The sequence below is a fragment of the Mustela erminea genome, chromosome 15, assembly GCF_009829155.1.
Source record: "Mustela erminea isolate mMusErm1 chromosome 15, mMusErm1.Pri, whole genome shotgun sequence".
Classification (NCBI taxonomy): domain Eukaryota; kingdom Metazoa; phylum Chordata; class Mammalia; order Carnivora; family Mustelidae; genus Mustela; species Mustela erminea.
Genome location: NC_045628.1, coordinates 81301291 through 81537015, shown reverse-complemented (window position 1 = coordinate 81537015; position 235725 = coordinate 81301291). Strand labels below are relative to the sequence as shown.

The following is a 235725-nucleotide window of genomic DNA, read 5'->3' as shown; positions in this document are numbered from 1 at the left end:
AGTTCATTGAGAAGCTTTGGCATCAAGATTTTATTATCATCTCTTCTTTTTCCTCCTTCATTTTATGACGTAAAGAGGGAAAGAGCGAAAGGTGGGGAGGTTTGATGTTCATTCTCTCCAGAGGTCAGTAGGGTGTTCTGCAGAGGAGTGGACTGACTCCCACAGAGCAACACGGGTCCCTGGAAGAGTTTCTTCTTTCCTTCCCACCTTTTGACCTTCCTTCCCCCCAGTAAAGCTTTTAAAGCTATTATTAGATTCTGAGAGAAGACTTTAAACTTCCTGGGAAAAAACTGAGTTATTTTAAAGTGCACCGTATTCGCTCAGTCAGTCTGTGGTGTTAAATGACACGATGAACTCCCTGAAGGGAGAACATTAGATTCTTTCCTCCTTCCACACCACTCACACCCCAGCTCCTTGGCTCAAGTATACTTGTCCCATGTGTGTGCAGTCTGGCTGGGCGTGTGGGTACCATCCTCTCTGAAAAAGGTAACTTAGAGCTTGCAAGATTCTAACAGGGGGGCTAAAAAACTCTATAATCACATAAACAACTTATTTTCATTATTACCACTATTCTGAAAGTCTCTTGGCAGTTGACTACTTGTCATTCTCTATTTGTCTCCTTTTAACCTGAGGAGGTACTGTCTGATTTTCTTAAAAAGTATTTGACACCCAACGAGCTATGTACCTGCAGCTTAAATTTATCATTCAGTCATCTTGAAACTAAGCAAAAGCCTGAGAATTTCCAAAACCTTCTATAATGTCTAAGAAATTTCAGTATGACCCGGTATGTGATTCTAGTCACGTAATTAGAATCAAGTCAGCAATGCGCAGTAACGGCCGTTAGGTCACATTTCTGCCAGAGGAAGGTCACAGGGTTTCTCCTGTAGAGATCAAGCAGATCAGGGTCCTGTCTGTCCCTAAACCAGCAGTGGCATTGGAATTAGTGTGATTTATGGCTGCTTTCAAATTAGCCTCTCCAGAAGACTTGAATTTTAAAAACCATTTTCTCTGCAACCGTGGGTGGTCTTGTGAAGCAGGTTTCAGTTATTAGTCCATAAAGACAGGATTTTGTCTTTTTATCTTAATTGCTAATGGCATTAACTAGTCCTACTGAAGATAGAAATAGCTGTGTTCTGTCAGTTTTGTTTGGTGTTGAACTGAGCCAGCAAAACTCAGCAGAGGGAGTTTCCTTACCTGGGTTGACTGTTTACAGTCAACAGAAGATCTACTGAACCGTCCACCAGCAATCCTTTAACCGCAGGTTAGGGAGGCAGGTTCCCCTCAGCTGGGCACGTATCACTGACTTGGTGTCATCAGACACGAATTATTTCCCTTGAAGCTCTAAACACGAATTTAGTCCCTCTCGGAAGCCTCGTTCTGAGAAGAGCATTTTCCTACGACCATCTCGCTTCCTTCTTTTTTCCACTCATGCATCCATCCATCCATCTATCCATTCATTCACAATACACGTGTCCACAGTACTAGCATAGGGTATGTACTCGGTTGCAGATGCAATGCCAGGATTAAAGCAAACAAGAAAATATGAGGGAGAGAACCCTTGCAAATAGTTATAAAATAGGTCTTTGTTGGAAAGACATAAGTGCGAATTCTTCGGAGGCCGTGGGTGGGGAGCCGTGACATCCCGAGAAAGGTTGGAGCTGTAGGGCAGCTGGGGGAGGTTCCAGGTAAGCCAGAAGGGAGTCTGTGTTCCCCCTCCAGGGATGGGTGGAAGGACCTGGCACGTGGAGAAAGCCCGCTTGCTCTGGGAGAAGTGCGGTGTGCTGGGAGGGTGGGGAGCAAGGGGGAAGCTGCTGAGGCCTGAGAGCCAGCTTGACAGGTGCCTGGTGATCTCCCCCCTGGGCCCTCTTGAACTTGACTCTAGGGAATTTACTTCCCTTCCAACAAATGAGTGACATGGCATAAAACTTTGAAAACCTCTGGTCTTTCAGAAGCTTCGAAGTCATCAAACTAGGCAAGGCAGACCTCTTTCCAGACTCAGAAGAACCCCAGTCATTGAGAGGATGTGGCCACAGGAATGGAGTAGGGGGAGGGCGGAGGTGGACAGTCAGTCCCTGGTTAGGAAATACTGAGCCTGAGATCTTTCTCCTGTCATTGAGGTCACCTTGCTCCTCCTGATTTTGAGGAGGATAGCGCTGAACATGGTATCTGGTGTTCAGGACTTGGCTGAGCCCCCTGCTAACATCAATCAACACTCTGACCAAGTCCCCGAGAAGACAGAAGTCAACGATGATGAATCTGTACCCGCTCATGCAGCCACGCCCTCCTAGAGCTTGAGGACAGCATCACCCACTGACCATGCATGGCCTTTCTGTCCGCAGCCTGTGGCTCAGACTCCTGTTCCTGCTTGACCCTGAGCTCCAGACACCCCTGTCATCACATCCGAGGGAACTTCTAGGGTGAAATGTGTTTGTCCCCCCCGCCCCCGCCGTTTCTCAGTCTTAGCCAGCCACCTTCACCTGGGAGCAAACATCTTGCCTGATCCCTTTTTTCTCAGCTCCTTGCCCTTGTCTTAGAGATGCTGCTGCTTCGCCATTTGTTCCTTGCGTGGCTGAGCAGCCTCCCCCAGGAAATCCAGAAGGAGGTTGGCCTCTAGGTTTGGGTGGCCGCCACTCTGGAGGCCTGGGCCTGTCATTTTTCCTGCTTCTTTACCTTTTGTTACTTCCACAAGGTGCCACGGTGTCCGTGCCTGTGGCCCGTCTGCTCCCCAGCACGCGGCGCACCTGCTGGGACACAAACCTGCAGGCCACATCTCTTTGGATAGTTCGACCACAAGTCTACTGGGAGGTCAACAAAGGGCCCAGCTCTAGATGGAGCCCAAGCACATATTGGAGAGAGGAGCCACGCAAAGAACCCCAAATCCTCCCCGAATCCTGTTCTCAGCATTAAGGGAGTTCACCCATGTGTTCTTTCGGGGGCCCAGATCAAACAGGCAGCAGCCATTGCCATCATATGATGAAGAGTTGGCATCTTTCCATAGAATGAGGTGTTCATGTTAATATCGCTAGAGCCTAGCCTGGATCTCAGGAGGCAGCAGGATGTACAGTGTTTTCCAAATGCAAGATTAAGGCAGTATAGTGCTAATGTGGGTGGGGGGAAGGGCAAGTCAGGTTTAGCATTTGTAAAAAGAAAGTTTCTCCTCTTTCAGTCATTGCTTTCTTCTTTCCCTCATGTTCCTCACCACCAAGACCTAAAATCTTGATTTCTAGTTTACCAGCAAATGTGGAGGCTGCCTCTCCCATTGTCCGACAGCCCCTGGCTGGATGCACAGAGCAGCACACAAAATGAAATGAGGAGAGGCAGCCCAGAGTTGCGTTCAAGTCCTGTCTGACTATAGAATGTCTTCCCTGGAGGAATCTTCACAGTTAATATATCTGCCCAAGGAATCCCCAAGGCTGGCCATCAAACCTGAGGACAAGGCAACTCTGCAGATGTCCTTTCTTGAATTTAAGTGTGATGAGGAAGTTACCAAAGGCCAGGTTCCAACTGATGCCTCCTTAGATAATCTAGATGTTGCCAAGAAGGCATTTTTTAAATGAGATTGAAATCCGTAGACTTTGAGTAGATCAGAGAATTCTCCATAATGTGGTGGGCTTTGTCCAATCAGTTGAAGGCATTGAGAGACTAGAATGAGACTCCTGGAGGAAGAGAGACTTCTGCCTCCTTTCTGCGTTCAGATTCAAGCTGCCACATCAACTCTCTGCTGGGTCTCCAGCCTCCTGGCCTGAATTGTGGATTTTAGACTTGTTAGCCCCCCAAATCTTCGGAACTAATTTCTTAAAATAAATCTCTTTTGACACGCACACACACACACACACACACACCCTATTGGTTCTGTTTCTCTGAAGAACCCTGACTAATATAAGGACTAACTAATCACTCAACCCCGCCCCACCAGATAAATAGTTACCAGTGACCAAACTGGTGACATGTCAACATGAGTGAAGTGTTCTCTGTCAGGCAGAGCAGCAGAATCTCATGGGGCTCAAGGCTTGTCTTTCTTTCTTTTTATTTATTGATTTACTTATTTATTTATTATTTATAAATAATAAAGACGGACCAAGGGGAGGAGGAGGGGAAAAAGTAGAGGGAGAGAGAGAATCTCTAGCTCCCCCTCCCCCAATGTGGAGCTGGATCCCACAACCCCAAGATCATGACCTGAGCCAAAATCAAGAGTTGAACGCTTAACTGCCCGAGCCACCCAGGTGGTCCATCATGGAGCTTGAGGCTTTCTTAAAAGCCCAAATCATGGGGCGCCTGGGTGGCTCAGTGGGTTAAGCCGCTGCCTTCGGCTCAGGTCATGATCTCAGGGTCCTGGGATCGAGTCCCGCATCGGGCTCTCTGCTCAGCGGGGAGCCTACTTCCTTCTCTCTCTCTGCCTGCTTCTCTGCCTACTTGTGATCTCTGTCTGTCAAATAAATAAATAAAATCTTTAAAAAAAAAAAAAGCCCAAATCACGTAATCTAGAAGTCCTTGATCTGTCCAACAGAAACCACTGTGACTTCTCATCTTTCTCTTCAGACACCATTCTCTTTGTGCTCCCACTCCTTCTCTTTCCTCCCATAGTAGCTCTCAGATTGATGTCTCCATCCTCCACTCTCCGTTCTTCTGTGCTCTGTGGACTTGGCCTCTTACCACAGTGGACATTCCACATTAAGGGAAAGGCCTGGTTCTAGGTGGCTTTGACATGATGACTAGATATTAGTTCAGGGAGAATAAAAGAAGAAAAGCCATTGGTTCTATTCTAGAAGAATGGTCAAAATGATTCTATCTGAGGGGAGGCTGTGCATTAAAATTCACCATTGTCATTAGTTACGAGATATGCAAAGTAGTCTGTAGTAGGATTTCACCTGGCTGAGAGCTCCAGAGTCCTTTGAATGAGTCTGTCCCTTCAGCAGTCCAGGAAGTGGGAATTACTTTGCTGTAAAGAGTGTGATGCCCAGGAAGAGCCTGAGGTCTTCAGTGACTCAGAGACAGAGTCAGAGAAAAAGCCTCTGTCTTCTACACTTCTCAAGTGTCATTTTCATGAATCCAGTAGAAACTTGTTCTCCAAGACCCAAAGCAAAGTCCCGGCAAACGAAACTTCTGTCCCTAAAAGCCAACCGCACCTACATAATCTGATAAATCACTCCAGGGGGACTACTCCGTTTTCATTCTAAACACAGGTTCTGCATTCCTCTCTCACTTTGGGATTTGGGGTCCCAGGAAGGGCATCTCCAGGACTTTTCTCTCATTGGCCTAAAAGTGCAGCATGCCATTTCTGAAGCTAACAAATTCAGTGGCCGATTTCCTATGCTTCTTTAAATAAATGCTTGATTTTGTGAGTGGAGAGCAGGAGGCTCAGTTTTAGAAAATTCATACATTAAGAAGTACAGTGGAATCTGCCACACAAGAAAACGTGCTTATGACATACAAGGTATTCCTCATTTTTAAACACATTTTATCTAGCTTGCCCTGCTCCTATATTCACAATCTATAGCTCTCTGGATATAATTATGGAATTTTTACCAAAATTCAATCCAATGAATAATGAGTTACCATCACCAAGGGTATACCAACTTTGGAGACAGCTTCAAAAGACACATTTCAAAGAAGTCTTAAGTAACAGTGACATTATCAGAATAACAAATTGCCCAACCAAGGGACATCTTCGAAGTTAATGGATATTCAAGGCTTGTTTGTTTTTTAAAAATCCCAATACTTGACAGCTAGACCTTGTACACTGGACATTTCTGTCAGAAGTGATGAATAAATTCAAAACCAGATTCTTTGCTTGGGGATCCGCTGATGATAATATGTAACATTCGAAAACAACTCCTCTCCTCCTGAGCACTTTAATGCCATTATTTCATCGGATTCTCACATCTGTCCTATGAGCAGTGTTATTAGCTTCACCTTACAGATGCGGAAATGAAGATTCAAGGAGACCAAATAACCAGCAATGAAGTCAGTAAATGATAGAAAGTTGTAGAAAGCATGTTTTGAAAAAGTTTTTAGCCAGTAAGTGGCAGAGCTGGGATTTGAACACTGAATTTCTGACTCCAGAAGCCATGATCTTTCTGCCGTGCGATGCAATTCTGAGCCGAATTTTCCTATTGAAGTGAAATAAGAAGACTGCACTCTTGATGACCATATTTGTGCAGAATGAAGGCATAGGATTGTAAGACAGAGCAAAGCCTCCTTGCTCCACTTTACAACCCTAACAGAGAGCTACAAGGAACCTTACTTAGCAACTGCCTGGTCTAGCAGCTTGGCGCAGTGGACCCCCAGAGTTCCCAGGAGGCTGCCCGGGGAGTGAGAGAGACACCCAGCTGGGAAACATGGCGCTGCTCTAAACACAGGACTACTCACCTCTTCATTTGGAAATGGAGATACAAGGACCTGGAGACTCTCAACTTCATCCTTGGTCTCTTGGCTCCAACTGCACTGGTCTTCTTCCTCCAGGCTGAATTCCATCCTAAATTTCTACCGTTTCAGTTAGTAGATGGAGTTTGAGGACCACACCATCATGGCCCGTAGCCTTTCTAATGACTGATATGATGCCATCTCTCCTTCCCTAACCTCCTGTGCCTCTCCAGTCTCACGATGTCAAGCCCTGGCTCCTCAGCAGGACAGTTAAGGCTCTTCACGACCTGGTCCCAGGTCACCAACTCAGCTTCATGTCCCTCAGTCTCCTGTTCCATCTCAGTCTCTCATCCCACCCCATGCCCGAGTCTAAGCTCTGGGCTCACGGAGGTGGCTGGGCGCCCAACACACTGACTCTGCTCTCAGGCCTTCACACTGTGCCCCACAACTCCTTGTCTCCCTGGAGAATTCAAACTTCCATCTCAAATCATCAGTGAATCCCTGCATAATGTTGTCCCTAAGTTCTTTGCACAGCTTAAAATAGCTTTCCCCTAGGGAATTCATTGTTCTGCCTTTATTTTAGCAATTGTTATATTATTTCATGATCATTTGTGCACGTGTCTTTCTTCTCACTAGGCAGTCTCACACATCTCATTTCTCACAAGCAAGGCATTTTGTCTTTCCAACCTTATATTTCTAGCCTGGAATAGCGTTTGGCACATAATGGGTATTTATTTACCCATGATTACTATTGTATATAGACATTTATTCTTAATTATTATGTATCCATTTAAATAACTAATTATTAATAATAAATATTAATATCAATAATCACTAATAAGTAGACATTAATAATTTAAATCAAATTACTTCTTAAGTGTGAACTTAAGTATAAATATTAATTGATTAAATAAAATATTACTTTTTTATGAATGTCCATTTATTGTATATGAACATAAGTAAGTATATTTACTGCATGAAATAATGACTCTCAGAAGCCTGGAAGCCCTACGGTTCTTAGGATAAATTTCAAACCCTTTACCTTGGCCTTCAAAGCGCACCCTGATCCCATCCTTGCCCACCCCTCAGTCATCTCATGCTGCTCTCCCACTGGCTGCCTTCTTTTCCGCACCTGGGTGTCTGCACTTGCTTGTCCCTTGAACTCTGATGACGGATTCAGTCTTATCTGAGTCTTTACCTCTGGTGCACCCACCCCCGCCCTGCCACTTCCGACAAGAACGCTTGTGTATCTGGGGCTATGAGGTTTGGGAAGGAGCTTCAGAAGCACTGGTAGTAATACAGAGTAATCTGAAGGCAGGGGAGTAATACAGAAATAGGAAGAATAAGGTAAGGCTCTGGTTTGGAGCCCGGCCTCATTCTCTCCACGAGGTGTGTGTCAGGGTGGAGTCCTGGTGGAAGGGTGACAGAGGATGCTACATCCTGAAGTCTGTGAAGGTTTCCCAACACTGCTTCTAGAAACTCCCCTTGGCCACCATGAGGATGAAAGGCCTCCCTAGCCCTGAATGCAGAAAGGAAGAGTGTGAAAGTGAAGATAGCCGGAGGAGAGGCTGCGGAAGGAAGTGGGCGGAGCTTCCCAGGGGAACCACCCAGTACCTAGCATCCTGGAGGCAGGTCCTAGCAACAGAAGACCACTGCCTTTGGGTGCGTGGCAGGCGCCAGGTCAGCAGGTGTGGAGGAAGCAGCAAGAGTCATAGGCAGAGGCAGCAGAGGCGAGAACAGAAACAGGTACCAGCGTGTGGTCCAGGGAGATTGCCATGATCCAAATGCTCTGAGGGAGCTGGGATTCTACCAGTCACCGTTCAGTAAAGCCAGTTCCCTATATTCCCCCGGGGAATGAAGACTGGCTTGGTTTTTGGGGAAAACCAGTTACCAGGAAATGCCAGGAATGGGGGTAGCACCCGCCTCACCCCAAGCTGAGGCTCTGCCCATGCCAATATCTACACAAGTCTGTTTGCAGGGACAGAGAAGCCTCTGAAGAAAGGGCCGAGGGGACAAGGGATGAGAAAGGACAACCTAAGAAAGACAAACACCAAGCCAACCTGATATGTCAGCCACCAAAAGTTATCTCACACAAGAAAACCAGCCACCATGATCAAGAGCCAGCAGACATGACAGAGGGCCAGACTGCATTGCGTAGAACTCCCTGCCATTGAGCCACAATCTGGAATAAGTTTTGTTATATGATTAAAGATACATAAGAAGGCAATTGTGTAAAAGAAAAACAAGCAGATTTGGAAAATAAATACAACTTCTAAAAATGAAAAATGTAATCATTAAAATTTAAAATTCAATAGATGCTTAGAAAAGCAGAAGAAAACTGAAAAGGAAATGAGTGGACTGGAAACAGGATCTGAGGAAATGGAAGAGATATTTGATAGAATGCGTGAAAAATAAAATGAGAAAATTTCATATATATACCTAATAGGAGTTCTAGAAAGAAAGAATGTAGAAGATCAGGGAGAGAAAATATTCAGAGACCATGCTCCAGAACCAAGTGTATATGTCTATAGTACCACCCTTAGATCCAGGCGAGCAAGCACCCTGCCATGGTCTTGCACCTCAGGGAGCCACATGCTTTAGAGTGCCTTCCCCACAGTTTTCTACATTCCCCTCCAAAGGCAAGGACTGAGCAGAGCTGGTAGTGTTCAGGCAAGTTGCCCAGAGCCTGGAGCAAGGCCCGTGAACCATGGTCTTCTCTCTACTCTACAAGGCACTCTCTGACTCTCGATCTAGTGTAGGGGGTCAACCAGATGCTCCCACAGACATCGGATCATGTCCCTGTGGGCTGTCCTGGCACCCCTAGGGCCAGATCCTAGACCCGGGGCGGCAGCCTCATGAGTGGGATCCGTCCCATTTGTCAAAACAGAATATCTTTCTTGGCATCACATGTGATTGAGCTGCCAAAATGATGCTGACATGCTGATTTTGTTGATGCAAGTGATTTATACAGATAAGGACCCACAAAAAATATTTGCTTGGAGCCCCACACATCTTATTATTCATCAGCAATAACAAATACCCATGAGCCGACATGCCATAAAAGACAGGGAACATCTTTAAGGGAGATGGAAAAACAGCTGTCTTCAAAGGCATGGGAGCAGCCTGAGCCCAGGGACTCTATGACAGTAGAGGTTATGTGGCTTTGGACCAGTATTTTCAAAAGGCTGAAAACCCTCAACCTCAAATTCTGTACCCAGATTAAAATTTTGTTTAAATGCAAGCGTCAAATAAAGAAATCTTAAGACAGAAACAGAATTTGCCGCTATTGGGAGTCTTGCTGAGAAACTAAAGATTTTTATTCAAGAAGAAGGGAGGGGTGCCTGGCTGGCTCAGTTGGTAGAGTATGCGACTCTTAATCTCAGGGTCATGACTTTGAGCCCTACATCGTGTATAGAGCTTACTTTAGGGAAAAAGAAGAAGAGGAAGAAGAAGAAGAGGAAGAGGAAGAGGAAGAAGAAATGAACCTGGATGGAATGAATAAAGCAAAAGAAACAACGGTGGGCAAATAAAAAATAATAATAATAATAAATATCAGGGCAAATGAATTATAAGATCACAATGATAGCTACGGCTGGGAGAGGGGTTGAAAACAAAATGGGTGTTTATTCTCTTGAGTTTGGGGAGTGTGTAAACATTTTAAAATATATCAAATTTTACACTTTAAACATGTCACTATTATTCTTGTCAACTAGATCTCAATCAAGTTTTGAATAAAGAAAGAGAAGTGAAACTGAAGTCCATAACAGTATAACTTGAAGGATGGGGGAAGGAATCAGAGTTACAGCTTCTAAGATCTCCATGTTATTCAAAATATTCACACTAGACTCTAAGGCAAGTATGCAGTTTTAAAATTTAAGTGTAGGGGCATCTGGGTGGCTCAGTGGGTTAAGCCTCTGCCTTTGGCTCAGGTCATGATCCCAGGGTCATGGGATGGAGCCCCACATCAGGCTCCCTGCTCGGTGGGAAGCCTGCTTCCTCCTCTCTCTCTGCCTGCTTCTCTGCCTACTTGTGATCTGTCTGTCAAATAAGTAAACAAACAAACAAAAAAAGATGGTAAATAGGAAGCACAGAATCACATTATTAATGTCTCAGGGACCACAATTAGTGTAAATTGTTTAAACTCAAAAATAAAATGCAAAGATTAACAAATTGAATTAAAAAACAAAATTGGGCTATGGGTTTTTTCATTTAAAAGAAACATACATGGGATGCCCGAGTGGCTTAGTTAGTTAAGCATCTGACTCTTGATCTCAGCTCAGGTCTTAATCTCATGGTCAAGAGTTCGAGCTCAACATTTTAAATTGAAAAAAAAAAAAAGAAGAAGAAGAAAAGAAAAGAAACATACATGTAACAGAAGAGTGAAAAAGAAGCAGATAAGCAGACAGAAAAAATTATCCAGGTAAACACTGCTCTAAAGACAGTGATATCAATACAAGATCAACTGAACTTTGAGGCAAAAGATTAATTTAATAGAGTTATAAAAGAGGACCATTGCATAATCAGGAAAAAAAGCAAGAGGAAATATAGCTATGTAAGAACCTAATGGCATAGGCTTAAATGTATAATTGGGCAAATAAAATATGGACAAGATATAAAATATGGACAGAATTACACAGAGAAATTGTTTAATTGACCTTAGCAGTGGGAGTTTTTAACACATTTCTCACACTAAATTCAGTGAGGTGTCTATCAAAACACTGAGTTTTGTTTTGTAATCAGAGAGAGAGAGGGAGAGAGAGCAAGCAGGCACAGGCAGACAGAGTGGCAGGCAGAGGCAGAGGGAGAAGAAGGCTCCCTGCCGAGCAAGGAGCCCGATGCGGGACTCGATCCTAGGACGCTGGGATCATGACCTGAGCCGAAGGCAGCCGCTTAACCAACTGAGCCACCCAGGCATACCCACTGATAGTTTTTTAATTGAACTTGATTGTGCTGATTCAACTTTTTTTGGAACAGCAGAGGGTCAAGAATAGCCCAGATGTTCCTGAAGTTGAATATGGTGAAAATACTGTAAAGAGAAGGTAATTATGTCAGTGTTGTGAGCCGCAGAAACCAGGCGATAGCACATGAGAATGTGACATACGACACGTGATGACACAGTCACAAGGGGTCAGGACAGTCGGTTATCGGTAGGAAAATTTGAAAAAAAGTTGAAGATAGCTCATGCCATGCACAAAAATAAGCCCCATTGTAAATCAAAGACCTGAATGTTCAAAGCAGAAGTCTAAATGTTTACGCTAAAATCCATTTTGGCCTTGGGTATGGAAAGATGTCTTTAATAAGATATAGAAACACAAACCGTAAAGGAGAAGATGGACAAATTTGACTGCAATTGACCCTTGGACAACGCAGAGGTTCAGGGCACCCCCCCCCAACGCCTGAACAGTCAAAACTCCCCATGTAAGTTATGACTCCCCAAAACATAACTACTGATACCGTACAGTTTATCAATTACATAAACAGTATGTTATATGTGTTATATACCATATTCTTACAATAAAGCAAGCTGGAGAAAAGAAAATGTTACCAGGAAAATCATAATGGAGAAAAAGTACATTTACATTCTGTACATGTAATTTGTTGAAAGAAACCCATGTATAAGTGGACCCGTGCAGTTCAGACCCATGTTGCTCAAAGGGCAACTATACCTTCGAATGTAAAACTATTCTATCACGAATCACCAGATACAAATGGATAAGCCAAACCACATGCAGGAAGAAGGTCCTTTCAAGGCCTATAATCAAACAAGGGTTGGTAGCTTGATTGATGAGAAAAAGAAAAAAATCAGCTGTCAAGATAGTAGGTATATTTCTCTCTCCAGAAATATACTTTCTGGACGGATTTCTTTCTCTCTTTCCCAGAGGGAGGGAAAGGGTTGGGGTGGTCGTGGGGAATGGTGAGACTTTCATTTGTTTGTTAAAGACCCAAGAAGCAACTATGGACAAGAGCCAACATTTGTGTAATCTCAGGTGTGATTATGTAGATGGATTAAAAAAAAGATTTTTTATATATTCATTTGAGAGAGAGAGAGAGAGAGGGTGAGAGCACAAGCAGAGGGGAGGGCCAGAGAGAGAGGAAATAGCAGACTCCCTGCTGAGCAGATTGCCAGACTTGGGGCTCAACCCCAGGACCCTGAGATCATGGGAAAAGGCAGCCGCTTAACAGACTGAGCAGCCCAGGTACCCCTACATGGATGTATGTTACATGGTTTTCTCTATGTTTCCTGTACATCCAGAGAAGGTAGAGAAGGATTTAGTAGGGAAAATGAGTGCAGAGTAGAAACCTTAGGGATCAAGGGCAGGAACCCTTGTTTGGGCATCTGTCCTAATAAGTTGACCCTCTTTATAAGCTGACTTACTTGTGAAGCATGAGGAATAACGTGGGGGACATTAGAAGGAAAGGAAATTGAAGGGGGTGGAATCAGAGGGGGAGACGAACCATGAAAGACTGTGGATTCCAAGAAACCAACTGCGGGTTTTACAGGGAAAGGGGTGGGGTGATGGGCTGGCCTGGTGGTGGGTATTAAGGAGGGCACAGATTGCATGGAGCACTGGGTGTGGTGCATAAACAATGCATCTTGGAACACTACATCAAAAACGAATGATGCATCGTACGCTGACTAACATAACACAATTTTTTAAAAAAAGCAAAAAAAATTACAAGCTGACTATCCACATACTCCCCTTTTCAATTGTAATTTAATGCTCAAAAATGAATATCCAGGCCCAAAGGTACACTTATGAGTGCCTGTCCATGCAAACATGTCATTGTGTGGTTTGAACGACACGTGGGGTCAGCTGGGCAAGAACTCTCCCTGTCACCTACAGGGTTCCCATCCTGCGGGGACACAGACCCCTCTCCCAGTAGGAGGGTTTTGGACCATGGAGCACTTATTCAGATATAGTGACCAAAGCACGTGTACCTTGGAAGTCACCCACCACTGCCCACAGACACCTTTCCCTAATGACCCATCACTCCAGACCCCCGGCATCATGGGGCTGCCTGGATTCAGGAAGGCCTGGGAGCCCTTTGGTCCCATGGAAGCTATTAAACTCTCCATTGTACTAATTCTTTTCAGCAAGTCAGCTGGGGTATGCAGCTGATACCAGTCATCCTGGCATGAGGTGGCAAGAGGAAGAATCTCTCCTTTGTTGTGGCCTCTCTGGGGACCCGCGGCTCACATTCCAGGGAAGGCCATCCAAGCAGCAGGCCACGTGTGCCCCCTCACCCTCCTGCTCTCCAGCTCTGCCGGCCGAGGTGTAGATTTCTACCTGCAGCACGTTCCATCTCAGACACTGCTGTATTTTCTCATCCCAGCAAAGGCCCCTCGAGGAGGCTGGTGTGACCGCCGGAGGTTCCAAGGAGGAGGAGAAGGCAGGGAGCCAGCCATGCACCTGTACCCAAGCCTCGCAGTGGGGAACTCTGTGCGCACAGGAGGCATCGTCATCCAGAGTGAGCCTGCGCCTGCGTGTTGACAAACCTGCCTTGGCCTCTTCTGGGCCACGCAGCTGTTTTGATGATGCTCCAGGATCTGGGCCAGCATCGAGGTTGTACCAGCCAGGAACCATCTGGGACCCTGCGTTCAGAAGGGTGCCTGTCTGGTTCCATGCCCAGCTTGTGGTCACCCTCTTAAATCCGTCTTTCACTTTTTAACAAGGGAGCCATCGGGACCCTTCCTCCCCACCCCTGGGCCTGGACTGCAATGTTTTCTTTTGAATGGCAAGGTTAGGGGACTGAGCAGAGGAGGGAAGATAGGACGGAGATGAAGTGAGGTGGGTGTTTTGCTGTGAGCTGAAACATGGCTTCCTCTTCTTGCCTCTCCTTTCCCTGTATTGGCCCTGCCCAAGGCATTCATTTTGGAATGTCCGGTCTCTGAAGACCCTATCCTGTGAGCTGAGTGAGCCCCTGCCTGGGGGACAAGGGGTAGACACCATTGCCTCTGGTTTCACTGTGTTTGAAGCAGCTTGAATCACTATAACTTGAAGATGATGAGGAAATCTCCTTGGGAATTCTCGATATAACCTAATCAGAGAAAACCATATGCCTAAGGAGAGCAAAAGCATCTAAGATGGCTTTCAATTAAGCATCAGGTGGCATTTGTGATGCTCTGGGGTCTGAGGTCCAGGTTATCTTGAGAAAGCCAACTGGTAACTCCTTCTCTTTGGTTGTGGATTTATAGTTATGTCTGTTTTTGGAGACAAGTTGGCTTGTCTTTACTTCCTGTGTTTTACAAAGAGGCCCCAATGATCTGTATTGTGGGGAGCCATGGTGGTAGGAAGAAATTGGCGGGCTTTCCAAATCTAGCCAAGAGAACCCTAGACTCTGAGTTCTTCCTCAAACTTTGCCTTAGTTCATTCTTCTTCCAACATTGTAAAGGCTGGAAAAATCACACTTTAAGGAAAGTATAGGATTTTGACAAATCCATGCAATTCTATGAAAATCCACTCAATTCCATAAGCCTTGGTCTGGGCAGGGTTGGGGTGAGTTGTTTTGCCTTGCCAACTTAGGCCTGTGTAGTGAGAGCTGAAAAGAACGTTATATAATGTAATCTTGAATATAAATATATCAGTATGGGAAAAGTGTGACTCAGAGAGGGAAAACCACTGCCTCGGGATCACTTCTGTCTCACGTTATCATCCCCATAAACCACCCACATATTCATTCCCCACTTAATCTGCTGTAAGCCCTGCTTTCACCCCTTTCCTGCCACAACCAACATGGATAGAAGGCAACTGGGTGGCATCGTCAAGAAGGGTCAGCTGAGTAGGAACCCAGTTCACATTGTCCCACAGCCAAGCTCCCTCCCTGAGTCCCTGACTGCCAAGATGGTCGATTCTGAAGCTATCAGTTCAAGGTGGGGTATGAGATCTGAGTTGGAAACCATTCTCGAAGTCTGACATGAGATTCATGGAGTTGAGATGAGTTCGCAGGATCAAGAGTGCCTGTTGTAAACCTGCTCGTTTGCGATTTATAGCGTGTTGCTAAAACAAAATAACCCTACAGATACGGAGATAAATGGTTAACACAGCGCAGAAAGAAAGACTATCATGGAAAACAATGTCCAAAGGGCTGGGATCAAAGCCAGAAGATGTTGATAGAGTCTACATGTATTAAGGATCCTATTTTACAAGAGTGAGTTAGGCTGGAGGCCTTCAGGGTAGACAATCTCCATTTTATTTTTAAAGATCATGCAGGAAGGGGTTATACTCACCCCCAACTCCTGCCCCGAAGAACCCTTTCTTTGTCCCCCTATCTCCCATGATTCAGGATTAACTATTGCAAAGATTTTCTCAAATCTAAATGCAATCCCTTATTCTAGTACGAACCCCATTTACATTATGTAAAAGAAATGGAAAATAGAGCTGATCTCCATCCTTGATAGAATAATGCCTCCCCCACAAGAACACTTAGGTCATTGGATCTATTTCCCAGTTATTTCATGCTTTCCTCACAGATCATATCTCTGAGTCTTTCCATCAGCTACCATGATGGGCCCTGGTTGGCCAGAGTCACTGAGTAAGTGACACTCTATGAGGCAGGAGAAGGCCACATGCCATCAACTCTGTGGTAAAGTTAATTCTCTTTGACGTTGCCTCTCTGGCAAGAAGACAGGGTGGGGGGCGGGGGTATGTGACTACCCATTAACTGAAACAAAATAAGCCTCCCACTCAAGGATGAGAATAGGACACCAATAGCAAGAGGCGATAATTAAGGGCAGCAAATAAAAAGCGGTCCAATGTGGGAAAAATGCAAGCTCTCACACTAAGAAGGATGAGAATCCCACACATAGTTATTAATGGCAAGGAGATAAAGTATTTGGAAAATACAAACATTGAAGGAGACCTCAGGGGAATGAAAAAGGCCAACAAATTATATGTGAGCTGGTAATGTGATACGGCTGAAACAACCACGCGAAACACAAGTAATTCTGAGCTGCATAGTTGAGGTATCAGGTCATGGACCAAGGAAGGGAGAGACCGTTCCCTGAGCCCTCAGAGACCACATCCAGAGCCCTCAGACAACAGAGAGATTTCGATGAGATGGAGGGAATTGGAAGGCGAGCAACCGCAAAGGGCAAGGAGTGGGAGGGATGGGTTTGGGAGGAGACTGACCCGAAGCTTTGCTTGGGGTGAGTGAGAGCCAGGAGGGCCAACCAGGGAGCAGGGGAACGGTGGGTACAGTCCTGCTGAGGGTGGGGAAGGCCCACTACCCGAGGTGGCCAGAGGGGACTGGGAGACAGATAGCCCTGGAGAGAGCCGGAGGCCATGGACTCTTGGCGGGAATGGCTTTTCTGAGCAGGTGGAGGCCCAGTAGCATCACAACTCATGATGGCATCTGCCCCACAGCATGCGACAGAGCCCCAAGGAGCCTTGGGTGTGCCCATGGGAGAGGCGCTGGGGATTTTCTACCAGCCTTTCCAGAAAACCAAAACCGTGACACCATCAAAGGGTAAAATTCTCAAGGCCAAGCTGCCTGTTCCACCTTCACTCACCAAGACCCTGACTTCTGTGAGAGGCTGCCTGCTAACGATGATTTCTCACTGCGTGGGCCTCTGCCAGGCCTGGTCTTTCCATCCTTTCTCATGACCTATTTTCTGCCTGTGTTTTCACAAAAACCAAGAGAGGAGCTAAAGACAGTGGAGGACAGAGATAACAAACCAAGAGTGTGGCAGAGGGGGCGGGAGGCTCCTGGGGCAGCTGGGGGCTGGCAGAGTACAGACAGCCTCTGGGGGAGAGCCACACAGGAGGGCAGCCCTGCCGGCCTTGGTGGAAGGCCTGGGAACCATCGCCAGCAGGGAACCATCGCCTGGGGCCTTGGTCAGCTGTGTGACACACATCAGTCTTTTATGCTTCTGGCACACATTTACTGAGCCTCGGGGGTCTGGCGCTTCACTAGACCCTTACAATGAGAAAACGAATAGCGGGAACCTCGTGGGGACGTGGACGCAGGGGAAATGGAAGTCAAGTTGCTGATCGCCATGGAAGGGCGAGGCCACTGAAGGGCACAGCCAGGCGGGAGGCATGAGCCTTGAAGTATAGAACGTGGCGAGGAACAGCACAAATGCCAATTCACGCCATCTGGATTTGAAGCTCTGTGGCGACTTAACGTCTCTGTGCCTCAGTTTCCTCATCCATAAAATAAGAATGAAAAAGAGTGCCTATGCTTCAGGATTGTTCTGAGGATTCAATGTGTGACTGTGTCTGGCACGAAGGACGTACTTGTTAAATCTGAGTGTATTTTCCATCATGGATTCAAAGAACTTAGAAAAATATTGTATGTCGGAGTGGGGCAGGGAGACAGCATGCCAGAGGCTGAAGAGCTGGAAGGTGGGACACTGATAGGGAGGGTGGGGCCTCTGAAGGCACCCCCAGAGGACACAGACCATCTCCACGCTTGGCTCTTTCAGAGAATCAGAGGAGAAATAGCTTTCTACTTCTCATTTATTGATTTAAGAATAGATTATGTTTTTTCCATGGTTTTTGAAGTCATGTTCCAATGACATGACCTACAGAACTAAAATTAAAACATGTTGGTATTTTTCTATTGCGTAATTCAAAAGCTGTAGGAAGCTATCGCTTAAACATGCATTTACTTGTGGCTGAAAGAATAAACAAAAAAATGTTAGAGTCTAATTATTTGGCTCAAAAAAGTGCATAATGCTGGGGCAGCAAAAGTAGGTTACCAAAGATCATAAAATTAACAGTCAAAACCAAAAACAGTTGACATTTGAATGCTGACGGGGTCCTGCCCCGGAACGAAATGCTCCAGTGGCCAGTTATCCTCTCAGGCTCTCGTCCTGGAAAATTATGGTAAAAAGGCCCTTCCTTGGGGGGCGGGGGTTGTGGAGGGAAGACGGGGGAGGGCTGAGAGAAGCATGACCCGATTCCTACACTCAGGGGAAATCTCAGTAGATCTTTTAGATGATGAAGAGGAGACATTGGGCATGCTCCCCACCACCACCCGCAACCCCCCCCCCCCCGCCAGCTCTTCCATGAAGGAACAGGAAAGCAGGTGGGGCTGGGTCTCTGTTGGTCCATATGTACTGGGAAGCAGGGTGTTGTCTGTTCAAAGCCCTTCACCTTCCTCCCAGGCCCTGTTCTAGGTGGTGACCCCTGGGTGGGCAGGGCCAGCTCTGTCTCTCCTCTGCTTCCCAGCAGGCATGGAGCCTCCTCTCTTCCACTCATCTTGCTGGCTGAGATTTGAGGAAAGGCTTGGAAAGAGGCAGCTCCATCCGGCCTGAGGCCTCAGCTATGTGCTATAGCCCAGTCTCCAGGATTTCGGCCTAGCAAGCAAGAACGTCCGATCTCGGTTTATTTGGCCATCATAGTTTGGGTGGGAGGCCACCTTTCTGGGGTCCCTGGAGCTCAGAGAGGACTGGGCTGAGGCTGGGCTCAGCATTCCGAGGGCCATCGTGGTCTCTTAAAACTATCAGAGCCATCAGGCTGAAGCACACCTAGGTCCCCAGTCACAGCCAGACACACCAGCATGGAACAGGGTCCCTCCACCATAAGGGCTAGTGATGGAGACATGGGAGGGGCGTGGCCAGCCTCTGCCACCTCCAGGCACCCTCTCTCCCCCACCCCATTCCACATCCTGGCTGCAAACCAAATGCTTCCTGGACTGCCTCAGAAACCTTAGCCTTGCCCTCTGTCAGCCTCCTGAACTGACGGACATTTCATCATGGGCCACGAGGCCACTTGACCATGGGCCATGAAGATGAGTCCAGTGTTCTGAGCACAAGGAGAGGCAGCAGCGAGGCCTGGGAAAGGACAGAGGCCTTCTCAGGTTCTCCCCAGAGGCCCAGGATGGCTGCAGCCCAAATCCCGCAGAGCCTCCAGGTGGTCCCTAAGTAAGAAGCAGCCCCAGGCTAATGAAGGCCTACATGAGCTCTCGCACCAGCAACGTGAGCTCCCTCACAACTCTCTTGCACCGCTTTCCACACGGGCTTCATAAAAATTATAAGCTACTTTATCAGGGGTTGCTTGGAAATGCTTGAGGCCTCTTAAAATGCTGAGGTTTGGAGAAGCATCTCCAGAAGGGCAGGAGCTGTCTGAATGACTAAGTTTCAAGCTGGCGACCACAGGCAAAACGCTGGCCCTCCCAGCACCTTCAGGGGAGGGTGGCAACTGAGAAGGACTCCTCCTCCTCTGACTGCTGAGAAGGACCTCTCCTCTGACTGCCGCAGCTGCCCCGGTGGAAAGAGTTCAGAAGAAAGTGCTCAAAGATCAGGAAATTTGATCCTGGATTTGCACAGTAGCCTTCCCTCTGCCCACACATTCCCACTAACCAGAGACAGGCTCAAGTCCTGCCAGATGCCACTTGAAAGGGAGTGGTTGGCTCTATGCTTGCTGGAACTGCGAGTGTGCACATCGAAGGCCTTTGATAAATATTTGACCACATGACTCCTGCCCAGCTGGCCCTCCCCTCAGCCTGGAGCCAGTGTAGGGGGCCTGGGTCTCCTGAGGGTGGTGGGGACACCATGGCTTCTACACAGACCAGAAGTGGGTCTACACGTCCCCAGATTGGTGCAACCAATCTCTGCTCCATGAGAGTCCAGACGACCAAAGACACTCCTCAGCACATTCACACAGCTTGTGTGTTGAGCGGTTACTGTCCGCCTCACACGGTGCCGGGAGCTTCATGTCAGCTGGTCACCTGCCAAGCAGCTCTTTGCTGAGGGCCTGTTATGCCCGATGCTCTTCTAAGTACTGGGGACACCGTGACCAGTCAGACAGTGCCTTCTAACCCAGGGGCTCAGGCGGTCAGTGAGGGAGATGGTGTGATGCAACAAGGGCCGGTGCCGGGGCAAGACTGGAGGAACTGGGGCCTGATGGGGTAAAGTCAGGGGAAGCGTCAAGGGGGAAATGGAAGCCCAGCGGGGGACGCAGACACTGGAGGGGTCAGTCTGTGCTGGTAGTTGCCTAATAACTAGTTCCTTGCGATAAGTCCCTGGTTTGCGGCATGTGCTGATCTCTGTGGCATAAACGCTCCCTCCGTGGCCGATTTCACGTTATCAAGGTGGTGCCACCAGAGGTGGCATTGGGAAGAGATGCCCACAGCTGGCCCCTTGGAGTTGGTCTGAGCCGGCTCAGGCTCTGCAGGTGTCTCCAGCAGGTGAAGGGGAGGAACTCTAAAGCTGGACAGACTGCTTTCAGATCATAGCTCTGATGTTAATTAGCTCTGTGATCTGAGACAAGTGATCTAAGCTCTCTGGGCCTCAGTTTATCCCCCTATAAAATGGGCACAACAAGAGTCCCTCGGGATTATTATTAGTATTAAGAAAGTTTATATTTTTAAAGAGTTTAGAAAACATCTGGTTTTTCGAAAACACATTCATGTTTTCCAAATAAAACATAGAAGAAAGAGGAGCATAGTGGTCTGAGTTTATGTTATGGTACCTTTCTGGGCCCATGAATCAGTTCACAAATAGGTGCCATGTTATCAATTCAGCAGAATGTCAGACAATAGTGTAAATGAAAAATTTTGGGTTTTTGTCCTTTAAAATATATTGTTAGTCTTTGGCAAAGTTTAATGCTTTAGGATAGACATCTACAGCCTTCAAAATGTCAGGCTCATTTCTACCATGGAGCCTTGGCACATGCTGTTCCCTCTGCTCTTCCCACAGACATCTCCTGGCTCATTCATGGTCCTCTTAAAAGTCACTATCCCAATGAAGCTGCCTCTGATCACCCAATTTTAAATCGTATACTTCCCCAGCGCCCATATTCCCTTCCCAAGTTTCCCATAGAAGTTGTTGCTTGATGATTTTATTTTCTGTCATGTCCTACCAGGATGCGTCATGCGAGTAGACTGTTTTGACAGTTTTGCTCACTGTTGTATCCTTAGTGCTTAGAAAGTACCAAAGCAGGTCCTTCTGCATTCTCTATTCGTGACCTGAATAGAGGTCTTTGGGGGCTAAGCTAAAGTGTCAGAATTATTAACTTCATAATATTCATGCTGAACTCTGCTAAAGTTTTGGCTCTAAATTTGGGTGGTCTGGATTTTAATCCAAATATCAAGGTAGCTCGGGAAGACCAATCAGTAAGCTTGCCATCATGCGAGGCAGTCATTGCTTTAACTCATCTTTGAATATTTTATCTACAGAATTTTCTTCAAGCTATCCCTCCCCCTGTATCAGGACAGGAATTACTGAGAATTGATGTACCAGGCACTGAGTAAATAGACTTTCTCTACCTGTGAAGGTAGACATTACAACCCTTGTTTTCCATACAAGGAGGCTGAAACCATCCAAGGTAGTGGCTAGTAAAAGCTTGATTCAAGAATTTGCCCAGACTTACCAAACTCTAAACCTGTGTCTGTTCTGTCATGTGGCCTCAGAGTGTGAGATATAGCTTTCTTATTTGTTTATTGGTTATCCTTTCTTTTCTTCCACAATAAAGTTGAGTTGATATACTCAAAGCCCAGTGTAGTTCTGTTTCCAGAAATGATACATTTTAAGCATTGATATGTCAATTAATTAGATAGATGTCATGTTCCTCTTTTTTTTTTAAAAAAGATTTTATTTATTTTTTTTGACAGAGAGAGATCACAAGTAGATGGAGGCAGACAGAGAGAGAGATAGAGGGAAGCAAGCTCCCTGCTGAGCAGAGAGCCCGATGAAGGACTCGATCCCAGGACCCTGAGATCATGACCTCAGCCGAAGGCAGCAGTTTAACCCACTGAGCCACCCAGGTGCCCCATGTTCCTCTTTTCTCCCATTTTTTTAGACCTCATGGTCTTTTGGTCTTACTAATTTATTTTATTTTATTTTTTGAGTAGGCTCCATACCCGGTGTGGAGCACAACATGGGGCTTGAACTCACGACACTGAGATCAAGACCTGAACTGGTATCAGGAGTCAGATGCTTTAACCAACTGAGCCATCCAGGGACCCCTGGTCTTAGTATTTTAGAATTTGTCTATTTTTCTTGATACCTAGCTTATCTATCCCTGTCATTTGCCTAGGATAATATGGGCAAAGCATTGTTCTAGGAAGTACATATGCAATAATGAACAACACCGTAAAGTTCTCATGATGCTTTCATCTGAAGGTAAGTAAAAATTTCCCCAACATTCATTCAACAAAATTTTATTGACTGCTCACTGGGGATAGGATGCTCTTTAAGGGGATACAAAGATATTATCTTTATCCTCAGGAGAGTGTTCCACGTAGTAGGAGATATCTGTGTAAAGAATTTAATAGCATATTGTAAGAAATTCTGCAGATTCCCCAAGTGATCAAATTGATAACAAGTGGTAATTACTTACCATTTACATAATGTAGCTTTTCTGTAGCAGGGTCCTCAGGCGATCAGAAGCCCTGCCTCTGAGCTACCAGGAAGACTTACACACACACACACACACACACATGAGCAGTAGTAGATTAAATCAGCATTTCACTGAATCTATGAAATGAGTGATGTGTATGTTTCACATCTGTGTACATATACTTTCTAGTAGCACTTTCTTAAGACATTTACAGTGCCTATAAAACACTATGGCTATTACCACAAGATATATGTGAGCTATGATGAACTCTTTCAGTAATAACCATGATTAATTCATAATCATCGTAACTCATTCATGACTTCCAAGGAAGTCAGGCTCACACTCTCCATGGTGCATTTCAGAATGCTTTTGCAAGACTGGCATAACATACACAATAGCCACATTTAAAGACCATGACCAAAATGGAAAGTATACCTGATTGCTTAAAATTTCAGAAAACTGTTACACTGAGGTCTGGGTCCTGGGTGCATCTGGGCATCAATAGATTGCTAGCTCTGCCTTGGTTGGGAGACTAACCACATGACCTCAAATATTTCAAACAATTCAAGAGTTCCAGGAACCCTACAATATTATGGCTAGGTGGTCATTTTCTTTTGCAAAGTTTAGGCAGGAACCAGCCTTCTCCCTTGTCCTCTCACCAGAATATCCAGGGGCCACTGTCATCAGCACAGCCCTGCTTGGCTGCAAAGGGGCCCTGCACCATTTTCTCTACAGACTTGCAATGGCAAAAACCACCTCTTTTGTTTTTGACAAGCCAACAGGGCTTTTGAAAGAGTTACCTAGAAACTAAAATAAATTAAAAATCGACAGCATTGCCAGTTGTGACAAAACCATATATGGAGGAGGACAATTTCACACTAACAGGGTTTAGCAAGGAGCCGGAATGTGGCTACACACGCAAGTCCTGGCTTGGGATTGTCCTACCATGTTCAGAGCCGGGGGAATACTCCATTGTTGCCCTGGGGTCTGGTCTTCCCCAGTACCCCTTCCCCAGCCGCCCCGGGACTTGGGCCTCCTGTCTGTCTGTTCCTATCACCTGCTTTCCCTGTCATCCCATCCTCTCCAGTCTGCGTGGGGTGTCAGAAACCCAGTAAGGCTGGTGGTAAGGACTGCTGAGCCCCGTGGGCATGGCTCCTGTCTGGTCTGGACACCTCAGTAGCACTGGATGGCCTCCAGTTAGCTTCCTTCTCCCCTCATCTGCTGCCCTCAGCTTCCAGAGGCCAACTCAGCCCCTCCCCTTAAACCAAGTCTCTCAGTCCTGCCTGACTCTTACATCATTTGCAGGGGAGAGGAAGGCACCTGTCTTGTTCTGAGCTCTGCAAAGAACCACATTCTCCAGCCCTGGCCCCCGGCTCCCGTCTCCTCTCCTGGTTCATTAGGATGGCTCATCCCACAAGGGAAGTTTCCTTCTCTCCTCAAGTACCTTGAAGTATGTTCAAGTACACATTAGAGTAACATCCACACCTAGATTTGTCCCACCATGAGAAAGTATATGAGCATTTCCTCACAGGAAGATTTTCGAAAGTGTTAGCTCACGAGTGGTTTTATTTAAAATGAAAGTATGAATGTATGAAAATGTTTAATAATGATCTAGTAACAAGATACAAAAGTTCTTACTTATGAGATGAATAACATGAAAGTGAGACAATAAAAAGTAAATTCAAGCTTTTAATAATTATCTCAGTCTTTTCTTCAGGGCATGACAAATCATGGTAGGGAGGTAGGGAGGAAAAATAGGTTTTATCTTAAACCCAGGCGCCCTTCGACACCGACAGCCATTTGTTGTGTCTCCTCCCTTCTCCCTAAATGTGGAATCTAGGGAGCTCCCAAAATGAGTTCATGGCCCAAAAGGACAAATGCTATATGAGTCCTCTTATAGGAGCTACTCAGGAAAATCCATAAAGGCAGAGAGCAGAATGGTGGTTGCCAGGGCCCCGGGGAAGGGGGTGGAAAGTTCTGGTTTAATCAGTCAGGAAACTCGGTTTGGGTGGTGGCGATATACTTAATGCCACAGACCTGTACACCGAAAAATGCTTAAAATGGCAAATTTTTACGTCACGTATACTTTAGCCACAATTTTTAAAGTGGCACAATTGAACACACTGAACCTATCAGTGTTCTCTTCCAGTGAACTGTGTTTTTGTCTGTATTTTTGTTGTTTATTTTACTTCAGTTTAACAAATAAGTGAGATGCCCCAGATGCAGAGCTAGGGGAGGGAGGCATAAAGTGGGTGGCCAGGTGTGTCATTTTTGAACCAGGTGTGTCATGTTCAACTTCTTAATTTGCCTTTTGTGCTTTGTAGCTAGGAAACAAGTTGAGAAAATATGGGAAATGTGCACGTGTAGCAACTCCTGAGTGGCCTCGAGTGCGATGCTCCCTGGTATTCTTGTCTGCCTTCTAGGCCCAGACAGAGGCCCACTACCGGCACTGCCTTCAACCCCACCCCCGCCCGTGCCGTCCCCTTACCCCCTCTCTCCCCCACACCCTGGCTGGCGCAGGCACATAGGCATCCAGGCTGGCCCCTGACTTCGTGGGCTGCATGTAGGAAGGCATGTAGTTCCCCACTGCCCCTCAGATAGCCCCACACCATAATGATGTCTGTTTACAAACGTGTGGTTCAGAAAAGGTTGGTTTTTCTTACCTTTCCTTTTTCCCCTATCCCACAACATTCCTCTTAAAGTAAGGAATATTGGGCAACTTTATTCTTTGAAAAGTGACTACCTTAAGTGGAGAATATTTTAATTTCACCCCAAATCTCTATGAGGGAAAAAACGGGTGTTATATTTTTATTATGGGGTTTACAGTTGAATTATCTAAAGACCTGTCAACATATTTATGGTTAATAGATTTGCTTTTGGAATGCTGATTGTGTCTGTGGGAAACATCTGGTATCAGGAAAATCTGTTTATACTTGAACATTCACCATTTTGTACACAAAGTCCTCTGTGTTTTGCTGACCATGAAAAGCCTCCTCCCTTTTGGAATGAAGTAATAGTTCAAATCAGAATGTTATCACATTGGGAAAAGAGTGTCCTTTCCAAATTCTGTGAGGCAGTGTCTGTGACACATTAATGTTCTTGGAAAGAACATCTTATAAGTAAAAATGTGTTTGTCAATGTGTGTGTGTGTGTGTGTGTGTGTGTGTGTGTGAAAAATCCTGCTTCAACTTGATTCAGACCAGTTCAACATCTCCTTCAATTCCAGTGGAGTCAAAATAATTTTTGGTGACAGATACTGTGCTTCAAGAATATAACTGGCACAGAATCAGTAAAAAGGAAACTTGGTGAAATCTTCTTTTAAAATTGGCCCTTCACTTATTTGAAAGCAAAACATCAATTTTGGGAAAATGAAATATGGATAAAAGCCATACTAAATATTAAATATATGATGTGATGACTGTTTTCAATAAAATTTTCATATCATTTATGTATTATTTGATCAGCACATTTCTCTCAAATTCCAAATACTCTTGCCTCCAATTAGCTTGAAAGTAACAGAACATGAACACAGCCTGACCTTTGATCCCTGTGGGAGGACAGTCAGCTAATGACAGAAACTGTAGCAAACAGAGGGATGGGGATAGTGTGTGCCCTGTGGAGTGTGGGAGGCTCTGCCCTTCACCCTATTCTCTGGTTAGACCTGATGGAGCTTTTCCACTGTCGGGGGTGCGGGGAGGGGCGGCGGGTGTAGTACTGACAGTAGAAAGCTCAGGAAATGCAGAGCCTGACCAACCGACACAGCTCCCTCTGTGCCCTGTCTAGGAATGGAGGCCGACAACACAGGCTATGCAGTTGTCCAGAGACAAAACAAAGTCACGCCGGAAGGATTTATAATCCCATAAACTCCAATAGCCTATGTAGGCTGCTCATCACAGTTTCCGATTTCCTTTTCCAGGCAGGAAACTTGTCCCTGTCCGTTTTGGCTTATGGCATTAAGAGATTATTTGCTTCCTTGGGGAAGGTGCTGGTTGGTCTTTTGGGGTGATGTGACCTGCCAGTAATAGGATTGGAAGACATGGTGAGCAATAGCCAGTGAATAAAGCATTTCCCGGGGGGACCTCCTCACACATGGTAACCAGTGCCTGGAGACTCCCATGGCTTCCTGGCTTTGCTCCTTCCTTCTCCTGGCCAATTCTGTGACATGGGCTGACACAGGGCAGGGGACACCTAGAAGATCAGGCCCTCTAGGGTAACTGAAGTCATCCTATGAGGATGTGTTCTTGGAGGGGTTGGGGTAGAGTTTTGCAAAACCCAAGGCATATCTCAGAGGGCTCTTCCCTGCACCCCCTCCAGAGTGGACAGAAGCTTCTGCACCATGGGGATCGTCTCAGGCTCCATTTCTCCAGATTTTGGAACAGCTGAGTTGAAACAAATACTTGGGGAAACAAATTCTTCCTTAAATTCTCTCCCCATAAGCTGACCTGAGATTTAAGTACTTGTAGGATGGGCTTTCGTGCGTTTTACCTCCTCCCTTTTCCCACAGCAGTGAAAAACATTCCCTAAATGCAATTTTAGGTGGAAGCCCAAAGTGCAAAGTCTGTCCCCCAGGATTGTCAATTCCCCATCCCCACGGTGACCCCAAAGGTGGAACTCCTGGGAGTCACAAGGCTCTGTCTGAGAAACACGGACCCCAAGAAATTCCCAGAAACAGCCCCACCCTAGCCCCTATTCTCTCCCTCCAGAGCCCCCTCCATGCGGACTCAGACCCATATGAGTACTAGAACCCAGCAGAGGTTTCTCTCCTGTTTGGGGGAAGGCAGAGTAACACAGATCCCTTTGGGAATTGGGAACTGTGGACTCTTAGACCAGAAATATGCACATATATACAAAATTTCATTTTTTTAAAGATTTATTTATTTGACAGAGAGAGACGCAAGGAAGTGGGGGTGGGGGAAGCAGGCTCCCTGCTGAGCAGAGAGCCCGATGCAGGGCTCCATCCCAGGACCCTGGGATCATGACCTGAGCCGAAGGCAGAGGCCACCCAGGCGCCCCGAAATTTTACATGTGAATTTAAGTGCTCCGTGGACCCTCTGAGGCCCGTCCCTTCAGTTCAGCTGCGCCACAGTCCCTGCAAATCGATCTCCTATCATGGAGCGATTTCATTTTAGACCGTAGGCGAGACACGTTAGAAATCATCATTCTTTTACTGAACAAACAGCTTTTGAGTAATCATGGTGAGTTAGGTTCTTTTCTAAACACGGAGATGCAACAGGGACTCAGACTAATGACGTCTCTGCCCTTGGAGAAGAGACCATAGGAATAGTCGAATAAGTCGCGTGATCAGTTCTGATTCTGATAACTGAGGGAAAATAGGTAGGGCTGGCGAGAGCATGTCAGAGCCCTCGCAGGGGCATTCTGGGATGATCTCTGAGACCCAGAAGATGAGCACTGCCTGGGAGCACTAGGGAGGACAGATATTCTAGGCAGAGTGAGCAGCAAGTGTGGAAACAGGGGAGAAGGAGCCTGTCAACAAGAAGAAAGCAAGTGAGCGGGGGCAGCTGTGCTAGGAGACACACTGGACAGGGTGTGGTTCATTCCAGGGTTAAAGGGATACGGCTGGGCGCCTGGGTGGCTCAGTGGGTTAAGCCGCTGCCTTCGGCTTGGGTCATGATCTCAGGGTCCTGGGATCGAGTCCCGCATCGGGCTCTCTGCTCAGCAGGGAGCCTGCTTCCTCCTCTCTCTCTGCCTGCCTCTCTGCCTGCTTGTGATCTCTGTCTGTCAAATAAATAAATAAAATCTTTAAAAAAAAAAAAAAAAGGGATACGTCTGGGTCTTGTAGGAAGGCCAAGGACAAGAGCACCTGCTCCCTCCCACGCACCCCATGTAACCGGCCAGGAGCTTGCCTGCCCCTAACACCTTATTCCGCTGTGCTCCTCTCAGTGGTCCAAGTCTTCCCTCCTTGCTGAGGGGTAGTGGCTCTGGCATTTCTCTGGCATTTCCCATGGGGCTGCACACGGGGAACCAGTCAACGGTTAGCTCCCCTACATGTTGAAAGAAAGCAGCCGGTGTCCGTGTGGCCCAGGCCTTCTGCCGCGTCAGGTTTGGAGGGACTCCTGACCAGCCTAAGACCCACCTCAGATAAACACCATGTGGAGAGCCCTGCCTTCTTGGCAGGGAGGGGGGCAAATCTGAAGTCCTCACTCTTTAGTAGGTGATCTCTTTATGCTCTGTGGGGTACAAGTGTTTTAAACATGTGCTTGTGCCAGCTGCTAAGCTTTATAAGCCAAATTTATTAACTGTATAAACCATTAAATGTGTAAGTAAACAAATTTTAGGGCTATTTGTGGCAGAGATTTCCTTTAGTGAGAGATGAAAACGTGGCCCATGGTATTTAGGAAGATCCTAAGCTGTGAGCAGGACATCCTTCTCTCTGTCTCTCTCTCACATACCCATGCACACCCCCACGTGCACGCTGATGGAGAGAGCGCACTGGTCAGATGACAACAAACGACATCCAACAGCTCAGGCAGTCCCTGTCCCAGAGACCAAGGCTGGTTAATGTCTGGCTTTGCACATCTCTGTTTGGGAGAGTGTCCCTACACCTTCGCTCCTTCGGCCATCTCTCTCTCTTTGGACGTTTGCTGGTGTTTCAAAGGGACCCTTGTATGCTGGTTTCCTGTCTTGTTTTCCTAATTTGCAGAAAGAAACAAAAAGGCTTCTAAAACTCTGAGCCAAGCAGCTCCCAGAAAGAGGTGTGCCCGGAATAAAGGTCTCGGTGCCTGAGGGTGGGTCTGGGCCTGCCTCCTGTGAGGCGGCGACTCCCATGGGCGACTGGAGGTGGAATCCAAGGCCTTTTTGAAGATGTCTGTCTGACGACAAAGGCGCGTTGTAGGTGGGGAACCAAAGTCAAACAAAGGGGGCAGGGAGAACGGCTGGGCACTCCCTTCCCTGGCCTGGCCTTTACCGGTGAGGGTGGGGACGAGGAAGAGCTCACTCACTTGGCAAGAGCTCACTCAGGTGTGGAAGCACACCCTGAAGGATCCTGAGAACATCACCACCAGGCCCAGGTGTGAGGGATACAGGGGATGAAGAGGCACGCACCAGGCCGATGGCTGACCGCCAGCTGCTAGAAACCCAGGTGACTCAGGAGAGTGACCAGAACTCCAATACCAGAATGTGGTAGTCTGGTCAGAAATCCTGGGAATGCCCAGATCGGTCTGTCAGTCAGCCCTCTTCCCTGTGGCTGAGCGGAGACAGACACAGACACAAAGAGGGGAGAGAGATGGGAGGTTCCTGCCCGCTTGCTCCATCTCCTCCCTCCCCCATCCTAGAGGACTATAAGATGGTTCCAGAAGGGTTACTATTCATTCATTGCCCATTATTCGGCCAAACAACGTCCACATTATTTTCATTTAAAAAGTAAAGGCTATTTAGTCTTACATTATGTGACAACACTTGGGCATCTCCTGCCCCAAACCCCAGACTATTAAGGAATTGTATTTTCCCCAAATCATCCTCTCTCACCTTCGCTATGATTCCCCCAGGGTTGGAAAACAAGATCTATGTGAAGTGTAAGGATAGGGGCAATTTTAGGGCTCTATGCCTCTGGAAACATTCTCTAATCTATTCAAGAAGTGCCTCTCACACTTTCTATCCTCTTGTCCTCCAGGAAAATTCTTCCATTAAGACGGCTCAAAACTCAGGCGGCACTGAGGCTGCAAGAAGTTTTGCCCAACAAATCCACAAAGGTCAGCATGAAAGGACTAATCCAGGGTGGGTGCACGTTAAGAAGTGCAGTTGACACTTGAACAACACAGGGGCGAGGGGGTGGCAAGAGCTCACACAGCTGACCCCCTCCGTGCAGTTGAAAATCCACATATAACTTTGATTCCCCAAAGCTTAACTACTAATACCCTCCTGTTGACCAGAAGCCTCACCGATAACACAGTCAATTAACACATAACCAGGATATGTATTATATACTGTATTCATACAATAAAGCGAGCTAGAAAATATGAAGAAAATCTTAAGAGAAAATACATTTACAGTTCTATACATTAGTTGTTTAAAACACTTTGCATGTAAGTGGGTCTGCACAGTTCAAACTGATGTTGTTCGAGGAGCAACTTTACTGCTAGGGGTAATGTGTACGGATAGGAACTTTCTAGAAGGAAATGCGGCAAAATGCACTAAAAGCATCAAGCACATTGATACTGTTGGGCCCAGGAATTGTGTTTCTAGGACTTTCTCTTAAGGAAATCACCATAAATATTCACAAAGATTAATGAGAAAGGTATTTGATTTCAGTGTTGTTTGGCAACAAGCTAAATGTGCAAAATGAATAGGAAGACATTCTATTGTCTGAAGGAAATGCTTCTTCCTTACCCTCTAGTTTTGTGAGCTTTTCCTCAATCCTCCCGGCTTCTTTCCCAGAGAGTCAAAGTGGTTAGTGAGTTATGGGCACTGGATAGAGGTATCAAACACCCTGTAGTTGGAGAAGCGTTTCCCTTCTTCATCACTCTCCCCCAAGGCCAGTGTGGGAGCTGGGGGCCCAACAGGTTGTCTGCTTGAAGCTTTCCCTGAGGTGGGTTCTTCCCATATATGAACAGAAGGACAGAGTCCACAAGCCCAATCTGTTTCTCTTGGTGAGCTATGCCTCCTGATTTAGCTTTAATTAGGAATAGGGGTGAGTTTTTGGTTCTCCACATGCTGTGGAAAACCAGTCTCAATGGATTGGGCTACAAAAGATGGATGCTCCTTACCGATCTCTCTCAAAGACCCTCAGAAACTTCCAGTAAAACTACGTAGCCATGAAAACTGGTATAGAGAAATATTTATGATTCCAATGATCATATTTTAAAGCATATTTTAAAGCCGGTTACGAAACAAGATGTAGTTTGTTGCTGAGAAAACTGAAGGGATGCCAGCGTTTTGTGGTTATTTTCTTCTTGCTCATTCTGTGTTAGCTTTTTTACTCAAAGTAGTGTCGATTTTTAAAATAAGAATAAAATCTGTATTTAACAACTTACCCCGCTAATCGCCTCTGAAGCCCTCCTGGTGCTCCTCCCAGCTCCCTGGCATCTTGGCGCCCCTCTCTGTCCTCCCAGCCCCCGTCCATCCTGGGCCAGGACAGTTCTGTTACCTCACTGGGTATGATAATCACTTACTTATCTCTTTTCCGCTCAATTTCGAGCTCCTTTGGGCAGGGACCATATCTTAACCGTCTCTGTGGCCATAGCACCTGGCAGGGCACTCAGCTCATAACTGGTGCTCAATTGATGTTTAACCAATGTTTTGCTGAGCGGAAGGATTAAGTGACATTTTAATTAGGCTCCCAGTACCTTAAGGGTGGTGACAGGAGAAACAGTGACAGCTAGGTCTTCTGTCAGGGGTGAAGAAATGCAGGAGGGGCTGGAAGTCGGGAGCGTCATGAGCTCTTTCCAGTGGCAAGAGATGTCATCCTCCTGGAGTGAAGGAAGGCAGATCCTCTGTATTGCAGGTGGCCATCCATGTCCATCTTTCTTGCAGGGGTAGTTTGCGGCTATGGTGGCCTGAATGAACTCGGGAAGTCCCTCTCTATCTTTCGATTCCAAGGTCAGAGGTTAGGCAAGTAAGATTGGACTGTTCTATCATGGAACAGTCCCACCCCTCAGCCTGCGTCCCTTCTCACACAATGGGAAGCACCTGTGCCTGGGGAACTAGCGATTTTGTAAGTAAATGGGACCGATGTGTGTGGAATCCTGTACCTCAGGACTCCTCCGCTCCCAGACTCAAGGGGTCAACATCTTTGTCTTGACCCTATTGAAGAGCATCTACATACAGCTGACAATTGTCCATTCTGGTCGCCTCTGGCTTCTGGCTGCACACAGCACCTCACAGCATTCACTACCCCCACAGAGTCACCATGTCATAATTCCTCTCCTATGGCAGTTCTGCTAGTGTTTTCATCTGTCCAGGATCCTTTTGGTAATGGTGGTCCCTACCGTGACCATCTCCGTCAGTGTGATTGCTTTCTTCTTGCTCATACCATGCTTCCAATTGACTGGCCCTCTTTCACCTCCCCTGGCGCCCCTGTGGATCCTCATATGCCCAACACAGCAGAGAGCCCCTCCAGCTCCAGTGCCTGGCTCAGGGCTAAACACATGACCAAGACGGGTCCATCAGAATGAACCCAGGTGTGTGGTCGAACCATCGTGAAACAGGTGTTTACTAATCTGTAGGACAGGAGCCAGCAGCTGCTGAGCATTCTGCCTACTGTGGCCGTGGTGGGAGGGACCTGCCCTGGAGTGAAAACCACAGAACACAGATAGCTCTTTGGGAAAGAACAGAATTGGGAGTTTGGTAATTACTTAAAAAAAAAAAAAAATTGGGGGCACCTGGGTGGCTCAGTCGTTAAGCACCTGCCTTCGGCTCAGGTCATGATCCCAGTGTCTTGGGATCGAGCCCCTCATCAGGCTCCCTGCTTGCTTGGAATCCTGCTTCTCCCTCTCCCACTCCCCCTGCTTGTGTTCCTTCTCTCACTGGCTTTCTCTCTCTCTCTCTGTCCAAATAAATAAATAAAAATTTTTTTTTAAAAAGATTTTATTTATTTATTTGGACACAGAGAGAGAGAGAGTGAGCAAGTACAAGCATGGGGAGGGGAAGAGGCAGAGGGAGAGAGAGAATCTCAAGCAGGCTCCACACTGAGCATAGACCCCGATGTAGGGCTCAATCTCACCATCTGGAGATCATGACCTGAGCTGAAATCAAGAATCAGACACTTAACTGACTGAGTCAGCCAGGTGCCTGGTAGTTACTTTTCATTGGCTTTTTGGTCTTGCACAAATTTAAATTCTGTAAGTGTATCCTTGGTTAGTAATGATAACTATGAAGTGTTTGAATGAGGATCAGATAAGCTAATGTTCATGAAACACAATGTAAACTGTAAAAAGCCATTTCCATTTAAAAGTTAGCCGGTCATGGTAACTGTGGGTGATTGAGTGTGTGTGTGTGAGAATAGGAGGAGAAACTGGAAGGCAGAAGATAAAATCATAAGGAGTTGTGACCAGGAGATTTTCCCCAGCTCCCAGCATAGCGTCTGATTCATAGCAGGACACACAGAATTAATGTTCATTAAATGAATGAAATGTGAGGCTGAAGGATTCATTGCAATAGAACAGTGCTTCCTCTGAAAATAATTTCATGCAAATTTAATGTGATTGTTCGTGGTTTCTGTGGGGACTGTGGAAATGTACTGTTTAGATCTTCTTCAAGAGAGTCTGCAGTGGGGATTAGAGTTGACTGACAGCACCAGCTGCTAAGACTTTGAGTCCAGCAGTGTTGGTAGTCTCTGCTTCCTCTGGGGTCCTCCCCTCAGTGACTGAGCATGTGAGGGTACTAGTGCCAGGCCATTTCTGTTGCTATTTTTAGCAGCTTAATTGAGGTATAATTCATATATCCACAAAATTCATTTATTTAAAGTATACATGTCAATGGTTTTTAGTATATTCACAGAGTTGTGCCACCATCACCATGAATTCTAGAACATTTTCATCAGCCCCAAGTGAAACTCCACACCCATTATCACTCATTCCCCATTTCTTTCCCTAGGCAATCACTAAGCTGCTTTCTGTCTCTCTATGTTTGTCTATTCTGGACATTTTATATGTTTGGAATCACAAAATTTGTGGTCTTTCTTGGACTTTCTTATTTCTTTCTTAGACTTAGCATAATGTTATCAAGGCTTGTCCACACTGAAACATGTAACGATACTTTATTTTTTCCTTTTGCTGCCAAATAATATTCTACTGTGTGTATATATCACTTTTGTTTATCCACTTATCAGTTGATGAACTAGGTGATTTCTACTTTTTGGCTACTATGACTAATATTTCTATGAACATTCATGTATAAATTTGGGGATGGACAGATTTTACATACACATATGAATGGGTTATATTCATATATATTCCTATAAATATCAAAAATGTCACATATAGTCAGTATATTCCTATTATATTTTTTGGGTATACACCTAGGGGTGAAATTGTTGAGTCATATAATAACTCTGTATTTAACTTTTTGAGTAACTACCAAATTGTTTTTCAAAGCAGCTGCACTGTTTTACCGTCCATTCAGCATTATGAGAGTTCCAGTTTCTCCACGCCCCCATAGCACTGGTTACTGTCTTTTTCATTCTAGCCATCCTTGCTGGTATGAAGTGGTATGTTATTGTTGTTTTATTTGCATTTCTCTGTTGGTTAATGATGGGGAGTATCTTTTCATGTGCCTACTGGTTAGTTGTAGATCCTCTCTGGAGAAATATCTATTCAGATTCTTTGCCAGTTTGTAATTGGCTGACTTGTCCTTTTATTACTGAGTTATAAAACTTCTTTATATATCAGTCCCCTACCAGAGGTAGGATTTGCAAATGTTTTCTTCCATTCTGTGGGTTGTCTTTTGGCTCTCTTGTTGGTGTCATTTGCAGCAAAATTGAAAAGTTTAAAACTTTGATGCAGTCCAATTTATTGGTTTTTAGTTTTGTCACTAGTCCTTTTGGTGTCATATCTAAGAAACTATTACTTAACCCAAGTCATAAAAATATACACCTATGTTTATGGTTTTATTGCTGTTACAGTCAAGCCTATAACCAATTTTGAGTAAATTTTGGTATATGGTGTGAAGCGGAGGTCCAATTTCAATCTTTTGTATGGGGAAATCGAGCTATTCCTGAACCATTTGTTGAAAAGAGTATTCCTTCTCCCATTAGAAGGAAATTGGCACTCAAAAATCAACTGACCATAAATGTAAAGCTTTATCTCTGGACTCTCAGTTTGTCTGGATGTATGTCCTTATGTCGGTAAAACACTGTTTTGATTACTTAGCTTTCTGGTAGGTTTTGAAATGGGGAAGTCAGTAAGGCCTCTGACTTGCTTCTTTTTTAAGATGGTTTTGGCTATTCAGAGTCCTTTACATTTCCATATGAATGCTGGATAACTTCTGTGGGATGTAGGACCCCTCTGACGAGTAATTTTGACTTTGACTTGGGGACTCCCTATTGGCCTGCCCAAAGCAGTCTCAGAGTTCTGCTGAGTTGACTCTTCTTGCCTGATGTTCCTTGCCCACCCCTCTCCTTTCTCCGGTGTGAGATCTGCATCGATGTCTAAAGGCTTTCCCTGCATAATTCTGAGTACTTCTGCTACCTCCTATTTATCTTTCACAGGCATTTCCCTCAATAAATCTCCTGTACATCTAATCCTGTCTCACCACCTGCTTCTCCAAAAGACCTGAACTGGCTCCATTTCCTAAGCATGGATTTTCTAAATCCCACTCCAAACCCTTTGATACCTTTGGAGATAAATCAGTCAAAAATGGAAGAGAAATGTAAAGAAGCTCCTAGAAAACACTTCTTCTTTTTAACTTATAGGGGCCCAAGATCTTCTTTATAAGGAGACTAAACAGGTATAGCTCTGAATGTCCCAACCTGTAGCCCTTCAACAGTGAGGGCTGAAGTGGCCAATATCTCAGGTGAAGATGAAGTTTTGGGGGTGCTTTTCATTTGATAACCTAAAACCATGTGACATGACAGTTTTTCTCCTTGTGGTTTAACCCAATTTGATTCTAGATTTATGTTTTTTGCAACCCAAAGCATCATAACCACTGTTGGCAGCCTTTGGGTGCTGTGAGACACCTTCAAGTCATTCTTATAAGAAATCATTTCACTCAAGAAGTTCAAGTTTGCATTTTGTCATTTTCAGTCAAGAAAGTAAAGAAAATGTTCATGCTTCTAAAACTCCTGTAGAAAGTAGATAAATTGACAGTAATTTTGTATAGCAAGTGAAAATCAATCTTCACTCTAACTTTCTCTATGTGACAATATGTAATCTACCTTTGAAGATGTAAAGACTACACGAAAAGTGGTTATATAGAAATTTAGAAGAAAAGTGAGGGGTAATGAGAATTATGAGCATTCAAATGCACTAGTTACTTTCAAGAAGGTAAACCTTCCTAACAAAACAGAAATGTTTCATCGATCTGGAAAACATATAGAAACAATTGCACATCTGATCAAACCTTATCTTTTGAATCCCATCACCCATAAGAGTAAAGAAAGGAGGTAAACATATTTACCAGATTCAGGAAGAAAACTATTATGGCAAAAGATAGTTTAGCAAGAGCTTGTTAATCATCAGTATGGTACCACATAGCAGACAACTATTAGTCACTGGGTAAATAAAGACAAAAGGATATATATCCTGGCTTCAGTTTGTTGTGGGGTGATAAATATTGATAAGTGTCATTATAGATTTATTTTCTTTATTTTTTTTTTTTTTTAAAGATTTTATTTATTTATGTGACAGAGAGAAATCACAACCAGATGGAGAGGCAGGCAGAGAGAGAGGAAGGCAGAGAGAGAGGAAGGGAAGCAGGCTCCCTGCTGAGCAGAGAGCCCGATGCGGGACTCGATCCCAGGACCCTGAGATCATGACCTGAGCCGAATGCAGCGGCTTAACCCACTGAGCCACCCAGGCGCCCTAGATTTATTTTCCAAAAACTGTTTTACTGAGATATAATTCACATGCCATAAAATTCACCCATATAAAGTGTACAATGAAATCATTTTGGTATACAGTATTAACTTCTAAATATCACGATAAAATATTTATAACAAAATTTGTCAAGTTAACCATTGTTAAGTGTATCATTCAATGGCATTAGTTACATGCACGTTACTTTGCAACCATTATTACTATCTTCTGAAAAAACCTTGTCATCACCTGATATAGAAACTCTATTAAGAAATAATCCTATTACCTCCCTCTCGGCTCCAGGTAACTTCTAGTCTGATTTCTATCTCTATGGATTTGCCTATTCTAGATATTTCATACAAGTGTAATTATATGATATTTGTCATTTTATGCCTGGTTTCTTTCACTTAGTGTAATGTTGCATGTTACAGCATGTGTCCGAACTTCTTTACTTTTTATGGCCAAATGACAGTTCATGATATGGATATACTACATTTTCTTTATCCATTCACCAGTTGATGGACAGTTGAGCTGTTTCCATCTTTTGGCTATTGTGAATTATACTGCAATGAATGTTGGTGTACAAATATCAATTCTAATTCCTGTTTTCAATTCTTTGGGTATATACTTAGGAGTGGAATTGCTAGGTAATATGGTGATTCTATATTTAGCTCTTTGAGGGACATACTTGCCCATTTCTGATGGTGGTGGATTAGGCATTAAGTTGGGCCAACCTTCCCACAGAAGACAATTTAAAAATAAATAAATAAAATATTCCTTAAAAATCTTCAAAGCTTCCAAGAGCAAACCATCTAATAGGAAACTGGTTGAGAGCTGGGAGAGATTAGGAATTTAAAGGGGTAAGCTTCAGCACTCAGCGTATTTTGCTATGAAAATGTTTGTGAATCTGGAAGAGACAACTGTGCTTTGAACTGCACTTCTGACAGGGCTGCAGGGCCATTCCAAGGAGTAAAGGTAAACCAGGAGTACAGGTAACATTCTTCCCTGCTTTAGGACTGGATGCTGAATGGAGGAAGGGTTAAATAGAAATAAAACAGCTCCTATATGGATTTTAGCAGTTTTGAGTCATCTGCGTTGCCCAGAAAAGCCACTAGTCCTAAAATTTGAAGCATATGATCCAGGTTACTAGTGCTTTGTGTACTCTCTAGAGAAAGATGGCATCAAATTATTTCTAGAAGTAATTTTGTAAATGCAGTCTCTAGTACTCAATGAAAGCAATAGGCATACATAAACAAGACCCAGAGAAACAACAGATATTGGAATTATCAGATACAACTGTAAAGAAACTATGTTTACCATGTTGAAGAAGAGTTAAATTTGAAAAGTTCAGAAGAAAATTGGAAGCTATTAACAATGCCACAGCCAATTTGAAAAAGAAACTAGAAACAAATTCCAGAACTGAAAACATATAGCAATTAAGAACTTGGATAGATTTAGCAGATTAAACACAGCTGCAGATAGAATTAGTAAATTGAAAGATAGACCAGGCAGAAGCTTTCTAGAATGAAGGACAAAGGATGAAAAAAGAGAAGGGAAGGTAAGAGACATAGAGGATACAATGAGAACTCTAACATACATTTCACTGGAGTCCCACAAGGACACTGGCTAGCATAATATTTGAAGGCACAATGACTCAAAATTTTCTAAAACATGAAAAAATGGCTAATTCTCATATCTAAGAATCAATAAATTCCAAGCAGGCTAACTAATGAGTAATCAATAAGATAAGCAAATCTGCAGCTATATACATCATAGTGAAACTAAAAAATAACAAAGAGAAAAGTTTTAAAAAGAGCCAGGGCAGGAGGTAATAAAAACAGATGACCCTCAAAGGAGCAAGACTCCAATGAACTACTGACTTTCTGATAGAACAGTGAAGCCAGAAGGCGGTGGCAAGTTTGTAGAGCATGATGAGGGAGTCTCTACCCCATGAAAGTATGCTCTTAAAATGAAATGAGACATTCTAATGATGAAACTTTTGAAAAAATAATGAATGAAATAAAAATAAAGACTTCATAGACAAATGAAGAGACTCTTGAACAGATCCATAGTGAAAGAAATGTTGAAGGTCATCATCCATCACACAGTAGAAGGTGAGAGGTGCAGGAAAGAATAAAAAGCAATCAAGATGGTAAACATACATTTGAATCTTGATGAATACTAACTATAGGAATAATAAAAATTATAGGTATACATATACCTACAAAAATTATAGGTATACATATAAAACAAAGAACATAAAGTTTCCAAACAGAAAAATCATAAAAAATGGAATAATAAACAATGTAGTAATAAAAGATGTCAATAGAAGAATGCACGAAAGGAGAAAAAAGAGAACATAAAATAGGTGAAACAAGCAAATCACATAGTAAGATGATTGATTTAACATCAATGAATTAGTATTTTACATGAAACAAACGAATTAGGTGATCCAGGTAAAAGACAAAGAATATCAGAATAAGAAACAATATATTATGTATAAAAGACACACAAAACATTTAAGGATATAGTAAAAGAATGGAAAATATAACATACAAGTGTTAATCAAAAGAAAACTATGAGGGCTGCCTGGGTGGCTCAATCTGTCAAGTGTCTGTCTTCCCCTCAGGTCATGATCTCAGAGTCCTGGGATCAAGACCCAAGTCAGATCCCCTTCTCAGCAGGGAGTCTGCTTCTCCCTCTCCTTCTGCCCCTTGCTCCACTCATGCTTGCTCTCTCTCTCTCTCTCAAAAAAAAGAAAGAAAGAAAGAAAGAAAATCTAGGAGCATAATAAATCAGGCAAAATAAATTTTAAACGAAAAGTATAATTAGAGATAACCACATCATAATGACGAAAAAAATTAAATACTAGGAAGATATAACTAGCCTGAATTTGATGTTAGCAATATGACCTCAAATCTATAAAGCAAAAATTGATCACATTACAATGATAAATAGATAAATCCACAATTATGGTAAGAGATTTTTATCACATCTTTTAGTAAATGGTAGAGTAAGCAGACAAAAGTTCAAGAAAATGGTCATTGCACCTAATAACTAGTAAAAACACATTCTTTTCAAGCACACATAACATGCTTACTATGTTGGCCAAATACAGGATAATTAAGCAGGTCTCAATACATTTCAAAAGATTGAAATAGTACAAAATATGTGTTCTGATTAAATGTAAGAAAGACTCACTTCTTAGACCACATTAGGCTATATTTTAAACTGAGTAATCATGATAATGAAAATACTACATGTGAAAACCTTTGGAATGTAACTTAGAAAGTACTTAGAAGAAGGTTTATAGCCTTAAATGGGCATTTTAGGAAAGACAAAAGGTGGAAAATTAAAAATTAATGAGCTAAGCATCCGCCCAAGAAACCAAAAAAAGAACAAGCAAAATAAACATGATGAAAGTCAGGAAGAATAATAAATAGTTCAAAAACTATTAAAAAGAAAACAAACACAAAAAAGAGAAAGGATCAACAATGCCAACGGTTTGTTCTTGGAAGATGATTGAGATCGACAAACTTTTCGTGAGACTAATCAAGAGAGAAAAGAAGATACACACACAAAAGCAATATGAGTTAAACATAAGTTTAATATGATTTACATGATTTAAAAAAACACACACAACCTGAAAAATTGATTTGAAGAGAGATTTTAAAATTTTTAAAAATCCCACCAACATAACAGGGCTTATGAGAACAATAGGATAGGACAGAAATTCAAAGGCCAGGAAGTGACCATGAACAAAATGAACATGTGAATGATGAGTCCCTCAGGAGATCCCTTGCACAGCCAAGAGAGGCCATCTCAGTGCATGATCACAGAGCACACAAATAACCAGGCAGAGTGCTGGCCTGGGGCGCATGGAGCACAGGACTGGGTATGACCTGACACAAGCTAGAAGAAGGAGCAGTCCTTACATTCAGGCACTTGATTTTATGTTCTTCCTATAAAGCTAAAAGGCTCCTTCACAAAGCAGAGGGCTTTCTCCTTTTCTGCTGCTGTTCACAAGTCAGTTCCCATTATTTTGGATCGCCTTGCTTAGAAAAAGATCTCCCATGAACCCATCCAACATCCACATTACTTTTTATCACTTGCCTATTTTCCAAGCAAGTATGACCTAATTTGTGTGATGAAAAACGCATATTGTAGCAGAACAGATGGAGATGAGAAGGAGAATGAGGACATGGTAAGAGTCTTGCACACATCACAAATGGGTATCATCAAGACTTTTATGCCAACAAGATGCAATCTGCTCTCGCTCGTGAAGCTCTTGCAGGCTCTTCGGCTTCCAGGCTACAATGGGACACAGGAGTCATGTCCAATAATTCCCAGGCCAGCCTTAATATTCATCCAGCTGCCTGATCCCCTCATGATCAGCAAAGTTGGCCCCCAGCTCTATGTCCTGAAGGAAATTCCCCCAAGAACATTACTTTCACATTCTGCTCCCCCATTCTGGCTGCCTCTGCCCCTCAGGTATTTTCCTTCCAGGCCACTTGAATATAAATCCCTCAGTGAGTTTAGGCTTTATCAAGAAAAAGCCAGATGGGGGTTAAGGCAAATTTATATGTTACTACATATAACGGAGATGTATATAAAATGCACTGGAGTGTGGGAGAACACGTGCCTCTTTGTCTGGAGTAGTCATGAGAAACTTCCCAGAGCAATTAGTGCTCCAGCTGAGACTTTGAAAGACATACAGGAATATTCCAGGCTGGTTGACAGAGGAGACAGACATTTTGAAGATAAGGAAGATGTATCTGAAGCTAGAGGAGGAGGAATGGGTAAATTACAGAAATCACAGGGATGCGGGTAAGTCTCTTAGGTATTCTTGGCAAGGTCTGGTACCCATGAGTCATTTCAGGAAGAAACAACCAACAAAATTTAGAAAAGCGTTTGCACTGTATCCTAAAAATTCATAGCCTTTCCCCTTCCAGAGACGTGGGTCTCATAATTGGGAAGTGAAGAGATGAGGTCGTGAACATGATGGTCTTGCTTGTCAAGCCATAAAGTGAGGAGGCAGACAAGCTAATCTAAGCTTCCTCCCTATGCAAGACTCCCTTCTGAAGCATTCCTGCTAGATGCTGATCAGCTTCCACTCAAACATTTCCGGTGATGGAGGGGCCCAATTATCAGAATCTCCGTGTCATTGTTAGCAGCTCAAGGTATTAGCAAGATAGCCCTTATACTGAGTCAAATCTAGATAGTCTCTGGTTTTAGGTCCCTGATAGTGCTGCCCTTCTGGGAATTGTAGGTGAATCTGATCCCTCCTCTCATGTGGCAGCTTCAAAAATGTCTGCAGAAGGCCATCGTGTCTTTTCTCCAGGTTTTGTCCAATTCTTTTCCCTACTCCTCATTTATTGTGACTAGTAGACGTTCCATTTGACTCTCATCCTTGGATGAGATCTCCTCTGTTAACACTGAATTAGTCAGGGTTCTCTAGGGGAAACAGAACTAATAAATATACATTGTAGGGTGGGGAGAGAGAGAGAGACAGAGCCAGAGATTGACTGATTGATTGTAAGGAATTGGCTCACATACTAACTGAGGCTGGCAAGTCCAGATCTGCAGGGTGGGTGGGCAGGCTGGGGACCCAGGAGAGCTGATGTTGCAGAAGTCCAAAGGCAGTCTGTGGCTGAATTTGTCCTGGCTCTAGGGAGTTTCGTTGTTTGTTCTATTCGAGGCTTTGGCTGATTGGATGAGGACTACCCACATTAGGGAGGGCAATCTGCTTTACTCTAAGTCCATCGGTGTAAACATTGATCTCATGGAAAAACACCCTCTCAGAAACAATGATGTTTGACCACCCATCAGAGCTCCATGGCCCAGCCAAGATGACACATAAAATTAGCCATCACAGTGTCTATCTTGAGAATGTGGTGCATGAGCTCGAACACAGCAAGCCAGCTACATGACTGCAAAGCCCTGTGATGGGTGAGGGGAGTGTATTACCTCATTTGACACTCTTCACGTACCTCTGGGGACAATATGGACTGATCCATCTCTATGCTTCTTAGAGGCAGGTAGGTGATCGTGGGATCTGATGGGCATTGTATGCCATCCCGTTGCTCTTCTTCCAATTATCCTGACCAAGTTTCTTGACAGAATATCCACACTCATTGCTTCCATTTCTTCATCTGTTATCCTTAACTTCATCTGTTTGCTCTCTCCACTCACCATTCCCTTAGCTCCCCAATTTAATAGGACCTACGGGCGGCATGCCCCTGACCGTCTGTAGCACTGCACCGTCACTATCCCCACCCTGGAAACCCTTCTCTTCCCTCTCTTCCCGTTTTGACCAGTTCAACAATTTGCAAAGGCTTGTGTCACTCACTCCTGGGTGCTGGGAACAAAGGGCCCGCTCAGACCTCATTCCCCTTCAGTTCCCTCAACTCTGTCTCTTCACGCTCTTCCCTTTCATAGTTCAGGAGAAAAAGCAGAGTCATATATAGATTGCACAGAACTCCATAAAATATGAATTACCCTTTTTTTCCCCCATCATACCATATTTTGATGTTTATAAATGTATTTTCTTTCTTTTTTCTTCTTTTCACTACACCCAGTGATCCAGGCAATACATGCCCTCCTTAGTACCTACCACCAGGTATCGCCCATCCCCCCACCCCTCCCCTCCAAAACCCTCAGTTTGTTTCCCAGAGTCCACAGTCTCTCATGCTTTGTCTCCCCCTCCGATTTCCCCCAATTCACTTCTCCGCTCCATCTCCCAATGTCCTCTGTGTTATTCCTTATGCTCCACAAGTAAGTGAAACCATATGATAATTGACTTTCTCTGCTTGACTTATTTCACTCAGCATAATCTCCTCCAGTCCTGTCCATGCTGATATAAAAGTTGGGTATTCATCCTTTCTGATGGAGGTATAATATTCCATTGTGTATATGGACCACATCTTCTTTATCCATTTGTCTGTTGAAGGGCATCTTGGCTCTTGCCACAGTTTGGTGATTGTGGCCATTGCTGCTGAATTACCCATTAACTAAAGACTGAGCTACTGCAACGTGCAAGAGACTGTGAGAGAGACACCTGGGTGGCTTAGTCCATTAAGCATCTGCCTTCAGTTCAGGTTGTGGTCCTGGGGTCCTGGGATCGAGGCTTACATCAGGCTCCTTGCTCAGCTGGAAGCCTGCTTCTTCCTATACCTCTGTCGGCCTGTGCTCTCTTTCTCTCTCTCTGGCAAATAAATAAAATCTTTAAAATTTTTTTTCTAAAAAAAAAAAAAAAGAGAGAGAGATACTGTAAGAAACTTACTCCAAAACAACTAATGTGCAGTCCTTCACCTTTGGGAATTAACAGTCTAGTAGCAGGGGTAATAGACATGTTAACAAAAAACACATTATCAAGTAAAAGGCATAAGAGCTCTTATAAAGATTTAATTATATACCTTAAGTCAGGATCAAAGGAGAGAAACCTGCTTATGGTCTCAGGCAAGTGGCATCCGAGTTGAAACCTGATGTAAGTGTAGGATTTGGGCATGTGGAACAAAAAGGAAAACATTCCAGGCAGAAGCAGCTGCAAAAGAAAGGCACTTGCAAGGTGAGACAGGAGGACCACAGGGTCCAGAATGGGGGCAGCTGTCAGTTTCATGCTAAATTTGGCATTGCTTTCAAATGTTTGACAGGGCCTCCATGTAAGGTTTGTTTGGTAGCAACATGACGTGGTGAGCAACGTGTTTTAGGGGGTCCTCCACTAGCCACCGAGATGAGCAGGATTGAGCCATGATGTCACCAGTTTGCGGGACAGCAAATGGGGCTGAGTCAGAGGAGGCCTGGGGAAGTGGGAGGAGAGGCTTGGAGCCTGGAGCAGAGCGGGAATCTTCAGGGATGGACCTGATGGGGGAGAGGAAGATCGAGGTGAGTTCTGGGTTCAGAAACTCGGTGACCGAGAAGACAGTACTGCTTTTAACAGAAGTGGGGCATTTAAAGCTACATGTAGTGATGGCTTCGAGGAAGAGGGAAGACTTTCTCACGTAGAAAGTCTGGGTATCTAAAACCTAGTGCTTTTTTTCTGTGTGCAAATGAGGTACCACGGAGGGGACACACTTTTGGACTTTTGGACTGAATGTCTGTGTCCCCCCAAATCACATGTTGAAGCCCCAATCCCAAGATGATGGCATTTGGGAGGTATTTAGGTCATGACAGTGGAGCCCCCATGAGGGATTACTGTCTTCAAAAGAAGAGGCCAAACTCTTGCTTTCTGCCATGTGAAGACACAGGGAAAAGGTACCTCTTGGCAACTGGGAAAAGACACTCACCAGAACCAGACCCGACTGGCACCCTGATCTCTGACTTCTGGCCTTCAGAACTGTGAGAAATAAATTTCTGTTGTTTAAGCCCCCCAGTTTGTGGTACTCTGTTGCAATAACCGGAGCTAAGATGCACCTAATAACCTGAATGAATCCTTTCCTGCTTGAGATGCTTTTCGGGGGTTCTGCTTCCTTCCCTGAACCCCGGGCACAATGTGCATCCTCGCTGGAAGGTGGGAGGAACAAGCTGTAGACCCCTGCCACAGCCAGGAACACTGACCTAAAGGACCAGCAGAAGATGTGCCACAAGGGGTTTATAAAGGATGGGTCTGTCCACAGGGTCAAGAGCAGCAGAAAAAGGAGAGAATGTGAGAATGAAGATAAGGTAGGCATGGCAATTCGAAAAACCACCTCAGAGAACACTGTCTCGTTGAGGGGCCAGACTGCAGAGAGGAGCTGGAGGCCAAGGAGGCCTCTCAAGAGGTTCCAGAAGGAAGGGGGTCAGACCACGGTGGTGTGGGGACACGGATGAAGCATCTTACAACCTACACTTGTCACAAACGAAAGCTACTTAAGCATGACTATTTGAAACCCAAATGGCTTTCAAACTTTGTAAACTATGAACACTACTTAAAACCCCCGTAAAATCAGCAACTTCTAGTTTGTGGGGGACATGAGTATAGAATCATCTGTCTAGTTTTGAGTTTCTCTGGTTCTTTTGGGAAGCAATCACTTGTCTGTTCTGGAATACTTTGTTCATTCGTTTCCCGGGACTGGACTTTCTTACTTCGAAGCAGATGTAGGCAGATCCATCTACGTGACTTGCTGAGCATTCATTTCTGTCGTCTTATTCTTACCCAACCCTTCCCACAAGAGCTTCCTGAAGACCTACTTGCCCTTTGTATCCTCGTCTGACTTGCAACAACACACCAGAAGTCCCTTGGTTCTTCAGTGTCTAGAGACCACACTATTAGCAACTTGAGGGCAGAATTCAGATTTTATTTATTTTGTATTTATAGCACCCAGCAGTGCTTAACAAGTGGTACCTAATGAGACAAACATACTACACATGTCACACTTCCTATCATGCATGTTTTTCATGTTCCCTCAAAGTGATTCTCAGGAGCTCAGCTACTGTATGTGCTGTAGGGACTGTAGCATTGTGTCCCTCACCCCCAGCAGGACATTAATGTTGCTCTCACTTAAGGAGTCTACTTAATGTTGTCAGGAATACATTCCCCTGGACTTTGACCTCTCAGGAACTGTAGGGCTTGTTAAATATTTGAACCTGATGTTTGATGATCAAACCAAAGACCTGCTGGCCAAAAGTGGTGAGTGTTCCCCCTTCATCCTGAAGATGGGCTCTACGCAATCCTCCTTTACGTTTGTGACTCATCGCTCTGAAAGCACTGTGGAAAATTGGATCGCCACAGTTGCCTTAGTCCATGCAGGCTGCTATAACAAAATACCACAGACTACGTGACTCAGCAACAATAGAAATTCACTCCTTTATGGTTCTAGAGGCTAGAGGTCCAAGATCATGGTATCAGATTCAATGTATGAATTTCAGGAGGACACCAATGTTCATATCATTGCATGTGTCCTGGCTATTATTATCATTATTACTAATTTTTTAAATCTCCAACCTAAAATGCAAAGGGACTTTGAGAACACACAGTGAGGGACAAGCCTGCCAGTAAAGAGCTGTCTATGCTATGGAACTGGCTTATTTCATGAACGGTCTGCGGACTATTAGAAACACACTGTGCTACGGAGTTGTTCACACTGCTTGTCTTTCATTGTCTCCTTGCGCACATTTATGAACTTTGCTCTCAATCCACATGCTTTTTCTCCAGCTGTAGCAAACTGATCATGCAGGTCTCGCCTCTTCTGATCCATGTGTGTCCACATCTTTGAGTGAGCACCGTAAACTTCAGAAGACGCCATCATCCTGGCGGAGAGGAGAGTTTCCAAGCTTACGGGACACACGTAATACCCGGCGCTGCCCACCACTTGCTGGCTGCCCTTTGGGTTGGGGCAGAGCACTTATCCCTGTACTTCATTCCTATTAAACTCTGTGTAACTTGGGATGCCTTCGCTGGAAGACAACCTTGGTTCAACTGTGGCCGCTGGAGGGACCTGTCAGCCAACAGGTCCCTGACATGCTGTCTTGTCAGGGGTCATCACTTCTCGAAGCAAGAAAAAGTAGGACAACCAGGCCTTCTTCTTTCCCTGCCTCTTTTTCTTTCTTTCATTCTTTCTTTTTCTTTCTTTCTTTCCTTCCTTTTTTTTTTTTAAAAGATTTTATTTATTTGAGAGAGAGAGAAATCACAAGTAGGCAGAGAGGCAGGCAGAGCGAGAGAGGAGAAAGCAGGCTCCCTGCTGAGCAGAGAGCCCGATGTGGGGCTTGATCCCTGAACCCTGAAGTCATGACCTGAACCAAAGGCAGAGGCTTAACCCACTGAGCCACCCAGGTGCCCCATCTGCTTTTTTTCCTAAAAACAGGAAACCCTTCTGGTTGCTAGGCATAAGCAATTATGAAAGACTGAATGTGAAAAGCATTACCCGAAGCGACAGAAACACAATTTGGTACTAAATTTAATGTATTTTTACTAAGTTTAGTAAATTTTAATCGGTCAACCTTTAAACATTTCTTTGGGTTAAAAAGCTCAGAATGGAGCTGTTCAGAGCAGCTTGACCTCCCAACACAGGTAGGAAGGTTGGACAGAGTTTGCTCCATTTCAAGGGTGGGTGCTTTCTACCTGCTCCCACCTTACCCAGGAACCCTCACTCCTGGGTCCAAGCTCTTCACCAACAGCTTTCTCCCACTCGACTGTTAAGAGAGAACACAAATAAAACTGCACTCAATGCCAAGTCAACATAAAAAGCTATAAAGACAATTTCCTCCAAACGTCCAGAACATTCACTTTCTTGAGACTTCCCTCTTCCTGCTAAATAGCTACAGAGTAGCATAGGACTTGTATTTCAGAATTAAACATAGACCTGGATCGCCACTGAGCACTCCCTCCCAGTGAGTGGTGCCTTTTCTGCAGCTAGCCATGTGAAGGACACTGGAGTAAATGTTAACAAGAACAATGGGTCAAAGAGGTTTCTACACATATTCTAAGGCAAACATACAGCCATGTTTGGGATTTCTTTGCTGAAGAAAATGGTTTTCTTGGTGTTTCTTTAATTTACTCTTTCATAAATTTAAAAAAAAAAACACTCCACATTTCCTCACTTTGTAGATTCTTTTTAAAGCAGGGATAGGAGCAAACAGAGAATTTTCCATAAATCTCATCACTGTTAATAACTATATCTGATGGATTTTTAAGAAGTTTCCAGAAGGATCAGGTTCCAACCTTCCATTCCTTCTGTGGTTCAAGCCTGCCTGCACAGTATTTCTTGTACCTGCTCCTCCTTTTCATGTCTTTGAATGCTTATTACTTTATGCCCAACCACACTGGAGGCTTTTACTGATGTTCTGTTACCTATCTGGCACTTGAGATTTGTCACAGGCAGCTAAGCTGAGTCAGAAATGTTCTGGGCCTTACTAAGACAGATACCTAAGGAATAGGTCAAGCACAACAGGGAATGACTTCAAGGATGAGGGCCCAGAGAGGAGGGAATAACTCTTCTGGTAGGGTTTCTTCTCAGTAACTGAAAAGAAAAATGCTACCAACAAAAACAGTGATTCACGCAGAGTATTTGGGAAAGAAGATGAGTTTGATTTTGGAGGTCGGTTTTGATGTGTCTTCAAGATATACAGGTAACGTAGACAGCTTGAGAAACAGCCAGAATTTCAGAACAAAGGTTCTAAAAACAGCATGTCCCTTGACAGCCCACATGGCACCTTGATGCTCAGTGTTTGCATCATGGATGGGAACATGTATAGCAGAGAATGTTCTGCCTGCTACTTGGGGAACTTTCAAGGTCAAATGTATTTTATATTTAAGCAGTAAATACATTTATGTTTCTGGGTCTTTTCTGTATTACGTATGTTTTCTATTCTGGAATCCTTTGTTATTTCATATTACAAAGAAAGCTGAGATCTGGTTTTGAATATGGGCAAATTAGAGCCCCATGCTTTGCTGATACCACATGAACTCGCCTTTGAGTTACTTTTCCAATCAATAGCTACCATCTATTATGAGATTTTGCTTAAGACCTGTCCCTCTGGTAGGATTCCCTAACTGGTACTCTTGTGGAAATGATGACTCACCATCCACATAACTCCACGAGCTCAGAGTTGGCTTTTATAGGATGTCTCCCGCGTGTCACTCTACCGGGGATCACTTCCCCACCCCAAAGAACCGCTGTAGGGATATAATGTTTAAAAACAGGAACACAGTGCATGCGAAAGTACAATTAACCACAGACCAAGGCAGTCTATGCTGATGCCTCCAAAGCTCAGAAAGGCACCTGACACAATTTTTCATGATCTTTCTTGTGTGTGGATAACACAGAGAAATGTACTGGAGGACGCTCACAGTTGCTAGATGATCTTACTCAAAAGATGGAGATTAAGTAATGTATCAACTTACGAACGGACTAAAGGCCCACCACTCCTTGTGCCTACTTGTTTCACCCACATTTTAAATCTAAAATCAAATTTGAGTCATGATTAGATGAACACATGGATGGAATATTTACCTCATTCCTCCCTGCCACCACCATACAGTTTAATACCAAGTTCTATCAATGAATATTCCAGAACATCTCTGTCTTTCCTCACCATCCTATCCCAATCCACCCCAAGGCAAGTCCTTGTCTTTCTAGGTCTGATGTTTTAAAATTACATCATATTCTATTTCATCGTCTAACTGTCCATGGACACTGGCCTCCTCAAGCAGAAAGACAGTATATGATATAAGGTTCTGTGGCCTGTGTGGGTCATGTGACCATGCAACACTGTTTTGGTGTCTATGTATGCACCCAACAGTCTGCAGGAAATAAGCATGTTCCCCTGAAGACTTGTCTAAACTGGGAAAGGCAGTGGATGAGGAGCCAAAGAAGCTCCCTCTAGTCCTGCACCTGCCAGTGACCTGCTCTGCGACACTGGACAAGTCGTCAAGCCTGCCTGCCTCGCTAGCCTGTCACCTCCTAGGTGATGAGCACCACGTGAGGCAACTATAGGACACCTTTTTTTTTGTTTGTTTGTTTGTTTTTAATTTTATTTTTTATAAACATATATTTTTATCCCCCGGGGTACAGGTCTGTGAATCACCAGGTTTACACACTTCACAGCACTCGCCATAGCACATACCCTCTCCAATGTCCATAACCCCACCACCTTCCCTCAACCCCCCTCCCTCCAGCAACACTCAGTTTGTTTTGTGAGATTAAGAGTCACTTATGGTTTGTCTCCCTCCCAATCCCATCGTGTTTCATTTATTCTTCTCCTACCCCCTTAACCCCCCATGTTGCATCTCTACGTCCTCATATTGGAGATCATATGACAGTGGACACGGTTCTTTTTAAACTGAAAAGTGTCACATACATGTCGAGCACTACTGTTATTAATATTTTCTCTCAGTCACTTCTCCCAAATCAGACTAAATCCGATACAATTTTTGACTATACAAATTGCTCCCTGTGTGTCCCAGAGACATTTTCCGAATTTGCTTCCATCAGCCAAGCATTTCTTCAAGTTGGGAGAATACTTTAAATTTGGCTCTGTTGTGAATATTAAACTTTTTGTAAATTTTAAATTATTAAAATTAGCATACTGCCTACTTTTAAAAGTTTGGAACTAGAAGAAGAATGGAGAAAAATAAAAAGCCAATATCCCAACACTAAAGATAACCACATTAACACTTTAGTCATTATCCTATAGTTCTTTTTAGTGTTTCTATATTCATAAGTACTTTAATTGGATGTTTGCAAACTGGTGGTATACCATAACTACAGGAGAGAATTTATCCCAGAGGGACTGCTGTGCACTTATGGGCTTATTCCCAACATAAGGAAAAGCATTCAGAGTAAAATAACTTGCTATTATGATTTATCCAGCTGTTATTGTGAAAAGAGGCAATGACCCCTCTGCATTCTTAGAAGCTCCGTAGAGATTTCCTTTCCTTTGATGCTTGGTCTAAATTACTTTTTCTTTTAGTCATTTTTAAAGAAAGGTACAAAGCTGGATGTTTCCTGAGCCCTTGTATATCTGAGAATGCCATTTTGTATCTCAACCTTTACTTCTCAAAACTACCTTTTTCATTGTCTTGCGGCATTTAATGGAGATACACAATTGCTTGGAATACCATAATTTTTGTTCCTTTATGTGTAGACCTATTATTTCCAGCTGTATGGTTTTAGCAGTTACTTCCCACTTTTGTGAAAAATGTCATTGATAGGTACTCCAGAATAGGGGGTGCGGGTCCTATAATCAAAGGTTTGGGAAATATTGGTGCCTATATGCAAATGCTAGGAATGTTCTGTAATTGTAGGATTGCTAACCTTCAACACTCAGCATTTCCCAAATGTAATCCACAACAGGACCCTTCTGAGCTCACAGAACACTAAGTACCAGTTCCCAGGAAGTGTTCTGCAAAGCCCAATCTGGAATAGGTTGGCTTATAATATTAATTATATTTATAATTAACCTCTCAAAAGAAAAGGCAGATCGTGTCTAGGCAAGGGTCTCTTTTCACTGTTTTCTTTGTTTTGGTCTGGAATGCAGGTTTCTTTTTTTCTTTCTAAAAATTGTTATAAAATATACATTAAGTACAATTTAATATTTTAAGCATTTTTAAGGGTGAAGTTCAGTGGGATGAGTACATTCACGCTACTGGGCAACCATCAAACATTCCCTTTTAAACTGCACCCTCGTTTTTTTCTCTTGAAAGTTTCCTTCAATTCACTGGATAGCACGTACTCAGCAGAGCACCTACAATGTGCTAGATGCTGTTTAGAGTACCGGGAATACAGGAGGACACAAGAATCGATTTTCTGTGATTGTCTTTGATCCACCTTCGTCCTCAGGAATTCTATCCCCCAGAGGAGGCGGCTCTCACCACATCCGTTTGACCTGCATCCTGAGATGTTTCTCAAGTTTGATCTCAACAACTTTGCTCTCCTCTGCTTGGATAATTCTTGAAGCCACTAGACTAATGTTTCTGTTTGTTTGCATTTCTCCCTTCCTTAGTCCACCTATCTTCTTTTTTAGCTTATTCTGCTCACCCTTTTTTCTATGGCTTCATCGATAGTGTGCTTTCTCATCTCTCACTAAGAATACCAGAGAGGTCTTCTACGATGTGCTTTACTTCCTTTAACAAAGAATTTTCCAGGTTATGATCTTCTAGGTGATCTCTCCCTTTCCTTTTTTCTGAAGAATGTTTGCACACAGGCTCCCCACGGATTTTTCTCCTCCTTCACCTCCAGCTGAAAAGGGACTGGTAAAGACCCAGAGGTTTCTTGCTGTTGGTGCGCCTGCGAGCTGGTCAGAGAACCTTTTCAGACGTACTTATGACGGACTGGCTGGCCAATGTCAATTTCTTCAAATCCGTTCCCGGAACAGAGCTAACGTTGCGCCATGCAGCTTTTCCTCGGCTCGGAGACTGAACGAAGGAGGTGGAGTGCAGGCACAGCCACATCCCTCCCGGGCACTAGTACTGGAGCTCTTCCTGCTGCCGTCACCCTCCCAGACCTTGCCCTCCCTTAGAGGGGCTCTACCACCGCGCCTGCCCTACTTCCTGCCCAAGTATTCTCTGGGAGATGCCGTTTCTGAGAGTGTTCCCAGACTGAGAAATTCAAATGGGGAGCAGCTGGAAGAGGGGTAAATGGCAGCCCCGTGGCTGAGGGGGAAGTACTGCCCAGGTGGTGGGCCAGCTGCTTGGCTCTGTGGCCAGTACTTGCTTTGGGTTTCTCAGTGCCAGCAGGAAGTGGGGACAGAAGGAAAGGTCTGTCCCCCTTGCATCCAGGGGGATCCCGCATGCCTGCGTCACTGACATTTCTTCATCTGGTCTCATCTGTTTCTGGGCTTGTAGAAATTCCTCCAGATCTCATGCATCGGCTGGACACATGGGATTTCAAATCTGGCCCTTTTGCACCATCTTTGGCCATTAAGGAGAAGTCGGAGAGGCTGTTAGCAGATGTCATTTTAAGCTAAAGTCTATAATTAAATTCGTGACTTTGATGGTGGGAAAACCCCATTGAAGAATTTCTTTCCTATTATTAACACGCAGTGATACAATATGCAAGAATGTAAAGCAGATGTGTTCAGGATAAAGTCAGACCCGGTCTGAATTCCCCTTTCTTCCTTTATGCTGGATCTTGGCACATCCCTTGGTAATTGCACTCATCTTTGTACATTTGTAATCGAGCCAGAAAAGCACGAGTTCAAGTCTTCTCAGTTCTAAGTCCATCTGTGGAGCCTAAGCACTCAGAGCAACGCAGTGCAGTCAACTATAAGCACTCTGGAAACCGTACTTGCTCCAAGCACATTTTCCAATGGTCATCGTTCAAAAGAACTATATTGTGTAACTCTCCTGAAGACTGTTTCAAACTAAAATAAGTTTGCTTATAATTAAGTCCCTAATTTAACCAATTAGAGATCGATGCAAGGGGAAAAGTTCAACAGGAGACTGATTGGCTTAAGGAAGTGCCCATACCTTGAACTTAAGAACACGAGGCTCTAGTTTTTATTAGCTCACTGAGTAGATTTCCATTATGTTCAAAAACCTGCCAAACAGGCTAAAAGCCAGCATCATTAAAACAAATTATTTATTCCAAGTTCCATCAGTTTAAGGGTTTTCAGAAGTCATTACAGAAGTGAATACTGAAGTCAGAAATGAGTGTTCACAGCTGTAGCATCTACAACAAAATTCATTATCTACACAACCTCGGTCTGAAAGAGACAAGGTGCTTCCATCATTCAGAATCCATGAGAAAAGTTTCGAAGTCCAGATCCAAGTCAGAAACAAGGGCACTTACAAAGTCATCAATAGAAGGACACTTCTGAAGCATACCTGCAAACAAAGAAAAGATCAGCCAGCACATCCACCTGCAGACAATAAAGAGAGACAAAGACACTGTACCCGAGGGGAATATTCTGGCTTTTTGAAATGAGACCTTGTAAGAACTGCCTATGTAAACATTATAAAAAATCATGAGTGAAAAAAAATTCTTGGGCAGTGGGTGGACCTTGTGGCTATTTATGATTTTAATATATTTTTACTATCTAGTCAGCAATTAACATGAGATTTATGAGCAAATTCATTTCCCAAGAGTTTTTCTATTGCAGATATTTCTATATACTTAGAGTGATGTTAGAAGGCTGAATTTTTAGTCACCTTTGAGTGCACTGGTTCAGAACTTAATATGTTTAGTTGTTTATCAAGTTTTAGTATCAAGTTCCATATACTTTAAAATCAATCAAATGTTATTCTTTTGCAGAAATCTTGTATCAGAATCAAGGTATTGGCTTTCCTCCAGATTTTCCTATTTTGGAGAACTCCTAGGTTTGCAACTTTCTAAATGGGTAATAAGGAAGTCATTTAAAAACTCCAGTACTCAGATTTCCTCATATAGCATCTAAGGTGGCTATCAAGATAAAACAAGAAGATGTAGTAGAAAACAATGAGGCATCATGTCTAGCATATATTCATAGTTTAGTAAAAAGCTAAATCTATCTCTACTCTACTCCAAAGAAGCCGAATATTCAAGCAATCAACCTCTTGCCTTGACCTGTATTCTTGGCAGATAATCCTAACTCAAGGGTTGGACAGGGCTTTATACATTGGCATTAATCTGGGGGTGGATCCCATAAAACTCATTCTAACACAGAGACATTAAAAGATTGCCAGAGTCCTCTTTCTATCTCCATCTTTAATGCAGTTCCATATAATATATCTTGAGTATTTGCTGTGTATAAAGGATCAGTCCAGGTCAGTCAAAGATGAACAGACTAAGTCATAATATGCCTAACTGTAAAAGCTAAAATTATGAAGTGTGTCAAAGAAAACACCCTGTGACTTTGAGGTAGGCAAAGGTTTCTTAGGACAAGAAAGTAATAACCATAAAAGAAAAAAACTGCAGTATTAGATTTCATCAAAATAAGAAGCTTCAATTCTTTAAAAGAAAATAAATAGGTAAGTGGCAGAAAGGGAGAAAATACTCAACATAATATATATCTCACACTGGATTGGTATCCAAAATAAAGGACTCCTTCAACTGAACATAAAAAGAATTTTTTAAAAATTCCAGTAGAAAAAGATTCCAGTAGACCTTTCACAAAAGAAGACAACCAAGTAAACACAACAGGCACTAAGAAGATACAATATCATTGTCATCTGGGGAAAGAAAACTGAAACCACAATGAAACACCACAACACACCCACCAGAGTGGCTAAAATTACAAAGGCCAAATATAGGGAAGGTTGTGGGCCAACCTGCATTGTCACATGGAGTGGTGGAAGGGTGAAATGGTATAACCACTTTGGAAAAAGATCTAGTGGTTTCTTATAAAACTAAGCACACAGCTACCCTATGACCCCACAACTTCCTCCTAGGTATTGACCTGAGAAAAGTGAAACAAAAAAAACAAAAAAGGACTTTACAACCCTAAACTGGAAACAACACAAGTTTCCATCAACAGGATATAGATAAACATACACGGTATATTCGGAAAATGGAGTATCAGCGACAAAAAGGAACAACCCACTGATAACGTGCAACAACCTGGGTGAATCTCAAGAGGCTTACACAAAGGAGTACCTCCTGTTTGATTTCATCTATAGGAAACCCAAAAGTGGGCCCAACTGATCCATGCTGAAAAAACACCAAAACCGTGGATGCTCTCAGGAGTGGAGATGACAGTCTACTGAGAAGGGACGCAAGCCAACTTCCTGATGTGATGGTAAATGTTCTATACCTGCATAGTGATTGGTATTAAGGTGCATATTTGCATCAGAATTCATTAAATGGTACATTAAAGATTTATGCATTTCACTGTATATAAATTTTATCTGAAAAGGAAAAGTAAAGAAATATGCATATTAAAAATGTCTGGAGTAAAATGTACTGCCATGTGACACGTGCTTTGAAAAATTACATATATATACATATATAATACGTACAGAGTGGATTCATGGACTGACAGAGGAACGGATGGCTGGAGGTGTGATAAGACAACAAAATGTTATTGTAGAATCTAAATGGCAAATGTATGAGTGTTTACTGTACTATTCATTCAACTTTTCTCAATCTCTGAAAATGTTCAGCATAAAACATTTGGGAAAAAATCAACTGTGGGTGTTAACAGTGTATAAAGTGCCATCAGTGGAGAAGAGAGGGTGTAGGATGAATTCTGATGAGAGATTCAGAAGGCTTTGGGGAGAGTTGGGATCTCAGTAGAAACCTGAAGGATAGAGAAGATTCGGGTTCAAATTCGGGCCCTCCCGGGACCTCTCCTAGGTGGAGAGGACCCCGCAGGAAGGTACCGAAGCAGGAGAAGGCAGAATGTAAACGGAACATGAAGTGGTCTGGGGCGGGCTGGAGGAAGGCCGGAGGAGGCTCTGGGAGACATGTTTTTCGAAGACTCGAAGGGTTGGAACTAGGGTGACCAGGATGGGAAGGTAACTGAGCCAGAGCGCTAGAGGAAAACCAAACCTTGTCACATTTAGGTGCCTGGGGGTGCTCCACGTACAGGCCACCAGGCCTCAGCCAGCAGTGAGAAGAGCGAGCTCAGGGGCAGGACCAGGACAGGACACACAAACACAGTCATTCCCAGCGGTAAGAGGGACTGTGTGGGAAACTGCCCAAGGACTGGCTTGTGTGGTGGACATAAAAACAGCAGAATCAAAGCACAAAAACAAAATCCAAGCACATTTGTAAGCCACTAACCAGACCTGGAGTAGTTAAGAACAATAAGAATATCATGATTGTAATTTCAACTTTGGACCGAAATATTTTCACCCTCATTCAAGTTCAAATTCTAATATCTCCATTCAGGAAATACCTGAGAAATAAGGAGCAGTTACTGAAAGACAATGTCATTGCTTTGTCTTTATTTACAATACAGAAGTTTGACACACAATTTTCTTTTTATAGTAAAATAATCTGTATGGGTCAGAGAAGGTCTTTCCTCTGCTCCAGCTGTGTCACTAGGTTAGAAATGTTCAGTCTTTGATGACTGCTAGTGCAGCACATTTCCCATTGCATCTTTAGGTGTAGGATATTGCGTAAGTAGAAGCAATCTGACTAATAAATCAGGTTTCATGCATTTCCTGCACACCAAGTTTCTTAATGTAAGGAACAGTTGTAGGGAAAACATTTAAACATGGCTTTCAATCAACTGTGTTAACCTATTACACCCTTTTCTTCCCTTTAGTATGTGAAACATTCTATAATTAAATGACTGGTCGTTTATAATTAAATGCCTGGAACTGTCAGAAGGTAAGACCCATCTATTCAGAGCCAACCGATTCAGTTAAGCATGGCCTCCTACCCCTTTGAAGTGGTTCACTTTAACTCGACAAACTGCCAACATAAATATGACCTTGCTCTGTCCTTCTCGGGACACAGACCTAACTAGCATACGTCCTTCTCCAATATGCCATCCTCAACACGCCCTCATCTCAGAGAACGGCAATCACAGCTGTAGCAAAAGCTCCTGGTGTTTTTAAGTCCAATCTGGTCAGCAGTAAATGGTTTGGTAATTTTGGACATCATGTGACCGTGAAAAGTGAAGGTCCCCCAAAGAGGACATCAAGACCCAAAGGAGTAAAGAATAGCTCCCAAGGCAAGACTTCTCTTGGCATATTGTCATGGTATCCTTGCTTTAATTAGATTTAAATGTTCTGCAAGTGTCAACATGAACTAACTTCTACACAGAGAATTAAAAGAAAAATGCAGTGTTTTCAGGCAGTTTCCCAAGTCAGAAAAATTGAAATTAGCTTTTCTAAGTGTGTACCGTCAAAAAAATTCCAGGAATTCTGATCTTTTTAAGAAGCTGACAAAGATGTCCCTTTTGTCTTCAAGTCTTGATCTTAAAGGGTGATGATTGGACCTGCAGTTTCTTGGGAACCCCTGGGAGCCAGCTTGGGGGCCGTTAAGTCCAGAAGTGGGTGGAATTTACAAACATATTTCACTGTGGAAGTCACCTAACTTGGGGGTGGGGGTGGAAAGACAGACTGATGTTGCCAAAAGGACTGAAATTGCACAACTGCAAGAAGTGTTGACAGCAATGTAAGAAAGACAAAACTGCATTAGGACAGACATTGTACATATTCGTTCATAAAAAGGGAAAGAGGGTAGTTGAACTTCACCTACTTGTCCTAGAGGAAGAGAGAATACATAATGAGTAGTTGAAGAATGATGATTTAATTTATTTTTCTCCTCATTTTACCTGAGAGGCAAATGGGCTAGTAAAAGTTGGTACAAGCCAGAACACTTTCATCTCCACTGCTCTGCTCAAACTGGCATGTTTCATAACCTTCACGTACGAGGGCAATTAGATGGGCCTGACTAAAATAAATTATGATATCAAAAGGTTTCCAAGACTGACTCCTGAAGCAGTAAGGGTTTCCAAATCGTGCTACGTGCTCTTCTTTCTACTGCCCTATTGGCACAGAGCTGGAAATAAAGTAAAGCTGAAGATACCAAGCAGGAGGACCCCCGACAGCCAGTCTAGAAAGGATTTATGGGGAAAAAAGTGACAATGGCAGTTACCTGCTGAGCAATCACTGTGCACCAGGCACTGTGCTAAAACACACTTGTGAAAAACCTATTTCACAAGTAAGAAAACAGAGTGAAGCGGGGGGTGGTCACACAACTCTTAGTTTTTTTTGAACCCTGGAAGGCTTGGTGCCAGAGCCCACGTTCCCAGAACACCATGATATATATTATATTGCCTCAGGCCCTGGAATTTTGCAAAACAACACATTCTGAGAAGACGCATCTTTCAACATCAGCATCCCGGATATGACAAAACCCACCTGTGAGGAGATGTTCTGGGGGGGGGTGGGGGAGGGCCTGATAGCTTCCTGATGTCACCCATGGCTACATGGATCCAGCTTATTAACTGTCCCCCTCCTGCCTTGAAGACAGAGCAGGTGTTTTTGGTGCTACTGAGGACACTTTGCCCACAGTCACAAGGGCTGAACTGCGCATGGAGGTAGAGCACAGAGAACACAGGGAGTGAGCTCTGCTGAAGAGGCTGGGACCAGGAAAATGTCTCTTCCTCTCTGGGCATGAGGCTTGGCCATGCTCCGCTGCCACTGCAGCTGCAGGCATGATACGGGCAGAAAAAAAGTAGCGGGAGTTCTGCACGTAAGGAGGTTTCCTGGGTGGCCTCCAACTGTCTGTGGTATCCCCTTGCAAACAGAAGCCCTTACACGTTTGAGGGGCTCCCAACTACGCCTATTTCTATGCTTTTACCAAGAATGGATTTTGCCAGTTCCAGGAGGAGTTGTGTATGTGTTCAAAGCTGCACGTTCACGCCCTGTTAGTCTGTGGTCTGGAATCCATAATCTAATCAGACCACCATTTAAATATCAACGCATTCTTGGCGGGAACTGTTTAACCTCTTGAATGCCCGTCTGCATGTGCAACTAATACAGTTCATTGAGAACATGACAGGACACCTGGTTGGCGGTGTGATGAAGCCTCTGAGACAAGCTGGCAGAGATGGACTCCTGTTGCAGCCCCTTTTACCACGCACTACAGGAAATGACTAGGGCACTTAAAAACATTTAAAAAATTTTTTAAAGTTTTACTTATTTATTTAACAGAGAGAGACACAGCGAGAGAGGGAACACAAGCAAGGGGATTGGGAGAGGGAGAAGGAGGCTTCCCGCAGAGCAGGGAGTTCGATGCGGGCCTCCATCCCAGGATCCTGGGAGTATGACTGGAGCCAAAGGCAGACGCTTAACCGACTGAGCCACCCATTTGTCCCCAAAACATTAGGATTATTTTGAGCCTTGGAAGAGAAGTAGAATCGTTACATCTCCTTTTGGGGTCCATTTCCTATATTGCTGAACACCAAGCAAGGATGCCCAAGCTAAGAAAACTGTGGCTGAATGTGACCAAAGTTTAGTGAAAGCAAAAAAGGGTGAAGTAACTAGAAATAAAATCTCTGTAAGGGTTTTTTTCCCTCCCTCCCTCCCTCACTGTGGACCAGAGTCCCTAAAGTCAATTGAAGGAAGGCAAAAGCATGACCTAATTATGTATTAGGAAGATACAGTATATGTACTATATATAAGAATGACCAAGAATCTGTTTTACGGAAATATATGTTCTAAGAGTGCAGTTCTCCGATGAACATCATGGGTATCACCTGGGAACCTGCCAGAAATACAAATGTTGGGTCTGGACCCTCAGGCCTAAGGAATCAGGAACTGGAAGTGGGCTCGTCAGTCAGGGACCCTGATGAAGTATGAGAACCACAGTCCAGATGGACATGTGGAAACTGACTGACGTGGAAAATGAGATCGGGTTTCTCTCCATGGGCAACCATAACTTGAAAAGTATGGGGCAAGAAAGATGTATGAGTTTTCTATGTAACTGAACTAAAAAATATTTGTTTCTCAAGTGAAATGAGAAACAATCTTAGGAAACAAAAGCAGGATTTGTTTGGGACGCTGCTCAAAGTTATGATTACCAAGCCTCAAGAGAGAGGCCACAGCTGGCTGGAAAAGCACCTAAAAGGGTCAAGTGGATCTGGCATGAAAATAGTCTGAAAATCTCTGGGCGGTGGAGGAGGCCAGGAGGGAAGCTGCCCTAAGGCGCGGAGCTGTGGGAGGAGCGCGACACCGTGACTGGCCTTGCGCGAGAGGTCGATCTCCCAGACGCGAGGTGTGCTTCAGGGGCTGGCGGCAGGGTTTTTATTGTGGAAAAGGAAGCAGAGTGTATTTTGCTTATGAGCAACGCCCTGGAAAACAGGGCTTTGTGTTTATCGATTGTTGACGCTCTTGTGAGGACGGCTCGGAACACATCGCAGAGGCTTCTTTCCTGTAGCAATTCTGACTGTTCTGAGCTTGAGACCTGTAATCAGACCTCAGTCGCTAGGGGCTCAGAAGGCCCAGCTGGGGCTCTTTCTCCAGGAAAAAGACCAGGAAGTCACTACAGGAACAAGTGGTCAGCAAGAATGCCATGAATTCTGGGAAAATGGGAGTCATCGTAGGATGGTTCATACGGAGGAGTGCGGGATGCTGCTGAGGTCGACTCCCCACAGACTTGGCAAGCTCCCTCCTTTAAGAGGTTCCGAAAGGGTGCCCTTCCCCCACCCCCACCCCCTACCCCCCACCTCCGGCTGCCGAGCTCCATGCACCATGGCAGTGAGCAGAACCATAGCCATGCCCTACTCCATTTAAGATGGAAAGTCTGGGCAACCGGATGGCTCAGTGGGTTAAGTGTCTGCCTTTGGCTCAGGTCACGATCTCAGAGTCCTGGGATCCAGCCCCTCACTGGGCTCCTTGCTCAGTGGGGAGCCTGCTTCTCCCTCTGCCTCTGCCCCTCCCTTCTGCTTGTGCGCGTGTGCTCTCTCTCTAATGAAGATCTTTTAAAAAAATTAAAAAAAAAAAAAAGACAAACTCTTTTCAAACATTTACAAAAATTTAATGTTCTCAGTACCTGTGTGCCAAGCACTGTGTGCTAAAGACATGAGGCACACATATGAGCGGAACATTATTTCTGTTCTTGACCAGCCCATTATTTGGGGAGAAAACCATAAAAATACATAATGTTAATGTAGAAGAAAGGTGTATATAAGGTACAGAATTGGTGCAAAGGAGGGAGTGATTGAGTTAGGGGCCCAACATGGCACCAGTGCCCTGAAGACTCTATTCATTCCTTCTCCCAAGACGTGGGAAACTGCTCTTTCTGGGCCCTGCTGGGACTTCTCCCTTTGATTCTACCTTTGATTCTGTGGCCACCTCCATATTGTTCCAAAACATTCTACTTTGGTATGCCTGACTTGATTCTGTTTTTTTTTTTTCAAGAAGATTCTCCGTTGATAAAAAAGATCAGTTCACAAGTTATTAAAAGGGATTAAGTGACGCCTGGGGACACTGATATTTTTTTGTTTGATTAAGGATCAAGTTTCTAGACCCAGAGCTTAAACAGGTAATTTTTTTTTTTCATTTAAATAACTCTGTCTTTCCTCGGAGTCATAAAATCTGAGTGATAGACAGCAAGCTTTATGTCCGATTTCCTCTCTCCAAGTTCATTGGGGAAAAAAGAAGGGTCTTTTCCTGGACAAAGAGGAAACCCAACTTATTCCTCTGCCTCACCATCTCGGCCAGATGTGGTAGGAGTGTGATGGGAGGTCTGCTAAGAAGCTGGGTGGGTTTGTCTCAGTAGTTTTTTGGTCCTCCTGAAGCTGGTTCTTTCCTTGAAGAATCAAGGCGGGAAAATCACCCTTACATTTGTGGGTTTCAAAGGTACAACAAAAGTTTGTGTACTGGATGTGTGTCCAGAACTGCCCAGGAGAGCTGAGGCCTGGGTGTTGCATATTTGGGTCCCAGGTGGATACCGGCCTGCTAACTATGGGACTGGCTGGTGTTCAGAACCCCAAATGGACACGGACAAATATCTCAGCAGTTCTGTTAAATCCAACGCTAAAAGCCAAACATAATTGTACATTTCCAGACACTGGTACTTGGTTTAAATTCTATCAGTCAAGTGTGTAATTAGGACCTACAGGCGTCAATTGTTTAGGGGGTCAGACTGGTGGACCAAGAAAAGCTACAGACTCCCAAAAAGAAATGTCCTGGGGACCCCCTACTGGGACCAGAGCCTGCTCCACCAAAACCAACCAGAGTCACTACCATGTGGTTTGAGAAACAGCCTTGGGGGCAATGTGTAGGTTAGGGTTTTAGGCTGAATGGAACATTATCTGGTTTGGCATACACAGCATTTTAGAACTTAAATTTCAGTGTAATTCTCCTTTTCTGACTACACAAAAGTTTTCCTTTGAAGGGGTGCCAAGGGGGAATGGAGAGGAAAGGTAAATTCTTCCTTTTCTAAACAGAACTTGAGATGTCTCTAAACAGGTTCTTATGGTACTGATGGTTAGAGCAGGGGTTTAGTGAGTGATTACCTGAGGTAACCAACTGCCTAAGGGACCTTAGCCAATTACTTCACTTCCTATACCTCGCTTCTGCTAAGAGCAATACGAATGAAGGTAAAGTGTTAGAGTGTAATCTAATGTTTGAAGATCATAAAATTGGCATAGTGTCATCTACTTTGCTTGATTGCTATAAGAATTAACAAAGATAGCACATTTAAGACAGAAAATATTCCATAACTGATAGCAGTAACAATCAGATCCAAAGGCTTATGAAAACCTACTTCCCAGTTCAGTGAGTTAAAGGATAAGGTTGTTTATTTACTTATTTATTTATTTGCACAAGTCGAATTCCAAAACATTGGTCTACGGTTAAGTCTTCAGGAAATGATCATCAAACACACAATCATAAGCTAATTATCCAGCTAATGAATCACTGTTTGCTTTACTTTTTTCTACTTTTTGCCATCTGCTTTTTAGCAAGGTGATGGGGAATGAGGAGGGCACATGTTGTGATGAGCACTGGGTGTTATACATAATGAATGCATCACTGAATGCTACATCAGAAACTAATGCTGTACTATACAGTGGCTAAATGAACATAATAAAATAAATAAATAAAAGAAGGAAACAAAAGATGCAACTAAAATCGATCTATTTTTCTCCCTTATTAGTAGCCATGAGAAAAGGTGTATCAAGAAGAGATCACTGGAACTGTGGGAAAGTTCTGGAAGTGGACAGTGGTGATGGTTACCCAGAACTGTGAATACTTGTGAATTGTGAAGGCCACGAAACACATATTTAAGAATGGTTGAAATGGTACATTTTATATCATAGATACTTCATCGCAATTATAAAAAAAAAAATGAGGAAGAGGTCCCAAAGCACCAAGATAGAGCCTTTGCTCTGCCCAGATGGTCAGCAAGCTCTACTAACCTCCAGGATAACGGGGGATATGCCAAAGGGCAGATTCTCTCTCCAGATCTAGGAATGAGTGAAAAGGCACGTCTGTATATTCCCAACACCATTACCAGCTCTCAAAACCTATCATAAGAGTAAATAGCTATTTTTTTTGTGCACTGAAATAATTATATGTGCCAAACACAGCTAGCCCGGTGAAAAATTACAGTACAAAGGCTGGCCTGGCAGCTTGAAAAGTCTAAAGTGAATTTTACGAGATCAGAACTCTCATTCCAGATTTGTCTCTCCCAAGCCTAGGGCAACTGTATTGCTCACCTTCTCCACTTTGAAGTTTTTCTCTGCTACAAGGCTGTGGTTTACCCACACCTTTTTCTAAAGGTGGATTCCCACTATCTACGATCAGTTCCTGGGAAAACTGGAGTATCAGCCAGAAAGTGAAATTCCTTTCTTCCTTTGAACTGAAAAAACCCCGATTGCCCCTTAGGCTGGGTTACTATCTGTCTCTGGTCAGACAGGAGGTTCTGTCTCTGAGGCCGCCAACTGGATTGAGCATCTGACCTTCCTGCAGGACAGAAGCTGATCCAGCCAGCTGAGCCCCACATACAAGTGATCTGTTTACAAATTGGTTTATTTTAACTTCATCGTCAGATGTATAATTCCATTTAGAATTACACTTCTGGGTTACAAAACATTTTGCCTTTTGAAGCTCCATGTCTTCCTTAAACAAACACACCCACATACTAAACACGGACACACCCTCTTCAAAAATCAGTGCTTTTACAAAAGGGAGGTCTGAGCCTTGAGAACACAGGTGCTCCCTTCTCTTCCATCTCTTTCTTCCAAAAAGCTCTCAGCTATTTTAGAGGCCACGTTGAGTAAATATCCAAACAAGCCAAAGATTAGGGGTTCTATTGACTTGGCTATTATTCCCCGTTGCCATTTACCTCTATTATTGAAACTATGTCATAATCCTGGAGCCACTAAATTCTAAGTCTGGTTCCATGACATGCTTTCTTCATTTGTTCCTGCTATGCCATGCAAGAAAAGAAGGCTGCTGCCAATGAGTGTGTTGTAAAGTACCCCACCTTGCTGGGCATGCACGAGCTCTCATTCAACAAATCTGGTTTTGCCGCAGAACCACTTCATACATGTAAGTCAGCTGACACCTTATCAACACTAGTTAGCATACGCCAACATCCGTCCCCAGGACAGTTTGCTCTGGGAACCCAACAGTATCTTCCTTGAGCATCGGTGTATTTGTAACAAGCAATTCAGGTGCCAAATACTGTAAAAAGAACAAGCGGGAAAATACGCGGAAGATGAGCACAACCATTTCTAAAGCCAAAGCTTCCTGGTATAAGCTGAAAAGTTTAAGAGATAAACAGAGCACCCTAAAGGTGAGTCATGGTTCCACCCGTTGCTCTGGTGTGACCCTGGGCAGTATAGGACACGAGCGCCGCAGGAGCCTGCAGAGCTGTCAAAGCGACGAAACCAGCACAGCACCTGGGACAGCAAACACACTGCAGGCGCGTTTCTAGAAGTAGTTTACTGTCACCCCTCTCATGCTGCTTGTTGCTGCGGTTACTCGTGCCCCGCCACTCAGCTCCAGAAATATAAAAGCAGTAGCAGTTAGTCTTAACTTCTTAATAGCCAAAATAAAGTACTAGTTGTCTCAGGAAAATCAGCATGCGAGGCTACTGTGGTGTTTTCACAAAATTCCTATGCTAAAATGAAAAAAGCATGTGTACAGCACGGAAGACAGCGGGGAACGAGGGACCAGAATTCCAGTTATTTTAGAGGGTGTGATTTAAGATTTCGAGAATTTTTTAAATCTGTTTTCTTTAAACTGCTTGAAAGGAAAATGTAAGTGGAGTTTAGCCGTCCTCCTGACCCTATGGCTCAATCAAACTAAACGTACCTTTAGTTCTGTAAGGAGAAAGATTAAAAAACAACATGTGTTACCTGACATCCTCTACCTTGTGTGATGAGGTAGAAAAAGAACTCAATAATATTATTCAACTATTTGAGAGGTGAACACTCTGAGATTAAGAAGGGATTATTCTATTAAAAAAAAAAACTTTAATGTCAAGATGAACAATTAAGCAAAAGAAAATTAGGTTTTGGCTTGATCGTTCCTTGGTCTAGTTTCGTTATTAGTAATGTTACATAATAGTCAAAAGGAAAAAGTTTCTCTTACAGTTAGTTGAAAAGCCTCAAATAAACATTGGAAGATATCTTGTAAAGTGATCTTTCAGGAAACGATCCAGTTAAATCAAGAGACATCTTCCTGTCTCTACACTCTCTGGCAACATTTCAAACACGAGTCGGTTAGCAAACGCCAGTTTCAACTGTTCCACTGAAATCTGCTCTAAACCTCTGCAACTACTATTATTATTTTGCCTTTTATTGGTATGCTCCCTAGATGGAAATGCACCAGTGTCCCTCAGCACCCAGTCTTGCCCAGGAAACTCAGGGCTTCTAATTTGCTCCGCACTTGAAGCTTGATGCCTCCGGGTATCAAGCTAAGAAACTAGATCAAGAGCTTTGGGGAAACACCATCTGCTTTTCCAACCTGTTTTTAGCCTCCTACCAACAGCAAACATTTGTAACCGCATGTTAAGAACACCATCTATAATGATCATCTTTAAAGAAGGTTTTATAACATTTCCATTAAGCAATCAAAAAGAGCTGGAAGAATATTATCTGTGTTCCTTTAGAACATAGTTACAGTAGATAGAATCTGAAAATGGAATTGCTGGTGTCCTTCTTGGAATGAGTCCACTACAAGTTATTTACTTGGGAACAAAAAGGCTCTCACATCTCAAATAAAGCCAAACTCCGAGACATTATCTCAGATGACTACACAAATGGAGAGGGCCCCATGACATTTACACGGCAAGTAGAAAATGACAGCTTCCTGGGATTCAGAGAAGATGACCAAAGTGGGCAACTCTCACCAAAAGTAAATAGCCACAAAAAACTGTATCAAGAGTCCACAGCTCCAAGAGGGCAGGGGAGGAATGTTGTGAGCTGGCAGAGGCAGTGGGCACCCCAAGGGCTTTGAAGTTATGATGGCCTGGGTCAAATCCTGACAAGGCCGTTTAAAAGCTTGGCACACAGAGTTACTCAGTTTCTCTAGGCTTTACTCCCGCTGCATGTGAAATGGGGACAACGCCATACGGCACATTAATGTTGCAGTGTGCCTTACAGACATTGTCTGTGTCCACATCTAACACACTTTTTCTTTGGAAGATTTTATTTATTTATTTGACACAGAGAGAGAATGCACAGGTGTGTGCACAAGCAGGGGGTGGGGCAGAGGGAGAAACAGGCTCCCTGCAGAGCAGGGAGCCCGATGATGGGCTCCATCCCAGGACCCTGGGACCATGACCTGAGCAGAAGGTAGAGGCTTAACCAGCTGAGCAACACAGGAGCCCCCGCATCTAACACACTTCCTTTGTGACTTCCGTTATGTCATTGTCTCTTGACCTTTTTTGCAAAACAAATCTCCTTCGGGCACGCTACCTGAAATCATTTGGGCAGGAACTTGTGGCACCCAGGACTTAATAAGAGTGCTCTACTCTGAGCACTGGTGAACATGCAGTGCCATGGCCTTTTGTCTAAAGAGGTTCTTGACCCTTCCCTTCCAGCCAGTTGTTTGACAAGCAATACTTTTTCGCAAGCAAGGCATTGTACTGAAATGAAAAGTGCCATCTAGGTATATGTATGTGTATACATACACACACATGGAGTACACACTGACAGGTTAAAAGTGAAAATTCTAAAAAAAAAAAAAAAAGTTAAAATTCCTTTTAAAAGTTACTTCTCCACAGGCTTTTCTTCCTCTTTACTAGCAAAAATTATGTTGTTGAATTTAGTCAGTGCAACACTGACAATGAAATAGAAAAAAAAATCCAGGGATAGTAGATGCTTCTGGATTAAGTTTTACAGAAGAAAAAATCTGTCATTTCCTGATAAAGGCTGACTTCCTTTAACTGGTGTGAAGAATTCAATATGCCATGTAGTTTCTATCACCCTACACTGTAAAAATTATACAAAAGCACATCAGTCAGTGTCTAGTATGATCATATGCAGTTATCTGTTTGATGTGTTTGAGCATAGGAATTACTTATTCCCAATCCTCCAAAGGTTATTTATTTAAAAGTTATAACAAAAACAAAAACAAACAAAAACAAAAAACCTGCCACTCTTTCCATAAAGGCATTCCACTTGTAAGACCCACATCTTTTCTCTTTTGTTTATCTGTATCATTGAAATACTGACCTTGTATTTTAGAAGCAAAGAGCCTCTGAGTGGCTCTTCCAAGGACAGGTATCTCTGATCATTACCGAATACTACTTGTCCCTGGGATTAGACTGGGTATGTTTTGGTTAGAGCATCTGAGGAAATCAGGCTGCAGATTCCCAGATGTGGTACCCATTAACATAACAGGTATGTAGAGAGCTTTCTGGAGGGTCAACATCCTGTCATATTTACTTAGGTCCATACTGTCATCATACCCTCCTCCAGGCTGCCTCACCTACTTGTCAGTGCCCAGTATGCAGGTGGCTGGCTGGGGGGCAGGAGAAGCTGAAACCCAGGAACCTTGCAGGCCCCCAGCCTGTGTTCCAGTGGAGGCTGCAAGCCACCAAGTGGGTACCTTTCTGCAATTCTACCTCCCAGAGGGGGCTCCCTTTTGTAAATCTGACTGGATGCTATACCCCTCACATAAATGTAGGAGCTCTACATTATTCCTTTTTATTTCTGTGTCCCTGAAATGTCTGGTTAGTAGCATTCAATAAACATACACTAAGCTTAAATGAATTAACGTCATCAACAGCTAACAATGCCTTTTTTATTCCATCACATTATTTACCAGTCCATAACCTAAGGATATTAAGGTGCTAAGTCTGAACAAAAGACAGAATTCAGGACATCTCCTCAGTCTTAGGCAAAGGCAGTGTGGCTAAAAGCAAATGGTCCCAGAAGTCAACTCCGCAGCTGGCAGGAGGAAGAGATGTCAGAGGGAGGTGGTGTCGAAGGTCAAGGCCTCAGGAACCACCTGACCCCAGGGAGAGTTTTACTTAGAGCTGATCCTACTTTAATGAAGCCCCAAGAGTTGACTCACCTCCTTTAACAAAGCCCACTACATATTGCCATGAATCAAGTTGCAGAACTGATCTCTGACCTCCCACAGCAGGGAAAGCATTTTCCACTTTAACGCCTGTTTCTTAAGTAACTATTCATTCACCACACTGACATGGCCTTGCGTTATAGGAATTCTGAAACACAAGGAATGATCCATTTTATTCTATCTTGTAGAACACTGGTTATGTACAGTGTAGTAAATACAGGTGTTGTTTAGAGGAAAAGCTCCACCAAGAACACAAAATATGTTGGGTAGCAAAATGCACGGTGTTCACTTATGAGCTGTGGCTCCTGTCTACCTGCTGATGAAGCCTCTTAAATCAGAAACAGATGGAGGCCAGAGAAGCTGGGGTCTCAGTGTGGGTGTGGTGGGGAAGCTAGAACGAGAGGCAGGAGGACCAGACACAATGCCACAAAATCAGAGAAGATGGGAGACACAGAACAAGCAGGTGACAAGCAGAACACGTGCACTGTATATATTTTTTCTTTTACATTAGAAAGGAGCTTTGCAAAAATATCTGGGCCCACGAAACCTTTGGATGTATTGATGTGACAGAAAACTTCCCAGACAAGGGGAATAAAAACCTCTTCCAATAATCACCAGTTTTTTATGGCACAAGAAATATTTCACCTTTTAAGTGTATTTCATATTTATGTACTCGCTCGTTTAACATGTTTACTGACTGCCTGTTGCAGGCACTGCGCACAAGACGGTACACAGAACAGCGCCCCTCCTGTCCAGGAGCTTACATTTTTTTGGAGAGCACAGACCACAGGCCAATAAATGAAACAATACAGCTTCCATTATGTCAGGAAGTAAATATGTGCTAGGAAAAAACCAAAACAAAGCAGAGTAAGAAGCTGGAGGTGCCAGGGAAGGCCTGATAACAAGGCGGAAATAAAGATGATCTATATTTCTTAACATCTGAGCAACCCAACCAAAGTCATCTGATTTACCTCGAACAGCACAGTTCTGCATGGCAGGCTAGTAGTTTTAAGTCATCTTATCTTTTAATATTTAAAATAATTGAGGGGCTGCCTCACAAGTCACAAATGTAAAATACCCTGCAGGACGGGCCCTCATATGCCACAGGGCACGTCTGTGAGCAAGTTCTGGTATTTATTTACCGGACCCCCCCACGCCCAGGGGGCACAGATGTCGGCTAAGTCAGGCAGAAGCTGTTCTGTGCTTATCTCGCCCTTGAAAATCCCACTTAATTAGAAGAATAAGAAGCAAAACAGCACTTTCAAAAAGCGGACAAACTCAGGAATAACCATCCAAAGCCTGCGTGCATTTATTATTCTCATACGGGGTTAGGTCTGCCAGCTTTGCGCCATACGTGGCAAGATTCGGGGATTAACCAGATGACACGATTAAACGTTAACCTCATGTTTTTAAACCACAAGAAATAACTACAACCAATGGGTCGTCCATTAACCAGTGGAAACTGCCTTTTCTCTTGAAGTCACTGCATATGCTTTGTGACAATTGGGAAAATCAATCAACCTGGTGTTGAACAATGACAGTTTATGTAACTTTCTTATTTTTATTTTTTTTATTTTTTATTTTTATAGCTTTCTTACTTTTAAACATCAGCTGTACTTCTGCCGACAGACAAGACTTGCTGCTCCTTGCCTGCTATCATGATCGTACTGAACAAATAACACCAACAGTAAAGCCCGTTTGGCCTATTAGGTTAGTAATCAGCTTATCAAAAAAATAAATAAGTAAAAGTATCAATTGTCATTACCTAAAGACACTGCTTCAACAAGACCTCAATCTTTTCAAGCAGACAGGATATTTTGAGTCCATTTTAATACTTGTGTCATCCTGTCAATGAGAGCTATCTCAAAGTGGAACGAATCTGCCTTGTGACAAAGTAGGTTTCCCATCATTGCAACTGTCTGGGAAGAAGGGCTTCCAGAAGCTAATCAGTACCAGTATCAGTACCTTCAGTAACTCTGGAATCGAAACCCCTTGACTCGGGAGCTTCTTGAGCTGAATTCCATACGGGGGCTGATCTGTTTTAGGGCAATGAATCCACTTGTTGGCTCTAGGTTTCTCTCATACTCTTCCTAATACATCACACTTTACTCGGCCACTGCTCTGTGGCTCTGATCAGTAGGTCCCCGAGGCACTCAAGAGCACGACCACCTCTCCCACAACAAACGGAGGGACTGGGGAGTCATCTTTGACATCCCTCCTGCTTACTCCCTTCCACGCAGAATCGATTCCAAGCCCAGCTGCTCTTCCTTCATAAACAGTCTTCGATCAGAAAACCTCTTTTCATCCCAACTGCCTACTCTCCTGGGCTGGTCGCCCTCATCTCTCACCAGGATTACTGCAAGGAGCAACAAGCAGCCTATTCAAATCAGGCTTACCACAGTCCCTCCTCAGCAGGCAGTGGATACTGTAAACCATAAATCTGATCTTGTCACTACCTGCCTTGGAAATACTCTCCGTGCGTTCTCATGGCCCTCAGAATAAATGCGTGGAAATGTAGCAAATGGAGTTGGGGCAAGGAGGCAAACCACAGATGGCAGTGTCATTACCAGAAATCTTACCAGAGATGCTTTTTTTGTTTTTATACTGACAATTTAAAAGATAGTTTTATATTTACTGAAGAACAGTGAGGACAGAGAGTTCCCATGCAGCACACCCCGTCAGTCCATGCATCTCCTCTGGTGTTAATAGCTTCCCTTGGTTGGGCACACAAGTCACAACTAGTTAACCAGTATTCATTGGTTAACCAATTTGTCACAACAGTAACCAATATTACTGATAGTTAAAGTCATACTTTATTCACATTTCCTTAGTTTTTATGTAACGTCCTTGTTCAGCTCTAAGGTCCCATCCAGGACACCACTCAGGATGTAGCTGTCTGTCACACTTCCTTAGGTTTCTCTGGACCTTGAACATTTCTCTGATTCCCTGAACTTGACAGTTTTGAGGTGTACTGTTCAGGTACTTTGCACTGTGTCCCTCAGTTTGGGTTATGGGTTTGGGAAGGAAGACCACAGAGGTGAAGTCCCCTTCTCAGCATGTCCTATCGTGGGTATATCCTACTACCATGGCTTCACAGCTGAGGCTGACCTTGAACACCCAACTGAGGAAGTATTTCTCAGTTTCTCCTCTACAAAAATTACTGTAACTGTTCCCCACCCCCTTCCGTATTGGATTCCTTTGGAAGGAAGTCACTCTGTACAGCCCACACTTAAGAGGTGGGGAGTCACGCTCCACTTCCTTGAGGGAGGACTACCGATACAAATTATTTGAAATTCTTTTGCATGGGAGATGGATTTGTTTATTTCCCCATTTATTTATTTATTCGTTCAATTATTTATATAAGTATGGACTCACATACATAAATTTTATACTTTGTGCTATATTCCAATAATTGCCTTATTTGGTTGTGCAAATTGTTACAGCTTTGGCCACTGGGAACTCTTTTAGTGGGCATCTGTCTCCCTTTGACATACACACCCATCCTCATGTGTGTTTCTTATTTCCAGAAGTTCCTGGCTCACACTGTTACACTCAGCCCTAGAATCAACCATCCAAAGAGCTCTGGTTCCTTTTAATGGCGAAATGGTGTGAAAGCAAAAGCCAAGTGCTAGGTGTGCTCACTACGACCAGGACCCAGAAGGTTTTTAAAGAAAACAGTAATTATTAAAAAAAAAAAAAGTAGTTATCACTGTTGATATTAATCTCCCTGAGGTTCAACAGGGATGATCTCTTGGAATATAAACCACGATCCTCTGGTTTATTTCTTGGAGAAAAATAACACGTAATAAGTTAGACCAGATGATACAGGATAATTATTGCAAAAATGAATGTGTTTTGAAAACCATAAAGCTCTGCAGAAATGTAAGGTATTGTGATTTTAATCAGCTTAAGGTAAGGCCCTGTGGGCTTCTAGACTTTGGTTTCATGAGTCAGTTCAGCAACACAGAAAAACAAACTGAAGGGAGTTCCACTGAGAATGAACTCATTTATCTACTATTTCTTTTAGTCTTATCTGATGTTTCGTCTTTTTAAAAACTCAGTCAAGTTATTACTTTGTATTTCTACGTGCATACTGCTTTTGGCCTCAGAGACATAAAAATGAAGCTGAGAGTGTCTTTTCTGGAAACAAACACAGAAGTTAAGTTGTTTAGAGTTGGAAACAACCTCCTGGAATGTGAAAGTCATGGACTTTAACCTTTCCTTTCCCCCATAAAATTCTTTGTGCAAAGGTTGAAGGGTAGAGCACAAGGAATGCTATAACCAGAGGCAGAAACACGAAACTTCACTGGGCATCTAGCTTGTTTGGCTGTGGTGAGAATCCTTCTCTTGGAACCACCATGACTAAAATTGATTATAAACTAAGTTGATAGCTTTACCACAAAAGTCTAAAGGAGCTCCTACAAAAACAGATTAAGGAAAATTTTATTGCTGATCAGTGGATGTCAGGCAGGCCTCTCTGATGTCACTAGTTAGGATGTGACATTAAAAACAACAAACCGCAGGCTTTGGGGGCTCACGAAGGCCTGAAGGCTCATGTCTCTGACATCTCCCATGTTCTAAAGACCAGCTCGATCTCAACACAGAATTGAGAGATCAGCTGAGGAAGACATGGGAGTCAGGAGGAGAGGCAGCAAAGAAAGAGAATGAACATTGACTAAGTTTCATTATCCATGAAAACGGAGACCATATGGCCTAGGTACAGGGGACTAAATTAGGTAGCATAGCAGAAGGCCCCTGGCATGGAGTAGTTTCTCAAAATGTTAGTTTTGTTCTGATTATCTAAAAGATAAATCTGAACCTAAAAACCCAACAAGGGCCATTTACCCAAACTCTGAGAGGACCTACAACACAAGAAGATAGTTTACAAAGAAAGACCTATGTGAGTAAGCCATCTGTCATTCACAAACTGCTGAAATCATCTAACTTCTTTTGCCAATAGTCACATCATTCCACTCTTGTATTTGGTGTCGTAGGAAACAACTCTGCTGCCCAGTGGGTACAAATATTACTCCCTTGCCACTCACAAACCTTACTGCATGTTTGTCTTCTAGAAAACCATACATTTTCTGAAACAATTGTAATAGAAGCCGGACTTTGGATCATGTCCACCACGGCACACTTAAAAGTATCCTAGTATAGACTTTCAAAAATAGCAAAATGAATGAAAATACCATAACATCATTGTTTCTTTTAAGTAAAACTTTAAGTTCCTTTATGACTCAGAAATGTGATACTTAATATAAACTAAAAACCCCCCTGGCAGGAGGCGTATGAAATGAAGAGCAGAAAACCTCCACGAGGGCAATGAAATACAAAGAGTTCAACCTCACCCCAGAATTCTTGGCAATGAAGAAAGCTGGTTTTGGTCAAGTATTGCCAAATTGCTGAGGAGGGGGTAAATGAATATTGTGCTTATAACCTATATCTTTACATGGGCCACGGATGTGTTTAAAAGCAGATAAGGACCAAACTTCCATCTGTAACGCTCCTTCTACTGCATCTGTTCCATCACTTGGGCAATACCCACATGCCCCAGTCCCCGCCATGTGGACCCAGAAAGGAGCTGAGGACAAGCACGTTAGAAGGAAGTCAAGTTGTGACGTCCCATAACACCTTCTCTCCCTGAGGGAGGGTGAGGGACTTTCTCAAGAAGTAGCCCAGCTACTACTGGGTGGCTGTACCATGCGACCTGTCTTCTTCTCCCAGAAGGGGAATGCTGTTTGAACGACTATGTAACCACTGCATTGTTTTCAAATGGTGTTTAGAGTGTTGAGGGCAAAGACACAGCCTCTCACTGTGGCTTGGATTGCCCTGTGGGGCCCCCTTGGTGCTGAGCCAGAGTGAGCACACAGACGGGGCTGTGTGGCAGGAAACTTTACTAAGGAACGTGGAACGGACAGCAGGAGAAAAGAAAGAGAAATGCCATGTTCTCCAGCACTTCCCTCAGACCAGGTTCTGCCCACAGGGAGGCTCATCCATTGGAGGGACCAGAAAAGATCAAAGGACTCAGAGCTAATGTCGACTCATTCTAAACACAGGTCACCTGTGTCGTCTTTATTATTCAAAGATCAAAGGCATGGTGTATTTGATTTCTTTGAATATGTATCGTTCAAAGAGCATGAGTACAAGGCAGAGGTATTCTGACTTTAAGGAATGGCCTGGAGTTCATTTGAAACGTTAAGTCTTAAAGTAGGAGATTAATAAAGTTGTCGTTTGGTCAAGGAGGCACATAGTTTGAAGGGAGGTATTCTTTCTTTATCTTTTGCTACTTAAAATAATTCTATAACTCTTTGCATTTACCTAGTAGGCACCTAAGTAACATATATAAACACCTATTTAAAAATTACATTTTCATACAAGAATAACACCTACTAGATTGCTTGGGTTTTTATATCACAACTCTTAGTAATTTCACCAATTACTACTCTTCAGGAGACCCCAGTGTTTGGCTATGAGCCATCCCCTAAGACATTCCTATTTGGGGGTACAGGTTGGCTGCCTAAGAGAAAATGAGAAGCCACTGCTGGTCTTGTCTTACAAATCCAGCCCTATAAAGTGACAACAGTCATAAACTTCTCTGCACGTCCCCCATTCATCTCTGACATGTAACAAATCATGTGAATTAATGAAATCTGACAGAACAACATTAAGAAAAATATTAAAGTTTAAAAGCAGAACCATTCTATTGTTGGTGTTAACTGGAATCTGAATGCTTTATCATCTCTGGTTTGAACCACAGTCTTGTTTTTCTCTCCCAAGTGTGCGAATTTCAGTGTGGAAAATATTAAGTTTCTTAACACAATGATGTTTACATATAAAGAACGGAATTTTTAAAGAGGTTTGTTACAACATTCTTGGAAGTGAGTAGAAAAATACACCAGCCAAAGGACAAACATAGAAAAGGATTTAATTTTTTTTTTTTTTGAGGGAGCCATATGTAAGCTAATATTTATGTGCAGACAGTGTTTAGATCCTGGTCTCAAAGAGGAAAAGCTAAGCATGGCTACTGGGAGAGTATACGTAACAGAAAACCTACAGGAGGAAGCAAAGTGAAGTACCCCTTCTTGACTCACAGTGGGCTTTCTGTGAGGGACCAGAAACTACCAGCTGAGAAACACATGATGTGTACTCTCGGTGGTTTATTATTATGAGCTGAGGAATTTTCCTTTTACGTGGGTCCATAAGAGATTCTTAGCCCAGTGTCCTGTTCTGCAAACACATGAAACAGCACAGACTGCTGAAGAGCACAGTCTCTGTGGCCAGAAGTCACAGGTTCAAATCCTGACTGATTTACCCACTGCCTCTTTCTTTATAACAGTCAAGGACCTGACCTGTTGCAGCATCTGGAAAATGGGAATAGTGACCCTTCCTACCTCAGAGGGTGCTAGGAGATTAAACTAATCAAGCGTGTAAACCATGTAAAACCCTTCCCTGTCTGTAGCCGAGTTCAGGATGGGCCATTAAGGTGCGAGTGGAAACTGAGGCACCGCCGCCAGACCTTTTGCATCTCAGGAGGACAACTCAAGAGGCACAGCGTACTGCCGGGAGACCAAAGTGTTGTCGTGGGGGACTTCTGTCCTCTCAGTTGGGCCAGGTTATATGAAATTGTGGGGTCTCTGGGCCGGCTGATTTGTTTTCTACACATACTACGGTGCTGGGTAGACTGTGCCAAGAAGAGCGCACACTCCAGGCCAAGTTGACGAAATACAAGTTCCACAAGAAAGGGGTGTTTGTCCATGTGTCCTTCATTCCTGCCCTCAGCACAGCATGGGGCCACAACAGTGCCTGGCACCTAGGAGCCCTCAACGCAGGCATGTTGAGTAAAGGAACATCTGGAGGGAAGGAGCTCTATGAGAACGGGCCATAGGTATTAGATGCAACAGATATAGGGAAGGAACATTTACATCAGACCCATTACTATCCTACTTCTCCAACACCAGATCTATTTCCTAAAAGCAATTTTTGTCAGCTAGTTAGAGGGGTCAGCTGCAGATATAACTGCTGATATATTGAGAATATCCAGGGATATTCACATCTTCCTTAAAATATTCCTGAGAACATTTATTGAGGATATCCAGGGATATTCACATCTTCCTTAAAATATTCCTGAGAACATTTTGTGCAAAATCATGATGGCCACTTCCATTTATAATTAAATTTTCAGTGAAAATACTTAAATGAAAAAATTAACCCTCCATATCACATAGGAAAACAAGCATTGTAGTACCTGAAAGAGAAGACTTAATTAGGTTCTAATTTTTAATCGGTAAAAAGTCCAGCCCACTGCCTTGGGATTTCTAGCAAAGGTCTAGCTAAACTTTTGGATAAAGAAATAAATGAGTTCTTTAGGCTAAAAAAATGCACTGAGACCTGTTAAAACCTAAAAGGCAAATTTTCTGGTAACGTATAACAAATTTACAAACTTCCTATTAGAGTGTTAGCAACATTTTAAAAGTTAAAACCTTGAAGTTTTATGCCAGCATCTGAAGAAATGGTAATAACTAAAAATTAAATTGTTGTTTGGGATATAATAAATAGATGCTCAGAACAAAGTACACAGCGGAAGCCTCATCTCTAAAGGGAAAAATGTAGAGACTTGAATATGAACAGCTTTCATCATAAATAATAGAAAAACATAACTCAAAGAACCAATACTAAAACACAAAACCCAAAAAACAGGAGGTCAGTGAGAGGATGGGCAAAATAGATGGAGAGTACCAACTGCCAGTTAAAAAATAAATAAGTCACGGAGCTGAAACGCTTATCATTGGGAATATAGTCAGTAATATTGTAATAACAGTGTTTGGTGACAGATGGTAGCTACGCTTACGGTGGTGAGCATGGCGTAACATACAGACCTGTCCAATCACTAAGCTGTATGCTCAAACTAAGACAACATTATAGGTCAACCATATTTCAATAATTAAAAACATACATATAACCCATAAAACCTTTAAAAAAAAAATGTGGGGAGATGACGAAAGTTACCAATCCTTGTTTTGTTTTACCTTGCACCATGAGCATGGGCTCCTTGCCCCCACCGTGTGCTAGCATCTCCCTGCGATAGCGCTCCCCTGCCGCCCTGTGGAGAGAGGACACTCCGTTACAGCCCCGGCTCACACTTGTCCTAGTTCCTCAAAATGAAGCCACACTGACATCTTATTCAGAAAAGCTGCCACCTTGAGACAATCCAGCCCTCCATTTTCTCACTTCTAAAACTCTTAATTCCAATTTTTAAATTATTTTGATTAAGTAAAACCTCGTGTGAAATATTTACTGTAAAAGGAGAACTGAATTTTCAGCTTTTCGTGTCATAGCAAACAATCTCTCTTCGAAGAAAGGATTATTTAGTTTCAGTATGATATAATAAGTAAAAGGTATCCCATGGTCCATCACCTTTGGGTGAGATCTTAAAGTGAGATTTGGGATTTATTTCCACTGAGATTTCCACAGAAAAACAACACTGAGAAAGCAAAGTGGAGGAGACAAAGCTGGCAGGAGAGGCTTAATTACACCCGGAGAGGCAGAGCTCAGCTAAGGGTAAATGACGGAAGAGGAAACTGACTCCTGACCTCTGATGTTCTTTGTCTGCTGGGTTCTATAGGGAATACTGTCTATTACAACACCTGCAGGCAGATTTGGAAGAATTTTTACAGATAGAAATTCTCCAACTTAACAGCACCTGGGCACAAGCTATTTAGTGCTATTTTTGTATTTTATGGAAAATGCAATTCCTTTTATGCCAGATGACTACACAGCATGATGAAATAAGTTGACATAAATGATGCTGTTTTCATCGCACTATTTCTGGATCATCTTTATGTATGGGCAATGTTGGGAACATGGTTTCTTTTTTTTTTTTTTTTTTTTAATAAACATGTATTTTTATCCCCAGGGGTACAGGTCTGTGAATCAGCACTCACCAAAGCACATACTCTCCCCAATGTCCATAACCCCATCCCCTTCTCCCAACCCCCCTCCCCCCAGCAACCCTCAGTTGGGAACATGGTTTCTAATCAGAACTTTTGATGTATTACAGTGTCAAAAAATATGTTGAGATCAAACACTGTGTGGGTGCCAAGGCCAAGTGTGTCATGAATTAGGAATCATGGACAGAAGGCTGGGCCCACCCAGGGAAGGGACAGGGCAGCTGAGAGGCCCCACATGACCCCTGGCCTGGGGGGCCAGATCTCCTGCCAGTCCCAGTCTGCAGCCCCCCCGCACCGACTTTGGCGGACTTTTGCTCTCGGGCCTCTGGTTCTTGGTGTGCCTCAGGTCTGTGCTGCCTGGCTTTCTGGTGAGGCTTTCAGTCTGGTGCTTTTTCAGAAGTGGGATCAAAAAGGATCTTTTGACAGAGGTTAGAAATTTTCTAGTCCAGTGAATATTTTTACTAGCTTACTTTTACACGTCTATAAAAGTAGGGCAAACTACATGTCTAGGCAAGAATGCACATATAAACAAGATATAAATGCTTGGAAATATATGTATTTAATAGTATGTGGTTTTCTAGTAAAGTGCAGCTCCTTTAAACAAGATAATATTTTGCCTAGTTTATAGAAATCTCCAGTAAAGAATCATAATCCCCCAAACTGATTTATTATAGTCAATTTTGGCTTTAGGTCCTTTGAAAATAATAAAATCTGAAAAGCAGACCAAATGTCTGCAGTGTGCAAAGGGCGGAAGACAAAATAACATGTGGGTACCAAACTGTAAAACATTTAAAAATTCTATTACACCAGATTCAAGTTCAAAAGGCTTTGGAACTGAATGTGATTATTAAATGCTAAGAAAATCCAAACCTACATCCAACTGCATAAAAAGCTGGGGGCTGGGCAGGAGACAGGGAGGGAGAAGGGGCCAGGAATTAGCAGACCTGCCCTATAATCTCACTCCAGTCTCTTTTCGCTGGGAAGCCTTGGGCAAACCGCTTGTCCCCTCCGAGCCTCAGTTTCCTCTCACAAGAAGTACCTGCTCTGAAGGCTGTCATCAGTGTAACATAACGTGCCCTTTGGGAACTTTAGGGCACTCTGAAAATCCAAGGGGCCATTAATTTTAAACCACATAAAAGCAGTGAAGATACAGCATCACCCATGGCTGCCTGAGAGGTATTTGGAGATGTGTTTATTTGTGTGGTGAGCAGATAAGATGCTTTAAATGAGTATTAGACCAGATCATAATTAGTGGTTTGCTTTCAAAGGAAGCTCCTTCTAAGGACTCCATCAGACCAGAACTCGACTTCCCTGAGCTTCCTGGTGTTGGAGGGAAGCCTGTGAGAATCACGAGGAGGCCCACTCAAGGGGCATTGGGGCAATCTGGTGCTTTTCCTGTGGGGTAGAGCTTACTGAGATCCTGGGGATGCAGGGCTGCCCATCCCAGACCCGCTCTCCCTCCTTCTCCAGCCCACCACTGTGCATGGCTGCCTCCACTGTAAGGAAGGGGGAGGGCATCCTACGTCTCTAGCTGAAATCAATCAACCAGTTCCCTCGCAGAACCATTAAATGCTCACACGGTCACCGGCTAACTAGATGAAATGCACTCTGGACAGGGCCGAGAGTCACCACACAATCATGTTTGTGGCAGCTGCGGATTGTGCTGTCTGAACTACTACCCATCATGGTGATCGAAACGGTGAGCAGGGCTGCTCGGGAGGGTACCTAGGAGGCAAGCAGCGGGGGGCGATGTGGGACAGGGATTCTGCAGCTACCAACGCTAAGTGGTGGTCAGTGGACCTCACGAAGGGAGGTGTAGAGGAATGGTCAGGGGAGCAGCTCTCCATCTTCTGACTGCCACTGGGAAGAAAGTGTTCCAAAGTCAGGCAGAGGCGGAACCTTCCAGAACACATTAGCATTGATAATCAAAGTTTCCAGTGGTGCTGCTCCCAAATGAACAACAATAGCAAGTCCTTTGTTGGGCAATAAAAAGGAAATCAGGTGCTGTTCCCCGTGAGTGAATCCTTGGAAGCTTGTGCTGAAAATAAGGAAGCCTGTCCAAAGGAATAGGGAGGACCCAGCAGCAGGTACAGACAGTAAGAGAGGCTGGAACAACTAAGAAAACCCACTGGGGAGGCGTGGAAGTGGAGCAGTCTAGGGCCACTTTGGAGAAGCAAAGAGCTCTCACACAAAGGACCCCCACGGCCATGGCGGGAGGACACCACACCATCACCAGCGTGCGGCAGCTGCGCAGCACTAGAGAGCAAGGCAGAGGTTCGGAGTCAGGCTGTGTGTCCGGAAGTGGGAGGGAGGCCCAGCCAGAAGGTGCGGGATGGGCTAGGTGGCAAGTGGCTAAGGTTCTCAGCCAGGCTTCAGATGTAGTGGGGTGGGGGGTAATGGCGTCGGAGGAGAATTCCAGCCCCTCATTACCTGTTAAAGGGGTCTTGTTGAAAACACTCCTTCCAAACCATGGAAGCTACTGCCCTGGACATCAGGTAAGAGTAGTACTTGGCACCATAGCCCACAAGGTGGCTGAATCGAAGCTGCCAGGCCTGCCAAAAGAGAAACACAGCACAGGAAATATGAAGTCTTTGTATTTTCAGATATTGTGTATGAGAACACAAAAGCACGTAAGGAAATCCGCAAACGTTTTAATTTAAATTTTATAGAGGTCTCCATCACTTATGATGTTAATATTTTTCCACATTTTATACTCTGTTATGCACTGGTGTGCTCCCCACCAAAGTTCACATATTGGAGCCCTAACCCCCATACCTCAGAATGTGACTGTACTGGAGACAGGGTCTTGAAAAGGGTGGTCAGGCTAAACTGAAGCAGTTAGGGTGGGCCCTAATCCAGTAGGACCAGATCCTTGTAAGAAGGGATACTGGGTTTGAGCTCAAAGGAAAGGTCATGTGAGGGCACAGAAAGAAGGCAGTCATCTGCCAGCCAAAGACAGGGGACTTGAAGAAACTAAGCCTGCCGCACCTAATTGTTTCCAAGTTCATCACTGCTGGGATTCATCTCTGTGACAGACACAGAGAGAGGACAGCCCACGCTCAGCAGGAGGGGTGAAGGTCATAGAGCAGGGACGGACTTTCACATCTGTTGTAGCCTGCTTGGAATGCCTGGTCATCAACACGAGGAGAGGGAATTACGGGTCTGGCACTGAGTACATCCAATTCTTGTTTTTCTTTTCCTTTCTTTTCTTTTCTTTTCTTTTCTTTTTTTTTTTTTTTTAGGACAATAATGTAATTATTGTAAGAAAGGCCATGTGAATTTTCATGGAAGAATACTCTTCCACTGGAAAATTTGTGTCCTGTCAATACTGTTCTTTCTTGGTACCTAAAAGCAAAACATCTACATTCTGATTGGTTAGTAGGAAGGTTATACGCCAACGCATAAATTTACCACGGCCTATTCACGGTCTAACACTGCTACAACAAAAGCTAGAATTACAAAAGCGGTCGTCAAAAGACATATTTATGACCTAAATATTTTTTACTTTTCTAAAACAAATATGCAATAATCCACTGTCTTCTGATGTGTGCTTTCGTTCACATTCACATTTTTTGAGAAAAAAAATTGAAGTCTAAGTTTTACAAAAGAATGTAAACAAAAAACCTGAGTTTTATTCATAATGACAGATGGATATATTATTCTTTCACCCATAATTTAATTTTTTCACTTTTTCAATGAAGGTATAATTGATATGTTATAATAGTTACAGGCATATATAATGATTCAATATTTGTATATATTTTCAAAATGATCACCAGAGTAAGCTAGAAACGTATTTTTTTAAATGAAGATAATCATTCTTTAACAAATATTTTAATTCCCTGGAAAATAAAATATAAGGTGTAATCCTCACCATAAACCTATTAACTATATAAGCAAATACTACCTGATTAAGAGCAAATTTTTTAAAAATAAAATTATTGTAAGAAAGGCCATGTGAATTTTCATTGAAGAATACTCTTCCACTGGAAAATTTGTGTCCTGCCAATACTGTTATTTCTTGGTACCTAAAAGCAAAACATCTACATTCTGATTGGAATGTAGGAAGGAAGCACACAGTCCTTGATCACAGTGTGTGGCAAGTTTTAGAATGCAGTCTGTCTGATAGAAGTCTTATATCTGATAGAAGTCTTATATCTACTACCCAGGGACTCTAATAATGAGATCACAGTGCTAGTTCACTCTCTGCGTATGTCTAACATATTAAGACAACTATTTTGTCTGGATTGGGCAAAGGAGCTGTTATAAAAGAGGTAGTTAGTGCAGCAATGTGTGTTGTGTCAACCATACTTCGATTAAAAAAAATAAAAAAAAGGAATAGCACAAATAAATGGAAAGTTGCAAGAGTGGGCAGGGGGAAGGAAGGTATGCTGGAGTACTAAAACTGATTTTGAACAGGAGGCTATCAGGGAAGAGAGATCAATCACCCTCCACATCCACTTTCCCTGTTTTTCCAAAATGGCTACACTTGGAAGTAAGTGAGCGCCTTGTGAGTCACGTTCTGAAAGGAAAGAGACGTGCCCCTTGCTCCTGTACCATACCATGCTGGGCCATCTGTGACAGTGAGATCCTAGCTGTGGGAAGCCACAAGCTGGGAACGTGGTTTCCAACTCCACATCACCACCACCAGCACAGGGTGGGTGCACTCACAAGGCTGTTATCTGGGGTCTGTTTACAGTAACCAGACCTGGATCCTTCCTCATTGGCCCCAGGCCCAGGTGCCAGCACCAAGAATACATGAAGGGCATTAGAGCTGAGGCCCCAGAAGCTCAACAGTGATCTTGCCCCAGATGGGAGAATGTGTCTGCACACTCTCTGGCCAACAGGTACCCTCAGTGGGCATGGGGGGAGAGGGGCATGGAAAGTAGAGACAGACTTTCTTTCCTGTCCTTTTTCCTATGCAAGAACTATTTAAATTGAAGGCCAATAGTCAAGGACCATCTAGGGTCAAATTCCATTATGATAAACTTTGAGTAACTAAATTTTTAGTCAAAGGGTTGGGTCTTTCAGAATTCACTTATAACAGATACAATGGTTCCGTATTCTCTGTTTTATTAGAAAAGGGGATCTATGTCAATTTTGGGGTTATGCCGGCATCCTACTGGACCACTGGTAATCTTTCTCATATAAAGCCACTGCGCTACAATGATATCTTTTGTCATGGAATATGGCCTGCTGTTTTAGTCTGATGCTCCACTGATAGTGGTTCTTATGCTACGGATGCTGTCAGCCTCTCTCAAGGTGGACGCCTCCAGTCAGGAAGCACACAGTTGAAGGGGTCCCGTCTTTGAGACCTCTTTGGTGATCTGCCATAACTAGTGCGGTAGCCTCTGCAGTACAGAGCAGAGTGTAATTCTGTTTAGATTCCCGCTGAATGCAGTTTTGTGTTGCCTCAAAAGCAGGCCTACCTCAAAAGAGGCATTTGATTCGAGCTACGAAATTTCTAAGTTTGTTCGTGTCATCAGTTCATAACTAAGTCCTCACATAAACAGAGTAATAAAAATAAGACCTTTCAGAAGTGTAGAAAGAGACATCAGGGTTTGTGCAATGCTCAATTTCCTGAGCTGCCACGGCATCTGCCTTATAGCAACATGCCTGCCTGGATACAGATATTCTGTCACAGGGCACACTCGTTGTGTCTTGTTCTGTAATTACAGGTTTGAGTTTGGTACTACACCCTTTCCTACCTCAAGACACGCTAGATAAATTACGCCCACCTGACACTTCCATCAGTGGTTTGTGAGTTTATGTTGCACGAAGACCTACAGCTCCACCGCTCTGTAACCACAAATAGCTGAATTCCTTCTGATTCAACCTAATAAGAAGTCTTTGTTATAATTTCACTCGTTCATCAGGAAAAGGAAAAGAGAGATTTCATTTGAAGCTCAGGAATGACGACATGCTCTTCCTTTGAAGATGAAGCTTTTTTCTTCCTGAGGGACACTATTGGATGGACAGACATGTTCACCCTTCCTTTGAAGTATAATGTGCAGATCTGGTCTTAAAACAAAGGACACGAATCCTTTGCAGTTTTTCTTTTATTCTGATGGGAAGTGTAGATCTTCCAGCCCTGACATATCTCAAGGCATGGCTATCACAGACTTCTTGGTCAGACGAACCCCAGTGATCCCACAGATAAGAACGTGGAGCAGGAGAAGAGTGTTCCGGGAAGCCTGTGCGAACTATCACTTGCTTTAGAACTCAGGGAAGGGGAGGTCCTCTGAGGGTTCTATTTGCTGTAGCCCCTTCCTAACCATGTGATTTTCCTCCATCCAAATGAGAGACAGGGCCAGGAACAGAAAGGCAGAAAAGGAGCCGGTTACCTACCATCTATTTCAGGTTCAGACCTAGAAGAGGAGCCATTGCGGAGTAAGCACTCATTAACTATATGTTAAGGGTTCAGTGATTGAACTGATCATTTCTCTTAATTATACTCTCAAATAGCACATCATTTCTTCATCTCTAGCTATATGTATATATGTATAAATGCATTTAACTAAAATTTATTTTAAAACAATCTTATCAGTAACATTATAAATTGGATGAGAACAGGAATGACACCCACTACTTCTTTGGTGTGTATCATATGAAATGAAATTCCCTTAAGACCAAAGACCATAATACTGTGCCTATGTCTGGACTTAGCACGGTATGGGGACTACAGAGGGAATTCAACAGCTGTCTGCTGGACAGATGGATGGATGGATGGATCAATGGATGGACAGACACTGGAGGATTCTTTCAGGATGATGCTCAATATTACTGAAAAATTAGCCTTTGACTGCAGTAAGGAGGCCAGGAATAATATCCATATCACAAACAAGAGGATACTACAGAGTTAAAAGCAAATTTTGGATCTTATGCTGATTATTATTAATGTTGTTTTTTTAAAAAAACTACATTTTTATTATATTATTTGATAGATGATACAAGACTTTTGAGGCTAATTTTGACACCAGATCTCCACATCTGAACTATATACACAGTCTGTATCATACTTCCTAGGGTAGTGACTTCAATTTCTTTCAAGCTCTGTAGAATCTAAACAAACAATGAGCCCAGCAATACCATGTAAGCTCAGAAAGGCCTACTGTTCAATGTGTACCTGTCATAATTAGGGTAACTAAAAGACAGCAAGGGACAAAGAAGCAAATTCCTGAGCTAGTCTTTATAGATAGACCATTTTGACTTTTTACATTCTCTACACACAATACTGTCAGTTTGTGGAGTACCTCTTATGATACGAAATCTGTGGTATCCAACAGTGTTCAGCCACAGTGGAAAGCAGAGGGAGATATTTTTCCATCTCCCTTCTCATGTTTATATTCTCTCTCTCCCAATACATGTGTACATATATATTTTCCATGATTCAGTATGGACTGGTATTTCTAATTTGATAAAAAAAAAAAAAGAGTCCCCATAGACACTTTACCAAAACCTGAGAAATGATAGTGGCAAACAGGAATTCTCCATTTGTAATACAAAGTGATTTTAAATGAAACACAGCTACTGTGCTTGACAAACTTCCAGGTGGCCCCATGATCTCATTCATGCCTCTGTGAAATCACTCCCCTTGAGTGTGGGCAGAACCTGTGCCTTGCTTCTCACTAAGATAGTATGGCAACAGCAATGGAATGTCACCTTCATAATTAGTTGTGCTATACATAATATCTCATCGGGTTAGCAGACTCACTCTAGAAACCTTCCTCGGTGGCCTAAAAAGTCGGCAGCCATGTCGGCAGTAAGCCAGGTGAATCCTCTCGGATCTGGGAGGAAGGATTTAAGATGTGGGAGTGGCCTCTCGGACACAGTCCTATAGCTGACAGCAAGAAGTTGGGGCCCTGGATCCCACAGCTGCAAAGACAGGAATTCTGCCAATGACCCGGGTGAGGCAGTCAGGCCCCAAATGAGACTGCAGTCGGCTGACACCTTGGCTGCAGCGTGTGGCTCCCCGAACATGGAATATGCTGGCTATGCTGGGCTCTGCCTCCTGACATACAAAAACTGAGAAGGCTACTGGTTTAAGCCAGTAAATTTGTGGTAATTTGTTACACAGCAAGAGAATGTATATTATTATTAATTTCAAAAACTAAGAGCTGTACCCAGAAGTAATAAGAGAAATGAGCCCCAGAAAATATGGAAGGGATATTTATATTTATTAAATGTCTCTTCATCAAAATCTTTTGAGGATGACAGTCAATAGATATTTTGTAAATTTTTATAAACAGTTCAACATTTTACAAAAAGAATCAAGAAAGAGTAATTTGGTCAAGGCTCCTGGCCAAGCTTGTTAAGCAGCTCCTCCTTATTTCCTTCTTCCTTTTAGGAAGGGAATCACACCCTTTCCCAAGCACATCTGAGCAAGGCTGCCATTGCTCTGACAGAGACTACACTTCCCAGGCTTCCTTGAGTGGCTATGTTGTGTTCTCGCAGGCAAGGTAAGTGGAGGTGATGTGTTCAACCCTGTCCTTCAAAAGAACGCTCCTCATCCCCCTCCTCTTTCCCCCTCTTTGATAGCTTTGAGCAGTGAAAGCTGGCACCACCTTGGATGCAGATCAAAGCCACATGTTGAGGAGCCAACCAATCTGCCAGTCCCATCTGCACACCCTTGCCTTGTCAGGCAGAAGGAAGTGAACTGTATCTCATTTAAGTCATTGTATTTTGTTTTTCCAGCTGATGAGCACACAGGTCACATGTGTGGAGACGGAGTTCATAGCCAGGTGTCCTTTAAAATCAAAGCCCACGGTCTCTTGCTACTCCATGCTGCATATCGTGAAGTATCGAATTAAATTATGAGACCTACTGCTTTCCATGAATGGGAAAAATATAATCACCCTGACTCTAAATTCTGGACCCTCAGAACATCCCTATGCAGGATTTATGTGTTTATATTTGAGACCCATGACTTAGACCTTAATTTCTATCATACCAGTTTAAACACATAAAAAACACACCATGTAGCTATTTTTACAGCTAAAAAAGAAAGACCTTATAAACATGATAATAAGAGTAAGTGTTATAATAAGTTTAAATGTTAATACTGCTGGACTTGGGGGAGGCCTTCGGGACCTATGAGTGGCCTACAGCTGACAGCCAGGGGAAAGCTGGCTTGTGTATATTAATACTAAACCTAAGTATAATAATAAGAGTAAGTTAAAATGTTAAGACTGTTCTACATAAAGATATTTATCCACATTACATAAATCCTTCTCCACATAACCATTCAAACTTCAATAATTTCCCAAAGTGCCATTAAGATAATTTTCTAACCCTGAAACAGACTTCTGTGCCATATTTGTGTGTTTATAACACAAAACTTAATGATAACTGGGAGACATTTTCTATGCTAATGGTAGAATTATGGCCTATTTTCAGAAGACCCAATGTTAGAAGAAAAAAATCATTCTTAACAAACTGACCATATCTCTTCAGGCAACTAATAGTAATGTCAGCCATATCATTATTGATGCACAAAATATTAATAAAGAATACACCTCTTTAGTATGTAAATCTCAATTATCAGTTTTCTTTACATATGGATATTGAAATAAAAAACACTTCAAAAAAACAAAAGCCTTGGAAATACTGGATTGTGCCTGTGAGAGCTAATTTATTAGCAGAGCAAAGATGTAGCTGATTCAAATGTTTATGTTGTTAAAATGCTTATTAGATGAAACATGGATAGGTGATATTAATCTAACTAAAGAAGATAATAAATCAAAAAATAACAAGCATGGAACTGGAACCAAGAGACGCTGGCTTTTTCCTTCCTAATGGAATCTCCTTAACACTGCTTTTCCCCTTGTTTGGACCATCTCACAAGAAGGAGGAGGTTCCTCTCCATTCTAAAGGAACCCATGCTCAGGTAATGAGAACTGCCAGAGAACATGAGGGCTTCTGCTATCAGGAGGCCACCCAGGGGACCAAGAGGGACCCCTGTAAGAACAGGACAGAATCAAGCACAGCTCTGGTGTTAATACATCCACCAACAGAAGCAGGATACTAAAACAAACAAAACACAATTGACAAAACAGCTGAGGGAACCATACCTAACAATAATTACTCTAAATGTAAATGGACTAAATTCTCCAATTAAAAGACATGGAGTGGCTGGCTGGATTTTTTTTTTTAAGAGTTTTTTATTTATTTGACAGAGAGAGACAGAGTGAGAGAGGGAACACAAGCGGGGGGAGTGGGAGAGAAAGAAGCAGGCCTCCCACCAAGCAAGGAGCCCAACTCAGGGCCCGATCCCAGGACCCGGGGATCATGACCAGAGCAGAAGGCAGACGCTTAATGACTGAGCCACCCAGGCACCCCTGGATTTTTTTTTTTTTAAAGACCCAACTATCAATTGCTGCAAAAGACTCACCTCAGCTTTAAGGACACACAAAGGCTCAATGTGCAGGGATGGAAAAATATATTCCATGCAAATGGGAAGCAAAAGAGAACAAGAATAGCTATACTTACAACACAAAAAATAACTTTAAGACAAAACAGTAACAGAGACAATTCATCAAGAAGATAGAACAGCTGTAAATATATATATGCTCCCAACGTAAGAGCACCTAAATATGTCAAGCAAATGCTAACAGATCTGAAGAGTAAAACAGACAATCAAACTATAATAGCAGGGAACTTCAATATCTGACTTTCAACAATGGCTAGATCATCCAGACAGAAAATCAACAGGGAAACATTAGAACCATTCTTTTAATCAAATGGTCCTAACACACATATATGCAGATCATCCATCCAACAACAGCAGACTACATACTCTTCTCAAGTACAAACAGAACATTCTCCAGCACAGGTCACAAAAAAGTCCTATCAAATTTAAGAAGACTAAAATCATACCAAGTACCTTCTATGACTATAATGGCATGAAACTAGATGTTAATAACAGGAGGAAAGCTTCCACTGAATGTGGAAATTCAGTGACACACTTCTGAACAGCTAAAGGGTCAAAGAAGAAACCAAAAGGCAAAATCAAAAAAATCTTGAAACAAACAAAAACAAAGGTGCAATATATCAAAATCTATGGGATGCTGCAAAGGCAGAGTTAAGGTGGAATATAGCAAAAATGTAAAAAAAAATTTTTAAATAAAAATAAGAAAAATCAACCTAACTTTTAAAGAACTAGAAAAAAAGGAAACAATTATGCCCAAAGTTAGCAGAAGGAAGGAAATAACAAATATCGGAGTGGAAATAGATGAAATAATGACTAAAAGACAACAGAAAATAACAATAAAATGAATAGTCTTTAAAGATTTATTTATTTATTTATTTATTGAGAGGGAGAGGCAGAGGAAGGAGAGTAAGAATTCTTAAGCAGACTCCCTGCTGAGCACAGAGCCTGATATGGGGCTCAATCCCAGGACCCTAAGATCATAACTTAAGACAAAATCAAGAGTTGGCCACCCAACCAAATGAGCCACCCAGGCACCCCTGCAGCAGGGGTGTGTGTGTGTGTGTGTGTGTGTGTTTTAAGAAACAAAATTGAACCATATCCAGATACACCAAGAGCAGAAGTGAGAGGATAAGATAATATTAATAATGAAAGAAAACATTACAACTGATACCACAGAAACATAAACGATCATAGAGACTATAAATAATTATAAAGCAACAAATTGGACAACCTAGAAAAAATTGGTGCATTTCTAGAAATATACAATCTATCAAGACTGAATCAAGAAAAAATAGGAACCCTCATATTGTTTTTCAGAGTCCACAGGAAGGGCGGGGGGTGGGAGGTTGGGTGGGCCTCGTGGTGGGTATTATGGAGTGCACGTATTGCATGGAGCACTGGTTGTGGTGCATAAACAGTGAATTCTGGAACACTAGAAAGAAATTTTAAAAATAAAAATTTTTTAAAAACTAGAAAATAGACAATAGAAACCAGTCAGAAACAAAGAATATTTTTCTTACAAAGAGTAAGAAGCAATGTGGCTCAAAATACTAAATTGAACCAGCTAAATGACTTGGAAGGATGTGTTAACTCTCAAATCTTCAGTCATTCCACTGTAAATATAATAAAAACCATTTATTATATTAAAAACCATTTTTATTACAATGAAAGAAAGAAAGAAAGAAAGAAAGAAAGAAAGAAAGAAAATCTGAACAAACAAATTACTAGTAAGGTGACTGAATCAGGAATTAAAAACCTCCTAACAAACACAAGTCCAAGACCAGAAGGCTTCACAGGTGAATTCCACCAAATGTTAAATTAAAAAAATAAAAACTAATACCAATCTTTCCCAAAGTCTTTGAAAACAAAGCAAAACAAAAAGCAGAGGAGGGAACATTTCCAAACTCATTTTGGGAGCCCAGCATTGTGATGATACAAAAACCAGACAAGGATACTATAAGAAAATTACAGGCCGATATCCTTGATGAATACGGATGTAAAACTCCTCAATAGAATAACAGCAAACTGAATTAAATAGTACATCAAAAGGATCATACACCATGACCAAGTGAGATTTATTCCAGAGATGTAAACATTGTTCAACAGCCCCAAATCAATCATTGTGATACATCACATTAACAAACAAGTGGATAAAAATCATACCATCATTTCAATAGATGCAGGAAAAGCATCAGACAAAATTCCACATCCAATTATGATAAAAACTCTCAACAAACTGGGTACAGAGAAAATGTACCTCAACCCATTAAAGGCCACACATGACAAACCTCATGCCATGCCAAACCTCAGCTAACTTCATACTCAATGATGAAAACAATGAAACTTTTTCCTCTCAGTTAAGGTAGTAAACAAAAATGCCCATTCTCAAAACTTTTATCACTGTAATACTGGAAGTTATAGCGAGAGCAATTATGCAAGAAAATGAAATAAAAGGCATATAAATCAGAAAAGAAGTAAAACTGTCTCTACAGTGACATGATAGTACATAAAGAAAACCCTAAAAATTCCACACAAAAAACCATATTAGTCTAATAAACAGTTCAGTAAGTTGCAGGATATAAAATCAATGTATAAAAATCAGTTGTATTTGTATACCAACAATGAACTCTCAGAAAGAGAAATGAAGAAACAATCTCATTCACAATTGCATCAAAAAGAATAAAATATTTGGGAATAAATTTAACCACTGAAGTGAACTATCTATACAGTGAAAGCTACTGAAGAAGACTCAAATGGGAAGGTACTTCATGTACATGGATTAGAATTAATACTGCTAAAATAACCATACTACCCAAAGCCATCTGTAGATATAATGCAGTCCCTATCAAAATTCTAATGGCATTTTTCTACACAATTAGAAAAAAAAATCATAAAATTTGTATGAAACACAAAAGACCCCAATAGCCAAAGCAATTTTGAGAAAGAATAACAAAGCTGGAGACAACAGGCTTCCTAATTACAAACTATATTACAAAGCTATAGTAACCAAAACAGTATGGCGTTGTAGGGAGGGAGGCAAGATGGCAGAAGAGTAGGCATCCTCATTTCATTTGGTCCTCTGAATTTAGCTAGATAACTACCAATCATTCTGAACAACTGTAAATTCAATCTGAGATGCAAGCAAAGAATTGCTGGGATTCTACAAATAGAAAAAAGTGACCATTTTTTGCAAGGTTGGAGTTGCGGAGAAGTGTATTGGAGGGGATATATGGGAGGATAAATGGCAGGAAGAGGGAGCCTCCAAAAGTCAGCTACCAGAAAGTAATATAGCCCCAGACGGCAAAATTGGAACTTTAAGGAATCTGGCCCAGTGAGAAACATCCCTGCGTGAATGGTGCTCAGGTGGCAAGGAGGGCAGAATCCTAGGTGGGACAATGCGGTCTCTGGATTCCCTTGGGTTACAGAAAATGGGGGTGCCAGAGCCAGCAAAATTTCCAAGCACTGTGGCAGGGAATCTGATATAGTCAGCAAGGCAGGAGTGGGCTCTCAGTTTGGTTTGCCATAAACCACAAACCGAGGCACAACTGGAAGACCACTCCCCGGGCAGGCGCCCTACAACTGGCAGGCCTGCTGTGACCCTCCTCCCTCCCCTGGGAGGATCAGTGTGGATGTACACTGCAGGAATCTGCAGAGTTTGACACAAAGTAGAAGATCGCCTTTCCCTGAGGGTTTACTGAAGAGAGAGGGCTGTGAACTTTCAGCTCCAGCAGAAGAAAGTGAAGCAGTTTACTCTGAGCCCAGCCCCCTGGCAAGGGGCAATGCAACTCCACCAAGGCAAAGACACCTAAAAATCAGCACAGCAGGCACCTCCCACAGAAGACCAGCTGGAACATCAAGGGAATACCAAGTTTAACAAGCACACACAACTGCAAAACTCCAGCAATAGGGAAAAACAGTATACAGAATTTGAGAGTTTTTTTCTCATGAATGTTAAATATTTCAGTTTAAAATTTTTCTTTTCTTTTTTACTTTTCTTCCTTTTCAACTAGTTTCTTACTTTATCTATTCTTTGTTTTTAATTCTTTTTTTAAACTTTCATTTTTACATTTTATAGATACACTCTTCACTTTTGGCTTCCTTTCACTGTTATAAATTTTATTTTTGTATATATAATAAGTTTTGTTTCTTTATAATTTGGGGATTTAATGTTTTCTAACAAACAGACCAAAATATACTTAGGACCATGTGGATCCTGTTTTGTCCACTGGGGAGATTATATTCTCTCTTTTTTCCCTTTTCTTTTTTTTCTCTTTCTTTTCATTTTGGTTTTCGATGTCTTCAAATTTGTCTAGTGTGTATTTCACTTGAGTTTTGGTTGATATATTTTTTTTAATTTTTTAAATTTTTTTAAAGATTATTTTTTAAATATTTTATTTATTTATTTGACAGAGATCACAGAGAAGATCACGCAGAGAGGGAGGCAGAGAGAGAGGAGGAAGTAGGCTCCCCACTGAGCAGGGAGCCCAATGGGGCTTGATACCAGAACCCCGGGATCATGACCTGAGCTGAAGGCAGAGGCTTTAACCCACTGAGCCACCTAGCCGCCCCTTGGTTGATATTTTTTATTCTGTTCTCTTGTTCATTCATTCTTCTCTGGGAAAAATGACTAGAAGGTAGAATTCATGACAAAGAAAAGAATGAGAGGTAATATTCTCTGTCACAGATCAAATCAATATGGATATAAGTAAAATATTGGCTGGAATTGAGGATAATGATTATAAAGTTATTAACTGGACTTTAAAAAAGCATAAAATATACTAGAGAATCTGTTAGTGCAAAAATAAACCTAATAAAGCTGAAATTAAAATTCTTTAACTGAGATGCAGTCTAATTGGATGCTCTAACAGCTAGGATAAATAAGGCAGAAGAGAGAGTCACTGACTCAGAAGACATGATGATGGAAACTAAGGAAGCTAAGAAAGAGAGAGAAAAACAACTGATGGACCATGAGGGGAGGCTTCAAGAAATCAGCTATACTATAAAGTGAAACAATCTTAGAATTATTGGGGTCCCAAAGGAAGAAGAAAGAGAGAGAGGGACAGAAGGTATATGCCAGCAAACTATAGCTGAGAACTTCACTCATTGGGAGAAGAAAACAGGCATTCAAGTCCAAGAGGTAGAGAGAACACCCCCAAACTCAATAAAAATAGATCAATACCCTGACATACACTGATGAAGCTTGCAAATTTCAGAGATACAGAGAAAATCCTGAAAACAGCTTGAGGGAAGAGCACCTTAACCTATGATGATAGAAATATTAAACTGGCAGAAGATCTATATACAGAGACCCGGCAGGCCAGAGAGGGCTAGAATGAGCACTAAATGAGAAAAACATGCAGCCAAGAATATTTTATCCAGGAAGGCTGTCATTCAGATTGGAAGGAAAGATAAAGAGCATCCAGGACAAATAGAAACTAAAAGAATCTGTAATCACTAAAGCAGCCCTGCAAGAACTTTAAAGGGGATCCTGTAAGTGAAGAGAGAGCCCAAAAATAACAAAGACCAGAAAGAAAACAAAGATAATCTACAGAAACATGGACTTTACAGGTAATACAATGGCGCTAAATTCATATCTGTCAATAGTTCCTCTGAATGTAAACGGGCTAAATGCTCCAATCAAAAGACAAAGAGTATCAGATTGGATAACGAAAAGCAAGACCCATCCATATGCTGTCTACGAGAGACCCATTTTAGACCTAACGAGACTTCCAGATTGAAAATGAGGGCATGGAGAACCATTTATCATGCCAATGGACATCAAAAGAAAGCTGGGGTAGGAATCTTCATATCAGACAAATTAGATTGTAAATGAAAGACTGTAGTAAGGGATGAAGAGGCACACCATATCATACTTAAAGGGTTTATCCAACAAGAAGATCTAACAATTATACATACTTATGCTCCTAACTTGGGAGCAGCCAGTTATATCAACCAATTAATAACCAAATTAAAGAAACACATTGATAATAATACAATAATATTAGGGGACTTCAACACCCCATTCACGGCAATGGACAGGTCATCTAAGCAGAAGATGAACAAGGAAGCAAGAGTTCTGAATGACACACTGGACCAGACGGACTTCGCAGATATATACAGAACCTTCCATCCTGAAGCAACACAATACACATTCTTCTCAAGTGCACATGGAGCTTTCTACAGAATAGATCACATCCTGGGTCACAAATCAGTCCTCAACCAGTATCAAAAGATTGGGATTATTCCCTGCATATTTTCAGACCACAGTGCTTTGAAAGTTGAACTCAATTACAAGAGAAAGTTTGAAAGGAACTCAAACACTTGGAGGTTAAAGAGCATCCAACTAAAGAATAAATGGATCAACCAGGAAATTAAAAAGAATTTTAAAAACTTATGGAAACAAATGAAAATGAAAACACAACTGTTCAAAACCTTTGGGATACACCAAAGGTGGTCCTAAGAGCAACACAAGACTTTCTCAAAAAATGAGAAAAGTCTCAAATACACAAGCTAACCTTACACCTAAAGGAGCTGGAAAAAAAACAGAAAATAAAGCCTAAACCAAATAGGAGAAGAGAAATAATAAAGATTAGAGCAGAAATCAATGAAAGAGAAACCAGAAGAACTGTAGAAGAGATCAATGGAACTAGAAGCCAGTTCTTTGAAAAAACTAGTAAGATCAATAAACCCCTAGCCAGACTTATCAAAAAGAAAAGAGAAAGGACCCAAATTAATAAAATCATGAATGAAAGAGGAGAGATAACAACCAACACCAAGGAAATAAAATTTTAAGAACACATTATAAGCAAGTATGCCAAAAAATTAGGCAATCTGGAAGAAAAGGACACACTCCAGGAAACAGGTATACTACCAAAACTGAAACAGGAAGGAAAAGAAAACCTGTGAACAGACCCATAACAAGCAAGGAAATTGAAGCAGTAATCAAAAATCTCCCAAAGGAGATTCCCAAACAGAAGTCCAGGGCCTGATGGCTTCCCATCTGAATTCTACCAAACATTTAAAGAACTAATGCCTATTCTTCTTAAGATGTTTCAAAAAACAGGAAAGGAAGGAAAACTTTCAAACCCATTCTATAAGGCAGCATTATCTTGATCCCAAAACCAGACAAAGACCCCCCCAAAAAAGGAGGTTTACAGACCAATATCCCTGATGAACATGGATGCCAAAATACTCGCCAAGATGATAGCCATTAGGATCCAACAGTACATTAAAAGGATTATTCACCATGACCAAGTGGGATTTATTCCTGGGCTGCAAGGTTGGTTCAACATTCGCAAATCAGTCAATGTGAAAGGAAACCAACTATATGATCCACTCAATTGATACAGAAAAAGCATCTGACAAAATATAGCATCCTTTCTTGATTTAAACTCTCCACAGTATAGGGATAGAGGGAAAATACCTCAATATCATAAAAGCCATCTACAAAAAAGAATATTATTCTCAATGTGGAAAAACAGAGTTTTTCCTTCTCTCAGTCAGTTTTTCCTTTAATGTCAGAAACACAACAGGGATGCCCACTTTTACCATGCTGTTCAACATGGTATTAGAGACCCTAGCCTCAGCAATCAGATAACAGAAAGAAATAAAAGTCATTCATTTTGGCAAAGAAGTCAACCTCTTACTCTTCACATGATATGATACTTTATATGGAAAACCCAGAAGACTCCACCCCAAAATTGCTATAACTCATACAGGAATTCAGCAAAGTGGCAGGATATAAAATTAATGCACAGAAATAAGTTGCACTTCTATACACTAACAATGAGACAGAAGAGAGAGAAAATAAGAAACTGATCCCATTTACAACTGCACCAAAAACCGTAAGATACCTGGGAATAAACCTAATGAAAGAAGTAAAGGATATGTACTCTAAAAGCTAGAGAACACTTATGAAAGAAATTGAGGAAGACACAAAGAAATGGAAAAACATTCCATGCTCATGGATTAGAAGAATAAATACTGTTAAAATGTCTAGGCTACCGAGAGCAATCTATACATTCAATGCAATCCCTATCAAAATACCATCACCATTCTTCACACAGCTGGAATAAATAATCCTGAAATTTGTATGGAACCAGAAAAGACTTTGAATAGCCAGAGGAATGTTTAAAAAGAAAAACCAAAGCTGGACATAATCGGGCTGTGTGAGCCGCCAATAGACTTTTCCTTCACTCCTCCAAGGGACCGGCTTATTTATAGGTTTATAACCACCTCCATCCTAGCCCAGAGCAGGCAGACAACATTCCTAGCCTAGAAGATAAAGGTGCAACACAAAAGGGGGAAGGACAAACAGAACAGTTCAATGTCAAATATGGGCTTGTCGACTTCTTGCATTAAACAGGCAAGGAGAACCCTGGACTCTCCTCCTCAGAACCCTTAGCTGTCAGATTTCATGTCCCATCACTTTTTCTTCCTCACTCTGCTTTTTGGCTCATCAGACAACACCGTCTTTATCGTTGTTTTTCTGTCTGCCTCAGACTCTTTCCCCAGACAGGAATGGCTCAACTCCCTCACTCTCTTCAGTTTCTGCTCAAGTGATCCTTTCCTGACCCCTGCCTTTTCTGAGGTTAAGAAAGGAACACCGTCTCACTCAGTGCTCACAGTCAGGAGGCTGAGAATGAAGGCCATGCCTCAGTTTTACTGCTGCCCTCCTGCCCCTGGGAGCTGAGCCCTCATGGCAGAAAGGGCCTGCTTGTCCCCTGAGTCCCTGCTCATCAGAGCTCCCATCATGGAGGGCTTTGCTTCCACAATCGTCTCTGGCACTTGGCCAGGGCCTGGTTCCCCTGCCTGCGACCTCAGCCTCACCCCAACCCCTCTGGGGCTGCGGATCTCCCTGATGTTGGACCCAAATGCTCGGCTGCAGCCACTTTGCACCCCCGCCTCCCCACCGTGACCACACCTGACCCTGTCCGTGTTCGTGTCATCGGTCAGCACCTGGGACAACTATAGCGGAGTGGCTAAGGGGAAAATGATTCATGGAGGTGAAAGATAAAAACAAACAAACAAAACACTCATTTAATGTTTCCAAAATACGATCCCAGTTACAAATGAGTTTTTATTGTGCTTTTCAAGTCTTCAAAGAGAAAGCTAGAGAGGCTGTGTTTCCTTCCCTGACCCCCTCAAGCCCCTGGAACCTGCACAGCAGCAAGGACCTGCCTACGCTCCTTACAGCTGCCCACCTTCCTGTCCTCCTCGCCTGGTGCACGACGCACAACCGCTAAGCACAGAGGCTCAAAAACCATCCATCTTTTCAAAATTTGCTGAACACTCCCAGCAGGTCAGGTACCAGGGGGAGCATTGGTGGACACTGCCCCCACCGCCTATTGCAGAGACAGATACGAAATAGTGTTTCACTGGAATAATCACATGACAAGTGCCAAGTGATTCCAGGCTTGGCACTGACCGGCTGTATGAACATCGTCTGATGCTGGGACCTCCCTACATCCTCATCTTGAGCCTGAGACCATGATCACACCCACCTCTGAGGAGCGCTTCGTGGGTTATATGAGAGAAACTAAGCAAACAGTGTTGGCCTTCATGGATGGCTCAGTTTGTCAGCTACAAATACAGTCCTGTGCAAGTGGGGAGAATACCATGTACCTCTTTGTATCTTGGGCCCAGCACCGTGTCTTCAAAAAAATATTCACAAAAAGATAATAAAAAGAGTAGGAAAACTAAAATCAAACCACTGTAATTTAGATACAACTAACATCAGTAAGCCAACTTCTCTTTCTTTAATTAACTAGTCTCAATAATCACTAAAATCTTAACAATGTCAAGAAATAGGCAAAAAAAAAACCAATTAATTTACTAAACACACACACACACACTTCTGAATTTCTGAAGTGATAAGACTGTCACTAAAAAAAAAAAAAAAGATTATCACTTTTATTAACTCCTCATAGGATTGAACGAATGGCTATAGTTAACACCAAAGAATTTACAATTCTTAGCAGACAATGCTCCAAAAGTCCTATTATTTCATCCCTGAAATTTGTGAAATCTAGTATCTCCACAGTAAAACTTTCATCTCACTGGCTCTCACCTATTAACCTAATAACTCCAAGTAATATTTCCTTAGCTTCCTGGATCTGAGTGACTGCTGCTTTCCAAACCTATTTTCTAATTCTCATGGTGAAAGATCCGTCCAGATCATATGAAAATATACCTTATGAACTTTCCTTTATGTTGCCTACAATGCACACAGCTAGACAGACACATGAGGAAATGTGTCTCCCTGAGGGTTACACTCTTGGCAAGACGCAAGTGAGTGGGTAAAGCTGGGGAACACCTTGACCTCCAGGTACCCAAGCTGACCACCTCCCCAACCCCATGCAATCCCGTGAAGGTACTCCAGAAGTTTATGAAGTGATGGCACATTCTGAAGGACCACTCAGGGCCCGTGACAGTATGTCTTCTGTAGGTCATGTTACTACCTGTATTTTGTACAGAATAACCAGCAGAAATAAAATACGTGACTGATCCGCTGAAATTATGAGGGTTGCCTGCTTTCTATCAACATGTCATCAATCCTCTCTGATGATCCTGTCTGAAGAATTTCCAAAATTCCTGATGAACAGCTTTTAGCAATTTCTTACCAAAAAATAAAAAAGAAACTGCCAGAGTTATGGTTGAAACATATGGAAAACGTGGGTAATGACAAACAGTACATATTACTGCCGTTCAAAAACAGCATCAGGTAAAAAGAATTGACTAACCATGAATAAATATTTGCAGTTACTATAAAAAAAAAAAGCAGCACCTAAGTATTACTGTAACTTTGTATAAAAATAATATCAACCGAGGGGGAGGAGTCAAGATGGCGGAGAAGTAGCAGGCTGAGACTGCTTCAGCTAGCCGGAGATCAGCTAGATAGCTTATCTAAAGATTGCAAACACCTGAAAATCCATCGGCAGATCGAAGAGAAGAAGAACAGCAATTCTGGAAACAGAAAAACAACCACTTTCTGAAAGGTAGGACCGGCGGAGAAGTGAATCCAAAGCGACGGGAAGATAGACCCCGGGGGGAGGGGCCGGCTCCCGGCAAGCGGCGGAGCAACGGTGCACAAAATCAGGACTTTTAAAAGTCTGTTCCGCTGAGGGACATCGCTCCAGAGGCTAAACCGGGGCGAAGCCCACGCGGGTTCAGCGTGGCCTCAGGTCCCGCAGGGTCACAGAAGGATCAGGGGTGTCTGAGTGTCGCAGACCTTGCGGGTATTGGAACGGGAAAGCCGGCTACAGAGATAGAGCCGACAGTAAGCTCGCAGCTCGGTGTTACCTTGAACTGGTCGCAGGCTCGGTGAGCTCGGAGCGCGGCCGGAGGTCAGGCAGACGGGAGTAACTGGGCGCTGTTCTCTGAGGGCGCACTGAGGAGTGCGGCCCTGGGCTCTCGGCTCCTCCGGGCCGGAGACCAGGAGGCCGCCATTTGTATTCCCGTCCTCCGGAACTCTACGGAAAGCGCTCAGGGAACAAAAGCTCCTGAAAGCAAACCCGAGCGGATTACTCACCCCGGCCCCGGGTAAGGGCAGTGTAATTCCGCCTGGGGCAAACACACTTGAGAATCACTACAACAGGCCCCTCCCCCAGAAGATCAACAAGAAATCCAGCCGAGACCAAGTTCACCTACCAAGGAGTGCGGTTTCAATACCAAGGAGAGCAGCAGAATTCCAGAGGAGGAAAAAGCCAAGCACGGAACTCATGGCTTTTTCCCTGTGATTTCTTTTTAGTCTTGCAGTTAATTTAATTTTTTTCTTTTTCATTTTTTTTTTTATTCTCACCTTCGGGTAAAATTTTTTTTTTTTTAACTGTTACCTTTTTCTTTTTTAATGATTTTTTACTAGTTTATCTAATATATATATTTTTTCTTTTTTACATTTTTCTTAGGTGTTTTCCTTTTTTTTTTAAATTCTTTTCTTTTCTTTTTTCTTTTTTTTTTTTTCTTTTTTCTTTTTTTTTCTTTCTTCCTTTTTGAACCTCTTTTTATCCCCTTTCTCCCCCCTCACGATTTTGGATCTCTTCTAATTTGGTTAAAGCATTTTTTCCTGGGGTTGTTGCCACCCTTTTAGTATTTTACTTGCCCCTTCATATACTCTTATCTGGACAAAATGACAAGACGGAAAAATTCAACACAAAAAAAAGAACAAGAGGCAGTACCGAAGGCTAGGGACCTAATCAATACAGACATTGGTAATATGTCAGATCTAGAGTTCAGAATGACAATTCTCAAGGTTCTAGCCGGGCTCGAAAAAGGCATGGAAGATATTAGAGAAACCCTCTCAGAGATATAAAAGCCCTTTCTGGAGAAATAAAAGAACTAAAATCTAACCAAGTTGAAATAAAAAAAGCTATTAATGAAGTGCAATCAAAAATGGAGGCTCTCACTGCTAGGATAAATGAGGCAGAAGAAAGAATTAGTGATATAGAAGACCAAATGACAGAGAATAAAGAAGCTGAGCAAAAGAGGGACAAACAGCTACTGGACCACGAGGGGAGAATTCGAGAGATAAGTGACACCATAAGATGAAACAACATTAGAATAATTGGGATTCCAGAAGAAGAAGAAAGAGAGAGGGGAGCAGAAGGTATACTGGAGAGAATTATTGGGGAGAATTTCCCCAATATGGCAAAGGGAACGAGCATCAAAATTCAGGAGGTTCAGAGAACGCCCCTCAAAATCAATAGGAATAGGCCCACACCCCGTCACCTGATAGTAAAATTTACAAGTCTCAGTGACAAAGAGAAAATCCTGAAAGCAGCCCGGGAAAAGAAGTCTGTAACATACAATGGTAAAAATATTAGATTGGCAGCTGACTTATCCACATAGACCTGGCAGGCCAGAAAGAGCTGGCATGATATTTTCAGAGCACTAAACGAGAAAAACATGCAGCCAAGAATACTATATCCAGCTAGGCTATCATTGAAAATAGAAGGAGAGATTAAAAGCTTCCAGGACAAACAAAAACTGAAAGAATTTGCAAATACCAAACCAGCTCTACAGGAAATATTGAAAGGGGTTCTCTAAGCAAAGAGAGAGCCTACAAGTGGTAGATCAGAAAGGAACAGAGACCATATACAGTAACAGTCACCTTACAGGCAATACAATGGCACTAAATTCATATCTCTCAATAGTTACCCTGAATGTTAATGGGCTAAATGCCCCTGTCAAAAGACACAGGGTATCAGAATGGATAAAAAAACAAAACCCATCTATATGTTGCCTCCAAGAAACTCATTTTAAGCCCGAAGACACCTCCAGATTTAAAGTGAGGGGGTAGAAAAGAATTTACCATGCTAATGGACATCAGAAGAAAGCAGGAGTGGCAATCCTTATATCAGATCAATTAGATTTTAAGCCAAAGACTATAATAAGAGATGAGGAAGGACACTATATCCTACTCAAAGGGTCTGTCCAACAAGAAGATTTAACAATTTTAAATATCTATGCCCCCAACGTGGGAGCAGCCAACTATATAAACCAATTAATAACAAAATCAAAGAAACACATCAACAATAATACAATAATAGTAGGGGACTTTAACACTCCCCTCACTGAAATGGACAGATCATCCAAGCAAAAGATCAGCAAGGAAATAAAGGCCTTAAACGACACACTGGACCAGATGGACATCACAGATATATTCAGAATATTTCATCCCAAAGCAACAGAATACACATTCTTCTCTAGTGCACATGGAACATTCTCCAGAATAGATCACATCCTCGGTCCTAAATCAGGACTCAACCGGTATCAAAAGATTGGGATCATTCCCTGCATATTTTCAGACCACAATGCTCTAAAGCTAGAACTCAACCACAAAAGGAAGTTTGGAAAGAACCCAAATACATGGAGACTAAACAGCATCCTTCTAAAGAATGAATGGGTCAACCGGGAAATTAAAGAAGAATTGAAAAAAATCATGGAAACAAATGATAATGAAAATACAACGGTTCAAAATCTGTGGGACACAACAAAGGCAGTCCTGAGAGGAAAATATATAGCGGTACAAGCCTTTCTCAAGAAACAAGAAAGGTCTCAGGTACACAACCTAACCCTACACCTAAAGGAGCTGGAGAAAGAACAAGAAAGAAACCCTAAGCCCAGCAGGAGAAGAGAAATCATAAAGATCAGAGCAGAAATCAATGAAATAGAAACCAAAAAAACAATAGAACAAATCAACGAAACTAGGAGCTGGTTCTTTGAAAGAATTAATAAAATTGATAAACCCCTGGCCCGACTTATCAAAAAGAAAAGAGAAAGGACCCAAATAAATAAAATCATGAATGAAAGAGGAGAGATCACAACTAACACCAAAGAAATACAAACTATTATAAGAACATACTATGAGCAACTCTACGCCAATAAATTTGACAATCTGGAAGAAATGGATGCATTCCTAGAAACATATAAACTACCACAACTGAACCAGGAAGAAATAGAAAGTCTGAACAGACCCATAACCAGTAAGGAGATTGAAACAGTCATTAAAAATCTCCAAACAAACAAAAGCCCAGGGCCAGACGGCTTCCCGGGGGAATTCTACCAAACATTTAAAGAAGAACTAATTCCTATTCTCCTGAAACTGTTCCAAAAAATAGAAATGGAAGGAAAACTTCCAAACTCATTTTATGAGGCCAGCATCACCTTGATCCTAAAACCAGACAAGGATCCCACCAAAAAAGAGAGCTATAGACCGATATCCTTGATGAACACAGATGCGAAAATACTCAACAAAATACTAGCCAATAGGATTCAACAGTACATTAAAAAGATTATTCACCACGACCAAGTGGGATTTATTCCAGGGCTGCAAGGTTGGTTCAACATCCGCAAATCAGTCAATGTGATACAACACATCAATAAAAGAAAGAACAAGAACCATATGATACTCTAAATAGATGCTGAAAAAGCATTTGACAAAGTACAGCATCCCTTCCTGATCAAAACTCTTCAAAGTGTAGGGATAGAGGGCACATACCTCAATATCATCAAAGCCAATCTATGAAAAACCCACCGCAAATATCATTCTCGATGGAGAAAAACTGAAAGCTTTTCCGCTAAGGTCAGGAACACGGCAGGGATGTCCATTATCACCACTGCTATTCAACATAGTACTAGAGGTCCTAGCCTCAGCAATCAGACAACAAAAGGAAATTAAAGGCATCCAAATCGGCAAAGAAGAAGTCAAATTATCACTCTTCGCAGATGATATGATACTATATGTGGAAAACCCAAAAGACTCCACTCCAAAACTGCTAGAACTTATATAGGAATTCAGTAAAGTGTCAGGATATAAAATCAATGCACAGAAATCAGTTGCATTTCTCTACACCAACAGCAAGACAGAAGAAAGAGAAATTAAGGAGTCAATCCCATTTACAATTGCACCCAAAACCATAAGATACCTAGGAATAAACCTAACTAAAGAGACACAGAATCTATACTCAGAAAACTATAAAGTACTCATGAAAGAAATTGAGGAAGACACAAAGAAATGGAAAAATGTTCCATGCTCCTGGATTGGAAGAATAAATATTGTGAAAATGTCTATGCTACCTAAAGCAATCTACACATTTAATGCAATTCCTATCAAAGTACCATCCATCTTTTTCAAAGAAATGGAACAAATAATGCTAAAATTTATATGGAACCAGAAAAGACCTCGAATAGCCAAAGGGATATTGAAAAAGAAAGCCAATGTTGGTGGCATCACAATTCCGGACTTCAAGCTCTATTACAAAGCTGTCGTCATCAAGACAGCATGGTACTGGCACAAAAACAGACACATAGATCAATGGAACAGAATAGAGAGCCCAGAAATAGACCCTCAACTCTATGGTCAACTAATCTTCGACAAAGCAGGAAAGAATGTCCAATGGCAAAAAGACAGCCTCTTCAATAAATGGTGCTGGGAAAATTGGACAGCCACATGCAGAAAAATGAAATTGGACCATTTCCTTACACCACACACAAAAATAGACTCAAAATGGATGAAGGACCTCAATGTGCGAAAGGAATCCATCAAAATCCTTGAGGAGAACACAGGCAGCAACCTCTTTGACCTCAACCGCAGCAACATCTTCCTAGGAACAACGCAAAAGGCAAGGGAAGCAAGGGCAAAAATGAACTATTGGGATTTCATCAAGATCAAAAGCTTTTGCACAGCAAAGGAAACAGTTAACAAAATCAAAAGACAACTGACAGAATGGGAGAAGATATTTGCAAATGACATATCAGATAAAGGACTAGTGTCCAGAATCTATAAAGAACTTAGCAAACTCAACACCCAAAGAACAAATAATCCAATCAAGAAATGGGCAGAGGACATGAACAGACATTTCTGCAAAGAAGACATCCAGATGGCCAACAGACACATGAAAAAGTGCTCCATATCACTCGGCATCAGGGAAATACAAATCAAAACCACAATGAGATATCACCTCACACCAGTCAGAATGGCTAAAATAAACAAGTCAGGAAATGACAGATGCTGGCGAGGATGCGGAGAAAGGGGAACCCTCCTACACTGTTGGTGGGAATGCAAGCTGGTGCAGCCACTCTGGAAAACAGCATGGAGGTTCCTCAAAATGTTGAAAATAGAACTGCCCTATGACCCAGCAATTGCACTATTGGGTATTTACCCTAAGGATACAAACGTAGTGATCCAAAGGGGCACATGCACCCGAATGTTTATAGCAGCAATGTCCACAATAGCCAAACTATGGAAAGAACCTAGATGTCCATCAACAGATGAATGGATCAAGAAGATGTGGTATATATACACAATGGAATACTATGCAGCCATCAAAAGAAATGAAATCTTGCCATTTGCGACAACATGGATGGAACTAGAGCGTATCATGCTTAGCGAAATAAGTCAAGCAGAGAAAGACAACTATCATATGATCTCCCTGATATGAGGAAGTGGTGATGCAACATGGGGGCTTAAGTGGGTAGGAGAAGAATAAATGAAACAAGATGGGATTGGGAGGGAGACAAACCATAAGTGACTTTTAATCTCACAAAACAAACTGAGGGTTGCTGGGGGGAGGGGGTTTGGGAGAAGGGGGTGGGATTATGGACATTGGGGAGGGTATGTGCTTTGGTGAGTGCTGTGAAGTGTGTAAACCTGGTGATTCACAGACCTGTACCCCTGGGGATAGAGTATTATGCCTCCATCAGAAAGGATGAATACCCAACTTTTGTAGCAACATGGACGGGACTGGAAGAGATTATGCTGAGTGAAATAAGTCAAGCAGAGAGAGTCAATTATCATATGGTTTCACTTATTTGTGGAGCATAACAAATAGCATGGAGGACATGGGGACTTAGAGTGGAGAAGGGAGTTGGGGGAAATTGGAAGGGGAGGTGAACCATGAGAGACTATGGACTCTGAAAAACAATCTGAGGGTTTTGAAGGGACGGGGGGTGGGAGGTTGGGGTACCAGGTGGTGGGTATTATAGAGGGCACGGATTGCATGGAGCACGGGGTGTGGTTCAAAAATAATGAATACTGTTATGTTGGAAATAAAAAAAAAAAAAAAAAAAAAAAAAAAAGAAAATGAGCCTTCAAAAAAAAAAAAATATAATATCAACCAATAGTATCAATCAATATCTTATAATGTTATAATAATAAGAGCTACATAATGACCCTCCCTTGCTTATATCTCTTTTAAGTTTGAAAGTTCAAGGTGTAATTTTCAAAAGGATCAGCCATAAATGATGGCTTGTCTAGGACCGAAATGAACTAACTGCCTTCTAGTTCCTTCTAAATCTACAGGTGACTAAGTTAAACCTTACTCCATACAACGGTAGCCAGAACACGTGCCTGAGGCCAGCTGGTCAGTTCGGTGTCCTCCCTTACCAGAAGGAGAAGAAACCAGCCAGTGTCACCTTCACAGCCTTTCCCTGCTCCAAGCTAAATGATGTCAGCATTCACCCTTCTCTTAAAAATTCAGGTAAAATCCACACGCCATTAAATCCATCCTTTTAAACACAATCCAGTGATCTTTAGTATCTTCAAAGCTGTGCAACCATCACCACTCATTCCAGAATATTTTCATCATCCCCAAGAGAAATCCCTTGCCCATTAGCAGCCACTCTACATTCCCTCTTCCCTCCCAGCCCCTGATGACTACCAATCTACTTTCTGTGCCTACAGATTTGCCTATTCCGGACATTCTACATACATGGATCAGACAATAGACAGTCTTTCATGTGTGGCTTCCTTCACTAGCATAACATTTTTAAGAGTTATTCACGTTGTAGCACAGCAGTGTTTAATTCCTTTTGTGGTCAAATAATATTTCATTGTAGCGATATACAACTCTTGTTTATCCCTCCATCCAATGGCAACAGAAGGACATTCAGATTGCTTCTACGTTGGGGCTATTATGAAAAATGGTGCTATTCACACTTGTGCACCAATTTTGGGTGGACACGTGTTTTCAGTTCTATTGCATATATAGCTAAAAGTGGAATTGCTCAGTCACATGGTAAATCTGTTTAACTCTTTGGGGAACTACCAAACTGTTTTCCAAAGCATCACACCTTTTTATATTCCTACTGAAAGTGTACAGGGTTCTGATTTCTCCATGTCCTTGCTAATACTTATCATTGCCTATCTCTTCTCTGATTTCCATCCCAGTAGGAGTAAAGAAGTGTATCTAATTATGGTTTCGATCTGCATTTCCCTAAGGACAAATGATATTGAGCATTTTTATCTCGTGTCTTTTTGTCGATGCCACTCTGACAGGTGTGAGGTAGTATCTCACTTGTGGTTCTGATTTGCGTTTCACTGACAATTACTGATACCAAGCTGCGTTTCAGGTACCTGGTGGCCATTTGCAGGTCTTCTTTGAAAAAACGGTCTAGATACTCCACCTATCTTTGAATAAGATTTTTTTTCTCTTGAGTTATAGAAGTTCTTTATATCTATATCCATCTAGGCTGACGTCTCGCTCATGTAGCCACAGAGATCCAAACCGGGGTATGCAGTTCCAGGGCTCTGGCAGGGAGGGGAAAGAGCAGGAGAGACGCAGGGGCTGGTGTCAGCAAACATGAGTTTTTGCGGGGCAAATGCTGGTGCAATTGGCAGGGGGTCTGCACTGTGCCATTTCTTAGGTGGCAGAAGGTGCTGGGTTTGTCTGCAGAGAAAGTCACTGTTACCCACAGTCACTCTGATCGCATGGTTGAGATTGATAGCCCCCGTTTTTCTTCCTTGTTCCTAGCTATCTCTGTACATCTCAGTTTTGCCAGTCTAGTTTTGTGGTGAAACTGAAGTGTGACCTTTGCATGGTGCCCTGAAAGGGGGAACTGGCCCCTTTTGTGAGGAAGCTGGCCACTCACGGTGCTCTTCCTTTTCAGGCAAGGTGGATTCTTTCCAGTGGGAAGTTCCCTCGTGGTGCTGAGCAATGGCAGCTTAGGGGATGAGATGATGCAGGCAAAATTCAGCTGTCTTCCTTCTCTGCTTACATAGCTGTTGTTCTCAGGTCTTTTTATTCCACTGCGTTGCCAGAGTTTCTTAAGTGGACTCCAGGGCTCTCCCAGATCTATTTCTCTGTGTAGGTAGCTACCTAATTATTGAGCTTTGGAAGGGAATGGAGACTGGGGCCTCCTGTGTGGACATTTTGGTGATGTCATTCTTGGAATTCCACAATCTTGATTACTATAGATTTTGTAGTGAGTTTTGAAATTGGGAAGTGTGAGCTTTGCCTTTTTTTTTTTTTCTTTTTCAAGATTGTTTTGGCTATTCTGGGTCCCCTGTGTTTCAATATCAATTTTATGATTAGCTTGTCAATTCTGGCAGAAACAAAACAGCTGAGATTTCATGACTGTATTGACTCTGTAGGTCAATTTGGGAAGTACTGCCAACTTAACAAGCCTTCCAGTCTATGAACATGAGACATCTTTTCATTTCCTTAGGGCTTTCTTTAATTTCTTTCAATAATGTTTTATGGTTTTCAGTACACAAGTGTTCGACTTTTTCATTAAACTTATTCCTAAGTACTTTATTCTGTTTGATGCTATTATAAATGGAACTATTCTAATTTAATTTTTGGACTGTTTATTGCTAGAGCATAGAAACACAATTGAGCATTGTTATTAGTCTTATATTCTGCAACCTTGTTGAACCCATTTATTAACTGTGTTTTTCATGGATTCCCTAGGACTTTCTAAATACAAGATCATTTCATTTGCAATAGAAATAATTTTACCTTCTCCTTTCCAATCTGAATGCCTCTTATCCATTTTTCTTGCCTAATTGCTCTGGCTAGTATGGTATTTAGCATGGTATTTAATAAAAGCAAAAATAGCAGACAATATTGTTCTATTCCTATCTTAGGAGAAAGCTTTCAACCTTTCAGCACTGAATATGGTATTAACTGCAGGTTTTTCCTAGATGCTCTTTATCAGGTTGAGGGTCAGCACTGACTTATGATTCCTTATCCCCAGTTACATTCAATCGATCCTTAGGTCCTGAAATTTTTACTTCAATATATTTCTTCTATTTCTTCCCTTATGCCCATGCCTACCATCAATGCCCAGATTTATTACATCCTTATCATCTTCTGACTAGATTGTAAGGCCTTCAGAGCAGGAGCTATGGGCATGTGTGTGTATGTATGTGTGTATATATGTATGTATACACACACACACACACACACACACACACACACACACACACACTAAAAGAATCACATTCATTAAACAAGATCAAGACACTGTGGAAAAGAAAGAAGCACCAGCAGCTATGGGAAATAAAAACATAATTGTGAAAAGTGAAAAACAAAACTAAAAACTAAGACAATAGTGAAGACAGGAGGAAGGAAAAAAAAAATCTAAGTGATGTCCCAGACTAGAGCACAGAACCAAAGCCAACTAGGAATCCCGGAAGGAAGGAGGGAAGGAGGGAGGGAGTGGCTGGAGGGGCTTCAGGTCTATAGCAGTGTGGATCTGACGCTTCAACCAACTGTCCCTAACGAAACAACTACAATACTGGGTAAAACATACTTAAAAAAAAAAAAAATCTGCGAATGTGTTCCTGGCATAGGAGACAATAAAATGTTATCAAAATGACCAAGTGGAACATTTTTACAAATAAAAATGGATTTTTTAAGCATCTTGTAAAATCCACTCTATTTTTATATTTCTTTGCATTTATTACTGGGATAGACCCTTTCTTCCCTGCCTTCAATATTTTTACCCTCCAATCCATCTCCACGTTAAAATCTTCCCTTTCCGCTGCAGCATGTACCTGCTCGTGTCACTACTCTGCTTACAAACTTTAAACCTCCAGGGTCTCCCCATTCCCTGCAGAATCATGTATAAGCCTCTGTGCAGACACAAAGGACTCTTGACTGTTTAATCCTATTTTCATTTCCAATACCCAGACAATAACCCCTCTTTCCATACCAAGCTCCCTACTGTCAGGCAGCCCTGGACAAGCATATTCCCTAACCACCCTTTATCATACCTCCCTTGTCCCTTTCCCCCCCACCCCACTCCACACCACCTTAGACTGGGGTAAAACCTGACTTCAAGGTGAGTAAGTACAGAGGCACCCGGGTGGCTCAGCTGGTTTGGATTTAAAACTTGGCAATAGTCATTCAACATATTTGTAAGTTGCAAACATAGTTCTCCCGGACCCTTCAGCCAGATTCCCCAGTGACAAAATCCGAGATAAACAGAGCACATTGTGGAGTCCAGGAAACCAGCACCGGCACCACCCTGGTAAGTCCGGGCACCACCCTGGTAAGTCCGTGTTCTGAATTACTTCTTCGTCCTATACTTGCTCATTTTGATTACCTCTGAAGTTGATGGTCTTTTATTTTTCAGGGTGGGTCCTGGGATTGAGGCCACTGTGTTGTCAGGCTCCCCGCTCAGTGGGGAGTCTGCTTCTTCCTCTGCCCCTTCCCTCCCCTCCCCTGCGCCATGCATGCCCTTTCTCTCAAATAAATATATAAAATCTTAAAAAAAAAAAAAAAGAGGTGACTAAGCACAGATAAAATGTGATTTCTGATGCCATGAGACACAATTAAACACTTCCTTGCCTGAAGAGAGCTCTCACAGCACGACACTACCTCATTTTTCATGCTGACTTCTATACGTCTATATCCATCTTTCTCAAAAGACAAGATCTGTCAAATGAATTAATCCATATAAGGAGAAATGGTGGCACTGGGATTAAATAGGAGTTGTAGTTTTATTTCTCAGTAATATAGCTATAAAATATCGCTATCTGAAAAAGGTTTTATGGTTGACTTGAAAAGAAGGGTAGAATAAGCAAAAAAAAGAAAAAAGAGGGTCACAATAAATTAACATGGTGTTTTTCAAACTGTGGAGCCATTATTTATTAGTGGTTTGTGAAATCAATATAATAGGTTGTAACCAGCATTTAATAAACGAAAATGCAGAACAGAAAATATTGGAACACAATGCACTTGGTTAGAGTAACTTTTAGTCGGTGGTACTTTTGTTTCAGTTTCATATATAAATACACACACCTAAACATACAGACATATATTTGTGTAACATATCATAATATAATGTATTTCTTACTGTGGGCTTTGTCAAATGCTTGAAAGTCAATGGGTTAATCGTTCAAGGACACACATAAGAAAACCAGCACTACCCTAGGTAGAGAGAGAAGCCAAGGATATGACAACAGATGAAAAAGCTTAAGATGGGTGATCTCATAGCGTATACTGGATTTTTACCTGCGGGGAAGTAGATTATGCCGAGATAAACCACCTCTGTGGCTCTCTACATTCAGTACTTTAAGATATTTGTGTTTTTCTAACATTATATATAATCAGAATGCAGGCTCTGGAATGATGTGCCAGTCTCAACCGATTCTGCTTTCGGTCCTTGTTGATGATATTTGTGAAATCTTGCTATCACTGACACAGAACAAAAGAAGTCGCAGGCTATAGGTCAAAATTATGAACCACTTTTAGCTAACCACTCTGAGATGTCCCTCTCTGAAAAATAAAAGACCATCAACTTCAGAGGTGATTGACGTAGAAAGAATTTAGAACACGAAGTTAAAAGGGTGGTGCCAGTGCTTGTTTCTTGGACTCCACAATGTGTTCTGGTTGTGTGGGACACTGTCACTGGGGAACCTGGCTGATGGGTCCAGGAGAACTGTATTTGCGACTTAGAGTATTACCAAGTTTTAATCCAAAATAAGAGGTTGTTAAAAATAATTGGGATTAAAGTGTTCTGTGGATTCTTAGGCTTGATGCCAGTGGGCTAATTTGAGATTACTCCACCACTATGACTATGCTCATTACTCATGATGGAGACAAACCAGCTTACGGCTGAATTCTCCTATTTCAAGTGAGCCAGCTTAGCCACATCTAGGATTACTCCACTTTTTTTCAACACTGTGCTTTTCTAAACTAAACTGTGGCCATATATTATTCTCCAAAATCTTTTTATACATTTCTTTATTCACTTGAATTTAATTTCAATATAGGACTGGCTGAACATTTTAGAGGATATACTAAGTTTTAAAAGGGAAAACGCACTGCAAAGAGTGGCTATGAAATAAATGTAAACTATCACTTGATTTATAGACCTCCACTGCTTTCATTTAAAGGACTTAGCACCAGGAAAGGGTTGTTTAGACTGTACTTTGGCTTAAGTGGAAAGAAGTTATTGCTGAAATTGTATAAATCATCTCAAATATTGTTTGATTTTGGCTTTTAAGAGTCTGAGTTTTCCTAAGTATTCAGAGAAAGTTTGGTTCACTTTTCACTCTCCATAAATCAGCAAGTATTTCAAAGCTTCCCTGAGACACAGAAAAATATACACATGTGAAAAGAATGATTGTACCATCCCAAAGTTAAGGATCTGAAGATAATGCATGTTAAAGAAAGCAACTAACTGGGTCCTTGGTTTGTAATTATTAAATATGTAAAGATGTGTAAAAGACACCAAGATGAGCTATTCTCATATATTCATAACCACATATGGTCACGGAAGGCAGTTAGAAGGGTGCAGACCCACCATCATGGTGCGCGGGGCACTCACTAGCTGCGTATTACTATGGGGACCTCCGACCATCTTTCAGGAACAGAGATCATCCTCAAAAGTCACTGACAAAAGAATGTGGCACACATGAGAGACCCCGTCTATTTTAATGTATTAAGTTACTTTACCCACTATTACCCATCCACATGCAAGTGATGAGATTTTCTTCCCCATATGCCATTTTTTTATCATTGAAATTCCTCCTTTTGAGTAAACAAACCAACAAAGGGAATATAGCGAATGGTATTGTAATAGTGTTGCCCGGTGATTGATGGGAGCTACACTTGTGGTGAGCAGAGAATAATGTATAAACCTGTTCAATCACTGTATTATACACCTGAAACTAATATAACACTCTGTGTCAACTACACTCAAAAACAATTCCCCCTTTCAGTAAGTGTTTATTATACAGACAATAATAATGCTTAACATTTGTTTTGCGTTTACTATGAGCTAGGCATTGGGCTAAGTGCTTTTGACAAATATTATTTCTTTCAATCTGCAATAAGCATGCTAGGTTCGATATTGCCATCTTACGGATGAATATCTGATGCTCAAGACTCAGTCTAGGCCATTTGATTCTGGAGCTCTGTACCCCCATCTTATCCCTTCACTCTCTACCACACAGAGCCTACCTCACCCTCCAGAGAGAAGCCATCGTGGCTCTAGTTGTCATTCCTCCACACAGAACTTTGGCTTTTATACCCTATTTCCCCATAGAACTTTCTTACTTCCCTCTTTGTAATCTGAATATGTGACCCTTTTTCCTGCAACGTTCTTTTCTCTCCAACACACACTCTAGCCCTCTTTCAAATCATAGGTCAAACACAAAACATTTCAACCTAGGCCACTGCAACTTCTTGCTAGACACGTCTCCAAAGGCAAGAAAAACAAAAGCAAACAGCAATTATTGGGACTTCATCAAGATAAAAGGCTTCTGTTCAACAAAGAAAACAGTCAATAAAACTAAAAGCAACCTATGGAGTGAGAGAAGATATTTGCAAATGACATATCAGATTATGTCTAGTATCCAAAATCTAAAAAGAACTTACCAAACTCAACACCCCCAAAACAAATAATCCAATCAAGAAATGGGCAGAAGACATGAACAGACATTTCTTCAAAGAAGACATATAAATGGCCAATAGACAATAGACATGAAAAAATGCTCCACATCATTTGGCATCAGGGAAATACAAATCAAAACCACAATGAGATACCACCTCACACCAGTCAGAGTCACTAAAATTAACAAGTCAGGAAACAAGATGTTGGTGAGGATGTGGAGAACAAGGATCCTTCCTATTCTGTTGGTGGGAATGAAAACTGGAGGTTCTTCAAAAAGTTAGAAATACAAGTGCATTACTAGGTATTTATCTAAAGGATACAAACACAGTGATTCGAAGGGGTACATACACCTTAATATTTATAGTAACAATGTCCGCAATAGCCAAATTATGGAAAGAGCACAGATGTCCATCAAGCGATGAACAAATAAAGAAGATGTGGTATATACATACAATGAAATATTACTCAGCCATCAAAAACAAAAAATCTTGCCATTTACAATGACACGAATGGAACTATAGGGTATTACACTAAGCGAAATAAGCCAATCAGAGAAAGAAAATTATCATATGATTTCACTCATATGTGGAATTTAAGAAACAAAACAGTGAAGCACAGAGGAAGGGAGAGAAAATAAAACAATCAATCAGGGAAGGAGACAAATCATGAGAGACTCTTAACCACTGGAAACAAACAGGGTTTGCTGGTTGGGGGATGGAGTAACTGGGTGATGGGCATTAAGGAAGGCACGTGATGTAATGAGTACTGGGTGTTATATGCAACTGATGAATCATTACATTCTACCCCTGAAACTAATAATACACTATATGTTAACTATATTGAACTTAAGGAATTTAAATTTTTTTCATTAAAATCATAAATCAAACACGTATGCTCAACTTCCATACTATATTTAGCATTATTTTTAAAGTTTAAGCCACTGAACTAGTCAAGGACATGTGGACCACAAAGATTGGAAAGGGGCAGCAGAATATTATTTATATGTGTTGTGAGATATGTAATATATATATCTCTATATAAGTATTTATATGTATAAACATATCTGGAAAGCCCCTAAAATTTGGTGACTAAGTATTGGAAATATTAAGTTGTTCATCCAGAGCATCAAGAGTGTCAACCACAAAAGCAACAAACTAAAATAAGTAACTTTCTACATACCACTGTTAACTAGATAGAAAAATGGGGGAGAAGGAAATATATAATATCTGCTCACAACAGCAAGAGAAAAACATCTTAAAATAGGAATACATTTAACAAGACATATGAGAGACTTCTAGTAAGAATGTTATAAATATATGACAATGTGACAGGGATAGATAGGTAAACAGAATAGTGGAACAAAGGAATTTTATTAAAAAATAACCAACAATCAACAATAAACCTTCCACAAATGATTATCCAGTCTGGGAAGAACCCCCGAAATGGAAAGGCCAGAAATAAACCTTGTTCAGTGAAACTTTACATCTCACAGAGGAGGATTTTTCAAATCAGTAGGGGAAAATGGGTTACTCAGAAACCAATCAGAAAAGCTTAAGCTGGTTCCAAATGTCATAACCTTACACCACCATGAACTTAAACAGTCAAAGATTGGAAAGTGAAAAATAAAACCACAAGAGTATGAGAAGAAAATATGGTCAAAAAATTTAAATAAGGTTAGACCAGCAAGATCTCTTTAAGCCTGACAGGAAACTGAAAGAAAAGTGTGACAGATTTAACTAAAAACATTTACCACCATCAAGCAAACTAAAAAAAAAAAAAAAAAAAAAAAACCTAAATGTTAAAAAAAATCATAAAAGCTGAAAGATAACAAAATGAAGGAAATATTTACAACAGAAAGAATGAAAGGCTGGCAACCCTATAAAAATCAGTAACAGATCAATATAGAGATGAGAAAATGATAAAAACAAGCAAAATTCAACTCCTATCCTCCACAAAGATGGTAAATTGCCACAGGGGAAGCTCTAGGTTTCACTAGTAATAAAAGAATTGCAAGCAGAAATAAGTTACTCTATTTGTGGTCTTATAAGCTTGGCATAAATTAAAATCAAATCCGTAATCGGGGTCATCATGGAAAGCTATCTGGATTTCAACTTTGCAACATGTGCTGGAATATAAACTGTATACGAATCTTCTAGCCAAGCAATCCCAACCCTAGGAATTTATTTTAAGACTAAAGTGGTCAAATGTGTAAGATATATGCATCCACAAATTATCTGTAGTCGTCCTATAACCTTGAAAATCGGGTTCAGAACCTTGAACGAGAGTAAGAACTGGGATACAGGGTTCAGGGGCATGGTTTCAGAGCAGGAGGAGGGAGTGTGAGTATCAGAGGGGCCTGGGGAAATACAGTGGATGAGGGGAGGCCTCGGCTTGGCGCAGAGCTGCCAGTCAAGCATCTATGGTCTGCTCTGCACATGGTATCAGCTCATTTTGCCTGGCACCAGGAATGAAGGTCCTTGGAAAATGTCTGATGAAAAAGAATGAACGAAGTCTAAACTACATTTCGTGGAGGATTGAGTTTAATCCTAGCAAAGACATCTGAGACTTAAAGGTAATTTGGGAAAGTAAGAGAATCCCATTATATACTCAGTTTCAAAGAAATCCACTCATTTGCATTTATTAACATATGTGTACATGTGCTGAGCGATGGAAAACTGCTCAGTGTGGTGGAGCTGGGTAGCACCTCAAAAGCTATCTCTTCAAGGATGTGCCTTTTCTGAAGCAAGAGAGCTTACATTCTCAGCCTCTAAGATCACTTAAAAAGGAGAGTGAAAGTATTTAGGCTCTGGGGCAGTACATTTTGTATCCAGAACTAAAGCCATGGGGAGGGAGAGCTTCTACTCTGAAGCTAATCTAAGCTCAGTCCTACTCCTTCATCTCAGTTGGGCTCCCAGAATTAGAAAGGCCAAGCAACTATGGTCATTTCAATGCCTTACATCATTGTCATATGACCTTACATCTTTGATGGCACAGAAAGACCTGAATCCCTATGTCACTGGAAGCCAACTAAAGCTCCATGTGTTTGTATGCATGTCTGCCCTTCCAATTACAAGGAATACATGCTCATTATAGAAAAATTGGGATGAAGAATATAAAAAAAGAAAATGAGGGGTCCTAGGTGGCTCAGTCACTTGAGCCTCTGACTTGGTTTCAGCTTGGGTCATGATCTTCTGGATCATGGGATCAAGCCCCTTGTCAGCTCTGTACTTGGTGGAGAGTCTGCTTCTCTCTAAAATAAATAAACCAATCTTTAAAAAAATGAAACTCACCCCTAATCCATGATTATGATAGGTATTTGTTAATGTTTAAGCTCCCTTCAGTCTGTTTTCAAAAGACAAAATCACACCATTTACAATTTTATCATGTTTTTCACTAACCTCATTTTAAGAATTTGTTATAAACATTAATGGTTGTACACTATTTCATTGTATGGACTACATGAGTCGGGCTATACTAAGTTATGATTATAACAACATGAATCCTAATATGTCAGGGGTTTCAAACGGCAAAGATTGGTTCCTTGACCAGATGACACATCTCTTTCAGGTCAACACTCTTCTCATGACAGCTGCATGTACGTACATGGGCTTTCAGGGTCTCTACCACCTAGAAGGTCACTGGTTGCTAGACCAAGGGGAAGGAAATATGGACAAGCGCACAGTGGCTCTTAAAGGCTGCAGCCTAGCCACCAGACCTATCACTTCCTCTCTATTTCTCTGGTCAAGTCAAGGCACAGGACAACGAACTCCATGCAGCAAGGACGTGCAATTCCACCACATACCAGAGATGGCAGCAGAACGGTAGTGAACAGGCCTAAAAGGCCTGTACTCCAGGACAAGCACAGGGTACAATAGAGTTGGCTTACCTGCTCCTTGAATGTTTGACTCTAATTTTTTGTAAATGTGGTGATTATCTAGTATAGAGCTTTTTTGGGGGGAAGGAGGTTCTATGTATACCTTTAGAATAAATTCCTCAGTGCTACATTACTGGCTTAAGAGGTATGTAAGCTTTCATGCTCTCGAGCCCTCCCACCAAACCAATTTCTCCTCATTTGAACACATACAAAAATATCTACACCAGTGTATCAATATGGTCACCAGAGTGTTGTCTTTTAATAAAAGACATATGACAAGTGAATGTGTCATTTTGCTGTTATTTCCACTTGCATATTTTTGCAATCCAGGAAAGTCAAACCATTTTTCCTATATATACTAATCATTTGCATCATCCTCTTTTGTGACTGACTTTTATCTTCTTTGTCTGTTTTTCTTTGCGGGAGTATTGAGATTTTGCTGTTGTTATTCCCCTTTCCTTTTTATATTTGTATGCACTCTTTAGGCAGCAACAATGTAAACCATTTGCATGTTATAATTTTTGAAAACCAGTATGCTTATCTGTGAATTTTATTCATGCTTTCTGTGAGAAAGTCTAACCTTTGTGATCAAATCTATTAATCTGTAATCTCATCTGTGATTTCCTCCATTTCTTTTTAACCTACAACCCTTCTCTAAATGAAAGGAGATATTTTTTAATGGCTTTTTTTTCCCTATTCAAGTGTCTACTCCATCTGGAGTTTATTTCATTTCAGTAAATAAGTATAAAGTTAGGCAATATGTACATGAATCTTCATTATATTCTATCCCTATAAAATAACTCCAAAGTTAAAGCTAGGAAGCTTTCCTAACTTTGGAGAAGCTTTCCAGACTGAATGGGCATACCGGCCTCTGCCCCTACCTAGAGTATCAGGAACAAATAAACAGAAATACCATCCTTCCATTTTGCTAACTAATGTGAACACGTGTCTCATTGTCTACACCCTACTCTTCAACTCCCAGTTTCTCCAGTATGATCAATTTTGAGCTTTCCCCATCCAACTGCCATAGTCTCCAAGTGAGACCTCTGGTTTCCAGGACAGTGTGCTCTCACTCTTCCCTCCAGCCTCATTGGTTTCTGTCTCCCGTTTTCCCTTATTGTTTCTTCCACATTTTCCATCCCTCTAAGTAATGGCCAAGGCTCATCTTTTATACCTTTTTTCCATTTATACTCACTCTAAAGGGTAATCTCACCCAGTCCCTTGGCTTTGATATAATCTGTGTGGATAACTGCAAATCTTGATCTCCAGCACACATTGTTCTCCTGAACTGTGGACTTGTATATCCATCTGCCTACATGACATCTTCTCTTGTTTGACTAGTGGTATCTTACACTTAGTATTTCTTAAACTTATTTACACACACACACACACACACACACACACACACACACACACACACCAGTACATAGCCTTCCAGTCTTCTCCATGTTAATGGCAATGCTATCCTTTGGCAGTTCAGGCCAAAATCCTTGTAATCACTCTTGACTCCTCTCCCTCTCTCATACTACAGATTCTACCTGAAGCCCTTGGATGGCTTATTTCATCCTCATTAGAGCCAAAATCCTTATACAAACAGGACATTCAAGTGGCCTATAAACATATGAAGAAGTGCCCAGTCTTATTAGTCACGAGAAAGGTACAAATTGAAACCACAATGAGCTATGGCTCCATACTCCCAGGATGGCTAAAATTTAAAGGACTGACAATATCAAGTATTGGACAGGATATGGAACAAACTGGACAGGATATGGGGCACTCAAACACTGCCTGTTGGTATGCAAACTCAGGAGAACTATTTTGCAAAAAAAAAAAAAAAAAAGACAAACTGTATGGCAAGAGCTGTAATAAAACTAAAGTATACCCCATTTTACTCCTTTCAACAAAAATAAATGCTTATACCTACCAGAAGACGTATACATGAATATTCATAGGAACTTTATTCATAATAACCCTAAAAGGAAAATAGCACAAATGTCTGTCAGTGGACAGTGGAATACATAAGTAAGGTGTAGCATATTAAAAATGGAATACTTCAAAGCAGTGGAAAAGATGGATTACGGACACACACAACAAGATGGATGGGTTCTCACAGACATTGATTCGTATGAAAGAAGTGAGACTCAAGAGAGTACATACCATGTGATGGCACTCAGTAAGGTCAGAAGTCGGCAAAACTACTGGTTACCTTGTGGGGAAGGTATACTGACTGACAGGTTGCAGGCGCCTCCTGAGGTACTAGAAATGGTGTATATCTTGATCTGCAGTTACATATATAAAATTTCATGGAGCTGTATATTAAGATTTGTGTGTATTATGTAAGTTATACCTCAAGTAAAAAAACAAAAAACCACCTATAAATATTTGTTGGGCACCTACCATGCATAATAAGTAACCTGAAGAAATCATGAACAAATCAGAAATGGAGCCTGAAGCTACGTAAATTTCACTCCCATTGGGAAGACAGAAAATAGTTAAATGACGTCAAGAAATTATGATGTGGGATGATCGATATGAAGGGAGAGACCTTGGCTCTGTGACAGTGTACAACAGAGGAACTGGCTAGGCCTGGGAGAGTGCCATTTCCAGCAGAGGTAAAGTGAGAAGAAAGGAGAGAGTGCTCCAGGCAGAGGGAAGTAAGTGCCAAGAACCTGGTGTCAAACGAAGGAAGGTGTGCTCAGCTGGACAAGGCTGGAGTCACCAACCACACAGGAACCCATGGGCCCCACAGGTATTTGGCCTTTAGCTTAAGAGCCATGGAAGGAACCAAAGGGCTTTAAGGGGAGGGGGTCATAACCAAATTTGTATTCAGGAAAGGTCTTACTGACAGCTGTGGGGATATGAGAGACGGAAAGAGAATTGTAACTGCCCAGTGTAGAGTCGGCTCACCTGGGGAGAGAAGGCAGGAAGCGAGCGAGGAAGCTTGTTACCAAGACTGCAGATCTGATGTATCTTTACATCTAACAGAAGTGATTGGAACTTCAGGTCAGTATGTGAGAGATAACATTTAACACTGGGTACCCCTATGGAAAGGGGCCAAGGCCCAAGGGGCTAGAGTACAGCAGAGACGTTACACTGGGAGCCTTTTATATCTTATGATTTTCAGGCATGTGCGCATATTCTTACTCAAAATATAATTAAAATGTAAAATTAGTATCACTCAACAGGAGGCTTCCTTACATTACTGATGTTGCCCTTGGCCTCCCTGTCGGTCACAAAGGCATAGAGATAAAAAGACATTGCAACAAGCCCCTCTGGGTACTGTCACTCTGTGAATTAATAGCAAGGTCGCTGCATCCTGCTCACAGCTCACATTCACGGTGGTTGAGAATATGATTTACCTTAGAGAATCACTAGAGAAGAAGCTTTCTGAAATGGTTTACATCTTAAAATCTAAGAGACACATGTGCATCATTTAAAATATACAGTTTACCTGGTACAGAAAAAAAATTAATATCTTGGATTTTTATTTCATTATATTTAACCTATATAAATTTGCAGGGGAAAAAAAAAAGTGTAGCTCTATTCATGAAAACCAAGACAAAAATGAAAGCCGGTGACTTGGCTTAAAGGACTCTATTACAAAAACGACTAGGGTAGTCCTATAATTTCCTCCTGTTTTAAATCAGTGAGATCTAGAGTTGCAGCTGTCCCACAAACTGAAACCATATAAATTTTTAGAAAATGAGTCAATCATGAGATTAAAGTTTCAATTTATAACACTTCTGTGTTTTAGTTACAAAGTCGTAAATAAATCTAGCATGACAGAGAAGGTAAATATTTTCTCAGTTGTTTATGCAGCCAAAGAGGAAAGGAATTTAACATGCAATTAACTACTTAAGTTTTTTTCAGATATGCACCATATGGTCTTTGTATTTAAGAGAAAGCAAAAAATAAATATTGTTTTGTTTAACCTAACATTTGCTTAGCAACACCAAATACTCCAAATTCGTGCAACGTGAGCAGTACCTTCACCTCGCAGAAGAGTTTTTCCATTCGTACAAGAGCTAGCATGGAAGAACAGGAGGCAAATAGAACTTCTTCCCCAGGAAGGAAAAAAAAAATGAAATAGGAGCAATGAAGATTTTTATTAAACGATTTAGGTCAGATTCTCTAGAGAGAGAATAATGAACTTTTAACCACCCAGGGGCTCTAGTTCTATCGTTTAATAGATAGCATTTTTTTTTCACATTAAAAAAAGAGACCTTTCTGCCATTCTTTACACCAGTATCAGAGCAAATGTGATGTTAAGAACAGCAAAGGTCAAAGGCAGACCTCAGACTTCTTTATAAAGATTCCTATGGGACATGATCAGTTTCTCTTATCAAGCTTACCTTAGAAGTAAGTGGAAAAAATCTGATTGCCATTTTAATCTAGATGGTAGAAATCACTTAATGGCTAATTATTTATCTTCATGATTTACCATTTTTTCTAAAATTCAAGATTTTAACATAAAATCACCAACACTTAGCTTCATATAAAATCAATAAGCTGTAAAATAATTTTAAAGTTATGAAATCTCTTGTGAAAAACCTTTGAAATACACACTTAATATTAAAACTTTAAAAGCACAATTTTTAATCTATCTGAATGCACATATGTCAGATATCTACAAGAATTTCTATACAGATACCCCAATACACTCACTTATATATTTTGAAGAAAGAAGCCCTTCAAAATTGGCTATCAAGTAAACAGGAAAGAAAATAAACCCTAACAGCAATAAATCGAAGTCTTCACACCCAAACTGTGTGTAGCAAGGCCATTTTCCCATAGTGGGTGTTTTTGTTTTTCTTCATTTTGAGACTTAAAATAACACAAAACTCCATATAGTAAGATAAATAAGGCAAAAGTGCTTTAAAAATCTCTCTGCCCTCTTCCATTATATTGATTTCATCTCCCTATTTCTAGCCTTCCACATGGTTAAGAGGTCTGGTTGAAAGTTAACCTGGGATGAGCACACGACATAAACAACTGGGTCTAACACTGGTCGCACTCCATCTCCCAACTGGTAAATTAGAGGTTACTTTCCTTTGCATGTATTATCATGACACCACCAAAGTCAGCTTCAGAATCTGCTTTAAAAATTGAGCAATTTCAAGATGGGAAGCCCCCAAATTACACATAAGTTGTATGCTAAAAGTTCATTTATTAGTCTGTTATTTGGGAACTCAGAACACACATCCAAAATAAACGTTCTATGAGCAATATTCCAAGCTACCAGACGGTCAACGTAACCCTGAAATCATAAAAAAGAGCAGAGCATTAGCTGTTGAAAGTGCAGTAGCAGAGACAGAAAATAGTATTTTAAAATTTTGGTTTTTGCTGGTACTTAAAAAAAAAAAAAACTACTCCAATTAGATTATCTCCAACCACATTAGCTAATTCACTGTGTGCCCATTGCTGAAATATTCCCAAGTCATCTCCTAAATTACCCTTCATCTTATTCAGCAAATTCTCCCGCTCAATGCTGTCCATGACCATAGCTTATAGTTCTCTCTCTCTCTCTCTCTCTCTCTCTCTCTCTGGGGTGATGGTCTTTCAAACCTATATAGCTCCAACCTTGATCTGTTTTCTGGGCTTCAAACCCATTGATCCAACTGCTGCTCACAGACATCTCCACTTGGATATTCTACTGTCACCTTCACCTGTACTCAACATCTTGGCACTCATCATGCCATAAATACCCCTCCTGTGTTCCATGTTCCACTCAATGTCCCCCTGGCCCTCCTTCACATCATTCCCCACTGCTTCTCTTCTCTCACCTCCCAGCTTATTAAATACCACATCCCCAGGGCCCTGATGGCCCATCCAAGCCCTAAACCACTCCTCTACTCTTCCTAGCCACCTGTTAATTTTTGCCTGACCTCCAGGTGGCTGGCCAGATTTACAAATTCTTACTAATCAGAGACACCACATCAGCAAGGTTGAGGAAGACTGTTGGAACCAGATGGAAAAAACAAAAGCCCCCCCTTTTTCTCATGAATATTGCAGGTACAAAGCCCCTTCTCTATGAAAAAAAATCAGGGTCTCAACATATCCTTTGTATTAGCTGTATTATGCTTCAAAATATCTCACTCTTTCAGCTTTTATGTTCAGGCCATCTGCTCACAAAGCAATTGAGGGGCTCAAAGAATATTTTGCTTAATAATGAAATGTTTGACAGACAGCCAGGCAGAATGATAATTATGTATACATACCCCCAAATAAGCCATTGCTAATATAAGCTCCATGAGGGAAGGATTTTGGTCTGTTTCATCCGTACTATATCCGCATCTCCTAGGCAGTGTACGGCATTCAGTAGGCACTTAATAAAAATATATATTATAAATATATCAATTATTTAAAATAATTTACAAATGCTATCTATAATAATATAAGGAACATAACTGAATTAGAGATTGGGATGTAAACTGGGATTTGGAAATGGTTTTCTTTATGTTACGTCACAAAAGGATGTTTTCTCTTTGATATGTCTGACTAAATTTAACACAACTTCCAGCTACCATAATGAGAAGGTCTGCTATAGATAATTATACTTAATGTGAATTATATAAATCTCTTCCATATAATTACACATTATAGACATAAGTCTCAATAGAAATCAATCTCCAGGGACAGAAGCCTTTTTGAAATGATGCATCTTGAGCATGTGGAAGCCAATCAGGTATGCTCCCCGAGAAGCCTGTAGCACATGCCCACCCAGAAAGATGCACAGGCAAGCAATGCGTAGAGATCAGACCCATTCCCGTCCCCCCATGCCTCAAGCAAAGTACAACTCATTTGCTACTTGTACTCAGTGTCATACTGGGCTGTCATGAATGTGTCCCTGGATTTAAAAAACTGGAGCTTTTCAACGTGGAAGGAATAATATTCACAAGAAACGTGCCTTCTTTTCACATTCTTTGTTGGTGTTTGTTCTCACACGAATAATGACCAGATATCAACATGTCATTCAATCCCAGTAGAGTGCTTTCTTAAAGTATTCTTTTATTTTAGCTTTAATCAAGACAGGAAATTTTAAATTAAAATGCACAAGAAAGAGTCTTCTCAGACATATTATTATGATATTTTCATGAAATAAGGACAGGTCCTCAGGACTTTCTTATTCTGTACATATCAGTGTTTTCTTTTTTCCTTTTCCTCAGATTTATTTATTTAAGAGTGTGTGTGTACACATGAGTGGGGGAGGGGCAAAGGGAGATAATCTTCAAGCAAGCTCCCCACTGAGTGGGGAGCCAGACTCGGGGCTCAATCCCAGGACCCATGAGATCATGACCTGAGCCAAAACCAAGAATCAGATACTTAACAGCTCAGGTGCCCCCACATGACTGTTTTCAACATGAGGTGGGTAAAGGACCAAGAAGGTCTCACTGGCAGCAGATCCGTTCAGAGAATACTGTTACTCCCAGAAGAGCTGCATTTGAGATGCAGTTTGACCAGCAAAGCTCACAAATCTACAAAGTTAGTTCAAACAGGTGAGACACAAGTGAGTCATTAACAAATCTTGGGAAACTGTAGTCTATCAGCAGAGTCAGTTGTTCATACTTTGAACTTGAAAAATACTCAGGAGGACAGAACAGAAGGGTCATAAGGCTAGAGCAGGTTTCGCCCCAGACTCTCCTAGACACGACTGTCTCTCAACTGCTCCAGAGTACTGGAGCATTACAAAAATACAAACACAGCATTTTCTACTCTCTGAATTAATAATGGGGGAGATACATAATCATCTAGAAACAAAATATTCTGAGAAGAGATGGTCGTTAAGATGTAAACAAAACATTATGCTCTGAATAGAATGAAAGTGGTAACAGTACAAGACCAGATTGTTGGTTCATGCTGTGAAGTTGTCCTCTACAACCAAGCAAGAGCTTTTTGGGTTCCTAGCAAACTAGGGCTAAAATAGCAAGAAAATTACAAATTAAATTTGTCCCTATATTATACAAACTACTTTAGCTCTCTCGTAAATATTACCAAATTGCTGACATAATAAGGCCATTTATTCACTTGAAAAACAAGCATCCATTATTCATTGCAGAATGTTAATGGAGCTTCCCCTGTCAAAGAGTTGCATAATATAAGTGCAGAGTTTGCTAAAATATGACCTAGTCGGGGCTAATGCCTAGAAATGAACCAGGAAGACTTTCATGGTCAGCAAGCTTGGGAACACAGCACGAGAGACTCGTCATGTTCATTAGTTCACTGCAGATGCTGAGGACCCCGCAGTAGAGAAGCCCATTTCATGTTATTTAAACGAGTCCTCTCAAACATAACCGATGGGAAACTTTATTCCCAAGATGAGCTATTAATGCACTTAGGGAAGATGTTACGTGGACACATTCATAATCAACATCTAAAAGTTCAGACCACGTTACATACACATAATTTGTGCAGTCTCTATCAACATTATGAATACTCATCAACATTATGAATAGGTTATTATTTTTAAGATTTTAATGTATTTATGACAGAGAGATAGTGAGAGAGGGAATGCAAGTATGGGGAGCTGGAGAGGGGGAAGCAGGTCCCTGCTGAGCAGGGAGCCTGATGTGGGGCTCGATCCCAGGATGCTGGGATCATGACCTGAGCTGAAGACAGATGCTTAACGACTGAGCCACCCAGATGCCCCGTAGGTTGTTGTTTAAATTATTTTCTCCTTTTCTCATGGTTTCATTTGACGGAATAAAAGGATTCATTTGAAAGAAACACTTTCTGGAGATAAGTTATAGGAAAATTGTCACTCTTCCGGTCGGTAAGGCGGAATGCTCTGAAGCCCCCCTCCCTGGTCATTCTCCATTCTCCATTTCCTCCATGTCCACGTCCAGCTAACCACCAGAATGTTTAAACATTCTGCCTTCTACAATTGTCCCATCTACTTCAGTCTTACCTTCTCCACGGCCACTTTCCTCGTTCAAACCACCAGCTCTATCCTGGCCCCTGAGTAACTTCCCAACTGGTCTCCCTAAATCCATTCTTTACCACGTATGTTGCAGCCAAAATAACCTCTTAACATTTAGAAATATCTTCTACATACTCATTTCCTACTACATACTACTAAGGCAGGGAGAATGATGAAACTATCAACATTATACCCACTAATAAATTTAAGAAATAAGACACTTCTAAGACTTCTATGATCCCACCCATTGCTCCAGAGGTATATACCATCCAAACTTTGGTGCTTACTATTCCTTCACTTTTCTTCATAGTTTTATTGCTTATGTATTTACCTACGATACTGAACTTAGTTTTGCATTGTTTTGAACTTTATTATAAATGTATATATATTTTTTTACTTGACATTGTGCCTATTAAATTTAATTGTGCCCGTATCCCTCAATTTCCACTGAATAGTATTCCAGTCGATAAATATGACACAAAGTGTTTACCCATTTTCCATTGACAGACACTTGGGTTCTTTCCAGAATTCTACCTCTTCCTTTTTTTCTGTGCACAAACAGTGCTGTTATAAACCTTCCTATTCTTTTTTTAAAATTAATTAATTAATTTGACAGAGAGAGAGATCACAAGTAGGCAGAGGCAGACAGAGAGAGAGGGGGAAACAGGCTCCCTGCTGAGCAGAGAGCCCGATGCAGGACTCGATCCCAGGACCCTGAGATCATGACCTGAGCCGAAGGCAGAGGCTTAACCCACTGAGCCACCCAGATGCCCAGACCTTCCTATTCTTAACAAGACAACACTACGTTGAATATATAAGTTGTGTTGCTGGGTCATAGGGAATGTCCATCTTCAGTGTTACTGATAATGCCCAACTGTTTTCCAAAGAGGCCATACCAAATGTGCACACCTACCCAGAGATGTTAAGAACTCCTGTGACTCCACACCCTTGTCAACACTGGGTATAGTCAACTGTCTTTTTTTTTTTTTTTTTTTTTTGCCAGATGGGTAAGAATAGGCTGCTATCCTAATGTGGTTTGAATTAGCAGTCATTGATGAATTTGGAGGTCATTTTATATGTCTCACTGCACATCTATGCCTTTTGCCCATTCAAAGAACTTCACAAATAATCCTTTCAGGATGGTATATTTTATGCTATGTGTTTGTTTGTTTGTTTTTTTTACCATAATGAAAGTAAATAACTAACTAAAGAAAATATCCCAGTAATAGGTGCTGAAAATACCTACTTCCAGTCTGTAGCTTTCCTTTCACTATTTTTTACATTTCTTTTGATAAACAGAAGATTCAAATTTCCATATAGTTGAATTTATCAGTCTTGTCTTATGACTAATGCCTTTCACACTGTAAATAAGATATAAAATAGTCTGAGTAAGTAAAACAGCGGCAATCAGAAAGATATCCTTTTGTATTATCTTCTAAAAATTTAAAGCTTTACTTTTTTTACATTTTTTTTTTTACATTTGGGTCTTCAACCCACTTTATATTTGTGTGCAGAATGAGATCAAGATACAAGTTTTGTCTTATCCATATGGATGATCAATCCTTACAGCACCATTTTTAACAAAGACTAGTCTCTTCTTGGCCCACAGCTCTACACAGCCACCAGTTTAGGCTCAGGAGTCCATACATGTGTCAAAGCCACATTTGGTCTTCTGGTTCTGTTCCACTGGCTCTGTTCTATTTGTCTGTCCCACACCGTCCCACTACCTCAGCTCCTACTGCTTAATTGGACACTAATCCCAAGTGGGCAAGTCTACCAACTTGCTGCTATTCTTCAAAACTGCCCTTGCTGTTCTTGAGCCATTGCTCTTCCATATAAAACTGTACAGCCTCAAACAAACCAACCAACAGAATTACATTAAATTAATTGGAGAATAACACATTAATTGGAGAAAAAAATTAATATCTTTTTGGTATTAAATCTTATCTATAAATATGGTTCAGTTCCTCATTTATTTAGGATTTTGAAAATAAAGACAATACACTTTTTATTTTAGATTTTTTTTCACGCTTTTATTTAAATTCCAGTTAGTTAACCTACAGTGTACTATTAGCTTCAGATGTACAATATGGTGATTCAATACTTACATACAACACCCCATGCTCATCACAGCGTGTGCACTCCTTACTCCCCACCATCTATTAACCTATTTCCCCATCCACTTCCCCCCCAGTAATCTTCAGTTTCTTCTGTATAGTTAAGAGTCTGTTTCTTGGTTTGACTCTTTTTCTTCTCCCACTGTGTTCATCTGTTTTGTTTCATGAATTCCACATATAAGTGAGATCCTGTGGTATTTGTCTTTCTGTGACCGACTTATTTCACTTAGCATTATACCCTCCATCTCTATCCACATTGCTGCAAATGGCAAGATTTCATTCTTTTTGATGGCAGAGTAATATTCCTGTGTCTGTGTGTGTCTGTGTGTGTGCGCACGCGCACACACACACAGCCCCACAGCTTCTCTATCCATTCATCAGTTGATGGACATTTATCTCTTTCCATAATTTGGCTATTGTTGATATTGTTGCTATGAACATGGGAGTGCATATATCCCTTCAAATCAGTACTTTTGTATCCTTAGGGTAAATACCTAGTCATATAATTGCTGGATCATAGGGTAGTTCTATATTTAACTTTTTGATGAACCTCCACACTGCTTTCCACAGTGGCTATACCAGTCTACAATCCTACCAACAGTATTAAAAGGAACCTTTTAATAAGAGACTCTTAATCTCACAAAACAAACTGAGGGTAGTGGGGGGAGGGGGATAGGGAGAGGGTGGTTGGGTTATGGACATTGGGGAAGGTATGTGTTATAGTGAGTGCTGTGAAGTGTGTAAGCCTGACGATTCACAGACCTGTACCCCTGGGGCTAATAATACATTATATGTTAATTAAAAAAAATTAGTCCTGGGGATGTCATGTACAGCATGGTGACCATGGTTAACAATACTGTTTTGTGTATATGAAAGTTGCTAAGAGAGTAGATCTTAAATGATCTCACAGGAAGAAAAACTTATAACTGGGTGTGGTGTTAACTGAATTTACTGTGGTGGTCATTATTTGGCAATATCAACATATGCCAAACCACTTTATGTTGTACATCTTAAACTAATATAATGTTAATTATATCTCAATAAAATTGGAAGAAAAAGAAAACAAACAAACAAAAAACAAAAAAAAAGATTCCCCTTTCTGGGTACATGGGAAGCTCAGTGGGTTAAGCCTCTGCCTTCCACTCAGGTCATGATCTCAGGGTCCTGGGATTGAGCCCTGCATCGGGCTCTCTGCTCAGCAGGGAGCCTGCTTCCCCCTTCCCCCTCTGCCTGCCTCTCTGCCTACTTGTGATTTCTCTCTCTGTTAAATAAATAAAATCTTTTTAAAAAAATAAAAAATAAAATGTTCCCCATTCTCCACATCCTTGCCAACACCTGTTGCTTCCTCAGCTGTTCATTTTAGCCATTCTGACTAAATGAGTTGCAACTCTTTGTAATTTTGATTTGTATTTCCCTGATGAGTGATGTTGTGAATCTTTTCATGTGTCTGTCATCTGGTTGTCTTCTTTGGAAAATATCTATTCATGTCTTCTGCCCATTTTTTTTTTTTTTTACTGGATTATTTGGTTTTTGGACATTGAACATTATAAGTTCTTTAAATATTTTTGGATACTAACCTTTTATCAGATATGCCATTTGCAAATATCTCCTTCCATTCCATAGGTTGCCTTTTAGTTTTGTTATTTCCTTCACTGTGTAGCAACTTTTTAATTTGATGAAGTCCCAATAGCTTATTTTTAGTTTTGTTTCCCTTGCCTCAGGAGACATGTCTAGTAAGAAGTTTCAATGGTCAGGGTCAAAAAGGTTACTGTGTGTGTTCTCCTCTAGGATTTTGATGGTTTCCTATCTCACATTTAGGTCTTCTAACCATTTTTAATTTATTTTTGTATATGGTATAAGAAAGTGGTCCAATTTCATTGTTCTGCACGTGGCTGTCCAGTTTTCCCAGCACCATTTACTGAAGAGACTGTCTTCTTCCCACTGGATATTCTTTCCTGCTTTGTTGAAGATTAGTTGACCATAAAGCTGTGGATTCATTTCTGGGTTTTCTATTCTGTTCCACTGATCTATGTGTCTGTGCTCATGCCAGTACCATACTATCTTCATGACTACACCTTTGTAATACAACTTGAAGTCAAATTGTGATGCCTCCATGTTTGCTTTCTTTTTCAGGATTGCTTTGGCTATTTGGGGTCTTTTATAGTTCCATACAAATTTTAGGATTTCTTTTCTAGCTCTGTGAAAAACTACTGTGGTAGTCTGAGAGGGATTGTGTTAAATCCATAGACTGCTTTGGGTAGTATAGACATCTTAATTATATTTGTTCTTATTTTAGATTTTTTTTTAGTAGGTATCTCATACTCTTTTTATTTCCACAATGGTATCTTTAAAATTGTTTTTCAGTTTGTTGATGATAAACAGAGATGGAATATTAATTTTTATACATTGTTTATCCAAAAAAGTTTCTAACTTCTCATTAATGTCACTAATTTACGTATACATACTTGGGATTTTCTCAGCAAACAATCAATCATCTGCAAATAATGACGGTTTTGCTACTTCCTTTCTAACACTTGTATTTTTTTCTTTTCCTGTCTTATCGCCCTGATGAACGCTGCACTAAAGAATTCCAATGAGTATCCTCAACTTATTTTTTATTTTTATGGAAATGTTTGTTATAAGCTTGGTGATGAATTGAATGAGAAAATGCAGAAGTTTCTAAGTAGGAAGAAAAGAATACTTATGCAAACCTAAACAAGCTCTGTTTCTTTGAAAAAAACAAAAAACAGAAAAAGATGACAACGACAACAAGCCTTAAAAGAGTCTTTCTTCAGGATGCCTGGGTGGCTCAGTCACTTAAGCCACTGCCTTCAGCTTAGGCCATGATCCTAGGGTCCTAGGATGGAGTCCTGCATCAGACTCCTTGCTCAGTGGGGAGCCTGCTTCTCTCTCTACCTCTGCCTGCCACTCTGCCTGCTTGTGCGCGCTCATTCTCTCTCTCTCTCTGACAAATAAATAAAATCTTGAAAAAAAAAAGAGTCTTTCTTCTCTAAATGTAGCTATGCTTCTTCTAAAGACCACTTAAAACAATGTACTCAATGGGCTACGGCTACTGACAATAAACAAAGGAGACAACACCAGCGAAGAGATAAACCTGTATATTTTCTCAAAAGGAAGAGTCAGCTTATCCTCATTACCACAGATTTTCACTAATATAGAAAATCCAGAGCTCAATAATACACGGCCTTAGAACAATAAATTACATATAAGGTCAAAAATAGGTAAGTAGCATGACTATCATTATATATTTGGGGCACATGACTAAGCTTCTAAGACAACCAAAACTACTCATATGAAGTTTTTTTTTTTTTTTTTTACTTTTCTTTTCCCTCAAAGTTTTATTTAAATTCTAGTTAGTCAACACAGTGCAATATTCGTTTCAGAGGTAGAATTCAGTGGTTGATCATGTACAAACAACACTCAGTGCTCTTCACAAGTGCTTCTTAATATTCATCCCCCATCCCCCACCCATAGTTCACTGAAAAATAACCCTGTGTAGCCACCACAGAGGGCATATAGAATCTTTCCTTTGCTCCAAAAGACTCCTTTGTGCCTTTGTACTCTGGTGTCTGGCTTCTTTCTTCTGGCATATTTCTGAAATTCATCCCTATTTTTTTTTTTTTAATTTCTTTTCAGCGTAACAGTATTCATTGTTTTTGCACCACACCCAGTGCTCCATGCAATCCATGCCCTAACACCCACCACCTGGTTCTCCTCAGATTGTTTTTCAGAGTCCATAGTCTATCATGGTTCACCTCCCCTTCCAATTTCCCTCAACTCCCTTCTCCTCTCCATCTCCCCTTGTCCTCCATGCTATTTGTTATGTCCACAAATAAGTGAAACCATATGATAACTGACTCTCTCCGCTTGACTTATTTCACTCAGCATAATCTCTTCCAGTCCCGTCCATGTTGCTGCAAAAGTTAGGTATTCATCCTTTCTGATGGAGGCATAATACTCCATAGTGTATATGGACCACATCTGCCTTATGCCCTTCAACAGACAAATGGATAAGGAAGATGTGGTCCACATACGAAGTACTATAAAGACAAAATGCACTGTTACTTTACTTGTCTAGTCAATGTGAATTGTTCCCACGTACATTTGAGTATCAGGACCTGAAGATCCACTGGACAATTAGCCTTAACTGACGAGCCTTTACTCAGCATTTTAAAGTTTACAAAGTATCTTCAAATTCATTCTCTATCAAACTGGCTAAGCTGGAAGAATATAAACCAGGCCCTACCAGTAGCCACCACAACACCTCATCAGGGCTGCCTGCCTGAGAACAAAATGAATCCCAAAAAAGACAGACCAGAGAAATGGAAAGAAAGAAAAACATTTCGAACGAATGGTGTGTAAGAACTAACGAGATCCAACTTACCTGAAACCAAATACACCCTTGCACCTTCCAGTTATGAGACTCAATAAATTCCCTTTTCAGCTCAAGAAATAGGAGTTGGGTTTCGACCAGCTGCAACTCAGAGTCCTAAGTAAGTGTCAGTCGCCTTGCTAACTGCACCAGCCAACACTCTCTCTGCCACACCCAGCCTCCCCCCAGCAACGCTGGGGCAATGGAACAGCATGATTTCATGAACCCCAACGCAACCTAAATGATCTCAGAGAAAACAGGTAATGCGTATGAGCCTCACTATAAGCCCCAAATATGGTGATATTATCTAATTTACAGGTTTGAGAGTGAAATTCGAGGTTCTCTTGCAAAGCAAGTAGAGTCTGGCACCTAGTCTGGCACCTAGCAATCAATAATGCTCCCACTTTCCAATCTGGCCATACTAAGTGAGATAGGATATGCAAAACTTCTATTATAATCCCTGATACAAATAAGTACTCAACAAATGTCAATTTCCTTTGCAATGAAAATGATTAGGGGCTGATCATCACATTCATCTTACACCACTAACCATCTTTACCATTATAGGAAAATAACAACAAAGAATACAGACTAACTCCAATGACCATTTTCATCTCCTACCTTTCCAGGAATCCAGAAACACACTGCTAACAGGAAGAAAATAAGCACATGTAAATGGACGGTTAGAGATACTAACTGGGCCAGGCAATTTCCAGCATTTGTCTGTTGGAAACCTTGACCTACATGTAGGGATTTCAAATTCTGCAAGGGGAAGGTGACCATGACATACTCACTCTGACAGAGATACTAACTGGATCATTCAGTGGCACACAACAGGATCAAAATGCAAGACTCACAGTATTTGGAACGTATGGCAAGCCATAAAATTTCTCCTGTGTTTCCCTGAGAATGTCTGTGGTTGATGTCCTCAGCGGGTGCTTCCCATGGTAGATCTGATCCAGAGTGGCATAAAAGACCTAGACAGATGAAAATGTCCACTTAGCCTTGGCAGTCCATCCTTCCATCTAAGACGTGATGGGCCAAAGACATTATAAGCATACCAGAATAATAATTACACATACCAACTGAAAACATTTACAAATTCAAGTGTATATGGCTTGAGACATATTTGTAACACATTTAAAACCACACTGATGATGAAAAGGAAAGCTTTCAACCGTTTTATGATGAAGGAGATTAAAAAATTTTTGGACACTATCTGTAAGGTACTCTTCATGTACAATGGAGTAAATTAAATTTGTGACCACAAAACTGGAATTTGGCCCATAGATATCTATAGATATACATAAAATATATGGTTAGAAATATGAAAAAAAAATGAAGTTACAACTTGTGACCTTCTGATCTCATAAATCCTGTTTGGTCTCTTCCTTGAATCCTGCCATATCTTAAATGAGGGCAGTGAAATGGTCCAAATCCCAGTTTTGTGAAAAGGGACAGAATGTGAAATAGATGGGGTCAGGTGAAGAAAAGGAATAGCAATCTTTCATCTGGCAAGTACAGATGTTCCTAAGAATTCTGGTGCAGCTGTTGCCAAATCTGGAGCTAGGGCCAAGCTGGCCCCCACACCCGGTGTCGGGAGATACCAGGGAAGCAGCTGCCGTGCATGGGTAGTTCTGCCTTAAGGAGGTGACCAGGAGAGAATGATCACTCACCTCTGAGGAGAGGACACAGGGCATTGAAACATGATAGAAGAATAAAGCATTAGTTTGAACATGAAATCTGTTGCTTATGAAGTTCTGAAAACTAAATTTTACAGAGCAAATCTGAAGTAAAGATAAAGGGCTTTTTCACTGGAACATTTGGCTTGAGTATTAACACTGTTTGGAGTTCACCTGAAGCAAGGAAGTAGAAAACTGGCTTTATTTTAAAGAAAAAATTCTGACACGCAATTATGTTTCTGATATGTATCTTTCTGACTTAAAAATGGAATTTGTAGAGAATGTGCAGCTGTTGACTTAAAAGAACAGAGGATTAGTTTGGATAAAAGAAAAAATTTAAATGACCTCTAGCTCTTGGCTTCATCTAGATATAGAATTATGGTTCTAAATTATAAGTCAAGTTTAAACCTTCCCTAGTAAAATACAGACATTTCCTAAATATAAATATTGCTTTACTCTAACTGGTAATCTAAACATATAGCTAAATACAGCTCTTTCAATTCTATATTCTATAATGAGTAACAATGCATAAAGTAATCAGAGAAGCCAAAATTACTCATCCGCATCTTGTCTATATTCTAAGAGAGTAGGTTATTAGGAACTGCAACTTAAATTCTAACTTCCACTAAGGTGTTTTGTTTTTTGTTTTTTCTTTGCCAATCTATAAACAAATCGGAATTTAAAAGTTTCATTCCTATAGTTATGACTTCCACAAATGAAAGGCATAAACATGGATTGGATTTTTTAATGATAAAAACAGAGCAAAATAAATGAAATGTGCATGTGTTTCATGCTTATTTGCTGATAAAACAAACAATTCTAAAGTGATGAGCCTATTTGCCCACCCAGGGAGACCAATAGCCTTATAGCAACAGAAAAACAGGAGCTTATTTTTAAAACAATGCACAAGAGGAAAAAAAATTGCAATTTTAAGAACATTGTGTATACCCCCTTAGAAACCTGGAACAATTCATTTCCTTTCCACCCTTATTTGTCTGCACTGTACAAGGGGGCTATTGTGGAGTAGGAAAGCTGGCACGGGTTGCTGCTCTGGCAAGAATCTGCCTCCCTCTCCTTTCTCTTCCTCTGTCTCTTAGGGGGTTATTCGTTTGGTGGGGAAGGAAGGAAAGGTTGGTTTTCCATTTTACAGGAAAATCTTCAGAACAAATATTCAAAAAGAAAGCCACAACCCAGGTTTTTAAAAGGTAGGACTTCCACTATAGATATCAGCAAATTGAAAGACTTTTGCTGAATAATGCTAATTTTTTAAATAATTCAGAGGTCCTTCTAAAATTATATTGATATGCAGAGACATTAATATAAATCAAATATAAATAAACAGTTTTTCTATAGTGTACCTTTTCTTCAAATATATATTTTAAGGTATAACATAAACAGAGTTCATAAGGGCTGAATTTTACAAAACCATAGAGCAATTAATTGGAGCCCACACTTTTAAACAGGTAGCTGGATCACTATAAAATGAATATTGCCTGAGATGAAAGATGGGTGTTTGGGCTGTGTTTACAGAATTCTCAAGACCTGATGAAGAGCAAGGATTCCATAAACAATCTCAGTAATTACAAGTAACCGAAACATCTGGTATCATGTAGACCTGACATCCATATGGTTCCTAAGATCTTTCTAGTCTGTATCTGGAAACCTAGAAAACTGGCTTTGAATATTATCTAAAACTAACAGTCACTATTGTTTAAACCTCACGTCAAAACTAAAAAATTTTAAAAAGATACAAAGGGACATAAAATATAACATGGTTGCTGAAATGTATGATTTAGAAGTCACGTGCCTTTCCCAAGCTTTGATCTTCCCGACTGAAAATGGGAAATAACCTTATTTAACATCCACTTCACAAGGATAGTGTGAGGACTGAATGAGTTGGTTTGGGTCAAGTTCTTTGAACTCAGATGAAAGATGTCTTAGAAGCATAATTATTATAATAAATGTGTAGCACTGGCAAGAATTTAAAGTTATATATTTATTTTGAATAATCACTCTGAAAAACTTCAGAACAAAGGTACATACATACCTGAAGTTGCATATCGGCAGCAGCACACACCTTTTTCGATTCACAAAGTCGAGACACCATATTTTTGGGCAGTGACTTGAAAAACAAAAGAATATATATGTGAGTAAGTTGTTTAATAAGTCTCTGCACTGTGTGCTTATGGGGTAGGAAAGTTAAAAATGACAACAAACGAATAAATGAATAACTGAATTTAGTCACGGTGCCTGTCAAATTAGGGTCCATACAGGAAAAATACAGCACTACAGGGAACTAAGATAGTGGCATAGATCTTTTAAAATCTGTTTAAAACCTTAGAAAAGAAAAAAAAAACCTAGTAAAATTGATTGCTTTTTCTGTTCTTTGTTACCAGTGAAAGCCTGTTCAAGTGCTCTGTTAACTTTTAAATGCACCTAATAACGGCTGATAGGAATAAAGGAGTCAAGTGTGGAGAAATAGATGATAATCCATGGTGTCGGCCAGTATTAAAGCTGAACTGATATCCTAACAAATAACCATGATAATGAATTGCACACTCTTTTATTCTCCAACCTGAAAGAATTGCAGAGCTTGGAAACTCAGTATAATGACCCTATTTGATTTAAAGCTTCCTCCTCGAGACTAATTAGGCCTAATCACATAACATCACATATTCGCTTAGAAAGCACTAATAATGTAGTCAAGGAAACACTTCAGTCACCTTACTCTACTTTAACATCATTAATATTGATCTTTACTGAAGAGAGCTACCACTTTATACAATTCTATGTATAATCTAAATGAAGCTAACAGCCCCTCTACAGGGAAACCCATCCCAGAAGACACCTGGGGCAGGTTCCTAGCACTACTGTTGTGTAAATTAACCACCCACAAATGACCACTGTGAGCTGTCTGCTGGACAGTGGTCTGGGCACTACCATAGTTACATGTATCCCCTTAGAGTGCCCAGCCTACAGGAGACACTCCATAAATCTTTCCAGAAGGAACGAATGAACACTAGAATGATCGTTTAAGAAAGGCTTAAGTGAAAGGCTACAGCAGTACATGATGAAGGCTCAGACAACAACAAAGCCTATTCTCTCTTCCTCCTGTTTGGCTATAAGAAAGGCATACCAGGCAAAAAAGGAAATTTTAAGGAATTAAGACATGGATTGAAGGAAGTTATACAGTGTAGATTCTGACACAGGTGGAAAGGCCTGGGGCTTCCTCACACCAGGGGCAGCCATCTTGTATAAAACAAAAATTTCCTCAGACAGAATTTTTAAAAGTCAATATTTAGTTAAGTCATAAATGCTAAATGCCTCTATCAGAATGTTCAATTTCGTTAAACCTCACTTTATATTATATCTTCAGCTGACATGACTTGTGCTATACTTGGATTGTTCATGCCTTGCAAAACTTTAATAGTTCTGTTTTCATTTAAAAAAAAAAAAAAAAGGTATGTGGAAGGATGTCGTTTTCTCATTTTTCCAACAATGAAAAACACTGTGGGTGAGCACTATATTAGGTCTCAGGGACAGAAAATGGCCAACAGACAGGGTCCTGGTCCCATGAACTTCCTCGGCTGGCATCCCCCATGTAAGCACAATTTTAACAAGAGTTAACAACTATCATAAGCACTAAGACAGAAAAGCAGTGCAGATCTGTAGGAGAGCCACGATCTAAAAAGGCTTAACTGAGGAACTCATGTAGACGTGAAATTCACACAATGAACAGGCATTAAGGAAAAAGGGATGGGCTGCAGGGAGAAAGAAGCGTCCCAGGCAGAAGAAACGCTGTGTTGTGGAGGCAGAAAAGAAGAGGGCCCTTGGCGGGTAGAGAGGAAGCCACAGGCAGGAAAGCAGGGTTCCAGCAAGCTGGAGAGCCAGGTAGGAGCAAAGCAGGGACACTGGTCTCCGCCCTCAGACTCTGACTCACGGTAAGCCACTGGGGAGTTCTAAACAAAGAAGTAATAAGGTCCGATCTGTGTTTTTAAAAGGTTCTTTTGGCTGCCGTGTAGACGCTGGAGAAGAAGAAGGCAGAAGTGGGTTAGGAAAAAAGCCAGGAGGCTATAGGTAGTGCACCAGTGACGCACATCAGTAATAAAAGCCACAGCCAGAGTGCTGGGGCAGGGGTGCCATGGAGAGGGCTGGAACCGAGTGGGAGGTGAGACCCAACACACAGCACTATTCCCGGGAGTGTGCCCCAGAGGTGCAGAGGGTAAGGCAGTACCACAGAAGGAAAGAGGGGGAGGGGGAAGTCCTGTCTGAGCTTAGAAAATGTACAAGCAAGCTTAAGAAATGCTGATGCCAACGAACCCTACGGGGACAAAAACTGCGGATGTAGACAGAAGAGACAATGACTCCTGAATCAGGAACGCAAGGTTCCTGAACAGGCAGGAGAAGTGGCACAGACCCCAAGAGGGAGGAGACTCAAGCGTCGGGCTCCCATGGATGGGCCGTCAGGCAGGAAGCTGTGAGAGGAGACGGATGCCCAGGCCTAAGGAGGTTGGACGAAGTCGTGGAGAGTGGTCCACGGAGCAGTGCAGAATCATCAGCCCTGGGACAACCCTGGGATCCCAGTCTGGACTGGCATATGGGCAGAACTGAGGATTAGGCAGATGAGGGAACAGCAAGTGGGTGAGGAGGAAGGTCAGATCAGCAGTGGGAGATGGTGAGGGTAGGAAGGTGCCCCTGCTTATTGGGAAACAAGCAGCCCCCAGGGCCCACAGCAGTGGTCAGGCATCTTTGAAAGGTTTACTACTTCTGCTCTGTAGATAATCATATGGAAATGCCGAGTAATGGATCTAAGAGCTAAACCCAACATAACACCTTTCCATTCGGAAGTAGCTTACTTATTGTGAGGGTGCAACCTCAGATTCAAACCCACACAGAAATGGCTAACATTAAAGGGACAAATTTAATCAAGCTTAATTCCTTCCTTGTCCAGTTTACAAAAAAAAACAAAAGATGTAAAGAAAGACAGCACATAAGAACAGGGACAGCTAAAAACAGTTCATCGAAATTTACGTAATAAAAGGAAACACATTCTATAGTTATTACTACTGGGGAAAGTGAGTACCACTGCTGGTAAAGGTGACATGGGACCTCTGTGTTATTTTTTGCAACTTCCCAAGAATCTAATTATTTCAAAATAAATGGATAAGTACAAAAAAACCTCCTAAAAATTATGTATTCAAGGCCTATTATACATACTGTAGTAAATTCAAGGAATGTTTACCAAAAATATACGGAAACATATAGAAGGTAAGTACAATCTTGGTAGACTAGTTCAAAGCAAAGTCTGTCTGCCTCTCTGCCTACTTGCGATCTCTGTCTGTCAAATAAATAAATAAAATCTTTTTTAAAAATCTAGTTTGGGGGATTAATGAGTAGTATACTTGTGATGAGCACCAGATGTTGTAAGGAAGTGCTGAATCACTATATTGTACACCTGAAACTAAGATTGCACTGTATGTTAACGGCCTGAAACTTGAATAAAAATTGAAAAAAATAAAAATAAATAAAAATCTGATTTGGGGGCGCCTGGGTGGCTCAGTGGGTTAAGCCGCTGCCTTCGGCTCGGGTCATGATCTCAGGGTCCTGGGATCGAGTTCCGCATCAGGCTCTCTGCTCGGCGGGGGGCCTGCTTCCCTTCCTCTCTCTCTGTGATCTCTTCCCTTCCTCTCTCCTACTGTGATCTCTGTCAAATAAATAAATAAAATCTTTAAAAAAAAATCTGATTTGGCTCTTAGTCAATTGAGATTAACAAATGCATTTCAGCTGTTGGAACAGTTACAAGCAGAACTTAGAGATATTGCAGATCTGGTTTGCAGACAAAGCGAGTATCACAATAGAGTCCAATGAATTGTTTGGTCTCCCAGTGCATATAAAGTTATATTTACACCATAGTCTATTCAGTGTACAATAGCATTATGTCTAAATAAACAATGTATATATCTTAACTTAAAAATATGTCATTGCTAAAAAATGCTAACCATCATCTAAGCTTTCAGTGAGTCGAAATCACTGACCACAGCTCACCGTAATAAATGCAGTAAAAGGAAAGTCTGAAATATTGCAAGAATTATCAAAATGTGGCACAGAAACATAACGTGAACAAACACAGTTGAAAATAAGGCACCAACACACTTGCTTGGTATAAAGTTGCTACAAAACTTCAGTCAGTAAAAAATGTAGTAACTGCAAATCCCAATGAAGCAAAGTATAGTAAAATGAAGTATGCCTTTATATATTTATATTATTCTCTTGAAAAGTACATCCTTTTTTTTAACAAAAATAAGGTGAAAACTTAAATACCATAAAAACTAATTTTCAAGTTACATGAGAATTTTTTAATAAAAATATTTAGAAGTTAAATCTTAAATTTCAAATTAGAAAAATGTTTCCTGGTTAATTAAGCTTTTCTTCTGTAGATATCACTTTACCAACCAGAGGTATGACAACCAATATTGAAAAAAATTTAATTTTTGCTGTCATTCCACAAGTGGATCTATCTAGTGAGTAGCACAGCTGTTTCACATTATTGTCTCCTAAAGTGAAGACTCTCACATTTGATATACTGAAGAAACAGAAAATGAATATATCCAAGCTGACAGGTTTTATATATATGTGTGTGTGTGTGTGTGTGTGTGTGTGTGTGTGTGTGTGTGTGTAAATGTATTTAAAACACCTGAACCTCAAATGATATTGGAATTATTTAAATTGAAAATTCATCAAAGTTCACGGCATCAGAAGTAATAACTCTTCACCATATCATCGACCGCATTTTTTTATCAGACTATTTCAATCTTCGTAACTTCCACAGTACAAAACACTTCACTAAAGCGCCCATCCTGACATGGCATGTCATTCTCGGTTCTCCTTGGGATCTGGACACCGCCATATTCATTCAAGATTAAGAGGAATCCTACTTGCAGACTAAGAATGTTGTAAATCAAGAATAGAATTCAAATTGACTAGATGAAGAATGATGGCATAAGAAATGGCACAGCTGGACAGCTGTCTTGGGCCTTTCAGGCTGTTTCCAGGATCCTTAACTTCTGCCTGCTGAAATGGCTACTTCACATCATCCCATAAATCCAGAAATACCATTCCCTCCAGGAACCTTCTTCTTGAACCCTTCAAAGGAGAACCGAGAGCCTTAAACCAACACCCTTCTGACTGTGAACTTCCATTATTATGCTTCACTGGCATGTAAAGGAAAGAGAATATGTTTTGGAGCCAGACCAAACCAAGTCTGAATCCTTTTTTTCTTTCTCTCCAAGTCTGAATCCTAACTGTGCCACTTACCAATTTGGCGGCATAATGTCGGGCAATGTACCGAACTTCTCCATGACACACTTTCCTCATTGACAAAATGTATTATCTTTTTGCAGAATTAGATGAGAATTGACCAGAATGTATTTTTAAAACATACTATGTGAGGTTCAACAGAGTAGATGCTGAGTAAATGGTAGCTACTATAATTTACTATTACAGTTGTCCTGTGTAATACAATAATCATTGACTTTGACAAACTTTACTTACATTTTACTGTTTTAGCTACATATTCAGCAAATATGGCCTGTTTTAGATTTATAAATTCTTAGGAGACAGAAATTATAGCTCAACAGTTCTACATAGCACCTAACAATCAAGCTCTTAATAAGGAAATGTACTTTCAAAGTTTCCTATTTATAGTTCTCTTCATTTGCATAATAGCCAAATAAGCATAATGAAATACTTGTGCCTCCTCAAATGGTCCAGCTTTAGAAGAGGATCCCTTCTCCATCATGGTGATTATTTTAAGGTTTTTAGAACAATTACATCAACTAACTCTCTCTTCCATAGTTCAATACCTGCCACAAAACTTGGCTATTAACTCACATCTGAAAAGATTGTTTTCTCATTTTAGGTGGAATTGGTTATCAAAAGTGAGTCAGTTCTTCATCTGCAGAGTCCAGTTCTTACTTAGAAAATGTTCCCTTTCTGGTGACATTTTAGTCACATGTATCTCATGCTATGGATCTTGATATTTCAAACTTTCAGCTTATGCAAGTCTGCTGTGAATTCTATCGACCCTCAGGGTCTCGGCTTGCCGCCCCTCCCCACCCACTCCCCTCCTCCACTCCCTGCCCTCTGGCTGCCTTCAGGGTTTTCTCTTTATCTTGGACTATGAGTGTGCTCTTTTGTTATTTATCCTGCTTGGGGTTCTCTAAGCATCTTGGATCTCTGGCTGGATTTTCATGATTTTTGGCAAATTCTCAGCCATTATGCCTTCAAACAGTTCTTCTGCCTTATTACCTCTCTCTTCTTCTTTGTGCAACTCCATTTGCCCCAAAGTTCTTGGACACTCATGCTCTGCTCTGCCCCTGACCCTACCTTTTTCTCCCTCTTTGTATTTCGGTTTGGGTAATTTCCACTGACCTGCCTTCAAGTACAATGAGCTCACATTCTTTCTTCAGCTGTGTCAAGTGTACTGATGAGCCCCTCAAAGGAATTCTTCTTCTATGATATCACGGCATTATTTCCTGCATTTCCATTTGAGTGTCTCTCATAGTTTCCATCTTTTGCTTCATCTGCTCAAGTATGTTGTCCACCTTTTCCTTTAACAGTTATTTAAATCCCCATCTGATAGTTACTTTGAATTCATTCTAGTTAGTAGTTAAAGTCCCTGGGTCTAACTCAAGGGATTCCTTTACTTCTGAGCAAGGAGGCTGGGTTTTGTGCTGTTCCTGTGTAGCAGCCACTCATCTCCTGTAGGCCGCCAACACTGGGGAGGGCCCCATGCAGTCTCCCGCCCTGCGACCAGGACTTCTTCGTATCTGGTGAAGGCTGATGGAAAAGAGCCTCCAGGTGAGTGCAAACACTACAGCTATGCCAGACTGATAGGGCAGCCCACACTTGGCCTCCGACAATTTATTAAAATGTTCTCTGATTTATCTTTCCCCTTCTGCACGGCAGCCAAGCCTTCCAACATTCTTTGCCACTCAGACAATCTCATGGGCCTAGGGGCTCAATGTTCTTAGAAGCTCAAGAAAAGTTAGGATTTTATCTTTTTCCTGTAGTTAACTTGAGAGCAGTGCTCTTTCCAGCTTTCCACATGCCCAATGGTACAGACTTTCATCTGTACAACTACTTAGGTTTTTAGCTTCCAAAGGAAAAAGAAAGGCAGAAAAGCTTTGCAAGGAGTGAACCACTCTCCATCAAGTCAGAAATTAGACATCATTAAAGATTATCATGAAGAAACCCGCAGTGTACTGGCAGTTGTGGTAGGAGAGTTGATTTTCATACCATCAAGCAGGCATCTAGGAGAGTTAGCGCGCTTTAGCCAAAAGATAGTTCACTCAACAAATATTTATTCACTGCCTGTCATGTGACAGGCAAAGTTGATATATCAGTGAATAAAACTGATAAAAATCCCAGTTCTCAAGGAACTTACATTCTAGGAGACCCTGTCATTATTATTTTTAAATTACCAATGGGGGGGAAGAGAAGACACTTTTCATTATCTCAGCTCCTATAGGCTTAAAGAATAAAGTGCCAGAGATATAAAGCACTCTCTCCTTCTGGTTGACCAAAATGATCAAACTGTGCTGACAAGGCTGTGCACACAGGCAATCTTTATACATTTTCAATTCATTTGTGAGTTTTCTTACCTCGTATTTAATTAAATAAGAAGCGTAGTCAACAGTGAATGAGGGTTAGATATGCATGTAATTCACATTCATATGCTTTCAAAGGAATGAAATGGTAAAATACACAAATATCTCAATATATACTAAAAGCACCAACAATTATTCACACATTCACTCAATAAATCCTTAGTATAAGGTGCCATTCCAGGAACCATGGGAAGAAGAAAGAAACCATCATCTCTTGCCCTCAAAAGAATGACAATTTCAATACCTGCTTCCCAAGAGGAAATCTGTGCTGTCTATTGTAGCTGTGTAACTTCAGGCTTTTAAATTTATTTTCATTTATTTATGTACCCCTTCCAAATTCAGTCTTGCAATTCAACCATACTACGGCTTGATGGTGAAAGTAACCCTTTGCAAAATTTGTTTTATCAATACCCTAAGTGGGGAGGTGCATGGGTGGCACAGTTGGTTGAGCACAGATTCTTGATTTTGGCTCAGGTCCTGATCTCAGGGTCATGAGATTGAGCCCCACATGGGGCTCTGTCCTCAGCGCAGGGTCTGCTTGAGTTTCTCTCTCCTCTCTGTCTGCCCCTCCCCCTCAGCATGCTAGCTCACTCTCTCTCTCTCTCTCAAATACATAAATAAATCTTTTTTTAAAAAAATACAAGTTCTTCCCCAAAAAAGGATTAGTGGTAATAAAAATAATTTCTAGTCAATATTAATTGGCATACAATTAATAGATGATTAAAGTAGAGAGAGGAAAATGAAGGCGGGAAAATAAAATGAGGTCAGAATGGAAGTTAGACACTTAAACATACGTGTCTCATGCTTTCATCCTTCTTCACAGCTGGGTCACAAATTAAGCTCTAGTCAGAGGGAGAAACTCAATGAGGTGCCTATTCAAACTGCTATGAATACAGATCTAGTTCCTTTATCTGGGATTCCATAATTCAGAAAGGTCTGAACTGAAAGATTTTCATAAATGGCAAAACGTGGCCCGAACAAAAGTGAAGTCTGCAAAGTGTTAATCCCACTTGGTAAATATGCAGAAACATGAATTCCTTTGACTACAAGGTACTCTGTCAGAACCCACTAGTTTTTTAAATTCAAAATATACAACATATAAACAATTTTACTTTTCTAAAATCCAGAACACACTCAATTCCGAAGTATGCAATCCCAAAGCTAGAGACAGAAAACAACGAATCTCTGTGTAGCATATATTTTGTGGAAAGTGAACTTTCCACTGAAAAGAAAACAGATAGACAAAAAATAAAGTTTTTCATTCAAAGTACTCCACAGACACTACTGTGTATTTCCTGAAGAGAATTTGTAAGTGTGTCATTAATAATGAGTTAAATAATCAAATAAGTGAGAGACTCCTCTACATTCCTCATTCTGTATCTGTGGAACCCAGCTGGGTCTGAAGTAACTTGGCCTCCATTGGCTGCTGGCTGATTCCCATGTCCCTGTTTCCTGAGGCGGGGCCCTGCCTTGTGGTAGAAGATACAGCAATAAAAGCAGGTCAGGTTTGTCCATGAGATTCCCCAAAATTAATTTCTTTCCCGGAGATACCCAGATCAAGTTAGGATATTTAAAGTTATGAGGAGTCCTACCTTCTGAAGTACAGAAACCTTAATTAATTTCTACACTTATTTCCCAAAATTATTTGAGCACAAAACATGCTTCCACACCATAATATATCTTTACAGAATCAAGTGATTCAATATATAGGAGACTAGTTGGGAAATAATTTGCTAAGGAAACTAAAGGTGAACTATAAATACAAGAAAAATTATTATGAATAAAATTTCTTTTTTAAAGTGTTTAAATGTAATTGTATCATTCTCACTAATCTTTGCATTTCTCTCTGACCCTAAATTTACCCACTTTCTTCAGAAAGCTTCTTTTCAGCTCTTTAAATCCCATCTTGGCACTCTCCTCTCCAGAGGCCAGCAGACTCCCCAGGTTTTCTGGAAACGGGTCTCCAGGATGCCCCAGCTGCTTCCTTGGCCCCACCTGTTCAGTGCTTTGGCCAGAGCGGTCTTTTCTAAACCATGAGAGCTGATGGAGCGAACGAAAGAGAATACGCTAACATGCTTTCCTTTACGGTCAGGAAACAAACAGGCTGAGTTCCAAAAGGACACTTTTCTCTAGTCTTCTACTGCAATAGCATGTCCCAAAGTTCCTCTGGCTTCTCCGCTCCAGTCACCTGCTGTCCTCTGCCAAGCTGCAGACGGAAGATAGGCCAGCCTCACACAACTTGAGTCTACACTGGAAATGCCAAATAATCACAGCCCCACATCCCACATTTGTTCCCGGCAAAATTCTTTTTCTACAGCAAAAAGAGGCAAATTTCCATTTTGTTCTTTTTCGGGTATGTCCTAGTTATCAATATTGTTTTCAAAGGGCCATCTCAGTTAAATACAAAAGTACCTCTAGTTATACCCTTAACAAAACTTAGCAGTCTGCAACCTTACAAAATGATCTCAGTATGGAGCTGTTCAGACACAGTTTTCTGAAGCAATCTGGATCCTTCACCAAAGGCAGACTATTTTGAACAAAGTGTGAGAACACGAATGCAGATTTATTTCCAAAGTAATATTTACTGAATGAATTTTGTATGTCAGATAATGTATGCCCTAGCCTGAGTTTCTTTTACAAAAACACCTGTAGTTTCGGGGGGGGAGGGGCAGGTTTCTGTCTCTATAGAAGGCTGCTGGGTCTGACTAGCCTTGGTTTGATGCTGGCTCACTCCTTTGTGCACTGAGCCAACGCTCTTCCGATTGGAGCTATAAAGGCAAGTAGGTTTGTCAGGGAGGCCTGCTGGGCTCATCTTTGCGAAGCACCCCACTGTGTGCACGGGGCGCGACCAAACTGCTGGTTAATATAACAATGCTTCATTCCTACTCCTGTCGCCATGGACAGGAAAAGGAATGTATACTGAAACCGAACAAGGCAAGAGAAAATGCATCAAGAACCACAAAAGAGGTATGGATAGAGCAATGGAGGAAATTATAAGGCAGCAATTACCTAAAGCGTCTGAAAGGCAATTACTCTAACAATTAATTGTATCTCCTGTATTATTAGAGTGGTGGTATTTCAAAGATTCACCCTAGCTATAAAATATAGAAAGACACTGTGGTTTTCACCCCCCATTGCTAAATAGGAAAAAGGGAAAGTTGTTTCTAAAACGGGAATATGATATGCCAATAATTAACTGCCTTGACCTAATTTATTTTAATAATCCAATACGAGGCAACCCTCTCGGGTCCCCTCCCTCTTTGGGAGCTCTGTAAACTACAGGGACCCAGCCTCAGTCTCAGAGGCTGGTAGACTCCACTGTCCCATGCCATGGTTCTGCTCCGCACAGAGTAGCGGTTCCTATTTCTAGTATTTTGTTCATTTATTCATGCTATCTTATGCACTACTGCTGCATCTGGTGGTTTCAGGTTAAGTTTCTGGAGCCCCAACCGACTCTGAGGCATAGCCATCGTGGTGTGAAAGGTCCCTTGAAAACACCCAAGGGACCAGAAGCCCCATCCTTCTCTGCGCACCCAAAGCACACGGCTATACTAGAACCCACTACCAGCACGCACTTCTTTTTTAAATGCCAGAACACAACTGTGGCCAAAAAGACAAAACAAAAGATCACAAAATTGATTCTTCCTTCTATCAAGAAAGTAAAGTCTGATTCCCTGCTTATAATTAAAATATGAATAATAAGGACAATAATTACCCAACTACATGGAGTCCAAAAGAAGTAAAACCCAGCAGCCTCAGCATCATCTGGGAGAGTCTCAGAAATATAAAATCCTGGGTGCTCCATACCCACTGAGTCAGAATCTACATTTTAACCAGATCCCCAAGTGATTTCATGCACAGTAAAGTTTGAGATATTCGGGCTTAGAAAAACATAAGCATCACAAGTGCTCAAACAACAAAGGTGAGCAAAATTAAATCATCCTGATTTGACAGGCAGAACTGTAGGAAGGGAGCACCGCAAGAAAGACAGAGGACTGCGTCTGAGGTCAGGCAGTTTGGGGTTTCTTTTTTTTTTTTTTTTTTTTTAAAGCTTGTGTTTTCTACGACGACTCACTCGCTTTGGGATGGCAGGCAAGTCTCTTGGTATCATGTTTTCTCAACTGTAAAAGGAGGGTCAAAAAATACCACTGCAAAAAAATTCTTATAAAGATTCATTGTGGTAATAGTCAGTCACCTTGTGAAAAGGATTAAGCTGGATGAACTTCGAATCCCTGCATCTAACACATCTGCCTTGTTAAGGGCTGTCATGGCGAGGGGGACTACACATGCAGGTGGGCCTGGCAGTCCCAAGTTAGGACTACTGGTTCAGAATAATTAATAATGGCACCCCCCTTCCTTCTTAAAAGTGTTTTGGCTAGACACTAAGTTACATCACTGTCCCATTAACAACTAACTTCCTTGAGAGCTTCATGTGAGTCAAACGCGGCTAGCTGTACAGAGCCTATGGATACTGCCTCCCAAAGGAAGGAAGTGTTTACTGGATTCTTGGGATAAACACAAGCTACGCCATGGGCTGACCGAACACAGGGAAAAAACCGTTAAAAATAATAATAGCTTTTCTGTTATATTAAAAAAAGCACAACATTTTCGGAAGGTTTCAGAATATCATCAAAAAATGCAAATGTTTTAGGGAACTTGGCATTACTTGAATTCTCTGAATGTTTCCCCATGAGCTCAACTTGTAAGCATGTAACCTCATGCATTTGCCAGACATTTTCTATCACTTCACAATCACACCAGTTTAATTTAAATCATGTCTTGTTAAAAGTTTTGGCATCAAATTCTTCCAGAACCAAGTCACTGTGATAAAATATCTTACTTATGGCCGTTTAGAAAATTTATTATGGTAAAAGCTGCATAAATATTAAAAGCTAAGACATTCTCTGGTAATAAATTCAACTCTTTCCGAAGCAAAGAATCCCTACCGCTGATATCCTTTGGGAACACGATGGATCTAATGACATAAACTTGTTGAGACATGGTCATCCAGAACAAGAAAAGCCTTCAGAGGCAGAAAGCCGAGCATCAAAGCCATCCAGGCTACAAGTCGGCAGCTTGATCCCATACCACCCCAAGCACTAAATCTCTGCGCGTGTCTATAACGGGAAAACAACTGGATTCAGCATGTATCAACTAGTCTGTTTTGCTATTATCCCATAATCCAGATGGCACATAATCAATATAATGGAAAACCTGCCTTGTCCCAAAGAGAAAAAAATGTCAGATCTAAACCCACAGAAAATAACATTGCTTTTAACTTCTGTGACTTATAGTGGTGTTTTCTGACAAACTAAGATGAAATGAGAAAAAAGAACATTTAGAAATACTTACATGTTATCACAGACTCACTGACGGTTCAGAGAAACCGACAGAAGTATTTTGACTTTTACAGGGTCCAGTGAAACATGTTTTTATGTTTAACTCAGTTAAGGTGTGATAAAAAACATTCCAATAAGACCATGCTCACAGTTTGCATACATTACATACATATAAAAACTACAGTTTTTGAGGTAAGTATGGAGGCATTGATTTTTAACTTCTAAATTTGCATCTTTATTTTATATGAAAGAGCAGAAAAGTCTCAGGCAAGTTCAGTGACAGATCAGAGGTCAACTGTGTGTGGTGGGGGGCCAAGGTCAGACCCGTCTCCACCTCCCAGTTCAATGTTCTTGTCTAGACATAATTGAGAAGCATTAAAACTGAAAATAAGAAAAGTTTCAAAACAACTTAAACCTGCCAAAACTAATCTAGTTCCAGTTGCTCTATAATTTTTACCTTCAATCCTTGTTCATATCTCCTGAGAGAGAGTGACAGGAGAAGATTTATTACAAGCCTGTCTCCTTGGAAATAAATGTTAAGCAATTTTAGCCTTGGGCTGACTTTCACAAACTAGGGGAACAAACTAAATCTTATAATGACGCAGCACAGAACAGTTCTAAAATGAAAGCACTAGAATTCTACTGTTCTAAAAATAACACTTACAATGGAAATAGGTCTGTGATTTTTTGAGACATATTGTAAAAGAAATATAAACCATTTCCTACCAGAGTAAAATCTAGAAAGAGAAAACAACCACATGTTGTAATAGTGATTTGAGGCACTGACAGAACTTTATGGAAGCTGTGATGTGAAACTAATAGATCTATTAATAAATCACATATAGAAACTAAAAGACCAACCCCCATGGTACTACTTTGTGACCTATGGGCAAATTGCTTAACATAAGTCAGTTTCTATAAAGCGTGGATAACCGTGTACCTACTTCATTGCTAGATAGGATTAAATCAGAAAAACATATAAAATAATAAATGTTCATTCCTATTATTTGTTGTTTGGTAAATAATTTATGAGAAAGATAAGGAGGGCAACAAGCATTTTAGTGGTGGCTAATGGACAAAATTGTACAAAAACTGTAGATTCTCTCAAAAATCAAATGACTGTATTTTTCTTTTTTAAAAAGATTTTATGTATTCATTTGAGAGAGAGAAAAAAAACACAAGCCAGCAGAGGGATGGAAGGACAAATAGATTCCCCTTAGAGTGGAGAGACCAATGCGGGGCTCAATCCCAGGACCCTGAGATCATGACTTAAGCCGAAGCCAGATGCTCAACAGACTGAGCCATCCAGGCGCCCCCATATTTTTCTTTCTTGTAAAGACCTTATCTTTACGTCTCTATCCCCAGCATGGAACTTGAACTCACAACCCCAAGACCAAGAGTCACATGCTCTGCTGAGTGAGCCAGACAGCTGTCCCTCATAGGACTACTTAGTGATTAGCGACACAACTAGGTTGCAAAATTATCAGAAAAAATAGACTTTAAGATGAACCATTATAAAGATAAAGAGAAGAACTCTGTTTATGCCTCTAAAAAAATTTACTCAAAATACATGGAGTAAAAAAAAGAGAGAGAAAAATGTGTAAGGCAGTGAAAATACTGGGTATGATGCCATCATGACGGATACCTGCCATTATATATTTGTCTAGAGTCACAGGATGTATGATGCCAAGGGTGAACCCTAATGTAAACTATGGACTTGGGGTGATGAGGATATGTTGGGGCAAGGTCATCAACTGTAACAAACGCACCACCCTGCTGGGGGATGTTGGTAATGGGGGAGGCTGCACCTGTGTGGGGCCAGGGGGTATATGGGAAATCTTTGCACCATCTCCTCAGTATTGCTGGGAACCAAAAACTAAATAAATAAAGTCCTAATTTTAAAAAAAAATTAGGTAAAACTAAGATGAAAAAATTATCTATCCATCATCCTGGAAGATTTGCACCTCTCACAGCTTTTTGCTAGTTCAAAAAAATTTAAAAATCTGAACACAATTATAAGATTGACTTAACAACAGATTCATATGCAACCCCAGACCCAACGATTAGAAAATACACAATGTACTGAAATGAAGCACAAACACAACACTCCCAAAACACTGACGGCTCATGAAGCCATAAAATACCAACAACCTACAAAGAACCAATACTGGGTAGACTACTTAGCTATTAATAAGAAAAAGAAAAATAAGTCCTCTGCACAGTTTACAACTTTTAAGCTGTATTTCTAACTCCTCGGTGGTCAAAGGGAAAATTACAATGGAAATTAGCAACATTAGAAATATTTTCTATGAAAAGCATGGCATGCAGCTAAAGCATGCATTGGTACAATTTAAAACTATAGCATTAAAATTCGAACAGATATGTTAGGTAATACTGACTGAATTAGTTCAGTGTCCAGCTAGCTTAACTGAGGGATACAGACATAGGAGGAAGGAGAGAATAATAACAAAAACAGAAACGAAACTAAGTGAACTTAAATGAACAATATAGAGGATAAATAAAATGTGCCTAAATTCTTTGAAAATACTAAAAAGACAAACCTCAGCCTAGGTTCAGAGAGAAAAAACGAGAGGATGATATTAGGAATGAAAAGGATATAACTACACAGTTAGCAGGATTTGAAGGATAAAAGAATAACCTTATGCCAATAAACTTAAAAACTTGGATTAAATGGGTAAATTTCTAGAAAATTACAACTTAGTCAAGCTTACTTAAGAAGAAAAGAAGGCCCAAAGACTCCTGGAACTACTAAGAAATCAGTCGTTTAAAAAAATCTTCCCACAGAGAAAATAGTAGACCCTGAATGATTTTACAGATGAATTCTGACAAAGTTTCAAGAAACAGATTATCACAATTGTATAAAAGCACTTCTGAGGAACAGAAAGGGAACAAAAGGAACATTCGGAAACGCATTTTACGAAATGGCATATTCTTAATACTAACAAAGCAAAGAAGAAGAGGACAAAGGAAAATCTCAAGTCACTCTCTCATAAATACAGACGCAAAAGTCCTCTGTATAAAAACATTAGCAAACTGAAGCTAGCACGTGTTGAAAATAATAATAATTCAGGACTAAGCCTACTTAATCCTGCAGTGCAAAAATGGCTTAACAGTAACATCAGTGTTCACTACATTAAATTAAAAGAACAGCCCAATTATCTGAGAAGATGTGCACGCACACACACACACACACGCGCACACTCTGATAAAATGTAATACCCACTAGTGATTTAAAAAAAAAAAAGGAACCAGAAATAGGAGGGAATTTCCTTTTCCTGAGATTTCCACCAAATCTACAACAAATATCTTTGTGGTAAAACAGTGAAAACATTTCCTTTAGAAACCAGGATAAAGACAAATAATGCCCATATAAAAGCTTCAATTCAACACTGTCCTGAAGATTCTGGTAAGTGAAACAAGGCAAGAAAGAGAAATAAAAAGATAAAGGAGTTGAAAAGGAAAAATAAAATTGTTATGTTTGCAGAAGTAACTGGTTAAAAAAGGTTACAAGTTCTACTGAAAAGTTATGCAAAATAAAAAAAGTTTTTTATTTTTTGAGGAGGACAAATAAATACAAGTATTTTGAAATCTATGTATGAAAAAAGAATAAATAGCTCCTTTAAACACTAGCAACAATTAGAAAATATAATTTTAAAAATATACTATTTATAATAGTATCAAAAGGTAGGGCATCTAAGATTAAGTGCTGCAAAAGTTGCACCTTAGGGAAAAAAAATTTTAATTTTATTAAAAGACTTAAAGCACCTAACAAATGGAGAAACATCAGAGTCATGCACTGGAAGATCAATACGGAGAGATACCAGTTCTCTCCAAATTGATCTATAGATTTAATAATCAAACCAACTCTTCTCATTTTTTTATATAGGTAAGTTAGTTCTAAATGTGTATGAATAAACACAAAAACACAAGAATAGAAAGAAATTTCTGAAGAGCAAATGGGGAAAGCTTTGGTGAAGCTGCCATAATAAAACAGCATGGGGGGGGGGCGGTGTCTGGGTGGCTCAGTCATTAAGCAGCAGCCTTTGGCTCAGGTCATGATCCCGGGGTCCTGGGATCAAACCCCGCATCAGGCTCCCTGCTCAGCAGGAAGCCTGCTTCTCCCTTCTCCCACTCGCCCTGCTTGTGTTCCCTCTCTCACTTGTTTCTCTCTGTCAAATAAATAAAATCTTTAAAAAAAAAAAAATAAAACAGCACGGTATCAGGGCAGACAATGTAAACAATGAAATAAAAGAAAAATCCCATAAACAGATCATTGCATATAGTGCGTACATGCTTCATGATGGATCTTTGGAGCAAGAACAAATGGTGCTGGGACAATAGCTATCCACAGAGAAGAAGGAAATTGGAATCAACCTTATACTAAATACAGACAGATTTATAATTTGATTATAAGACCTAAAAATAAAGAAAAAGCATTAAACTTTTCAGAAGAAAACAGAAGAATATCTTTATGGCTTTTAAGGAAACAAATATGTCTCAAATAAGATCTAAAAAGTACTAACTATAAAGAAAAGATTGCTCGATTCAACAATATTAAAATGAAGGAATTAAATACATCAAAAGATACCCTAAAGAAAGTGAAAAAACAAACCATAAACTGAGAAACACAGGGTTATTGTTCTATCATATCAAGAAGGGGGAGAAATCAATAAGACAAAAGTAAACCACCACATAGAAAAACATACGACGGCAAACACAAACAAACAATAAAAACATGAAAAGCAAAACAAAAAAACAAACAAACAAACAAACCATGAAAAGCTGTTCAACTTTCAAAGTAGCCATGGAACACTGTTGCCAATGAAGACCACAAGAACACTGCATTTCTTAACTACAAAATTGGCAAAATTCAGACTCTGACAATATCAGATGTGGATGAGGTTGTGGTGTGATGGGAACCATTGTTGGGAGGAGGGCAAATAAGTACAAGTATTTTGAAAAGCAATTTGGCATTATCACATAAACTTAAAAACAGACATCCCCTATAAACCCAGCAACTCCAGGCTTCCACATGAAAATACAAGATATAAAATTGCTCACAGCAGAATTGTGTGACCTAGCAAGAACCTGGAAGAAGCCATGTGCCCAGCGACAGAAGAATGACCTCAGAAATGATGGGATGTTATACTGAATTGAAAGTAAATACACTGGAGCTACAGGCACCCCCGAGGAGCTTCAGGCATTTAACTGGAAAAAGCAAATCGCAGATTACAAACAGTATAATACCACTTTTGCACAGCTCAAAAACAAAACTAAACACCACACTGCTTAAGAATAAATAACTCATGTGGCAAAAAAAATATTTTAAAGCAAAAATTAGTGAGAATTCAGGGCTGTCCTTCCAGACAGGAGCATATGGTAATGTTTTACTTTTTAAGTTGGATGGCGGTTTCACAGCTGCTCATTCTACAAATGTTATTTTGCAACATTAAGTATTAAATTAAAAGCTTACTACTTTCAGAGGTTTTTCCTTTTGAATCACTCATGAGAAGAATCTACTGAATGGAAACCAGATCCATTATAATCCCCATCCACTATTTTACCAGTACCATTGGTTTTTTTCTGGAATGACGTAAACACTTGCATTTTCTACTCTGACATGGCATCCTTCAGATATTATACGACATGCTGCAGTTTCTTTTTTCTAGTCTTACACCATTCCTAATATGAGATGGTTTCTAATTTTATACCAGTGCAGCAGGCCACTCCTCAGAATGTTTTCTAGCTCAAAAATGTTACTACCAAACGTGGAATCCCACACTGAACAAAAATACTCCAGTACGATTGAAATACACTGAGTTTGCCGCCTGCTCCATATAATATGCAGAGGGGGTATTATAGGAAAAAATGGGAACAATGCAAATGTGGGGGGGGGAGGTGGGGACTAAGGGGGTTTAGAGATTATTGGTTGGAAACTATGGACAAAAAGGGACAGAGACAGATACTGCTGAAGGGAAATAGGGTGGTGTGATAACGGTATTTGATCTGTATCCCTGCCTGTATAATAACAATGAGAAAAACTCTGGGTACTCCAAATAATCTAAAAATCAGAGACAGCCTAGTTTCCACATGTGGATATATAGGGATGAGAGTCAAGCATCAGGCTTTTAGACTACATTATGGAAGTGCTTAGCATTTTTAACTTTGGGGTAGGGGCCAAGACTACCTTATTTCCTTGAATCCAGGAATGCAATCATTGTTTAAAAAGAAAAAAAAATGTACCTGTGATTTTATAATAGATGGGGAGGAGGGCCATTAAATAAATAGATAACTAACAAGAGATGTTTCAGAATTACTAAAATAAGAGGGAAAAAGTTGCATCATCTACTAAGATTAACTCAAAATGAATCAAAGACCTAAACATAAGACTCTAAAACTATAAAACTCTTAGAAAAAAACATATGGGAAAAGCTTCATAACATCACACCTGGCAATGATTTCATGGATATGACACCAAAAGCATAGCCAACAAAAGAAAAAGCAGATTAACTGGACTATATCAAAATTTAAAACTGTACATTGAAGGACACAATCAACAGACTGAAAAGGCAACCCATAGAATGGGAGAAAATATTTTCAAATCATATATCTGATCAGGGAGTAACATTAAGAATACATAAAGAACTCCTACAAACCCCAACCAAAAAAGTAGACAACTGAATTTTAGTATGAGTGAAAGACTTGAACTGACAATTCTTTGAAGATATCCAAATGGTCAAAGAGCTCATAAAAAGATCTTCAACATCACTAAGCATTAGGCAAATGAAAATCAAAACCACAATGAGACACCATCTCACACCCATTAGGATGGCTACTATCAAAGTATCAGAAAATGACAAGTGTTGACGAGGATGTGGAAAATGGGAACCTTGTGCTCAACAGTGCACAAAGTAGGAATATAAAATGATATAGCCACTGGGGAGAACTTCGTAGTGACTCTACAAAATATTTGAAATAGAATTTCTACAAGAGCCAGCAATCTCAGTTCTTGGTATATATGCAAAAGAACTGAAAAACAGAGACTCAAGCAGGCATTTGTAAAACCATGTTCCTAGAAGCATTATTTACAATAGTCAAAAGGTGGAAGCAACCCAAGTATCCACCAATGTATGAAGAAACAATACAATATGATCTATACACACAATGGAATGTTATTCAGCCTTTAAAAAGAAGGAAACTCTGACAGAGTCTACAACATGATGAGCCTTAAAAACATTATGCTAAGTTACAAATACTGCAGGATTCCACTGATATGAGGTACCTGGAGTAGTCAAGTTCAGAGACAGAAGGTAGACAGGTGGCTGCCAGGGGCCAGAGGAGAAGATCTGGGGAATTGTTTAACAGGGACAGAACTTCAGTTTTGGAAGATGAAGAGAGTTCTAGAGATGAATGGTGGGGACAGGAGCAAAAATTAAGAATGTATTTCGTCCCACTGACTGGCGCACTAGAACATGGTTCAGGTGGTAACTTTTACATTATTTTAAGTACAACTAAAAATAAGTTGCACCTTAGAGTGTTTAAGGGAGAATAAGAACCATGCTTCCAGAAGTGTGGGGCCACCGGCAGATAATTTTCCACTTACTGGGAGCAACTGGAAAGGGTTTAGGCTCAAGGTGGGAAGGAAGGAGCACTGAGAAGAGAAGAGGGACAGTGACCTTCAGTTCCTCAGAGGGCACAGGTCCCTAACATAGCCTGAGCCAGAAGGAGATCAGTGGGGAAACCCCATCAGACTATAGATTCGGGTTCAGTCTACCGTGTCCAAAAACCTGGGAATTTTTCAGATGAGCAGCTACCAAGTCTGTACTCCTCCTCCACTTGTGTTATTAATTTTAAGATTAATTGACAAGAAATTCTGCTTCAACTTTGATGTTATCGCTTGTCAAGACAGTTTTGAATCTGGAATGAGCACCTCTGGCATTTGTTATCTCTGACAGCTGTACGGCCTCTGCAAATCTGATAAGCATACTTCTCATTCCTCGACCACAAGGAATTCATTGGCTATGCCATGCTCCAGTTCAGATAAAATACTTGTAGGTGTTAATAAGTCACTGATACATTATCCTTACTCAGACAGTTCTCTGGAATACACCAGATGATGGTAAAACAAAAATCCTTTCCTAATATATGTAGTAGAATAGGAAATGAAGCATAAAGATACAACCCTGTTATTCTTCTTACGGGCTTTATTGTCATTTATTTACAAAGCCTTGGATTTTAAGGAATTAACTCCTTGTCCTTAAGGCTAGAACTGCCCTTAAAATGAAATCATCTAGCCACTTGGTATCTTAATTAGTGACAAGAAGAGGCAAGCCCTTTGTGAAACTCAAGGCATTCACACGTTCCCTGCCTCCTGGCACTCCTTCTGTTCTCCATAGGAATCACAAAATTATTTTAAATTCTTTAGAGACTGTGTCTGTAAGTCCCTTTAGCCACTGGACATGCCTTGTGAGTCTGAAACTTGAATCAATTCAAAGCAGCTTACTGTTTCTTTCCTGTTTCCTTTAGTGTGAAGTGTATTTTTGGACTTAATATTGTTTTCTTAAAACTCTCTTGTTCAAAAATGGCTCTTCTTATGGAAGAATGCCATAATAAAATAACAACTGTCCTTTTTGGGACATTACACTATCCTGCAAGCAGTGGCTCTTGCCTTTCTTTGCTTTTCTGATTGTTCTGTAAATAAATAACATTTTAAAAACTGACTTTAATAGCTGTGGCGAATTTCAGGCCAAGATTTCACTTTTTGCTTTAAGTATGACTCTGAGAGGCTCAGGGTGCACTCCTGTAGTTAACTCTGACCTCTGTGTGTTCTCCTCAGTGTTCAGATCCCCTTAGCAATCCAAGCTCCTCAGACAGCCCCTTTCTTGTGATGCGGGTTCTCCAGATGCCTCCTGCTTTTCTCTCACAGGCCACACTTTAACTGCCAACTCTATGCCAACTACCGCCACACGCCTCAGGTTCTATTTGATTCTGGATTTCAGAGTGGTATTACTAACAGCCCCATGGATACAGCCAAATAAGAACTGTGTCTTCCCTCCTCAAACTTGGACCTCTTCCAGAATTCACTCTTCATGGAGCCTCCATCTTTGATTCCCCTCTCTCACCTCTCTTATTCAACTAGCCTCAAATCCTTCCAATGAAGTCTCCAATAGCTCTTGAACTCTATTTCTCCAGGCCCCCCATGGCCAATGCCTTCACTCTGGCCCTCACCACCACTTCACTACATATTTGCAAGCCCTCACTTAAGCCCTGCTCAGAGCTGAGCGAGGACAGGAGTTCAAAGATGGAACCCAGGGAAGCTGTCTGCCAAAGGCTAATGAGAAAATGGGTTGGGGCAGAGTTGTCGGAGAGCCAAGAGGACCAGACACAACTCCCAAGAGGAAGTGTGATAGCAAAGCTCAGTGTAAACACTGCCAAGAAAGACTAGTCAAGTCACAAACAGTGGTCTAGTAAATGAGCTGGGATTAAAAAGTGTGTAGGGGCAAGAGGACTGAAGAGACTGGGAGCGAACCCTAGAAACCAGAATATTCCAGTGTCTTTTTTTGTCTCCCCTTTCTCCTCTTTCTGCTCTTACCACTACCAGCATCTTGCCATGGTCTCAGATTTTTCCATTACTTTACAGGCTTTTCCTTTGGGCTGGAATAACCTTGTCTTCAGCTCTGTCTTAGTTCCCCTGAGATTTAAAGACCTTGAGTGTTAGAACACTGTCTCACTTACTCCTGGCTATTTCTCAGATGCTGAGAACAGTGCCTGGTACATAATAAAAACTCAGTAACTACTTCCTGACCGAAGGAACTATGTATGTCCTCTGTGTTCTCAATAAATATATTTTAATGAGATGGAAAGGGGCTGCTGAGAGCTGACTGGCAAACTGCTCCCTTTACATATTTTTTCCAGACCTGGCTCCTCCAGCACTTCCTGCACATACCCTCTCCCGGCACCCCCGGCAAAGTTCACGGCTCTCCTTTATGGTCCCGTGCGCCGTGTGTGTAGCTCTGACCCAACGTGCGGTGTGCTCTCCTCCCCTACAACAGGCGCAGGGGGGCAGGGGAGCAAGCACCAAAGGAGGGACTTAGTCAGGTCTTCCTAATCATTCCCAAACCCCAAAATGTGAACGCATGGGCAGCCTCTGCTATTATTTGATGGCTCATGTTTCCATTATTGGCCCTGTTATCTCTGTGGGATAATGGACACATGGCCAGTGGATCACCAGTATCTCAATTCTGTCACCTTAATAATGGAGATAGATTATGATGAAGGCCCAGTCAGATTAGTTAGCCAGAAACTCCTCTGTTATTCTACAGTTGACAAGAAATCAAGACCCCAAAATCAGAAATGACCAAATCACATTAGAAAAAGGGTCATATATAAAGGTGGGTTTGGCACTTCTGATTCCATTCATTCCTTCATTTATAATTTCTTTTTAGTACTTCTTAGCTACTGTAGGATTCTAAGTGCTGAGGACCCAAAGATGACTATAATTTCACACCTGCACTCAAGGAGATAGAGTCTAAGGGGGGAAACACTAACCTGTATGATATTATATAATCAGAGTTCTCTGAGAAGGGAAAGAAGATCTTTCATAAAGTACATGTGGACACTACACTGCACTACACTGATAGTCATGGTTATGGTCAACTCGTTACAAGAGATCTCTCATTGTCTTCCTGCTTTATAAAACTTTAAACTCTTTAAACTTCCATTTTAAATCCAATATTGAAATCGAAACCCTGAAGCCAAGGAATTTTCAGACTTCTTGTGCAAGCCATGATGGGAAAATATGGCCAGACCATTCAGCTTTACAAAACACTGGAAAATTTTAAACCAAGAGAACAAATACTCAGAAGCATAAACGAAAGAGGGAAGACCACTGGCTTTTCTGAAGCGAGGCTGGTTTGAAAGCCTGTTTTACAGAGTCCACTTGTTTCCACATCTGGAAAACAGGAACAGAGCACTTTCCTCAGGGGACAGTTGTGAGAACTAACAGGGTGAGGACGTAGCATAGAATACAGAGCAGCTATCTCTCAACGCAGTGACCATACTGGTTGGCAAAAAAAATAAAATAAGGTAGAAGGATTCTGGCGCTGAGAGAGGGTGACAGTTCTGAGGAGCTGCATGTTACGCAGCAGTCCAGAAAAACTGACCGCCATCACGCAGAGGACGGCACCACTGTAGTGCTCCCCTACCTGCCCAGTCTGATAATGTCTGGCAAACTGGGTAACCACTCGATAGTCATTTGCAAAGTACTCCATCAGAATAGAAGGAACCTCAGCGAAGTCAGTAGGGCACCTGGTCCCTAAAATGGGGGGAAAAGAAAAAGAGTTGGCATGAATCAAATCAATAATATTTATCTTACTTTTTATGTACTCTTTAAAAACTTTTATTTGCACTTCTGATGAACTATGATAAGATTAAATTCATTAAATCAATATTTTACTTCTATAAAATTATTGCACATATTTGCAGAAAAGTTTATTATAATCCCATATATTTTCCTAGATATCAAAAGTAAAACAAAATATTTGCACAGCTGGATAAAACACCTTGTAAAGCAATGGCTCACACCCTCTACAAACAAATCCATCCTTGGCTATTCTGGGTTATACATGAGACACAAATTAAAACATTCTTACAATTAATATACCATTTGTATTAATTTACCAAATTCTCCCACCAAATGCTTTTACCCTTCACTTTTGTTTGTTTATTTGTTCCATTCCCTATGCTATACTTTTCATCTCCTTGACTTATTTATTTTATAACTGGAAGTTAATACCTTTTAATCCCCTTCTCCTATTTCACCCATCTTCCCATGCCCTCCCCTCTGGCAACCACCAGTTTGCTCTCTGTATTTAAAAATCTGTTAGGTTTCTTTTTGTCTGTTTGTTCATTTGATTTTTAGATTCCACAAATAAGTGAAATCAGTTGCTTTTTGTCCTTCTCTGTCTGACTTATTTCACTTAGCATATTGCCCTCTAGCTCCATCTGTGTTGTTGCAAATGGCAGGACTTCATTCTTTCTGGCTTAGTACGGTTCCATAGTATAAACAGATACCACTTCTTCTTTATCCATACCCTTCATTTGTTTTAAAAGTACCTTTTTTAAAACCACTGTTTGCTTCTTATAACAAAGCCAATGCAAAAAAAAGGTGTATTTTAAACTTAAAATAACTTAAAGTGACAAATCCTGTAAGAACTTTTTGGTGACATTTTATGATTCTGTCCAGCTCATCTATAGTCTTTTTAAGTATCTTCTTCTCCCCCCAAATATTATGTAAACAAAGTTAGTTAATAAATAACTAAATGAAAGCAATTTAACAGGTGATCTAAAGCTGACCATATAGGATAGTGAGCTTAAGATTCAAAGATAAGACAACAAAGAGGAAAATCTGCATATAATATCATCAACTATGGCCACACACCAGCATGAAAAACTGTCATCTTATACAGGGGAAAAGCTTAGGAAAATATTTTTTCAACATGCTTTAATATGTATTCTAACTGATTTTGGAGAAAAAGAGGCAATATTCTTTCACTTACTCACTAACTGTGCTAGGTACTAAGGAGACACATATTTATTCCGACACATATAGCCCAAAACTTCAAATCCATATGAAATATGATAAAATGTGAAAGTTCAAACTCAGAAGACAAGTGAGACAGTCCTCAGCCAGAACCGTTAGCAGGAAGCAGAAAAATGTCAGATGATCTGGTTGAATCTGTAGGCAACCTACAAGAAATAACCACCTGACAATGTTAAATGATCAGATTTTTCTAAATAAAGTGCCTTTTACTCCAGTTTAAAATAAAACACATGTTTTTAGGAGATGGTTGTTAAACAGACGTCCCCTCTTTGGGCTCACCAGTGACATGCTGGTAACGAGTACGGCCCAGCATAGAATGCATGGCATGTCCCATTTCATGGAAGAGATTCTCCATCATTCCAGGAGTTAATAAAGTTGGTGAATTCCTTGAGGAATGGGGAAGATTCAGCATAAGAACTACAACTGGGAGCTGATAGTTTCCATCTTCCTTTAATCTGCCTCCACGGATTGTAAAATGACAATCCTGGAAGAATCAGAAACCATAACCAGAGAAGAACATATTAGGTGATCTGAAGCATAAGAAACAGTTTCAATGAATATAAAGTTACACCAAGACATCTCAGTTCAAATTTACCTTAATTCCATTCTTCTATTTATTTAGTTATAGACACTTTTTCCTAATATTTTTTATTTTGCTAGAATTTTTAAGTTTTTTAAAACACCAGTACCACCTTGCGCTTGTGTTGACTCATTCATTCATTTACTCCACAAATATGTAGTGAGGTGATGCGACACCAGCTTAGATCCACACGCTCTAATTGTAGATAACTGTACACAAGCAAGTAGGAAGGGGACAGACACTGCGCTACTCTGGGGAGGGATGCTAATGTCTACTGTACCCCTTCCACGTGTGGAGACACTTCTCATTCTCTATTGTCTTTTTTAAAAATATTTTATTTATTTATTAATTTGACACACAGAGATCACAAGTAGGCAGAGAGGAAGGCAGAGAGAGAGAGGAGGAAGCAGGCTCATGGCCAAGCAGAGAGCCCGATGCCGGGCTCGATCCCAGGATCCTGGGATCATGACCTGAGCCGAAGGCAGAGGCTTTAACCCACTGAGCCACCCAGGCACCCTCCTATCTATTGTCTTTATCGCTCAGAAGCAATAAACTCTATCACAAAGGGGGAAATTTGGAGTAATTTTCTCTAACAGGCTGATAGTCACATACATTGTATCACTTATTCTTCGCAATAACCCGTTGAGGCAGCTCTCTCATTGTTCAGATGGGAAACTGAAATTGAGTCCTGGAAACACTGAGTCACATAAAGTGATTTTTGTGGAAACATAAAGTCACATAAAGCATCACCTGATGTGGTTTGTCTGCTCTCTGGAAGAAATCACAGTAAATGTACCCCAACAATCCTTCAGATTCATGAACCACAGCCTGGAAAAAAATTACATTTAGTGATGAATGAAGCCATCAGAAACTCTCAAAGTGGAAACACATCCCTAACAAGAATTTAAATATAAAATATCCATAGTCATAACTATAGACATTTCATTTCTTTCTACATCCCACATGATCTAAAAATAAATTATCTATTTTCCGCTCCTCTCTCAGAAGAATTTGATTTGGGGATTCTGTCCAGGAGAGGCAACCCTCCTTGTTTGAGCCCTTTGTCTCGATTGCCAGTGCCTCAAACACCGAGACCAAACCCAGCTCTTCAGACTGTTCACAGACCTCCCCCACACACTTGGAAACAAGTGCTGGCTTGACAGTTCTAGATCTCAATCTTAATTTAGATCTAAATGTAGATATATGCCCCCAAATGCTAACCCCTGAATTCAGATATAACAGAGGGTTGCTTCTGGCTTCAGCTGAAGATCAGTAATATCATTATTTATGCTCTTCCCTCAAACTGGACCTCTACAAGACACACGGCTCATGGAGAGCTCAACAGCTGGCCTCCAGCTTGCCTCCTTTGTCTTGTCACAACTTGAGGATTCTGCCACAGAGAACCTCAGCTTTATGCACTACAACTTCGTGCAGGCATATATTCATTAGTTCAACAAGTATCTCTTAAGCACCAAGTAGGTATGTGGAATTTATCAAGGCATTCAGATATCAGCAGTGAACCAAACTGACAAAGAGTGCTGCCCACATGGGGCCCACACCCCACAGCGGCGGAAGCCTGGCGGGCTCGAACTCTAGTGGGGGAAGCCTGGTGGGCTCATACTCTAATGGGGAAAGCTTTTCATGACTTGCATTCTGTCCTTTCACTCTTGCCAGTTTTTCTCTCATCGTATCTCTGCACTCTATCAGTCTCCACCACTTTGTGAAGTACACAACGCACAGATAATCAGGTAATCAGTGCGGTGATAAAGCGTGCTCCCACTCTACCCTTCAATTCTATCACCACGCCTATTCCACTCTCACAGAACACAGCCAGGAGACCATCAGAGAGCTTCTGGCCCTTGAAATAGTGTGGTATGCATATAGGCAGAAAGTAAAACAGAGTAACAGCAACAACCGAGCCTTTGTGATAGAAAGTCCATAAATCCTCATAATCTTATCAAGAAAAAATGAACATATTGATATCTCAAATAAAGTGGGTCCTAATAGGAGAAGGGGTGGGCGCCAGGCTCGAGGTCACAACACGGGATATAAATCAATATATTATAAAATATAGGCTCCTACAAGATGGGAAGGTGGTTAAAAAAAAAAAAAGAAAAGAAAAGTGACAGATGTAATAAATTCTGGAACTACCTAAAAGGGACACTGAGCACTGCAGGAATATGAAAAATAATGATAATGACAAATTTCTCGTTATCCAAAATCTGTCAACATACAAAGATTCAACTTTCTGTCAAGTTCCTAAAAAAAAAAAATTCTTTCAGAGAATTCACTCTGCTAGTATATGTTTCTATCAGTTGATTTTAGAGAAAAATGGTTTTTTTGTAAGTCAGAAGCAATGACTTGGACTCTCCATGAAACAGAAGTAAGGTGAGCCATGCTCCCATCATGGCAAAGCTGCCTTGCCTCAAGCTGCCTTGAGGATAAAACTGCTATTAACTTGATTACCAAACCCCAGAGATAAAGGAGTGCCACTGGACACTCACTGAATGCTTACCAGTTTGCGAACATCTTCACACCACACCTCTCCTTTTGCAGGCTGCTCTGCATATAACGTAATTCCTAACAGTTTGGTAAACAAAATATTTAGGCCTTCCATGCATGCTCCAAGGGAGAAAAATGGGCAATATAAACTGGGCTCAATATTATACCTAAAAGAAAAAAGAGAGGTTCAATGGCATTGTTGTTTATTTCAATTTATTCATTTAAAATTTAGGATCATGGTAGGTAAAACAAAGGATTGAAAACAAAAAGGAACATCTCTATCTTTCGAGAGATTTTCAGAAGAAAGGCCGTCTAATTATTCTGAGCCGTAAGAGTGGTAAGTAGTAATTCTTAGTATAAGAGTAGTATCAGTAATGAGTAATTAAGGTAGACACACCATTTCCTAAACTTCATCCTTCACAAATTATTTACTTGCACTGACTTCATTAAACAACCCATCTATCTCAATTACCCATACCACACACATTCCTTTATGCATACCTACAGACAGAATCTGACCAATAATGAGATATTTGAGCAATAATGAAATATGAAATATGTTGTTTTCTTTAAAAAAAAAGTCTTATATCACATAAATAGTAAACAAACTCAAGTCCTGAAGCATCCTAAGTGAATTTAAATCTTACCTCTAGTAAGATATTTGTTAATGGAAAAAGTCTCTGAAACATCAACAATCAATCAGATCTTAATTTATCTGTTTTACAGATAAATACTGGCAAGGTTAATTATTCTTCATTCAAAAATGGCTCTCTTCCAAATGCCCTCTTCCAACATAAGCCAAATCACATCCAGAATATGTGATGTCAACAGTCACTTCTAAGTCACTAGGTCAGGCCAAACTTTATGACCACAGTAGAAAGAATGGCTCTAGAGTAATTGTAGGTGCTTATTCTATTTCTACTCTCTGGAACTAACAAAATATATACTTAGGGTGCCAGAAGGTAGCCACACTTGTGACGAGCATAGCATTACACATAAACTTGTCTTATCACTATGATGGACACCGCAAACTACCATAACATTGTGTGCCAACTATACTTCAAGAAAAATTAATTAATTAAAATAAAAACAAAATACGTATCAACTTTGATGCAAAACATAGACAAACATATGCTTATTACTAAATGGATGACTGGATTTAGTGAGCATGTCTAAATTACACCACAAAAGAAATTTTGACTACCGAAATCCACAAGTTTACAACTTAATTCCTGATCAATTTTTCATAAAAACAGAATCTCACTAGTGAAAGATACATGTCAGCAGTTCAGTGTCTTCACTCAGGGATCCATATGCTTGTGCAGACTCTGAAGAAGCCTGCTGCTTGCTGGAGGTAAGGAACGAGGGGCGTGTCTCTCTAAAGAGTTCACCGTGAAGGGGGCAGAGAGGTGGACAGACAATTCTAGTCTCCTCCTGGAGCAGCAGCAGAGCTGGCTCTAGAGACACAGTCAGAGGACTGAGGGAAGGACAAAGACAGCAGGACAGCAAGAGGTATGGGTACTATGACTTCCCTTGTGGAAGAGAGGGTAGAAACAGGAAGGGGTCAGAGAAAGGAATTCAGAAACAGGAGTCTGCTGGGTGGCGTGGGGATAAGGGCAGAGAGAAGTAGTAATAAGGGTATTCCAGGGAGAAGCAACAGTGTGAAGTCATGAAACAGCCTCGAAACTCCTAAACCAGTGGCTAAATAGGAGCCAGTTCATGACGGAGGGGATCAACGGGAAAAGAGATGGAGGGAATCCAGACACACGTGGGCAGGGTCCAGAGAACAGAGGGCCTCACACACAAACCTGAGGGATTGGGATTTCACATTGTAGGCATGTGGTCTCTCAACTTCTTCATTATGCAGCCAAATCATTAAAAGAATTTTTAACTATTAAACCTTAATATATGTATATTTATAAATTATATTCATGTGCTGCTGTTCTACTACATTTTAAAAGCAAAAAAAAAAAAAAAGGATACATTTTTACAAGTTGAAATAAAAATAAATCTGAGCAAAATTTCTAATGCAGTATATCCACAATCTCAATGAATTGTTCACAGAGTGGGAGACATGGAAGACTGCTTTTATAGGCAACAGAGAAGCAATCTGATGCTTTCTGGAACACTGCAAGGCTGACAGTGTGCAGGGAGGAATGCAGGAGAGGCAGGGAGAACAGACAGTAAACTAGGGTCTGAACATAAGCAAAGGCAGTGGGGTCAAGGATGAGGAGGCGGGTATGAAGTTGTTTCTCTTTGAGATGAAATGTTGCGGGACTGTGTGAGTGAGTAAGAACGGTCTAGAACAATACACAGGTTTCTGGCTTGAGCCAGATGGTTGGGGTGGCAGAGTCATTTAATCAGAGCACTAAGCAGGTAAAAAGAAGGGAGGATGGGTATTGTAAGGTTTTATAGGCGAGATAAACACGACACCAGGCGAGGCAGGCACAAGGCAAGATTTATTAAAGGCACTCTCCGGTGAAGTTTCAGGGCTCAGGAGAAGGGAGCCAGGAAAGTTGTGCCTGGAGGAGGTGGGAACCCTCAGGCAAGGTTCCGCGACTCTGGAAAGCAGAGTCGGGGAAGTCGCACTGGGAGGGGGTCGGCGGGGGTCTTTTATCAGGCCAAGGCAGGGCATGGGCTCACATCCATATATGGTAGGGTATCTGGTGATCGGAGGGTATGGGGTGGGGGGTCCTGATACTTCTGTTTCCTGCATAGGTATCGGGCTACCTATGGAGACGTGACCTGGCCATACATCCTTTTGGCGGGAGAGTCAAGGGTTGAGGAAGAGCGGGGAGGAGGCTGAAAGATAGCGGCGTGGCAGTCATTTCTATTGTTCCTCCTGCATTTCTGGAGCCACCAACCCAACAGGTATGTTTGTGGGAGAAGAAAGGAGGGTGGGGTGCAGTTGTGGGAGAAAGAGGAGTCACAGAAAATAAATTCAGTTCTGGAGACACTGACTATTAACTGCCCATAAGATGTCAGACACTCAGTTAAGACTGAGTCTTCATTGCTCAGGAGTTAATTAAAGCTGTAGAAGGAGAGGGGTTACTAGAAAAGGGTGGTGCAGTGTGAGAAGAGGGCCAACAGCAGTCTTCCAGATGAAGAGATAAAAAGGAAGACAGAGAAGAAAAGTCAGAGGTGTTAGGGCACAAAAGAAAGGGACATCATGGAAAAGAGGGAGAAAATACTTGTAAAAACAGGAAAAAATGGAGGCTTCTGGTGTCTGTTTCAGCATACAGGGAACCTGGAAGGCATTATTCCACCCTAACAAGTAAAATGCTCAAGAAACTAAAAAGCCAATACCTCTTCTTGTATCCAGCAGAGAACTGAGGTCACAGAGCAAACTGCTGCCCCCAAATATATAAAGATAAACAGGCAAATACAGAGAATCACAATTTACAGAACTCTCCAGTGGGGACTAGCACTGAGGTAGGAAAATTTAAACTACAGTCGACAAATTAGAGGCTCAGTGTGGACAAACCTGAGAGTTAAAAACTCCAGGGAGGCCCGGTTTAAGGGAGGGAGTCCCCCACATTTTAATTTTACCTACAGGAGCCCTACCAGGTTCTCACAGTAAAGATAGAGAAAAATTCCCTCAATGCTTCCAACAGGGAGAAGGAAAAAACAGCCATTTTGAAATACACCAGAGCATTTTGCTTATTCTTAACAAGGTTGCCCTCAAAAGAAACTGTCTTACCAGAGCCTAACTTATGTAGAAGAAAGAAATACCCAACCCAATCCCCCTGTCTCATCAAAGCAGGGAAGGCGATTTGAAAAGCACTTATAAAAGTCAGAGCTGAGGGGCACCAGCTCTATAACAGGCTGAGACCTAATGACAGAACTTTAGAACGAATCCTTCCCACCCTGCTTCACCACCACAGCAATGGGGATCCTATAAAATAACAGGTGAATACAACTGAAAAACTGCACATGTCAGATCTTACTTAAGTACAAGTTCCCAAAGAAACCCAAATACAACATCAGAGACATAGGTAGGTAGGTAGGAAGGGGTGGGGAGGGGTCTGGAAGGGATAAAAACTTCAGCCTCCGACACCACAGCTACTGCAAAAGGAAACAGAACCTAACTAACTCCCAGCCAGTGAGTACTTCATGTCCAACTTATATAAAACAATTTCAAGTCACAATAAAGGACCAAAACCGCAGTCTGAAGAAACAGAACAATCATCAGAACCAGATTCATGTATGTTAAAAATGTTAGAATAACCAGACTGAGAATTCAGAATGGGTTCTAAACAAACAAACAGGGGGTGAAAGGTTGCGAAGATGGCGACGGCCTTGAGCGAGGAGGAGCTGGACAATGAAGACTATTACTCGTTGCTGAACGTGCGCAGGGAGCACTCAGTGCTGACGAGGTGAGTGTGCTGACCCGCCCGCCAGGAGACAGGACGATCATTCCCTGGAGAAATTGAACCAGGAAGGCCGTAGACACAGGAGAGGGCGAGAGTGGCAGCCTTGCAAAAGCAGGGAACACATGAGTGATGACATCCTGCGCGGAGACTTACAGCTTTTCCTTGTTCTCTGCGTCCTTCCGTGAAGAAACTGACTTATCAAAGAGAAAATCCACCAAATGACACTCCCGGGTCCTCCCATAGGCACTTCATAAAGGAGCTCATCAGACTACAAGGCCTGTTCACATAGAGCTTCCAGATAGCTCCTTAGTGTCTTACTCTTGGGTATGAATTGGTACCAGAGAACGTAAATATTTGAAGGAATACCACAACGTGAGTTTCTAAGATCGTGCGACAGCAAAGAGAGATGAAGGAATCTGAAAGCTAGATCGTCTTCTGAGAAATAAAATATTACATGAAAGAAATAAGAAAAAAAAATAAATAAATAAAATAAAAAAAAATAAACAAACAAACAGACAGACAAACAAAAACAAAACACAAGATTCATGGGTAATGTAACAGAGAGAGGGGAACTAAAAAAGAATCAAGGAAATGCTTATCTGTAGAGTGGACATGACCAAGGAAACTATCAGTGAGCTTGAAGAAATGTCAGTAAAAACTTTCAAGAGTATGATGCAAAGAGAAAGAAGAATGAAAAAGAAGAGAAGACCCAAAGAATTGTGGGATAATTACAAAGGATAAAATGTATGTGTAATGGCAATTACAGAATGAGAACAGAGAGAGAAAGGAACAGAAGAAATAAATGAAGTAATAATGGCTGAGAACTTTCCAAATGAAGGACAAACACCAAGCAGGGTGGAAAACACACTTGGGAATACCATATTTCAACTGCAGAAAATCATAGACAAGGAAAAAAATCTCCAAAAAAGATGAAGAGGGAAAAAATGCATCTCACCTGTACAGGAGCAAGAATAAGAACTACTTCTGCATTCTCTTCAGAAACTAGGCAACAGAAAAGAGGATGGTAGAAAATACTTAAAGAATTGAAAAACCCACAAACCTAGAATTCTGTTTCCAACAAAATTACCCTTCAATGGTGGAGAAATAAGGACTTTCTTGAAGAAACAAAAATTGAAAGAATTTCTCACTGGTAGACTTGCAAGAAATGCTAAAAACAGTTCTTCAAGAAGTAGGAAAATGATGGAAGTCAGAAACTTGGATCTATGTGAAGAAAACAGGAGTGCTGGAGAAGGAATAAATGGAAGATATAAAAGCAAATATTTTCATTTCTTATTTTTAAATGACCTAATGCATAACAGCTTCTTCTGAATAATAATAGTGACAATGCATGAGGAGATTATAGCTTATAGATAAGTGAAATCCAGGAGAGCAATGTTAAGAAGGACTAAACAGAAGTACTGGCTACTTGCACAAACCATGAAGCAGTACAGTATTATCTGAGATGGATTTAGAGTGTAAATGTCAGGACAAATGCTTAAAAACTGGAAAAAAGGGAGGATTAAAACTGGAGTCATATAAAGCACTCAAATAAAACCGTAAGGCAGAAAAAGAAGAGTGGAAGACAAAGAAAAGGGAGAAAACGTAAGGGCAAAGAACAGAAATAGATGTTATTCATACATGGTGATATGCGATATCATTATTCTTCAATAATGATAATGCTATTATCATTAACCCAATTATATGACTAATCACTTTAAACATCGATGGTCTGGATATTACAATTAAAATAGTCAGCAAAGTTGAGAAAAACAAGACCCAATTCTTTGTCGTCTGTAAGAAACTGACTTCAATTGTAAAAATACAGGTAGGTTAAAAGTAAAGAGATGGAGAAGGAATTCCATGCCAACACTAAGCAACCGAAAGTTGGAATAGCTACATTAATTCCAATCAGAGCAGCCTTCAGAGAAAACAAAGGAATCAGGGATGAAGATGGGCATTAGACAGTGGTAAAAGGGTCAATTCTCCAAGAAGACATAACAATCCTTACTGTCCATAAAACCCTTATTGCATTTTAACTGGACATCAAAATATGTGAGGTAAAAACTGACAGAACTACAAGGAGAAACAGATGAATCCAGTATTATAGTTGGAGACTTCACTATCCACCTGTCAGAAATGCAGATCCAAGAGGCAGAAAATCAGTGAGGACATGTTGAACTGAAGAGCACCAACAATTAACTGAATATAATAGACATTCAGGCAATGTTTATCCAACAACAGTGGCATACACATTCTTCTGAAGATCACAAGGAATATTACCCAAGAGAGGCCACATTGTGGGAAATAAAATACATCTTAACAATTTAAAAGAACAGACATCATACAATGAATGTTCTCAGACCACAACTGGATTAATCTAGAAATCAGTAACAGAAGGATAGTTGGAAAAGACCAAAGTATTTAGAGATTAAACAACACACTCCTCACTAACACAGGGTAAAAGAAAGTTCAAGGAAAATTTTAAAATATTTTGGACAAAATGAAAATGAAAATACAACTTATACAAATCTGTGGGATCCAATGAAAGCAATGCTTATAAGAACAGTCAAAGCAATTAATACATATACTAGAAAAGAAGACAGATCTAAAGTCAGTAATTTAAGTTTATACCTTAGGAAACTAGAAAAATAAGAACAAATTAAATCCAAAGTAATGAGAAGAAAAACATTTTTTTTAATTAGATCATCCCACCTAGTCATGATAGATGATCCTTTTAATGTACTGTTGAATCCTACTAATAGCTAGGATGTTGTTGAGAATTTTACCCTCCATATTCATCAGGGATATTGGTTTATAATTCTCCTTCTTGATGGGGTCTTTGCCTGGTTTTGGGATCAAGATAATCCCAAAATACATATATAATGCATTATTAGGATTAATATCCAAAATATATAAAGAATTTATACAACACCAAGAAAACTCCCCAAATAATCCAGTTAAAAAAATGAGCAGAGGGCCTCAATAGACATTTTCCAAAGAAGACATATAGATGACCAAGAGATAGATACATGAAAAGATACTCAACATCACTCATTATCAGGGAAACGCAAATCAAAACGACAATGAGACATCACCTTACACCAATGAGAATGACCAAAATAAAAAACACAAGAAATAACAAGCATTGATGAGGATGTGGAAAAAAAGGAACCCTTGTGTACTGGTGGTGGAAATGTAAACTGGTGCAACCACTGTGGAAAACAGTATGGAGGTTCTTCAAAAAATTAAAAATAGAATTACCATTATGATCCAGTAATGCCACTACAGGGTATTTTCCCAAAGAAAATGAAAATGAAAACACTAATTCAAAAATATATATGCTCCATGTTTATTGCATCACTGTTTACCATAGCCAGGATATGGAAGCAATACAAGTATCCATCCATCCACAGATAAATATATCTATGTATGTAGGCGTATGTATATATATAGATATATATAGGTGTGTGTACGTGTGTGTGTGTGTGTGTGTAATGGAACACTACTCAGCCATTAAAAAATAATAAAATCTTGCCATATGCAACAACATGCATGGGCCTAGAGGTTATATATACAATGCTAAGTGAAACAAGCCAGAAGAAGACAAATACCACATGATCTCACTCATATGTGAGATTTAAAAAACAAAACACACAAACAAAAAAGAGGCAGACCAAAAAAGACTTTTTTTTTAAATTGTTTTTTCATTTAACTTTTAGTCAACACACAGTGAAATACTGGTTTCAGGAGTAGAACTCAATGATTCATCACTTACATACAATACTCAGTATTCATCATAACAAGTGCCTTCCTTAATACTCACTCAACCCCCATCTAGCCCATCCCCCACTCACCTCCCTCCATCAACCTTCAGTTTGTTCTCTATCTGTTAGAGTTTCTAGTGATTTGTTTCCCTCTCTTTTCCCCCCTCCCACATGTTCATCTGTTTTGTTTCTTAAACTCCACATATGAGTGAGATCACATGGTATTAGTCTTTCTTGGTCTAACTTATTTCACTTAGCACAATACCCTTTAGTTCCATCTACATCACTGAAAATGGCAAGATTTCATTCTTTTGATGGAGGAGTAATATTCCATTGTGTTTATATACATTCTTTATTCATCAGCTGATAGACATTTGGGCTCTTTGCACAGTTTGGTTATTGTAAAAAAAGACTTTTAAATACAGAGGAAAAACCCTGGAAGATGAGTGTAACAGATAAAGAGGATTGAGAACGCACTTATCACGATGAGCACTGAGAACTGTTGAATCATTATATTGTACACCTGAAACTAATAGAACACTGTATGTTAATCATACGTGCATAAAAAATAAAACTATAAAAATTAACAAGATCTATATGAGGAACACTACAAAACTCTGATGAAAGAAAGCAAAGATCTAAATAAGTAAAGAGATATTCCAAGACCGTGGTTAGGAAAACTACTGCTAAGCTGTCAACTTTTCCCAGTGTGATCTATAGATTCATTGCAATCTCAGTCAAAACCCCGGCAAATTATTTTGTGGATTTCGACAAACTGATCCTAAAGTTTATACGAGAGGCAAAGACCCAGAAGAATAAACACAATATTGAAGAGGAAGAAGAAAAAAAAAAAAAAAAGCACTAGTAATCCAAATAGTGTGGAATTAACAAAAGAATACACAAATAGAAAAATGGAACAGAAGTAGACCCAAACAAATACAGTCACCTAATCTCTGACAAAGGAACAAAGATACTAAAAAGGAGAAAGGATAGTCTTTTCAACAAATGGTGCTAGAACAACAGGACACCTACATGCAAAAAGTAAATCTAGACACAGACCTTATGCCTTCCAGAAAAATTGACTCAAAATGCATCATAGACCTAAATGTAAAACACAAAACTATAAAACACCTGGAAGATAATACAGGAGAAAACCTAAGTGACCTTGTGTTTGACAATGTCTTCTTAGAGATAGCATCAAAAGCACAATCCATGAAAGAAAGAATTGATAAACTGGACTCCATTAAAATTAAAAACTTCTGCTCTGCAAAAGACACTGTTAAGAGGATGAAAAGACAAGCTGCAGACTAGAAGCAAACCTTTGCAAAACACATTTCTGATAAAAACTGGTATCTGAAACATACAAAACACTCTTGAAACTCCACAGCAAGACAAGAAACAACCTGATAAAAAGTAAACGAAAGGTCTGCTAAACCCCACACCGAAGAAGTCATACAGATGGCAAGTAAGAATATGAAAAGATGTGCCACACATTACATGTCATCAGGGAAATGCAAACTAAAACAACAATGAGATGCCACAACACACCTATCAGAATTGCCAAAATCCAAAACCCTGACAACACCAAATGCTGCAAGGATGTAGAGTGACAGAAACTGACATTCATTGCTGGTGGGAATGCAAAATGATACAAGCCACTCTAAAAGATACCTTGGCAGTTTCTTCCAAAACTAAACATATTTCTATCATACGATCCAGCAATCACACTTCTTGGTACATACTCAAATGTGTTGAAAACATGTCTGTATAAAAACCTCCACGTAAATATTCCCAACAGCTTTATTCATAATTGTCAAAACCTGGATGCAACCAAGAGGTCCCTCAGTTGGGGAATGGGTAAATAAACAATGAACAAGTGAATGAATTTTAAAAAAATAAATTTTTTAAACTCTACACAACAGAATTAACAGCACTAAAAGAAATGAGCTACCAAAACATGAGAAGACATAGAGAAAACCTAAATGCATTTTGCTAAGTGAAAGAAGCCAATCTGAAAAGGCTACACACTATGATTCCTACCACAAGACATTATGGGAAAGGGAAAATTATGGAGACAGTAAAAGGATAAGCGGTTGCCAGGGATGGGGGAGCGGGAGGAGGCAGCAGGGATGAGGACATGGAGCCCGGGGACTGTCACAGCAGTGAAATGACGCTGTACGACACTGTCATAGTGGATGCCTCCCATTACACATTTGTCAAAACTCACAGGCAGTGCAACACAGAAAAAGCCCAAATGTAAACTAAGGACTTGAGTTAATAATATGATCTTATCAATTGTAACAAATGTACCACACTAATAAAAGATGTCAATAACAGAGAAAACTGTAAGAGGATAAAGGGGATTTATAGGAACTCTCTGTACTTTGCACACAATTGTTCTATAAACCTATAACCTAAAAACAAAAAACAAAACCAGCGCCACTGTTAAGAAACCATACTTGAGAGAGGCCCTCTTTTTTCAAGGGACCAGAGCCACGATAAGTCTAGGCCTAATTTTGTTCCACTCATGAGGCAGTGCCTTTCTGAGGATTCTACCTGCTATTCCACAAATTACCAAGTTTTTTCTACTTTGGCTGGTGGGAACATGAATAACACATGGCCCTGTGCAAGCTGCAGTGATGGGTCCCTGGCTCTTTTCATAGGGTTCTTTCCTTGTGGTCCATGCAGCGTTCCCCTCTCTGGACTGCAGGTCCTTGGCCTCCATGGTCCCCCAGTTCTAATGGTTCTGCCCAGGGAGACTACTGTGCTCTACTTGCAGGCCCCACTGCTTGGCTATAATTTGGAAGTTCCTCCAAGAACAGAGCTGGGGCCATTGTGTCACTTGCGGTTTTTTTCCCTTTTGCAGGGATCAGGGGCTTACAGTGACAGCTTCACTACATCTGTATACCACTGTCTCATAGGTTTGATGAGACTGATTTTAGTTGTACATGCAGGAGGCAAATTTGGTTCCTGTTATTCAAACTTGGTCAGAAGTCTCTTTGTATTTGAATTTTAGGTCAGTGGATATTCAAAAGTGAATAATAAACATACACATTCTTAGAGGGTGAAAAAAGGGAATTAATCAGGAATGTCAAGGCTACTACTAAACCTGCCCAGTAGAGTCACCCCACAGCCATCCCAGGCAGTACCTGGGGAACCACAATGCAGAACTAAGATCATCTAAGGAAAGGAAGTGACCCTAGGAGTCCAGAGAACTGGCTGGGTCTGGATAAACAGATCAACTGCAGGAACTGGGCTTCTAAGCAGCACAGGCAAACCAGAAGAACACAAGACTTCAAAGCAAAGGGAAGAAGGCAGCAGCACCACCATACACTCCAGGGAAGCAGCTTCCTGCTCTGCCCAGTTTGCCTATATGAGCCCCACTTGGATGGGACTCTGGATAGAATGCACGTGCCCTTTTCTAGAATGTGGGCTAATATTACTATGTGTGGTAAAGCATATTTTTAAAATTCATGGAATGGGGAAAAGAAAGAGTACTGATTAAGAGCACCAGTTTGGAACTAATAGGCCTGAGTTTGAAACACACCACTTGCTGCATGATCCTAAGCAAAGTATTTCCTTTACCATATCTAAGTTTGGCCATCTGTGAAAATATGGATATAACCATACCTACTTCATGTGGTTGTTGCAAGATTTCAGGTGAAGTGATACATACAGAATTCTTAGAAGAGTGCACGGGGCAAGTTCTCAATAAAAAATGAGGGAGAAAAGAAGAGGAGGAGGAGCTCAATGACACCTATTTGCACTTTGTTCTCCTGATTACAGAACCCTTCTTCCAAGTGTTACAGCAGCAGTGACTACTTATAGACCTTACAGTTACAGCCACATGCACAGGACCTCGGCCTGGCCAATCTAAGTACTCCTATACCCCTGGGTTGCAAATGCTTCCAAACTTTATCCCTATATTTCTCAGTTACATGAATCAACCAGTTCTCTCTTCTGCATAAGTTAGTTTAAATTAGGTTTCCTTCAGTGATAACTGAAATAGTTCTAATATAGTAGCCACCATCTGAATTTAATGGCCTTAAAAAAGATCCTTTTTTAGGTTACACAGCACAAATTTGCACATTAGATTAAGCATCATAAAGATTATGGGTAACTGGAAGGTACCTTTTTGAGGGTCAGTATTCATCTCATCAGCACTCAAAATATACTTGTTTGGGTGAACCAAAAAAAAAAAAAAAAAAAAAAAAAAAAAACAAAAAACCAGAACTTTGTTCTGTGAAAAATAGGTAACTCACTTATCTGTTTTGCTACTGAATCAAGCTGGACTGACCTTAAAGAAAAAAATAAAAATGTCAGAGTCAAACCATAGGCAGAACATGAATAAATAGGAAGAAAAATTAACCACATAGCACTCAAAGCTAGAAAATTTGATTTAAAAACATAACTCACTTTTTATTGCTAGATAATAAAAATAATATAAAAACAAAACAAAAAAATAGAGGATTCTGGGAAGATGCCAAGAAGGAAGCATCAGTAATCTGTCTCGCCACCTAGATAACCGCACTGGTAGAATCTGTCTGATGTAACTATTCTGGAACTCTGGAGTCTGTTGAAGGCATTCAGCTTCCAGGGGAAAGCCTGGAGTGTAAACTGTGGTTAGTTTTAGCGCCTAGGACAGCAGTGTCTACCTACCCATCCACAGCCTCATGGCAGGCAGCTGTGCACCTATTCTTGAAGCAGCTTACACACAGCTTGTGGGATTAGGGTGGGCACAAAAGGGCTCCATCCCTTTAATTTGGGAGATCTGTCCTCTGATAGCTGATTGCTACTTCTGCTTTTAGAGGTGTGAGAGGCAGGCAGCCATTGTTTTAACTCCCTCCATTGTTGCGAGCCTCCCCCCTCCAGCTCAAGTGACTTCTAGATGTAAAGGACTCATATTTTTTTCTCTTCTTCATTTTTCACTTTTCCCCTTTTTAAAACCAGACATCAAAAAGTGGAATATTCAAAAACAGTGCATCTATGAGGAAAACTAGAAAGTGCACATGTCCAAGGAAAGGCTCAAAAAGACCTGAGAAGACATCACACCTCAGGCTGATCCCAAGCACAGAGACAGCTTACAACAATCAAAACCAGAAAAACAATAAACTAAAGCAGTAACATGACACCCAGAAAATGCTGGGGGAGTGTTCAACAAAAACATCACAAGGCATACAAAGAAACAGGAAAGTATGGCCCACTCAAAGGAAAGAAATAATTCAACAGCTCTGTCCCTGAAAAAGACTGAATGACAGATATATTAGACAAAGACTTTAAAACAACTACCTTAAGGATGGCCAGAAACTAAAGGAAGAGGTGTAGAAGTTCAAGAAGACAATGTGTGAACAAAATAAAAATATCAATAAGGGGACAGAAAAACCTAAAAAGAAATTCTGAAGATGAAAGTGAGGACAATACCTGAAATGAAAAATTCACAGAAGGGATTCAAAGGCAGATGTGAGCAGGCAGAATAAAGAAGCTGGACTAGAAAATAACGCTAAAACGGGAAAATGAAAAGCTGATGAACAGAAAGAAAAAAGATTGAAGAAGAGTGAAGAGAGCCTAGAGACCAGTGGAAAACCATAAAAAAGGACCAACATAGATATCATGGGTGTTCCAGAAGATGAATATAGAGAAAAAGAGGCAGAGAGAATATTTTAAGAAATAATGGCTGGGGGCACCTGGGTGGCTCAGTGGGTTAAGCCTCTGCCTTCAGCTCACATCATGATCCCAGGGTCCTGGGATTAAGCCCCACATTGGGCTCTCTGCTCAGTGGGGAGCCTGCTTTCCCCTCTTCCTCTGCCTGCCTCTCTGCCTACTTGTGATCTCTGTCTGTCAAATAAATAAATAAAACCTTAAAAAAAAAAAAGCTGAAAACTTTCCAAATTTTAAGAAAGGCATGGATATAAACATTCAAGAAGCTCAACGAACTCCAAGAAAAATGAATTCAAAGCCACCCAAACCAAGATATAATATAATAAAACTTTCAAAAGCCAAAGATGAAAGATGCATCTTAAAAGCAGCAACAGAAGCAAATCATCACATACAAGGTATACTCAATAAGATTTTCTGCATATTTCTCACCAGAAACTTTGGAGCCCAGAAAACAGTGGACTGATATTCAAAGTGCTACCAGAAAAAAAAGAAAAAAAAAAAAATCAAGAATCCTATATCTGGCAAAACTGCCCTTTGAAAGTGAAGGAGAAATCAAGACATTCCCCGATAAACAAAAGTTGAGGGAGTTCATGACCACTAGACCTGCTCTGCAAAAAATGATCAAGGGAGTGCTACAAGGTAAAATGTAAGGACACTAGATAGTAACTGAAATCATATGGGAAAAATAAAGGTGTCAATTAAGGTAAATACATGAGCAATTACAAAAGCTATTATTATTATAACAATACTTCATACTTTGTTTTCTATAGCATTTAAGAAACCAATTAAAGAAAAAACAATTATTAATATAAAATCTAGTATTACTGTAACTTTGGTTAGTAACTCTAAATCTTGTTTTCTACATAATCAAGGAGACCAACTCAGTTCAAAGAATTACTGGTTTATGTTTTGGGACACACAATGTGTAAGGTATAATTCTGTGATATTAACTGAAAGGGGTGAGTACAGAGCTGTAAAGGAGCACTTTCACTATGTTACTGAAATTAAGCTTCTATAAAATAAAATTAAAATGTTATAATTTTAAGATATTAAATGTAATCCCCATGGCAACCACAAAGAAAATACCTATATAATATACTCAAAAGAAAACTACAAAGTAATGTAAACATTTCATTACAAAAAAATCAACTGAACATGCACAAAACAAAGATAGGTATGCAGGAAATGAAGAAATAAAAATCTATAAGCCAAAAAAAAAAAAAAAAAAAACCCATAAGCCATAGAGAAAAAATGATAGCACAATGACAAAAGTAAATCCTTTCTTATCAGTACTTTACAATGTAAATTATGCTATCTACAAGAGAGTCACTTGAGATCCAAAGACACAGACAGGTTGAAAATGAAAGAACATAAAAAGATATTCCATACAAACAGTAACCAAAACAGCATAGGAGTGATTATAGAAGAGACAAAGGAGGACACAAATGTTAATTAACATTAACAGTTCAACAGAGTGAGAAAACATAACAATTAAAAACATTTACACAATGACAGCCCATCAAAATAGATGAAACAGAAATGGAAAGGATTGCAGGGAGAAATAAACAGACATTCTACAATAACAGTTAGATACTTCAATAACTCACTATCATCATGGATACAACAAGTCATAAGATAAATAAGGAAATAGAGGACTTAACAGAACAAACCAACTAGATCTAACAGTTATACACAGAACATTCCACCCAACAATACCAGCACACACATTCTTCCTAAGTGCACACATGACATTTTTCAGGATAGACCGTATGTTAGGCCACAAATTAAGTCTTGATAGACTTTTTAAAAATAAGTATCATAAAGAGCATCTTCTCAGGCCACAACAGGATGATGTTAGAAATCAGTAACACAAAAAAAACTGAAAAGTTCACCAACTGTGGAAATTAAACATCATACTTTTAAACAACCAATGGATCAAAGAAGAAATAGTAAAGGAAATTAGAAAATACTTAGAGGTGAATGACAATAAAAACACAACATACCAAAACTTATGAAATGCAGCAAAAGTGATGCTAAGGGGAAAATTAATAGCTATAAAGGCTTACATTTAAAAAGAGAGAAAGAGCTCAGACCAACAACCTAATTTTACAAATTAAGGAACTAGACAAAAGAACAACAAACTAATCTCAAAGCTAGCAGAAGTAAAGAAAGAAAGATCAGAGTAGAGAGAGATGAAATAGAGAACAAAAAAATAAATTTTAAAAAAATCAATGAAACCAAAAGCTGGTTTTTCCAAAAATATCAAAAAATTGACTAAGAAAAAAAAAGGTAAGACTCAAATTGCCAAAATCAGACATGAAAGTGGGGGCATTATGACCAATTCTACAGAAACAAAAGAAAATTATGAGGGTACTATACATCAAAACATTGGAAGACCTACAAGAAATGGACAAACTCCTAGAAACCTTAAAACTACCAATATTAAATCATGAAGGAAACAGACAAGCTGAACAGACCTATTAATAGTAAGGAGATTGAATCAGGAATCAAAAATTTTCCAACAAATTAGAGCCCTGGACCTGATGGCTTCACTGATGAGTTTTATCAAATATTTAAAGAATAATACCAATCCTCTTAAACTTTTCCCAAAAAGTAAAGAGGGAATAATACCTAACACATTCTATGACATGAGCATAGCCCTGATACCAAAGCCAAAGACATGACAAGAAAAGAAAATCACCAAAGAAAAGGCCAATATCCTTGATGAATATTGATGTAAAAATCCTCAAAAAAGTAGGAGCAAACCAAACTCAACAGTACACTAAAGGGATCATATACCACAACCAAGTAGAATTTATTTCTAGAATGTAACATCTGAACATCAAACAATGCAATATGCCACATCAGCAAAATGAAGGAAAAAATCCCACATGATGATCCCAACTGATGCAGAAAAAGCATCTGACAAAATTCAATACCTTCTCATGATAAAAACACTAAATTATTAATAGGAATAAAGGAAACTACCTCCACATAATAAAAGCCAAATATAAAAAACCCACAGGAAACATCATACTCAATGGCAAAAAACTGAAAGCTTTTCCTCTAAAATCAGAAACAAGGCAAGGCTGCCTGCTTTCACCACTTTGACACAGTACTGGAAATTCCAGAGTAATTAGGCAAGAAAAAGAAAGAAAGAAAGAAAGAAAGACAGAAGATATCTAAATTGGAAAGGAAGAAGTAAAATTATCTGTCTACAGATGACGCACTCCTTTACACAAAATTATATTATTATATAATTAAATAATTAAATAATTATATAATTAAATTATATATATTAGAACTAATAAATTCAACAAAACAGCAATATAACAAAATCAACACACAAGAAACAGCTGCATTTCTATACACAATGAACAATGTTAAGAGGAAATTATAAAACAACTCCATTTACCATAACATCAAAAAATAAAATGCTTAGGACTCAATCAAGGAAGTGAAAGATTAGTACAATAAAAACTATAAAACATTGCTGAAAAAAGTTAAGGAAGACATAAATAAATGGAAATATACCCCACGCACATGGATTGTAAGACCTAATATTGTGAAAATGTCAATATTACCCAAAGCAATCTACAGATTGAATGCAATCCTGATCAAAGTCCCAATAACTTTTTTTTTTACAGAAATGGAAACCTCATCCTGAAATTCACATGAAATCTCAAGAGATCCCAAACAGCCAAAACAATCTTAAAAAAGAAAAGACTGGAGAACTCACACTTCCTGATTTTAAAACCTATTACAAAGATACCATCATCAACACAGTATAGTACTGCTATAAAGGCAGACACATAGACCAACAGAATACAATAGCAAGAAATAAAATCTTGCATATATAGTCACATGATTTTCGACAAGGGTGCCAAGACCATTCAGTAAACAGTCTTTTCAACAAATGATGCTGGGAAAATGGGATATCCACATGCAAATGAATGAAGTTGGACTCTTACCTAACACCATATACAAAAATTAACTCTTTCTTTACCTAAAGACCTAAGCAAACAAAACTCTCAGAAGAAAATATAGGAAAAAAGCTTCATGATGCTGGATTTGGCAATGGTTTCTTGGATATAACACTAAAGGTAAAGACGACAACAACAACAACAAAAAATAGACAAACTGGGCTTCATAAAAATTTTAAAAATCTTTACAGCAAGAAACAACCTACAGAATGTGAGAAAATACTTGCAAATCATATGCCTAATAAAGGATTAATATCCAGAATATAAAGAGAACTAAAACTCAAACAACCCAATTCAAAAATAGACAAAGGACTTGAATTGACATTTCTCCAAAGAAGACATGCAAATGGCTAATAAGCACATGAAAAGATGCTCAACATCAACATTTGCATCAATATTTGCAATAAGATACCACCTGGTATGAGTGACTCATTACAGTGGCCACTATCAGGAAACAAAACAAAGCAAAAACAGAAAACAATAATGTTGGCAAGAATGTGGGGAAACTAGAATGCCTGGGCATTCTTGGGGAGAATGTGAAATGGTGTCCCACTGTGGAAAACAGTATGGAGGTTCCTCAAAAATTAAAAATAGAATGACCCTATGGTTCAGTAATTCCACTTCCTGGTATACACCCAAAAGAACTGAAAGCAGGTTCTCTACGAGATATTTATACACCCATGTTCCCAGTATTATTCATAAAAACTAAAATATGGAAGCAACCTAAGTGCCCATCTACCACTAAACAGATACGTAAAATGTGGTGTACACACACACACACACAAAGGATTATTTATTATTTAGCCTTAAAAAGGAAAGAGATTCTGCAATGTGCTATAAGATGGGATGAACCTGGAGGACATTTTGCTACATGAAATAAACCAGTCACAAAAAGACAAACATTATATGATTTTACTTACATAAGGTACTTAGTCAAAATCATAGTGACAGAAAGGAAAATGGTGGTGCCCTGGGGCTGGGGGCAGGCGAGAATGTGGAGTGAGTGTTTAAGAGGTACAAGGTTTCAAAGTTACAAGATGAAAAGAGGGAATGGACAGAGGGGAAGGCTGCATGCCAATGTGAATGAAAATACCTCTGAACTGTATACTTAAAAATGCCTAAAATAGTAAATTTTGTATTATGTGCATTTTAACTCCATAAAAAAAGGAAAAAGGGAAAAATAAATAAAAGAGAATAAAAAGAATCTAGTTCTTAAAACCAAACCTTCTTAGGTTATAATAAACATGTATATTTTTCAATTACGTTTATAGAAAAGAAACATAGTAAAGCTAACAGCAACTGACTTAAGTACTGACTTAGCCACAAGTGTATTCAGGTAAAATTCAAGAAGACAATTTAATTTGGAGAAAAAAATTTAAGTACAGAATATGTTTACAAACTACTCTACAGACAACTTCAACTCTATATAAATTATTATGAATGCTAAAAAGCAAATGGTATTAATTTGAAATGAGTAAGAAAAAAATGTGCTATAAAGTAACATAAATTCCCTGTTTGAAAAGAAAAATCTCAAATAATATCCCCTGGTTCACTATGCCCAACATTCACAGGTAACCACTCCTAACCATTTTACTTGGGTACCCTGATTCTATTTGTATAAAAAGGTTTATGTATGTATGTGTGCATACATGTACAAATAAATATCTGTACTTACACACACACACACATATATACACACACATACATATATTTATAATACAAATAGGATCATACCATTCATACTAATCTACAGTTTCCTTTTTTAAAAGAAAGTGTAACTTTAAACACTGTCCATTTCGGTACATGGACATTTCGAGCTTTATTGCACTTTCTCTCAGGTGCGGAGTCATCTATGACAAGCATCTGTTATAATTTCTGTAGCGCATCTCCTACTCTGATGGGTAAGGACAGAGTAGGGGAGGCAAAGCCAATAAGTGCCGCACCTTTTAATGGGAGTGTCCTATCACTGGCGTTGTTTGGAATTGCTCAAACATGGTGAAGAAAAAAGAATTCAGACCTGTAATCATGTTTTTCCTGATTTTAACTTCTCTGTGGAAAACACACCCACAGCTACCCTCCCCATACTACTCTGCCTCTCCTCCTCCTGAGAAAGCCTGCTGTTAGTTTATCTCTGCCACAGATGATGTTTCCATGAACACCCTCATCACACCAGGAAAGCCCATCTGTAGGACAGATTGCAGAAATGACCCTGTTGCAAAGCATATGAGATTCAGAGGGCACCTGTGTGGCTCAGTTGGTTGGACATCTGGGTCTTAAGTTGTGCTCAGGTGGTGATCTTGGGGTTGTGGAATCGAGCCCCGCATCGGGTTCCAAGCTCAGGGCAGAGTCTGCTTGACATTCTCTCTCCCTCTCCCTCTGCCCTTCCCCCACAACTCATGCATACTCTCTCTCTAAATATAAAATTAAAAAAAAAAAAAAGTATGAGATTTAGAAAAACTTTTTAGAAATTTAATTTAATTTTTATTTTATTTTGAGATTTTAAATGTTTGACTAGGTATTCCAAATCATCCTCCAAAATAAACTTTGTATTAATTCATATTCCTGTCAACTGTGTATAAAAATGGTCCACGTTGTGACTCTTGCCAATGTAATTCTGTTACGTTCTTTTTAATACTTCCTTTCTTTCTTTCTTTGGCTCTGTGGGCAGCATTTTCTTTTTCCTTCTGGTACTTCAGTGTGTTAATAGTCTGTTTTTCCCCCCGGTGGTTATCACTTTTGCAAATACTTTAGCATCTATCTGTTGGTTTATCAACTTTAAATAATAGCTATTATTATCTGTGATTCTCACTATCACATCATCCCATTTTCTATTTCACTGCCGTTCTGTCCTCCTGTTGCATATGATGTAGGTATGGCTCTACTGATGGTCTTTTTGCTAATTTTACTGGGTGCCAGGAAGGGGAATAGAGCCAAAGCCTTTACTTTGCACCATTTACTGGATATCTCTGAAAATGTACACAATGTGGGAGCAGCCACGATTAGCAGTGAGGAAGAAGAGAGAAATCAAGCAGTGGCGTGCTATGGAAAGACTGTTCTGGCAGTGGTAAACAGGGAAGAACCTAGAATACAAAGATTCATTATCATGAAAGATTAGAGGAGATTCAATATTGCGAATATGTACATTTCCCCTCAATTGAATCTATAAAATAAAAACTTATCCCTAAGTCATCATGATGATGATGATGATGGCAGCAACACTCACTAAGACACTGGGCTAAGCCCTTTATAGTGTATGTATTTCTTTTAAGAGCAAAAACAATCCTGCAAGGTAATATTGTTAGCTCCATGTTACATGATTTACATAAGATTTACAGGAAGAAAGGTAATCTCCCCAAAGTTATATTAAGTAGTAAGTAAAAGGGCAGAGGTTTTTGTAATAGCATCATAATGGTTTGAGAGTTGAGAAAAAATGACCCCATACAAGAGAACTGAGGGCATGATTCTGTTTTGTACCTTAGTATGGAAGTCCTTTCCCTAAGGACTTGTTACAAGTTCAAAAACTAAAGGAAGACACTTGTATCTTTCACTTTTACTCACATTTCCAAAACTGCTATGAGAGGAAAGGAGCTCCTGAGCATACTCGGGGTGTCAGAACCCTGAGTGCACTCCTAAGGCTGCCAATTTAGAGAAGAAAAAAGAGAAACAAACAAGAGGGCGATGAGAAAGAGAAGAACAGGGAGTCAGGGGATGTACGGAAGAAAGAATTTTGGGAAACACGGAAGAGTCAGCAATGTCACAGACTCAAAGGTTAGGGGTGTTAAGGGCTAAAACGAGTTACTGAGCAGTATGACTGGCAGGCGGCTGGATAACTTGGAAAGACCAGCCTGACGGATTGACAGGGCTAAGACTCCAACCATGGCCATTAGAAAGAGGAAGCTTCCAGTGTGGACCACTGTTGGGGGAGGTCTGGCAGAAAAAAACAAGGACTACAGTCTCTCTAAGAGTGTGATTATTTGTATTTTAAGATGCAGGAGGGGCTCCTGGGTGGCTTGGTTGGTTAAGCATCTGACTCGGTTTCAGTTCAGGTCATGATCTCATGGGTCATAAGATCAAGCCCTACATCAGGCTCTGTGCTCAGCCACAGAGTCTACTTGAAGATACTCTCTCTCTAATAAGTAAATAAATAGATAAATAGATGGGAGGTATCTTAGTACCTTGGCAGGCACAGGGTAAAAAGTTAATAGAAAGGAAGAGATTGATGATACATTAGAAAGTTAGAATTACTGATGAAGCACTCCCCGTGATGGTTTGGATACTGTTATCTTACATTTGCATAGCACTTTCTAATTTGCAGAGCACTTTCACATCACGAGTCTCCCATATTCCCTACATAATTCTGTGAGCCAGGAAGAGCACGAATGATCACTTAATTTTATTTGAGGAAACTGGGGCCCAGACAGGTTTGTAAGAGTCCAAGGCAGCCTAGGAGAAAAAGTCCTGAAGTTAAAATCCTGATTCTCTCTCTTACCGGTTCAATGCTTCAGGAAAGTTACTTGCCTTTGGGAGGTCTTGATTTCCTAAGCAGGAAAATGGGGATCACACTTCCCAGGCTCCCCTGATGATCAGATAATGCATGCAAAAATGCTGGCATGGTGCCTGCAGAAAAGTAGGGCGTGCACAGGCTACAGCAACACTCTGCCAAGAAGGCTGGGTCAGTGCAGTGAATATTCATTAATCACCTATTATGTTCCCGGTAACTCCTCAAAATAGGCACTGTAACCATAAAGCATCAAGTGACAAGGGGCATCAGCACACGAAGGGCTTGAGAGCAAAGATGAGGCCGTGGCTAACTGTGCCTGCCAAAGGGGAGAGGATGACAATGTAAGGATCGGGGAGAAGTTCCAAACGGAGGAGAAAGAGCACCAACAAAGGCTCACAGGCATTCAAGCAAACAGGACACGCAAGCTCGATCAAGCAAAGATTGCCTTAGAGCTGACTCAGCCGCCTCAGACAGCAAGAAAGAGATCATAGCACCTGCACGCTGCTCCACGCCCTCCGTGACTCCCACAAGTGAGAAGCGATTCCTTCTTGAAGGACAGCCAGAATGGGAAACGGTCCAGCAAGGCTGCAAGAGATGTGAAAAGCTCCAAGCCTTCCAGCAGCTACCACCCCAATCTGAGGCACCCTGAGGTGCCTACAACGCAGCAATCACGGGGCAGCAGGCTGACCCTGCAGGCCCCTGCCCTTCATGCTCGCAGCTGACACCTGCAAAACAGTGTGAGATCACACCAAGGATGGCCCTCGAGGACCCATGCCAGAGGCCATCCAAGCTAGGGCCAGCAGCCACAGCACCAGCGCCACCCGTTGGCCTATGAATACCAGCTCAGGGCATCTGCAGCCACAATTATTTTATCGGCATAGACCCCTACACGTAAGAAATCCCTCCTCTATCCTCTCCAGACCCCCCGAACAATAGAAAAGTGCTACAGGCGGCACAGAAAACCTTACGGCCCATCAGAACCACAGCCCAATAGAAAGAGAGTAAAACTCAAGTGTACTTGGAGGATTTTGTTCCCTGCCATCCCTTTCATCACTGCAAACTCTTATAGTTTTACAAGAGACTTTTACTACTGTGTACTGTAAAGACGTTTCACTGATTTGAATTCAGAAATAAGACAGGTCTGGAACCCTTTTATTCTTCTTCCTCAGAAAGAAAAAGGAAGAAAATGACTGTTATTTACCAGGGCTGCTAAATGAAGCTCAACAGATGGTCTGTGATTCGTTCCATTTAGAAATATGCTTACCTATGCATTGACCAATTCTTGGTTTTCCAAGAACTACAACACATTATAATTAGCATGTTAAAATGGTAAAAAAAAAAAAAAAAAAAAAAAAAAAAAAAAAAAAAAAAAAAAGGTCTTTCTGATCAGGAGCTACAGAATCTAGCAACATCTCAAAACCCCCATCCGGAACACTAATTATCACTGAAACAAGTAGAGAAATGTTAGTCAGAGATTTTCAACTGAAGAATTCTTTGTTGTAATTTGAAGTCTTTAAAAAAAAAAAAAAAAAGTCAATGTGTCACTGTACTTAGGAAGCACAATCCATGAGTCAGACTTATATTTCAGCCTCTGATGCACCTGGGATTAAAGAAAGAACTTGGACACTATTTCTAAACACATCTTGGCATTGAACTTACTGAAAACATAAAAACACAAGTATAGTTAGTGAATCTGGGCTGAAACTGCAGGTAACCAGAGGTTTCAGTCTTTGCCTGTGCTACTCAGGAGGTTAAATGAAAGTGGGCATAAGAGAACATTTGCACCAAATGGCAAAGGCGGCGGGAACCAGCCTGCTGGCCAGAGGGCATGCGCGGGCTAGGGAGACTGCGTGCTGAACAGGACAGAGTAGGGGAAAATGCTGTCGGGGCAACCATTTCTAACTTTACCAGGAGAAAATGAAATAGAATGTTTTTGGCATCAGGAGTGACTGACTAAGCATGACTTTAATGTGAGAGTTGGATGGTATTTTTAAATGTTTAGTCTTTAAAGCCACAGGGAGAGCCACTGTTTCGTCCGGCTAAACCAAGGTAAGGTGTAAAGGAAGTGAATGATACTAAAACCCATTTACCTTTCAGGTAATTAGATTGTGCTGACAATAAAGAAGATCTTTTACTCTCTCTGTTTTATAAAGAATCAGAAAAAGTTGACAGTTTGGTTGTTTCTACCTTGCCTTCTGAGGCTAACGGCAAGAAATCTTCTCTGGCCAAACTTCCTAGTACTCAGAGAACCGTGTTCCTTAATGGTGCAGATTAGCCACCTAGTTCACCAGCAGCTGCAGTTAAGATGAATCAAAACTGAAGTTCACAAATATAGTACGATTCTGTCATCACCCTAGAAACATGGGCTGGTGACCCAGTACACCTGATGTAAGGGAGAAAGGATGGCCCCACGTGACAGAACCCCACCACAGAGACTGGCACCAAATCTTAGGACAGCCGCAAGAACTCTACTTGTAACGGGGCTCTCATTCAGCTTCCTACAGTATATCAACATGTAAAGTTAGTCACACCTGAAGTGCAACAGTAAGACAAAACAACCAAAAAATAACGGGGGGGGGGGGGGGTGGCGTAGCATCCAGATTAGGGGAAGCAGGAAAATGACACCACAAGAAAGCAATCACATCAATCCAGAAGTTTGGGGAAATCTGTAGAACCAGTAACCTGCTGTCTGCAACCAGACAGGTACATGAAAAAGGTGGGGTGAGGGTATGAGGTGAGCAGGTGTGCAGACCTGCTCTGGAGTTAGAGACTTGGGAGACAGAAAAACCAAATGAGATGTGCAGCCCATGCTGGTTCCAACAAGCTGCTTGGGAGAAAAATGGACCTGATAATATCAAGGACATGTAAATAGGGACTGAGTACTAGAGGATGCCAATGGATTGCCGTGAAACTTCTTGGGTCATGCTGGGGCTGCGATGATGTAAGAAAATTTCCACATTCCTTAAAGATCCATAACAAAATGTCCCAGTGAAAGGCCATGAGGTCTAGGGTTTACTTTAGTAAAAAGAAGGAAGAAAAAGGAGAAGGAAAAGAGAAAACAGGTATAAATAAAGCAAATCCAGCACAGTTTTGATAGTTACTAAGTCTGGAAGATGAATATATGGGGGTTACCAATGTAATTCCTTATATTTTGCTTATTTTGACAGTTTTCATAATAAAGGTTCTTGTTTTAAACACTGAAAGCACCCAGCTCACTCCACATCCACTAGCCAATAAACTATACAATTTCACACATCAGGTAAGTCTTTATTATCTTGAAACACCCCCATGTCATCTGTCCTTGAAAATCCAGGGTTTACTGAAGAGTTTAAAACATAAAACAGTCCTATCTCATTATGTGAATGTTCTTGAACTTTTGAGAATATACCTTAGCAAGGAATAAACATACTGAATTCCCCTTCCCAATAATGTCCTTATATAAAATAGTACCAAATTAATAAAGTATGATTCACTGATATTCACTATTGGCAGAAAAGCGATAAAGTCGTCGAGCATTAAAAATCAAAATCAGTGAGGCACCTGGGTGCCTCAGTGGGTTAAGCCTCTGCCTTTGGCTCAGGTCATGATCTCAGGATCCTAGGATCAAGACTCACATGGGGCTCTCTGCTCAGCAGGGAGCCTGCTTCCCCCTCTCTCTCTGCCTGTCTCTCTGCCTATTTGTGATTTCTCTCTCTCTGTGTCAAATAAATAAATAAAATCTTTTTTAAAAAAATCAAAATCAAACACCGCCAGGACACATTAAACAACTTTAAAAATGATTACCTCTAAGGGACAGGGTAAGGGGGAATGCTATGAGCAGGGACAGGGGTGACATCAAAATTTCTCGATGAGTCCTTTTTAATGTTGTTTTGACTTTTCGAGCCACACAAATGGACTGGTTATTCAAAAATCACATTTAATTTTAAATAAAATAACTGCATATATATTTGTCATAATTTAAAGAATTACTTTTCCTCTCCTATGAGGACTCCAACACTAAAACTTGAAAGAAAAAAAAAAAAACGAAGATTGTTCTGCGCTCTTTAAGATGTCTGTAGGTCACTCATGCCACTATATCCCAGGATCAACCTTTGATGGTTTTAAAACACATTAATCTCTTATCTTACTTCTAATAGACTCTTTCCTTTCTTTAGGCAAACATATAAGAAACTTAAAATGGATCTGAACATAAAAGCAGAAAAAGAATCCCTGGGGTGAACTTGAAGAAAAACTCCAATCAAGGAAAGCCCCTTCTATTTTTTGTTTCGTGTCAAACCACACATTTAAGTCTTTACTTGAAAGCAGAGGAATTTAACAAGGATTTAGCAGTCTTCAGTTTGTTCCCTTCTTCTAACCTCAAACTCAAATTATTATACTTTTGCTTTCTTTTCTCATCTATTACCTGTGCTTCTTGGCCAACTCTTGTCAATCAAGATTATTGAAACCTCAAACCAAAACTCAATCATTTGCCTTTTAAGCTACTTAAAACAGATGTTTAAAACCCCTAATTCGTACAATCCCATCTGAAGCATTTTGGTATCCCTTTTCTTGGTTCTTTTACTGAGTTAATAGCCAAACAAATGACCTAGTACTGGAACTTAAAGCAAATTGACTAAAGCCCCTGGTGGATACCAGGCAGGTTATGTTGTGTTCCTGGAATAGCTGGTGATTTCTTAACTCTAAGAACCAGTGAGCCTGGTAGGACCCTCTGTCAACAAATGAGCATTCTGAGGGCCTCCTGAGGTTCACACTGCTTTCAATAAATCTGAGAGATGAAAAGGGCTATTCACAAAAATATGATATTCTTCTTTGCAAAAAAAATGTAACACGGGATTGCTTTTCATAAGGACTTCCAATTACTGGTTTAGACAGTCTTGAACAATAGCTATTAACTAATATGTATTTACTGAGGTCCAGAGTGTACATGCCACATTTTATTGCAAACAGAAGAAATAAGACACACGGTATTCTCAAGAGCTTTAAGCTATGGTTGACAAGACACGTTTAAGGAAGAACACCAAAAGAAAATAGTTAGAAGATCCAATGTGCCACTTTGTAGGCTGTAAGCATGGGGTTGCCAGGATCTATAGCGGCTGTGGCAGACCTGGATGTTTCATGGACTCCTGGCGAAACTTCACAGGTAAGATAGCAAACAAAGGCAAGTGCAACGCTTGCAGCTGCCAGACACGGGCTCCGCATGAGACAGAAAGGGATCTGACTTGGGACAGACAGTTTAGTCTGGCTGAGGAAAACTGCAAAGGAAGAGGCATGGCTGGAAAGACCAGAAGGGCAGACCAGACCCCACGAATAACAGGGAGTGCATGTACACCTTGGTAAAGACAAGTGGGCTGTGACCAGATCCTAGAAGCCACGAATGACGGCTCCAATTCTATTTTGAAGGCAGTAACTATTCCATGACCTTTAAGAGGAGAGGGACCAAAAGAGAGCTGTCCTGCCAGCCAGACACAGCTTCCTCCCCCTGGGACACAGTGATGCTCTGGGAAGCACCGGCGAGGGGGACCTCCCTGTCCTCGTGTTCTTGCTCCACCATTAAAAGCTCCTCTGACAAGCATTCAACAAGTAATTCGGTATGTTCGTTACACTTTAGATGAGTGTTTTCTTAGAGAAGCCTTCAGGGACAAGTGATCACTCCTTCAAAAGATTTTCGAGAACACTTAAAAAGCATCTCTTAGAGTAGTTCATCCTTTAGAACAGTGTCAAGAAAAGACCAATTCCATATAATAGTATTACTTAAGTACTAATAATACCAACATTAACTCATTTAGTTCTGACCTATGAAGCAGGGACTATTACAACCCCCATTTTGATAGATATCCTTGCTGAGGTTTGAGAGGACAAGTAACTTTCCAAAGGTCATGTGTAGCTCATTAGTGGTGGAGCAGGGACGCATCCAGGCCCCCACCAGATGTCAGGGAACGTGTTCCAGACCACACAGCCATGACACCTCAGGTGTTTCCACTCTCTCCAATGGCCCATGTGGGCAGTGATTCCCTGTTCCTGTGGCTAACAGAAGAGAGAACTCCCAACCTACCTGGGGGCACAGTGATCTCTAAGTACTGATTCCAGAGTCTGTCAGCAACACTGACTTTACAGTACTGTACTTTTGGTAGAAATCATGCTCTTGGATCGGAAGAATAAACATCGTTAAAATGTCTATACTGCCTAGAGCAATCCATACTTTTAATGCCTTTCCGATCAAAATTCCACCAGTATTCTTCAAAGAGCTGGAGCAAATAATCCAGAAATTTGTATGGAATCAGAAGAGACCCCGAATCGCTAAGGAAATGTTGAAAAACAAAAATAAAACTGGGGGCATCACGTTACCTGATTTCAAGCTTTATTACAAAGCTGTGGGCACCAAGACAGCATGGTACTGGCATAAAAACAGACACATAGACCAGTGGAACAGAGTAGAGAGCCCAGATATGGACCCTCAACTCTATGGTCAATTAATCTTCGACAAAACAGGAAAAAATATACAGTGGAAAAAAGACAGTCTCTTCAATAAATGGTGCTGGGAAAACTGGACAGCTATATGTAGAAGAATGAAATTCGACCATTCTCTTACACCGTACATAAAGATAAACTCAAAATGGATAAAAGACCTCAACGTGAGACAGGAATCCATCAGAATCCTAGAGGAGAACATAGGCAGTAATCTCTTCGATATCAGCCACAGCAACTTCTTTCAAGATATGTCTCCAAAGGCAAAGGAAAGAAAAGCCAAAATAAACTTTTGAGACTTCATCAAAATCAAAAGCTTCTGCACAGCAAAGGAAACAGTCAAAAAAACGAAGAGGCAAACCACGGAATGGGAGAAGATATTTGCAAATGACAGTATAGACAAAAGGTTGATATCCAGGATCTATAATGAACTCCTCAAACTCAACACACACAAAACAGGCAATCATATAAAAAAAAATGGGCAGAAGATATGAACAGACACTTCTCCAATGAAGACATACAAATGTCTATCAGACACATGAAAAAATATTCATCATCACTAGCCCTCAGGGAGATTCAAATTAAAACCACACTGAGATATCACCTTACACCAGTTAGAATGGCCAAAATTAAAAGACAGGAAACAACATGTGTTGGAGGGGATGTGGAGAAAGGGGAACCCTCTTACACTGCTGGTGGGAATGCAGGTTGGTGCAGCCTCTTTGGAGAACAGTGTGGAGATTCCTCAAGAAATTAAAAATAGAACTTCCCTATGACCCTGCAATTGCACTCCTGGGTATTTACCCCAAAGATACAGATGTAGTGAAAAGAAGGGCCATCTGTACCCCAATGTTTATAGCAGCAATGGCCACGGTAGCCAAACTATGGGAAGAACCAAGATGCCCTTCAATGTTCGAATGGATAAGGAAAATGTGGTTCATATACACTATGGAGTATTATGCCTCCATCAGAAAGGATGAATACCCAACTTTTGTAGCAACATGGACGGGGCTGGAAGAGATTATGCTGAGTGAAGTAAGTCAAGCAGAGAGAGTCAATTATCATATGGTTTCACTTATTTGTGAAGCATAACAAATAGCATGGAGGACATGGGGAGTTAGAGAGAAGAAGGGAGTTGGGGGAAATTGGAAGAGGAGGTGAATCATGAGAGACTATGGACTCTGAAAAACAATCTGAGGGGTTTGAAGTAGCGGGTGGGGGGAGGTTGGGGTACCAGTGGTGGGTATTATAGAGGGCACGGATTACATGGTGCACTGGGTGTGGTGAAAAAATAATGAATACTGTTATGCTGAAAATAAATAAATTTAATTAAAAAAGAAAAGAAATGAAGATGAGAACATCACTATCCTTATTCAGTGTCTTATTTAAGTTTACTATCAGACTTCTCAGGGATCTCATACTCCTAATTAATGCTTATACTTTACAATTGAGCATAGCTCTACAAGTCCTCAGATACTATGTCATTTCCACAGAGCCACCATTTGGGCATCCTACACTTAAAGAATAAAGCTAAATGATAAAAATATCACTTAAATATAAGGCCAAGGTATTCACTAAAATCATCGGGGTGGGGAGGATGACATGAAACAGGAATATCACATAAAAGAATCACAGTAGCAAAAGTCAGAAAGAAACAAATACATTTATTTCACATTACTTTCCAATGTCAAAAGTTTTTTAAAATTTTTTTGATATGGAAGGCATTGATTAAAAAAAAAAAAATAGTGTTCCTTTATGCTATATCTTGGTTGGCCAAGCAACCAAGCCAAATCTGTCTTGGAAAAAATTTGAAAAGAGAAATTGTATGTTTTATGCAAAGACAGGGAGCAAAGCCCGAAGTTCTACAGCCATAAAAACACATTTGTGAAATAATTATATTAAGCTCTAATATATTCTAAAAACTCACTGTTTATCATAATCAAGTGATTATAGATTTTGAGTAACAGAGAAGGTGTTAAAAACAGTAGCTGACAAAGTATCCTGAGACAGTATGCTTTGTGAGTAAGATTAGTCTAAGAAGTAAGATGTCACAGAGAAGCCAAAGAGAAGAAAATGAATGAATATTAAGTGGGTAAGCTCTTCAACACACTGATCTCAGGGCACGTCCTCCCAGTGATGCAGAAAAGAACACCAACAGTTACTATTTTCTGCTTTTATAACAAATAGTTTTTTAAAATCATTGAAATAAATAAAAAGTTTAATTTTAGTGAGGTATTTGCTACCCTTCACTATGCTGATGCCTGGATATTGCATAGTAGCAGTAAGACTTGAAAGTTAAATACCAATCAAATAACCATATTATTATCATGATATGTGCCAACATGCTTTAATGAGGAAAAGGCACAAAGCTTTTATTTTCTTCCATTACCTAAATCAATCTTAACTCTCTCGATTAAAGCTGAGGAGCTCAAAAAGGATGTGTAAGAGAAAAATGTTAAAAATCTGTTGAAACAAGAAAAAAAAAATCTGTTGAAGGGTAGGATTCAGAGATTTCTTTTTTAATCTTTTTGGTATGTAAAATTACTTGGGGTATCAATTTTCTACATGTGTTCACTTTGAACAGGTGTTCATATTTCTTGGGTTTACATACAAATATAAAAATGACAGAAATAGGGCACATTTAGGGGAAAAAGCATACCTATTAGTTAGCCATTATAGAATAAACACAAAAGAATATGGAAGCTAAAGGAGTACTCACATCAAGCTAACGGTCCTAAATCTTTATTTCACAGAATCCTTCCAAAGGTGCCAAGAAAGTGTCCACAATACGTTCAAATAAAAATGAGGAAGCAAGAAACTCACACAGCCCCATGCCAAGGACTACTTTATTCCTTCATTGATTCAACATATGCATTTGCTGAGCACCCACCCTGGACCAGAAACAAGGGACAACCAGGGCTCTAGCAAAGTCCCAGCCCCCAAAACCCTCAGTCTAGTAAGGAAACCTGGAAGCTACACAGAGGAGAAGCCAGATTCCAGACCCCCCAGAGAGATACTGAAAAGTTTTAAACAGCATGGGCCATAGAAGAAAAGGTTCTGGGGGAGAGGAACAGCATGATCCTTTGACTGAGGTAAAGGTTTAATCCAGATCAAAAACATGTAGGCAAATGTGGACCAACCCGGCACCAGGCCTGGACTTGAGAGCATACAGGTTTATGATGTGGGCAACTGAGTGAGGACAGTAGTTGCATAATTAATGTGCAAGGTGTTCAGTAAATATTAGTTTTTCTCCTCCTTCTCATAGATGAGGATTTATCAAAAAAAACAAAAAAACAAAACAACAAAAAAAAAAACCTTACCTTTCTGCACGAATCACACCACTGTAGTAGGGGGGATCCCAAGGCATTAATTCCTACAACGGAAAAATCTGTTGCAATGAAAGTTATTGACTACTTCACAATTTTTATCCAAAATTAAGCCAGCTCATAAATGCAAACCTGTTATAATATCAGAAGAGTTTTATAAAATCCCTGAAACTTCATGAAATACCTAACTCTTTATTTTGACTCTCCTGTAATCAATGGGTACCAAGGTACAAATAAATTGGGGGAATTTGGGAAAAAGGTACATAATGTAAAATATAAACATAAAAGTCAACGTTAATAGATTAAATCAGGAGCAATGCAGGTGAGCAGCAGCAGGGAGATGTAGGCCAGGAATTATTTGGAAAAATATCAGATTATGGAGTTGCTGAACTATCTCACCAGCGCCCTGTTCTTTTTCCGCCCAGAAAAACCAAGACAGTATTTAATATTGGAATGACTGAGAATTACCAAAATAACAGGCATGGCTTTTTCCTCTCTTTATGGATCACTCTACCATTTTATCTATGTTTGAGATGATGGACACTTCAAATAAAGGCACCATATCATTTGTGTAGTACAAGGAGGCCCTAAAAACCCCGGGTCTGTTGAATGAAGATGAAGTTTTACAAGATGATGGACATGTAATAACTTTGGAAAAATCCAGATCTGAAGTGAATAAGAGCATTGAGAAAATATGGTCAGCATTTTAATAACATCAGAAGTCCAAGATGGCAAATGATTCTATAAAGTTAAAAAATAGAGTGAAACAGCCACACTGAAATTTCTCCCAAAATGCAACCCATGTATCAATCCGTAATACATACTGCAGGTAAGATTAGGATCCTAACGGTAAGATTAGAGCTCTTTCTAAATCTAAGCAGGAAGCTTAGGGTGGATCCCAGAATGAAAGCAACAATTTCAAGTGTAACGAAGGGAGAATTAGCTCTAATCTTGGCAAAGAAAATATGCCATAAAGAAGCACTGTCACAACAGCTGGTTTTGACAACTGGTACAGAATACTGAAGGGAAGAAAAGCTTGAATCTGTGCATGATCTTTCTTCCCACAAACTGTCCAGGTGACAGGAGTGACTAACAGCCCAGACTGTGAAGTCAGAATGCCTGGGTTCAAGTGTGCAATCCACACTATTGTACGGGGTGGACAAGTTCTTTCTGCTCACCAATGCTTTCTCATTTTCTATCTACATGACCTGACCTCTCCCCTCTTTACCCTTAGCCCAGTTCCTGCCGCTCCTGCCCTCCCTGGCTCCACTGTGGCCACACTGGTCTCCTCACGGTGGCTTGACTGCACCAGGCAGCTGCTGTCTCTGCGGAGAAGGCTGTGCCCTGCATCACTGCTGGGGGCACTGCATCGTCTCTTCCATTCTCTGCTCAAGAGTCTCCTCAAGTAACAAGTCTTCCCTGACCGATCCCTAGAGAACAGCAATGGCCATTCCCTTCTTTCTGCATTATTTTCCCCTGTTACCCTTATCACCATACAACATGGCACATATTTCTCTCTTTCATGTATTTACTATCCATCTGCCTCCCCTAGAATGTAAGCTTTTTGAGGACAGGAACCTTGCTCTCATTTTTCCTGTTACATCCTGGCAGCCTGAACACCGTCAGGCACACAGTAGTGCCTCACTAACGGCATTTCTTGATGCACTTCAACTATCAACAGAAGACCTGGCACTGGGTACGAGCTCCAGGAACGTTGCCTCCTATCCTTTGATTTATCCTTTAAATTTTCAGCTCAGACATTATCTCCTTGAATAACAAGGTGTTCTTTCTCATGGTCCACGATCATGCCGTTACCAAGGAATGCAGCCAACGTAAGACGTACAGGCTGACTTTCCTTCTCCCAGCATCCCCGAAACTCTAGCCCCCAAGTGGTCAGCTCCTGGGACACATTTCCTCCAACAGATGACCACTTACTATCTGCTACATACCAGAGAGTGCAGGCTCTAGGAGAACAAAACCCAGGAAGACCAAATCCCTGTACCAAGGAGCTGAATATGACCTAGGCAGTAGAGAGACAAGTGACTCCACATCCAGAGTATAGTAGTCATGTGCATGACATTGCACTGTGTGAAACAGAGCCCATGAGAAGGGTATTTAAATCACAGCGGAAGGTCAGGAAATGTTGGGAGGAGGCAAAGCTGGAGCTGAGTTTGGAAGACGGGGCCCACTGCAACCAGACGAGGGAGAGGGAAAGGCATTCCTGTGTACAGTGTTTGAGAATGACAGCAAGCTACCTACCATAGTTGCTGGCACATAAATACTGGGAACAGAAAATTGAAAAACAGAAGAAAGGAGATTGTCAGAATTGAAAAGCAAAAGAAAGGAAAGCAAGGACAAGCAAAGCAGTAAGTAAGCAAAGAAAAGCACAAGAGCATCACACAGGTATTATTAGTAGGGAACTAGGGACACTAACTTGACTTAAAGGGGCAGCAGAAGATAAGGCTAGCGAAGCAGGTAGAAGCAAAATTAGGAAAGGCTTGGTGGGAAAGCTAAGAAATAGGAAGGTAAATCTGAGAATTACAGCAAGCCACTGAAAAATCTCAAACAGAGTGACAAGATCAGATCTGCTTTTTGGCAAAATCCCTCTGGTGGCAAGTCATTCACTTATTCGTTCATTTGTTCATTCACTCATATTTCGACTAAGTGCTGAGTACCTACCCTATGTCTAACACTGAACTAGGTGTGTTGCTAAGAACAGAAGGCTGGAAAACCAGTTTGGCAACTACAACTATAATCTGGGTAAGAAGTAACAATGACCTCAACCAGGGCTGTGGCAATGGGCATGGAGAGGCAAGAATTGCAGGTAGAATCTATAGGATTTAGTAACTTAAAGTGGGGAGGGGAGGAGAGTAATAAATAACCTGAGGGGCTTGCTGAAACAAGGATTACAGGACTAGAGATATAGCGGGTCTCATAGAGGGCTCATGTGTTAAGATGGGGTATACTTTGAGGTCAATATGGATTAAACTGAGCTCCATAAATTAGCAAATAAGAAAGTAAACTGCAGTGCTAACAGTGATGGTTAAATTGCCACCTGCCAGATCAGTCCTCCACTGAGCCTGTTTCAAACAGAGAAGCCCACTTACAGTATAATGGAAACAGGATTTGCATGAGTATATATCAATATATGTTTTTAATTACATTTATAAGTGTGTATATACGTATGAGCATGCGTGAGTATTATGTCAAATAACCAACAAAAAAATACTGCTTTTCCTGGAAATGTCAAACTCAGACATATGGATCAAGTATTTCAATACTTTGTTCACCAAACCCAAGGATCAGAACCAAGACCAGGGATCAGAAACAAGATTATACACACCTTTAGCACATCACAAGAAACTTTTAGAGTCAAAAGATAAGAACTTCAGCTGATAGACCATTTATATTACATCAAAAATGTTCCAAAATCATCACTTACAGAATTTTGAGGATTTAGTTTCATTTTCATCCCTCGTATCATCTCAAAGTCTTTTACAGTTCTGTAAAACAGGTTTATCATTCATTGTTAGGAGAAAATTTTAATATTTACATTATTAAAGAACTAGTTTTCTGAGGGGATGGGGTAACTAGATGATGGGCATTAAGGAGGGCACCTGATATAATGAGCACTGGGTGTTGTATGCAACTGATGAATCACTAAACTCACCTCTCAAATTCCTAGTACACTGTATGTTTATTAATTGAATTTAAATAATTTTTTTAAAAAATAGATTTCTTATGTAAATTTCTAGTATTCATGATAAAACTGGAAGTAATTTGTAGTGCAAATGGAACCAGTTTTATAACCAAATGTAACCAAATTTTATCTGTGTTAGAAGGAACAGCAATATATCATCAGTAATTTATCACAATTTCTACCTTAGAAAATATCCTAGTAGATAGACATAGGACTTGAAAGTATTAAAGCTTGGAAAAATTAGCAATGTTACAAATACATGTAAAGGTTAGCAAACTTTAAGTCACTGCTCTTTTCTATACATTAAAAAGGTAAGAGACCAACAAATTACCTTTTATTCAAAAATACGAACAGAGATTTAAGGTTACTATTAATACTTTCTCCCCTACAGAAAAACTCTAGTTGGGTTGTGCTTAATATGAAGTTTCTGTTAGAATTAACTCATATATATAACTATAAAAACCTGAAGATATATTTGCTCAAAATAAATAGCTACATACAAGGGAAGAAAGAATACTACCACTTAACTAATAAAGCAGAGAAAATTCTCAACTAACTGCATACTTAACACTGCCTTTATTAAATCAAAGCCACAATGGTTCCCTAGATTAAAAGAAAAGTTTAGAATTTATAATTATAATCCAAATTAGAGAGGACTGGGTTCTAAGGCATGAGTTTATAGTAATAGAAAATGGAGATCTGAGCTAAAAATTAACATGTTGGTATAGCCAAGAAGGCAAAGGAAATGTTCAATAGCATTATGAGACAACCATGACATGCCCCTTCCTGGAATCCTAAATGTCTGAAGACTGCTGGAGTGTGGCCTCTCAGCAAAGGACAAGTGACTCTATCAAAGACAGAAAGGCAGGAAGACCACAAAGGGCCTCACTACAGAGAACTACAAAAGTGGAGGCATATCGTTCTAAAGATCCAAACTACAGATCAATTCACCACATCCAGCCCCCACCGATATTTAGGCCAAAAGAAGAGAAACACTATTTATGAACTTGTTATAAAATTTGTGGTACAAGCTAAAAACGTATAGCTTCAAAAAGGCTTGAAAAAAATTTCTAATTACACATCAATGATGGGTTCCTAAGACAATGAACTAGTCCATCAGAGGGGACAGCCTATGTTTTCAAGATTGTCACCTTAGGAAGACAGCTATGTGTTTTCTAAGTATTCCTCACAGTTAATCCAATCTCCTGCTGACTAGTCCACAGATCTGACCCGATATTCCCATACTTACATTCTTAATAGGTCACCTCCTAATCTTTTGTAAATCGAGTATTTTTTTAAAAAAACTACATGATACACACTCTAAAGAGTAGAATAAAAACTAACCTTTCAGAAAGTTTGTCTGATAGTTTCTCAAGGAACTCCATGACAGTCTCTAGAAAGGAAATAAAAAAGAAAATGTCTTTAATTACATGAAATAAAATGAACATACCTGTTAAAATTAGAATGTAATGGTCATAATTTATGCACTACAATGCCATTAAAGTGTTCATTTTCAAAGGGTGTCAGGGTTGATAATACAATATATTTCTAGATGATGATGATCAATTTATCAGAAAACATATTAAACAAACATAGTAATAATCCAAAGCCTTCAATTACCCCCAGAATGAGGAGTGAATGGGGAGCTAAAAAAAAGAATCAAAATTTCAATGTGTTTCTATCTACTCATATTTGTAAGAAAAAAAAATAAGTTTTTAGACCATTCCAATTTTTCCCAAGTTTTAAAAAGATAGCTAGACTCTGATTTGTTCATAAAAATCTGTACAATTTAGAAGCATGATTCACCCTCTCTTTCTCTCTCTCTCAAATAAATAAATAAAATCTAAAAAAAAAAAAATTTTTTTTTAAAAAGGGCTCCTGGGTGGCTCAGTCGGTTGGGCAACTACCTTCAGCTCAGGTCACGATTCTGGAGTCCCAGGATGGAGTCCTGCATTGGGTTCCCTGCTCAGTGGGGAGTCTGCTTCTCCCTCTGACCCTCTCCCCTCTCATACTCTCTCTCTCTCAAATAAATAAATAAAATGTGTGTGTGTATACATATATACACATATATCTATATACATATATATACACACACACACATATGCATGATTCACTGAAAATTCTATTTTAAAAAAATCAGTGTTTTTCGGGACAATTATTTTTGTTTTTTATATACAGCCAAAATCATCTTTTCAGGATCAATACCAAAAGAAAATATGCAAAAATTAGAATATTAGAAATTGAACCTCTGCTAGGATTTTTTTAAGTACTTAAATACTTCAGCCATAGCTGTCATATATTTATTACAAACTCATAAAGGGCAATATAGTACAACTATCATTATTTCCCATGATAGGGAATTTTTCATGTGTATTTTTTAATTTACCACTTTTTGCCACTGATTTATGTATAGAGAGCTTTCACATGTATTTTAGAGTTTGCCACAAACACTGTTTTTATATTTTCCAGATGATCTTGTATATGGTTTTAAGTTTCCTGCCATCTCCAATGTAAGTTATCTTCTTTCTGAGTAAAATAAAAACCTGAGAAAAGAATGAAGGTTAACCTAAACCAAGAAGCCATGGAGTTTCCTGCCGCTGTCGATCTTTAACAAGCCTTGGATACAGTAATTCTGAAAACACTGCCTCATGCACCATATTAAATGGTATTAGGCCTTTGAGAAAAAAGATTATTTCATTAAAAATGAGATCTTATTTCAGGGTATCATATCAGCTGTCATAGGGAAGTATTTTCAAGTAAGTCTGTGCATGCTTTTTATTTCCGAACATTTTTTACTCACTTTCACCCATTTTTGTTTTTCTAGCTATCTTACATGTGAAAAATCTACCTCAATTAATCTACCTGAAAAATTGTCATATTACAAAGAATGAGTTTGAAAGCCCCTGAAAATCAGTAATTCCTCCCTGGAAAATTATTTCCTAATTCAACTGTCACATGAACACCCACCTTACTTTATTTACATCCTGCCTTCCTCCCCCTCTCTGCTGAAAAGCTCACCATTCCCTCACCTCTGATTTCCAGTTTCACTTCCCTCATGAAACCCTCAACAAGCACAGACGCATTGGACAAACTTCCGGAGCTCCTAAAATCCTACAATACTTTGTTGCCTACACACACCACTCATTTGGCACTAAGAAGACACTGACCTCTATAATATAATTACAGATAAGATAAATAAGATAAATATTATCTTTCTGTTTATATAACTGATCTCCCCAACTAAATTTTAAATTCCTTAAGGAATTTAAATTCCTGTGAATTTATTCCTGTGTGACTGTGCACAACAGCCTAACTCTAAACTGTGACCACACTAGCCACCTAGTGAGCAATGGATTCACTGGTGATGACATCTGGCATTAGGGGCTACAGGGCCAGGGACCTCCAGCTCACACTGCTCACCTCAGTGGTCAATCTTTGACCTTCTTCAGACTGCACTTGGCCCTTAGCATTTGACTCAACTGATCACTCTCTCCTTAAGACATTTCAGGATGTCTTCCAGGACCACCCACTCTGCTTATTTTTCTCCTCTCTCACTCATGCTCCTTCTTGGCGGCCATTACTGGTTTTCCCTCATATCTCTGACCTCTTAAACTTGGAGGGCCCCAGAGCTCACTTCCTGGACTTCTGTTCTTTAGATATAGTCACTCCCTTGGAGATCTCATACAATCTCAAGAATTTAAATAAAGACCCAAGGGTAACTGGGTGGCCCAACTGATTAAGTGTCTGACTCTTGATCTGGGCTCAGGTCATGATCTCAGGGTCATGAGATGGAGTCCTGCATTAGGTTCTGTGCTCAATGGGACATGTTCTCCCTCTCCCCGAGTTTCCCCCACTCATGCGTTCTCTCTCTCTCTCTAAAATAAATAAATCTTTGCATACATAAATAAAGACCCAGATTCATATCTCTGGCTCAGCACTTTCTCTTCAATTCCACAGATACACATCTAACGGCCTACTCAACATCACCATGTGGACACAACTGGCATCTCCAGTTAACTTGAACCAAACCAACCCTCCAGTCCTCCCCATCTTAGTTAACAGTAACTCACTGTATCTTTTCAGTTGAGCAGGTTAAAAAGTTCAAAATGCTATATATCCAGAATTGGACACACTGCAAAACCCTCCACAGACACCATTTTGGTCAAACTGCCATCCTTCTCATCGTGATGACTGCGAAACAGCTTCTACATGGCCTCTCTTCCTCTCCTACCTCTCTGCAGTCTATTTCAGTGTCAGCAGCACATGACCTGCCAGCAAAATTTAAGTCAGATCCCCTTACTGCTCTGCTCAAAACCCCTCAACGACTTCCCATCTCACTGCAGGAAAAGCCCTACTCAACACAGTCCCTCCTTCATCTGCCTCCACATCTTACCACCCGTCTCTCTCACTCCACTCACCGTTTTGCACTTTTTGCTTTCCTCAAACGTGTCAAGCTACCCTAGGGACCTCCAAGCCTGCTGGGTGTCCATCTGGAATTTTCTTCCCCTAATGAGCCATATGCTTATTCCTGCTCCTTCGGATCCACACTCACATGCCCCCCGCCCCCTGTCCTCAGCAAGCTCCTGCCTGGCAACACAGTTTAAAATCCAACACCACCACACGCTCACTTCCCTTATCCCCTTCCCCACTCAGTTTTCTCCAAACTTGTATTAACTATTAACCTACTGGGTTCCTTAGCTAGGTATTTTGTTGTTATTTGCCTGACAGAAATATAAATTGTACAAGAGCAGGAATTCCCGTCTGATTTACACACTGATTTCTTTCTAAGTCCTAGACTCTTATCTCACATGTAGTGGACACTCAGAAAGTATTTGTTGAATCAGTGGATGAAAACAGAGAATGAAGATGTCTTTTATATCATCTGTTTGGTCTCAAACAGCTTATTAGGACCACAAATTTAGAGCATGGGTTTAGGTTTTGACCTAACTGCCACTTTTTAGCACTGTAACTAATACCTTGGGTTTCTATCCTATGAGGTGGATACAAACATCTACCTCACAAAGCTGCACAGAAACTAAATGAAATAATGGCCCAGAGTAAGTATCTTACTGTTATTATACATGACCCTTGAACAACATGGGTTTGAACTGGGCCGTCCACTCATACAAGGATATCTCAACAAATATGGTACAGTACTATACATGTGTTTTCCCCTATGTTTTTCTTAATGAAGTTTTTTCCCTAGCTTACTTTATTGTAGGAATCCAGTATATAATACATACAACATAACAAATATGGGCTAATCGACCATCTGTTATCAGTAAGGCCTCCTGCCAACAGTGGGCTATTAGTAGTTTAGCTTTGGGAGAATCGAGTTACATGTGAATTTTTGATTGTGCAAGTTTGGGGGCTGTCAGCACCCCCGCATCATTCAAAGATCAACTGTACATCTAATAATTAGGAGAAATTATTCCAACAACCTGGTGACAACAACGACCACAGAAAAACATACAAAATGGCATAAGATCTACTTAGGAGTTAAATGGGATGAAACAAATTGTACACACTTAGGGGTTCAGAGATGGGCATCTAAGGGAAGTGAATAGTGAAGAGGCTTTGTGAAAGAGGTAGGTTTTGAGCTGAGCACTGAAAAACTATATAGGATTTTAACAGACAGACTGGGGGAGGGGAGCTGTGCCCTATGCAGGGAACAACATGAATGAAGAACTGAGCGTGTTGTGCCTATGGTTTCGCGGAGAGCCTTGACGGGTCAAGGGAACAGCCATTTACAGAAGAAATGGCCATTTTTTAAGAATACTTTGGAGAAGATAGGAACATACTAGAGAGAGAAAGGATATGCATGGGAGGAATAAAGACAGAACAGAATTCACGATCTGGTCTTCCTCCTACAGAGCTCATTTCTACTGTTACATCTATTTGTGAATGGCACGTCCACCCAGATGCACAACCAGAAACCAAGGGCACCCAACATACCGTCTCCTACCCCCCTGGACCCATCACCAAGTCTCATAGATTTGAACTCTAGAAGATATGTTGAATCTGAACAGCTCCACCATCACAACTACCCTCCTCCTGTCAGAGTCTGAACCATGACTACTATCTAACATGCCTTTGAAAAAACTTACTATATACACTTACATTATTACTATCATATAACTCTTTTATACATTCTAAATCAAAAAGAATTCAATAGAGCACAAGGAAAGACTCTCACATACCCCAGGATGCTTCTTCCCCACCGAATGCAAACCCTCCCATCTAGCACTCTTCTGTCTTAAAAGTTTCTATAACTATGTGTTTGTATCGCCCCAGCCTATATTCAACCTTGTCTTCAGCAGATATTTTGATCTTTCCTCCTCTTTCACACTAATTCTAGCCAATTTGGTTAGGCTGACCACAGAAACTAGCTGAGTTAAAATGAAAACACCTGAAATTAGCATCAGTGAAAATTTAAGTATGACTTACTCTCAACATGCACAAGAAATAAATTTCCTTGACTGGAGAGAATATATTTCAAATTATTAGCTCTAGTTAAAAGTTAGCTCTATATAAAAATGTAGAAAAACTCAGTAAGTGGGTCTCTGAGTATATTAAAAAGAGAACACTGATTTATAGGTATTTAAAATCAGAAGTTCAGTTTCACAAAAACACTATTTTGTCCTGAAAAGTTGGGTGAACAAGCTTACCTGGATTTTTGGCTATTGTGCCTTGGAGGGCTCTGTGGGAGTATGTGGAGTACCCCACTAACTTTGCCAGAAGGTCTCTGTTGCTGAGCAGTTCCTCCAAACATTTCAACTGACCCGCATTGGGATAAAGAAAAATTTTATAAGCAGCTTCTCGAACCTGTATTTAAAATAGAAATGGTAGAAGGTATAATAAGTACCAGGACACAAAGGCCCATGCAATGACTATGTAGGCTAACTCCTGCTTCTCTATTGTATAGGTGATCATTGCTTTAAAAATAAAATAAGGGTTTATACAGGGTGAGTAAAGTTTTTAGAATCATACACTAGTAGGAGATACACATTCTTGAATAGAGTTCTCTGGTATGGGGTATGCTGGAAAAAACTATTACCCAATGCGTGTGCCATCAAGCACCTTTAACCAGGCAAAGACTACAAACATTAAAGATCTGAGTAGTCTCAAATATTAATTGTTATTGATCATACTTTAAAAATATGGAGTTCTTTAGGAAAGATGAATGATTAAACCATTTTCATCATTCAAAGCATTTATGGAATTAATAAGCCCACAGTTGAATTTTAGGGCTTAGTAACACTCAAGTATTCTTAAAGGTATGATTATATTATCACTGAATTTTGGGTTAAAACAGTAGCAACACTCAGATGGGAGCTGGACTATGGAGAGAGCAGAAGGCACATACCAAGTCATCTGGGGCTTCCGCATGTAGACCGTCAATTATGACATGATTTCCAGTGACTGCAAAGTTACGATGAATGTGTTCTGGTAAGAGATGCTTCTCAATCTTGTTGGGAAAGTTAGTTCCCATAAGAAATGTATTACTCAAGTCCAAGATTTTCACATTCAGGTCCACTGCTCTTTTACGCTAGATGCAGATGGAGTAAAAGTTATTTAAGACACTGAAAGTAAAAGTTCACAACTGATTTAATAGACCATCTATAAGGATGCTAAAGCAACATATGTGGCTAAATTAATTGAAGAAGATAATATGTTAAGTAAAATGAACATTGAGTATATTGGTTATGCCGTAAATACATAATAATTTACTTTAAGTTAATTCTCCTTTCAATAGATATTTAATGTCCTAACAGTTTGTATAGTGTTTCTATATCTTAAGATTTATGTAAATTCTAGAGTTCTATTTTATACCTTAGTTATATAACTAATCTCTGAAATTAACAACATTGGGAAATACAGGATCCTTCCCTATCCCCCAAGATAACCTCTTAGTTAAGTGAACTGGAGAATAGCAGGTGGTTGAATCTAGTCAATAGGATACTTGTAAGTATTTGTAGATTAAAGAGCACAAGTTGAAGGGTAAATATGAAAATATACTGGGTCGTAAAAGATGAGACCAAAAGGAAAGCAAAGGAAATCTCTGCAGGTCTTCACAAGAGTAAAGTGAGCATCCAGAGCGGCTGCCCTGTAGCAGTTCTGAGGCTGCACACACTTGAGCAGAGACGGACAGCAGTGGAGCGGGGAGCAGAGCCAGACAGAGCTCGCAGGGCAGGGACGCGCCTTCCAGCTCCGCACCCGGCACCCGTCAGCCTGCCGACTCAGTGACAGTGATGTGGCTGGCACACCCACGGGGGTTTTTTCTGGCAGTCACACCTTTAGGACATACAGTTGCCTGAGAAAATGGGTATTATCAAAGGGGGCACCACAAATGTTTTGGAGAAAACATAGAGTAGTCCACATCATCTGTCCGGTCTACTGCAGGACAAGTGTAAAAGTTGTAATTGTAGTTATTGTTATTAGAAAGCTAGTTGGGCATCTGGACCTTCTCTTATAATGACTTCAGGTGAAATCAGATGCAGAACTTTCTGGGATGGGGGTCACTAGCTGTCAACATTCTAAACTGTACTATGACCCTAAAAAAAGTTAAGCAGCACTAATACTTTTTAAAAGGTATTTAAAATGCCGATGTACACTTGATAAGATGCTGGGGAAAAATCAAGTATATATTAACAACCAAAATTTTACAATATAGGGGCACCTGGGTGGCTCAGTGGGCTAAGCATCCAACTCTTGATTTCAGCTCAGATCTTGATCTCAGGGTTGTGAGTTCAAGCCCCATGCTGGGCCCCATGTTGGGTTCCATGGTGTGTATGGAGCCCATTTAAAAAAATTAAAATATCGAGAATTCAAACTTCAGGGGAAAAATTAGTTTTCAGATACTTCAATGTCTTTATAGTCCAGATTTCTCTTTACCTATTTTGTCTCTACGATGGCCACTTATCGCCACCTAATGGTAACCAGTGGAATAACCAAAGAGGTAAAAGACCAGGAAATTACACTGCAATTCCAAAAATATTCCCCAAAGCCTTTTACTCTGGGATGGGATGGGAGGGGGTGGGGAGTAATACAATTATTTCAAAGAATTTATCACCTGTTAAAATACCCAGAAAATTAAAAACTGGGTTTACTTCCTGCCTTCACCAATTTCCAGTAGCATTTCATCATTCTGGGATAAAGATGCAGTACTCTGAACTCAAAGAATTCTATGAAATTGTTGTGTTATCTAGCAAATAATTGCTAAAAAAAAAAAAAAAATACTTCCATTCATTTTATTTTTTTAAAGGTTTTATTTATTTATTTGACAGAGAAAGATCACAAGTAGACAGAGAGGCAGGCAGAGAGAGAGAGAGAGAGAGAGAGAAGCAGGCTCCCTGCTGAGCAAAGAGCCTGATGTGGCACTCGATCCCAGGACCCTTGAGATCATGACCTGAGCCAAAGGCAGCGGCTTAACCCACTGAGCCACCCAGGCGCCCACTTTCATTCATTTTAAAATTTTTAAGTTATATTCATGTGAGACCTTAAAAATTAAGAAATTATTTATTTCATTTTAGTTTAATTAAAAATTAAGAAATAAGAAAAAAGAAAGAATACAGAAAGAATACATAGGCCTTTACAATTTGTACACATTATGTAGGTGGGTCTCCTTCAAGATCCCTTTGCAGAAGTGGAACGTCTCCTTTTATCCTGTCCTAGTGGAGCCCCTTGGAGAACAGACACAGAAGTTAAGAGAGAGGAGTTCACTAAGTTTACTTTACTTGCATCTTTAATGTTTGTGGGTTCCAGGGAGTTACTTGCCAGGAAGGGCAGCTATCCTTGTAAGAACAATTGAGAAGTAAAAGCAGCAGGTTCAATGTTGTTGAAACAGACCTTGACTTGACACATAACACTTTTTTTTTTTTTTTTTAAAAGATTTTATTTATTCATTTGACACAGAGAGATCACAAGTAGGCAGAGAGGCAGGCAGAGAGAGAGAGAGGAGGAAGCAGGCTCCCCGCGGAGCAGAGAACCCGATGCGGGGCTCGATCCCAGGACCCTGAGATCATGACCTGAGCCGAAGGCAGCGGCTTAACCCACTGAGCCACCCAGGCGCCCACTTTCATTCATTTTAAAATTTTTAAGTTATATTCATGTGAGACCTTAAAAATTAAGAAATTATTTATTTCATTTTAGTTTAATTAAAAATTAAGAAATAAGAAAAAAGAAAGAATACAGAAAGAATACATAGGCCTTTACAATTTGTACACATTATGTAGGTGGGTCTCCTTCAAGATCCCTTTGCAGAAGTGGAACGTCTCCTTTTATCCTGTCCTAGTGGAGCCCCTTGGAGAACAGACACAGAAGTTAAGAGAGAGGAGTTCACTAAGTTTACTTTACTTGCATCTTTAATGTTTGTGGGTTCCAGGGAGTTACTTGCCAGGAAGGGCAGCTATCCTTGTAAGAACAATTGAGAAGTAAAAGCAGCAGGTTCAATGTTGTTGAAACAGACCTTGACTTGACACATAACACTTTTGAGTAAAGTTTCAAAAATATCTTTCCTGAGGATTGCATAAAATAACAAGAATATTCACCTATCTCTCCTAGCAACTCTACTACTCTCTGCTATCTTCCTTCTGAATATCAAAATTGATTAGTATTAGCTAGCATTATTAAGATTCGTCACACAATCTTTCAGTATTTGCCAAGGCCAAATCTGGAAAAAGCATGACCAGCATTCTTGGTGCTTGAGAAGCCCCTAATTTAGGTAAGTAATGCAAGAGGAACAGCTTCAACAACAGGCACTTAAAGATAAATGCCATGTGTTAAATGGGAATAAAAAATTCCACCTGGGTGATAAAAGCTTCACAGACACAGTGGTCTCAGCATGAGGCCTCGGGGGGAGGTGTTTGAGGCAGGCAGGCTCTGGTTAGCAGGAAACCCAGGCAGGGACAGCTGAACAGGCTCCGGAGTCCGAGCCTCCTCCACCTACTAGCTCTGTGACCTTGGGTAGATCACATAATTCTAGGTGCCTCAGTTCCTCATCTATGAAACAGGAATGAAAGTAATACTCAGCCCCAAAGCTGTTATGAAGATCTGATGAAAAAGACATGCTTCAAATATCAAATACTTAATCACTAGTAACTATAATGAGTATCAGGAAGACAAAGACCTTTCAGACAGCCCAGGTATACGGTGATAAGGTTCAAGGTAAGTTGTTTGAGGGAGGCAGACAGATGCAGGAGTTCTACAGAAATTATCTGAGGACTTTGTAACTAATTAAGACATGGAAGTATAGGGAATAAAAAAATGTGAACTGACCCCAAATTTGTATTTGAGTGACTCAGAGACTAGTAGATTCACTATACAGAGAAGTACTAATAAAGAACTGGCTTGAGGAGGGGCCAATGTGTCCATTTTTAACAACATAAATGTACCGCAGAGCCTATCAGCCTTGGGGACTGCTGGGCAGCTTGTGTAGGCTTAGGGTTAGGGCAGGAGTCTCGTGCTGAATCCTTAAAGCCACATAAACACAACAGTGCACCAGTGGCTCCAACATTATTCAAACCCAGCAACAAGCAAAATGATATTACCTAATGCAGGTGCTCTACATCCCAAGACCCTGACCTCTACTTCCCAACGTACTCTGATAAACTGATCTCTATTAATAGGTAATATTATGTCCTATTTAGTAGGAGAAACATAACTACAAAAAAAAAATAGAACCATAATAGACACGAAGCAAGGAGGGGAGCTGACACAGAGCAGGCGGATCTGTTGGTGGTGGTCAAGTCACCCTCATTCTCCCAGCCCTGAGTGTCCTACAGAAATAAGGGCATTCAGCTTGTTAGGATATTGTGTTCTAGAAAGAGAAGTGGCCAGGGTCAGACACTCTGGACTCTAAGGATGGAATCCTGAACCAGTCACTTTGTCCTATTTCCTATCTGTGAAAGGAGGGGTCTGAACAATGTCTATGGTCCCTCGTATTCTAGGGCAGACTGCATCAGCCCTGCTTCCTGCTTCCAGAACAAAACCGTGTGGATCTTTCGAAGACATGCAGAATATGAATAAGTACACTTATGTAAAGGTCTCGGTGATAGTCCCTGTACCTCCACTCCCAGACCTCAATCTTCAAAATTCTTAGCTTTCCTGCTCTCCTTCCTGGTCATCCACCAAGGATACACGACATCTGAAACACCCCAACGGTCTCAAGTAATTTCTTAGCTCTGAGTTACCATGGATGATAGACAAACTTCCAGAGAGTACCGTATTCAAATACAACAGAACACAAATAACCTAAAGTTTGTATGATATGCAAATTCAAGCAACGTACAAGGACTGTAGCAATAAAGGTACCAACTAAATATTAGTAAAACTAGGGGTGCCTGGGTAGCTCAGTGCGTTAAGCCTCTGCCTTCAGCTCAGGTCATGATCCCAGGGTCCTAGGATTGAGGCCCACATCGGGCTCTCTGCTCAGCAGGGAGCCTGCTTCCCCGTCTCTCTCTCTCTCTGCCTGCCTCTCTGCCCACTTGTGATCTCTCTCTCTATCAAATAAATAAAATCTTTAAAAAAAAATTAGTAAAACGAGCAGAAAAACACAGAAGAAAGAGTCACCTTTTCTTTGTCTAGATGGATTCCGCTGATTTCAAAATCAAACATAAACAGTTCAGCCACTCGCCTATAAACAAAACGAACCCAGGTTATAACAGGTAATAATAATTATTAGCAAAATCACTTTCTTGTTAAATAAACTGGACTTTTTAAATAATACTCCCCAAAAGCCAAACGTATGCATACACACACACACATACAAACGCACACACAGATAATATGTTTGAAACCAGGAACCTAACATTTTAGAAATCAGGCAAAACATCCAGCTGATTGACTGGGCTTTTAAGCTCTCCTATAGATGATCTGGTATCATATATATCATGTTAACTGTACAATAAGCCTTAAATTGAACCAAAGGAATGACAACTACTCCAATGAGGTCAAATTTATCTGCTGCTTTTATTCTAGAAGAGATGGACATCTTTTCAACTGTCCACCGTCTTTCCTTCAAAAAATGTTTGCCACATACATTACACAACCCACCAAATAAATCCTTGTGGGACACACACATGCTGCCCAACTGCAAACAGGTAAGCCTGTATTCAGATAACTATAACACAGCTTTAACTAGCATGTATATTTAACAGAAGTATACTCTAAGGGGCTTGTGGGTAAAGGCATGTATGTTTCATAAGGCATGGTCTCATAAGGAGACAAATACTTTTTGAACAAATGAATACAAGGTTAAAGATGTAGTAAAGTTCCTAACAGGAATACAAATAAAGTATGTGGGGAGTTCAAAGAGAGATCATCAAGCAGGTTCCTTACTTACCAGCTTCCGTACACCTTATGCTGAATTTGCTTAAGACTTGTGAAGGAAGGTTCCTCACCATTTCCAGAGTGAGTACTAATTTGCATTGTAGAGAGCATCATTTTTAATTATCATCAAATGCATCTGCAAACTTAGGAGCAAGGCCTAATTTTCCCACCCTTTCCCTGCTGTTAACAATTCTATCAGAACAATTAAAAAAAAAAAAAAAAACCCACAGTGGAATCGAAGGTATCTTGATAATATCTAAAGTAAGGGGCAACTTTTCATTAATTTTCTCCTGTAATATTTTATACTTAGAAAGACACCTCTCCCTTTTTAGTTAAAAGTCCATTTGATATTGTTTACTTCCCATTAGACACCAGAGGAATTAAAATACTGAATCCATAGCATATAGTAAATGGAAGAAAATTGTGTCTGTGCTGGAAACAAGACATTACCATGCTATGCCATAAAAGCTTGGACTGGTACACAGAGCTCTTTAAACACATTAGAGTAAAACACACGGTCCCTGATGTCCAGAAGAGTCTAATATCATTCTTAAGTAAATCTGATAAATACATATCAGGGGATCAGGAAACAAGACTGTATCTCACAGAGCTTATGCTACTATTACTAACATGTAAGAAAGAAATAATTGCACATCACTTCTTTACTGGCAATATGAAAATTACACAGTAAATGGCAGCTATTTATCTGGTGGTGTGGGGGAAGGCAATTAGAAAGAAATAGAACAATCAACCAAATTAACCCTTTATCTCCTTCCCTACTACCACTATCCTAGTCCAGGCTGCTGCCCCCCCTTTCCCTGATATACTATAGTTAGCCCTACTGGGTCACCTTGCCTCTAGTCCTCCATCCCTACAGGATGTCAGAAGTCCTTGCTGTGATGAACTTAGCACCTCATGAAATACCCTCTCTTCCACTGTGAGGTCTCTCTAAGGCTTTCCTCCACCCTCAAATTAGGGGCCACTGCTGTGGGCTCCAAAGCATTTATGATTTCCATTTAACAAACTCATAGCAACAATGTCCACAAGAGCCAAACTATGGAAGGAGCCAAGGTGCCCTTCAACAGATGAATGGATAAAAAAGATGTGGTACACATATACAATGGAATATTACTCAGCCATCAGAAAGGATAAATACCCACCATTTGCATTGGCATGAATGGGACTGGAGGGGATTATGCTGAGTGAAATAAGTCAAGCAAAGAAGGACAATTATCATATAGTTTCACTCATATGTGGAATATAAGGAACAGCATGGAGGACCACAGGGGAAGGGAGGGAAAACTGAATAGGAAGAAAATCAGAGAGGGAAACAAACCATGAGAGACTCTGGATTCTGGAAACAAACTGAGGGTTACAGAAAGGAGGGGGCAGGAGGGATGGCGTAACCAGGTGATGGCCAATAAGGAGGGCACACGTTGGGATGAGCACTGGGTGTTATACGCAACTAATGCATTGTTGAACACTACATCAAAAACTACTGATGTGGGGCACCTGGGTGGCTCAGTGGGTTAAAGCCTCTGCCTTCAGCTCAGGTCATGATCACAGGGTCCTGGGATCGAGCCCTGCATCGGGCTCTCTGCTCAGCAGAGAGCCTGCTTCCTCCTCTCTCTCTGCCTGCCTCTCTGACTAGGTGTGACCTCTCTCTCTTTGTCAAATAAATAAAAAATATCTTAAAAATAAAAACAACTACTGATGTACTATATGCTGGCTAAAAGAACATAATAAAAATTAATTAATTTGGGGCGCCTGGGTGGCTCAGTGGATTAAGCCGCTGCCTTCGGCTCAGGTCATGATCACAGTGTCCTGGGATCGAGCCCCGCATCGGGCTCTTTGCTCAGCGGGAGCCTGCTTCTCTCTCTCTGCCTGACTCTCTGCCTACTTGTGATTTCTCTCTGTCAAATAAATAAATAAAATCTTTAAAAAAAAAAAATTAATTAATTAAAAACAGTTTGAAAAATTGTTAGGAGAACACAGAATTTGTACTGGAGCCATACGATGGAAAGTCATGAACTGGGTTGTAAATGGTTTATAAGGATGTTTAAGTAGAATAAGCAAAGAGGAAACAAAAGATAGCTTCAACCAATGTTTAAAAAAGTCAATACATGTATTGCAGAACATGAAAAATAATTACGATTTGCTTTACATGTAAGAGCTTATTCCCTTATTCAGAGAGGACAAACCGGAGGATGCCGCCATGATAATTGCTTATTTATTTCAACTCCATCCAAATCCCAATAATTAAAAACATAAAACAGTGAACACTTGGAAAATTTTTCAAAGGCCTACTCTATGAGATTTTCAGTTTTTCTTCCAACTAGTAGCAGCTATTTAGAATATTAAATTCTTTGATGCTGTGCCGGAAGCTGAGTTTCTTGGCTAATGAGAATTGTTTTCTTTCTCTTTAATCCTGCTGCATGCTTGGGACCAATTTCACGTGTAACACCTCTTTCTGTCAATAATAATTTTTTTTAAACTACTAGTTTTCTGGAATTAAGTTATCTAAATATTTGATCTACTCTTCTGTCATTCTTAGACTTTTCATAAAGGGTATATTTATCTTCCCGATTATTGTGAATCAAAGTTCTTCTAAAACTCTGAAAATTCAATAGACAACATTAATAATTTAGTCACTTACCTTCTTTCTTAAATAATGTAAAGTGCTTCACTTAAGCCCCTAAAATATCCCCATTATCTCTACCTCATGGTGATCTCCCTTCCTGAACAGTCAACCTAAAACACACTCTCCTCTCTCTTTTCCAGCAAAGGCATTTTCTGTTTATTTTAATTAGAGGGGGGGAAAGTAACAGGGGTTAATAAACAGGAATGGAAATATACTGTATAGGGTAAGCTTATTATATAAGTTTATTGTGTAACAGCTTTATGTAGAAATGTAGAGAAAAATGAAAATCACTAATCTCACCAAAGATAACCAGCACTATTAAAACTGACATGAAGAACATGTGAAATTAAATAAGATAAGGTGAAAGAAATTAGCACAGTGCCCAGCACATAGCAGATACTTGAAAAATGTTCAGTGAGTTTCTGAATGGACATATGTATGGGGCACTTAATTCCCTCACACTGAAACATCAACTAGTCTGGCTGTTGGGCCAGGTGGACTGGTGGGATACATGCAAGAGGACCCCGTCCTGAGAAGCAGAGGCAGAGGCAGCATCTCTGGTCTCATAAAGATACTGTCTCAGTGGCAATGAACTTGTGGCTAACACCGACAACAAAAAAGACCTTCCCGTGGCTTCTATCCAATCCCCTTTGAATATATTATACTACTTATTTAAAATAATTGGGAGCCAACTAAAATAGATTTTTCTATCTTGGTTTTTCTTTTAAAATTATACCACAAACATTGAACACTGCACTATCTCTTTAAATACTCTTCAAAAACATGGTTTTTAATGTTTGTAATGTTTGGTCATATGGATTAAAGATATTTTCATTTTTCCCCACTCCTGTAATCCATGCTATGACCAATACCCCCGTTACATACATCTCTTTATTCTTATTTATTCCTTAGGATATGTTCCAAGAATTAAATTGACCAAAAAGGTGTCCTCCATAAATATTGATCAGTTTACACTTAACCAGAGAGGACCCATCATCCCAAGCCATTAGAACACTACTGCTCTGTTTCAGCTTTGTTAAGTGAAGGGCTCTTTGTTCGATCTTTCTTGAAGGCTGGTAGGATCCTGTTCTTTGAATGACTACCATGTACCAGATATTTTGCTTTCATTACTTCATTCAAACTTCATAATAATCTTATGAAGTACTTTTTTATTCTCTTACAGAGGAGAAAAAAGACCTAGAGAGTCAAGGAGCCAATATCCACCCAAAGCACTCCAACAGCAGAGGCCGTGTGTGCTATCCCCACTTCACACGATTCCCGGTGTTATACTTGCTACACGGTTCCAAGTTTAACAGCCTTTTGCCCGCTATTCCTTATTTTGTAAGAGTTTCACAGAAAGAATCCTTTACCTTGTTTTCTATCAGGAGATCCACTTTTTTGTTTTATTTTGTTTTTTAGTAATCTGTGAGGCCTCCTAACACAGTAAAGATATTAACCCTTTAGCATGTAAGTAACATTTGTCCCATTGTGTATTCTGACTTTGAATGTGGAAAAGTTTTACCATACCAAAGTTTGTAGTCTTTATATCATCAAATCAATCATTGGTGGTCTGACTTTGGTATCATGAAAAGACAGACGTCTCACCTTCCAAGACTGTCAATTCATATCTTTAAGTAATCTACTTTTTCCCCCCAAATAGTTATCTCCTGACCTAACATCATTTACTGAAAACCAAGTCTTTCCCTACTGATAGGAAATAACACTTCTATCATATACTATATACAGTCTTGCATATATTCGTGACTGTCTGAATTTTTCTTTTCTTTCATTGACTATGCTGGCGGTGTAAGTATAATGCTCTTTTTTTTTTTAAGATTTTATTTATTTATTTGACAGAGAACACAAGTAGGCAGAGAGGAAGACAGAGAGAGAGGAGATAGCAGGCTCCCTGCCAAGCAGAGAGCCCAATGTGGGGCTTGATCCCACAACCCTAGGATCATGACCTGAACTGAAGGCAGAGGCTTTAACCCACTGAGCCACCCAGGTGTCCCTATAATGCTCTTTAAAATATAGCAGTTTTATAATGTCTCACTACCTGGTACCAATTCTTTTTTAGTACTTTTCTCTCCAGATTTTTCCTGCCTATTTATTATCTATTTATTATCTATTTTAAGTTACAACAGAAAAATCTTCCTTTGTGGACTGGGTAGCACTAAACTTACAGACATACATTTCACTACTTAAATATCATCTCTCATGCTTCCCAATGTGTGTACATGCCTGTGTACGTGTGTGTGTGTGTTGAGGTTCTACAAGCTTTGTGGTCCTGAGTTTATTTCAAAATGTATTACAGCTTTTTTTTTTTTTTTTTGCTCTTGTGACTGGGACTTTCCCTCCATTATATTTTCTGAAGATGATGTGTTTGTTATATTCTTTGCATACAAGAAAGCTTTTAATAGTTTTGGAAAAACCCAAGTGAAACAGGTTTCTTTATAGCTGGGCTTCACGAAGACTGCAATCAGCTAAAACTGTTTAAGAGCGGACAGTACATTAACTTAACTAATGGGACCCTTCTGGGAATATTTTTGAACAGCTCATAGAACAAGGACTTCATAGAATGTATCAAAGAATAAGAGGATCATCTACTCAATTTAAATCATTTCTTTCATAACCTGTTATGCCAAGATAATTGGTTAAAACCACAATTTTCTGTTTTATACTTGCACTTTATAATTTGTCATCTTACACGTATTTACCACACACAAGGTTCTCTCTGGGGGCTAGCCAGCTCTCCTGATGATGCACAAGTTTCATGATATTTCAGTTTTAGTACTTCAAATTCTTCTTCCTCCCACTTCAAGTTACCTTTCCTTTCTAGAATACTGATATTCTGCCCAGCTCACCTTTCCCAATGTAGTTACCATTTTGTTACTTTAAAAATCCTCTTGGCATTTTTAGTGACACCTAGAAATGAGGTATGTATCCTGTTAGAACAAGTCCTTTGCACCTAAAATAGTCTGCTAGCCCACTGCAATTTCTCTACGTTAAATGTAGAAAAGCCAATCTTTAGCAAAGTCAGATTATGAATAACCTGCTGTCTCTACTCAAAGTCGTACCATTGAGTATAAATACCTATGAGCAGGCATTCAACTTTTAATTGTTTTGCTAATGAAGACAATATCATGCTCAAGCCTAAAAGTATAGCAAAGACAGACTATTCTGATGGTACAGCTAGTTTTACTAGTATCCTGAGACCCAGGATCAATGAAGCGAAGTAAGATCAAACCACTATCTACATATTAGAAGTCAGGTGAAAATAATCCCCCAAAGACAGCCTCATCGTATGGTCCACACAGCATGGTAATCATATATCCAATTAACAAGACCCCAGTACCAACTGATCCCTCCAGAACGGGGCTTCATGTGGGGGTCATAAGCCACATATGGAGACAGAAAGGAGGGAAGGAAGCAGGGAAAGAGAGAATCAAGGAGTGAAAAGAAGTGCCCCATAAATAAAAAGTAAATAAGTGGGACACCTGGGTGGCTCGGTAAATCTCCTGAGCGAAGAGCCTAGAACCCAGAACCCAGGATTCCAGCAACTGCCTTCGGCTCAGGTCATGATCTCAGGGTCCTGAATCAAGCCCCACATCAGGCTCCCTGCTCAGCGGAGAGCCTGCTTCTCCCTCTCTAGCTCCCTCCTGCTTGTACACCCTCTCACTCGAATGATTAAAAAAAAATCTTTTAAAAAAAAGTATATAAGTTATAAACAAGTAAGAAAAAATATTAACCTCTGTGCTACAAGTAATATATGGATGGGTTAATCACTTCTAAAATCATAAATAAATACATTTGAGCAAAGAAATATGGTATCAAAAATCCTCTATCAAATGTTTTTATGCAGTGACTTAGAAATTCAGCTTTTTCAGTTCAGAATAATAAAGGTAATCAAATGAACCCAAAGAAATTATTTCAAGGCTCATGACATCCAACCAGTCAATAAAATCAATTTGCTTCTCTCTTCCAGTGGCACCAGCTATAGAACCTCAAGCAGGGAGCTAAGTGTTACTGCCAACTACTCACAGGAAGTCATTCCTTTGTTAAGCACTTACTGCAGGCCAAGAAAGGCTGCTGGTGCTGGGATGCGGCTCTGAACAAAACAGACCAGTCCCTGCCCTCCTGGACCTTCCGGTCTAGCAAGGCAGAGGGATGTAAACAAGTCAGCAAACAGATCATGCTGGAAATGATTAGGACTGAAAACACAAGCAGGGTAAGAGGATGGGGCATGACCTGGTACCAAAGAGGAGGAGATACCATTTGAATGAAGTCTTAAAGAAAGTGCCAGAGTCATGTTGACACCCGGGGAGAAACACTGCAGACAAACAAGGGCTGTGTGTGCAGAGACGTGGCGGGGGAAGGGGTGGTCTTCCCATCTTGCCCCTATAATCACAACCATAATGAACGCAAAGGAATGAGTACCTGGTTTCTGGATCAAGGGAATCCACAAGATTTTTATCAGCTAGCAATTTTTGCAAACTTTGATATAATTCCACATTTGTGTTCAACCTAGAAAAATTACAAATGAAAAAAAATTAAATGATTTTTTTTAACACCTTCTTTTTAACTTTACATCAAGAGAATGGTGTCGCATCCTAGCATACATATACCCGGAGGCCAAAGGTTTGGGGGTTTGTTTTGTTTCTTCATTTGGGAAAGAAATAGCATAACCACAGTTAGTATGGAAACAGGCAGTCCTTAAGCAAAGCATCAAGGTACTAAGTGTTCTGAAAGGTAAACGGATACATTTAAAGCCACAAGCAGCAGCTGGAACCAGAAGAGCGTACAGGAGAAGGGGAGTGGGAGGAATGAAGTAGGGTGAAGTCATTGAGAAGTCGTTGTTAGCAATATGCCCATGGCCATTTGTTTCTTTAATAAGGAAAGAAGTGATGATGGGAGGAAGGTTAAACACAGATTCTACAGTTCCAAAGTGAAGAGCCTAGAACCCAGGTAACCTTTGCCCACCGGGGCCAGAGTGGCAGGCCTACATGTCAGGGAGAACTCAAGGACACTAGAGTTACGACACCAGCCCTACTACCATTCTGTGACTTTGGGCAAGTATTTGAACTCCCCCAGCTTGTTAGACTTCAGGTCACCCCAAGGGTTAAATAAGATGTTCCCCCTATGAAGGAACAAATAGTAGTTATCATTAGGTGGCCTTGCCATCCTGTCCTTGGTCCCCCAACCCGAGCTCTGCCCTCAACCCAAGCCACAGTCCCATTACTAGGTCCTGAGTTCTTTCTTCTTCCCTGGATACCAGAAAGTCCTGGCACTCTCGGGGCTAAAGAGTGAACTGGTTTTAGATACAATCTGCTCCTTGCCCTGTGGACCCTCAGGGAAGGGCAAGGCTGTTAAGAACCATCTGTCATTCCTACTCAGGAACTCAAAGATGGTCACGTTCCCTACTCAGTGCATAATCAAACACCTGTGGCTTTGTAGAAATCCAAGAGTTTCTGTGGTTCTCATGGGTCACGCCCAAGACCAAGGGAACTGAGGCAGTCACCTCAGTGGGAAAATGGTCAACAAGAAGGGCAGGCAGGCATACCATGTCTCCCGCTCCCAGGCAGCAAGCCCAGGATACCAGGAGAATATCAGTGTGGGCACCTACCTCCTCCAGACCTGCTCCCCCTACGAGCTACAACATGTCAAAAGGACAGGCATTCGAGAGCCTGCACTGTAGCGTCTTCAAAAGTTTCAATAAATCTCCCACGTTACGTTTTATGTCATGAGATCTTAAGATAAAGTCTCCATTTTAGTCTAAAGCTGGCATTAACTCTAAACAGACACACCTAATTTTAGGCTTTTATTTTCTTTACCCGAAAATCAATCAATTCTACACATGCACCTGAATACACATCCTGTTTCTCGAAGAGCAGCAGAAACGGTAACGATACAGTGCAGTTAGACCCAAGGAGGAAAGGAGTCCTGGCGCTCCACGAGGGCGGAGAGCAATCCCGGCCCTCGGAGGGCCTCGGGCCAGCCACCGGAGTGTGGCCAAGAAGGAAAGACTGTAACGCTCTCTAGGATGAAGTGAAGACCTTGCACAGATCCTCTTGACCACACTTTGCTACCAATTATGGCTCCCTTGTTGTCCTCCCACAAAATTAAGAACCCACATCCATTATTCCAGAGCTGTACCTAAAATCAAGCCCGATACAGTGTTCAAGGTGCCTCAGGCAGGCACCCAGGCAGCTCTGATTCATTTCCTAGGGCTTTTCCCTGGGGGATGCTCTTTCTTCCAAGGAGCCTCCAATTCCAGTCCCTTCCTCATGCCCCGTTTCTGCAGTGCACAGGGACCAGTTTTATCTCCGTCAATGAGTCGGTTTTCAATGGCTGTAAGAGAATCACATGCACTGTCCCAAAGGCAGCAAATGCTGCTCGATGGGTCAGAAGCAGGAGCAGCATCTCCTGAAGGGCTGGGTCCTCAGCGAGCCTTGTCAAACCAAAGAAGCCACCACACTCGGCCACCACGCTCCTCCTCCAGCTTCTGCTTTGTCAGAAATTCTTCCAATGATTTCCAGTTGTAAATTCCTGCCAATTGAGCCCTGGCGCTCCCACTGGCTTTCAACCCTTTCTGGCGTGGTGTCTCACACCTAAGTGCTTTTGAACATGGCACTGTCCGCCTCGAAGTCATTTTCACGAGCACTTATGAGCTCTCATAAGTGGCTTTAAATATTTCAATTTACCTTAAGATTGCTTGAAAATAACTCACTTCATCAAGGCCCCAGCCTACCTCAGCCCTCCTTGAGAGTTGAATGAACCCCCTGACCTGCCCTCCCCACCCCAGATCCCAGGAACCGCAAGGCTACCTGTCTCTGGCCCACAGCCATTAGTGCAATAGCAATTTAATCACAGAATCATCAAGAAACTCCAACTTGCCACTGAGGTACTAAAAAACTCTCAGTGTAAACAATAGGGGGCGTGGGTATTAGCTATGTGCCTGATGCCTCTAGAAGCACTCTAGAAGCAATTGTCTCATTTTCCTCACAGTTAACTCTAAGAGGGAAATCATGTTATTACTTCACTTACAGACAAGGAAGCCAAGTGACAGAACAGATGAGCAGAGATAAACAACTCCTTGCGCGGCAGGAGCCCGGGAGGAGTTCGCAAGGGCCTGTCCCCAGGGCCCTCCCTCTTCCCCACCGCCCTGCGGGGACTTGAGACCAAGTTCCTCAAGCACAAATCCACAAGACCACATCACCCGAGGTTGTAATGAAGGGGAGCAGAACATACTTTTCTACCATGGTGCCAATACTTCTACAAGCTTCTTCCGCCGCCTCTCTGAATGCGCGCTCAGGGTGAGCAATTTTCACAAAATCGGCCTAATGAAGAAAGACAAAACCAAGAGGGAATTTGATGGAAGCTTTCTTCCGAGATCTGAGGGTAAAAATGAAAACCTGAGCTTTCAAGTATGCTATTTGGCTGGCCCTACTGCATTTCCATTACTGACATTTTCCTAAACCAGCAGGGCTAAGCGACTTCTTGCTGAACATATATTAACTCTTATTCCAATCAAGGGGGTTTCATTCCAAAGAAAATACGTTCACTAACCTTATTTCAGAAAAGCCTTTCTCCTTCAAATATAAACGAAGTGAATTCCTCCTAATTCTACGGTTCAAAAAAGCAGAATCTTCTCTCGAATATTCTAGAACTTCCTAACAAACACTGTTTGCAGTATGGTGCTTACATTTGCCGGGCTCTGGGGAAGAACTACAGAGGCAGGTTTTGTTTTGTTTTGTTTTCAACTGACAGACAACATAGTTTCAAGACTGATTTAACTACTTTCTTGCCTTTGTGCAGAAAACAAAGGCATATTCTCTCTTTACAGGCCTTTTGCTAAATATGAATTCCCTGTCTCAGCTGAAATGACCCCCAACTAAGAGTGCTAAAGTGGCTTCAATACAGAGTTTAGCATTAAGCTGAGATAGAATTCTTTTTACTTTTTTAATGAAATCACATAAAACCAGTCTTTAATTTTCATGTTAATTGTAGTATGTTGCAAAAAAATTCAAGGGAAATAAATACAAAATACCACATACCTTCTTCATTCTCCAAGAAAACATATGTGACTATAATATGAAATAAAATCACCACAAGGTAAAATTTCCTAATTTTATTATTAGTTTTCAATGTAAGAACATTTAAATCCATAGTTTTATACATTTGATGTAACAATAAGATAACATTAATACTAGAGCACCTGAAAAATTACTTATGTAAAATTTACAATTTGTATAAATTACTAATCTACATGTTGCAGAATTTACAATCAATATTTATTTCAAAATATTGGCATACATTTTAAATTTAATTTGTGGGGCACCTGGGTGGCTCCGTCAATTAAGCGTCTGCCTTCAGCTCAGGTCATGATCCCGGGGTCCTTGGATGGAGCCCTGCAGGGAGCCTGTTCTCTCTCTCCCTCTCCCTCTGCCCCTCCTCCTCACCATGCTCTCACTCTCTCTCCAGCTCTCTCTCTCAAATGAATAAATAAAATCTTTTTAAAAATTCATTTGTAATAGGGATGAGGAAAACCACACTGTTACATAAAAGAAAAAGAAAGCAAAACCAAACAACCATTTGGTGGGAAACAACAGTTTATAAAGCCCTTGCCTTGTTACAGTATTGATCTTACTGGCAGGTAAAGTCTAAAAATTCAAAAGGAAAACGGTTCTTTTAATTTTTTTACCCAAAGACTTCCACGTTTAAGTCACATTTACAGCTTTTTAAATGAGATATTACCATACCTCATAAGTACAAAAATCTTCAAAACTAGGACAAGCTATGAAGCAAAGAGTTAAAAATCTCTTACCAAGCAGAAGCGCCAATGCAAAAAAAAAAAAAAAATCCTAGAACACCACTTAATTAAAATGAGGCTAAGACAATAAATAAGCCACCAACAAATAAAGTCAATACTTGATGGCACAGAAGTGAAATTCCCTGAGAAATATTTTCCTTTTCAGCTTTCAGTGACACAATTCCATGGAGAAGGTCACTGTGAGGCGTCTTCGGGCATCTCCCGGGTCCTCCATCATTCAAAGTGCTTGCTACGCACACACTTCAGAACAAGATCAAGACCCTACAAAACCAAGAAGTGACTACAATAAGCCTGCAGCAGACCTCACTTCACCCTTGGGAAAAACGTTCAGATACTTTATCAATTTCCTTAAAATGGGGAAACTCACAGTGACCGTATGGCAATCTGAAGGGTGTTACTGCTCAATTCCAGTGTGCGGGAGGGGGAAAAGGTTCCCATCAGGGAACAGCAAAGATGGGGAAATGTTATGTGAGGTGAGAGAGGTCATTCTCAGAGGACAAATGATTCCATTCCTCTGAAATTTCAGGAGACAAACTACAGGAATGGAGAACAGACAGGTAGTTGCCAGAGGTACGTGCGGAGAGCTGGGTGTGACTATAATTCAGGGGCTTTTTGGGGTGATGGAATAGTTATATACCCTAATTATGATGGTGGCTACATGAACACATTAACTAAAATTCACAGAACTGTACCATCCCCCAAAAGAAGTCAATTTTACTATATGATAATCTTAAAAATAAATAACAACTAAAAAAAAACAGGGAGGCTAACTGACTTTCCAACCTCCCCAACGTAAGGAAGACCTATTCATTGGACCCTAAGCAGCTAGACTGCACGTAGAAGATACAGAAGAGCAGGTGAGGGCATGAGTTCTGTGGCCAGGATGCCTGGCCTCTGAGCCCAGCTCCATCACTTCCTAGCTAGATGACCCTGGGTATATCAGTTCACCTCTTACTGCCTTTCTTTCCTCATCTGAAAATGGGAGAGATGCTGAGAAAGTTAATTCGGTTAATCCAGGCAAACCTCTTACCAGGGTCTAGTGCCTCATAAGATCTTAAAAAAAAAAAAAAATCTCAAAAAAAAAAGTTAACTTCAGAATATAAAGTCCATGAGGTCAGAGACTGTATCTGTCACAAGTCATGACATTCCCAGTGCCTAGAACAGAGCCTGGCACACGGTGGTGACTCAGTATTAAATGAATGTGAAGAGAAAGGTATATACAGTCCAATACCAAGTCAACAAAATCCTGAGGGTCCACAATGTGGAATTATGTGCACTACTGCAATCTCCTTCACTGACATGACTAATGAGGAGGTGGTCTTTGGAATAGATAAAATATCATGCCTTCTACCTCAGTAGTGGGATTCTTAGTGAAGAGACCTAGGTACATGTCTATATCCACTTCAAAATACGAAAAAAGGAAGTCCTTAATATAATCAGTTTCATATCCAAACCTTAGTTTTCACTGGAAAAGACATTCCTGAAAAGGTTTTTAAAAAACTGGCTTTTCATAAGATTAATTTTATTATAAATGTACAGGTAAAGGTCCTATTAAAATTCTGATGGAAGTTTTCATGAATGGGGCACCTGGGTGGCTCAGTGGGTTAAAGCCTCTGCTTTCGGCTCAGGTCATGATCCCAGGATCCTGGGATTGAGCTTCACATCAGGCTCTCAGCTCGGCAGGGAGCCTGCTTTCTCCTCTCTCTCTCTCTGCCTGCCTCTCTGCCTATTGTGATCTCCATCTGTCAATAAATAAATAAAATCTTTATTTAAAAAAAGAAGTTTTCATGAATGAAGAATCTTTGTCAAATGAAGACTCTTTGCCATACGAGTAACCATTCTTTTATTATATATCACATGTGCATCTTAACTATACATATTAAAGTAGAAGTTCCATACCACCTTCTCCTATACGTTTTTTCCCCATTCCTAAAAACCTACTCCCACTATACCAAATCACACCCAACAGCTCTCAAATAGCTTATATGCTGTTAGTCTAGGTGCTGCCAAACCAAGCACCAGATGCTTTGAACCCTAGAGTCTCTAACATTAAACCTAATGAACGTAGCTTAAATTTTAACACCTAGACAGAGAGGTAGCTTCAAGGCTTACAGTAAGTATCTTACCAAGTCAGCCACCCTGCACAAGGAATCAGAAAGCTCATCGAAAATGAACACGGTCTGGGGTCCAGGAGGCATGGAACACACACGCTCCACAAGCAAGTCTGCCTTTCTCAGGGCGTTTTCTTGTGCGATCCGAAATCCTTCTGGGGCGCTGAGCTCAGGAACTCCAAAAAGACCCTGCAATCCAGAGAATATTTCCTATGTGAAACTAAAAATATGACTTTTTTGGTATTAAGACCTTTTTTCATAAAGGAATCTTGGTTTTCCTTGGGTGTATCCTATCATTATAATACCTGTCATCGCAGATACCATGTTCACATTCCCCACATCATTCCACACAAATTAAGCTATGAATATTTTAAGAATGGACTTTTTCATTTTTAAATATTTCATAAAAAACAAAAATAGAATGATAAAGATCAGCTGCTCTGTAGATGACTAACATGTTGATTTTTGAAAACAAGAGGTAAAACTACCAGGACTGATAAGGTCTATTGTTTCTACAAGAAGGGATGCAAGAAATTAACCTCTTTTCAAAATGAAAGAAGTTGAAGAAAAGACAGTTCCAGGCAGAGCAGAATCGGGACCAAAACCAAATTAGATTCTTTACACTGATTTAATTTGATTCAAGTACAGACTATTTTTCATTTCCCAGCACACCTCCCCATACTGGAGGATGGGAATTCTAAACCTCAGACTACCAGTTACAGTAATGACAAAAGAACTACATAAACCTTTGGGGCTTTTTCTTGTTCTTGTTTAATCAAAAACTGATTCACATATATGGAAATCTGTTACCAGTTCTATAATCATGATACACGTAAGAAAAATAAACCTAAAATTAGTTTTATTTCATCCACCCAAAATCAAACTACTCTTTCCATCTTTCTACTCAGCACCTATAGGTAGCTGTTCTCCTCTTCACCTTAATTATGTTAAAACCGTATTATGTTATTTACCCACATGGAAGGTGGTGTAGCCAATTTCATACAAAAATATTTTTAAAACAAAATTAATAACAGACATCAAATAAGAAAACACATCATTAGGCTCAGTGTCCTAGACTCTCTATAAGAAAACCATGTCCTAGACTCTCTATAAAAAAACAATGTTAGAAATAATGAAGAAATAAAAAAGGCAAAAATAAAGTAACAACCTGAAGCGGATAAAACCCATAAATGTGAAGTAGAACAGGCTTCAGGTAAGCCCCTTCCGAGCTCGCTTTCCTTTCACCTTTAATTCAGTCATTCAATAAACTCTGAGTGCCTAGGGAACGCCAGACACCATACTGGGTATGTGGAGGTAGGAAACAAACAGAAACCAAAGAATTCAGGCAGTGACTTCCTCGGGGAAGAAATCAACGTGATCAATGTCATCGCATTACAGGCAAGGAGACTCTTCTCAACAGTTTTGTGTTTTAAAACAAGAAGAGTACAAACACTGGGAAATATGAACGGAATTTCGAGCATCAATGGAAGAGTAACCACAGGACGACCCGACGCCCTCTACGAACAGCAGGGCGGGGCCTCCAATGCGCAAGGGTAGGTTTGCAGCAAAAGTGAACTTTAAGCCGGGATTGGTCTGAGTGTGAGGCGAGGGCGGGACCCTCCAAGCGGAATTCACCGCCACCTGCTAAGATGAACTCTTTGAGTTCACGGGGAGGAGGGGCTCACGGAGAGGCACGTACTGGGACCCACACTCTGGGGACAGGACCAACAAAGGCCGCCCCGCTCCCTTAAACCAGTCCCTCAAAGAGGAGGTGACGGGCAAGGTCACCAAGAGCGCAAACGACACAAAGTGGGTTCGCTGCCCGGCTCCTCCCAGACCCAAAGGACCCCTCCTAGATCCCTGCTGGCCACGCGGGAAAGGGACCGGCTTCTCTCGCGCCGGCAAGGGGAGCCCCCTCCTGCGCCGCTCACCCGGCGCTCGCCGAACAGGTCCAGACGGCGGCCCTGGGGCTTGACGTTGAAGGCGGCGCCCACCGGGGACCAGCTGGTGCTGACCTCTCGGGCCCGGATCCCGGCTCCGAGCCCGCGCAGGCCCGCTCGCCCCGGCCATAGAGCCGCTGCCCGGGATCCGAGCCCTCCCAGCCTCCAAGCACACAGCATCGTGTTCCCAGAGCAGCCCCGTCCCCCACCACGAGGTCCCGCCCCTGCACGCCGCGAGCACGCGCGCCGCGTTTCCAAGGCAGCGGCCCACGCCGCGCCACGTGACGCCAGCGCTTCCGGGTCGGGCCTTGAGGACCCTCAGGACGTGAGCACGTCGGCGTCCAGAGGGCAAAAGCACCACCCCGCCGCCTTCCTAGCAGACGCCGCGGTCTTGCGCCCCCGTGTGCCTGGAGTAAGGAACCGCCAAGGTTTAAGTCTTCCCTATCACGTGAGTCGAGCCGCGCGGGCACAGTCTGCGTGCAGGGCCAGTTCTTCCTGGAGGAGGAGTGAACGCTCAGGGAACGCCGCCTAACTGAGTGCCGTACCCGGCGTGACAGGACTGGTGACACTCGTCGACAGTGCGGGCCTGCACTGTAAACAATGGTCAGGATTAAATAGACGGTGTGGCTGCAGCGCATGGCTACCTATCCAGGAGTCTTCATTTATTTTGACTTGTAAATTTTGTTACAAGAATCTACAACATGAATTTGTAGAGGGAGGGTTTCGCCAAACTTCACTCAGCCGTACGGCAGTGAGAAGATCTGGGGGCAGGAGGCGGAGAGGGAGTCGTGATTTGGGGCTTCGGATGACCCGCCTGTAAGGGCGTGGCCCCTGCGGAGCTTTGGTCTGTAAATGAGTGGAAATCGCGCCTGGTCGGAGTCGGGGCCCTGTTCTCGTCTAGGGTGCGAGGATTAACCTTGCTCACCTTCAGCGCGCTCCTCTGCGGAGAGCGAGTCCTGCGAGGTGGCTGCGTCCTCCACCTTCCGGAAGGGCATGCAGATTAAGTAAAAGGGTTCAGTGTTTCTTTAGAGAGACTTCTGCAGGTAGAGGGAGATGTCAGTAGTTGCAGAAGGGACTGAGGGTGAATGAGGCCGCCAAAGCAGCCCTGACATTGGCCTGGCAGTCTCAGTCCACGCACCTGCCACTTCTGGGGCTCTCACTTTCAGGGCTGATGGGAGTGCTGTTGAATGGCGAATCCACATGGGATGGCCCCCTTGAGAAGGGCCCCTTCTGCAGAAGTGAAGCCAGGTGTGTGGGTGTGAGAAGACCCCCTCGGAAAGTAAACAAGAGGGCTGGGTACTGCAGCCTCTGGCCAGCTCCTCAAAATACAGCTCTCCACCTCATTTTTTGTTTGTTTGGGGTTTTCTGTTTTGTTTTTTTGTTTTTTTTTAACGATTTTATTTATTTATTTGAGAGAGAGATCGCAAGTAGGCAGAGAGGCAGGCAGAGAGAGAGGAGGAAGCAGGCTCCCCGCTGAGCAGAGAGCCTGATTGCGGGGCTTGATCCCACGACCCTGAGATCATGACCTGAGCTGAAGGCAGAGGCTTAACCTGCTGAGCCACCCAGGTGCCCCTGTTTTGTTTTGTTTTTTTAAGTAGGCTCTACACCTACCCTGGAGCCCACAGCAGGTCCATACTCACAACCCTGAGATTAAGACCTGAGCTAAGATCAAGAGTCCAATAATTGACCCACTGAGCTACCCAGGTGCCCCTCTCCATCGAGGTTTTATGCAGGAACTAGATACCAACTGAATCTGTTAAATCAGTGTCTGAGTGCAGAAGGCATTGATGGCTGTGGTCTTCTAAGACCGCAGAACCTTGATTCCTTTGCCTTGGGTGTCAGAGGTGTGAATCGTGCAGAGGACCAAGAACCCAAAGGAACATTGTTATTCCCAGGCAATCGACAGTCACGTTTTCTTAAACTGCTTTACTTGAAGTCTTTCCAGACCCTTATCTCAGCTGAATGTTTAGGCTTAGGGTAAAGCTGTGTTCATTTTAACATTGCCCGTTGAGTTTAAACAGTCCTAAGAACCTTCTGCAAAGTTCTAGAGAGCCAGAAGTTAAGTCCGGGAGTGGCACAAGCTTCCTAAAGATAGCTTCTAATCTCCCTCCCTAACTCCCTCCAAAAAAAGAAAAGAAAGAAAGAAAAAATTTCAAACGGAGTTTGTTTTCAATTTAGCATGGCAAGGTAAAAAGCCCAATTGATTGTATGGTAAGCTGTGATTTCCTTTTCTCCTGACTTTTTTAAATCAAAGATTTAAAATGATTTAAAAATCACTTAAATCATTTAATCATTTAATGATTTAAAATCTCCAAGTCCTTATCTCCATGGTGATTAATATCACATTAATATCACAGTATTGCTGACTGGTTGGTTCTTAGGGCAGCAACCCCGCATGACAGACCCTGCCTGTGTATCAGACCCTTACAAAGATGACAGATGTGGGGGCGCCTGGGTGGCTCAGTGGGTTAAAGCCTCTACCTTTAGCTCAGGTCATGATCTCAGGGTCCTGGGATCGAGCCCCGCATCGGGCTCTCTGCTCAGCGGGGAGCCTGCTTCCCTTTCTCTCTCTGCCTGCTTCTCTGCCTACTTGTGATCTCTGTCTATCCAATGGATAAATAAAATCTTCAAAAAAAAAAAAAAAAAGATGTCAGGTGTGTCATGTAAAAAAAGAAAATTCATCAATATATTTACAAAAATGCTTATTTCATCACATTTTTTTCAAAGGTGTTTCAAATCTGAGAGCCTTCCTTTAGCCCAGAATGATTGTCCTCCAAGGATACCTAACCATAGTAATGCAACCCTTACACCCAAAAGTGTCCTCAGGGGATGATGACTTGTCCTAAATAAACAAGGTATTCAGTGTCTCAGAGAGCCTGCATAATTAGACTTTTAAAAACTGCAGTCCAGATTCATAGACAACCAATGAAAAATCATCCCATATGACAGATTAAACCCACCCACACCCCTGCCAGTCAACTTCATCTTTTTAAAATCCTTTAAGACATGTTTTACATCGCATCTTCTATATTTGACCTCAAAAAAAAAAAGAATTTTATAAAAACTGCTATCCTATGTACAATCATAAATGTATTTTTTCTTTTCACATCTACTTCAACCTATAAAGTTGTGTTCCTAAATAGAAAGGAGTTAGCACAGGTAGCCTCCCTGTTCAGTCCATAACAAAACCAGGCTTTACCCTGCGGAGCAATAGCTTAGATTATTACAATTCAAGAAAGCTGCAGAAGCCAAAGGATAAGGACACTCTGGCTCAATAAATGAAGTGATCAGTCATGCTGCCGCTGAGCGTTAAGTAGGGCAGCAAGGAGGATGCGGGGGCTGGGCTGCAAAATTGAAGGAGAGACTCACTGTCAGGGTCATGACCAGGCTGTGTCAGCAGCACCTGAAACGGGTGCCTCCTGTAGTGCCGCACTCTGGGTGCCTCACTTGGTTCCCCCCAGTCGTGGCTCTGTTCTAGAAGAAACAAGGAAGGCCAATAAAATACCTATAAACAGTTTCATTCTGTATAATTCCAAGATTTTCCATAACCACCAAGTAGTTTTTCAGTATTTCACTTACAGCAGTGCTACCTGCACAAAAGTCCCATTTTTCCCGGGGAATGAAGATATCATCACAACTATGTTGATTCAGTTGGAGTACAGATAGAATGGCTTTAAGTCCCAATTTCTGGAGGCACACCCTGTCAGGCAAACTGGCCCCAGGCTGTGATTTAGAAAATAGTGTAGCTTGAATGTGCACTGAGCTCGCATCGTTTTGCTTCTTTATTAGTTGCTCTTAATTAATAGAGAGTATACTAACTGATGTAATCCTTCCAGCATTTTAGAGGCCTGGGACCATATGAAATTCTTCCATTCCAGCACTGCTGTGCCCTAGGAGACTGGGGCACAGAAAAGTTGAATAATGTACCCACTTCAAATTCCTTTGTCGTGGCTGGGCCAACAAACCATACACCTCATCTCTTAGTCTTGGGCTTTTTCCACTATAATCATGCTGCCCCTCTCCTTGGGCTGTAGACTACTTAATATTCTTTTTGACAAAAACCCTGCATCAGACTGGCTCATGCAACACAATAGTCCAGAGGTATCTCTGCCTTCAGGGACAGCTGGGCAGAGGGGTCTCAACACTGTCATTAGACCTGGCTGTCTCCAGCCCTGTTTGATTTTGTGTGGGGGCGCTACAGATGAGCTAAATGCAGGCAGCTGAAATTCTAGCTTCACCTGAAGATCTTGACTCCCTTACCAGTCGGCCTTCCAAAGTGGCAGATGGAATCTCACTGGCTCTGATTGGATTGGGCTCCATTTTGGAAACAGTCACTGTGGCCAGAAGAAGGTGCTGTTCTTATTAGCCAGGGCTGAATCTCGCGTCCACCGCAGAGTGTGGAGTCTACACTGTTTGAAAGACTTGTCTGACATTGGGGAGGGTAAGTGCTATGT

The 235725-nt window shown here is 40.9% G+C and overlaps 1 protein-coding gene and 1 pseudogene across 1 annotated transcript; one reads left to right on the top strand and one right to left on the bottom strand.

The window, feature by feature from the left end:
- Window positions 1-54092: 54092 nt before the first annotated feature.
- On the bottom strand, window positions 54093-231658 carry MIPEP (mitochondrial intermediate peptidase). Its single transcript, XM_032314630.1, has 19 exons — window positions 231263-231658; window positions 229347-229520; window positions 225639-225727; window positions 222828-222914; window positions 214991-215054; window positions 209787-209969; window positions 209089-209245; window positions 203765-203813; window positions 202163-202223; window positions 198715-198767; window positions 166664-166817; window positions 164899-164976; window positions 163848-164052; window positions 162172-162281; window positions 137987-138061; window positions 135115-135234; window positions 81833-81954; window positions 78482-78555; window positions 54093-54359 (listed from the first exon to the last, which is right to left on the bottom strand). The coding sequence occupies exons 1-19, from the start codon at window positions 231449-231451 to the stop codon at window positions 54262-54264; spliced, it is 2142 nt and encodes a 713-aa protein (XP_032170521.1). The 5' UTR covers window positions 231452-231658; the 3' UTR covers window positions 54093-54261.
- On the top strand, window positions 199037-199430 carry LOC116574121 (annotated as a pseudogene).
- Window positions 231659-235725: the final 4067 nt, after the last annotated feature.

What these genes read in the sequence shown, in the direction of transcription:
- MIPEP (XM_032314630.1), bottom strand. Translation starts at nt 231,451, where the DNA reads ATGCTGTGTGCTTGGAGGCTGGGAGGGCTCGGATCCCGGGCAGCGGCT. An exon ending in CACAATAGCCAAAAATCCAG is followed by an intron (nt 203,814 to 209,088) that starts GTAAGCTTGTTC and finishes TTTCCTTTCTAG; the next exon opens with AGACTGTCATGGAGTTCCTT. An exon ending in TCAGACAAACTTTCTGAAAG is followed by an intron (nt 202,224 to 203,764) that starts GTTAGTTTTTAT and finishes CCTGTTTTACAG; the next exon opens with AACTGTAAAAGACTTTGAGA.